Source organism: Colossoma macropomum, unplaced genomic scaffold (genome assembly GCF_904425465.1).
Source record: "Colossoma macropomum unplaced genomic scaffold, Colossoma_macropomum, whole genome shotgun sequence".
Taxonomy (NCBI): domain Eukaryota; kingdom Metazoa; phylum Chordata; class Actinopteri; order Characiformes; family Serrasalmidae; genus Colossoma; species Colossoma macropomum.
This window is the reverse complement of record NW_023494789.1, coordinates 18,928,047-19,216,404: the sequence shown is the minus strand read 5'-3', so window position 1 is coordinate 19,216,404 and position 288,358 is coordinate 18,928,047. Positions and strand designations below refer to the sequence as shown.

At 38.7% G+C, this 288,358-nt stretch overlaps 1 protein-coding gene across 2 annotated transcripts; it reads left to right on the top strand.

Moving 5' to 3' along the window:
• Window positions 1-93,477: 93,477 nt before the first annotated feature.
• On the top strand, window positions 93,478-248,198 carry LOC118808059. 2 transcript variants are annotated; one of them, XM_036570428.1, is made up of 5 exons: window positions 93,478-93,860; window positions 119,943-120,064; window positions 129,394-129,441; window positions 224,194-224,399; window positions 246,403-248,198. In XM_036570428.1, exons 1-5 carry the CDS (start codon window positions 93,791-93,793, stop codon window positions 246,629-246,631), a joined length of 675 nt encoding a protein of 224 aa, XP_036426321.1. In that variant the 5' UTR covers window positions 93,478-93,790; the 3' UTR covers window positions 246,632-248,198. The 2 variants fall into 2 exon arrangements, with proteins under 2 accessions (XP_036426321.1, XP_036426320.1); XM_036570427.1 differs by having other exon boundaries at window positions 119,940-120,064.
• Window positions 248,199-288,358: the final 40,160 nt, after the last annotated feature.

The window sequence follows — 288,358 nt, the reverse complement described above, 5'->3', positions numbered from 1 at the left end:
TTAAGGACAACTGAGGTGTCCCAAACATTTGCACACAAAAGGTTTAGCCACCTTTATCAGCATAAATATATACAGAACACAAATAATCTTTCTGTTGTAGCAGCTGTAATGAGGCAGTGTAATTTACTTGCACCTGTTTTGTCATGCTTTTGTCATTTCTTGAGATCAAGACAAGAAAGAAAGTCAGAAATGCAGACTCAAACATGATCCAGAAAGTCAATATTAATTTTATGTAACAACTATGTAATTATTATCTAATTATGTACTTGAATTAAGTAATATATCAAAATTATAGTAATACATGTAGACCACAGAGGGATAAGAACTGAGCCACAATTACCACACAATCAAGAATAGGTTAATTCACAGCTTATGCAGAATTCCAAAGGCAATGTGGTGCATCAGTGGCCTTTGAAACAAGAAAGTGTAAGAAGAAAGAGGAAATGAGCTCTCTCCATGGCACCAGAGGCTTGAAGTGCATTTGCAGTGAGGTCAGGCCTGTAGCAGGCAGTCATCCTTAAAGCTCCATTCAAAAGCAAGCATGCTGTGTCCTTCTCCCCCCTTCAAATCTCTACTGCCCTGCTGTTCTGAGTGGACACCCTGTCACATTTCCACAGGGACATGATAATCACTGGTATTACTAGCACTCTACTCCACAGCAAAAAGGACAGCTTTGTTTCTATATTAGGAGCCGTTCTCGCAAACCTCAGTGTTGCTGCCTCAACGGGGGGTCAAATAATGCCCTTTTGAACAGAAACGCGTTGTGGCATTGTCTACTTTAATCTTTTTACTGCATTTTGATATGCCATACAAATCCAAAAAAGGGCTTGGTCAGGAGAGACAGTAACGTAGTGTTCAGAATGGCGAACTGGTGAAGGCATCTGGGATTGAGCTCGGAGGAGATAATGAGGGACGAGTAAACAGAAAGTTCATCCGAGCTTTACGACATATATGCATTCAATCAAAGCGCTCAGGCCTCAGTTTTGATTATCCTTGATTAGGGCTGTGAAATCAAAAGGACATTGAAATGACAAACCAAATACACAATTGTTTCCTTGCCAATTTTCCCATTTTGAGTGGTTTATCCAAACTTTAGCTAGTAAGATGGAAATGATGATGGTTGGTTTGACCACTTGAAGATACCAGTGGGTTCCTTTGATCACAGCAAGGGCTTATAGACATGTTCTTGTCATTGTATGGGAAATTCCAGGCTTTGGTGACAAATTTGTCAAAATAACACCACCGCACATAGTAACAAACCCCCTTTTGCTACAGCAGTGCTTGATGCTTTTTGGCAGAAGTGCTTCGTAGCTCTCCCACAAGTCAGTCATATCCTTAGACAAGGAGACAAAAGTCTCTCCTCATTGTCCTCTTGCTCCAGCAGTTCATTTTCATTGTACTAGTATGTCTGTCATCAATTTCAGGTAAAGAAATTGTGGAAATTGTGTTTGTAGTGGAAGATGAGCGTCGTTGTCACAATGTCAGAAGCTATAAAGAGCTAATCTAGCTCTCGCTGGCTGCTGCTCCAGCTTCGCTGACAGACTTATCTAGCCTGTTTTCCAGCCTAGCATTGCTGAGTATGGATTCTACATGACATCTACCTCATAAACGTACGAATAAGTCTGCACTCACCTCACTCTTCATCATCTAATAACTGCGCTTCTTCAGAGCGCATGAATTCACTTATGCTGTGCTGGAATTCTATGGTTATTGCCGAAGAGTGCCAGCCCAAGATGTAATTCAATAATAAACAGGACAACAGTTTGCATGGCAGGGGCTCGACGGCTAATGGAAAGGCTGGAGTGGCAGACACTCAGATCATTTCTGATGGAAGAATAACACGACAAATGCTGCCGTTCATTTCATCACTGTCCTTTCCTACAGAGGCAGGCCGGGATGCTAGGCTAATGACCCGTGAGCAGTAAACAAATGTTTAAGTAAATGTACTTGTGAGGGGGAAAAAAAAGCTTTTACCAGGCAGCATATCAATATTTTAAAATGGTTTCCATTGCCGTCTTCTCCTAACTTGATTAGTTGTGTGATGTGTCCTGACAGCACTGTTGTTAGGGATACCCCATTAGCTGTGTCTGTCATCCTATTTTCCCCTGGCACGCTGCAAAACACCCTTATATTTCATAATTTGTTTTGCTATCAGGGCTGATTTGTAAATGCGCAAATTCTAATTAGCGGCAGCTACTGTTTCTAATTTATTAAATATTAAACAGATCCTGTGGTGGACGCTTTCCTCCCCCCCTTTCCCCAGATGGAAGTTTGCGCTATGCAAATTCATCTCGCCTTTTAGGTTGTCAGCACTTTTTAAACGCTGCGTTCTTTTGACCAAAAACGTTTCTTTTTTTTTTCCCTTCCCTCGGTTGTTTGTTTTGTGTCTCCAGTCTTCTTCAAGTTAATATTTATTTATCTTAGATCTCCCATTCTCCTTTTTTTTATTCAATAAAACCTTCACAGTCCGCTGGGCCACAGTCCCGCTGCTTTGTTTAGCTTCATTAGAGTTGTCTTAATCTCAGGCCTAGCTGGTTACTTCAGAGGCGCCATAATTTGTCTTCTTAAGTCACTTTGTCGCTTGTGCATTACCAATTGGTTTGTCCCTTTTTTTCCCCACACAATGGATGCCGAACCTCAGTGAGTGGAAAACTCAAGCAAATGAAATTGTATGCTGATAATCTAAACCAGTACAAAGCAGCTTCTAGTAACGTGGCTTTGCGTACACATTTATCAGGACAAGACTCACATAAAATTAATGATTCAAAGGTATGTTGAGAAAGAATCTTGTATATTAGTCAGGGGTGATTCTAGATCCTATTTAATTTTGCACCTCAGCCTCTCTGAAAATGTCATTCTTTTCTAAATAAATCACATGATCTGTTTCTCTTTACTTTTTGTGCAGTGCTGCAGTAACCAGCAAACTATCCTTCGAGTTCTTCCCTCCATTTTAAGATTTCTCCGTTTGAACTGTGTTGAAGATTCTGGTGCAAAGCTTTCCTTAACTTGCTAATGCTGAGTCTGAACAGCAGGTGAGGTGCAGCAGTAAGTTTGATATCTTACAAGTAAGCTGGCTAGCTAATATCTAGACCAGGTGTGTCAAACTGGGGACCTTCCAGGCCAAAGTGCTGCAGAGATTAACATTTACCCTCATCTAACACTCTGAATTCAGTTAATGAAGGCCTTGCTAATTAGTTGATGAGCTGAATCAGGTGTGTTTAATGAGGTAGCATGCTGAAGTCTGAAGTGTTTTGGCCCACCAGGACTGGAGCTTGACACATGTAAGTGAGATTCTCAACAATTGATATTCTCTTCAGAGAATCTTTATGGTATACTCTAAAGTCAGATTGTTAACTGACATTTTGGTCTTTGTTTATCGTTGCTGTCCAAAAAACTAAAGGATCTACATTTTTTTAAATTTACATTTGTCTGGACCATTTGAGCACACAAACCTGCTGTTCATGTTGTGTGAAAATTTCATGAGGATAAAATCACTTTACATTAATTTACATTAATAGTAAGAAATATTTTTGCCTCCTACTGTAAAGTTACCAATTTGGAAACACTAATTTTTCTCTGGATGGCTACGTTATGCATAAAATCCAGAATAGCGTATATAAATTGCTGTCTTAAGGTCTTACGCAGCCATGTATATCAAAACTGACACATATATCATAATACATAGAAACCAAGCTTTGAGTTCACAGGTATCCGTTTTTTTTTTTTTTTAAATGTCATTTTTTTCCTCCGCTTTAAAAAAAATCGATCTACATCAGCAGCATTTTTGAAAAAATCTCTCCATCCAAAGGCTCAGAAACACTCACATGACCATGAAAGCCCAGTAGAAAGTGATAACACCTTATAAAATTTAGATGACGTGCAATCTGTCAGTCCTCCATAATTCGATATTTCACCCAGTTGCAATTTTTTCGAGAAAGTAAAAGCTGAAAAAAGCTCTTTCTACTGTTCCTAAAAGACATCAAACCAAGAACAAAACCACACTCATTGATATTAGATGACATGTGGCTTGAAATGTATATTGTGAAATACAATCAGTCTAACATAACACTTTGACAGAAATACCCATATTTATTTCCCTGTAATGGTTTTAATGATGAGGGAAAATTCACTGCTGAAAAAAAAATCTCTTTGCTGAGTCCCAATTCCAAATCATTCCAAATCCTTAAATCGTCCATGAAAGTGTTTGATAACGCTCCCTCCAAACCGTTCAGATGGTCGTACACCCAGTCCACTGTCACCGCCAGTCTCTCTATGACAGTTGCCTACGAGCTGGACGTGATTTGAAGTGCTTTCAGATATTTCATTTGTATTGAAATGCCAGACATTTATTGAACGCCCACTTATCCCAAGTGAACTTCAGTCTAATTAAGTTTCAAGAAACACATCCATCAAGCTATTGAGGCAGTTAATTTGCCATTGCCTCCTGGATCCGTGTTCCTATCCCAAGTGACTGGAATTCACGCGGGCGCCGTTTTCGGCGACGTCGTACGCATCTCCTTCCCTGCTGGGCTGCAGCTGGCATGGGCACTCATAAAGCATGTTCACCCCACATGCTATTAAACACTCTTCAAGAAAAAACTAAAAAAAAACCCTCCATTGTGGACACTTGTGAAGGAAAGTCCCTCAGAGCTTGTCTTTGTCTGTGTCTGGCCCAGTAAGGAAAAGGATATTTCATTAAGGAGCTGTGATACTAGACTGAAACGGATGAAAGCAGCTCAGGCTCAAGGCACAAGGTCATTGATATAATTCAGGTCAGCATGGAGCTGCTACTGTGAAATTACAGTCATGGAGAGAGAAACCCCACTGTGCTCTTTATGAAAGCTCAACGTAGAAACATTTTAAGGTACTTTAATTTATTGCTCTTTAATGGAACCCATGTTTGGGCCAATTTAACCCTTTCAGTTAGGGCACATTATTGAATCACTCTGGTTACCAAAGGGCTCCCTAAACCTCTCTTATCCTAAAACAGGACATTTTCAAAACTGACATTGTTGGAATATGGAACTGGTGAAATCTATCTAGATGTAAAAGCTGATCTTTCTATGCAGCAATACACTAACTGCTGCTGTTTAAAAGAATGAAGATGCTGCTATGGCCTGCTGTCGTCATTACTTGAAGGATATTCAGATGATCAATAGGCAATTATTTTTGTGATTGCAAATATGACAAAATGCCAAAAAGTCATATTTTCAGCAAAACACAATTAATACAGCACAGTTAATATTAGATAATGCTATTAAAAGGGAAGAACAGTTTAAAAAGATGATGCCATTTTTGGCTCCCGCTTAAAGGGCTTTCGATTCAACTTTGATGCACCAAGTGGGATTTGAAGCAGGAAGCCTTTGGCTATTAATGAACTTAACCACTGTGTCATTGTTGTCTTATGAACTCTTTGAAGATAAAGATACAGTCATAATGGCTGTTTTGATTTGTACTTCAAAGAAAACACATTTCCAATTGTAGGGAATTGCTTAGGCAGGGTTTTGTTTATTTCTTTGAGTTCAGTGATTCCATGCAAATCTTTACATTACATCAGTGGCCAGTTATAAAGCTTACATTGTTTACTGTGTCCGGTTAGCTTCTTGGCTTCACTGTCCAATGCCACTTCTGTCCTTTACAAAAATACTACAACTGACCTGCACAGATGTGATAGTGTAATACACTGTCCAAAAGGACAAACTGCATGCTCACAGCTTATTTAATCTCCATAAAAAGCATTGCCTATAGAATGAGATGAAGATACACACGAGCCTATGTTCACCATGCCCAATGCAAATGGCAGCTAGTGGGGTATGAAACCCCCAGCATTGGGCTGTGAAGCAGTGGAACTGCGTTTTCTGGAGTGATGGATCTCCATCCAACACCTTTGGGATGAGTTGGAGTGGCGTTTATGATCCAGAACTAATCCTCCAGCATCAGCAGGTGACTTCACTAATGCTCTTGTTGCTGAATGTAATCAAATCCTCACAGCAATGTTCGAAAATCTACCAAAGCTTTCCCTGAAAAGTAGAGGCTGTTACTGCAGCAAAGGGAAGCAAACTATCTATTAACACCCTTCATCTCTAAAGAATCAGATAAACAGGTGTCGGCGAACGTTTGTAGAGCTAACATGGTTCAGAAACAGAGAGAACTTACCTGCTAAACTCAGCAGGAGAGAAATGTGATCAAAAACAGGTTCTCTGTTGTCTGGCTTGACCGCTGATTCTTTTTGTGAGAATAATCTGAATTTCAAACAACCTTTTAAATTTAAGATTAAACTGTAAAGTGTTGTTAGTTTGACTATGTATACTGACAAAAGAACAAAGCAGATGTCAATTTGAAGAGCATTTTCAGCGCTAATGGAACATTTTCTAAGCCGCTTATCCTCCTGGGTCATGGGAGCCTATGCAGGGCTCACTGGGCAGAAGGCCGGAAACACCCTGGACAGGTGACAGGATGGCACATCACAGGGCAGACACACAGACATATACACTCGCACCTAGGGCCAGTTTAGCATCTCCAATTTGCCTGACTGCATGTCTTTAGGCTGTGGTAGGAAACGGAGAGAACATGCACACTCTACACAGAAAGGCCCCGCATTACCCGTCTGGAATCGAACCCAGGCCCTTCTTGCTGTGAGCCAAAAGCGCTACCCACTGTGTATAGTTTAGAGATGTTCACAAGTGAAATAATGCAAGTCCGAGTCTAGAGTCTTTACTAGAGAATTTTAGTTTAGTCTTGTTATTAGCTGCTTGATCACAGTTTGATCCACTCATATCAGCACAACACACACTAACATGTAACCACCACAAATACAAAGTAGGTGTACTTATTAAAGTGCTCTAGGAGTGTGCATTGGAAATTAAACACTTTGAAGTTTCAGCCAATCAGCATCCAAGAAGAGATGTGTTTAATCAACTCAACAAATCATTTAAATCTAATGTTGCTGAGCTGTCACTTTCTTTATTTACTCCATCCTGTGTTTTTAACCCTCGGCTTTGGCGAGCACACGATTGCTCAGCTTGATTGCCATTTGTTTGAATACCTGCTAAATAGAATGTAGAATATAATTTGTACCTTTACAAAACAATAGAGATAATATCTGCAATATTAGCTGTTTGAAGGCTAACAATGAGCTAATAAGGACCTATGGGCCTTTTTTAATTGCACTACACTACATGCATGTGGCAATTAAAAACATGGATATTAACTGTAGCTAGCCTGAATGAAGAATTAGTAGCACCATCTAATTGGCAATCAATTTAGTATTCTAGGCCTACGTGCAGATGAAAACGAATAATGGGCTATTAATCTTTTCTGTAGTTTTCGTAGGGGTTTGGTGAAGAACACATCTACATAGCAATCAGTAGAATCACTCTGCACTCTCCTTATTAAGTGCACAAGTTGGGTTCTTTTGAAAACTTTTTTTGCAGTTAGTCATACAGCTCATAAAGCACGGACCACACAGCATCACTGTTGCGCTTCCCTGGGACGAGATGAATTATGGACCTAATTTTTTAATTACTCCAGCATGGGAGACAGTGATAAAATCCAACAGGAACATAAGAGCATTTGTATAAACCCCTTTTGTGTTAATCAAACAATAGAGAGTCCTCTGATGATGAATCTTGCGAAACTCAGATAATTAGGTAGTGCAAAAAAAAAAAAAAAGGAAAAGAAAAAAGCCCTTGTGTTTGTTTTCTGCCTCGTCTTTGGAGTGTGTCAGCTATGCAAATAATTCCCTCTGTGATGGTTTCTCTCCTATGCACGACGAGTCTTCGGAACGTGCTAACAGGAGTTACTGCGCACCATCAGAACACAGTCATTAGTGCAATTATGCTTGTGAGCACAAACCTGCTTCATCTTTTTCTCCCTTTTTCTGCCTTTCCCTCTTTTCTGCCAGCCTCTGCACCATTCTTTCTCCACCCATACCACCCCCCTCTCCACACTCCACTTTGTCATGAAATCCCTCATTTGCTGGATCCCAAGGAAGGCAGATTATGCTTATTTTTCATTTGGACAGAGGGAGATGGAGCCAGGTGTTTGGCAGCAGCAGAGTGTTCAGGTGTAACCAGGCCGGCGACGGGACATGACGAGCCGGGCCCGATGAAGGATGAGGCGTAGAAGATTTCGGGGAGTGGGGCACCCCGCTGCCCGCTCCCTCAAGAGCACCCCCGTAGATCAGGGAGAGTGAGAGAGAGAGAGAAAGAAAGGGGGGGAAACTTCTCCTTCTCTAATCTGCTCACGCCGTGATCACTTTCTGCCGGCTTAATTAGCTCGTTTCAGCCTTGATGAAAGTGCAAGGCTTGCAGTCGCTAACGACGAGGCCTGTTATTGTGCTAAACTCATCAAGATCACTTTCAAACTTTCAGAGTCTCAAGGTGACGGCTTTTAAAGTTGTTCCACAGGTACTCTATAACTATGTGCTTTCATAGGAGGAGGCTGCTTACAGTGTTTACTGGTAACTGCTGCAGTGTAGCTCAAACACAGCCTGTAACCTTATTAATGCTGTAAAAGCAAAACGCTTTGATGCACTGTTTGATTTAATAGTTTTGCTGCAGTTAGCATCAAACTCACATCTACTACCACTGACAGGGCTTTTCAGCCTAAATCAACATTACTGTATTTGGTTAGGGTGCAACCCAAGACTAGGGAACAGGTCTGGTAGATCTTAAAGGGCCTGTATCCTGCACTTTACTTGTATGTTAGATCCACTTGTGCAGGTCTATGTACCAACAAGTTGTAATTTATAATTACAACCCCAATTCCAAAAAAGTTGTGTAAAATGCAAATAATTGTAAATAAAAACAGAATGCAATGATTTGCAAATCTCATAGACCCATATTTTATTCACAACAGAACATAGATGTAGGATTGTAGCTGCTCAACAGTCCTGGGTCTTCTTCGCCGGATTTTTCATTTCATGATGCGCCAAATGTTTTCTATTGGTTGAAAGGTCTGGACTGCAGGCAGTCCAGTTCAGCATCTTGACTCTTCTTCTGGGAAGCCATGCTGTTGTGATGGATGCAATATGTGGCTTAGTATTGTCTTGCTGAAATATGCAAGGCCTTCCCTGAAAGAGACGTTGTCTGGATGGGAGCATATGTTGTTCCTGAACCTCTATATGTGGATTGCACAGTGATCTGTGTTCACAGACAAGAAACTGGAAGCGTTCCTGAGCCCATGCAGTGATTTTCAGTACAGAATCATGCCTGTTATACAGCTATTATGTACACATTATTTATATATGTCAAAGAGTTTAGAAATAAAGTAATCTGCTTGCAGAAGAAAGGGGAAAATCTAAGGAAAATAAAAATCAGAGTTTCTTATACAGGAGTTCAAAAAATTATGAAAAGTCATTGAGAAAATGTGACTCCTAACAACTGTGCAAGACCTGTTAGACCACCAAAAACTCACCATCAGACAGGCTTGGGATGTAACAGAATACAAGCATTGGGGATACTTTTTTAGAAAACAGAAATTAAGTATCCATATTCAGTCCTAGTTACATTTTGTAAAGGCAGTTTTCAAAACACAGTTACCTTTTAATTTTTTGGAGAATACTTTTATAGAATGCTTACCCACTATAAAATAAAATAAATAAAAACGATCTTTAAAAAGACACACCAACAATGCTTGTGTATGAACTATTTTAAAATGCATTGTGTGTAAAAACCTCACTACTTTTTCAAGTATTCTGCCTAACACTACAGTAAAGCTTTCAATTTAAAGCAGCAGTTTAAGAGGCAGGAGAAAATCAAGCTCCACTGTGAGAAGACAACCCAACTCAACTGAGTCTGAAAGGATGTGTAGCTGTCAAGAAGCCCTTACTGAGAAAATGAAATAGACCTCAAGTCCAGACCTCAACATCTCTGAATGTGTTGGGATTAAATGCACCGTAAGAAGCAGAAAATGCAACCAACTTCTAAGACTGAACTTAAGACTGAGCAGGTGTAGAAAAATATCCCTTTCTTTAAGAAATGGAAAGCAAATCTCCTGGAAAGAATGGAAGTTGCCATAAAGGCACAGCGTGAACACACTGAATACTGAAAAATACTGTATTTGGTTGCTGAGGCTTTTGTGTAATTTTCAGTTAAATACATGTTTTCTGTTTTTGTTCCTTGACACTGAAGAATGAGCAACATTTTAGGCCATTTTGACTGGAAATAAAATAAATAAAGGCTGACCTCGGACTTTTGCACAGTACATTATATAAGTAACATCTGTTCTAATTGGCTTGTCTGTATAGTACCTCATTCGAAAAGCAGCCCAGACTGAAACCCTCCTTATAACTTGAATAAGTGGGGCCAAACTGCCATAAGCTGCGTCTGTGGACATATGTAAATGAGTTTTTCTTTACATCATGAAATGGGCTGTTTTTTGCTGCTTAGTTTTCATTTGTTTTCTGTAGTTTTTCATCATATGGCGTCTTTAATCTTACAAAACTAATTAGACATTCCTATTACACAGAATATCAGGAGGAATAGGAGGAACATCTCCTAGGAATAATGTCTATATATGCATGTGTGTGTTTATGTGTGTATTCACTCTGTTTACTCAAGCAGTAAATTACTATTGAACTGAGCTTGATTAAAGGGAGTGTAATATATGTATATTAACCAATATGAAGATTGGTGCTCATTTCATAGAGAGTCATTTCAAGAATGAAAGCGGTGTCTGAACCCTTTCATTTCATGAACACGCTATTTTCACTGCATTGTCGTGCATTAATTTCATTTGACTGAAATGTGTACATGATTTCCACATGAATAAAATATATTACATCAATACAATCCTGTCTTTCAGTCCAGTCTTTCTTTCTGCAACAGTAGTATTAATATAATTCATTTTCCTCATGTGGAGATGATACACGTTTGAAGCAAGTAAATTCAGTGCATGACTATTTTTCAGTGTACATGGTGAGGTGTAGAAAATGAATGCAAACAATCATGCCTACTGCCCAGAAACAAGCACTTCTTATTATCCAGCAGCCAGTTGCTGAGTCATGCATGTCTAATGGTGCAGCTGATCTGCAGCCAGTTCTTAGTTCTCCACTCGTCCCTCAGACCTCCAGCAGAAGAGGATCTCTCTGGGGGATGTGGCTCAGGGGCTGGAGGAACATGCCTAAGCAGCATCTCCCTGCATCAGACCCAGGTTGTAGAAGAAAACACATGATGCTGCTCGGAAGAGCTCAGGGAAAATGCCCACCCAAAGCCCCTCAAGACCTCCAGTCTCAGAGGAGCTTTCATAGAGAGAACTAGGGGGTGGAAATACTTGCAGTGTAAATGCCACCATAGCACATTAAAGTGAAATTTTGGGTAAAAAAAAATACATTTTCACAATTTTACCCTTTTCATAAATATAATCAATCAGCCTAGACATGTTTGGTGTCTAAGTGTGCTTCTATGGTTTTGCACTGAGCTATGAAGCTAATGTAGCAGGCCTTGTGTCCCACAAATTAGCATTGGACGAACTAATGCTGTGTTCGACTGAAGCTACTCGAAAAGAAATTGATATATGTGATACACTCTTAACAGATCTATTTCTCCCTTTTAGATCTATTACTCACTGTTACTCTGATAGGCCTCTAACAGTAGTCACCAGTAATCATTGGTTAACCCCTTAAAATCCCAAGCTTATTGCATACTAAGGCTTTCTATTCAGTAACTATAGGGACTTCAGTGCAAACTGGCTAAGCTATTCTTAGGTTATACGAGTGTGTAATAACATTTTGGGCCTCCCAGTGGGCCCTGACCATTTAAAGGGTTAATCTAAATACTTCTGTCCAATGATAGGCTGGTTTCTTTTTTCCTCTTTCTTATGTTCAATATTTTATATCAATTACAAAACCTTATTCTCTGTTTATACCTCCCTTGTTATGTTATTGTTTTGCTATCTGGTGTCAACCAGAGGAGGATGGGTTCCCATTTTGTGGCTTAGCTCCTGTCAAGGTTTCTTCTTCACTGAGGCTTGGACCCAGATTTTCGGGAAATCTGCTTTGTGACAGTGCTTGTAGTGAAAAGCACTATATAAATAAACTTTGAATTGAATTTTGAACTTGATTCACTGATATTTGCAGACAAATGCTATACTGAGGTTGTTCTCTCTAAGAGGATGTATTAACACATGTAATTTACTTAATTTTTAAGTGTAACAAACACTGTCTACTCCAGTATTTTTACAAAAACAGCTAGTGTAGCTTTCATCCATTTCAAATGTTTATGTGTGTGTGTGTATATATATATATATATATATATATATATATATATATATATATTATATATATGCATTTTGTAGTGTAAACATTTTTGTATATTATGTATATTAAACATTGTCATATTTTACAGTGGCTGCTGAAATAAGTTACAATATGCTAGTCAGTAGGCTTGTTAGGCCGAGATGGAAAGTAACAACTGTATTTTTTTTTTCAATAAATTATTCATTTTACTTTTGCTTCAGTTTACTTCTAATAGAGTATTCCACTTAGCTTTTAATTTATAATAACTTTTCTAGTCTAAAAAAGCAGTTTTCCACAACTCAGCCTTAACTTGTTGGCTAAACTGATCTTACTGATCTTAGCTAAACAGTTACTACATTGCCTTAGCATTTTCTCTTATTTTGTCATGTTAGAACAAAAGACACACAATTTTTTTTTATGCACGTATGTTGGCAAATTTGGCTAATGTAAGCCAACATTCTATGCTAATGCTTAGGCAGCCTAGCCAAAAAACCTAGTGAAACATTTGTGCTTTTTGAGCATCAGAGATTATTTCTGTGATGTGAATAATGTTTGTAAAATGCCACGTGTTGGATATAAAGGTGCAGTATCCTAGCCTTCCTAAATTGTTGTTGAAAATCTGGGTGAAAAATGTTAACAGCTTACACTAAAGCAGCTAAAATCTAACAGCTAACAGTGAACTGTTGGTATACTGGCAAAGTTGTGGCATATTGCTGCCTTCAAAGCACATCTCAAACACAACTTGGTTACAGGTTCGTACACAGCCAACAACTTGACACAGTTTCAAGTAAATGTGTGATGCTTTAGGCATGCAGTTAGCACAATGCTAATTGGCGATTATAAGCTTCCATTACTTGTTAGCTACTGTAGCCTCCCATTTCCATTGGAAAGCTGTGTGACAGTGCAAACTTCAGACACCAAACATGTCTTGGTTGATTGACTACATGTGGGGAAAACTGTGCAAATTAGTCTTTTTTTGCCAAACCACTGCTTTAAAGCCGGACTAGATTTCTCAGTGATGGCTGCCTAGGCCTTCGGCGATCTGGTGAACAGAGAACTGTCAGTGGACCTCCATCATGCTCTAATTACCACGGAACCATTTCAAATCCAACCTCACGAGGGCCAGACACAGGTAGCTCATAAGAACCTGCTGCCAGTGCGCTCCAGAGACCAAAGATACGCCACAAATAACTTCCATACACGCTCATCTCATCCATACTCACTCTCTGTGTTAGCTGAAACAGTTGCTGTTCTTGCTTCAGGAGTGTCTCAGATCTATTTGCTGCCATTTGTCATGGACCAAAAACCTCTGGGTTTACTTTTTTGTTGTTGTTGTTCCTCCACTTCCCCTGAATTCATTATACAGGCCACACTAATGTGCCTTTGTCTGCTCTTTCTCAGTACAAATGCTGCCTGCATTATTGTGTAAGCATCCCGAATTGAAACATCCGCCTTGTGAAATATTGACTTTAATATCTCATTTGAAAAATTCATGAAACCTTTGATGTTAAATCCATACTCAATTTAGCAAAATGCCACTAAAATATGCAGGGTGGGGGCTGGAGGGGGCCAGAAAGCATTATTGTCTGTGTTTCTGTGGAGAAATTACATTTTATGGCCGTTACACCGATCTTTCCTGTGTTTTCCTTTTTTTCTGTCATCTGGGGGAGAAAAAAAGTGGAGGCGACCCATTAGAGGCGAAATGAAAAGAGCTATTGATTGGTCTCTTATTCCTCCACTCTTTGCCTCATTTCCTAAATGCATGGTAATAAGGGCTTAGCTGTGGCGACACACAATGAGCCTTAATGAATGAAACTTTAGAGAATTAGCGAGAGTGTGTGCGTGTGATGGTTCGCATATGTTGCCCTCAGTGTTTGCCTTTGCGCTTTGTTTTGTTGTTTTTTTCCCCAGCTGCTTTCTCTCTTTATCAGGAGCACACCCACTTCTAATAGCACTGTAATGCAATCATGACAATATATGATGATTTCTATTTATAAAGAGGAGCTGCTCTTTTCTGCAGGCTTCTGGGGGTAGGGGTGGAGGGGTATTTTAAAGCAGCCTCGCACTAAAATTAGATTTCTTGAGGCTAATTATGATCAAACGTGGCCTTTTGAAACGAACTGGGGTTATGGCAGGTAGGAACGAGGAAGCTTTTAGCAAATGGAGTTTTGTTGAGGGGAAGAGAGGGAGAGTGAAAGAGTGAGCAAGAGAGAGGCCATTGAAATGAAAAGACACGCCGATGTTGTAAAATCCACTCGCGTGCTAATAGAGCTGCATTTGCCTTTGGTAATTTGTAAGCACTTTAGCCCGGCCTATCGATCAAGCAGGAGGGAGAAGGAGAAACAAGACTAAACTGCATTAACATGTAGAGCAGTACTGGTGCTTCTTTCTCTCCCTCTCTCTCTTCTTCCTCTTCTTCTCTCTTACACAGTTTCCCATTATGGGCCTGTTCCCCCAGCCATAATCACTCAGATTAGGTGCAGGGAGAGATAGGCTCTTTCTTCTCCTTCTCGCAAAACAAAGGCACATTCTTTCTCATTTCGCAGACACTCTTTGTACACCTTTGGTTTGTACAGGACTAAATGGATGAAGAAGGCTGAGGCCATAACCAAAGTGTGGTGGCAAGGCTTTTTGATGAAACGTCATTCCTCAAGAGATTTCCATCAAAGCCAAACATACGGCAGCCACTGTGTCTGTCCAAACGCGAAAGGTGATTGCACGAAATGAAATAACAGCCGAAAGAAGGCCCCACCAAACCCAAACCTCAGGCAGAACTGTGGCCTGTAATTCCTTCCACCTGACTGAGAAGTACACTGAGAAATTCAGCTCTGCATGAACTGGCAGTTTGCTTTAGTGTTATACCCTCTAAATTGCAGTCTTATCTTAAGACTTATTATCCTACAGTCAGTTCGGTAACACTTTCTTTGAAGGGTGTCTACATGACACATTCATATCACCTTACATAAACACTTCATAACATGTTCATGAATGCTTAAATCAACATTCATAAACTATACATGTTTTACATGATATTAATATGGACTACTGTGTCATTTTACCGAAAGATGTTTTTCAAAATAAAAGTCCTCATTTTATTTATTATTTTCAGTGAAACTCCTCGTTTCTGGACTGACAGCATAAAATGACCTGGCTTTATCCCTTTGGACAGAAAGTGTTTTGACAATTTTTTGCCTACACTTTAAACTTTTTTTTTTTTTCTCAAGCATTTGTATTTTGCCATATGCTATTCTTTCTGCTTTTTACACTAATTATTCATATATAAAATGTACTGTTCATTCAACACTCTATACATTATTGTGGAAAATGTTACTTAAACTAAGTTTAACTTTCTTGGGGTAAATACTAACACTGTTATCCCTATTACTTTGGAGGTTTTATTTTTAGTGATGTTCTTCTTCACTTACGGTTTTGGAGAAGGCACAAGTATAACTGTGCATTAGTTATCCTGTGTAACTGAGGTTAAATGTGACAAGCACTGTTATCACAAGGAATGATTCCTTTTTTGGCATTACTTCAAATACAATCGAGTGGTGCCTCTTTGACTTTCTTCACTCAGGGTGCTGATAATTTTGTAAGAAACGTCCTTTATAAATTTGCCTTGCTTTGCCTTCACCATAAAAGTGATGGAAGTCACTTTATCCTCACTAAAGTGCGTGTTACATGTATGGATGGATCTTGAATGGAATGGATAAGTATTATGGGCCTGTCCCACCACCACACAAAGTTTGAGACTTTAAGATGATTGACCGTTCATAGCATATTTATGAGTAATTCACTGTCCATATAGTAAAGTGACATGCAAGACAACATTCATAACTGATTCATAACATTTTAAGAAGCTGTTAATATACCATATAGTAAAGTGACATGCAAAGCAGCATTCATAAGTGATTCATAACATTTTTAAGAGACGTTTACAGACCATGTGTATAAATAGTGATAGTGATTTACAATTAAATATCTACAATTATTTTCCCTACCTTTGCAGCAAGACCCAAAGACTGTGAAAAGGAGTCAATAAACACCACAAGTAGGAAGGTTTTTTTTTTTTATTGGCAAGACCTCTGTTCAGAACAGGCACTTAAACATGCTGCTCAGAATCAAATCAGGAAACTACAAACTCTTCTGAACATGGAACTGCAAAATACAGATGTGTTCAATAAATAAAATTAAAAAAAAAAAACTCTTTTCTAAAACGAAAAATAAAACACCATCTCATGTGGCCACTACTTAAGGGTATTGCCTTCACTTTGCTCCTTTTCTTCTTAGACTGAAATTATTTTAAATTCTCTGAAAAACAAAACAAAAATATGAAGAAAATAAACAAAACGGCACAAGTCACTGCAAGAGTCTGAAGATATCATGATACTGGCACTGCTGCTGGTTGTCTGTCCTCTTCTGGCTATACAAAGATCAAACAGGAGCAGTCAGATGTGTGGAACTCTACACGCACAGGATAAGCCTATTTATACTGGAAGCACATGAACGTTATGTTAGTGGGCTAGACAGACTGTCATAGCAGAGGCATGATATATAACTAGCAGTATAGCAGTTAAATTAGCTACTTTGCTTATGATCAGTAACTGTAGCCAAGAAACTTTGCTAACTAGCTAGCAGGCTAACGCTACCTTACATTAGCTATTAAAATGCATCAGGCTAATGTTAACGTCACCTAATTAGCTAAGTTACATGATTCAGTTGAACCCCAAAGATTAATAGACCTTATGCGGGTCTTGATAACAACATTCTTTTTTTCTAACTTAAATAACTGATACTGATTTAACTTAGCTTACTGTTTTGTGGCCGTGCCAGTCGAGCTGAAGTAGTTAGTGGGCCTAAACGAGCATTACTTATGACGCACAGCAGTGTGATGCGGAGTGATACGTTAAACAAGCTAGTCCCAAATGCAAGGTGCACTCTCGCTAACGTTTGACTAGTGACGTGGTCCAGGGGTCGGCGAAGCGTCAACAAAAATCGTTTTACTATCCTGGCTGTAATATGTCTTAGTATGTGCTAATGTGGTAGTATGGGCTTACTTTGCTCTGCTTTAACCTTTAGCTCAGCTATAGCCGCGTGTCTCGCATCTCCACCACGAAACTTTGCCGAAAAGTGAAATAATCTTGTAAAAAAGTTAAGTAATTCTTGGAAAATGTCTCTCAAAGTTGTTTTTTTACGAGGCCGAAGTCGCTTCTCGTTCGCCAGCTTCTTGTTCGAATTTACCCGTTCCACCTTAAATGGCGCCTGAGGTGCCAGAATGTAACTGCTGCAGCATTTAAGAGGGAACGGGTAAATTCGAAAAACAAGCTGGCGAACGAGAAGCTGATTTCGGCCTCGCGACTTTTCAGTATTTGATAGTTTCTCGTTACAGATTAAATATATCGGGAAACCAACTGGAGTGATAATGAATTCATATAAGTCCATTCGTATCCAAATTACCGATGTTTGTCTTAATTTTTCCCTTCGCTTTTTTGTTAGCTAACTTACTAGCTAGCTGGGCAAGACTGTTGACTGTCCTGCTGTGACCAGAACCCTGCAGGCATGCAGGGTTAAAGGGTAAATTAGCAGATATAGGCTATATTAACTCCAGTGTTTAAGACAGTGTTCATAGTTGAAACAGCAGAGCTTTATTTTACTGTAAAGGAGGATTATTTTATTTTTGCCCATTTTGCAGTTCCATGTTCAGAAGAGTTTGTAGTTTCCTGATTTGATTCTGAGCAGCATGTTTAAGTGCCTGTTCTGAACAGAGGTCTTGCCAATAAAAAAAAAGGACCTTCCTACTTGTGGTGTTTATTGACTCCTTTTCACAGTCTTTGGGTCTTGCTGCAAAGGTAGGGAACATAATTGTAGAAATTTAATTGTAAATCACTATCACTATTTATACACATGGTCTGTAAACATCTCCTAAAATGTTATGAATCACTTATGAATGCTGCTTTGCATGTCACTTTACTATATGGTATATTAACAGCTCCTTAAAATGCTATGAATCACTTATGAATGTTGTCTTGCATGTCACTTTACTATATGGACAGTGAATTACTCATAAATATGCTATGAACGGTCAGTCATCTTAAAGTCTCAAACTTTGTGTGGTGGTGGGACAGGTCCATAATACTTATCCATTCCATTCAAGATCCATCCATTCATGTAACATGCACTTTAGTGAGGATAAAGTGACTTCCATCACTTTTATGGTGAAGGCAAAGCAAGGCAAATTTATAAAGGACGTTTCTTACAAAATTATCAGCACCCTGAGTGAGGAAAGTCAAAGAGGCACCACTCGATTGTACTTTGAAGTAATGCCAAAAAAGGAATCATTCCTTGTGATAACAGTGCTTGTCACATTTAACCTCAGTTACACAGGATAACTAATGCACAGTTATACTTGTGCCTTCTCCAAAACCGTAAGTGAGGAAGAACATCACTAAAAATAAAACCTCCAAAGTAACTGGGATAACAGTGTTAGTATTTACCCCAAGAAAGTTAAACTTAGTTCAAGTAACATTTTCCACAATGATGTATAGAGTGTTGAATGAACAGTACATTTTATATATGAATAATTAGTGTAAAAAGCAGAAAGAATAGCATATTGCAAAATACAAATGCTTGAGAAAAAAAAAAAGTTGAAAGTCTAGGCAAAAAATTGTCAAAACACTTTCTGTCCAAAGGGATAAAGCCAGGTCATTTTATGCTGTCAGTCCAGAAACGAGGAGTTTCACTGAAAATAATAAATAAAATGAGGACTTTTATTTTGAAAAACATCTTTCGGTAAAATGACATAGTAGTCCATATTAATATCATGTAAAACATGTATAGTTTATGAATGTTGATTTAAGCATTCATGAACATGTTATGAAGTGTTTATGTAAGGTGATATGAATGTGTCATGTAGACCCTTCAAAGAAAGTGTTACCGTCAGTTCTATATGGGCCAGTTAGAGGTTTAATTTGGGCCCGAATACAGCTTAGGTGCATTCTGTCTGAGCTCGACCCAACCAGACCCACATCATCAAGTTTTGAGTCTGAAACTAAACCAAGCTCAAGAAAATAATTTCTGCAAATGAACCAAACTGGCTCATCATCACCCAAAGTGTGAATAAAACCTAATATTTGTAATCATAGTGGGGGTTAAATTACTGCACAGTAACAGTAATAGCTGTTATTAGAACATGGTTCAAAAGTAATATAAAAATATTAGAATATAGTAAAATAATCTAATAATGATTGAGAAATGCTTGATGAGCCAAAAATATCCAGCCAGCAATGTCCTGTGACCACTGATGAAGAACTAGAGAATGAACAGTTCCTGTCTTTGATTTTACCTCTACAAAGTGGACCAACAAGGTAGATGTGTCTAATAGAGTGGACAGTAAGTGGACACTGTTTAAAAACGCCAGCAGCACTGCTGTGTCCGGACCACTGATACCAATGCAACTCACATGTCAGTGTCACTGCAGTGCTGAGAATGGTCCACCACCCAGATAATTCCTTCATGTATATGTATGTATGTGTATAATGTCCAAGTTGATTCAGGAGAGTAGAGCTTATATATATATATATATATATATATATATATATATATATATATATATATATATATATATATATCACTGTAACTGTAGGCTTTAAATATTACTCACCTCTAACCTAGCAATAACTACCTGTTTAATGCTTTTTGATAGAATAATATATAATTATTAATAATAATATAAGACTGATAATAGCATTATTATTTAATAATTAGTATAATTTACTTGGTAACTACTATGAAACTAATATATAGCTTATGTACAAAGTTGACGTCCAAAAAAAAATTGGAACAGCGAGTGAAATGCAAAGAAAAACAGAATGTAGTGATAGTAAGATTGTAAGTCCGCTTGTATTTTAACCTGTATTTTTCATACCTCTTTTACTTTATCAACTTTGCCGTTTTTGGATACATACACTTATTCTGAAATTGAAGCAAAAAAGTTAAGCAGTTTAACAGCAACTTTGTTCAGTAAGTGATTGCAAGGATTGTAGGTATTTCACTCTCTGTGGTGCATATCATGTACAGATTCAGGAAATCCAAAAAAATCTTGGAGGCTGAAAACCACAAGAGAATACCTTTGATCCCTCAGACAGCACTGCATTAAAATCTGACATGCTTCTATCGTCGGGAATACTTTGATAAACTGTTATCAGTAAACACCATTTGTCGCACAATCCACAAATGCAAGTGAAGACTGTACTACGCACAGTGGAAGCCATATGTCAACAATGTTCAGAAACACCACTGATTTCTCTGGGCTTCAGCTCAACTGAAATGGACTGATACACAGTTGAAACATATATGGCAGTGCAAAAAGTCAAGTTTTAAGATTTTTTTTTTAGTAGAAATAAGGAACTTCGAGCCAAAAGAAGAAAAGGGCCATCCATATTGTTACCAAGTGTTGCAGGCATAGAATAGAATAGAATATAAGGTAAAACATTAAATGTCATGTTTTTTACTGTTTTCTTTTTTATGGTTCCTAGAGTAGGGAACTAAAGTGTGGGCCCACTTACGGGCCCTTAGAGTTTAAGGAGTTAAACAAATCCTGAGATTTAGAAGAATAAAACAGTTTCTGGTCTAGCTTGATCCAGGTCTAAACAGAGGCAGGAAACACCCCACATGTTTCAAACGGCTCTGTGCCCTCAGGGGGAGCCCTATGAAGACAAGAACTGAAAACAGAGCCCATTTAAACCTCCATTAACGAGGAATGTTTCTCTTGTCTTGTCCGTGTTTGCCTTGGCTTAGGTCTACTTCCTCTGCTCTACCTTGCATCTGTTCCCTCCTGTCTGTCAGAGTAACATGCCCAGCACATTTAATTAAGCCAAACAGCACTGATTCCTGCAGGACAAGATTAGATTCCCCCACTCTAGACATACGAAAGCATCAGCATTAGCTTGTCGAATCTAAACATGTAGCTATAGGACTTTATCTACAGCTCCGACTCCCGCACACTGCTGACCAGTCATGACAGCTTCTGTCACATGATTCAGTGTGTGAGTAATAATATTGAATGTGGTTGGTTGTGTGTGTGTGTGTGTGTGTCTTTGTGTGTGTTGGGACCAGTTAGGCCTCAGGGTGCTCGTGGCTCATGTTGCTGAGGCATGAGTCCTGCACCAATTAGTCATAGCCCCAAGCTCTGTTACTGATGCTGTTTGGAGGACAGACACACACACACACACACACACACACACACACACACACACACACACACACACACACACACACACAAAGATAGACAAACACACACACACACACACAGACATATGTTTGTTTTTATATTTTATAAAATAGTTCATACAAATGTCCCATATGTAACATATATGTCAGTACTTCTTCGTAGCAGAAAGCTTATATTTAACAGGTAATTATGCAAAAGCCTCAACAACTAAATATCATATAAATTTTTGTCCATATTTAGTGCATCCACACTTTGCCTTTCATACAGCTTCCATTCTTTTTAGGAGAATTGCTTTCGGTTTTTCAAAGAAATCCGCAGGGATATCCAAAGTTTAGTCTTAGACATTGGCTGCATTTTCTGTTTCTCGCAATCCAAGTAATCTCAAACACATTCAGTGATGTTGAGATCTGGACTCTGGGGTGGATAGTCCAGTCCATTGTCCTAAGAACACCAGCAGCTTCTTTTTTTTGATTCGACAGTTTTCTTCTTTTGTCAATAACAACTTATTGACAGCTACACATCCTTTCAGAGCCATAACATTGAATTGTGTTCTTACAGTGGAAGAATGGACAGGAACACCTGCAGATTTTTTTCAGATTTAAGCAAGTTTTAAGTATCATTTATCTGAGAATGACTGCTTTGGTGGTCTACCAGGTCTTGCGATGTTTGTAAGAGTCCTTTTTTCACTTATTTTCTTTTGACTTTCCCCTTTCTTATGCAAGTGGATTATCTTATATCTAATTTCCTCAGAAATTTCTATTAAAAAACTGGTCCTCAATGGCCATTTTGACAATGGCCATTTAAACATGGGTGTGGCTAGTCCAATTTTAGGGGGGCTTTAGCCTAAATGTTATTTGCTCCCCTCCATCCTAAGTAAATGTTCATTACTAGTCCAAATAGTAGATTATACATACATAGATGCTGCATTGTCTGTTGTTCTCTACCAGAGGCAATACGTCTGTGCGTCCGCCATGTTGGAGCGGTCACGAACCGTTTGTAATGTATTCAGTCTGCACCTGACGTTAAAAACCGAGTTTAACCCCTGCAAACACAGTTATGTTGTGACAATGCTGTGACAACCAATTGTTTTAGTGCTCACAACGTCATCACAACATTGAAACATAATTCTTTAGAAAGTTGGGACAATGTTATCTGAAAATATTGTGACAACATAATGCCAATATTGTCAGTATGATGTCACAACCTTCTAGAATCCACATAAGGTTTATTATATTGTGAATAGAACTCTAGGAATTTTGCTAAATTGTCACCGAGTAGTCATAATACCGTATGTTACTGAATAATGAGGTTGTGACAACGTTGAGCACCACCTTTTGACAAAGTTGTAGCAACATTGTAAGAAAGTAGACAACATTGTGACAATGTTGAGTGTTTGCTGGGACATAAGCTCTGGTAGAAACACAGTCTCACACACCTCAGAAAATCTATCAGTGTGTGAATCACTTCTAATTTTAATGCACACAAAAATGAAATAAACCCCCTACAATGCAGTAAGAAGGACAAGGCTTTTGTGTAAGTTGGCCTGTTCCCCAGCTTCTTGTTTGAATTTTCCTATTCTTCCCTAAATGCAGTTACATTGTGGTGCCCGAGGCTGCACCATTTAAGGTGGAATGGGAAAATTGGAACAAGAAGATGGCGAATAAGAAACTTCTCTGTGCTTCACCAACCACATGACCATATCTACACATAAACATCACACAAACGATAAACATCACACAAACATGAGCGTGAATTGCTGCGTTCTCTCTGTTATATAATCTTATCTCACTTTCTGAGTACTTGTTCTTGATATAATGTAATTTTAGACAGTACCTTTCTGACACTGCTGCTCTGTAATGGTACTGAATGCAGTCCAGGAGCAATGTTGACTGCCCCAAAATGGCGGCGCCGTTGACGTGCCTGGGTGAAACCAATGCAGCATCTGTGTATGCATATCTCTGGTCCAAGTCATCTAGTTTATTCTCATTCAGCATATACTGTAATATTAGGGCGCGACCTGGGGGAGGGTCTCTGCCCCTGCTGTACTGCCAGAGATTGATCAATGTAATGTTCAGCTAATCATATCAGACCTCATGCGTTGTAAGCCAATCATATCAGACCTGGAGGAGGGTCTCTGGTTATACACAGCAAAGTAATCGGTAGCCAAGCTGAAAACAGGATATTGGCAAAAAGTTTACTAAAATAAACATTAGAGCTTATTCAAAATCTATAACATACAGAGTGAGCCAGTGTTAAACAGAGTGAATATCCACCTACTATATGGATTTGTGGCAAATTTTGGTCTGTATAACTGAATGTCTGTTTTTTTACTTAGTTGCTTAACACAAGCTATCTAACTTTGGTTAACTTTGGGTTTAAGTGAGGTCAGAAAACTACCACTCTGTAATGTCTTCCGGGTTTCTCAAACACTAGAGAGCTCTCCCGAGGGAGTCCAAAGTGAATGGGTTAAGATGGAGCTTTTGAGCAAAATCATATATCGTTTATAAATGCTAAAACATATTTAATGTAAAAGAATGCAACCTTTTCCTGAACACAGAATAGCATAAAACATTTTAACACTGCTGTTATATTTTTAAGAGCTTTTAAACTTTATTCTGTTATTCAAGTTTAAAACAGCGCCTCATGTATGTTCATGTTCGGCAACCAATCAGCACTCAGTAGTACGGCTCCATCCTGCTGCCCAAAACCCATCTGCTGTAGAAAAAAACACATATTTTTTAGTGAAATACATCTTTCTACTTTCTCCAATTAAAGGAAAGTTAATGGCAAGTGATTAGAAACTATTTTAGTTTTTAGCCGTTGAGCTGCATTTACTCCCATTCATTGAGGACTCACTTGCGGGCGCCCTCTGGTGTTTTGCCGTCATGTTTTTGATTTAATGGAGGAAATAGGAAGCGGCCAGGATCCTCATAAACCAGCTCTGAAGTGAGGTAAAGAAAAGAGGTTGAGCTAACACTGACATGAGCTATCTAGCTGACAAGTGCGAGAGTGTGAACGAACAAGAGGGATAGGAATAACATTATAGACAGCTCTTTATATTCTTTGTTTTTAGATTTCTCTTGAGCATTTGGAAACAATGACAGTATTTGCCATACATTGTTGTTTAAAGTAAGTTAACGTCAGTTAACTGAAAAGGACGAGGCTGAAGTTGCTTCCTATTTGCCAGATTCTTGTTTGAATTTTCCCGTTGTGAGGCACGAGAATGTAACTGCTGCATTTAAGGTGGAACAGAAACTTCAAACTGAAGCTGATTCAGCATTGTGTGTAAAGATTATCATAACACAGTTTTATATCCCTCAATTCCTCAACCTGTAGATGGAAGTTAAGAGGCAGCAGCTCCGTCAAACGTCAGTCAGATGAAAAGATTTTTTCCAGTTTCCTTGAGTTCTTGTAATTCTGAGTATAATAAAATTAATGTATTACTAAACACAGGAAGAAAGGGAGAGAAAGAAGCTGAAGGAGACTGATAGGACTGAAGGAGCAGATCGGAGGTTAGTGATCAAGAATAAAGTCAGGGGGAAAAATGTATAAGTTTCTGTTTAAATTTACTACTGAATTTAATTTAACATAAGTGAGAAAATATGACCATGAACTTCTGTTACTTAGCTTATTAAACACGCCTACAGAGTGAAATCATGCCTTTTCTGATTGCACCAACTGAGACTGAACTGATCTATAATCTGAGTGTTTGAATAATATATTTAGGACTTTGCAGCTGATCTGAGAGAGAGGAGTGAGCATTGCTTGACTTCAGTACCTTTGCTTGATCTATGCTTGTTGTGAGTGGATGGATATGTTATGTGTTATACCAGCTCTGTGCTAATTCCATCTACAAAGTGACAGACCTACTGTATGCCAACTTGACCAAATAACCATTTTTTGATATACTTAACACGGCTGATGTACTTTGACATTTTCTGGCTGTTGCTACTCTAACAGTGCATTAGAAACATTTTGGGGCCATTAAAAAATTCTCTTTGAGGGCCATGCCCCCAGACCCCCTAGTACAGGCTTAGCCCCCCTATCCGTGAACCTCTGGTGATACCCCTGAATGGTGGCCTCTGACTTTTAAACAGTACTGCAGAATTCTTAACTTAACTCTAACCTTAATCTCAGTAACTAACAGGAAATAAAAGTTAACTTTTCAGTTTTAAAATATGAAACATGGAGGTTTTGTAAAAACACTGTAGGTTAATCCTGTTTGTCTCTGGTTTCACTTCAAAGTCAGGACATTTAACTATGCAAATGTTCTAGATATCCAAAATTTCTTAATGTGTTACAGCACATAATGCCATTATATTTAAATTATTATTCTGACATCAAATCACCTTCACTAAACTCAGAGTATGTACATTCAGGCTGCACAAGGTGTTCCGTTAGGTGATTATTATAAAGATATGAAAATCAGGATAATGAAAGTTTAGACAGAGGTGAGTAACTTGGCAAGTCTGATCCAAAGTGCCATAGTATTAATGAAGTAATGAAGGAAGCTTTGCTTTACAGAATCTATCTGTCAACGCAGACTTTCAGATGTAAGGCGGGCTGACTTCACTAATGCAATTTCAATATCATGTATTTAATTTAGCCTTAAGCAAATTTCAATAAATGACAATATTTAAGAATATGAATGCTATTTTAAACATCTTCATATCGGCTGCCACAGACAGTTTTAGACATTGCTAGAGGTGGTCTTACTTTTACAGTGGTTTTGAAGGTTTATGTTCAGTTTGGTCACACGTAAAGAGCCTGTATCATGCAAAATAAAATCTTCTTCATTTTACTGAAATAAAAGATTTTGATGTTGTATATAAAGCATTGATCAAGCTTAAAAATTTACTGTTCACTCCTCAGTCTATACAGTCCATATATGGAAACTGAATTCATTGTTTTTGGGATGTCATGGAATTCACTGTATTTACATATATCTACCTATTCAGCCTATAGCAGTTTAGCCTCACCCATTCACACTGAAATTGAATGTTTCAACTCAGACAGCTTCCACTCTTCTGGGAAGTTTTCTACAAGATTTTGGAGTGTGTCTCTCGGAATTTTTGCCCATTCATCCAGAGGAGCATTTTTGTGAAGTCAGACACTGATGTTGGACGCGAGGGCCAGACTTCTCCATGATTCGTGATTTGTCACTCCACAGAATACATTTCCACTGCTCCAGAGTCCAGTGGTGGTGTGCTTTACACCACTCCATCCGACACTTGGTTTTGTGCTTGGTGATGTAAGGCTTGCATGCAGCTGCTCGGCCATGGAAACCCATGCCATGAAGCTCCCAGTGCACAGTTTTTGTTCTGATGTTAATGCCAGAGGAGGTTAGGAACTCTGTAGTTATTGAGTGAGCAATGCGTTGGTGACCTTTACGCACTATTCGCCTCAGCACTCGGCGACCCGTTCAGTAACTTTACATGGTCTGCCACTTTATGGCTGAGTTGCTGTGGTTCCTAAACGCTTCCACTTTTCAATAATACCGCTCACATTGATTCTGGAACATCTATGAGGTAAAAAATTATATGAACTAGTTGCAACAGTTTTATCCTATTACCATGCTCAAATTCAGTGAGCTCTTTAGAACAACCTATTCTTTCACATGTTTGTAAAGGGAGACTGCATGGCTAGGTGCTTGATTTTATACACCTGTGGCAATGGGACTGAATTGAACACTTGAGTTCAATGATTAAGAGAAGTGTCCCAATACTTTTGTTCATATAGTGTTATCAGTCTTAAAGGTAGAGCAACAAAAATAGTATGCTTAATTTTGTTAGATAAATGAAGGTTGGAAAACGGTCATGTAAACAAAAATAAAGACTTTTGGTACATAAATATAAAGTTTGGTACAAAAATAAAGTTTTTGGTACAGAAAACCACACAAATTAATATAAGTAAAGCTCTAGGGAAAACAAGTATAATAAAAGAAAAATGTAGGGTATGGGCTATTTCAACAATGAAAACAATTATAGATGTTACCATTTGTTCATTGCTCAAATTGTTCATTCTTTTATATATCAACCTGCCCAGAATCAGCAGATTAGAATGAGCCATTTGGGTATAGCTGTTACATTTACATCACAGAATAATAGATTATTGTGTATTGTCCCTGTAAAATTAACAAATAAAGTAATTAACATAAAGCAATTCTGTATCCTTAATACTAATATACTTTTTTTTTACTTTATTTAGCAACATTAATATCTTGGCTGAACCAGATGAGAATATTCTTTGTACTGTTCGGTATATTTAAGACTGTGTTACATGTGTATCTGAAAATTGAACTTTTTTAAGCTGATTTTTGGAAGACGCATGAATCAGATGATGGAGATTCAGGTATTTATTAGAGTCATATTGGGGTTATCTCTCAGCAGTGTGCACACTTTGATCTGGCCCTACCTGCACACGGTGAGATCATCTTTAAAAGAAGATGCTAATCTCACCCCCTTTTCTTCCTCAGGAGTCGTTATTAGCTGTTTTTCGTTATTGTCTCATTTGCAGGAGGGGTTTGATCATTCCCTCTTACCTCCAGCTACCAATTTACATAATTAACATTCTGAATTGAAGCATTTTTTTAAGGCATATTTAACAGCAAGCATCAGCACTAGGCTGGGTGAAAAGAAAAGCATTTAGAAGAAAAGTTCTTAGATCTCCTTACTCAAATGAGAGCTGATCATATGTGAAACCTATTCATTTTGCACCTTCTAACTGTCTTTGTGCAGCATTGGTTATTTTTACCTGTTCTTTACTTTGTAGCTGTTTTTGTTTTCTTTGGTAGTGTACAATTGTTTTACTTGCACCCTGTTAGCTTTCAGATAGATAGATAGATGATCGATTGATGGATTGATAAATAGAATGATGATTGGTGGATAGGTGGAGGAATGGATGGATGAAGGACGAGTGGAGGGAAGAATGCATGAATAGATGGATTAATGGATGGACAGATGGGTGGATTGATGGACAGATGAACGCATGTACGGATGGGTGGATGAATGGTGAAAGAAGGATGCATGAATAGCTGGATGGATGGATAGATGAATGGAAGAATGGATGGATTAATAAACGGTTTGATGGATGACTGGATGGATGGATAGTTGGATGGATGGATAACTAGTCTTATACATGGGTGGATTCCACTCACTGGTTACTTTATGAGCTCTACCTACCTCATAGGCCCACTATATAGATGTGCAGTTACAGACTGTAGTCCGTCTGTTGCTGCACAGTTTATCAGCCCCCATCTACTCTGTTTATCATTGATCTGTTTCTGATTGTAGAACTTCTGTTGACCACGTATTATTTGGGTATTGGATCATTCTCAACACAGCAGTGACGCTGTACGCCAGCAAGGTGGAGCTCAGTAGAGGTTTCTAATAAAGTGGCAGGTGTGTAAGAAACAAACACTGCCTCAGCCTTCATGATGGTTAGAGTGTATGCCTCACAGCATTTGGCACTAAACTCCTCCACAAACAATCTGAGATTAGGTTCAGTCATCAGTCCTGAGTGAAGTTCTTCTAATTGACTGTGGCTATTACAGCAAGGCCTTCAGTTCAGGCCATGAGCATCAACCCCACCTTTATTATAATGCTAAATTTTGCTAGAGCCTTTATGGTAGTTCTAGTAGTATTTTAGCACTAAGATAAAGATGTTGCACATGAACTTTTTTTACCATCGTAGATTAAACAACTTAGATTAAGCTGTTACAATGATTCTTTCAGTATTCTCGATCACAGAACACTTCAACCCCCCTTTTTCTTTTCCATCTTTGTGCTGAAGACTGAGTGAGTGGGTTAGGAGTGGGTTTGATCTGACAGAGCATCTGTGTGGCATTTGAAATGGAGAGAACTCCTATTTCATTATTTTACTACACTAATTATTCTCTCTCTCTCTCTCTCTCTCTCTCTCTCTCTCTCTCTCGCGCTCTCTCTCTCTCTCTCTCTCTCTCTCTGTTTTGGCTTACTCTCAGCAGCCAGATCAGCTGTCAGCTTCACGGCCAGATGACTCAATTATATCGTGGGTGCGGCTGTGGCTGGGCTGCTCCGACACCATTGGCTGAGAAATGCGGGAGAAAACGGGTGCAGCATATTAAAGGCCGCTTCATTAGTCGAGGTACATTAGAGTTCCTGGAGGCATACAGCTCTTCTGGGCACGGAAAAGATAACATACACACACACACACACTAACATGGACACACACACACACTCTCTCATACATAATAGTAAGAGTTATATTAGCTGTGTGTGGTTGACACTGTTTAAAGGAAAGTGAGGAAGGAAGGAGATGAGGCACTCCATGTCAATAAGGTATGTGTGTGAGTGGGTATGTGGTTGTACACTGCCCGTTGAAAGTTTGGGAGCATGTTACTGATGTTTTTAACTCAAATTAATTATTATAAGCAGATTTATTTTGAGAAAAACTATAACAAATGTAAATATTTGTGACATTGGCATCTTTAGAGTAATGCCAGAGTCCACTCATTTGAACCACTTTATTAACATTATTTTTTTATTAACATAATCATTATTTAATTAATTAAATAATGATTATCTTATATATATGTTATATATATAGATGCAAACCCTTGGCAATAAAAATTGTGGTAGCGTTTGTATTTTGCTTTGTCCTTTCCGAGTTGGGCGGAAGCTTTGACATCACTTGCTTGATGGTCCTCTGCTTGGCAGCAACTACAACCAGGCGTTTTTCCTTCTCCTCTGGGTGGAAACGTGTAACATGGTTTCTCATGTTCACCAAAATATTTTAGTTTAGTGTGACACAGCTTGCATATAATGTGGCTCTTGTCCTGGTCCTTTTCCCCTTTAACTTCACAGAAGCCAAAGTTCTTCCATAATCTAGCTTTTAATGCAGAAGGTGCTGGTCAGATTTTTCACTCATCCATCTTGTGTCTTTGTTATGTGCACACCACAGACTGTCTGGGCGCTGCACTTCTGCACTTCTGCACTTCAAAGTTCTGCCTTTTGTGTTCTGTAAGTATTACGCTATCAATTAAACTTGAGAAAATAGATTTTTGACATTTATGAATTTATTTGAATCATCCATGTCCACAGTGCAGTGCATCTGATAATCTCTCAGAAAAAAAAGAAATTGTCACTGGGGCAGTGCCTCTCTTGTCACTGGGGTGGTTCTCTCAAGTGTATATCTCAGTACTTTTGGTCAGGGAATGAAATTGTACCATAATCCATTGAAATTATATTTTCTAAGCTGTACTGACTCCACACACCCTGTCTTGTCTCCAGGCTTTTTATTTTATTGTTCTGTTTTAAAACATTAGGTTATGAAAAGGTACAAATATGTACTTTTCACCTGGAAAAAAAGTATTTAAGGTACACAGCTGGACCTTAAAACCACTGTTGTACCTTTGAGGGTACATTTACATTGTTTGTACCTTGATGAACAAAAAATGTACCTGCACAGCACCTTTATTTCTAACAGTGTAGTAACTAGGACACTGTTGGCTCTCTGTGTGTGAAATGTTGTGACTCTGTGTTGAGCTGTTAGTGAGCAATGAGAGGTGAAAGGGAGGGTTCAGACCTCTACACAAAGACAGCCTTGCTGAGATAAAACCTTAACATTGATTACATACTACATCAAACTCTTCCATGTTAATGGCCCTTTAATGACTGTTTGCACTTATTTTAAAAATATAGTTTTTTTTTTTTCAGCCAATCGGCATTTTTAATCAGAACTATCAATTTTACAACAGCTGTTTGATGTTAATAAAATGTTGATTTGAAAAGTAACTTTGATAAAGAAGAAGGCAAGGTGTCTCCAAACTTTTGATGGGCAGTGTTTGTGTGTGATTGTTCCAGGTGCTTGGCCAGTTCCCTCATTCCTCTCTTCCGCTCTCTCAGCTGAAAGCCTTCCTTTTCTCCCTGGGACAGCCTCCTGCAGTGGGGTAGATGCTTTCATTTTACACAGCAAGACCACTGTCACACCCACACACACACACACACACACACACACACACACACACACACCCACACACACACACACACACACCCTCCTCATCATGTATTCACTCAGTCATGCTGACAGACAACCATTTATTTAGTTTGAATGGGACAGAGAAAAAAACAGAAAAAACAACCAAAAATGTTCCTTCCTTTTTGCCCCCACAAGTGGCTGCTCATTTCATCCTGTGCCCAGACTGACAATTCACACATCCCTCATCACTCCCTCATCAGCAGCTCCACCCCTCTGGCCTTCCTCATCTTTAATGCACCCTCATTCCATCCTGTCCGGTCCTGCATGTGGCAGAGTGAGGGGACACTCCTGCATGCAGATTACACCCCTCATCCTTGTGTATGAGTTATTAGTGGAGCGGATCTACAGGCCTGATTAACTCCATGTGTCAGTTCTAACAGCTCATTAAACCTTAGAAGGCTACAGTATTACTGTCTTCTTACTATATGTTCAATTTAAATTATGTGTATGTAATTATGTAGTTAATTACATAGTTAATATGTTCAAACAGCTCATTAACCTTTAAAATTGTAGAATTATTGGGCCTCATTCTCCAATATCTTCGTAAGACTTTTCTTAAATTTGTTTTTGTCAAAGGTCCTAAGAAAAGGTCTACGGCAGATTCATGATGTGTTCTTAAACTGCACAATTGTTCACACCTTTGTGCTCTTGAGTGTCTATAGATTCTGTTCTTACCTAAGAACAAATCCCAAATAAGGAAACCCAAATAAGGAAAAAGGAAGTGTTGAATGTCATCATCTTTGTAAAAAAAAAGTGGGTTTTAAGAAGAAATTTCATCTTAAGAATGGTTAGTGAAGGAAGCCCACTGTCTTTCTGATATACATTCAATGTAAAAACGTATATGTAATTACATGATTGAAAGGTTTTGTTCCATCAGAACATCAGCTGTTATTCTTTTACTCATGATCCAAAATTGTTACAAAGGGACATACAGCACTTTGGAATTATTTAGAATCATACAACAGTTAGTTCTGGCCACGGAAGCTGATTGGTTGAGAGGCGTTCTAACTGTGCTGATATGTCACCATAACATCACGTTTTTTTCACAAACACTGTATCACTCCGCTGAGACGCTGTTGCTAAGCAACGACTTTGACAGCTGTAGGAGACGCTCAAACCATTTGAACGTTTTGACTTCTTACTTTGCGAACAAACAGAAAATGGATACTTTTAAAATTACATCTGACCTACAGCCGATTTGGTCAGACTCTGAAGTTGAGACTACACTAAATTCTGAACCTGTCAGTTGGTCTGATAAGGAGCTGGAGAATGAACTGCTGGCTGTGCAGCGAGTGAGTGGAGCTCGTTACTCTGACGTAGCAACAAGCTGCTTGTTAAGGAACTATAATGTGGTGGAAGGAATTGCTAACATTAAAACATTAAATGACATGTTTACGGCCCAATTAATTTATTTCTTACTTTATTTAACTGTTGTATAAAAGCAATAGAACGTGATGTTATTTCGCAATAACACACTCCCTCTCGTGTTCTATTGCTTAATTATAGAATTACTTTTGCAGTTAAATTATGTATGTTGTCACTGTCCCAAAAAAAAACAAAAACAACAAAAAAAATAACCATGTGTCTCCATTTTTTTCCCTACATCATTGGAATGCAGCAGCTGTCCTTTATATTTTGTGAACATTTCATGATGAATGGACCAATAGAAATGCTGCATATGTACTGGAGTAACATCTCATGATGTGACCTTGCATTAAAAGGTAACAAGATTTTTGCCGTCATCTGTAAACTTACCGTTTTGGAAATACGCGTTTTTGTTCTTTTTTTAGCAATGACAATTGACAAAAGGCCTTAAAAAGCATAAAGTATAACTGCTTTGTTGTTTCACATTCAAATTAAATTATGTATATATAGTTACATAGTTAATTACGTCATTAGTCACATAATCAAACAGCTCATTAAGTAAAGTTTTTGCTACACATTCAAATTAGTTTATGCATATCACTGCTGTCAAAACAAAACCTTATATCTTTATTTTTGTTGATTTTCAGTTTTTGCCATAATCTGAGAATGCCTGTTGCCCTTTGTATTGTCTGTAAATTTCATAATAAATGGACCAAAAGAAATGGCCCAAAATTACTTGTAAAAAAAGTCTGATTCCATTGACTTACATTGAAAGTAAAGTATTCTCCTGTAAACTTACCATTATGGAGATATGAGGTTTTGTTCCGACAGCAGCGATATGTAATTATATAGTTAATAATATAGTTAGTTACATGTCCAAACAGCCGATTAACTCTTAGAAGTCTCCATTGACATTAATTTCCTTTACATTCAATTCAAATTATTTATGTAATTGCTTAGGTAATTATACAATTTGTATGTTCAAACAGTTAATTAACCCTAGAAGTATTGTCTTTTTGCTACACATTCAAATTAAATTTTGTATGTTATTACTCAATTAATTACATAGTCTGTTACACGTTCAAAAAGTTCATGAATGCTTAGAAGTATTTAAGTATTATTGTTTTTTATTCAATCATTTTACACTACCTAGCTATTTATGCATAATTTCATAATTATAGTTACTTAATCAGCTGTATTTACATTGTTTATAATCTCCATTGACAGGTTTGAATGTGCACTTCTGACAGGGCAAAACATCACTTTTCACCCTTTTAAAAAGTAAACTAAAATATCTGCTCTCCTACTCACAAACATGCGTGTGGTGTAGAGTCAAAGTTTGAAATCTGCACTCAAACAGAAACAGAGTTCAAGCTCAGCTGGACTCCTGAACTGTCTGTACTGAGAGAGAAACGACAGCACTGACTCAGGATGAAGTCAGACCTCTCCATCCTGATCCTCACTGGCTGGGCAGTGGAGTTAAAGTCACTGAGAGATTACTACTGTGGAACAAAAAAAAGGATCTTTCTATGTCAAAAGACATGAAATCATTGCCGTACTCCATTAAACTCTCTCTCCAACGTTCTCTCTCTCCTCTTCTGCTCTACTCACTTCTGTGGAAAATGCGTTTTATGTATAATTTTCGACTAAATAAGCTGAGGTCCAGATGAATAGGTTCTTGACAGTTATGAATGAGGGGCCCGGCTGCATTAAGCCAGTGGGGGTGTTGGGGGGAGTAGGGGCAGTGAAGGTTTTAAACTCTGTTTGAATAAATCATCATCACGGCTTATTGTGCCGCTCTCGACAACATATTCTGACCTGAAAGTGACTATGTGACCATGTAACCTTCAGTCTCCCCGGCAACTGTTGTCTTCAGCATATTAAAAACAATCATAAACAGTTTCGGTGGCTGTTAGGGGTGGGAATCTCTAGGCACCTCACGATTCGATTCGATTACGATTCAGAGGGCTGCGATGCGATTATAAAACGATTATCGATGCATCTCGATGCATCTTTTTTTTCTATGTAGCATTTATATTTTCTCACTGTGTGAGTTCAAGTTTCGAGTTCAAGTTTCAAGTTTATTTGTCATTTGCACAACATGTCAGGACATTTATGCATTGAAATGCTTGTGGTGAGGCTCAGCTAATCACTCTACAGAAAGTAAATAAGTAAAAATAAAAATACAAGAAAAACCAACTGAAATATATTAAATATACACAAAATACACACAAAACATACACAGAATATAGAGACAATATACATTTTAAAGTGACTAAGTGACTCAGTGTTGTTATTTAAAGTGACTTGGTACTTTTAAAGCAAAGTATTTGTCATCCATAATGGATTTACTTCCAAAATATCTTTTGTAATAAAACAAATAGAAGTGATGTGGCAAGTGAACTAGAAGGCTCTCATTCACTGCTTTTGTTTCGAGCACATGAGACGCTGCTGCCACTCATCTGTGATAAAATGCGCAGTTACGGTGAAATAAGATCCAGTGGTAATGGATGTCCATGCAGCACGTTACAGCTGTCCTGCCCGTTTTCTTTAGTGATTTTATAACTTCGGTTTTGGTCTCGTTGTAGAGACGGGGGGGATCGCTGTGTCAGTAAAATGTCTTTGAGACGGGTCGTGTGAAACATAGCACGAAAGCCCTGTTTCGCAATGACTGAGAACCGGTGTGCAGACTGCACGTCACATAGCAGCGATGCGTTATTCGCATTTATAAGCAGCGCAGTTGGTTTCCTGGTACATTAAATCTGCAACGAGAGACTGTCAAACACTAAACAGTTCGAAGATGAAGTCGCTTCTCTCTTAAATGGTGCCGCATTTACATTCGGCGCCTCAGTTAGAATTTAAGGCGGAACGGGTAAATTCAAACAAGAAGCTGGAGAATAAGAAGCGACTTCAGCCTTGTAAAACAGTCAAACATTGAGAGACATTTAACTGATCTACTTCTGACGAAAAGTTTTATGGCAGAGATGGGAGGAAAGCGGCTGTAGCTGAGCTAAAGCTTAAAGCAGAGCGAAGTAAATCTTTTTCGTTTTCGTTTATATTGTTTAGTCTATACTAGGACATTGTCACATACTGAGACATACTGGACATTAAATGTTGCGGCTCCCAAGGTGGTTTGATTTTTGTTGAAAGGACAAGATGTCTCTTCTGATCATTTGGGTTGTGACTCCTGAGCTAACCTGGCTTTAATGCAGAGGGAGCCGGTCGGATTTCTCACTCATCCGGTGGTGTTTTTGTTATGTGCCGACACAGACTGTCCGGGCGCTGCACTTATCCACTTCCAAGTTCCGCCTTTTGCGTTCCGTCAACATTACGCTATAAATTAAATATTTAGAAAATCGATTTTTGACTTGTGAATCGATTCGGAATCGTTCACGTCCGCATCGCGATGCATCTAAGAATCGATTTTTCCCCGCACCGCTAGTGGCTGTAAAGTTTCACTGGAAAGTGATGATCCTGAGCCTTATTAGAGTCTATGAGACCTAGCTGAGAGAGAGAGAGAAAGAGGGTGGGAAGGAGGGAAGGAGAGAGAGAGAGAGAGAGAGAGAGAGAGCTGGTAAAAGAAAGAAAGGGTAAGAGAGGGACGGAGATAGACTGGGTTAAGAGAGAGACAGGGTAAGAGAGAGAAAGAGAGGGAGGGAGAGAGAGAGGAGTAAGAGAGAGAGAGAGACTGGGGTAAAAGAGGACAAAATGGAGGGATGAAGGGAGAGAGAGGGTAAAATAGAGAGATGCATATATAGATGCATATACAGAAATAGCAATAGAGACAGGTACAAGAGAGAGAAGGAGAGACAGAGCCAAAGAGAAAGAAAGAGAGGAGAGAGTATGTGGAGAGGGGACAGAAAGAGAAAGGGACAAGACAGAGAAAAAGGGAGAGGGAGAGAAAGAGAAAAAAAGAGAGAACAAGAGAGACAGAAAGCTGGAGAAAAAGAGACAGAGAAAGAGGGGATAAATAAAGACAGACAGAGAGAGGAAAGGAAAAGAGGGGGGAGACAAAGGGACGAGATAGAAAAAGAGAAAGAAAAAAGGGAGACAGAAAGGGAAAAAGAGAACAATAGAGAGAGAAACAGAGAAAGAGAGAGAAAAAAGAAGAAAGGGAGAGAGGGATAGAGGTGGGAGAGAGAGTCAGAGAGATAAACAGAGTGTGTGAGAGAGAGAGAGAGAGAGGGAGAAAAGGGGAGAGTAATAGAGGTGGGGGAGAGAGAGTCAGAGCGATAAATACAGAAAGAGAGAGAGAGAGAGAGAGGGAGAGGGAGGGAGAGAGAGAGAGAGAGAGAGAGAGAGAGAGAGAGAGAGAGAGAGAGAGAGGGAGAGGGAGGAAGCGAGAGAGAGAGGGCAAGTCAATATTGAAAGCTAAGCCTGCCTGGAGAAGTAATGGCGGCAGTATCAATTTTCTGGATTATTAATTCAGATTCACATCTGCAGACTGCTTCAAATTAAGAGAGCAGTGCACACTCTAACTCTGCTCCAGCCAAATCACATTTTAACATATTCCCTTTCAGACGCTCAAATTAGACAGCCCACTCGGCATGCTGGGGACCACTGCGTCCTGCTAATGAACGCGCGGCACACACGCACACACATACACACACACAGACTTGTAGCAGCAAGACACCCAAACTACACCTGTTTCATTCCAGCGCCGCATACAAAACGGCGCTTTCAGCCTGGCAGCTTCAGCCTCCTCCAGAACAAGAGCGCTTTGTTTTTTGGACTGGGTGAGAAAAAAAAGAGCGCAGTGTTGAAAAGGAGGGATTTGGAGCTAAGTGTGAAATGTGAAAGTACCACATTAGCTGCTAAGGTTTTTACTGTTCTAATTTTGTGTACACAGCGAACCCTAGAAAATCACTCATACTTCAGGAGTATAATGTTAGTGATTAATAACCGAGAACTCCTTAATAAGCTCTGTTTAATTACAGCTCAATCCTGTAATGAGAGTTTACACTAAGTTCCCTTACATGGCCAACACAACAGCCTTGCTGAGTAAAAAAATGCTCCTCTACCAGAGTTTGATATTTTTATCCACGTGTGACCACGTCCACTGAAGAAGCCGCCATTTTGAAAGGCAGACCAGCATCAGTCTGGATTTACAGTCTAAAGTCATTCTGGGTCATGACAATTTCAATTTGGCATCAGAAGCGTTTTTGTTTTCCTCGTGTGTTTCAGTCTCTGAGTGCTTACCCTCAGCAATTGAGAAATTGCATTTTGTTAAAACTATTGATCTGTTATTGTGGACCTCACTGTATAATGAGAAGAGCCTCATTAAAGGAATACTCCAGCATTCTTCAACCTAATCTCTATCTGCTACTTTACCACAATTAATTTGATTCTTTTTTCTGTACAAAAAACCCAAATATTTGACATGAAATGCTCTGAAGTCTTGTGAAGTTGTATGTGATTCAGTAGTTGGCATCAAGCTCATAAGCAGTTTTTGTCTGTAAGAAAAAAGAATGGCGTGCGCTAAACAAGATGTTATGTTTCAAACCTCATATGTTCTGTCCTATTACACTGTTGGGCATTCAGAAGCAGCTAAAATCTCCTAGAAAGCTCAAAGAACACTGAACACTCCTCATTTGAGGAAAACTCATATGAAAAAGTTTAAACACCACTGGTTAAATTATGCTTTGTTGAAATGAAAAAAAGGTTAACATTTTACATCAGTGGTCGCCAAACCTTCTCCTGGAGATCTACCTTCCTACTTTTCAGAGTTTAGTTTCAACCTGCATTTAACATGCCCCCCCAAACCCCACCCTTTACCTAACACTAATGCATCTGATCCAGCAAATCAAAGACTTCTGAAGAAAGTAATCAGCTGGGGCAGGTGTGTCCTGGAGATCTACCTCTGCAGGAATGTGTGTAGCAGTGACTACTGCTATACAGAGACTACAACTTTAACATGTTCTCCATATTTTAGTGCACAAATTCTATTTATTTGCTGGGTTTATATATATATATATATATATATATATATATATATATATATATATATATATAATTAAAAATACATTATTCCACAACTTTTGTCTACAGGCCACATTGTTTTATTTTTCCAATAATTTTAAATTGTTTATTTGCTAAAATTTAGCAAATAAACCATAAATGTGTGCATTAAAATGTACACTGTGTTCTCTGTACAGGATGTGTTAACTTATTTTTACTTAAAAAGTCAACAAAACATGCAATTTGCAGTGACCAGGGTCGTGATAGCAGTGGTGTTTGAAAGCACTATTCATTTTTCCCATAGACAAAAACTGCTTGGACCCAGAACAAGAGTTCAGAGGTCTATAGAAGGTGATGAAGTAACTGCTCATTGGTTTCTATTGTATGTTTTTTTTTTGAGTCAACACGTTTTCTGCTTTCTTTTAAAGCTACACTATGTAAGATTTGGCCATTTCGAGACCTCTCTGGCAGGAATGTGTAATTGCATCAAACACGCACAAGAACACTTTGTAACGTAGCTTGGACCCCTTCCCCGAGTGGATAAATGTGATGATTGCAAACATGTTGAAAGAGTGTTCGAAGAGAACTCAGTCAAATCTTGGAGAAAGACGTGTCTTCTAAGGATGTGAGTGGATTATCTACTATTCATTATATCTTCATCAGTGTAATGTTAAATTTGCAATTGAGACCTGAACGTCAAGCTGGATCTTCTTTTTGATCCTGTGTGTGTGATGCTATGTGTAAAATGTGTGACGTGGTCCGAAAAAGTCATGCAAAATCTGATCCCATGGCTCTGAAATTTAAATGATTATTTCAGGTTTTACAGGGTGTGTAGCAGCAGCGCACACACCATATTTTAGAGTGTTTTTTTTTTCTCCTGACTCAGTAATGCTACTTCTATCAATGTTAACAAAACAGTCTTACATAATGAAGCTTTAAGTAGAGGGAAATTACTGTTTGCGATCAAACACTACACAATACTGAAGAACTCTGAAGTATTCCATTAAGCAGTTTGTCCAATTGTTTGGATGATTATTTCAATAACTGTGGGACTTTTTTCTCTCTGCATTCTCATTGCGTCAATATTCTTATTCTAGTATGATTGTGTCTCCCTCCATCATCAAAAGCTATGATGACTGCAAACAGTGTTGGTAAACAGAGTACTGTTTGGGGTAGTGCCTGAGGCCTAAGTTATTGTACCTTCCTGTTGTTGTGCTGTCACACTATCACGCAATCATCGCTGTTATATCATGGATAATTCCAGCTCTGTGCTAGCTCCTCTTCATCACTGGTTTCATTTGTCTGTGTTTACATAGCCCCGATTTCCCTTTGTATCTTTGCAAAACGTTACTCGTGACAATCCTTGTAATTCTGAGACTTGTTTGTTTTTGAGCCTAATCTTGTTCTGTTCTGTTCAGACTGCTTCAGCTCCTTGGCCTGCCCGAGTCTCTGTTGTACCTGTTGTGCCTAGACTCCTGCAAGGGACTTTGACACTGATTCTTGGATTTGCATTAGTAAACAGGCCTCATATTTGCGTGCTACTTCACTGCTCCTATACTCCATTCCATTTACCACACTCTTCCAATCCTAACCAGCTTTATTATCTGACCATTAAAAGGACCATATCCTATTTTTTGTTCTTGCTTTTTATTTCTTTCCCTCAGGTCCACTATTGACATTTGCCACTGTGCCTGTAAGACTGATATATGAAAATTACCTCTGTTCTGATTGGTTGCGGCGTATTGCACCTCATTCAAAAAAGCAGACCTCGCTGAAACACTCATAACTTCCATGCGGGCCAAAAAGGCAGATAGATACAAGTACATTGTTTGTGACATCACAAAACAATAATGAATTCAAAAACATGCTGTTCTTGCAGCTAAGTTTCTGTATATGGACCACATGGACGGTGGATTCAACAGTACATTCTGAACCTTTAACCTTTTTCTTTAAAAAAGTGAGGAAAATTTGATTTTCAGTGATATGTGCTCATTAAGATTGTAGTCTAGGGGTTTAACGACCTGAATCATGGTACCGTAACTTCATCCTGAACTTCCCTCTGATCTTCAAGAGGGGCTGGTAGGAGGTGGGGTGGGTGCTGAGTGAGTCACTATCAATATATGACAGGCAGGTGGAGCTGTGTGCAAAGTTAAACCCCTGGAAAACACCATAACAGTGCATGACCACTTTGTTGTGAAGAGAGAGAGAGAGGGGGAGAGAGAGGGAAAGAGGGGATATCAGTTAGTGCCGTGGAAAGGAAGTACATTTGTACTTCTTTACTTGAAGTGGGTCAGGATGGGCACTGTGCCTTTATATTTGAAAGCCTGTAGATCCACCTGTAACACTGACATATTCACCACAGCTCTGACATACACATCATCACTGTTGTAACAAAATCCTGCATCTATGAAATGGCAGCAACTTAAAAGCTAGATTTACAAGGTAGTGACAATATTTAGAGGTCCATGATCATCCTCATAAGCCTAACCTTACCGAAATGCCTGATGAGATTGAGGTGTTTTGTATCTTAACAAAAGGTCATTTTCACATCTTAACAAAAGGACAGGTTGGTTAAAACATTCTTTAAGCCATTTATGCCCAACAAATAAATTTTAAATGAAAAGAGAAAATGCCAAAAATGTTCTAATGGGTTTAAAGAGTGAAATTTTGCATAGCTCACCTAATAGAACATAACTGAAATAATTTGGGGAATTTTGCCCTACACTTTACTAGGGCAGTATTCACAAGGCTACATAACACCTCTATGAGCTCATCATGATAACTGACATGCAGTCATCTCCTAAAGTATTGGAACAGCAAGGCCAGTTCTTTTGTTTTTGCCATACACTGAAAACATCTAGGTTTGAGATCAAAAAATGATTATGAGATGACAGATCATAGATCATAATTTCAGCTTTTATTTACAGCTATTTACATCTAGATGTGTAAAACAACTTAGAACATGGAGCCTTGAAAATATTGCAACGTGACTGACAGGTGTTTCTTGTTGCCCAGGAGTGACTTGTTAATAGCGCTGAATGTCTACTCTTGGTTTGAGCTCTGGGTTTTACCTGGTAAGACGGCATTTGTTATTAAGGATAAACCAACATGAAGATCAGAAAGCTGACCATAGGGGAAAAGCAAGCCGTACTGTAGCTGAGAAAAGGCAGAAAATCGGTCAGATCGATTGCATAAACATTGCGCAAAACCAATACAAAATTTGGAATCTCCTGAAAAAGAAAGAAACCACTGGTGTACTAACAGTCAGACATCAAACAATTCAGCCAATGAAAACAACAGCAGTTAATGGCAGAAACATGGTGAGAACTGTGAGGAAAAACTCAAAAACAGCAGTTAATGACATCACCGATAATCTCCACAGAGAAGGGGTGAAGGTATCGCAATTCATCATCAGGACTGGCCAAGTCAGTCACCAGATCATAATCCAGCTGAGCATGCATTTCACCTCCTAAAGAGGAAACTAATGAGAGAAGCCCCCAAAACAAAAAACAACTGATAGATATTGCAGTAAAAGGCTGGAAAAGCATCACAAAAGAGGCTTGTGACAGATTGGTGATGTCAGTGCGTCGTCAGCTTGATGCAATTATTACAAGCAGTTATCGCAATGTACGTATTCCAGTAGATGTCTTTTGCTATAGACACTGCTTTTGTCAACTTTGATGTCAGGTTGACACAACACAGTTATGCAGAGGGGAACCCTCTGGGCCTTGTAGGCCTTCAGAGAAGGCTCAATCATTCCTGGGATCTAAAAAATACATGTCATTAATTTTTAGTTCAATTTCATTCAATAGAATCATGCTTGTATTTAAACTCTGCAAGTGTTACAGTATTACTCTAGTTAAGCTCTGGATGGAAACAAAAGCAGTACATTTTTCAAATGGAAAACTGGCCAATTAGGAATAGTTTTTCTCTGTGGTATCTAGACAGATATAGCTAAGACAGGATTTCCATTGGTTAGATCTTTAGGAGATGAAGAGAAGGTCCAATATGTAAGAGTAACTATCAGTTTCAGTGGGTGTGAACAAACATCATTCTAGGCCTTCTGGAAGTCCCAGATATGTCAGACAGTAAACATGAGCAGCAGACTAATCGCTGGGTTGTTAGAAACAGAAAACAGCAGCGGTAGCTCTGTACCAGGCCTTTCTACCGAATAGTGACTGTGAAACTGCTACAAGGTAACAAATATGCTAATATGTCTGTTCCAAGCTTCAAATAAAACATGAAATGTCTTTTAGGCTATGTTCAGACTGCCAGCCGAAATCGGATTTTTGACATATCCAGATTGTTTTTTGGTAGTCTGGACAGCAAATAAACCACATAAAACCCAATTATTGCAAATCAGATCGAAACCACATTTGGTTTAACATGCAGTTCCAATCTGATTTTTACAGATGCATCCCAGTTTGGCTGCACTGGCTGCTCAAATTGGATTTCAAAGTGTCTTTTGCATTGCTTGCAACACAACAAACAACGATATCAAATCCAGAGTGATGGAAGTGCTGGGATTTAAGAAGAGTGCCAAAGATTCATACGAATGCCAGAGAATTTTGCATCTGCTTTTGAAATCCACATCACCAGCATAGTTACGCAGTTACTAACACTTATGTCATGACCATAGCAGCCCACGCTGATAGGCCAGCAATATCTGGACACAAAAAAGATCTGATCACTTGCAAATAACTGCGCACAGTCATCTTGAAAGATCGGAGGCCTGAGGTCGGAACACAGCCTTAGAAGCTTTGAATGTCTGTGTTTAGTCTAGAATGACCAAAAATGTTCATGCAAGTCATGTTAGCTAAGTGCCATATTACTAGCTAACAGAGATTAGCATTATTGTAAAGGTGGGTTTTTGATCAATTTAAAAAAAAATTGTGCTCAAGCAAAAAGGACCAAAGCTTACATAACATTTCTGGATATTAATTGATTAATTATAGACAGATGCTTTTAGTTCTGCTTTCATTTATGACAGAAACAAGCTATCATTTTCTTCTATATTTGTCCTCTACCCTCTCTTCTCCCTCTGATCTTCATGCACTAGTAAAAAGGAAAAGAAGAAGCAAAGGAACAGAGAGAGGGAAACAGAGAGAAAGATAAGGAAAAGTATATGAAGATTAAAACAGAGCTGGAGAGAGAAAGCGAGGGAGTGAAAGAGGACCAAGGGCAATCAGGGGAGAGCAATAATCAGAATAATTTGAGGCCTGCCTGGTGCATGTGCATGGCTGTGTAACGTTGTGCTGTGTGTTTTGTACGGCTTGTCATTTTTTCAATTACCCCGGCTGTGGTTAAATGCTCATTTGCAGCAGGGCTGCCTGCAGCTACGAGGCTGAGGCCCATTAGGGTCCGCTCCAGCCTCTCTCTCATTAGTTTTCCCCAGCCATGGGCTGAGGCGCAGGGAAGTGTCCGGGATGGGCTCTGGAAGCAGGTCAGGACGGAGCGGGATGCTCCAGCCACGATTGACCAGATCGAGGGATGCCGCTGACCCCATGCCGTCCAGTCCAGTGCGCTGGTGACAGGGCCGCATCATTAAGAGAGCAGGCTAACCTTAGGGCCAGCGCAGCACAAAGCGCTTAATGACCTCCCTCTCAGAGCCAGCCTGACCCGAAAACAAGCCACATCACAGCAAGCGTCACAGAACGACCGAAAAACCAGCCAGACCAGCAGCGGGGACAAGAGCACGCCACAGGCTGCTTCAGGGTTTGATTAGCGGAGAGCCGATGGAACTGATCAAAGAAGTCAGGATTGCATGATGTCCTGACCACTGCATGTTCTCATCTTCTCCCACTGTGTCTTTGCTGCTTCTTTTTTCCAAGTTCTACCACACACTGAAATTATGGATTAGAAACAGTTAACGGGATGAAAACGAAAACCAAAAATAAACAATATTTTCCACAGAGCATAATCATGAGCAAAATCACTTCCAGAGTGAAAACTTGAAATTCTGCTAACTGCTAACTGGTTAATAACATTGTTTTGTTCCAGTTCATTTTTTATTGAATAAATATGCAGACTGTGCTGGTATTGCAGTATTATAGGCCTAACATCTGAATCAGAATTGCATTCTACTGATACATTATGCCATATCAGTAGGACGTTATTTGAGACTTTCACTGCAGGCCATTCTGCCATCGAAATGAAAATCTATTTGGACATTTTTATTTGATGTCATAAAATAAATTTCTTTTTCTTCTTGATTCTAATATCAGATTAACTAGGACACTGTTGGCTCTCTGTGTGTGAAATGTTGTGATTCTCTGTTGAGCTGCTAGCAAGCAATGATGGGGTGAAAGGAGAGGGGTGACGATGATTAACAAACATCAAATAGACAAACATTCCTCACTGCCGCCCTCTAAAGGACTTATTAACATAGCAAATAAACAAACATTGCTCACCACTGCCCTCTGAAGGACTTATTAGCACATCAAGTAAACAAACATTACTCACTGCTGCCCTCTGAAGGACTTATTAGCACATTAAGTAAACAAACATTCCCCACTGTTGCAAAATTACTCCATCCATTTTAAATAACTGTATTATAACTGATTATGTAATAACTGACAGGCCTAGCTCCCTTCACATCCAATAAGGTGCTGTTCTTTCATTTCATTCTAATCAGTACTCTACTAGAAGGGAGGGGAGGTGTGAAATGCTGAAGCAGGAATGGAAAGATTCTGTTTCTATTCAGAACAAACCTAAATGAACAAAAAATCTATCCCTGATTGTAATAAAACAAACCACAACAAAACAATACCATTGTCAGCTCCTTACACACAAAGAAACTGGTCCAGATTTTCATTCCTCACTACTTACATATTTCATTCCTCACACTTACGTATAAGTTTCTGAAGTAGTTACTGAATATAGCCACATATTTAATAGCTAAAAGTTTCAGTTTTATTTTTGTTTCTGATTCAATCCTGTGAAAAATATTGTCCAGTAAAAGTTAATGTAATAGTCACATTATAAACAGGTTAACTGTGTTTTAAAATAAACTCTTCACTCTGGAGCTTAACAATGATTTTCATTTTGTTTTGTATTTTTGCTTTTTGCTTTATTGTTCCCTGCCCTGCGATGGACTGGCGACCTGTCCAGGGTGTATTCTGCCTTCTACCCAATGACCGCTGGGATAGGCTCCACCCCCTCCACCCCGCGACCCAGAAGGAAAAGCGGTTTAGAAAATGTGTGTTTGTGTGTGTGTGTGTGTGTGTGTATCGTTTCCTGTACCGTTTCTGAATCCCTGCCTGAAATGATTCTCACGGCTTAGTGAACAAACGTAAGTGCGCTAATGCGGGCGTCATTAACTGATGTCCTCTGTTTGGTTGTGACCTGCAGAAGCGGGCAGTGGGGCAGCGTGACTGTGCCTCCTGCAGCTAAATGGAGGTCAGGGGAAGATGGCATCCATTACGGAAGCATTCAATTCAAATGTCACATGCCTGGCACACGTTACTGCTCCCTAATGTGCGCTCTACAGCGCGGGGAGAGGGAGGAGAGGGGGGGAACGGGGGGAGAAGGGTGGGCAGGAGGGGCAGACTGTGTGTTTTGTCTCACTGTATGCAGTTTCTTTTTAAATACTTAATTTGAAATGGGTTTGGGTGACCCTGCCCAGTGGGCGCAGAAGGGGCGGAGGGCTATTCATCAATACAGACCGGGGGGAAGAGGCTGGGACGGGCGCAAGGTGACACCACAGCGAGCCGGCAGACCTCACCTTGGGTTTGGTACTCCACTGAATGCACTCATTCTCTCTTTCCCTCTCTCTCTCTCTCTCTCCCTCTCCCTCTCTCTCTCTTGCTCGCTGAGAGGCTGCTATCCTCTGGAGCACCAGCTGCTAAAACAAGACTGATTGTTACTATTCATCATTTTGCCTCGGCACTACGGTAACGGGAACGAACGAACAAGAGAGAGAGAGAGAGAGAGAGAGAGAGAGAGAGTGGGAGAGCGAGAGAGAACAGACCACACGACTGTGCAAACTTAGCGGGGAGAACACACGCCAATGCCAGGACTTGGCCTTGTCTCTCTTTCTCTCTTTCTCACACACACACACACACACACACACACACACACACACACACTCACCCACTGTCAGGCATGCTAGAATTCACCACACAGTATTGCATCACTACTTTTAATATTGATAGTAATAGTGCATTAGTGAAATGTTTTTCAATAACTCAAAGATGAAAGAGACCCACGGACCTACAATAACATACAACATTAAGGACATCTGTCGAAATAGGACCTACTTCCAAAACATGAACATCAATCAAAAATCAAACATTGATCTGTTCACCCTAAAGAAATTGCACTTAATGTGGGAACCAGCAGTTCAACTTGCTTTACTCAATCCATCTGTTTCTCTGCATACTTTGTTAGCCCCCTTTTACCCTGTTCTTCAGTGGTCAGGACCCCCATGGACCCTCACAAAGCAGGTACTATTTGGGTGGTGGATCATTCTCAGCACTGCAGAAACACTGATGTGGTGGTGGTGTGTTAGTGTGTGTTGTGCTGGTATGAGTGGATCAGACAGCAGTGCTGCTGGTGTTTTTAAACACTGTGTCCACTCACTGTCCACTCTATTAGACACTCCTACCTTGTCAGTCCACCTTGTAGGTGTAAAGTCAGAGACAATAGCTCATCTGCTGCTGCACAGTTTTTGTTGGTCATCCTCTAGTCCTTCATCAGTGGTCACAGGACACTGCCCACAGGACGCTGTTGGCTGGATATTTTTGGTTGGTGGACTATTCTCAGTCTAGCAGTGACACTGAGGTGTTTAAAAACTCCAGCAGCACTGCTGTGTCTGATCCACTCAGACCAGCGCAACACACACTAACACAACACCACCACGTCAGTGTTACTGCAGTGCTGAGAATGGTCCACCACCTAAATTGTACCTGCTCTGTGAGGGTCAAAGCAAAAATGATTCAAAGCAAAATCTCCAGTCCAAACCTCATAAACACTTCTTTGCTCTTTACCGTTGTTTTCTCTGCATTGAAGTGAAATTCCACCGATTTTTCAACTTAATCGCTGAGACGTAAACAAAGTGTTTTACGATAAAATTGGTTCATAGTGGAAAAACTTACAGACTCTGACTTCTTTACAATGGTGCTGATGATGTGGAACCAGAGGTCACAATGTCTACAACACAATTATAGCTTATTTATATTTTATACAGAATGACCAGTGAACCTACACATCGTCACTTGTCTCTTTACACTTTCGGTGTCTTCTGACTTTGAATATGTAATGTTGATAGTGTAAATCTGAAAATCATAATGTCTTTATTGGGGACTATTTTACTGTACACTGTTAGAAATAAAGATTCTGTGCAGGTACATTTTTCATTCATGAAGGTACAAACAATGTAAATGTTCCCTCAAAGGTACAACAGTGGTTTTAAGGTCCAATTGTGTACCTTAAATATGTTTTTCCAGGTGAAAAGTACATATTTATACCTTTTCATAACCTAATGTTTTAAAACAGAACAATACAACAAGAAGCCTAGACACGAGACTAGGTGTGTGGAGTCAACACTTAGAAAACTTAAAAATAAAATTTCAATGGATTTTAGTACAATTATGTTCCCTGACTAAAGGTACTGGGATGTACCCTTGAGGGTACCACCCCAGTAACAAGAGGGGTACAGTGGTCTGCAGGTACCTCTCCATCTTGAATGCTTTTAGAGCCATTAGACGCTTTGGACATCTGGTTCCTATTAACTCATTTACATTAACATTTGAAAGATTGGTGGAATTCCCTTGTCAGCTGTTTTAGGATGTGAATGCAAGAACTGATCCTAGCTCAGCACTCTATAAACAGAGAAAAAGCATTGTTTTTAGTGTAGGCCACAGTCCTAATCTCAGGCAGTACTGGAGCACTGTGTATGACCACGTTAACATGCAGTGTTACTCTTCCTTGGTGAGGGTGTGCCATGGACAAAAGGGCAACGGCTAATAGGTAATGAAATGCTGGCATGGGTGGACCAGTAGTGACCAGCTTGCGGCATAAGCAGTGATGCTTTGGCATTGGGTTTCGCCGGAGCCCTGCTGTCACTCGCCCAGTTCCCCTTCTGTCACTGCAGCTCAGCTCCGTCATCCCTCACCCCAGTTGAAATTAACAGGTAATTTGTAAATGTCACTTTGGGTTAGACGGCTCATTCTGCTTCTTTGCCACCAATCCAGGGAACACTGGCTAATTTTTCTTGTCTTCTTTTAATAAGATGTTCATTTATAAATAGAATTACCGCCCAGCAAAATAAATGAGACGAAGTGATGCGGAGAAAAAAAAAGAAGAAGAAGAGGCGGCAAGCAGAACGATGAAATCTGAGACACCTAGCTATTGCTGGAGATTAATAATAAAAATGCACTTCAAAGCCTCTGATTCCACTCCGGCCACGGAGCGCCTTCTGTTAAACTTTCATTTGAATAAAAGAGATTATGGTCAGAAATGTAATTTCAAATATCTAAATTAATTTAGGCTAAGAGTCTTTTTCTCTCTGTCTCTGTCTCTCCTGCTCATTCTGTCTTCTCTCTCTCACACACACACACACATACACACACACACACACACACACACACACACACACACACACACATACATACACACACACTCTTGCTTTAATGAGACTCGAGTTCTGAGTTTCAAGAGTGCGACTAATTAATTGGTTGTACTCTGAAAAAAAGCAAGGTGGCGAATTCAAGGTAATTTTTCTTACCTTTCATTTGTGGATGATCAAAGATAATTGAACTTAATTTAAGCATGATCTGCCTTTATTAGCTGAGACAGCCTTCATACCAGAAAAAAAAAAAAAATACATCAGTGTAATAACACAAGTCATCTGCATAACCTTTCAGCTTTTTCAGGCTTTGTGCATACAGGCTGTTTTAAAACAAATATACTGCACTTTCAAATACACTCTTTAAAAAGGTGCCACAAAGGATTTTTGAGTGCTGGAAGGACTCAGAAGTTCCCTAAAGAACCATGCTGAAAAAAAGATTTTCCAGTGTCTGTCATGTACAGGTTGTACACCAATCTAAAGCCCCTGTCAGTGTGGTTTCAAATGTTTTAAAATGTAGTTTTTTAATAGTAAATCATGAAAATCATGTAAATGAGCAAACGGGGGGCTTTAAGGGTTCTTCCTAGAATGATTACATTACGTGGATGTTCTTCAAACTTTAAAGGTTCTTCTCTATTAAAATTTTCCCCCCAAACAGTCCTCATTACGATTTAAGTGGTCAAAATACAAATGTTGCTACATTCATGTTGAACTGGCATTTAGCGCATTTTGCGGGCAACATACATATCTGCCTTCTAGCCTTCATAACTTCAGAATGGTTTATGCTACAGACATGATACATGTATCTGAGCACTCAGCAGACCCAGCCCTCACTAGGCAGCATCATCAAGCTGTGACGTCAGTGAGTAATCCAGCTCGAAAAACACCAAAAATCCTCATATTATTACTCTTCTTATTCCAACGAAGGATCAAAGCATTGATGATTTTCACACCACAGCACTCAGCAGACCCTAACTAACCAAAGTGATTTCATCCAGCTGAGACTAACCATCAGCCAGCAATTCAGCTCCAAAATCACCCCAAATCCACTCGCTGCTGTCATATTATATCTCTGATTTTAGCTTCCATATTATAAACAAAGGGTTAAAAATAGTGTCATGATTCACAGGGACCCTGCATTCACTAGCCAGGGTGAGGGAAGCCAGCTCTAACATCTGACAACCCGGAAATACAGCACAAACACACAGCCAGATCCAATGTAAAACCTAGCTGTCTGCTTTAGCCTTCATATGGCAAGAGAAGGGTTAAAAGAGTGATGCGATTCACCTATTACAGAGATCAGCAGGTCTGACCCTGTGTGTCCAGAGTGACTTTATGGAGCTGCAGTGAAGTAATCCAGTTCAGAAAACCACCATCAAATCCTGCATTTACATCCATTCAAATACCCCATTTAAATCCCCACAGCAGGTGTACGATCTGGAACATCTTCTCGTGTCAAACAGTCCTCTGACTGACTCAGACTCTGATTTTAAAGCAATCATAATTTACAGCTAAATACGTATAGTAACCACACAATCAGTCAGGCTGAGGCACATATGAGCCCATGTGCTCTCCATGTGCTCTCTGCTGTTTCTGTGCTGAGAGAGTGGTGAGAGGCGCACAGTAACGGCGGTGTTCCAATTCACTACACTGAGTGTACTTTAATGTTTCACTCAAAATCAAGAAAAACAGACCAACAAAATTCTAGCATTTTCAGCTCAGACACCCTAGACTAACAATTTCTGAAAAGGTATCTGAGTTGACACTCATTTTGAAGATCCATGTAAGCAAAAATTTACAAAATGAAAAAAAAAAAGATCAAATAAAATGTGCCAAATTCATGAAGATATCAAAATTCTGTTAGCATTTACGTTTGAAATAATGGCATATCTAAATAGCCCAGCGTCTCCTGAAAACAAACAAACAAAAAAAAAACATATGGCTGTGTGGTTGTCTCATATAAATATTTTATTATTGTATTAATAATTATAATTGACCAATACACAAAATTACCATAGGGTTCTAAGAGTTAAAGCAAACAAACTCTCCTATGCATTTAATTAGCTTCACTAGGTTACATGAAAATAAGGCAGCTACTGTTATCTTTCATTGTGAAAATAGTGAGTTTGTAAAGAGGCAGTAAATTGATGCCAATCATGATCAATGATGGTGAAAGTTTTATATCATTACATTTAATTGATGTTTATCAGTGCCCTCATTGTGATGCATTCTCTGTATTACAGCATTCGGCTATGTGATGCTACACGATGCTGTGTGGCGCGTCTGGTGTGCAGTGGCCTTTATACCCCAGTCATTTAGTTGCCAGTGGTGAACTACAAAATGATGACCAACCCTCAAATGCTTATACAGGAGTATTTGGAAAGTGCAATGTATTCTCTCTTTTCTATATGTCACACTTTTATAAACCATATAAATATACCTTCAATCCATACTCTAAGTAAAAGTATTATTACTTTGGTGAAATAATGACTAAAGTAAAAGTAAAAATTCAATAAAAAAAAACCAACTTGCCTAGAATTACAAAAGATCCAGTCAAAAGTACTGAGTTCCTTATAAAACTGCAGCAGAATGTCCCAATACATTCAGAATCTTTCAGCACAGGAATTGAAGTTCATTACTGCTACAGTTTCTTTCTGATGTTTCTGATAGATCTAAATTAAGGTCAAGAGGTGTAACCATTTGCAAAACAGCACAGATGCTGTCAGCAGCATAACAGAATAAAGTTAAACGTAATTAGTAAGTAAATAGTAAGGAGATTCCTTTCCTCATAAATATCCTCATGTAGTAAAAGTAAAACTGTTATAATTGGAAAATACTCAGGAAAGTTCAAATTCATCAACATTTTTCTTGGGTACATGTAACCACCCATCTCTGCTAATAACTTCTGTGGTAAACAGAGAGTGGAGGCTTCAGTGTCTCTACTTTCAAAACAGAGTGTAAGACTACAATCAGCCATCAAACATACAAAAGGGATTTAGCCACCTAAAATGGGATTAGATTGAAGATTGTAATATTTACGCTTTCAGTGCCATCATAATGAGCTCTCTGCTCCTAACAACACACACACACACACACACACACACACACACACACAAACCACACACACACAGCCAGGGGAGAGAGTGATTATAGCGGGTTAGGATAAGAATCCCATAAACCGTATTATTATAAAGCATCTAAATGGAATCACTTATCCTTGATGCAGAGAACGATAGCCAGTAGCCACGTCTCTCTCTCTCTCTCTCTCTCTCTCTCTCTCTCTCTCTGGCTTGGCTTGGAGCAGGCCATGAGCAGATACGTGCCCTGTATAAAGGAAAATCTGATGCACATGCACACGTTTCCTAGTAAACAAGAACAAATTGGAAACACTTGATTTGAAGGCTACCTGCATAGGCACATATATAAGTATTGAACCACACATAAAAAGCAATGCTTGAGTATTTATGAAGAGTTTATGTCCATATTCGTGAGATAACAAGATGGAGTTTGAGAAATGAAAGTATTATAAATGGAAAGTATATTATAATTAAATAAGTGGCTCCACATTACCTAGAAATGATGCTTCATAAAATTGTTTTCCCGTATACTCTTTTACAAAATATCTCATCTTCTTGCAAATAATGAAATAAGCTGTTCATAAATACTAAAGTGTTAAGTGCTACATTTCATTGCACATACATAAGCATTGCATAATGTATTTCAAATAAAGTGTTATCAAAACATTCAAGTATTGTATTTGTAATTCTGTATTGATTGATACACTTATCCCCTAATAAGTGTTACAGTTTTTACACTGTACACTATTATTTAGCTGATTTATGCCCAGTGGGGTGAGTATTGGTTTACCTGCTTGTACAACATTACCATTCCAAGGATTTAATTTAGGAACAATTATGAGCAATTTTGACAGATTTCTTATGTGACATTGTAGGAGGTGAGTTTTCAGAAAGAGGACTTTAAATTGGAGTTGGAGAGTTCAGGTTAAGTTATGGCAAAATATTCAATATAAAAATATTAACTATTAATTCAATATTAAGGTTGGGGCTTTTATGTTGCACCCCTAGATTTTGTTTTACTGCAACTGCTAAAAACAATAAAACAAAACAAAACAGAAGTTTTAAATATTTTGAGCATAGCAAAGACCCATGTGTGCTTTGTGTAGGGTAGAGTTGGGGGCCGTGCTGCTAAAACATAAACAGAAGTTATGGACTAGATTTGTGCCTTAAAGCAGCATAATATTGATTAATTTCCAGCCAATATAATCATCTTCCTCTCTATAACAATCTTCTGCTACATGTGCGTGTTTAGCTCAACTTTGCGAGTGACACAAGCGCATCAACAATCTGACTGGTGGACGACACTCATTTACATAAAATTCGTCTAGAACACTAGTGGGCCAAAAGTATGTGATCACCCCTCCTAATTATTGAGTTCAGGTGTTTCAGCCACACCCATTGCTAACAGGTGCATAAAATCAAGCACATAGTCATGCAATGACCATAGACAAACATTGGCAGTAGAACGAGTCGTACTGAAGAGCTCAGTGACTTTAAATGGGGCATTGTCATAGGATGCTACCTTTTCCACAAGACAATGAAATTTCAGACCTGCTAGATCCGCCCTGGTCAACTTTAAGTGTTATTGTGAAATCAAAGCATCTAGGAGCAACAACAGTAGTCATGAAACAGTAGACCACGCAAACTCATGCAGTGAAGTGCATAACACATTAAAAACACCTATCATCTATCACTCAGTATCACAGCATCACTCAGTACAGAGTTCCAAACTGCATTTCAAAGCAACATCAGCACAAGAAGTGTGCAGCAGGAGCTTCATGAAATAAGTGTCCATGACTGAGCAGCTGCACACAAGCCTAAGATCACAATGTACAATGCCAAGAGTCAGCTGCAGTGATGTAAAGCACACTTCCACTGGACTCTAGAACAGTGGAACTGTGTTCTCTAGAGTAAAGAATAACACTTTACTATCTAGCAGTCTATATACTACTTAGAATGCTACATTTTTTTACAGTTTATGGTGTAAAATAATGATTAGCAGTACTTCTATGGCAGTTTGTTATTATTATATGATAAAGATGGAGCATTTTATAAGGTAATGTGATTTCAGCCTGGTCTGTAAGAAGCCCTAAGTTTTTCTTGCCATGTTTGGCATTAAGTGAGGCTGCATTTCTCACAGTAGTGGTGAATGCGGGTGCTGAGAGGCGCAGTGGCATGCAGCATTGTAAAATTAATGCGTAGAGTAGTTTTTTTTGTCTTTTTCTTTTTTTTTTAGGTGTCGGGGTCAGGTAGGGGCATTGACGGCCTGGGGCTGCAGGATGCGGGACACCACTGCTCATCTAAAACTTCCATCAGCTCTGCTTTACCTTTCCGTCAGGGTGCTATTAGCATGTGTGTTCTGTTTGGTGCAATAGCTCGACTCAGTTAAGGAGTTGCAGCAATAAATATTTATATGTATTACAAAGAGGGACGCCACACCAAGCCCATTAATGAAGACGCCATATGCGGCTTTCTAAAGCATGTATGCACATAGGTATCATCCCATTTGTCAAGCTAGGAGAGCTAATTATCTCCTACCAGGCAATATTTTCTTCTTCCTGTGTGTTTCACTTCCCCGTATTAGGACATGCGTGGTCAAGCTGGCCCCAAATATATCCTTCATGCTCATGAATACATTAAAACATTTTGGGTTGCTGGTAATATTATTAAGATAAGGAGGGGGTGAATCCACACAACTTAAACTCTTCCTGATCCCTCTGCCATCTTATTTAGCTGGGGAAGGGAAGAAGACTGATGTTTATTGATGCTATTAGCCAAAAAGGATGATTCATTTAGTTAATGTAGCTTTCTCTGTAATAGCTCCCGCTTTGTTTTGAGCGAGCGGCTGCAGGCGGGATCATACCGGCCACGGCCTGTCGGCACAGAGTCGCCCTCATGAATTTTCTCTCCTTTTAGGAATCTCTTCTTCTCTCATTTTCCTCTCTGTCTCTCTCTCTATCTCTCTCTGTGCCTCCCTCTCTCGCTGTCTCTCTTTCTTTTTCTGTCTATCTCTGTCCATCTCTCTCTCTCTCTCTCTCTCGTCTATCTTCTTTCTCCATCTCTCTCTGCCCCTCTCTCCTCTCTCTCTTTATATGTCTCTCTCTCCATCTATCTTTCTTATTTGTCTATCTATCTCTCCCTTTCTCTCTCGCCGTCTATCTTTCTTCTTTCTCCATCTCTCTCTCTCTCTCCGTCTATCTTTCTTCTTTCTCTCTCTCTCTCCCTCTCTGTCCTCTCTCTCTTTATCTCTCTCTGTCTGTCTTTCTTCTTTTGCTGTCTCTCTCTCACTCTCTCTCTGTCTATCTTTCTGCTTTCTCTCTCTCTCTCCCTCTCTGTCCTCTTCTCTCTCTTCATCTCTTTTTCCATCTTCGTCTATCTTTCTTCTCTCTCTCTCTCTTTTTCTCTCTCTTTCTCTCTCTCTCTCTCTCTCTCTCTCTCTCTCTCTCTCTCTCGTGTAAATGATTGAAAGGCAGCAGCGGCTCACACTGACAGTTGGGAGTCCGTTTGTGTTGGAGTCACTGGAGCTCATTACCAGCAGGCAAATAAACACTGTAGTGACGCGCTCTCAGTCTTTCTGCTAACTTAATAAAGTCTTAATGGCTTCATGGATATGAGATTAATTAACTCTGAGCCCTTCCATAATTACTTATACAGGAAATAATGCTCTAATTTCAGCACCGATCACCATGCAATTTTCATGATGTGGCTTTAAAATTCTGGTCAGGGTTTATTTTCAAAAATTAAATACAGTCTGTACAGTCTGAACTCACTGCAGTCTGTGTGTAACTGGACAGTAATGAATTCCTTGTTGTTTTGGTTATGTACTCTACTGTATCAATCAATCAGAGACTGAGCAAAAGCATTACCATATTAGTCATGAAGAACACACTGATGAGTTTGGCAATAGCAAACGGCCTGCAGGCTGAAGAGTGTTTTCAATAATGAAAAAACAGATCAAGGACATTCTGAAGGATGAAGGGATAGATGTGTCAAATGCAACTAGAAAGAGAGGAATAAACTAAAATACAAAACACTGGTTAACCTCAAGAATAGAAGGCCAGGTTACAGTTAGCGAAGAACATAAACACATGTTGAAGTTGAGGACAAGGCCTTATATACAGCTATAATACGGAGTAAATGAAGAGTGAATGAGGAGAATGTGGAGAGCAAAATGAGTTGCTCATTATCCAAAGCACAGGTATGTCTTGGGCATGTATATAAAAGCATTTTAAATTCCAGTGTTTTTTCAAAATCTCTGAAAAGTTCAGTCATTAAGCTGTTAACAGTCATACAGAGTGGTTTAATGTGAAATGGTCCATTTTACAGACACTTACCAAGTCAGAATTGTTCACAGTGGTGGTGATGGGAATAAGACGTCTAAAGAGTTTAATGCCTCTAAAAGCTCCATCACAGAAAGTTCTTAAATGAAATGGTTATGAATATGCTTCCTGATGTCTGAGACCTTCATTTACAATAGTTTTATGTTAAGGTTTTGGTCTAAAATGTATTTTTTTTAGATCCATTCATGGTTCAGGGTGTTGTAAGGCACAATAATTTCCAAAGAAAACATGTTCTTTTTTAAGTTTTATCACTACACTTTTTAATACACATAAAATTGCTAAAAAATACATATCATAATTGATATTACATATACAAATTCAGAAGACATGTATGGTTCACTGGTGGTTTTATATAGTAAATATACATGCTATGTGCATGTTGTAGTCATTGCAATCCCTGGTTCCTATTACCACCACTGTAAAGTTGGTAAGTTTCACATCAAACCAATCTGAATGACTTTTATTTACATGTCAGCTACTGAATTATGCGGAAATTCAAAATGAGTGGGACTGGATAATGCAAGACAATGACCCAAACATATGAAACTCATCTGTTTCAGTTGCATGGCCTTGTTCTAGAAAAGATGGGGAATGTTAAAACAGTGATATGTTAAAAAAAGATACAGTGGTGAATCTGGATCAGAAACAAGAGAAAAAAACAACTCTATAATAATGCTATTGCTAATTTCTACTAGTACCTCCACGGGATTCTTGCAGTATGTTAATGCTAAGCTAATAACAATCCTCATGAATATTTTTGGCTGTTGTGAACATTGAAGCATGTACCAGATATATTAACATATAATTTCCCTTGTAGCAGTTTCACTGTGCCTCTTTCAGTGAAAGATATGCTGCCGTCACTTACTGTAACATTTCGAGTTACAGAAGGACCAGAGTGAAGTTTTTCTAACAAAATTGGTCCCATTCATTAGAAATGAAAACGTGGTTGGTCAACTGTACGTTCCTAATTATGTTGGTAGTTAATCTGAAATGTTAGGCCTTCAGTTCAGCTCCTGAAGCCCTATCCAGTGGTTTTAAACCCATTAAAATCACTGTGGATATGAGTGCCTGCTAAGAACAAACGGAATGCTCAGACATATTTGTGTATGTAGTACACAACAATGCTGGGCTCTGGTGAAAGCCTGAACATCATTAAAAGTAGGCTACTGATGCCTGTTGCTTCAGAGTTTGAAGGGCATGCAGTACAGATTTATCTATAACCAAAATAAAAGTGGTGGCATCACCTCAGTTGTCTAACGTTAGGTGGATTAGCCAGTCAACTGTGTGGAGAGGCCAGAGGGCTACATATGGTGATTGTGTTGATCAGTAAAATTAATTTTGATGACTTGGGTACAGTAAATGTTAACAATAGTGATTTTACTTGCCAAACACTGAAGTGATTAAACAATGTCATGTCATTTAGCTTACATAGGAATACAGTAAAATTACACTGTATACACTGCATAAAAATATATTTTTCTTTTCCTGGGCATAAAAAGGAATACAGTGACATCACACAAAACAAATGAATAGAGCACCTGTGGTATTCATGTACTTAAGGCTACAAGCCACGGAAACAAGCAGAAACTGAAAATGGCAGAGAATTAACCATGAAGATATGCAGCATCTGGTGATGTTTGTGGTCTCAGACTTCATGCAGATTGCACTGGATTTGCATCTAAGTAATCAACATGATAACTATAATTGTTAGTTTGTCCATATACTAATGATCCCATTAAATTGTTGGGATTATCTTTAAAAATGGCTGTGGTTCTTCTGTGGTTCAACCAATACAGATGTAAACACACTCAAATTAAAGTTAACATTCTACACCTTAACCTTCTACACCTTAAGAGTCAATGTCTTGATTCAGGTCCAACATACTAGAATTAAGAGCCAACAACAATAACTGTGTCAATGACCAGTCAATGTCCAATTACTAACTGACAGCACTACATATATCATATATCAGGTGAAAATGACCTGTATGTGCTGTTTCCCTCTTCCTTTTACTCTGCTACCTGAACCACTGTGATTCTCTCCTACTTATCCACCATCGAAGATATTTTCTCCTGAGCACAACCAGCTGCCTCGATTGTCTGGATATTCACCTGCTGCTTAGAGGAGAGATTTAGACACTTTGGGCAAAAAGGGGCATCAGCCAAAATCACCAGCTGCCTTATGCGAGTGACAGCATCCATTTCCAGGCCTGGAGAAAGGCTGGAGAAGCTCTCGCAAAGTGACCCTGACATCAGTCACTTACCGGCAGAGGGATTTACTCAAGAAATGGATGTCCTCAGTCACAGAGTGGCGCTTAATGGGTCTGTAATATATATCCTCGACAGCGCACTACAATGTGGAACCTATTTAAGACCATACTCAAAGCATTATCTTAATTGAGGGGCTGAGGTAGAGTGGATGCAACCTCTCTCTGTTTAATGAAGAGATTTCTTTTCAGCCCAGTCCATTTCAACCCACATATCAGCAATTTGCACTAATGCAAGCTCTTGCTAATTTATAGGCTGACACCCAGCAGATAAACAATATGTGATCTATACTGTAGTTTTTTCATAGTTATTGTGTGCAAAACACAGCTCTCAGGTAAAGTGTGGAGTCATACATAAAAAGGACTGTCACTGCAGTCATTTTAAACAGGAGAGCTGCAGCGAGGCCCAAAATGACATGAAGAAAGCCTAAAAATACTGTAGTAAATGTGTGGATCTGGTCAGAACCATTCACGCTTGTGAAAATATACTCACTGGCCGCTTTATTAGAAACCTCTGCCTTGTAGCTGCACCTTGCTGGTGTACAGTTTGAAGATTGGAGCTCATCTCTTGGTGCACAAATTCTGTTAGCCAACCTATTCGAGCTTTTCATCAATGGTCAGTTTCTGACGATAGAGCCACTCTTTGCCGGATGGATCAGTCCCACCTTTGTACTACATACACTCGTACCAGCACCGCACACTGCCCTGTCAGTGTCACTGCTGGGCTGAGGATGACATATCTGGACAACAGTGGTCATGTGGTCAGAAACAAGGTCCTTCAGCAAGGTAAGTGAGGCATATGTGTGAACTAATGGGTGATTGACTGTTGACTCTAAACTCTAAACTCTTGTTTGTTTGTTTGTTTGTTTGCTTCTTTCTTTCTTTCTTTCGTTCTTTCATTCTTTCTTTCTTTCTTTTTTCTTTCCATTCTCTTTTCTTTCCTCTTTCTCTCTTATTCTTTCTCTCTTACCCTCTCTCTCTCCTCTCTCTATTTCTTCCCCTTCTCTTCTCTTCTCTTCTCTTCTCTTCTCTTCTCTTCTTTCTTTCTTTCTTTCTTTCTTTCTTTTCTTTCTTTCTTTCTTTCTTTTAATTCTCTCTTTTCTTTGTCTTTTTTTATATGTTATTCTCTAAGTCTTTCTTTCCCCAACTCTCTTTCTCTTCTCTCTGTTTCTCCCCTCTCTCTTTCTTTTTCTTCCCTTCTTTCCTTTTTCTCTTTTCTTTGTCTCATTCTTTTTCCTCTTTCTCTCTTATTCTTTCTCTCTCCCTCCCCCTTTAACTCTCTCTCTTTCTTTCTTTTTTCTTTCTTTCTTTCTTTGTTCTCTTCTCTTAATCTCATTCTCTCTTCTCTCTTTTTTCTTTCTTTCTTTCTTTCTTTCTTTCTCTTAATCTCATTCTCGCTTTTCATTTCTCTTTTCATTCTGTATGTCTTATACTCTCTGTTCTTTCTCTCTTATTGTTTCCCTCTGTTCATCTCTCTCTCTCTCTCCCTCTCTCTCTCTCTCTCTCTTGTTACAGATGTATTTTCAGGTTTGTCTTGTCCAGGTCCTGACACCAGCTCACCTGTGAGTTTGAGTCTTGCTCTGTGTATTGATGTTCTGAGGGCACTCTTATAGTAGCTGTCCCTCTCTGCCTGCAGCTTTCCTCCACAGCTTGATTGCTTAGCTGAGGGTGCACAGGGAAGTGTGTAGAAAATCAATAAGAGGCGAAAGGCCTTGGCTTCCTTTTCTTAATAAAAGTTAGATATTATTTGTCACATGGTAAGGTGAGGATTTTATTACTTAGCCCTCGGTGGTGGGTCTCATTGCAGTGGCAGCAGTAAGAGGACCCGTAGAAAGGTTATTACGCACCGATCATATTGCTTAATATCTCGCCCATCATGCTTTTTAGTTCCTTTATAGAGCACCGAGGGCTTCAAGTACATCTTTCTAGTGAAGTTCAATATGGACCTGTGTTAGGTGCCCGCAAAAGTGCTTCAGTTTAAAAAAAGAAATGGAAGGCACAGGCTCAGAGTGGTCTGGTCTTATTGAATTCTCTTAAAAAATCAAACAGTGTATATGGTGGAACACTGTCAATCAAAAGAAAAAGTGTGATGCCATTCAAAGCATTTCACAGAAAATAAAACAATGAAACCATGGCAACTATTATAAAATTCTCCAGCATTGATTGAAACAATCTATTTACTATTAATGAAAATGACAATAATCTGTTCTCCCCCTAGCAATGTTCTTTTTTGTTGATGACAGAACATAGTCTTTGTCATGTTCTTTTTTTTTTTAAAAAATGACAGAAGCCCTTTAAAAGGTGTTAAATTTTTAATAATGGACTGACCAGTAGAAATGCCCCACGATTACTTTGAAAATCTTGTTCCATTAACCTAATTCACACTTAAAAATGTTTTTCACTTCTGTTAAAGTATTATTTTGGAGATACAAAGTTTGTATACAAGATACAAGGTGCAACACTAATGCTTTGTTTTTAAACAGTATTTGATGCATTAATATAGAATTCAGCTGATGTGTGTGGTCATGTTTGTGTGTATATTTAAACAATAGAACACGAGAGAGTGTGTTATTGTGAATATATTCATGGCTGTGATTTGGTCACAGTGGATCATCACAGCTGTGATGCTATTCACTATAAGACATGACCTCAATTGTTCTATTGCTTTTATACAGCAATTCTGCACAACAAAGAAAAATGTAAAGTAAAGAAGCCCAAACATTGCATCAAATGTACTTTAGTAGTATTAGTAGTATTTACCAGATTAATCTGGGTGTTGTTTTGTTTTAGCCAGTGAAAGTCTTGCTTAGGGACAACAACAGGTTCAGAATTTAATGTAGGTCCACTGACTCACTCAGAATCTGACCAAATGGGCTTCGGGTTAGATATTATCTTATAGTTATCTGACAGATCAGTTTTCTCTTTTTGTATATACTAAAGTAGAAATGTAATAGCAGTTAGCTGCAGCTAACAAATGTGGAAATCACACAGAGGTGCTAATGAAAATTAACACTTTTATTGCAGTTTTAATCTGATGAGCAAAAACTACTTATAAATTGAAGGTTTTGCATTAAGTAGTGCTATAGTATGTTCATTATTATGTAACAAAAAGCAAAGAAGTTAATGAAATGACTGCAATATATAGGGATAGGTGACTGAACTTTCTTGTTCTTTTTCAGCAGTCCATGGTTGCTTCGCAACAACATGCTGTAAAGGAACTAAATTTCTTGGTGGAATAATTGTTTATCTTAATTATTACTAATAATACCCTAAATTTTACTTGAAAATGTATGTATTTTACCATATTTCATGTCAATTTTATAAAATAATAAGCCACTTGAAGCCATTTATTTTTTGATTTTACTGATGAGAAGGTTTTAGGCACTGCTAAAACCATTTCCAGTGATAAAATCACTGTAACTTATGGCCTCTTGTGGCTTGTTGCTTTTGAGTATGGCTTAGCCAATCAGGTTTAAATTTGTATCTTTGTGTTTTAGAAATTGTGCAATTTGAGAAATAAGGATACTGTTCACGTTTGGTGACCTGACCTCAGCTGGGCCAGCAAAGTTACAACAACAGGATACTGTGTTTCAGAATTGCTTGAGTAAAATATAATCAGAAATTTGTCAATTTACCTTCATGTCATTTCCCTCACGCTCCTCCCAAAGTTTTCCTGTGTGTAATTGGGTTTCCTATCTCCAAAATTAAATTACAATCAGCAATCTGCATCGAATTATATTAATAGGCCCCTCTTTAAGTGGATCATTATCTGCAAGGCTTTTTTCATAGTAAGTCTTGGATTCCTTTACTCATCTTTACAGTGTAATGTCTAATTGAATTCCTTCCATCAAGGCACTGAGAAAAAAAAGTTACCTATAATACATACAGGTATTTCAGGAATCATGGGGAAAATATACACTTGAGTTTTTGTGCTGTTGTGAGAGTAATTTCTTTATGAAAAGAATAAAAATGTGTACCTTGAAAATGTTTATTGAATGGGAAGGTTAAAGGTGATTCTGCTGCATTAATAATGTTATTCATAGCCAAATACTCAAGTGATTGGCCTGATCTTTTTATGCAGGTTTTTGCGAATAAGAGACCAGGATGAGTCTACAGCAACATGATTAGTTCTTTTCTCTTCCCTCTCACAGCCCAGTATATGTTTGCCACTATTTTATATTCACTGTTAATCAGCCTCTTAGCATTGACCATGTATACAGCTCCCAATCTAAAGGCAATAACAGGCTTTACGCAAGTTGATGGCTCTGAGAGCTTTGGCAATTGTCTCTTTATGTGAATGCATGTAACCCTGGGAGTAGCAGTCGTCATATGAGTACACCTTAGCGGCAGGCATTTTTCCCATTTCACTGAGGTGAGGTCTCCAGGTCACAGTCTGTTCCTTAGCTCAGAAATGAAGAGCTATGAAATGAATATGCAATACAATGCTCTATTCAACACAGAGGTCATTATACATTAGGATAAGGCATATGGGAGAGGTCTGTTGTGGCGAGATTTTTTTTTACCTCCTCTCACCTTTTTTAAGGCCAGTATACTGTACATAAAGCGCTCTATTACCTCCTATGGGCAAGTACATTTCACTTCGCAATATACTAATTACATAGACCTGAATGAACAGATGGAGCTTATATAATCTAGATTTTCAGACATTTCCAATATGTGACCTATTGACCCATGTGACATAATACACAAAATTCCAAAAGTATCTGGATGCCAGAAAATCAGCATTGTGCTGTGGAGCAGCGGAGCTGTATTCTCTGGAGTGATGGAGCACCACTGAATACCTTTGGGATGAACTGGAGTGGCATTTATGTTCCAGAACTAATCATTCAACATCAGTACATGACCTCACTAATGCTCTTGTGGCTGAATGCAACCAAATCCTCACAGCAATGTTCCAACATCTAGTAAAGCCTTCCTACCAGATTAGAAGCCATTACTGCATATCAACCACATATAAACAACACAAACCCAGTGGGCCCAAAAAATAAAAAAAGATACTCATTAATCTTCCGCCAGAGGAGTTACATCAGGCACATGTTGCTGTTGTTAATAGTAAAATAATTTGATCAAATTCTCTGTTTTCTATAACTGTATAAAATATGCACAAGACCTTTTTGGCATTTGTGGGTGTATCGTGGATAGGTCAACTGGAAATCATCACATTTGGAGGAAAAGATACTATATTTACATATAAAATTCTCTATACTATTATTTAACTATCACTGACATGTTTTAAATGGCAGGAAAACTGCATCCTTTATAATACATTTTGGTAATACTTTATTTGGATGGTCCACTGTAGATGCTTTGTAGATGCTCAGTAAGTAACATTGCACTAAATATCTATTAAATGCAACTGCACGTGAAGTTGAGCGTGGGAGATTCTATTAAATCTGCCTCTAACACTAAACCTAACCCTAACCTCAAGGCAAAACCTACACCTACTCCTAACCCTAACTATAATGTTTTTGATAATCAACTAATAATCATCAGAAATTTTGTCAATGATTTAAGTATCTGTGGATCATCTATAGGGGACCATCCAAATAAAGCGTGACCTACATTTTAAATCATGGACGTAAATACAGCGTCCAAATGTGGCTTTGTGTGTGTCCACAAAATTCACTCTTTGAGGTTGTTTTACTATCTGCTGGAACATACGTGTGATTTTGCGGTGTTTTTGGTTGGTTTGTCTGGTTTTGGGCCTCCACGCTAGCCATGATCACAGAGCAGTGGAACCATCCATGTCAGCCTGAATCAATACTGCATTACCTTTGTCCGCCAACAGTGTTTATGTGCTGGGTGTGGCGCGCCTCTGCCAAACGGCACTTAATCAACGGTCAAAAGTCTTATCATGCTCTCCCCAGCCTGTCCTTTGACCTGGAAACATGCACACATCAATAGCCTGAAGATAGAGAGGCGTGCAACTGTGGCCATCACGGAAACGTCAGAGCCAAGATGGCGGATCTGCTCTCCATCGATTCCTCTTACTTATCTTTTATGAAGAAGCCACAGTGGGCTAAGACTCTCGCTACAAGCTTTGAACATCAGGGCACCGTCCGCCCATAGCGTGCAGCAGTGCCGGCTTTCTGAAGGTTAACAGAAAGAAGGCCCTTTGGCTCCATTATCCAGAGACAAGCGAGCTAGAGTCCACTTCTGAAAATGACTCATTAAGATTTTGATCAATCTTATGTTTCTCTGTGCGACGGGGTAAGGAAATGCCATCAGAAAATTGCATTTCCCAATGAAATTAAGCACCCACCCGGCCCATCCAATCCCATGTGTTTCTATTGAGATATTAAGATCTGATATGATTTTAGGCTGAAAAACCCTTTTTTTTTCTCCCTGCTCTAAATGAAGCAATTGAATTTCCTTGATGGTCTCAGGGAGCACTTAGCTTAAGAGAATACACTTCCAAATCAAAAAGCTTTCAATCATCTCAAATCGCATTTGGATGAGAGGCGCTCCTGAGCAGAGCGTGGCGTGGGATGCGATTGAACGTTTGAGTGACTCACGCTCACATCGGCCATGTTGGGAGGCATTATGTTTGACTTTCTGCGAGCCCTGCCGATTGCCTCTGACGTCTGGACAGCTTGAGCGAGCTGAATGGCATGTCAAACATAGGGTCGAAGAGCTTTTTATTTCCACCCTGGCCTGAACGATCACAAATAGACAGCGCATGAGGGACAGGGAGCAGTCTGGTCTACACGACCCCCCAAATAGGAATTATCCCTAAGCATTCCAGAGTTATTATGGCCATTTTGTTTGACTACGTAAAGTTAATAACTATTGATTAATGTGTTAATGCAATACATTTGTAATGCTATAATTTTTTGCACCCTTTCCCTAGTTTTCCTTGTGAAAGTATTCATAGTTCCACCCTGAAGCCCAGCTGATCTCATGCTGTATATTGCTATGAGTGACTCTACTGTACCTCTCTAGTTCAAATACAGCTTTTAAATAGCACCTTAATTTGGTTGCTCTCTTGATAAAACCATTGTTATTTTCAGCTACTGCAATGCTGTGAATTTGTTTATCACCAAAGTACATCAAATCTAATATCCCATCACAAACACTGATCAGTAATATCATACAGCAGCAATAATTTAACAGACAACGCTGGACAGTGTTTGGATCCAGACCCATCAGGATTTTGTGGACATTTTCTATGATTGTTGCTGACTAAAATGATAAGCTTGATTTTGCAGCTGTAGTCCTCAAAAATTGCAGCTAAATATGCTATATGACCAAAAGTATGTGGACACCGCTCCTATTATTGAGTTCAGGTGATTCAGCCACACTCACTAATAACAGGTTTATGAAATCAAGTACGTAGCAGTGCAATCTCCATAGACAAACACTGCCAGTAGAATTGGTCATACTGAAGAGCTCAGTGACTTTAAACATGGCACTGTCATGGACGCCACTTTTGTCACAAGTTGGTTCATGAAACTTGAATTGAGCCCTGCTAGATCTTCTTAGGTCAATTGTAAGTGCTATTAATGTGAAATGAAAGCATCTAGGAGCAACAATAGCTCAGTTATGAAGTAGTAGACCACACAAACTCACAGCGTGGGGCTGCTGAGTGCTTAAGCATGTACTGCCTAAAACTCGCATGTCTTCTGTTGCATCGTTCCAGTTCCAAAATGGCCTCTGGAAGCAAACATCAGCAGCTGAACTGTACATTGGGAGCCACTGGACTCTGGAGCAGTGGAAATGTGATAGTGATAAATCACGTTACACGATCTGGCAGTCTGATAGATGAGTCTGGCTTTAGTGGATGCCAGGAGAACACTACCAACCACAATGCGTAGTACCAATAGTAAAGTTTGGTGGAGGAGGCATAATGTTCTGGGCTAATTTTCAGGGATTGGGCTAGACCTCTTAGTTCAAGTGAATGATAATCTTAATGCTACAGGATACAAAGACATTTTAGACAATTAAATGCTTCCAACTTTGTGGTAACAGTTTGGAGAAGACCCTTTCCTGTTCCAGCATGACTGATCACCTGTGCACAAAGTGAGGTCTGTAAAGGCATAGTTTGACGAGTTTGGTGTAGAGGATCTGCAGTTGCCTGCACAGAGCCCAGACCTCAACCCCACTGAACACCTTTCAGACTAATTGGAATGTTGACTGTAAACCAGGCCTTTTCGTCCACCATTAGTGGCTGACCTCACAAATGCTCTTTTGCCTGAATGGGCTCACATTCCAAGATTCCAAAATCTTGTGGGAAGCCTTCCCAGTACAGTGGTGGCTGTTATAACTGCAAAGGGGGTGCCAACTCCATGCCCATAGTTTTGGAATGGGTTTCCAACAGGCTCAAATAGGTGTGATGGTCAAGTGACAAGTGTATTTAAGTAGTTTCTTTAAGGGGGTGGTGACAATGCAGAATTTTGTGAAGATCATGAGCCTGATATTTATTTAACTTGTCCTTATATTGAGCCTAATTAGTTTCTGACAAAACCAATAGTAAATTAAGTGTACCTCTGAAAACAAGGGACATGCAAGGCAACAGACTCAAGTACTGATCATCCACATGTACATTATGCCAACTGAACGTGTTCTCTAAACTCAGGAATATTTAGGAAATCTGAGAAAATAAAGTACTTAGAGCAACCAGTAGCGCTGCGACTCTGAACCAATATCAACCCAGGGGCTAATGTGCTTTGCCTCAATCAGTACAGTGCAAAACCATCCAGCATCTATATTGCTATGAAATGCTCAGTCACAGCATACAGAGCAGGCAGCAACTGCTTGCAAAAGGCATGAAAGAGCGTTCACAGAGACGTGCAAATGGGCAATCAGAATGGAACTGACTAATCATGGTAGTTGTAGCCAGCTTAGCTTTGAAATCAAATGTCCATCTACATGTGGGCAAAACGACTGAGACTGCAGCTTCCTGGTACATAGCACAGAAGCTGCTTTCATTTTGAAAGCACTTCACAGATTTACATGTTTAGTGCAGAAATAATACAGTAATTGAACAAAATTGCAAGGTCTGTCAAAAAGAATGAGGTTTGAATTTACATGAATTCTTACAGCACAAGACTCTTGGAGGGTCTGACAAGCAGCAAAGTAACACAAGCAACAGCAACGTGGAAAGCTGTGGTTCCCCTTGAAACAAGACATGTAACAGTATGAGAGCGAGAAGACTACAATTGTAGAGGAGAAACCTGCAGCCACTGTAACTTTCACTGGACGTCGGTGCTGAAAATGGGAAACATCTTCAGGTTCATTTGCATCCTGTTCAAATTCATTTTGTTAATTTTCTAAGTGAAAATAATCCTCTACAGAGAGCACACTTCTGCACATTTTAATGCACAATTACCGTTTATTCACTGATTTTCAAATATAGAAGACAATAAAACATAACATGTGACCTGTGACACGTCTGTCTACATGTAGGCCAACACACACAATATAAAATATGCCAAATTATGGCACATTTTATATTGTATCCTTTATTTTTTAAATTTGCAGAAAAAGTTTAAGTTTCTTCTACATGCATAATATGTAAAACTACTACTACACAAATAAAAACATAATTAATTACATAATAAATAATTCTGTAATTCTGTATTTACAGGCATTCTTGACTTTTTCAGTTTGTTTCAATATTTAAAAATGACAAAAACATGAGCGAAATATAATGGATCAATGATTTTATCAAAGAGAAATCATAATATCTCCTATACAAATATTGTATGGATTCAAAGTTAAGAATCTACACATTGCACAGAATATCTGTTCATTTCAATAAGCCATAAGTGAGAACTCATTCAAATATAACAAAATCATACTTTTGTTATCACTTCCAATAACTGTGACTTACAGAAGTAAAAAGAATGATCAGAGATCTATCCTACATGTACATTTTTTTAGTATCAATTCTCTGAAAAGCAAAAGACAAAATACATTCTGTAAATCAGATCTGAGGCGTCACAGGTGTTCTAGAGAAGTAAACACTCTGAAATCATTTTATATGTTTGTTTTTTTATTGCGTGATATGTAAATGCAGTAATAGAAAAAGGCATACCTTGATGTTGCACCTGCCAATGAGGGATTGCTTATGTGAATAATTCTTTTTATGCTTCTCTAATCAAATTAACCTCAACAATTCATCTCGTGGAGGTGTGTAAATACACAGAAACAGGGCGATAAATACGAGGAGTGGATGTTAAGAGCTGATTTATCTGACATGTGGCAGAAATAGTGGTTAACACACATGGATGTTGGAGCAGGCCAGTCGTGGATGATAAGGCTAACACAATTCTCCTGTGTCACTAATAAGAGACAGATTTCTCCTCTACGCCAAAGCCTTATATCTCTAATGCTCATATGGGGGAAACATATGCTAATGGCCTCCAATCCCTCTCTGCTCGTATTTATACTATAATGACTTTAAATTCGCGCATTAAAATAAAATAAGGGATAAATCCGCTGGAGAAGGTGAGGTGGGAGAGGCCAGGAAGCTGGCTGGTCATGACAGCGGTGGAAAGCGAGAGAGAGGTTTGTGAAGGCGAAGGGCGGAGATGTCATCAGTATTAACCCTGCATAGGAAATGTTCAGGATATGTTAAGTTTAGCTGTGTTTACTTCACTTCAGAGACTTAACAGCATCAAGCAGAGTGTGCGTGTGTGCGATTAGGCTTAGGAACAGGGCCTTCGTGTCATTTGACATGGGACATGACATGCCTAGAGTGATTCATGATGACCGTGTGCTAGCTGATGCTAAGTGCAGCTGACTCTACCTTCAGACTGCCACAATTTGAAAGGGCTGATGGGGATTACATTCAAAAACAAACCTGGTTCAAGGGCTGTAAACTGTGCCTTAATCTACAATGTACATACACTGTAAACACAAACAAACAAAACAGTGGCAGCACATTGACCATAAATTTAAAACAATGACAAAAACATAATCTGATGATCAAATGATCAAACCTAGTCTAAAACCAAGTCTTAAAACTGTTGAACAACAGTAAATACAATTACATATAATTAAGGTATAATGTAAGCATACATAATTAGAATACAACTGCAGTCCAAAATTTTTATTCTTCTCTTTTATCCAGTTTTTCCTCCAAATTTAGTTCGTTTTCACTTATTAGTTAGGACTAGATCTCACAATAGTGCTAGTACGTCACTGTTGGTCTGCTGGTCAAGGAGGCATCACTGGGATTCAAACCCACAAACCACCCTGATGCTGAGACAAACTCTTAGACACTTGTGCCATGCAGTTATGAGGCAACTTTTGCTTCTATGTATTTTCAATGACAGAATGGGATTGATCGCTTCGATCATGAACTGACAGACAAATCTTAATTGTCATTCAATGTAAATGTATAGCCATTAAGCTGTTATGTGATGTACGCTGACACAAACATTTACGGTACATTACATGTATTTTTTTTTTTTGTTTTCTTTGTTTGCATTTCAACAAAACACTAGCACGTAACAGTAATGCAAAGGAAGGCCTAGGTTTTTCATTAAAAAGGGACTGAACAGTAAAAATACAGACAAAACTTAAATAATATTCATTACCTGTAATTTACAGCAGCTACACTGCTATTTTTTAAAAAAAGATGATACATGTTAATTGATGCTAAATTTACAGTAGATTTCATGTAAATATACATTGTTTTTACAATGTATGCAAAGGCAGTCCTATCTTGAAGCCATTAGTATGTATAAACATGACATAATGCAAAGCAAAAGTAATCCTTCTAGATCATCTATGGCATACAAATATTGAGATATTGCTTTCTACATGTAGTTTAATCACTTTTTAACGCAGATCTCATTGAAAGAAATTCAGTCAAAAGTACAGATTATAAACTTTGCACTCGTAAGTAGAAGTTTAGTTAGGTTTTTGTGTTTTTTTACACTGAAACAAACTGATAAAACTATGACGTGCCTGTTACTAATGAATGTATCAAATAATGTAATTACTTATGTAATTAACTATGTAATTAACATGTAATTACCTGTAATGATGTAGTCTAAAAAATGTATAACGAATTACAATAATAAATGTAAAGAAGAAATGTCAAGCATTTTGGCTCTAGGGACCCCATGGGCAGACATTGTACAGTCTACTAGTTACTGTGAAAAAATCTTTCTTCTATTTTAATTTTCCACTGTTCATTTTTAATATTAAAAGAAAAGTGACTGTCTTCTTTATGGCCTTTATCAACCATTTAGAGTCAAAATCTCAGCACTAAACAGCTTGAAGGCAGAAGATAACTAGGCCAACATGGTTAGAAGCTGAGATGCTCTGTCCTCTCCTTTCCTGGATGTTCGGGAGATGAGAAGTTTCCTCATGACAGTGCCGATAGGAAGCTTTAATCCGTTCTTCGTCATTCACTCTCTCACCCTGGCCTGATTGATATAGTATCCAAGGGAATAGAGAGAGCAGTCTCCATTTATGAAAAAGGCCTGAATGATACACTGATGAGGTGTCTACTTCAGCCATGTGTGAATGGTGGAACAAAGAGATTTCAGTGACTCGCTTTCATCTCCTATCTGCCTCACTCAATAAAGATCTCTTACACCCTAAGAGGAACTAAAACAGCTCCAATGACCAGATGTGCGCTCGCTTTGAAATCCAAAAAAAAACTTGCTGAATCACTTTGCCAAATCATTGGATCTTCAGGTTTCTCTTATTAACCATCAGAACAGTTCTCCACATCTCACAGTATTATGTCTCAAGTAATCTATTCTAAAAGCCCAAAGTCTACTGCATTGCAATGAACTTTACCAGAAACACCTGTGTTATAAGGCTTGGGAATGTGATTTTTGGTGATGGCAGGGTTAGTCAGTCTAGGCTGGTTCTGAATAGTCGGTCTAAATATGTTGGCTAAACTTCCTAGCATGTGGAGCTACATGGCCATCAGATCAGAAAAAATCAAAGAAACAGATAGCAAAGGAATTTTCATTTAACTATGCAGAGGGTAGGCCTAGTCAATCAGCACATAGGAAACATCATGTTGAGAGTGCAGATAAACATTAAGCTGAAACTCATTTTACAGTCTTAAGACTGTAAGACTGACTATAAGACTTTAGACTGACTGCTTTTTTCATGTAAACTTCAAGCAAAAACTGAGTAAAATATGCCAGTGGCTAACTGAAATATGCCAGTAGCTGAGTAAATATGTCATTAACTGAGTGAAAATATGCCAGTAGCAAAATGAAACATTCTAGAAACTGCATGAAATATGGCAGGGGCTGAATGAAATATGCCAATAACTAATTGAAACATGCCAGTTGCTGAACGAAAAAAGCCAGTGACTAAATGAAATATGCCAGTAACTGAGTTAAATATGCCAGAGGCTTTACATATTTTTTTAGTGACTTGAAAATTCTAAATTATTCAATTGAAGAGGCATTTAAGCCACACACTAGCTAGGAAAAAAGTCTGAGAATGAAAAAGATGGTAGCATGTGCAGATTACTCCCGTCTTTGTTTGAATGGATTCATGATGATAAGGCTGATTTTCTCCATTTACTATTGTTCGGCATCCCTCTAAGACACATTCCATTCTCAGTTAATTCAGCATGATAAGTCTGACAAGCCACAACAAAAAGCAATCTTTTCAAGCTCTTGCAGTATGTGAGTATTTGTAGCATGTAAACCAAAAACTAACTCGGCCAATATGGCAGAACGATCTCATATTGCAGCATGATGTAACATAGATTCCGAAGGCCTATTGAAACTATCGATGCAAGGAAAATATATAAGTCTGGGTTTCAGATGCTTTTTTCATGTTTATTGTCACCTTTGGTCTTCACCTTATATATCCTTCTTAAAAATAAAGGTGACAAAAAAGGGCTCTTCAGAGTGATGCCATTGAAGAACCATTTTTATTTTAATGAAAGATTGAAATGACCATTTCTATAAATGAGATGTCCTTGTGTGGAGACCTTTGAAACCCTACATCTAGGCTAAAAACCATTTACAAATCTTTGTTTTTAAGAGTCACCCAAACAAAATATTCCTCACGGCAACCCTCACACGCATACACACACACACACACACACACACACACACACACCCACACACACACTCCCATGTATACAAACTTTATTCTCTTACATCACCTCTCATGTCATCCTTGGATAGCTCCTTGTCTGAAGATCAAAGGGGTCCAGGCAGTGCCACAGTGAGTTTGCACTGTGGACCACCAGCATGAAATGCCACCTCCTCTAGCGCAATGGGGGGTGGAGATGTAATTGTGTCTTTTCAGAAGCTGAAAGTGCACGCCGCAGCTTTGGCCCGGGCTCTCTGGATGGATTTTTCATTTGCTGGTATTTGGGCGACAGGGTCGCTCAAGACAGATTTCCCTTCATCTCTCTAACCATTTGTACAGGCCTGACTTTGATGAAGAAGCAGGGAAACACCACTCGCGGGGAGAGGAAAGCATGTTTGGCTACAGTAGCTAAGCGTAAGAGCAGAGTGAACCAGCTAATTGTGTTTTCATTTTTTTTTTTTTACCTTTTTTTTAATATAGCTCCTTCAACAGCTCCAGGAAATATTGATAGCCATTACATCTTCTACTTTTTACCTGACGTGTAGTGTTGTGTGAATGTAGTATGAAATAAATGTAAAAGAATAAGTTGAATTAGCAACCAGAGAAATATATCAAACACCAAAGACCTGCATTGTGTCATTGCATCCTTAAAGATCTCATATCCCTATTTTTGTTGATTTTTTTCTTTGAGATCTTTCCATAATGTTTATCTGGTCATAATTCATTTTTACATGACCATTTCCAACGTCCAACCTTTTCAATAGGACACAGCCAGGCCAGTTTAGCACCCATAAATAGCTTGAAACAAATATTTTAACAAACACTCACTTCAACCCTGTTACCCAGGCTTCATTCATCTTTGATGAAGATAGTCATAAAACATTTAATTCAGTAGATTATGTTACCAGAAGTGTCAATTTGGTAAGTACAGTCATTAAGTTACACTAATACAAGAAAAACTGCACTATTTTTCTTGTTTAGAAAGAAAAACTCTGAAGGCTCTGAAGTAATATACATATAAAAATGGAAAACACAAAAACTTTGGATTTTTATTATTTGTTTAAAAAGTTCTATAAGCGTTTCATAAATATTTGTATTTCTTGCTAGTAAATAATGAATTCAGTTAACACAGGGTTTCAAATGCCATTTATACATCACAGTTACATTCTAACAGTTATGATAACGGTTACATTTTAGAAAAAGCAGCTCATATAGTGTCGATTTGACTGTCTGAGGTGGAAAAATAATATTTTCTGAAGGTTAACCCCTTAAATGGTCAGGGCCCACTGACAGGCCCAAACTTTTATTAGACACTTCTATAACCTAAGAATAGCTCAGCCAGTCCGCTGAAGTCCCTGAAGTTACTGAATAATAGTAGGCCTTAGCATGTAATAAGCCTGGGATTTTAAGGAGTTAAGCACTTACTTTGATTAATACTTTGTCAAACAACGTCAAAGGAAAAAGGAATTTTTTTAAGAGTTGCAAGGCCTAAAATAAACTATATTCGCAGAAAGTGCCACATACTCAGAGGCCACTTTATTATAAACACCTACCTTGTAGCTCCACCTTGCTGGTGTACTGTCAGAGACTGCACTGCTTGGAAGGCCAAGAAAGCTCTGATTCCCCTCTGCTTTATAGTGAATCTATAGGATAGGTGAAGCTCATCCAGTGGCCAAAAAGTGGAAGTACAATATAGGGGATCTCAATAATGTGGATGATGAATATGAGTGGATAAAGATACCTTCTGTTTAACAAAACGTTTATAAAAGGAAAATCGTTCAAAGCAAGAGCAAGAACTGTTTCCCAGAAGAGATAAGAACCTTAAATAGAGCCTTTCTTAAAGTTTTCCAGCTTCTTATCTGGGTAATACATACATATGTGTAAACATACACCACACAGGCTTCCCCTTTCGGACCCAGGACTCCTGACTATGTTCGTCTTCCCTCAGTCTCATTTTCATTCCCCTATCATTATGTTTATGGGGACGTGAGGACGAGTCAGATGTGAAAACATATTTCACAATTAAGGCAGTCAGACTCATTAGGGGAAGACTTGGAGGCAATGGAGAGAACCGAGGCACACGAGCCAAGTGCTGCTCAGATGAAACACTATTCATATATGTCTGTTTTTATTAACTAACACTGCAGTGACTCAGTGGCTCAGACTAGCAGACCACAACGAGTAGAGAGCAAGTGTAATTGCTCACATGTGCATCAGTGTCATCATATGAAGTGTTGCTAGCTTTTTAAAAAATAATCATTATTTCCTCTCTGCTAACTGCAGGGTTTCAAAATCCTATAAAGATCACTGTTGTTTGTTATACATACAAAAATGTAAAAGCTGCAATGGGAGAAAAACACACACACACACACACACACACACACATATATATATATATATATATATATATATATATATATATATATATATACGAAAACACAATAATTGTTTACCACTCTGTTACTGTTACATCACCTTTCCTTTTAACAACATTTAATAAGCGTTTGGGGACTAAAGATATAAACTGATCCCTGATCCAGTTTTGAAAACTGAATTTTTTGTCATTCTTTTGTTATAAGTCTTCAGGTGTGCAACTGTAAAGGGCTTTTGTTGCCATATTTTGAGCTTAATAACACATACTTTCAGTGAGAGACAGTTCTGTACTGCAGGCAGGCCAGGCTAGCACTTGCACTCTCTGATTACTCAGCCATCAGTTTCATCAGCTCTGCCCAACTCATGCCAAATTGAGCTGTCAACAGTGTGATTTGTATTTAAATCGACCAGAGAGGAAACCAAATTGTGTACAAGACCCAGTAAGTGTGCCCTCGCATAGCATTCTTCTGTAGAAGATCAGTTCAGAGTTCAGTGTTTTGTGAAAGTGCTTTTATGGAGCTCCACAAGAGCACTTGAGAGTTTTTATCAGAAATTTTTTCTCGTTTTATTTTGTCCTGCATGGTTAACCTCAAGTGATTCTTTAGCCCATGAGAACATGGAGTAACAGTAAAAGTGGCTGTGAGTCATGGTGGGTAGATGATTTCTAAATGATATCGAGGGCTGCAGCAGAAACTGTAACTTTCTTTTTGTTTAAAATACAGTAATAGCAAACCTTAATAAAAATAATGGCTCCCACTATATATTAAGTGTCTCTAATAACTGTATAGTTACATGTGAACAACATATGCAACAACAGTCTAACTACTAATGATTTAGTCACTGTTACAGATGGATTACAGAAGTACACCTTATGTAATTGCATGTGTATCAACTTCAGTTTTGCCTCATGTAATTACACAAGTGTATCTTAATAGTTGTAACAGCCTATTCTCTCTCATGTAAGTACACAAGAGTAATAACCTAAATGTAATTACATTTGTAATCAGACTGGAACAGGAGTTTTTTCAGATGTTTTCCCAGCAGTAAAAGGAAGTATGTAATTACTTACATTAAGACATTACTTACACTGTATCTGCCAGCTTTCCTAACAGTTAGCTAGCATTTATGTTGCTAGTGCTGTGACACTGTGACCAGTTTAAACCATTCTGTATATATATATATATATATATATATATATATATATATATATAAATTGGTTATAAATGCAACTTTTATGACAGTAACTAAATGTGTTGCATTAGAATGCTGAGAAGTAACTGTAACTTATTAGAACTCCAAATGAGCATCCAATCAGCAAAACACAAATTATAAACACAGGTTCCTCTTTTGAATTTTGGTTCCTCTCAAGATTTCTTCCTTTTGCTCTCATGGAGTTTTCTTTGCCACTGTCACCCTTGGCTTTCTCACTTGGGGCTTAGACCCGGATTTTCTATAATGCTGCTTTGTGACCACTTTAGTTTAAAAAGGTCTATAAATAATTCTTGACTTGACTTGAGCACTCCTTCTGTGTGCTCACAATGATCGTTCACAATTCATGTGTTTGGGGAAGGGGTCCGAAGCACCACCAACATTACAATTTTTTTTTTATCACTTTGGGTGCAATTACACATTTCCACCAGAGAGGTCTCCAAATCCCCAGATCTCTAAAACTTGTGGTAGCTTTAATATGACAAAGGACATGACTAACAAGGTAAAAAAGGTCAAATTTTGATTGCTGGTTGACTTTAAATATTTAGTCAAAAGTAGTTCTATATTTTAATATGGTTATTTCTTCTTTTTTGCTTATGAAAACTGGCAGAGTGATGCCCCAGCACCCATAATGAAACCCTGCTTTGTCTGTATCTATGAGGTTTCCACTTGTTAAGATTGCTGTCTTTGCGCTGTGGGAAATCTCTGAACCAGGGCCTGTTTTAATATGGATGAGGAATGGATACATCTCTGGATACAGCACACTAATGCTCTTCTCACACCCACACCTTCCTCCTGTACAGATACGTCCTGGGTTAGAATAAGTGTCATGTCCTCTCAAGTAGAGCCAAGTCCAAATGCAGTCTATTTACCACTCAACACACAGTGAGGTGGTATGGAGGAGTGAGTGTTGAGGGTGGGGGGTGTATGGTGTGGGGTGACAGCTTTTTTTCCCTTAGTAAGCCTTGGAAATAAATCTCCTGCCTCTCTGTTTGACTTTTTGATGAGAAAGTGTTGTGCAATAACGCAATTCTGAAAGGAAAAGGCACTTAGGAGGCTGAGAGGTAGATTAGCAATTTGTAAAGGCTATTTATAACCATAAATCGCAGCCTATCAGGCCGCCCTTGTCTTTTATAGGGAGGGATGTTTGAGCTCCATAGAGCCGCAGTTTCAGCCCGAAACGCAATATCCGGAAAGAAACAGCTGTTCCAACATACAGATGGAGGAAAATGGATGGGAAGAGGAGGGGGAAGAGGTGGAGGGAGAGGAAACGAAAGAAGGAGAAAGAGAGACACATGTACAGGCGTGACCTTATCAAAGTGACTGGAGTCCTGTACTTATTGCCCAGAACCAATTTGAGCTGACCAAACGCAGTGGGTACATCACGGCAGGGGGAAAAAAAAGAAAGAGAGAGAAAAAAAGGGACAGCTTTCTCCTCTCCATCCACCCCCTCTATTCCCCTCCCTCTCCCTCACTTACAGCCGGCCAGAAGAGGCTGAAGATTAGCATATGACATGACAGATTACATTAAATCACATCGTTGCAGTACTTTATGGCATTAGCCTCTTAGCCCAGGCAGCTAGGCACATGCAAATGCTGCTCCAAAGCCCTCTTACTTAAATCTGCTGAGTGACATGACACCTTTGATATGATTATTAGTCATTTGAGGGACTGCAGTTCACTGGAAGCAGAGACGAAGATGCTGTGAAAAAAGAGGGCAGAAATTCAGACTCTTCTGAACAAAGACTTCCACCAGCTGCTCAAAAGAGCTGTCACACAAAACTTCAGCCCTTTTTTCTTTTTCACAGTGTCAACCGAGACTTCACTGTGCTTTTAAAGGCCTCGATCACTTCAGATAGCCGCAGAGTGGCCACCGGTTTGGAAATAAACTTTTTTTAAAAAAAAAATAAATATTAATCAAACTAGTGCTCTAGTTATGTAGATGCGACTGTCTCTGCCTTCCTTCGGTCAAAGTGAGCATTCGTATAATGCACGTCAAGCAACTGAATCACTCTAACTTGGACAATTACATCTAAGCATCTTCACAATTTTTCAATAAATATAAACATTTATTTATTTATTTATTTATTTATTTGCTGAATGTACACTGGTGTTCAAAAGTTTGGAGTCATTTATCCTTTGGAATATTAATAATTGCTGTTAATGTATTCAATTATAATTTATCCAGTATAAATTAAAACGAGATGTCTTAGTCAATGTTTTATGTGTTGTTTTTAAAAACAATGACGTGTCCTTAAATTACAAATAATATACTGTAATAATTATCTCTGTTTGAGTAATTTCTTTTTATCTACCTCATGATTTGATCACCTTGGCTTTTGAAATACGAGGCATTCTGGAACTTATTTATTTATATTTATTAATTTATTTATTTACAATCTCTATGCTGTAAAGTTTTTTTCAATTACGGCAGCATCTACAGATCTGTTCATCATTCTGGCCACATATATAAAATGTAGTTTTTAGAGTGTCATTTCTAATTATATGAAACTGATGAAGTTGCAGAGTACCATCATGTTAGACATATTTTATGCATGCTAATCCCAGATTTTGCATGCCCTCTAATGAAAGCACTGAAAGGTAGTCTATGTACATACATATTGGGATGTACTTCTGATTTTCTCAATCTGAGGCTTCAATGTTCACAAAGCAGATAAAACTGCCTCAAATTTGATTTTCCCACCAAATCTAATTTTCTTGTGTTGTTCACAATATCTTTGTAATGTAAACTGTATCCAACACTAGTCTGAACAGATCACATTCCCAAAGTGACAAAAAAGAGGCAAACAATCAAAATGGGGTCAACAGTAACAGCCACTAGCCTAAAGTTAATGTCCATGTTAATGTGCAGTGGAGGTTTCAGTTTCATCTTCGCCAACATCAGACGAGCTTTCATGAAGTTCCAAAGGCTGACAGCTGGGTTTATCACCCAGAATGTGTTTGAGCTTGCTGTAAAAAGGGCACATTATTCGACCATGACCACTTATTTGGTTCTGCGTTCTGGGTTTCTTTAAACTTTGCTTTCAGACTTTTAACTTTCCTTTGACACTGCAGCCATGTTCTCCTGTGGCCATGTTTGCCCATTTCTTTCAAAATCTCTTCGAACACAGAGAGGATGTGATAAGTACCTACAAAATGTGTGGGGTCTGTTAGCTCTTTATCCCACCACTGAAATCCTCCCTCGTTGTTGTCATCCATCTTTCCTACTCAGCAGTGTGAAGTTATGACAAATGTCCAGTTAGATTGGTATAAAAGTCACATGGATTCCGATCTGACTGTTCAGAAAGTGTCCCATATTGGAATGTCAGATTCAGTGTGTTTTTTTGCTGTTCACACTGCCACACAAAAAACAAATCTACATCACATATGAAGAAAAAGATCTGATTTTGGCCACTTTTACCTGTGGTGTGAATGTAGCCTAAGATCCAGACAGAGTTGTCAGTGTTATGTTCAGTCTGTCTGTTTTGACAGTTACATAACAATAACAATGCACTACATTTAATTCCTATACAACTCTCTGACTCTCAGTCACTCTTATCATCTTTTGTGGGAACCAAATGCATCCAATTTCATGAAAACATTGAAAATAAAAAAAAAAATAAGTTAACAATAATGAGTTAAAAAGAGTTAACCTACAGGATCAATAGGGTAAAGGAAAGTTCTTTTTTTTCAGAATCATTTGTTCTTGATTACAGAAGTTAAGATTAGTCTTAGAAAATTATTATTAAATATAAGTAAGTTTACAAAAAGAAAATGAGATTCTTAATTTTTAATGTAAGTTAAAAAGCAATTTTTTATTCCAAGTACTTCTGGACTTTATTGGTCCATTCATCATGAAATTTTCACGCAGTGTAAAGGTTGCTGGTTTCACTACATGGTATAAAAAAGTAAAAATATGTAAAAATGGTACTGTAGGGTCTTGATATACAGTGGGGTCCTAAAGCTTGAGACCACATTAAAACCTGGATATTTGTTTTTCATTTCAATCTGGAAATAAACAAAAATTTTGAATAATTAAAAACAAAAAAAGTCAAGACAAGTAAAATTTAAAAATATTTCTGCATCTGGGTCAGTATTCAAATGTAAGCAATTTTGTAACATTTACCAGGTTAAGGCCTTTATTAGTCTTATCCCTTCCACTGAACCTCATGTTCAGACAACTCTCAGGTAGATTTGACCTACTCATCAGAGGCTTTTACACAGCTTGAGTGCACACTGTCATTAAATCAAAAGACCGCTATTCCAAGTACTAGGAAATTGTCAAATTCATGTAAATATTTCAATGATTCCACTTTTCTCTCAAACGTTTATGCTGGTAATATAATTTGCAATGAAAAATGTTGTATTAAATTAGAAAAGAAAGCATTTTCATTAGTGCTCTCAGACTTTCGGACCCCACTGTATACTATACATATAAAGCAAATACATAATCCCATGTCCTGACTTTGTATTAAAACAAACCTGTGTGTGTGTGTGTTTTGGGGGGACTGGATTTCACCCCCTCTGCCCTGATTGTTCAGAGTGCCATAGCAGAAGCCCCCTGCCCCTGTGTGGTGTCTTCCAAGTGTTCAGTGGTATTTAATCTTAATTATAACGCTATCATTATGGCATGAACCTACGGCTGCCAATAGCATGGCTGTGGGCGTCCATGCTCTGAATCAATCACGCTGTGGGAAGGTTCGGCTGTGGAGCTTTCTTCTTTTCCATTTATTCTCCTTTTCAATTTTCATAATTGCTGCTGTCCTCACACTTGCAGAGTGTACACACACACCAGCTGAAGCATGGCTGGATATTGTGTGTAGGTTTCAGTCATTTTGTTGCATCCATGATATTGGATTTTGTGGGAATAAAAGAATAGATCTCTCTGCATTTATGAGATACATACGTAGTGCTTCGCTTGCAAATACTCAGCAATGTGAGTTGTGCGCTCTGGCTTTTGATGGCTGATGTATGATCCAGCTGTGTGAGCGTGTTTGTTCTGCGACTGTCCAATGATGTTTTTGAAAAGCATGTGTAAGAAAGCCTGAATGCAGTGAAAGAGAGTGAGAAAGAGCGAGAGAGCATGCATTTGGAAGTGAGGTCTGATGATGCAGTTAAGGCCGACGTGGCGTAGTGCATTAGTGTCTCTGAACCAATTTATGAAAGTAAGGCGAAAAAAAAACACATACCCAGCAGAGCAGAAAGCAAAAGAGTGCTATTCATCATTCAACATTACACTGTTTTACTGCTGCATTTATTTAATTCAGGCGCAAATCACTCCCCGAGAGCCCGTCGGCAAACTGCTAAAATTCCCTTACATGGAGAGTGGCGATCCTAACAGTACTTTCACACCCTATTAGATGTGAGAGGGTGTTGGATGAAAAAGAGGACAATAGCGCGCCAAACTGTCACTGTTCTGCAGGCACTCTGAATTCTCAGTAATCCAAGATGGCTGCCTGTGGCACTGGCGCTTTGATTTGGATATGTGGGGCTGCAGTGCAAGGCTAATTTCTTGAAAGCTTGCTTGCTAACCGAGGCGGTGAAATTTAGGAGCAGTGAAGATGTCAGGACTGCATTAGAGGAAGCCTGATCAAAGGCCCTCGGCAGGCCCGCCTCTGCGGACCCTCTGAAGCCTCCGGCCCCTTCTCTGCCAGCAGACGCGCCTCAGCGTTAAGGCAGCTTTATGTTTGAATTTTATGTGCCAATTAATTAGGTGCTTTCTAATATATGTCGAGAGAACTGTAAACTATTTAGAGTGGACTAAAGGCAGAGGGATCTGTGCTAAAATTCTCTTGATTTACAACAGTCAGCGTTCACGTTCAGTAAGCAAGAGAGACAGGCGAGAGTGCGTGGTCACCCACCGCTGATGCACTCTGGACGAGGAAGAAGGATTAAAATGGCTTCCCTTGAAGTCTAAATATTTAATTTCTTAATAGAGGACATTGCAGCAGACATTAATTTTAGAGGAACTGTGAGGACATTAATGAGGCTAATGCAGAGTGGCATGTCTCATGACGTTAATTTGATAGGTGGGGGGAGAAAAAAGGGTTGTCCTTTTTCCTTTCCATGCACTTCCACCCCTTTTCAGACGTCAGGTGGAAAAAGACATTGCTTGTATTGATTAGTCTCTTTCACTGCTTGAGTAATTGTTTTCTTGTGAACCTGGACTGGGGTTATGTTTCATGATGAGGTGTACTGAAACTCTTGGAACTGTGTAGGTGTCAAAACAAGATATGAGTAATGTTTATCAGTCAAATTCTGAGAGAAATGTGGTCAGAGGGGCACTTTATTATCTGCCTCTCTCTACCTTTGTGTGAGTTATACGCTTAGTCTATGTTTCAGGCAAGTCTTCTAAATTGATTCCTACATTATTGATTATTTCTGCTCATAGAAGGTCTCAGTTAAGACCAAAACCAAAGCTAATATATTTTTATAGTCATAGAATTGCTTTGTATGCCCACTGCCCATATTGAGATCTTGTAGGTCCACCATATGGGTGTACAATTACAGAATGTAGACGCACAGTCTGTCAGGCCCCCTCTACCCCATTTATCTTTGGCCGTGGCAAATCATGTTTGAATTTTATGTGCCAATTAATTAAGTGCTTTGTTCAATAATCTACAATAATGTTCATGTCTGCTAGCTCCCCTATGGGATTCTAGTGTTATGTTAACGCAAAGCTAACAGTGTTTTACATGCATTTTTTGGCCAGAGATTAAATGTGGACCTTTAAAGCTTGTATCATATATATTATCATATGTTTTACCTTGTATGTAACAGGTTTACAGCGACTCTTAGGACTTCCAGAAGGCCTAGGGTGATGCTTTTTTTCACATACTATGTCTTTTTCATTGGAAATCAAAATGTAATTGATTGATTTCACTGTCAGTTCATAATTTTGTCAATGGGTAATTTAACATGTTAGGCCTTCAGAAGAGTTCCTGAAGTCCTAACCAGTAGGAGACCTGACCACTTGACTGTATCTACTTAGATACCACTGAGAAAGAAATCCTGATTGGGCAATTTTCCATTGGGTCTTTGAAGAATTTAACTATTTATTTTCCAACCAAAACTTAACAATGACCACTGAAGAACAAGTATTATTTGAGTGGTGGACCACTTTTGGCAGAGCAGGGACTCTGATCCAGTAGTGTGTGTGGTACTGGTAGAAGCATAGTAGTGCCGCTGTGTTACACATGATAAAGTCACTGCAAGACTGAGAGTGGTCCACCTCCCAAAAATATTCAATCAAGAGGAGCTCTGTGGCCAGAAACTGACCAGTGAAGAAGGGCTAGAGGATGGCTAACACGAACCGTGCATTATCAGGTGAGTTACAGTCACTAACTGTCCACCAGCAATGTGGATCTACTAGGGAGGGGTTTCTAATAAAGTGGCAAATCAACGTATGCATCACTACAATATTAAATACATTTAAGAAATGTTAGAAATGAGAGAAAATAGTCTGAGCAGTTTAATTATTTCAAAGTCATTTATTTCCAGTATACTGGGGTGTGAATAATCACTTGGCTTCAACCCCCCAAAAGTTGGCTTAGTAATCATGAAATTCTCAAACTTGACACTGAATGTAACTGACAGCTTGAGGCTAATGCTGGTGACATTAGCAAAACTATATATAATTCCTGGGAAACAAGCATGGGAAACATCACCTCAGATGGTGTGAGTGGGATCTGATACCTAATAAGGCTTCACACATTCACCTTCATTAGAGAATAACATAGCTGCTATGTTCAATACGAAAGAAAAACAACACATTATGCAATACAGAACTCCATTTTATTGTGCATAAAGACTCAAAATCTAAAATGGTAATCACCTTTACAAGACGATGTTTCTAGAGGAATTAAATCAGAACTTTATGGTAAAGTTCAGGTTATCCCTGTATGGGAATCCTGTCAGATGGGTGAGAATCATGAATAAAACGTTGGAGGTTTGAAGCATGAAGGCATTGTAGGACTTTAAGGAAGTCATTAGCATTAGCAGCTGTGTATTTCAAAGGGATTTGACCAGTGGAGCATGTACACCTGGAATGACTTGTCATGAACCTGTCATCTTTTTGTCATGGAGACTTTCTTTTGGCATCAAAATGTGAGCCAGTTCCATAAGTCATACATTTCATTTACATTTTTTATATGTAATGAAGAGCACAAAAATCAGTGCATTTAATTACTATTATTTTTGAGAATGCAAATAGTGGCTGTCAACACAGAAAGATACTGATCGCACTTTTAATTACCAAGTAAACATGCTGTTAAGGATAATAATTAAATAAGGCTTTTGTTTGGTTTGATTATGACAGATATAATTGAACCACATAAAAGCATATATATATATATATATATATATATATATATATATATATATATATATATATATATATATATATATATGAATGTTAATGACTAAAATGTAGGAATGCACTTTTCCCTTCTGATAATAATACCTGATTCTTAAGTATCTGCTGATACTAAGTATGATACCTGATCCATATCAGCCAATATCAGTCAATAGCAAGTACTGATACCGATATTAAGTCATGATATTTATAGAATTGCACTTTTTACATATTTTATTTTGGTAAAACCTGTGCTCTACAGTGTCACAAATAACTTGATGGATGATTTATGACTTATTTACTATGTAATTACTGTTCAATATTACCTAATTAGTAATACAAGCCATATTTACCAACTTAAATGCATTTGAAATACAACTCCATTTCCAAAAAAGTTGGGACGCTGTGCTATATTTCATTGAAAATAGTATAAAAACAACTTATCAAATGTTGAAAATGAGAAATTTTATTGTTTACTGAAAAATATTTGCCCATTTTGAATTTGATGCCAACAACATGTTCCAAAAAGTTGGGAAGGGGGCAACAAAAGGCTGGTAAAGTTGTGTAATGCTAAAAAAACACCTGGTGGTTGATTGGCAACAGGTCAGTAACATGAGTGGGTATAAAAGAGCATACCAGAGAGGCTGAGTCTTTCAGAAGTAAAGATTGGGAGGGGTTTACCGCTCTGTGAAAGACTACACAATCAAATAGTGCAACAACTCAAGAATAACATTTACCAATGTAAAATAGCAAGGAACTTTTGCTTTTCATCATCTACGGTACATAATGACTTTAAAAGATTCAGAGAATCTGGAGAAATCTCTGTATGCAAGGGACAAGGCCAAAAACCAGTATTTGCTGGCCGTGATCATTGGGCCCTCGGGCAGCTTTGCATTAGAAACAGACAGGATTTTGTAGTGGAAATCACTGCATGGGCTCAGAAACACTTCTGAAAACCTCTGTCTGTGAACACAGTTAGTCGCTGCATCCACAAATAAAAGTTTAATCTCTAAAATGCAAAAAAGGAACCATATATAAACAGACAATGTTGACACATGTTGACAAATCAACATTTAAAATTCTTTTTGGAAATAATGGACGCTGCATCCTCCGGGCTAAAGACCACTCAGCTTGTTATCGGTGCACAGTTCAAAAGCCAGTATTCATGATGGTATAGGGGGTGCATCAGTGCACATGGCATGGGTGACGTGCACATCTGTGAAGGCACCATTAATGCTGAATGATATATATATATATATATGTTTTGGCAACATACGCTGCCATCCAGACAGCATCTTTTTTAGGGAAGGCCTTGATTATTTCAGCAAGACGATGCCAAACCACATTCTGCATTTATTACAACAGCATGGCTCTGTAGTGTTTATAAACATGTGATGTGTACACGTAAGCATGCAGCAACCTCTCTGACTCAGCAAAATGGTCCTAAATGTTGTTTCACACTCAAATTTCTGAAGTTATTTATCTCATGCGTGTGTCCTGTACACTTGCCCTTACCTGTCCAAGCATCACGGTCTGCTGGACTTTAGTAAACATTACAGCCATTAATGCATTCATTACTAGTAGTTGAGCCGCAAATTTCTGAGCTTGAGTAGATTGAAGTACCAGGCCATGAGACCACACCCCTGTTTAATGCAACTGACTGGCTGAGGTAAGCTGCGGGCTAGTGGGCTGCTCTACTAAAGGCTAAACCCAGGCTAGAGTTTATCATTTGGTCTTTCTATAAATCTTTCTAACATTCACTCCCCTAATAACAACCTCGCCTAACATAAGCTCAGACTGTAACTGGCTACACAGTGGCAGATGAGGGATTGCCAAACTCTTTTAGGTATTTAGGTACTATTTAGGTACTATTTAGGTAAAAGGATACCGTTAGTGTGGTCACACTGTTTGTAGGTTAAATGGCATAATTGTGGCATACTAGTGAAACTAATACCTTAGGAAGAATTCCAACCGTTAGACCACCCGCTACCTTTGCCTCTTCTCACAATACAGGCATTACAGGCTTTGCAATTAGCCTTTTTTACTTCTGCTTGTCAAACCACACCACTGACATGTTGCTCACTTTAGTGAAGTTCTATCTACTGGCACGCATGCACACATCACTCAGTAGTATTACTCTATTATACTGCAGATACCAATAATGCATATAAGTGCCAGTATGTGTACCAATACTGATACAGAATTGGTATTGATGCAGCCCTACTAAAATGCAACTGAGTAAACACTTAATTCCTTTTCTCATAGATATACTTGAGTAGAAGTAAAACTTTTTTAATTTAAAAAATACCCAGAGAAGTACAAATCCATTAAGAAGTACTTGTAACCCAGTAAAAGTAGCTAGTTCCTATTTGCATCTACCTCTAATGCAAAATAAGACAGTCATGAACAGCCCATGTATGCTGAAAGATTGTGGATAAGAGTCTGCTCTGTTTGTCTAGCTGGCCGTTTTGTGACATCCTGCAGTTAATGATGATCCTCCTTCCTCGCCACTTATGCTCTCCTATATACTTGAGATAAGATCCACACAGACACTTCAAAGGAAAAGATAATATGCACCATAAAATAAGTGCACTGTAATGAAGCATGAGATACCTGCTGATTACCAATTTGCTATTTACATCCTCCTGGATAGCACGGACGGCTTTGGTAGCTTGAAAAGAAAATGCACGCATGACTCTAAAGAGAAAACAGCTAATGCTAGCAGACCTTTCAGTAAAAGGCCAAGTCCTGTTTTGTTTTGTGGCCTCGCTCGGTCCCTTCGGCTCCTGAACAGATGAACTCTTTGTTTACAGTTCGCCAAGACAAAGGACAAAGTGGAAGAAAGTGAAAGCTCTCAGCAAGTTTTAAACATGCTGCATTTCATTAGCCTATTCAGCAGCTCGATCGCAGCACTAAGTGTCTCTCTCCCTCTCTCTCTCCCCTGCTTTCACTCTCTCTCCTCTTTCCGCCTTTTTCCACTAACAGCCATTGCAAATTTCAGGCTGGTATGTAGCTGCTAATTTATCCTCTCAATGTATGATATCCTGTCATCTCCTCATTTGTCTCCGAGTGTTTCTAATCTGAGATAATCCCGGTCAAATCCTTTGATTGTGTGTTTGGACGCGATCCATCTCCAAAGAAGCGATTTAATGGGCTCCATGGCACTCGGTGTTAAGTCATTTATCTAGCGAAATGACTGGGGATGCTTGTTTTAATAAGAGTGCTCTTCATGAAAAGTAGAGAGACTCACCATTTAATTAGCCAAAGTGAAGGCCTTACTTAACTCTTGATCAGGCATATTCCAGGATATATGAAGAATTTTCCACAGACTCTCTCTCTCTCTCTCTCTCTCTCTCTCTCTCTCTCTCTCTCCTCTCTCTCTCTCTCTCTCTCTCTCTCTCCTTCTTTGGAAGAGTTACTTGCTATCTTTACTCTAATGAGGTGCACCTCCTGCCAGTTCCAGCACTCAGATTTTAAAAGCTTCAAAAACTCTGACAGGCTGCTCTTACATCATGGCTGATTATATAAGGGGAGTGGTTTGGGAGCTGCTGGTGGTGTTTTATGTTGTGAAGCTGCAGACATTCCACAGATGGCACCGTGGAATGATGGCTCTGTGGTGATGAGAGACATTCTCTCCATTTTCCATTTTGGTCCATCACTCGATTGATCCCTACGTTAAATCTTTCATGCATGACGGTAAAATTGGAAGCGATCACTCCATTCAGAGAAGAAAATGCTGAAAGTGCTTATGATTAAACAGTAATCTCCCATCATACATGGCGCACAATGAAGAATAGTTTCCAAAAACTGAGCAGCATGTTCTTGGCATAGCACTTAGCTTTCTGTAAATGGCAGCAGAAACTGCTAGCATGCAAAGGGCAGGACCTAAACCATGAAAGATTCACTGATTCTCTTCATTGATGGATAAATCTCTTTTTTTCTCCCCAATTTAGTTATGGACAATTCTGCCTGCTAGCTAGAACTTCCCCATCACAACGTGCTACTGAGACTGTGCTACTGTGCTACATGAGCAACAATTTTCTGTGAGACATGTGAAGTCAGCCACCACTTTTTGAACTGCTGCTAATGCAACATCATCGGACAGCTCAACAGGCTTGGAGGAGAACACTAATTGCTTAATCTGGTACGCCAACAAAACACCATACTGATATATGAAAAGCAGGGCCAATTATCCTCTCTTGGGCTTCTAATGTGGATGGCTGTGGCATCACCTGGGATTGAACTCATTAATGTGGTTGCACTTGGGAGCCATAAATGTTGTAAAAGGTTGCAAAATGTCTTTCGAGCAATGAACAATGTCTGCAAATGTAAACTTTGTCCAGCAGCACTGCTGTGTCTGATCCACTTGTACCAGCACAACACACACTAACACACCACCACCACGTCAGCCACTGCAGTGCTGAGAATGATAGACAACCCACACAACACCTGGTCTGTGGTGGTCCAGCAGGGGTGATGACCATTGAAGAACAGGGGGCTAACAAAGTATGCAGAGAAACAGATGGACTACAGTCTGTAATTGTAGAACTACAAAATTCTCCTATATGGTTAGTGGAGCTGATAAAATGGACAATGAGTGTACATACAAGTAGGAGTTTTTAATGACATGGCTGGTTGGTATATGTCATGGTAACTTCTACAAACCTCTTCTCCATGTACTATTAAACCTGTTGTTTTAAAAGCCGCTTTGAATAGTGTCACTGTACAGTGTCCCCTTAAGGGAGCCATGCTGCAGAATAAAAAAGAAGGGTCTCTTCAAATTAACTCTCGGTTAATGACTTTCCCCCAGTAACCTCTACTACAAGGACAGGACACAATGCTGGGTCATCAAACAGGTGCAAATGGTGCAAACTAAAACACAAAAAAATTCAGGAAGGGCTTTACTTATTAGATAGCACTCAGGTGAATACTGTAGCTGTCTGAATGGACATCATTGTAATACTCTGCTTTTATATTTAAATATTTTGACTATTGTTACCGTAAAAATTGCAACAAAGAGGCACATCAATCAATATTACATTAAGAAGAATAGATGTAAAATAATGCTATGGACTCTGTAAAATATGGAGTATTTTGCATTGTTCACCATTTCATAGCATTGCAGTGGTTTTATTATTATTTACCATTTTCTTAAATACCACTAAGCAGTTATTTTTAAATAAACAAAATGATGACATTACATTTCCAAAATCCAGTATGAAAGGACTGAATTCTTATCTTCATCATGTGTTGCACGACTCCATAAAATTAATCACAGAAACATAGATAATTGCCTTATTTTCACAGGTGAATGTACTGTTTGATACATCCTGTGTAATTTCCAGAGTGAAAGCTCTGTTGCAGCTGTCCACATCACAGCGCTCATCCTACACCTGTCCACCTAAATCAAATTTCAGCTCATGTTTTGGGAGATGCAATCTGCCACATAACCTTGAAATTGGACGAGAGGCACCATCACTCAAAACGTAATGTTTATCAAGAGGTCCCTCACCATGTGCCACCATCAAATAGTTTTTGATTTTCGTGAGCCAAATTTTTAAGATTTATAGGCTTTCTTTGCCATACAGTAGACAGCAATAAAAAACGCAAGAGACCAAAATCACTCATACCTTCTTCAGTTGAATGACAGAACAGAAGAAGAATACGTTTGTCCACTCTGCACTTCAGACAGCACTGCTGGCCAAACTGTCCTCATTCACATGTTAAATGCACTTGTTAAAATTGTTGAGTGGTAAATTCTGAAAAGACAGATTTGTTCTTTTACAGCACCAGCCAGGAGAACCTGACTACATGTGAGTCTCCTGGCCTTCACTTAATGAAGAAGAAGCGAATCCATTAGTTAGCAGCAATAACAGAGCCTGTCTCAATGACTGAGTAGGTGAAATGGAGTTGCTCACAAATATCTCATCGTTTTGACAGGCAGTCATCTACACTCTTAGAAATAAAGGTTCTGAAATGGTTCCCTGTTTGCTTTAATGGTTCAGTATAGAATCTTTACATTATGTGGAGATTCTTTAAAACTTTCTTCACTCTTACACATTTCAATTATGCTTCTTTAAAGTCAGCGTGAATTGGAAATCGAAGTGTGTTCTGCTTCCATATTGTGACATATTTCCAAGTGAAACTCACTATGAGGGTCTCTCGATGATGGCTAGGAGTGGTGGAAGGGAGAAGTGAAAAGATATTATTAGTAATTTCATCCAATTTACTATTGTTTTCTGATTCTTCCCATTTTTTATGCTTTTGTTCTGGATTTTTGTTGACTAACTTGTCAGGCAGTTTTTGAGAAATCAACACTGTTCCAACTCCAGAATAATTGGTCTCATTGAGAATGGCATGCTTGTGTACAGCTTATTGATTGGACAGAACAGAAGACGAATACATATGTCCACTTTTTTGTTTCTGTACAATTATTGTTCAATGAATTTTTTTTCCCATTGGAATGAATGGGAGGCAAAAGTTTGTGCACCCAGCTTATATCACGATTATACCACTCCATTAGCAACACCCTATAAATCATGTGGGATATGATAGCAATCACCAGCAACCACAAAGCAACCCCCTAGCAACCACTTGGGATACCATAACAACCACCCAGCACCTAGCAATACCTCAGCAACTTCTTGAGATGCCATAGCAACCTTATAGCAACCCCCTAGCAACCATCTGGAATACCTTAGCAACCTTTTAGCACCTAGCAATATCTCTGCAACCACTTGAGATAGCCTCCTCATTACAACACCATAGCAACCACCTGTAAAAACCTTTGTAACTGCATAGCAATGCCCTAGCAACAATTCTCAAATTGCTTAAGCTGTGCAACCACTCTGCATTTTCTTCAGGAAATGCATTTTCTAGTTTGTTACTATTATTTTTCTATACCTGCTGGTGCACAGTGACATAATCAAAAGTCATGAGACATTTTAGAGGTAGGCAAAAGTCAATAGTAGATTTTGATCAAAGAGTATGAGGAAACAAGAATTTTGTCTTTGAACTAGCTTTTATGGCACTGCTTCAAATAACCTTTTTTGACACTCTTATTTTTAGATACATCTGACACTCCCTTTTAGTGTGCCATGTCATTCACACAAGGCCTTACTGTGAAATTTTACTAGGTCTTTGGTCTGTGAAAGGAAAATGTGGCCTTTTCCTCAGCGCACAGAAAAAAGAAATATTAGCTACCCTTGTGTGACTCATATGCACACTTCCTTTGCATGTAATTTTAGTACTACATCACAGAAGATTCACTGATATTTCAGATGGATGTCGCTTTTTATTTTTGATATTATTTATTTATTTTTTAATTTTAATAACTGAATACAGGCTCTACAAAATGCTTTAAAATTTAAGGAGTTTAAGAACTGAAAATATACACTGCCTGGTATCCTTCTCAATGTATGAACAACTAATAAAGTCTTAAACATTTATGTGTTATTATATATGGAGTTCTCTGCAGTGCTATCATGGAAATGTGATTGAAACAAATAGCCTGTATGTTTCTGTTCTATTATCTTAATTAAGTCTATTAATTTACTCGGCTGTGTTTAGTATTCTTTGGTTACCATCTTCTGATTCTTGGGTGCCATTTTCTGATTCTGGTTGGAATCTTCTGATTCTTATACGACAAAGATGAAAGTCATGCTAAGCCTTTAAACAGCAAATGTTCCAAATAATGTTCTAAATCAAGAACCTGTCCTATTCATTTAAACTGTATTCTGTTTTTAAGAGACTGGTGGTAGAGGCTATACACGCCTCTGTTCAACACTTTATTGCCAAGAGTTCAATGCCATCCAATCTCTTTTGGAAACATACTTTTCATACTACTGAAAACCCCGTAATCTCCAACCTTCCTACCTAACAAGATGGTGCTGAGTATGGCTACCATGTTGTGAGCTCCCTTCACTCCTTTTAGTTTTTTGTTAATTGTGTGTTTATTTGTAACTACTTTAGCACTAAATGTTGCCAGCACCTTCGTCAACACTTTTGATATGTATAATATATGCATACATATTTTTTTTCTTCTTATATATTTTTTGTATATTTACGTACTACAAGGGGGCTACACACCTTAAATTTTCCCTCACCTTCACACCTGTGAATGTGATATGATCATAAATGTGATTTGATTTGATTAGATTGAAAAATGCTGAAGTATTCCTCTAAAACCAGGAGAACTAACATCATCTTATCCAACAATGTGAAAAATGTAAACACAATAGCTGTTTGTTGTCATCACTTAGTGCTTCTACATGCCTAACATTTACTTACTAGATGATGATGATGCCAAGCCCCATTCAGCAGACTGGCCCAGCCAGACAGATTTTCTGTGGTTATGGATGCTGATGTCACTTCCTGCATGGGCATGATCGTACAAGAAGGAGGAGAGCTCTGATTGGCTGCCTGCTTGCCTGTTTCCTGAGTAAACAAAAACAGTGAGACTGGCTGTTGGGCAAGTCTGGGCCCTGCCTGTCTTTCTCTCTGTCTCCCTGCCTGTCTGTGCGTCTGTCTGTTGCACAGTTGAGCTGAGCTACAGAAACAGATGTTAAAGGGTATAACAACATCCTGTGTGTGTGTGTGGTGTGGTGCGAGAATTGCTTCACGCAGCGTCTGCCTGGAGCAGAGAAGGGGAATTCGGGACAGGAAGTGGAAAAGTGAAAGCGTTTGAGAGGCATTTTAAAGTGTCTGAGAGGAGTTTCACATACAGACAACAACAGCGTCCCATCGAAGAATGATGGACAGTGGCTATGAGATCCTTTCCAACAGCGGCTATGCAGATACATGCAAAGTTACCATGACAGGCAAGTTACGCATGAGAACTTTCAGTGCAGTTTTTGTTGTTGTGGGCATGTACATGACAGAGATGATGTCAGAGGCTTGGTCAAAGTTTTGTACGTTAACAATTCATACAGTTTCTGACACAAACAGAAATGTGGCATAGTGTCACTATGGGCTACCTAAAATGTCTATTCTTTGTTGCAAATGTTATGTATGAGTGTTATTGTTGTCCACTAAAAGTATATTTATCTACTCTGCCGAAGCTAAAGCTTTCAGTAATCCAGCTTTTGCAGTTGAAGTGAGGCTATTATTAACACATACACAGCCTAAGCACCAGGGTATTCTGTGAATAATGTGTTAATAATAGTGTTCCACAAACACATCACATTCCTGGCATTTCATGGGATAGAGCACACACAGTCCAAAAACAACATTATCTATGACAGAGGGGATGGTAGAGGAGTATTTGGACACTTTTGATTTTGCTATTTAATATACTTTCAGAGCATATTTCCACTTTCAGATTTACACACATAATGTCATTTGACTTTGTACTTCTGAATACATGATGAAATTTCTGTGATGTTAATCACATTAATTCTGTTGAAACCACAACTTATGAGAAGCCAGCAGTCACTTGAAAATAGTTGAAGGATGACCTGAAAGCAGCAGGAACACAAGCATTCACACAAATCTGAGCTCCTTTGGAATAATGCCTGGTCAGATGAAACAAAAATAGACCTCTTTGGCCATAATTCAGATAATAATGTTTGGATAAAGAAGGATTGAGTGTTTGCTCCAAAGAACACCATACTCACAGTGAAGTATGAAGGTGGGAGCATGAACGTGATATGGGGCAGCTTCTCTACAGAAACGGTACTGAGAGATTACACGTCATCAAGGGAAATATGAATAGAGTAATCTGCCGGGACGTAATGGAAAAGAATTTAATCTCATCGACCAGGAAATTAAATCTGGGAAGATGGACATTTCAAAAAAGACAACGGCCGCAAACATACAGTCTTTCACATACAACTGAGAATGGAGGGATGGGCCAAAACCAAACCACCATATTGTAACGATTGCAGTAAAAATTCAGTCTGGAAGCTGTAATCGCCAACGATGCCTTTGCAGCAAAGTACTAGTGTTATTCATTTTTGGTGTCTGCTTGTTGTTTTTTTCCTAATCATTTTTTTAAACATCGTTGCTGTACAAAGAAAAACATGTATCTTCAAAATAGTCATTTTACAGGAGAGCGCAAAAGTTAATGTAAAGAAATTTTGCAGTTGTGGAGCATTTTAATTGGTAAGATGTAAAAGGCAGTTGCTGTGCTCAAATGATGTAGAAAAGGAAAAAAAAGGCAGTCTTTTCTTTGTTTATGCTTATGAATATATACTTTTTTAATCATATTTATAAGTGCAAAGCCAAAAGACATTATGGGTGTTAATGTGAAGTGGATTCCATATTAAATAACAAAAACAAACGTGTCTGAATACTTTTCCATCGCTGTATTCTACTGATCAAATTCTAAAATATATAATAATTTACCAAACTTTTAGACGCCTTCCTGCTTAATAAATCCCCCTTTCCTGTTTTTATGTTTATTTTTTATGCTTGCTAACTGCCAAAGCCCATTTCTGTTTGCCGCTAGCTTATACAGTGGGCTTAATAGCAGAAACTTTAATACTTTCCTTCAGAACTTGTCCTGAATGTCATTTCAACCTCAGCTGCATCAGACATTTACTGTATATTCAAATTGTTCTCATTAACAGAAGCCCATATAGCTGATAATGACAGCTTCGGAAGTGAGGAATGCAATAAAATGAATGTCAGTGTGAATATCCTTAATGAATATTGATCAAAGCTATAAGCTTAGCATAATTGCGTTTGCCTATCTGGGCCTACTTTCACATAGCCAATGAAAACATATCAATTGCAAATCAAATCAATTCTGTAATTATTATCATGGCTGCTGAACATAGCAATGCAAGTCATAATTAAGAGAAACATCCAAGGCCGACGGAGCCTCCTGTAAGGAGAAAATGATTGCCTATGCATTCATGCGCTTCATCCTGATAGAAGGATTGAATTTCATGTTCACTGCTGTCTTCAAAGTCTTTATTATGCTCTTGTAATCAAAGACTATAGCAAATGGTGTTCTTTCACTGTTAAGTAGACAGGATGCCACTAATTGTATGAGATGGGAACTGTTATTCTCCTAATGTTATTCCTCAAATATGACTCACTTTTAGAGAGAGTGTCTAATGGCAGATGAGCCAAAAACAAAACATAGAATCTGGCTAAATTGGAAAAGTTTCTTCATCATGATCTTTAACCAAGATTACTGAGCAAAAATGGCCACCCAAAACAGGCCTGCACCTCCTCCAAACTTTCTCATAATAATTTTTGACTGTTGAAAGTATGGAGTTTTGTGTACAGATATCCTCTTATTCGTAAGCCAGTCAAGCTATTACTCTTACTCTGCCACAAAAAGTTTGGGGCACCATGCTGCCACCAATACATTCAGAGAATTTGGCCTATTTAGCTTATGTAAATCTGCTGCCAGAGGAGTTACAACATGTACATGTTCAGTTTATACAGTCCGAGCATTCTGTGTGCTACCTTGTTTTCTGTCACTATATAAAAGAAGGACATGCTGCCTTTATTGTTGAATGCACTGTGATTTTTTTCAGAGTGAATGTATGAGCTTGTTCGGAGCTCAGTTTGGCTTGATAAGCACTTTTTATTAATATGTTTAAAATAACTGATGTGTGACATTTTCCTATTCGTGTGTTTTCTTGTTCAAAAAAGTAAAATGCATAAATGTCTATTAATTTTGGCTTTGTTAGATCCAATTCTTTACATATCAAATATATGCAACAATGGCATTAATAACATGGTGAAACTATTTTGAGTGGTTCTTTTTTAGATGAAACAAACACTCAACAGACTCTCAGTAGCATGTCAACATATCAATGATGTAGCAGCAGTGAATACATTCAGTAGATTATCAAGAGACTTTTAATTTGCGTGAATAAAATATGTTTAGAATCTGCTGAACTCAGTTGTTTATCACTTTATTTTGAGGGTCCAAATTCATATGTGTCGATGTTTAATCTGAGGGGTCACTGAACATCTAACAGGTCTAATACAGACCATCTTAACATCCTCAACAATTGGTTATAAACATGCTGCTGACACCATTCTGTAACTGGAGTTTAACTAGATTAGGTTTTTTTTAAAGTTAGGGTTAGTATTAGGACCAGAGTTAGGGTTGGGATTAGGTTTTGGGTTGAGGTTAGAGTTAGGGTTAGGTTTTGGGTAATGGAAGTAACATATTAAGTCTACGTAATATAGCAACACTTTATCTACTTAATGTAAGTAATATGTTTACTCCAGTGTATTCAGATGCTTCACTACTGCTACTTCACTGATATGTTGTTGATGTGTTACTAATACTCAGTTTATTAATCATCTACAAAGGACTACTCAAAATAAAGTGTTACTACATTATTAATAGAGAAGAGCAGATTAAATGGCAGAAATAACTGCTTTTTGCATTAGCCTAAAATACCTGCAGTGGTTCTGTTACCATAAAATGGCTATTTGATTATACTTCAACATTCAGTTTTATGTTCATCAAGTTGTCTTCCTTGGTATGAGGTGCATGTTTTGTCAAAATAATGGTTTGAAAGTTTTCTTTTCCAAACCATTGTTAAAAGCACCTTAAAGAGTTATCTTTAAGCCCAAAGGTAGTTTAAAGAGCTGAAAGCGTTAAGTGCTGATGAGTTCTCACATCACAGCATAGGGTAAAATGCTTAGCCATATTTTCAAGGTTGGGCTTTTGTCAGTTGTTTCTTTAGTTTTGGTATTTTTTTGCAAAGGAAAAATGGTGAGACCTAAACAGCTTTCAATTTTACATGTTAAAACTAGAGTTTAATATGTTATTTGTCATGTTATGCAATATTTATAAGTGTAATATTGTATCTGTCAGCCTCAGTGAATTGACCGAATTTGCAATGTTATGTCATTTTCATGTTTGTTCATCACAGTTCTCTCACTACAATACCCAGCATGCATTACACAAATACATCATACAACCACTGGCAATTCATGTGATGTCAACCAACCATATCCATAACTATTACAGGCTGAGATATAGGCCAATAAATACAACTCAGACAGCTATAGAGTCTTTTTTTATCTCAGCTGTACAAAATCGCAAAGAAAACAATGCTAAAAAGCTTAAAGTAGGTGGTAGAGACAAGATTTTTCCTTTTCAGCTAGAGAAAATAAGCCAATTTGAGTTTAAGTATTTAGATAGCCAGTAGCTACCTTGCTAACTTGTCCTCCACATCTGACAAGGCATTTCTATTTGAGTAATCCATGCTCTTCACTCTAATGATGACATAAATTCATTTACCACAGTTATACTGTCATAACAGTTCAGATTCTTCGCAGTATTGCTAGCTATCTGCATCCACCCCAAAGCAGTTGTAATTCACCCCACCTTCAAAAGGTGTCATCAGAAAGGGTTTTTCCGAGTCTTTAAATGCCAAAATCTTACTCTAGACTACTCAAGTAGGATGCAGTTACAGATATTTACATGTGTATTGATGTAGCAATTGTTACAGATATAGTAATGGTTAAATGTTATTTTGGCCAGCGTGTCCCTTAATGTTATTGTAAGCTGACAATGCTCGTTTATTATTACCCTTTAAAAAGCAAGGTGTCCTCAAAATTTTGATGGTCAGTGTACTTCTTGACTGAGGGCTATATTCTGTACTCAGATCTGAAAAGATCTAATTGAAAGTTCAATCTGTCTCTGACTCCCACAGATCCTTCCAATTGACCTAGTCCTTGGCGTTTGGATGCCTATCATACAGTCCCTATCCATTACAGTACATCTCTGAAAATTGAAACAAATTAACAAAATGGGCTGGCCGCTGCAGCCATGAGCCACGTACGGTTAAAGTGAATTTATGCCTCCCTTGCAAATTGAAAGAGCACTAATGTTTGCTAATGGATCGACCCCCAGAGTCTTTTGCCATGGTGTGAACAAACTGAATCAAGACTCCTCGCTCTGCTGCCACAGATAAGAGAGGCTGGAAGGAAGCTGATGTAGGCTTCTGTGTTAAAAAAAAGCCAACATGGCACTTTAAAGGTGTAACAGGACTTTTTTCTTTTTTCTTGGCCTCTACCAGATGTTTGCAACAAGGGACGTTTCTGACAGAGATGCCACGTTCTAAGAGACAAGATAGATGAGGCCATATGGCAGAGGCCCAAACCCACATTTGGATGCTTCTATCGGCCATGACACAATCCTCTTCCTATCCCTCCTCCCCCCACCCCTTATTTTTGCCTCCTGTTTTTTTGCCTCCTGTTTTGGCCAGATGGCTGTCACACAGGCCATCCCTCACCCAGACCGGCCTAATTCACCATTATTCTTACCCTAATGGGGTCATTAACAACATCACTGATAATTGAATTTAAAGTCCTCCTTGATCGGCCTGTTTTGGAAGCTTTAGTGGTGAATCGGCCACTTCCCCATTGATTCCAGGCCCAGCTCGTAGGCTTTGTGCCACTATTTCTTCTTTTAACTCTCTTTCTCAGCAATGATGTCAGCAAAGGTGTTGCCATACTACGGTCGCTCCCTCACTGCTAACGCTTTGAATATTTATTTATAATATTCTTGTTTCAAAAATGAACAAATAATGAGTTTTAGGGAAACAAAATAGAAAATAGTCAAACCGTAATTGAGGAAGGATCATTTGAGATGTTTAGTTTCAAATATTTTTTCATTTATCATGTATATTTTTTATGTACAAAAATATTAAGGAGCTCATATTTTACATTTTACTCATATAGTGTTGTTCTTTCCTCCTAAATGTTCAGTTATGATGTGTGTAGTTTAATATACTGTAATTCAGTGACATCACAAAAACAATGAATTAAAAAAAAAAAATTAGCATCAAAGAGGCTGTTTTTGTAACTGTGCTTGTAAGACTGATGTATGTGAATAAGCCCTGTTCTGATTGGCTGCCTTGTATAGTGCCTAATTCAAAAAGTAGTCTGTGCTGAAACACTTCTTAAAACTTCAATGTGTTGTGTTGGTTGTGTTGGTTTTTGTGACATCACAAAAACAATAAATTAAAAAAATCATTTCGAATACAACAGGCTGTTATGCAACTGTTTTTATAAGACTGATGCATGTAAATGAGCCCAGTTCTGATTGGCTGCCTGGTATAGTGCCTAATTCAAAAAGCACTCTGAAATTACAAAAACAGTTTACTCAAAATGAGCCAGTTTCCATACATGGTCTGTACAGACTGGGGAGTGAGTAGTTTTGGAACTTGTTTACATGTTATATCAGCTCTTTTATTTGAAAAAGTGAGGTAAATTCAGAATGCAAAGAATGCTTTAATCTCAAGAGTTAAGCAGAGTTGCTAGCTAATTTCCATCTGTAGATAAACATGAAATTACTGCTAAATTAAAAATGTACACTTCTGGTTTGTTTGGTTTTGGAGTAGGTATGTTAGGCTAGAGTCGAATTAAAATGAGGTCTACCCTTAAATGGAGAAACTTTTTAGTGTCGTATGTGTGTTTAAAGAGCGAGCCGAGGGAGAAGAATAATGTTTCCTGACAGGTTTCCTGCTGGGTGGTCTGATGATTATTCCTGTAAAAGAAGAAGTGAACTTATCTCTCTCCTGAAGACATACATTGTTTGTTTTTCCCTGCCTTTCGTGAGGCCTTGTCTATTTGCTTAAAAGAATCACCGAAACACTTAAAAGAGATGCTATTTTTGACATCAGTATCGTAATTCTGACAGAATGCATATTGGCTTTTACAGTGGTGCTCCGAGTGTGCCTGAGAGAACATCAAAATGGCGTGTTTGGAGCTGACAGCCACTCTTTTCTCTTTCCGTCTGGGTGTGATAGGAACAGAGTAACGGGGCTGACATCTACGGGGAAGTTTTGTTATCTGTCAGAAGGTGTTTGGAGAGTGACTCCATGCAGTTAGTTCATTGCTAACCTTGTATTAGGAGAGCTACACATTCGGAGACTGAGAAAGCTGACAGTTAATTATGGAAGCCATGGATTGCTGTAGACGTGTGTGTGTCAGCTGTGTTGCGATTTACTCACAGTTCGACTATTTTTATTTTTTTTTTTCAGGCTTATTCCATTGTTTTTGCAAGCTGCTGAGATGAGTCTATTTTGCTGTGTGTGAGAAAGGCCCTGAGGGCTTGCCATAATGATGGTAATAAGAGCATGCATCCTGAACTAGGGAGAGAGAGAGCAGTATCGTTTGGGGGAAAGGAAATAATTGGTGGAGTTGACCTTGCTGACATTTCTATGACTGCATTACCATTGGTTTTATTCTTATTTGACCTTATTTCCCGCCTCTGCAGCCTACAATTTGCGCCATATTTAGCCTTGTGCTGTGGCTTAACACATAACACATGTCTGCACTTCGGACATACCTGAGAGTCAGCGTGAGAGAATGTGTGAGGAGGGGGTGCTGGGGTACACGGTGGTACTTCAGTTATTACAGCTCAGGGCAGTCTAGTCTTGTAAGATGAGAGTCTGGTAGGTTTTGTTACAAAATGTGGCCAAACGTCTACTTTGACAGGAAAGGGCCGCTTGACTGACGTGCAAAATGACAAATCAGAAGCCTTAGTTTTTGTGTGATGTATGGGGTGGGCCATTGTCAGAATTATGCTACAACAAAGAAAGAACACTGTGGGCAAACATACAAGATATCTTGTTTTCTTGGTACTTAGCAGCTTGAAGAAAATTATTGCATAACCTTTAAAGAAAAGATGCCATGAATTGGAATCCAGTTCTGAAATATTCAGTGTTGTCACAGTGATCAGAGTACGCAATTGCTACTGGTGACTTCCTAGCATTTAGCTTATGTCGGGACCAAGGGCTATCCTCTTCAACCCCAGGCCTTGGACATAATATTAAACTCTTTAATACTAACTGAACTCTTTTCCATCACTTACTTGAAAGTTTACTCCCTATCTGATAAAACCCATCTGAGGCTGAGAATTTTCAACCCTAGGAAAGTCTCGAGTTGCATTATAGTAGAGAAAGAAAGATAGAAAAAGTAAAATGTTGGATGCAATAATATGAGGACATGGTCCAAAGGAAATAACAGCACAAAAACAAACAACTGGAGAAAAACATTAGCACCTTCATTACCCATATATTTAGGATTCACCAATACAGAATTACAGAATTATGGTAAAAATTTAAAACCTGGTTGTAGGGCACTTACAAACACTCAAAACACTGAAACTGTTGTTTTAATCATTTCTCTCTCACTGATGTTACTTAGCACGGAACTGAGCCTGTTGTGTTGTTTTTAATGAAACATTATTTACTTGTTTGGCTTATTCGATAAATATTTGTTTGGTCAATGCAACATTGTTGAGTAAAATTCATATATTCCCTACTGACTTCTGCCACCAGCTATTTGCATATTGTTTTGTTTCACTTTATTGCCTTACCTCCTGACCTACATTCCCTCATGTGTGCTTATAACTTCTGTTTTGTGGCTAACCACTTACCATGAACTCTGCTGCTAAGCACATTTCTAAGACAGTTGGATAACATGGTATCAGTTTAACAGAATTGCGTAGATGTAAATTAAACCTATTAATGTGTGCTTTTTTAGGTAGTTCAACGTAACCATATTATTTTGAAAAATGTATACATTTATGTAAATGTATCACTTTGTGTGATTTATATGTAACTGTTGAGTACACGTTGCTCAGTCAACTTGACCACATTTTTAAGTACATTTTACATTTCATTTCTAGAGTGAATTGTAGGTAGTAATATAGCAGTGTGTATACGTTCCGCTCCATAATTATTGGCACCCTTAGTAAATATGGATAATACTTTAGTTTTTTTCTGGCATACCTTCCAAAAAAATAGTTGGTGTGGAGATGGCATCTAATGTTTTATTTTTTTATATATATATTTATTGAGATTTGATGATCCCAAAATGCTACTGCAGATGATTTTTACAGTCACTTCTTAATGTATGAAGGTGAACACATTTTTGTTCTTATTTTATTAGTGAATTCTTTAATCATCCTCATGAATGTTGAGGGAAAATTTGTACTCATATTTATGATTTTTCAGACATCTTTAACAAAAACATGAATAATCATAAAGCTGACCGTATATACTTATTGGTACAGCATTGCCAAGCATTGCCAGTGTTGCTGTTCCTTTTGCATGAGTTAAAAAAAATGGAAATATCTAGTACCTGTGTCAGTGTGAGCTAAAGGGGGACGTAGCTATTGATTGAAGTTATTGGCTGTAATTCCAATATCGGCCAGAGAAAAATATTTAAATGTTCCCATTTATCAGCCAAAAATGCAGTTGGCTGCTGATGTTTAGTGCACTCTTACCATAAACTCCTCTGCATCTCAAAGTATCCTTGCTGAAGCAGAACTCGGCCTTAAGGAGTACAGGTGGAAGTCTTAGGAATAAAGAGAGCTGTAATGGCAGAGACAGCACCAACCACTTTGAAAAGAGCTGCACAGTAAGAGCAGCCAGTGGAGGCGTTTGGAGACTGGCATTAACACCGCCTCAACATACCCACCACTGCCGAGATGGCAGCTATTGGGACAGTGTCTGTCCCGACTAGCTTCCACACTCCCACACAGGCTGACAGCCCTCCACCAGCCTGCCCGGAGTGAGTCATTAGAATATACATTTGTTCATTTTTTTGAAAAAGTGTCACACTCAAACAATTTTTTTCTCCTTTTCTGAAAACCACTACAATGCATGAGCGCAGAACGATTTTCTAGGGTACTAGTGGTGTTTTTCCTTTTTTTTGGGTTTAGTGGCAAACCACTAGTCTTGTTATTGCGCTTTCATTTTCAGTTTGACAGATTTAGGCTCAAAGGATGCATTGTGATCATTCTGGATCATGTTTCAAGGCTGCACAGACATCTAACGAGGCTTGGCTAGCAGTGTTTGCCTGGTCAGTAACAATAAGTGCTTACAAAGGCTCCACTGGATTTCAATCACAGCTCGTACACCTAATTAAATTTCTTTTATAGCCGGTGAATGGCTATCTGCACTACCTTAGGACATGAAGCTTATTGAGAGAAGAGCTGTAGGAGACAGCAGGTCCTGAACCAGCAGTTTTACTGAGTTTGAAACGTAAGCTCTCATGACAGGTAGCCCCTACATCTTTCTAAAAAAAAAAAAAATAGATGGGAAGCTCTGAGACCTATGCCAGGGCTTGAGCTTCAGAGGCCCTGTTTTGGACTAATAAACAGGACGAAAAAGCCTGGAATAACAGCAAGTTCAATCAAAGACTCTATCAGTGTATTAAAAAAAGGAAAGGAATGGCTCCTTGGGCGAGAACGTTGCTCCAGGCCAGGTGATGGCAGTTCGTTCTCTCACTCATACCTTTTATGTCCAATCGATGGTAGGCAGGTTGTATAAGAGTTACAGCTGAGGGCGACTGTTTGAGGAACGTGCTCTGAGGCAATTGTTAGACTTTCTGTACAAAAAATTCTGGTGTCTGTTCTTATGCCAGTACTGAGCTGCGTCAAGCTGGATTGTGTGGGAGTTATCTCATGGTCTCTTAGATCCTCATTTGATGTAATTTAAAATGCTGACAGCTTACAACTGCCAAAATACACACATACACACAAACCAACAGAGAGAGAGAGAGAGAGAGAGAGAGAGAGATCAGAGAGTTGAGAGTTTAAACATTGCATGTATTATTATAGGAGGGAATGTTTTCATTTCAAAGATCTTTAAAACAGGTGCCACAAAGGGTTCTTTGAGCAATGCCATAGAAGAACCTCTTTTGGTTCTCTGAAGACCCATATTTGAAAAGTATTTGTGGTATATTTTAAAAGTTTAAAAAAATCACATAGTGTAAGGTTCTATACCAATTTCACTTTCTTCTCTGAAACAGTAGTATGGTGTGACTTGAATTTAATGTGTAAAAGAACATTTACAATGTATATTGCTATTTATAAAGCTACTTTTTAAATTGAAGTAAATTTAGTTGCACAGTAGTTTCGAATTCCAGGTTATAATATATCACATGGATTCATATAGTTAATGCTATATAGTCAACATGCATTTCTTGAAATCTTTCTTCAAGTTTCTTCACAGCCAAAAGGCTGAGAAGAATATGTTCACTCTTGTCCTCCTTCTTGATCAGTCCCAATTTTTTTCTCTTTCACTTTCCTGTTCATTGATAGCTTACTCTTCAGTGGGCTAACCATGCACATGCAAACTAATTTCACTAATTGCAGAGAAAATTCCTAATTTCCTGGTTAATACAACCTGACTGTTTTGAAAAGTTTAACTGCTGATTACAGATTATAGTCACTGATTTTTTATCAGAGTACTCATTTTAGTCATAGCTATCACAATGTAAAGACAGTAGACCTCATTTGGAAATTTGCAAACTCAAATACAGGTGCTTAATCTCTTCAACTGAGTCAATTGAATGAATCTGACATATCTTGGAAATTCAGTGATCCATTAATATCCATTGTCATTTTGAAATTTACTAGTATTTCTTATGAATACTAAGCACTTAGCTACCTAACGTTGTTGTTGTTTTAGGCACTGACCACCTGGGAGGTTTTAAAGCTTTATATGGACTTTCTGATGACAGACACTTGATGGAAGCCGTCGCAACCATTCAGCTCGCACTGCATTCAATTTGCATAACCCAGTGGCCTTGGTACTGAAACTATGTCAATTGGCTGTTATGTGTTGCAATATATAAAAGGGAGAAAGACACCAAATTTCAACTGTGCACCAAATATGAAGCACGGGGAAATTCTTTAAATGCTAAACCTTTTATGATTAGTCCAAGCGACCAATGAAAAAAATAACACACATCAAATATATTGGAGCATGTTCAAGAAATGTGTTAGCATGTTAGTTTTAGGTTAATGTTCTTCAGCATTTATTCACAGGGTTTATTATGCCAAGGACTCTTATTGTAGAGGGCAGGGCTAGGAAAAACCCCGGGCTGTGTATGTGAGTAGCGAGAGAGAGCTGTTAGAGAAAAGAGAACTCTGCTTATGTACAGCGTGGCTGTGGTCTAAAACAGCTGGAAAACAAAGCATCATGACTTCTGTGAAACCTGTCTCTTTTAATAGCGGTGAACACTAAAATATTTGGATGAAGTGTTTTATTTGAACATACATATCATTTTAGCAAAACTGTACAGCTGTTGGCTATTTTTTGTTAAAACAAATGTTAAAATATTAAAATGAAAATGTATATATTAGTAGAAATGTATAAATAAATAAAATATGTAAATATATTTTAAAATATCATACTAATGAAAATAAAAAAATAAGCAAATAAAATGAATAATAAATACAAAATACATAAATAAAATATAATAACGGTAATTCTTAATAAGTGTTTCACGTTCTTGCGCTGTCAGGGAATGGACAAGCACTCTGGTTGACCTTTTATGCTGAGCTTTAGCTTTATTTTGTTTGTCTTTAGAGCTAAATTTTCTGGGTAGGTCAATTCAAAGTGATTTCTTTTGCAGTGATGCCTTCCACAGACAGCCCCACAGACTGTAAACAGATGTGACATGCCAGTTTTGAACATGAAACAAGGAGAAAAAACCTCACAGCTCTCAGTTAGTTCAGCTTTAAACACTATGTTTTCATCATCCACTTTCCTTTTTTTTAAGAAGCCATGTTTTTGCTTCACTACTCAGACCAGAACCAGCAAAAAAAAATAAAAAATAAGTAAATAATCTATGAAAATATGTGAAATGATTGTCTTTCTGACCTAATATCTCGCTCTGTTGTCTCTGTTTTGATGAGCTGCCTATGATTCAAATGTTTACATATAGGCATGTGATTGGATAAACTGCAGCACAGGACTGCTACAGGAGCCATGCTGGTTCATGTTCACGCACGTCACTGAAATATAGTCTTTTTTGTTACCTACATTAATCAACTTTGCTGCATAAGTGCCCGGTTCGGTCCGCTCAAATGCTTTGCTTTGTCCACATCCAGACTCAGTCCTCCAGTTGGCAACCCCTGCAATGAAACTTGTATTGTTATTAGACTGTTTGAGATCGTCAGCGAGGGCCTAAGCAGGAGCAGACATGCTGTGTGAAGTGTTTTAGATCCGAGATGTGCTGCATATCCACGCAAAGCCTGCTTTAAAAGCCTTGTCAACACAAGTCAAGTTAAGAGAATTTCCTGTGTTCTTATGCTTTTGCCAGACCTTTACTTAGATGTAAAAACAGGTTTTAGTTTGGAGTAGAGGATATCATTCACAGTACCACATCATTTTAGGGTGAAAAGCCAACTTGAAAATGTTAAGTGCTTTCTTTTATCTGCACTGTTTTACAACAAATCTACAAACTTTACACTCATGGCATGAAGCCCTTTCCATTAGTATCTGCATTTTCTCTTGTGACACTCCTTGTTATGCCACAGCCAAAAAACAGGCCTCAAATATTTACTTTGAGCTTAACCACATTCATTTATGCTTTTTTCTGTATATTACATGATTGCAGCATGGAGAACCATTTTGATTTTCTAAAAGGAGGCTTTGTTAGTAATTTTGAGGATTAAGGCGATGATGGGAGACAGTGCAGCAGACGCAGAGTGTGTTTTGCCTGTTTCACTCACACACAGCCAGAGTTCCCACAGGGGATCGTCCCTCCGTTTATTACAGTTTATTACATCTGTGGATTCTGGATGTCTTAAGTCATTCTATCTGTTACTGAGTCCAGGTTATCACAGACAGCCCTGCTGATAGAAAAATGCCCTCAGAAACATATTTTCGAGCTCTTTGTGGGGACCAAATATCCCCAGGATGGTCGAAAATATTTTGATGAGTTACAATGCTTTCTACATTTTTCTGTACATATATTCTGTACATACACAACAGTACGGTGATTATATTGCTTTACATTAATGAACATGCAAGATAAATGTGCATTAATAACAATCTATAATCTTTTTTATAATTACGTAAACCTAATGTAAGCTGTACCTGGAGCTCTTCCTGAACTTGAAGGTGTCCTATGCTCTTTCTGGTTGTCCACCTTTGTGAAGAAAAAAATGAAAACACAAAGTTAATTATTAAATTAATGTATACATTTTTTTCTGAAGTATCTAGCATTATACAGCATCACCAAACAGTGTATGCAATGTATACTATGTGGCTCAAGCTTTACATTGTGCCAGGATTAAAAAAAAAATACTGTATGATTTATTGAAAAAATGCATCTAAATCAGATCCACAGTTGTTATATATAAAGTTTTGCTTTTGAAACATCCACAAAAATCGAGCAATTGTGCATCAGCTGAACAGCACACCTTTTTTCATGCGAATCGCAAGCATCAAGACAATCTTCTGAAGAGTCACAAATAATTGCAGTGCTGCGTATTGATTGGCAAAACTGTACTTTTAAGAGTATCTATCTATACTTTGTGAATTTGGGCTGCACAATGAAGCATCATATGCGAATATTTAACTGCTAGTTAGCTAGCTAACATTGAGATGCCGTATACGGCTACAAAACACAACCAAAGCAAACCTAAACTAACAAAATAGTTCTCACACGGCTGACCTGTCGCTCCCTTGCTGAATAATTAAATAATTTTCGAACACCTAGCAGCTTCTTCTTTGATTGCTTTTATTTTTTTTATGAGATGCGATAAGGACAAACTCATTAGCTTTTTTGCAAGCAGGTAATGAATTTTTTTACATGCTACGTCACAGCAGAAAGACATGATTCATGAAACAGGACTGCAGAGACAGTTTTGCGAATAGTTCATCATACATTGTAAAAACATCTAGCCAGCTGACAGGCCAGGCCATCAGGAAATCTCATGTTTTTCCCGACGGCCAGTCTCTGACTGCTTTACACCTACAGGAGCTTTTATGACATCCCATTATAAATCCATGTGCATTAATATGGAGTTGAAGCCCCCCAGAACAATATTAGCTTCCACTCTCCTGGGAAGCTTTCTACAAGATTTTGTAGTGTGTCTGTGAGAATTTTTTCCCATTCAGCCAAAAGAGCATTTGTGAAGTCAGACACTGATTTTGGACAAGAGGGCCTGGCTCACAATCTCTGTTCTAGTTCATCCCAAAGGTGTTCAATGAGGTTGAGGTCAGGGCTCTGTGTGGGCCAGTCAAGTTCTTCCACACCAAACTCACCCAGCCATGCCTTTATGGACCTTGCTTTGTGCACTGGGGCACAGTCATGCTGGAACAGAAAGCGTCTTCCTGAAACTGTTCCCGCAAAGTTGGAGACATTTAACCAAAATGTCTTGGTATGATGAAGCATTAAGATTTCCCTCAACTGGATCTGTGGGGCCTAGGCCAACCCCTGAAAAACAATACCATAGCATTATCCCTCCTCCACCAAACTTTACAGCTGGCACAATGCAGTCAGGCAGGTAACGTTCTCCTGGCATTTGCCAAAAGCATGATTTATCACTCCACAGAATACGGTTCCACTGCTTCAGTGGCAGCATGCTTTACACCACTTAACTGTCACTTGGCATTGTGCAGTTTGATCACATCCACATCACATTTTGTGAAGCTCCTAATGCTCAGTCCTTTTGCTGATGTTGCTTCTAGAGGCAATTTGAGTGATTCAACAGAGTTTAGGCACTGTGTGCTTCAGCATTCTCTGGACCCACTCTGTGAGTTTGTGTGGTCTACTACATTGTGGCTGAGCTGTTGTTGCTCCGAGGTGCTTTGATTTCACAATATTAGCACTTACAGTTGACAGGTGCAGATCTAGCAGGACAAAAATTTCACAAACTGACTTGTGGCAAAGGTGGCATCCTATGACAGTGCAATGTTTAAAGTCACTGAGTTTGGTCCCACCCACTGTGTACACAATGGAAACATGATTGGTTGATTCCACTGTTAGTTCATCTCACAGGTAAGGCCTTCAGTCCAGCTTAACTAATGGGCAAGGTAGTTTGTATCTCTCTAGATACATGGGGAAAATATTTGATTCTGACGAATACCCAGGTATTAGAGTATATACGATACAATAAAGATGACACTATTAAATAAAAATGAACTAAAATCTGTGACTCCATGTCCTGACATTGTATAAAAACAAGTGTGTGTGTGTGTGTGTGTGTGTGTGTGTGTGTGTGTGTGTGTGTGTAAGAGAGAGAGAAAGATAGAGAGAGAGAGAAAGGGAGAGAGAGAGAGTGAAGGGAGGGGGGATCCTAACAGAACTCTTCTGAAAGCTCTGATTCTTCTTCACTCACTTGCTCACTGAAGCCTTGTCTTATTTGAAGTCAGTTGCCACTCAGACGTAATGGGCCAATAAGAAAAACATTTTCTCCTCACATTCATCTCTAGACAGGAAATGAGGCTGTACCAGGGTGGAAAAAATGCAGAGTGAAGAAAAAGAGCAGACCTATGCAGTCAGTGCCAGCACATGTGAAAGGACATGCGCATGTTTGAAGGAGGAAACTACAGCATTTCCTAAACAAGGACTTTCCACATGCAAATACAAGCATTAGTCAGATTTAGGCAAAGCTTCAGGGTGGAGAGTCCCTCAGCAGATTATGCAACTTTACTGCTAGACTCTACTGAGATCATCAAGGTCAAGAAAAAACATTACTGTCACCCAAATCATACAAATATAATGGTGGAACAATACATTCTCAGGGCCAGTGTTTACTGGACCACACAGTACAAGTGACAAAGATATAGGCTACATACAGTACAATTAACACTCAGATGCTGCAGTTATCACAGATGATAACAAACAGCACGATGCAATTTAATGTTATTTCACACTCATAGTTCATTGAAACAAGCAGATTAAGTGTGTGAAAATTGCAGATTCTAGTTTTAATCAATGTTATATTTGTGTTTGCAAGTAGAAGAGATGATCTTTAGGCCTATGATTAACGGAATTTGATGAAAAGAGAAAACAATATTTATACTTTCAGACAGAAAAGAAAAAGTATGTATGAGAGAAAGAGGTAGTATAAAAGAAAATGTAAGAGGGAGACAGAGAGATAAAGAGAAAAAGAGTGAGAAAGAAAGAGGAAGAAAATAAAAAAATAAGGCACATGAGGGAAAGAGAGCAAAGTGAGCACTCATTTCATTTCACCTTCATTTCTGGAGAGGAAACTGAAATCACTGAGCGTTTTTTTTCCGCATACAGCAAATATAAGTTAATTGAATGTACAGAGCTGAGGATTGTTACTTTAAATGGCATTTGGCTCAGTCAGTCAGTTAATGTGCGTGTGTGTGTGTGTGTGTGTGTGTGTGTGTGTGTGTGTGTAGGTAAGTTAATGTGTTATTTGAGTGCCTTCATTAGCGCTTCTGAGTCTGTGCTCATTAGTGTGTGTGTGTGTGTGTGTGTGGCGGAGGAAGGAGAGGACCTGTGATTGCTGGGTGTGGAGCTTGATCAAGGCTGACAGTATTTAACATAATTATGAAAAGCTTCAGTCACGGTGGCATTAAATAAACACCTCACCAAGAGAGGGAGGATCTGATGAGAGAGAGAGAGAGAGAGAGAGAGAGAGAGAGAGAGAAAGAGAAAGAGAGGGGGTCATTTTTCAGTCACGAGATGAGACGTGTGTGTGAGTCTTCTCATTACTGCACAGCTTGAGCCACACACACTTCCTCTGTCTCTCAGCAGCACTTACGCACTGCACTCTCTCACACACACACACACGCACACACAAACATGCACATTCACTAAGCTAACAGACATGGTTTGCTAGCATGACTTTCACCCTTTATTGTGGTTAACAACTGTTGACATCAACGGAAAACTGGCTATTCAAAGGGCTCATTCTTCTCTCCGTTTATTTCATGACCTAAAGGTGAATATGTCTAGTGACCTTTTTTCAAAGTTTAGCATTGACTTGAGCACCATTACAGTAGTTCATGTCGAAAGTCATAGTTCAGTGAAAAATCTACTTTACGCAACTTTTCCCCTCTCAGCATGTTGCTGTTGAGGCAAGACATATTTGGTGTCTGAACTTTGCTTCTTTAGTTTTACACTGGAGCTACAAGACTAACAAGTAATGATAGCTTAAACCTCAATAAATGCCAGTGCACAAACTGCATGCCTAAATCCAGAGGGGGGCCCTCAGGGCCTTCTAGGCATTTAGAAAAAGCTTATTGATTTCAGGGAACTAAAAAATACATGTCTGTAATTTTTTGTTCATTTTTATTCAACAAGTATTGTGCTTGTATTTGCTTTTCTATGTGGTATCTAGATACAGCTAGATGTCCTATTGGTTAGGTCTTAAAGAGCTGAAGAGAAAGCCTCATGCATTAAATTAACCCCTTAAATCCCTGGCTTTTTACATAGGGACTTCAATGCAAACTGGCTGAACTATTCTTAGGTTATAGAAGTGTGTAATAAAACTTTGGGCCTGCTGGTGGTCACTGGCCATTTAATGGGTTGACCATCAGCACAGCTGCAATGTGACAGAGGAATCAACCAATCATGATTTGATCTGCAATAATCAGAACCAATTTTATGAGAGAAAAGGTCACTTGAGGCCAGTGGTCTACCTTCCTGCAGAGCCTAGTGCCAAACATAATTTGCCACACCTGCTCCAACTAGTCAACCTCATCCCAAATCCCTGATTGGCTGGATTAGATGTAGTAATGTTAAGTAAGAGGCGGAGCAGCTTACTGGATATAGTTGGAACTACACTCTGCAGGAAGGTAGCTCTCCAGGACCAGGGTTGGAGACCTCCAGGCCTTCTGGAACTCCAAGATTTGTCAGTCTGTGAGTACCAGTGGCAGCCTAATAAGTGGGTTGTTAGAAATGGAAAATAGTGGAGGCAGCTCTATACCAGGCCTTTCTACTGAAAGAGTAACTATAAAACTGTTACAAGGTAAAGTGTATGCTAATATGTCTGTTATAAGCGTCAAGCAAAACAAAGAATGTCTTTTAGAAGCTTCAAATGTTTGTGTTCAATGTAGAATGACCAAAAAATATTCATGAGAATAGCTGTTAGCTTAGCGCTAACGCACTACTAGAATCCCATAGGCACATTAGCAGAAATTAGCATGGTTTCAATTGAAGGCCCAGCTCTAACAGTCATGATTCGCCACTGCCTCTCAGCTTCATCTGTGTCAAGTTGTTAAGTAATCACAAATAGATTTGCTTATGTGGTTTCTGACATAGCATGGCAAAAAACGAACAAAAATATGTTGCATAGCTACAAATATCCATCTTGAAGCCTGAAATTTGTCTAATTTTATAGATAACAGTGCTTTACAGCAGCACAGATAGATAATAGGGGGCATAGATAGACCCAAAGGAGGGCTTGTGAGCCTCTGCCCTTTTTGCCCTGAGACTGTACAAAAGCCATTCTTCAAGATCTGCTTCAGTGATGCAAGGCTCAGCCTCACCCCAGGAACGGAGCTAGTGGGTCAGCTTGGGGTCCATAAGCTTTATCGTTCTTGGGTGCCCCCTATGGTGCAGTACCAAGCACTTACGGAGGTTTCACTTTCTGCACCACAGCATTGGAAATCCTGCTAATATTGTGCTGATGATCTCTTTAAGAAAACAGTATTTTGAACAATAAACAACCGTAAGATGTGCAAAAAACTTTTTTTTAGTGTAAAAAGGCTCTGTGGACCTCTTCAACAGAGTCATAACTCTGAGACTGGTAGCAATTAGACATTACAGCCTCGTATTCAAATTCATGTTTGGGCAGTAACACTTATTAACACGTATTTTTGGCTGCCATCAGAAAAACTTTTAATGCTACAACCAATTTCCTCTGAAACTTAATTATACTGTCTTTTTATGATAAGATTGTCTGCAATATTCTGTAAATTAAGGTTTAATCCATGTTCATGTTGTCCCTTTTTTTCTCTTGAACCCCTGCTTCCCCAAAATGTCTTTGTACAGGTCATAGGATGTCAGAAAGCACATAGGAAAGTCAAAAGTGTGTGATAATTTAGGCATGCAGTTAGCAAAATTCTAACCTGTGAGATGTAAAATTCTATTAACGTGTTTGCTACATTAGCCTTGTAGCTCCAATGCAAAGATAAAGAAACATCAGGCATGAAACATGTTTTGGCTGATTGACTATATTTGGGGTAAGGGGAAAACTGTAAATTTGATATTGCACCAGACAAGTTTTAATTGCCAGTGTCTTCTGCTGAGTCTCAAATCCTCAATAATCAGCCCTGTCTTTACACCTCTTTCACAGGATTGCCTTCTAGCGGATTGTGATCATAACCATATGTACTCCCTTTTCCTTACATGCTTTGTAAAGATAAGGCCATCACTGATATCATGCATGCAGACTGGTTCCTCTGTCTGAGCTGAAATGGTACAGCACTTTGCTCTTGGACAAGTTGAAAACTGGAGGCTGAATGATCAGTACACTCTTAAAAATAAAGGTGTGAATAGTTTTTTTGGAGCAATGCCATAGAAGACCCATTTTTGTTTTCCTAAAGAATCTTTCATTGGATGGTTCTTTAAAGAGCAATTTGGTAAATGAGATGTGTGAGTTTGAAGAGCATTTTTAATGTTTAAAGAACCTCAGTATAATATAAAGATTCAATATCAATTGGCAAGTTTTCCCACCCTACATCCTAAACTGTATTTAGAAGAAAACTTTCTGAAAGGAACGTTTGCGCTGCAGACACGATTGCAGTTGAGTGGTTGTCTCCAGTGGATGACAGGCCTTCATAGACAAAGGCCTCTTTGCATTCTTGGTGGACATTAAGCTCCAGCGTCTCTGAAAGCTTTGATGTATATGGCGGCAAGTATTGGGCAGCCATGCAGTCTGGGGACAGCCTGAAGAAGGGCCTGCCACTGTGACGAAAAACAGACACACAACACACCCTCCTCCACACACAGCAGTGTGCATGAGAACGGCTGTCGTTTCTCTGCTTGTGCTACTCCTTCATACTCCACCACCGTAATGGAAAACACCTGATTAACAAAATACACAATATTCCTCATCAAGAAGTACCTTCCTGTCCAAAGTTTGAGGGCAACTTCAATCTCACTGTTACTGTTCAATTGCATATGAAAAAATGCTTGTAAGGGCTTTGTTAAGCTAAAGTAATAAAACAGTTGCTAATCCTTTGAGCATATTATCCTCCATATACTAGGGGCCTCATATTCATTTGTATTATCCCAGCAGTGACTACTGTATGTTTGAGCAGGGGCTTTGTCTGTCAGTTGGAAGTTCTCACCTTGCGATATTATTTAGCCTATTTCACTCTTCCAGCTGAGGATAAAGTTTTCAAGCACTAGTACATGACCATTAAGTACACTAGAATATAAACTGGAATCAAATTTTGATGTGTTGATTGCTGGAGTTTGCCCATGTAACATTAGCTAGCTCAGAAGCCATAATTCTAGCATTGTTAGCATGTTTGCTAGCAGCTACAGAATGAGTGGTCTTTGGTTGTATTTTTCATCCTCTTTCAAACATGACCATTTTAAGGGCCATTTCATTACATTATTAGTTCTAGTGAAGGGTGTTATAAAAGCCCTTGGAAGGGCGAGGGATTGAGTGAATGCAAATGTCAACTTTGGCAGCTAAGGTTTCCTTTTCAAACACAAAAATAACAGTGACCAAAACTGTTTAGTAAATTACTTTGAAATGCATAACATTTGCTGTGTTCAGCTTTAGGTTACAAACTATACTGTTATACATAACTGCTGATCCAACTGTATCACTTTACGCTGCCAACGGGCTAGTTAGTATGCTAAAGGCTACATGGCTAACAACAACAAAAAGAAAGGTGATACGCTACAACTCTACGAGTTTAGAGTCAGACAAAGCAATTACTCACATTAATGTATATACATTGTGCTCAAAGTTCTCAAAAAAATAATTACATTGAAAAGTTTGCATGGTTAGCTGATTATCTCCCTGAGGCTAACCTGCTGAGGGTGAGTGTGTGCTGTTTAAATAATCCACTTCTCATTGTCCCCTACTCTCCTTCTGCCTTCTGTAACCCCTTGTGCAACATGAGTATCCTCTTAAGAAAGTCTATCCACTTGGTAGCCATCTTGCAACACTGCCAGGCAGTTAGCCTATTTCCAGTCAAACAAGACCAGACACTTATCTCTTTCAAGGGAGAGAGACTGAAAAATTGGAAACTGAAAACCAAATTACTGTTTCAAAAACACATTTGAAATCACTGGTAAAATCTGACAAAAACTTGATACTTTTGCACTTGGCTCAAATAACTTACAAAAAGTGTTTTTTGAGTTGTTTTGGCCCATGCAGAGATCTCCACAACTGAGGGGGGCGTTTCCCACTTGCAGCTTTATTATCAAGCCATTGGCTCTTTTTTGTAAAGGGTGGGTCTTTCCCCGTAAACAGACACCATGTTGAGCGTTATGGGTTGTCTATTAATTTTCTAAACAGTGACCTGTCTCCTCCTTTATAATGTCTCAGGTGTGATGCACATCTGTGGATCTGTGGAAGTGGGTGAGGGCCACAGAGCCCAAAATTAAACTGGGCTCTAGTGTCTATTGCCAACACAGGAATGCATTATGGATAACTTCCATTTTCAGGCAGGAATACCACTGCTATCATAATAAGAGTCCCCCAATATTCCACTGATTAAATGGAAGGTAACTTGGATTACTTCAGATATTTATTATATTAAACATCCTAATTATTCAAATTATTTGTCTTTTTATCCTTTTTACTACTACTTCTAAAAAAATATTAGAATCAAAAGTAATAAAAATAGTTGTTGTTGTTGTTGTTGTTGTTATGAGTACTAGTAATATATACCAATACTTTGATAAAAAAAGTTCTGGCTGGAAAAATTTGAGCATTCAGTAGACACTGTGAGCAGGTGGACCACCCTGAACATAATGCAAGTTTTTTTGTTTTATTTATTTTTTTAATATACTGTACCATAGACAATTGCATGACAAATACCACACAGCTGATGGTGTTCCAGCAAAATTAGGCTTGTTTAGCTTCAATCAAGTTCAACAAAATGTCTTTCTTGGTCTAAAGGACATTTTTTAAACATAAATATTGATTAGACACTTTACTTTTCCAACCTATTGTTAGCAACACATATTGAAATTCTTTGGGCCCAAAATGGTTTGAACAGTTAAAAGGTTTCAATGCTAATGAATGCTGACATCCTAACCAGGAGATAAAATGACTGGATTTTTTTATAGCACCATCACTAATACTGCTAAATATATTTAAATGTTTTTTTCTTTAATCCTAGTCTTTCACATGTTAAGTTATTGCAAACTGACAAAGAAAACAGTCTCATTTGTGTGAAAACACATTTAGAAAAGTTCTGACAGGCAAATGTATGAAAAATGTTTTGTATTCATATATTGATGTGTGTAATTAGAGAGTAAAGTAAGTATAAGATGAAAACTGCACATTAACGATGAGCTAAGAATGAAACTGCTGACTTTGAAATTGATCTGTGTTTGATGTGTTTGTCTCTCAGATATATTGAGCCCATATGAATGCAGCCATATGAATGTTTATTTGAGGGCAAGGTTTGGCAGTCATTAACCCTTTGCTCACTTAGCGGTAATTATTGGAGCTCTTCTTCTGGAGCTTTAAATGGATGACTTATTTTGGAGCTCCAATACTAATTCTTCTTATAGTCCATAATATTTGCGCAGCAAATTAAACTGAGATAATGATTTTTTTTTCCTTCCCTGAAAGCACTTAGGTGTTAATGGTTGATTAAGTGTTCATTAAAGGGCAGTCATTGCCTGATGTAATTGCTTATTTTTGCCGCAGATAGCTAATGTGTTCTCTGTTTATGGCAGTTCCATATAATTTTCCGTTTAGATCCTATCTAAGGCAGCACCTCAAGTGAATGAGCGTATTAATGACTTGACAAAAACAGATTCCCGTCAATTGCTGTTAGGCGTGACAAAATGACAAATTGACAAGGTAATAAGCAGCCTGCACAAGGCAAGGCATAGAAGATTTACTCCCACATCTCTCTCTGCATGCCCTAATCAAATAATTGCACAGCGCATGGTTAATGTTGCGCAAATTATGCCTGCATTAACCCAATAATGGACAGACACTAGAGACTGCCACAGCATCGAATAATGAGAATCACTTTCAGCTCCTTCTTTTGTCAGTGCTGCAGTCGTCTCATAGCTTCTGCTGTCATCAGTGTTGAACACAATGTGATGACAGACTGTTGTAGGCATCAAGCACAAATGCAACTACAACTTGTTCCTGTTTGAAATAGCTGGACTGTTTGGGACCCCTAACTACTTTATTATGCCACTTTATAATGGCACACCTACACTACAAGGCCTGAAGCATGTGGACACCAACATTATATGCTGGTTGAGCATTTTATTCTAAAATCAATGGCGTTAATGTAGAGCTGGTCCCTGCTTTACTGTAGTAACTGCCTCCACTCTTCTGAAAAGGCTTTCCATTAGATTTTTGAAGTCAGGAACTGATGTTGGACAAATGGAGTGTTTCGGTTCATCCTAAGTGTTGAATAGGATAGAGATATGGCCTCGAAACTGGCCAGTCAGGTTATTCCACACTAAACTCAACAAAACAAAACACTCTCAACAAAAGGCAGAAAGGGCCTTCCCCAAACTGTTGCCCAGTTGTCCATAATGTCATGGTATGCTGTAGCATAAGATTTCCCTTCACATGAACTAAGGGTCCCAAATCGTGATAAACAACCCTAGTCCTTGATTCCACCTCCACCAAACTTTATAGTTAACACTATGTTTTCAGGCAAATGAGGTTGTCTTGGCATTCACTAAACCCAGATTCATCTGTCAGACTGCCTGACAATGAAGCATGATTTAGATCCCAAAAGAACACATTTCCACTGCTCCAAAATCCAAAGGTGGTGTGCTTTGCAGCACTCTAGTCAGTGCTTATATTGCACATAGTAAACTAAATATATGAAAACTCCACTAAACAGTCACTTACAGAGGCATTTTGAAACTCAGTAGTGAGTACTGCAACGGAGGACAGATGATTTTTATGTGCTGTGTGCTTCAGCACATGGTGGTCCCGTTCTGTAAGATTGTGTGGCCTACTACTTCTCAGCTTAGCATATGCTGCCCCCAGACATTTCCACTGCACATTAATGATACTTACAGCTGATCAGGGCAGCTCTAGCAGGGCAAAAACTTGGTGACCTTGATCCAACACTCTCAGAAATAAAGGTATGAAACCGTCACTGGGGCAGTACCCCTCTTGTCACTGGGGTGGTACCTTCAAGGGTACATCTCAGTACCTTTAGTAAGGGAACATAATTGTACCATAATCCACTGAAATTATATTTTTAAGTTATACTGACTCCACACACCCTTTCTCATCTCCAGGCTTTTTATTTTATTGTTCTGTTTTAAAAAATTAGGTTATAAAAAGGTACAATACGTACTTTTCATCTGGAAAAACATTAAAAGTACACAATTGGACCTTAAAACCACTGTTGTACTTTTGAGGGAACATTTACATTGTTTGTACCTTGATAAATGAAAAATATACCTGCACAGAACCTTTATTTCTAACAGTGTATGACAGTACAACATTGCAAGTCCTGAGCTCTTCAGTACAACCCATCTTAGAAATGAGTGTGGCTAATATTGCTAAACCCATCAATTAGAAGGGGTGTTCACATTCTTTTGGCATGTAACATTGACATGCACAATTTTTCAGCCTTCTTAGATCCTTTTCATCACATTTTTGACCACAGAATCACTGTTGATCAGATATTATTTGGGTGGTGGATTATTCAAGCACAGCAGTGATGCTGATGTGGTAGTGTATGGTAGTGTGTGTGGTGCAGGCACAGTCACTTTGCTGTGGTTTTTACAAGTAATTGTCACTGCTAGGTTAAGTGTGATCCACCACCCAAAATTATCTGTCCATGACTCTGTGGTCATAAACATGACCACTGATGAAGGGCAATGGCCAGCACAAATTGTGGATCAACAGATACAGTATACCTGCAATGTGGAGCTACAAGGAAGGGGTTTCTAATAAAGTGGCCAGAGAGTATATATTGTTTATAGATAATGCTTCTCTAACTAATCTTGTACAGGCATTCGTGTTTTTACTCATTTATTTATTTCTGTGTTAGCAGAAATGCCGGAATGCTTTATCTGCAGAGACGTGCAGCTGGTAGATGGAGAACCGCTGAGGAGATTTTGTGACTGCAAAAACCTCATGGCCCACCACAGCTGCCTGCTCACCTGGGTCAGAAAGGTATATATACACACTTGTGCTGACCACGTACTACATCTCTGAATGTACGCTCAAATGTCTGGGGACACCAAGCTTTTAAAAATGTTTTAATACAAATGAGTGTTTGCTTTGTTGGCTTGGAGTAACTTAACATATTATAGACCAAGCAGGTTTATTTTGAGGACAACGATTTCACATATTTGAGTGTTAGTGACAGTGCTGCCCTGAGAACAATACCATTTTATCCCCTTGTTCATCAGCACTCGTTCTTTAAGCTGTTTGTACAACCTCTGGACCATATGTGTTTGAAACAATAGTTTCAAAAAAAGGGTCAAATCATTATTTTAGGTAAAGCCTGGCCTTCATACCAAGGAAGATGCTGTGATAAATCTGAAGCACTGCTGAAGCTAATTGCACTGAGTATATTAGAAAAGAGTCGTTTTACATATTTAAACTTTTGCACATAGATTCTACCACTGCAGTGGCAAATTGTATCCCACAATTTTAAAACCATCAAAATGACAAAAAAAAACAATAAACCATAGAAAGTCAATGTATTTCTAGCTATATTCCTAAATTAACCAACACAAAACTTTGATAATCCCTCTGTGTGAACTTTTATTTTCATAATTTTTAGTCATGCATTCACTGTTGCTGAAGTACACATTTTATATGAAACAACAATTTTGATGACTGTTTTTCAGTTTAAACTGTAAAAATAAAAGGATTAAATGATTTAATGGATAAATTTAATTTATTTTTTTATTTTTTATTTTAATATTATTTGCCAGTGGTGTCACATACTAAAGGGCTTACAACTATTAAAAAAAAAAAAAAAACATATGGATATCTCAATGGAAGAAAGGAGAAGAACCATAGGTCTATGGTGAGAGAAATCTTTATATTCCTAAATGGCTTTAAATCTTTCCATTTATGTACAGTTAAAATACAGATGGCTTCACGTGTTGCAAAAACACTGTGTCAGTGGTGTAACTCGTGAAAGAGTAAGTGATCCTTAAATTTAAATAAAATACTAACATAAAGGCAATATTTGTAATTTTCTGCATTCAGTGTCAGTTTAAAACTAAAATAGCAGTGGACAATATTTTAGAAAAGCTCAAATGTTAGTAATTTCATCAGTAGTGTTATGGTCAGTGGTGTTACTGATGTTGTTCATTATAACAGACTATGTTTTGTACTTGAATTGCATATTAACATTTGCACCCCGTTTGCCACCACAATTCTTATTTAATGGGAAATAAGTAAAAATCAAACATTAATGGGAACAATCCAATAGGAAACAAACTTGTCCCCAAACTTGTGATGGGCAGTGCATGCTGATGTTGCTTTATTCATGTCTAAAGTAGCACACTTGGTCGAGGAGCAACACTTAGCCGTGTAGTTTCTGAGCAATGTTTGGTCTCATCAGGGCGGGAAGAAAGTGAGCTTACAGGGTTTTTTTGCACTCCTGCAATTTTTCTTCTTTAATTAAGGCTTCAGAGAGGCTGGTGGGGCGCGTGCTCTCCGAGTGGTTGGAGGTGTGTGTGGGTGTCTTTTATCTTGCAGCCGGGGCAGTGTGGATGGCCTGCTGCTGCATGGGGTCCTGAGGTGGAGGTGGTAGGGGGTTCTGTTCTCACCCCATGACTTAGAGGCCAGACCCAGTGTGAGCAGGCCAAGTGATGAATACACACATGCTATCGTCCATCACGGCTGCACCCCTGCCATCAATAGCCTGCTGCAATGATTAACTGCAGCCGATAGGTCCCATAGTTAGTTCTGTTTAATTAAACTGTGCGCTGGGCGCAAATACAAATGGATTCCAACCTCAGGAAGGGAAAAGAGTCGTCCTTAACCCCTTATTTTCTCACTCTTATCACTATATATCTTACATGTTTTATAGTAGTTTCTGAATATTTCATAATAGTTCAGAGGATCGTAAGTCTTAAAGGGGAATTGCAACAATTTGTCAAATGTTCTGCAAAATTCAGCCTTTGAGATGTAAACAAAGTCATTGCGAGTGGTTTGATGTGAAACAGCTAGTTGTGAAGAAACTTATTAATTTCTTTGCGGTTGTGGTGATAGGAACCAGGGGGCAAACACAGCAATTTTATTCACTATTCAAAACAACCAGTGAACCAACATGTATATTTTGTTTTGTAATGATAAAATGCTTCTAATGATAAAATAGTGGTAAATCTGAAAAAAAAAAAAAAATCTGTATGTTATATGTTGCCTTACAGCACCCTGCATGTACCTCTCCCAATTAATAGATTAAAAAAAAAAAATTATGTTTTAGGCCAATCTCAAGGAAAACAATATTGCATGCATCAAGTAGCACATTCATGACAATTTTATGTAATGGCTTTTGGTGAGGGAAGTTTTAGAGGCACTAAAAGCTGCTGACATCTGGTTCCTATCACTCCCCGTAAACAATTCAAGCTCAATAAGTTTCTCCAGAATGATGCATTTCACATCAGACCAATCTCAATGACTTCTTACAATTTATAGATCCAATCAAGCAGATTTTTTTTTTTTCAAATCAGTTAAATTTCCCTTTAATCTTTGGAAGTTCAGTTAATACTTAATATACTATTGACATGTAATTACATACCTTTTTGATTATATTGTGAGTTACACAGTTAATTATGTTTAAATTCAATTTACATTCTGTAGTGACAGCTTTGAGTCTGTTCTTCTGACTTTTTTATGTTTGCTTTGATGTCACAAAATTACAAAAACATGACAGAAATGTAAATGATGTTCTTTCATACTGAAAAAATCAAGACTGTACACACACACACATCAATAATTATTATAATAAAATATCTCCACTTGTACTTATAAACATAAATGTAGTATGGACTAGAAGCTTAGAATCTGCGCTTCTGACCAGATTTCTCTCCTTGTTTCACTGAACCACAAGTGAAAAATAATTAAGTATAAAACTGATAAATAATTACACCATAATTTTATAATAGCGAGCGATAACTGTAATTTCTAAGGGAAACCCCTTAAACCTTTTCTAATAACGACATACAGTAATACATCTTAGTTGTATAGTAGTTACTGAACAATGAGTAGTAAGATTAATAACTTAATAATACACTTGCAGTGTGAGGGGTTAATGAGGGCATGAAACTAGCCCCAAACTTTCCCAACTTTGAAACTCTGAAACATCGTGGGGAATTGATGTAGAAACACTGCGTCTTACCTAGCGGCACAGCTTTTATTGCTACAATAGGAAAGTTTCTTAAGAGCAATGCATCTCCATGAGACAAGGATAGGCAAGAGATTAAAAAAGGAGCCTCCCCGTATGTTTAAATAATGGGGGTAATTATCAGGACCTCCCAGTATGAACGTGTATAAGCAGAATAAAATGAGAGTGAACCCCTTTTTGATTGTGTGTGTGTCTCTGTTTTAACGCTGCACTGTTTAGACTACGATTGCAGTCTGCCAACACAGCCATCAGTTGTCCCAACAGTTAATACTGCTTTATGGGCTTTGCATCTTTTGATGCCGGATAGGCTGAAAGTCTCGCTAAACCCTGTTTATGCAGCGGCCTTTCCATAAACACTGGCTCTCTGATTCTGAGACCGCCACAAATCCCACCATGCTTTTCCAAAACAGTTGCACACATAGCCAGATCTCGCACACACACACACACACACACACACACACACACACACACACAGACACACACATGCACTCACTGGACCAGCCTATTGTTTTCCACATGAAATTGAAACCAGCGGATCTGCCTGGCCATCATGCCTAAACTATTCCCAAACAGAGCACTCAAATCCACAGCAAGATTATGATGATCAAAAGGAGCATTTTTTCCAAAGTGACAAAGACCGTCAAAGGATTTGTCTTCATTTTATAGTCTGCTTATCCCATGCTGGGAGATCCAGTTTTTGTTCTCCTCCCTTTCGAATAAATGTATTTTTTACTGCACATCCAGGAATAGTATATGACTTCTACACTGTGCATGAAGCACACAGAAAGTTATAGACTTTTAACATCTTAATGTGTTCATGTGTAAAACTACCAGCATTTGGTCAAGCAATTTGAGTGTACCATGTTCAGTACTGGGCCATTTAAAATTATGTGTAACGCTGTTTAACCTGGCAGTAGGCGTGCAAATGTTTAAAAAACACTCTTAGAATAAATACAAATAAATACAAAATATATTGTGGTTTGATTTGTGTGTGTTTGCTTAACCATTTCCAAACCTCTTTTTGAAGAAGTCTAGTATTTACAGATGCCATCCAGTCCTTAGTGCAGCTAATCAGTGCAGTCTTGTGCAAAAGTTTGTACACCCCAGTCACATCACATATCTTGTTGATTTTCTAATTGTAAATGAGATCACACAACCTCTACAGAGAACAGTTTTTTTCTGTATAGGAAAACTATGACACACAGTGTCACTGATGCAAGGCACTGCTGATGATTGAGTCAGTGAGTGAGTGAGCAAGTGAGCGAGCCAGCTAACAAGTTAGTTAATTAGTTATGAGCCAGGTCCATGGAGTAAAAATAAAAATATGACAAAACTCAAAAATATAGAGCGCAAATAAATAGAAATTCTGCACAAAAACTGGTAGAAAAAAATGCCACATTTAAGTCTAATTCACTGTAGAGGATGTGTTAACTTATTTTCTCTTAGAAAATCAAGAAATCATATAATTCAGTCAGGGTTATTCAAACTCTTCCTTATGACTGTACTGTGCTGGTGTTGGTCAGAAACAAAATCCGTGCTCTTCTAACTGTGTTCCTCTAACCAAGATGTCAATAACATTTTTAAAACATAAAAAAATCGTGTTGCTTGTTTTCTATATTTATGTTTATTTGTAATAATTCTGATGTTATATTGAGGTTTTGCTGACAAACACACACTTAATGTTAAGATTTCAGACCCCTTGAAAGTCCTCAGATTTGTCTGGATTACAAATGACACTTTGATATTTTGTGCTGTGTTATATTTTAATTCAAAAGACTGACTCTCAAAATGAATTAGTTTAAAGTGAAATTCTTACAAAGAAAATATTCTGTAAGAAAAATTACTGACTGAAAAATACTGTTTGCCTTTTTCAACCCCTGGCTGTAGAGGCTCCTAGTTTACACAGGTGAAGGATATTGCTCTAACGAGGATACAAATGCTTACAACTGGCCTCTACTTGTAAATCATTAAAGTAGTTAATGTTTTCCGGATAAAAGACCCCCTTAATTCAGGTACCACTGAAGGAAAATGAAAATAAAGACCAAGGAAGATAAAGGAAGTTATAGACATGCACAGGAAAAAGGAAAAGGCCACAAAATAATATCCAACTGTTTCAATTTCCCAGTGAGCTCTGTTGGATCAGTTGTAAGGGAATGGAAACTGCATCATGCCACCCAGGCACTGCCTAGACAAGGCTGACCCTCAAAACTCAGCATCAGAGCAAGAAGGGAACTTCTGAGGGAAGCCACAAAGAAGTCAACAATCACGCTGACGGAGATACACAATTCAGTGGCTGAGACTGAAGTGAAGGTGCACCAGTTATATGTACGGGAAGGTGTAAAAAAGAAGCCATTACTGAAGAAAAACCACAAAACCACATCAAAGCACATGTAGAGTTTAACAGAAAAGTGACACAGCTAAAATGCGGAACAAGGTTTTGTGGTCAGATGACACAAAAATCCTGTTTGTGGCACAAACCTGAAACTTCTTGTTTGCATTTGCATGATGAAAGAATCAATAGAAATGCTCAAAAGTGACTTGCAATAAAATCTTACATTCATGTACATTACAGTAAAGAACAAGTTTTCTCCTATAAAGTTACTCTTTCAGAGTGACTTACACGGTTTTCTCATGACAGAGGCCATTTAGAGGTCTAATTGCTGAATATCTCCTTAGAGTCTTTGTTGAAGTACAGACTCAAACACACACACACACACACACACACACACATACACACATGCACACCGTTGTGCTGCATTCTCTCGTCCTCCTCTGGATGTGTCTGTGCATTCCTCTTCTCCCTCTGCGAGTATGCACGGAGAGAGGAAAGGCCACAGTGTGCGTCTCTGACAGTCTGGCTGAAATCAGTGATTGACCTGTCACTTCTCGTCTGATGGCCATCTCCCCGAAAGCAGGTCAGCCGCATACGCCTAAAGTGCCTCTTAACCGCATTTTATGAAGCCAGAAAATGTAATCCAATAACTATTTGACTCGTGAGTGCTTTGTGCTGTGCAGTTACCGGCGAGAGTGTGCACTGTTACTACTCTTAAAAGCAGCTTAGGTAAAAAAAAAGGAAGAAAAAAAGGCCAGTTCAACGTGCTAATCTAATTTCACTAACAACATTTACTGACCAGTTGTTGCGGCACAGCACTAGTATAGATCCTTGAACCAAAAAGAAATGCCAAAAAAGAGAGAAAATGCTTTTTTATTCTAGAGCTCAGATTAAGTTTAAAGTGAAATTCCACACCATACCATTTTTCTAAATTTCTGCATGATTCAGCGTTGAGATGTAAAAATCAGTCAGAGTGTTTGTAAATGAAATGGCATAGATAAGAGAAACTTACTAACACAGATTTTGTCATAGGAACCAGGAGTTGTGATGCTTACAACTCAAATATAGACATTTTATTTATTTTATATACAAAATGACCTACATGTGTCTTCTGAGTTTTATATGTAATGATGAGAATGGAAAAATAATAGTAAATCTGAAATTAAACGGATTTAAAAAAAGGTTTTAGGCCAGAATATTATCTCAGAACATCATATATTGTAAAACGATAATTTTTTCCTTAACCATTTATTGCGATAGCTTTCAGTGAGGGAGCTTTTAGAAACATGAAATTGTGAGGACACCTGGTCCCTATCACTAAAACTGTGACCAATTCTGACACAGCATGTTTCTCTAGAACACCGCATTCCACATCAAGCCACTCTGAATTAATTTGTTTATGTCTTAAAGGTAAATTTACAGAGAAAATTTGAAAAACAAGTGAAAATCCCCTTTAAGCCAAAACTAGAAAGGGTTGAACACTATTGTAGTCTTTCAGTGAACTATCTTGGCAAGATTTGTGACGATGCATTCATGTGCAACTGCTTGACACATTTGAGTCATGTAAATTCAAAGCACCATGTTTTTTTGTTTTTTTTTCAGAGTAGTCCAAGACTAGGCTTAATCCATGTGTGGGAAACTGGCCTAATACTCACTCTACTCCAGATGCAGGATCTGGATCTTTGCTAGCGCTGCATGTGAATTGTATGTGACATGTTAGCGAATAAGTTGCACATATACAGCATCTTTTTTTAGGCCAGCTCCGTTTGGCCCCCCTTCTCCCCCCATGCAGGCTCAGAGAGACAAATAGCATGGCGCAAAAACTAATTAGCAACCAGGAACTAGTTAAGAGATGGCCTCTGAGACAGCTAGCAGAGTGCTAGAGGGCTGATTTAAATATAGGGCCGGAGTCAGTGACTGAGTGTGCCTGGGAGATCCTGGCTCCTCTAGGCGCTCAACATGCTGACCTTTGACCCTCATTAGGAGGAGGGCGCTCCTGGTGGAGCGAGACCCTTTCAATGGCGGACAAGGGCGTATGAGGCGTCAGGACAACCGCAATCAAGCTTGCAGTGGGCCTACTGAACAGGAACTACTGATAAAACAACCAAAATACCACAGAACAAGGACGATATCATCCACTACCACTCAGCACAAAGCACGTCAAAACCACCGCAATCATTCGGCCCATATACCGACATATAAATATGTTTTCCATTCTTGTACAAAAAAAAGACCTTCATCTGTTTTCAGTCTACGGCAGTTAATGGAAGTCATCTTATGTGAAAAATAATACTCTTTCCAAAATATGTAATTCAATCCATATGAAACAGACCTCAAAGTTGTGGAGCAAATGACAAGGGGAAAAAAGCGAAAAGTGGATATGATTATGGTTGGCCAGATGCAGAGCAGTCTGTAAAATGCTAACAACTAACTAAATTTAGCCTGAGCTACCCTCCGAGATGTGGCCTCAGCTAAACAATGTTGAAGATTTTTCAAAGACCTGCTTGTTAAGATAAAGTAGTTTTATATGTTGGATTCAATAAACATTACATCACTGCAGTGATCCTTCAGCTAAATGACCTCTGCATTCAGTTTATTATATTGAGAGATATTGAGTTAAGATACAGCACAGACTATCAGACCTTCGTATTTCTTTAAGTTTCCTTTATAAAGACACAATAACATGACACGTCATAAAAAATACATGAAGATTTAAACAATTGAAGAGTGTGATATAATTTTAATAAATAAAGTAAATAAAGTTGGATTTGATATGTATTTATTTTATATATTTGTCTTAAACCCTAAATTATGTTTTATTAAAATCAATTAATCATTTAAAAAAAATAAACTTCTGAGTTCGGAGTTTTTTGAGTTGTTTCTCTTTCATTATCGTTCTTTCTTTCTGTCATTCTTTCTTTCTTCTCTCTCTTTCTCATCTTCTGTGAATTCTTTTTCCTTCTTTCTTTCTTTCTTTCTTTCTTTCTATCTCACCTTCTGTGAATCTTTCTTTCTTTCTTCTTTCTTTCTTTCTTTCTTTCTTTCTTTCTTTTCTCTCTCACCTTCTGTGAATTCTTTCTTTCTTTCTTTCTTTCTTTCTTTCTTTCTTTCTTTCCCCTCCTTTTTCTCTCTCATGGCTTGATCATTCCCATCACTGCAAACATACATGCATTTCCATTCATTAGGCAAACACACTCTCAGCAATCAGGCCACTGCTCCGGGGGCCACGGGCCTCTTGTAAAATCACATCGCTTAATAGCACTGTTCTATAATTATATGCCATTAACATCTATCAAAATGAGCTCCCACATGTCATGCATATAAGCTCCGGATCTGGCGATTGTGTTTCCCTCTCTCTCTCTCTCTCTCTCTCTCTCTCTCTCTGTAACTCTCTCTCACTCTCTCACTCTCTCCTTGCATGTCTTTCCATTACGCTGTCCAGCATTTACAGGGATAAATCCGGCTAATTGCTAATGCGTAACATTTATACTATGAGGCCCTTAATTATTTAGGTAATTAATTTTAGTTGTATCTTGTTTTATGGACCACACAAGCTTTTTCTATTAGCTTGTGCGTGTGGTGGCCTATTGCTGAATTATATGCAGAGCATAAAGTAGGACTGAAGCGTAAATGATGTAGCCTTTATTTTTGCTGTTGTAAATGATGTATATCTCCACTGTTGCGTGATCATGTGGACATAATTGTGGGCTCTCCTGCTTAGGAGGCCAAAGGCACTTAAAAGAGGCACTAAATGCAGTATCAGTGCAGAGGCCTTGGTAAACTTTTCTCTCTGTATTGCAGGGACTTGGAAGTGAAGATAGACTGAGATGCAGTGCATGCAATGCTGAGGTAAGGGTTTGTTTTTTAAACATTTTTCTTAAGAAGGATCATGAAATTAACATTTCAAACTAATTAGAACTTCAATCATACATTTGCCAAATTATACAAACTACAACATGAATGAAATTATGTCAAAAGTACACTAATCTACAGAGGTCAAAATGTATATATGTACATATGAATATAGACTTCCTAACACATGCATAAGCATTGATAACATATTGAAAACATGATGAATTTTTATGAACATATTATGTCAGTTTTCCAAAGATAAAGTAAATGACTTTGTATTGACATCAGTATTACTTTTTGAATTTCATGATGTAAGTAGTTTTCCAATAAAGTGCTACCAATGAAATAATAGTACCACATGCCATTAAAATGGAATTCCCCTTTAAAACAGCTCAGCCTTCCACACCGTTTGTTGTTTATTGTATTGGATCCCATATACTAGCCCTTTAATGAAAAGATATCATAGTGATGGCATCTTCTTATGTTTGTTGAGTTGTTCTCTCGAAATACTTTGCTTGTGGTTGCCAGATTTTACTTGCAAATGCATCTTTGCTTTCATGTGGTCAAGCAGATTGCTAAACCTTTTGATCTTACACGGTAAATAAATTTGGTTTATTCATATTTTGTATGCTGTTAAAGGAGTTAAAGGACTGGAGAGATAAAGATGGTGTCCCTTTTAATTTCCTCAGCCCAGGATATTGTAAACTCTGCCAGTTGGAATGCAGTGCAGGGCCAACATCACAAATCTTGTATGTGTGTCCAGCAATGGGTGAGTGTTCGCGGGGCTGCTCTGTCCTCTCCCAGCAGATAGTATTTAAGTCATTAAAGGGACATGGTCTGTTGGAACAGACTGAAACCTGAGGATCCAGGCCACTAATAGAACTAATGAGCAATCAGCTCTCTCCCTATTGCTCTGATTGGGACTGGTCTATGAGCGGCCATGTTGGTTATGCCTTTTATAGGCCTCATGATTAACCACTAATAATGTGCCAGGACACCCACAGTTGGGAGGGGATAGGAGAAAAAATAAATGATCGTAATATTTGGCAGGGTGGTGAGCGACGTAATTTCCCAATGCATATTCAGTCCGTGTGCTCAAATTTAGCACGCTTTCCCCCAGTACTTTCCTGATGTTAATTCTGCGAGGCTGAAGCGGGCGGCGCTGCAGGAACTCATTTGTGTAAAATGACAGATGTGGATGTGGTGACACACAAGAGGTCAGCGGCTCGGTACGGCATGTGTGTGTGTGGGGCTCAGCCGTCCTGCCTTCTGCTGACCAGCATGTATTAGCGTTACTGTGTATTTGCAATAACATATTGACTGAATTCTGTGAAAGGCCATAAACAGCCCTGACTCAATAAAAGATTCTAAAAGACTTTGTAAGAGCTGTTACTTTACTCACTGAGCCACTGATCAGACATACAAGAATTCATTTGCTCAGTTTTGTCTTGAAAAAATTCATTTTTTGCACGTTTTCTTTTTCCCAAAACACTCATGAAAGGCCTCTATTTGAAGCAATGTCCTTGTTATGAATTCCAGACTAAGTTTTTTAGATTCTTGAGACAGCAGTACTAAAAACTAGAATCCTGTGAATCTCACTGTTCAGACTGCCTTATAACTTTTTTTTTTTTTTAAATTCTACGCAGCACTCTGAAAAACAAAGATGCCATAAAAGTTTCTTTGGATCGATGCCATAGAAAAAACACCTTTTGTTCCCTAACAAACTTTTCAGCTAGGTCGCCCCCTAGCACACAATGCTAACAAGCTGGGTAGGTGAAGATTGGCATGTGCTTCTTTCCATGTGAAGCATCACTGTATCCTTTCACTTGGACATCTCAGCACACTTAGGAGGAGAAAGCTAACTGCCAGTTCTGTTATGCCAGCTAACAAGATGCCTGCATTGGCTAACATTGCTACTGAGTGATGGTGAATAGGGAGGGCCAGTACTAAAAACCTCTCACAGTGTCAGCATCTCACATGTAGAACTGTTAATATTAAAATCAGATGCAAGAAAAAGTTGATGCCATGCAAAAGTTTAGTCTAGCAACACAAGTGCCTTAACATGCCACAGACACAACTGAGAAATCTCAACGCTGCTAGAAAAAACAACACAGACCAGCATATTGCTGTTGTCGGAGGAAAACCTAATATCTCTACTACTTTACTTTCAATGTAAGTCAATGGAACCAGACTTTTTTCCAAGTCATGAAATTTACACACAATGTAAAGGCTAACAGGCATTTTCAAAGTATGTCAATAACTGAATAATAAAGACAAAAATGGAGATACGAGGTTTTCTTACCATGCTAAGTGACCAGCTAAACCAGCACTAAACCAAGCATTACATCAGGATAAGCCACAGCTTTTTCCAGCTGTTTTCAGCTAAGCTAACAATGATAGCTGACGTTAGAAAACTGTTCTCAATATAACTTTGACAGGCCAACATGCTTTCACATTATTCATGGAGCAGAAGGTAGTTTACTTTTTGGTGAAGATGACGACTGCCTCTCATCTAATGTTAAACTGTTAGCTCTAGCATTAGCTCATCTACTGATTTAACAATAGTGGCTAAAAGAACTAACTTCACTTTTGAATGACAGAGGCATTTTGCATTATAAAAACAATCAATCATGTTAGAAATGTACTCCTCTCTCTGCTTCCTTTGTGCAGTTGGACAACTGACTGACAAAGTAATGTTATGATCACCATTCAGAATGTTAACAGTACCTAAAGAAGTTAATCAAGTGGTCTTTTTTGTTTCCATGTCAGCTAGCTAAAGTCTTTCCACAGTGCATTGTCTTCCTCTCCAGCCTAAACACAGCATGTTTAGCTGTACCACTGCAAAGACGAGCGTCCACTGCGCATGCACATACTTCTGTGTATGCATCAACCTTGACAGCATCAACCATTTTCACCATTACACCGGTTGTGGATGGCTGTGGCATCACTAGGAAATTATTTGTTAAAGGTTGTACAGCAATTTAATGTTTTCTCTTAAACTGTACATTCAAGCCAATAACCATTTAGCAACCTTAATTATCCTTAAATTGACCATATATTTATTAGCTAACATACATACATACATCATCTAAACCACTTATCCTTCGGGGTCACGGTGCGGTGCTGGAGCCTATCCCAGCTGTCATTGGGCAGAAAGTAGGATACACCCTGGACAGGTCGCCAGTCCATCGCAGGGCAGACAGACAGACACACACTCACACCTAGGGGCAATTTTAGCATGTCCAATCGTCTTTGGACTGTGGGAGGAAACCGGAGTACCCAGAGGAAACCCACGCAGACACGGGGAGAACGTGCAAACTCCTCACAGAAATGACCCCGGTCGCCCGGCTGGGAATTGAACCCAGGGCATTCTTGCTGTGAGGCGACAGCGCTACCCACTGTGCCACCGTGCCGCCCTTATTAGCTAACATTCAGAATTAAATTAATAATCAAACACCCAGAATCTTACTGTGATTCCTCATTGCCAGTCTATCCTTTCCTTGTTTGGGTCACTCTGTGGCCAACAGTCCATTGGCAGGGGTACGAGGAAATGCTGGAGAGCAAGGTCAGTTGCATCATGCACTAATATCTGTATGGCCTGTACGAGAGAGGGCTGCATCATTTCATTACTGCTCGTACTGCACATTCCCATCAATCCCTCAGCCCTCTGGCTCCTTTCTTTATTGAGTGACATGGAGACTGCACTATCAAATATATATATATATGTATTTTTCTAAGAGGAAGACATGATAGTAATAGTAGTGTGCTCTTTAAGTCAATAGCGCTTAAAAGGCCATGGCTCTCACTCATGTCTGGCCTGACTAGACTTCAATATAGATTTTGCAATAGATTATTCCCCCCACTTAATGTTAGCATGCATTAGCTGCCAGATTTCAGTATTGAGGGCATCATCTGATTATGGTGATGCACAAACAAATAATGGCTCTGTTTGGGCTCTATAGACCTGAGGGCATTACAGATTTTCTTTTTGGGTTGTTTGTGGTTTGTTTGTTTGTTTAGTCAAATGAAATATACATGTTGAGATATACTCACTTATATTTATTATTGGGATATATTTATTGATAATCAGTGCTGCAGACATCATCTGATTATTTTGATAAACTGTAAAAAGAAATATGGGTTCTATAGATTAGGGGTGGTTTAACACAGTCAAAAATGTTACAGTTTCACAGCATCATGGTATTAAGCAAAAATGAAAAACGCACAAGAAGGTGGTGAAAATGAAAGGAAAATTGTAGTGAAATATGAGTTATGAACATCAACACTTGCACATGCTTTTTATTTAACATATTGCATTGGCATTATCCCTTAACATTAGTTTTGAACAATTTCAGAAACAATAGTCTGTGGTTGGTTATTTTGATTGTTGGTTCAACGGCCCTTTCCTGTCAAAGAAGATGGTTATTGTTAAGGGACAAAATGCACCAGACACGATAAGCAGAAGTATTGTGAGACTATGATGAGACTATGCCTTGCAAATTAAAATGTTTGATTATATTTGATAATGTATTTTTGTGAATGACTTTCCTCCCAGCCCAATTATATCCAGTAGTCATTATAAGCTGAAACAAGGGTTTAAGTGAGTGTATGAGTGAAATACTCTTTCACAAATATAGTTGGCTGGCAGTGTGTAGCTCTGAGCCAAGCAGCTAACTTTGCTAACTTCACTGGCAAACTAACTTCAAACATTATGAGATGTTTACCTAAAAGGCACATAAGAGTATGCATTTTGCTTCCTCCAGAATGGCTGAGCCAAGGAAGTGCTGTCAGATGTTTCCACAGTTGTTATTTTGCTTTTTAAAGCTGTTAGCACCATAATATCCATTTACAGCATTTAGCCGACACTTTTATGCAGAGCGACTTACAAAAGTGCTTTGTTGTTAATCATAGAAAGTACACTAGCTAGTACGAAGAGTCCAAACTAACCATGAGCTTTCATACCTAGAAAAAAAGATACAAAATACAGAATTAAGACATGTAATACTAGACATTTCAATAAGTTTGTTGAAGATGATGAGGGGATCTGCTGTTTGGACAGCCTGTGGGAGTTTGTTCCACCACCTGTGTGCCAGGACAAAAAGAGTCTTGATGCTTGTCTTTCATGTGTCTTGAATGATGGCGTGTCAAGCTGAGCTGTATCTGAAGCTCGAAGGACTCGAGGTACTGATCGGGTTTTGACCATTGCCATCAGGTATGGAGGGGTTGTTCCATTTATGCCTTTGTAGGCAAGCATCAGGATTTTAAATCTGATTGGGGCAACTACAGGAAGGCAGCGTAGGGGACGCAACAGTGATAATTTGTTATATTAATAGCTAGCAATTTATTTACAACAAACATGGACTGCACAGCCAGTCAACAATCGGCACGCTGCGTGCTGAAATGTGAAAAAGGCTGCTGTAGAGTATTTAAGGTTAAGTCAGAAGGGGGGGAGTTATGGCTAAAATAGGTTGAGAACAATTGGTTTAAGGAATGATAACTCGTAAATGTGAATAGATGCAAATCCATTTTAATCTGTATTAAAAAAAAACTGGTAGGGTAAGCATGGGGATACACTGTGACTAACCATGAAACTGTGACGCCGTGACAAACTTACCAGAGACCAGAGGGCATTCCGGAGCTTTGCTTTGGTTGTTTTTAGGTTGAACTCTGCTTGACTAAATGAACCGTATAAATATAGGGATATATTTACTCGTGTTTCAAGAATGATGAAGTAATACAACCAGCATGACTGATCTCAGGATACTCTCTCTCTCTCTGTCTCTCTCTCTCTCTCTCTCTCTCTCCCCATTTCCCTCCTTCTCCATCTTTTTTTTTTTCATTTTTGTCTTATTTTGTGCCTCGCAGCACCAAGTGGCCTCCACAAGCCTCCATAATGGCTTGCAGGCTGTCCCACCTGACCAGGGTAATGCAACCCAATACCCTTTAAATGGGAGTCATTTTCAGCTTTTGTTGCTGTGGCGAGCCTCGGGGCAGCTGAGGGAGGCCGGGGACACTGAGTGAGCAAAACAATTTGGAGAGAAGTGCAGCAGCACTCTTCCCTCCACCTCTTTCACTCGTTCGCTCGTGAGTGAGTGAACACAGCCCGTGTCCACTGCCTGCCTGTGTTAGGCCATTCTACTCGCATTTAAAATCCTGTTAAACCCCCTCAACACCAAGCTCGCACTATGTCACCCCCTGCTGCGTTTACACACACATGAACACTCAGACACCCACACACACACTTAAGAGAAACAGTGCTGCCCATTTAAGTGGGCTCCCTGGGCACACACCTAAAAGCCCACTGTTTTAGTGTTTGTGCACATCACACCTTTCAAAAAAGTGCAAATTATATATAATATGCCTGTTTTATCCTCTTACACTTTAAAAATCCATCAGTGGGTTCAGACTTTTCTTCCATACTCTTAAAACATAACTTATATATTTGTTTCATAATAGTTACTGAATAAGTCTTTTACAGGGAAATCAGACTTAAGTTTAATAACTGAATAATAAGCCTGCAGTTACAGGTTAAGATGAGAGACAATAATCCTACAGTACTATGCAAAAGTCAGAGACCACCTTTTGTTTATTTAATTTCCAGTCAGAAGAGCCATTGAGTACAAGTTATCAGGGTATATTTCTGATGACATTAGATAAGACCTTCTGCACTTGCATCAGAAAGTCAAAGACAAACAAGGGAAAAGACAAATGTTTCCAAAAAATGATTAAAAGAAATAGAGAAACGGGGCTCCTAACATGTCATGCAAGACCTGGTAGACCACCAAAACTGTCAGATAGTTCAGATAAACAGATACACATCATGTTTGAGAAACAGGACAAAATCAAGCTCCACTCTTGCTTCAGATCTGAAAAAATCCATAGGTGTTTCTCTCCATCCCTCCACTGTGAGAAGACAACTCAACACTATGAGTCTGAAAGGTTGTTGCTGTCAAGAAGACATTCCTGAGAAAAGAACATGTGCAAAATAATTTTGCGAATGAAGACGCCACTGGTGTTGTCAGAACAATGGACTGGCCACCCTAAACTTCCCTGAATGTGTTTGAATTATTTGAATTGTAAGAAGCAGAAAATGAACTTTTGAGATATGGAAAAATGTCACTGCAGATTTCTTTAAAAGACTGAAAGCAAAACTCCTTAAAAGAATGGAAACTGTATTAAGGGTAAAGTGTGGGCACACTACGTACTGAAAAATATTAGCATTTTTTGCATTATCTACAATCAAAGCTATGCCATGTGGCTTTGTTGATCACTTTCTTCCCAAAATGTTACTCCTACCCAGAGTAGCAAGGCATAATAGCTGTTATTCTTTCTGTCTAACCAGTGATGTAGGTTACTACTAGTGTGCTAAAATTAAGGATGTGTCTCCATCAGTGGTCAGTTTGTGGCTACAGAGCCACATTTGGTTGTATATTTGTGGGTCGTAACCCCTCTCAACCTAGCAGGGACACTTTTAAAAAACCCAGCAACACCACCAAATACACCAGCTCTACACACACTACCATGCAAGTCTTACTGTCTGTGCTGGTTACAGAGTCCTCTTATTTAGTTAAATTGTTGCTAATGATAATAGAATTTTTTTGTCTGGTAATTTTAAGATGGTTCCTAGCACTGAAGCCAGGGCTCGCTCAAACCTTTTGGGGGTCCTAAGAAGGATTATTTTGGGATCCTAAGCAGGATTTATTCATCTTGCTATCTGATGTACTGCAAAATTAGAAGCTAACTCATACAATGAATACCACAAGCTGTGTAAATGTGAATTTACAAGTGGCTAATTTGTGTATTAATGAAGATCGGATGCTCATTTGGGGTTTTAAGTTACAGTTTAATTTACAGATAACTTTCTCAGCATTCTCATTCTCTGTGGGGTTTGTATGGGGCCATCTGGGGTCAGATGGGTTCATCCAGGGGTCATGATGCAGTATTTCTTGTTTACCCAGCTAACTTTAAGCTTAGTTTGTTCTAGCTCTTGTGTCAGTGGTGACAGTGTTGTTTTTTTTTACCATTAGAAATGCTTTACTTTCTATATATTTAGGTGATTTATTCTTTCTTCTTTGGTGACTCCTTCTCAAGTTTGATGCATTTAGCTGTTCCTCCTAAATGTCTTGCTTTCATGTGCATGTGCAGAAGGATTTATCACAGCCTGTGTTTCTAAACCTGGATTAATAGAGAAAGTTGTTAACGACTGCTGTAAAGTGAGTTAACCACATCCATGCTAGGTTTTGTGAAGCTGAAACTCAGTCAGAATGTCTCAAATTCAAGCTGTTTTGTTAGACAGACCCCATATTGGCTATTTCTTGTTATAAACCAAAACAAATGGCATAATGTTACTTTTACTCCTCATCTCACTCCAGCATCTTAGACAATATAATGGTACAGTAGTAAGCCAAAAGTCGTTAGGGTGCCCCCTGGTGGTCTTGGGGCCCTAAGCTGCTGCTTATGTTGTTTGTTAGGTAGAGCCAGTACTGATTGAAGCAGATGCAGGAGCAAACACAGTGATGGTGTGTGAGCTAAAGCTTAATCTTTGTCAAATAAAAGAACATAATAAACTTGCAGTTCAGTAAAAGTTGTAGTTGTAATATATTGACATCTTAAATTTGGTCACAAAACTATAATTAATCTAGCAATAAAGATTGGAATTGTGAATGTCATGCAAACTTTAGCTTAGCCTGAGGCCTTCTTCTCTGAAGTCATTTTGCCTGAAGCAGTTTGAATAGGCCTGTTTTGCCTGATGTACAAGAGCTGAGACATGAATTTGCTCTTTTTATACAGGCATGATATCCAACTATAGCACTAAGCACTTTCAACGAGGGCAGCTCAGCCACGTTTCTACAATAATCTCATACATCAAATGTGGTATTATTATAGGATATCACAATGCCCAACATGTTTAAAAGTTCAATCATGTTTATACGTAGGAATATTAGTGTCTTGCTAGGATTTGCATGAAATAAATGAGATGAACAGGTTCCTAAACTGCCAGTGAATTAGTTCTTACCATCACTGAGGGCTGTTTCTGTGGTAACACAGCTAACTGTCACCAGGCACAGGCCTACTGCAGTGCTGAGAATGGTCAATGACAAAAGTAATATCTGGTCAGCAGCAATCCTGTGGTCAGAAACTGACCAATGTCAGATGGGCTAGAGGACAGCTGAGAAACCTTACATGACAACAGATGCTCTACAGTCTGTAATTGTACACCTATATGGTGGACCTATAAGGAGCTCATAAAGTGGCCAGTCAGTATATAAATTCTCAACCGCTGCATCACAGATTCTTTCTGCACAAGAACAGACACACATTGTTACTTTGCCCACACACATGGACACACATGTCTTCTAGTTATGTCCAGTTTGGGCTAAAGCCATCAAATATTAAGCAGGACAGTCAGTGTGTGAAAGTCATCTGATTGGGGGCTGACGTACAGTAGAGCAGCTGGGCCCTCATCCCGCTGATGATGTTTCAGCAGCCTCTGCACTCGGATCAGCTAATGCATCAGCGTAATAACCTTTTAATGTCTGCATTATGGTGCCCATTTAATATTTGCTCTCAGAACGATGCGCTTGTAGATCAGCAATGACTGCAATGATGATAATGATAATCATACAGTCCTAAGCTGTAAAGCAATACATTACTCTGCTCACCGGTGGTTAAAATTAAGAGCCTTTAGCCATTATGGCTTCGGGGAAAAAAAAGCTAAAAAAAAATATATAATAATAAAACCTCCCTGCAATTCTGCTAATGCAATTTCTCAAAGCATTTGCCATTTAATTTCAACTCATTTTGTTGATACTGCTTTTTCTTTCTTGTTTTTTTTTTTTCTTTTCTTTTCTTTTTTTCCCTCCCCCGGTCTTAGCAAGTGGATTTAAAATGTGGTCCATTTGCATGAGTTATGCTAATTTGTTAGGGCAACGAATGCATTAATTTCATTAGCAAATGGCCTCAAAGCAATAATTACCAGAGTAGGTGTGTCACAAGCAATCATGTTAAAATTTGCCAGTTAATTATTAAGATTTTGTTCGGAGGGACCTAGATTTGACATGAGTAGCCGAGGGAGGGAGAAAGAGAGGGAAAGCGAGAGAGAGAGAGAGAGAGAGAGAGAGAGAGAAAGAGAGAGATAGAGATAGAGAAAGAGAGAAAGAGAGAGAGAGAGAGAATGTGAACAGGGGAGCTAATGCATTTCAGTGGCCGGAGCAAGGTGCTTGTTGTTGTGTTGGGGGTAGGTGGGGGTAGGTGGGGGGGTTTTGCATGTTGACAGCACACATTGTGGACTAATTACCACAAATAGTACTGGGCTTGCTGCTGCTCACTGAATCCAGAGGGGTGTAATTAGAATAGAAAGCAGGGCAGGGGCTGGTGGAATGGCCTCTGCTCCCATTGATTGGAGTCCAGCAAAGGCAAAGGGGGTGGAGGGTGGGGGTTTAGGGAAGGCCTCTCCTTGGCTGTCATTGCCTTATGCCCTAACCAGCAGGGGCCAAGAACAGATTTTAGGATCTGTGATAGGTGGTGCTGTTGCAGCTCACTTCCATTCCAAATGGGTTAAGTGACCTGAGAATGCTTGGTAATGTATGCTGAGTGGAGTGAATATCTCTTATATTGTCTCTGTCATATCAAAAACTTCTAATCCCTTGTTTTTTTCTTTTTTTTTTCTTTTTTCATACAAGTAAGTTGTCCTTTATAATGTGTGAGCTTTTAACTTTTTGTTACAATTTGACCCAAAGAAAGTCCAAAATGACTTGGAATAAGATATTGTTATATTACAGCACATTACATTATACGTTGCATTTTACTCTTGGAGAGAAATGAGGTTTTGTTACAACACTAACCACACTAAGGGTTTGGCTGCAAAACACATTATTGAAATATCTGTGCTATATTATGATTAATACCACCTTTATTAGAGGAGTAAAAATGTATTTTCATTATACATCAGCTGTTCTTTGACAACATTCTTGTCAAAAACTCATTATATCCAAAATTGTTACAAATGGATATACAGCATTTTGGAATGAAACTCTTCATATGTTAACTCAATAAAAGCTTCCAGGCTCATTATTCAGTAACTACTATGAGTAATTTGGCAGCTACTTTGCAACTAATGTGTAAGTGATGCAGTTATGATGTGTACTGTTTTGCCTTTCCTTTGAGTTTAATGCTATAGTTTGGTAAAAATCGTAATTTGTGAAATTTTCTCAGACAAAGTATTGACAAAGGCATTACATACTAAAGCTTATTATTCAGTAACTATGTGAACTGGCTGAGCTATTCTTGGGTTGTAGAAGTGTATAATAAAATGTTGGGCCTGCTGATGGGCCCTGGCCATTTCAGGAATTTATATTTTAGTTTATCATCTTGTTTCTTGAAAATATGTACTTATTTCTCAATTGATACCTGCAACATGTTCCAAAAAAAGTTGGGACAGTAGCAATTTAATGCCAGACACACTATTGAAGATGTTTGATATGTTCAAAAACAGATAATGAACTTATGCTTGGGCATAAAAAAGCTCCAGGAAAGGTCTAGACCTTTATGAGCAAGAATGGGTTGAGCCTTGCATGGTTTGAGGTAAGTGTGTGATAATTTAGGTATGCAGTTAGCATGATGCTAATTAGCTAATTGGTGGCATTTACATTAAGATGGTAAATGGACAAGGGCAAACCAGATGTTCCATATCTTTCAGTGTAGTAGAGATGGAAAATTCTGCTAGCAACAGCAGCATACCCAGTTATGTACAACCAAACTTGAACTTTGATTAAAAAAACAAAATGTTGGGTTTATTGACAAACATTTGCATGTATTCAAAACACTACATGGGGCTGTTGATAGCTCTATCACCTCGCAGGGGTGCTAGCAGGGGTCAGTAAAATAAGTAAACCTGGTCTCTAAATCTAATATTTCTCATTTTGAAATGGTTGTGCAGTTATTATAAGATTGTCTAGCTTATTTCTCATTATTATTTACTTGTTTTAAGTTATGTTAAGTAAAATTATTTCACTATATTGGCAGATTTTTTTGCTAGTTTCAAGCACATTCCTTAAAACAAGCAAAATTACTACATATAAAAAACTACATATAAAAGTGGCTCAGGTCTGATTTGAAAAGATCAGATTTGCACGTTCATACAGCTACAAAAACATCAAATCTGTATCGCATTAACGTAAAAATTGATTTTGTGCCTCTTCAGTCTGGTAATGTGAATGTAGCCTTAGTTTTTATAAATGGACTGCACTGTGGGGACCAGTATGTTTTGAAACTTTTATACTCTACATTAAACTCTTTTACTCCAAAAAGGATAGAATATTTAGTTTTGCATGATATGGGCCCTTCAAAGCGCACCCCTAGGCACTTTTTGTTTTGTTTTGTTCTTTTTTTATAAAGCCATTTTGAGTCATACTTGATGCACACTTTCCTTTGGAAGATTAATCAAAAGAAAAGCTAGACTAATAGTGCACAAGGGACATGGTTAACAGGAGTGATGATTTGAACTGCAGTTTTGTGCTGCCATTCTCTGTAACTTTGATACTTAAAGTCAGCTAACACGTTCATACCCTGACACTAACACAGCTAGCACATCTTCCTCACCCAGGCCGATCTCTCTCTTTGAAGACGAGGTTGACATCCAGGCTCATTTCTTCCTATTCCAGCCATAAATCTCCAACTCTCCTTCTTTAGGGTTGTCTCCCTGTGCTTTAATCCAGTGACATCAACTCAAACCCTCTCCCTCCCCTTCTGTCTCTCAAGTGCCTCCTTAAAGGTGAAGCGGCTCCTATCTTCTTCTAGCACTTTTGGAAATAAAATGCATTAATCACGCCTTGATTCCAAATGAAAGGTAGCTTATTTGGCGATGTGGCTCAGTTGAGCAGCTGCCAGCTTCTCTGTTAAACTGAAATCCTGTCTGCCTGCTTTTCTGTCTGTCTGTACAGTCCATTTCACTGTCTTCCTCACGTCTTTCAGACGTGCCCTCACAGACATAACGGATGATGACATATGAAAGGGTTCTCCTTATACTGCCTGCTGTGGACCTGGCCTTGAGGCACCATTATTCCATCCTAATTCTGTATTGTGCTTTCATTTTATTTTTCAGAATCAGAATCAAAAGCAGAAGCACTTTTACTTTGCAAAGCATGTTACATATATAACATGCAATATACTAAACAGAGCAGACAAGACAATATAAAGGGAATAAAAGTATAAGAAAAAAGAGACATATATATATATATATATATATATATATATATATATATATATATATATATATATAGCCAAAGAGATAAATAAATATAAACCCAATTCCAAAATGGGACAGTATGTGAAGTGTAAAAAAAAAAACAAAAAGCAGTGATCTGTAAATCCACTTCAACCTGTATTTAAACAAAAGCACAACAAAGACAAGATATTAATGTTTTCTCTTATCATGTTTTTTTTTTTTGTAAATATATGCTCATTCTGACATGATAACTTCACATTCCAAAAAGAACAGTGGGTGAATGAGGTCCAATGTTCCTCATCAAGAATTTGCGAGGGTTTTATGTATTTCACTCTCTGCAGTACATAATAATGCCAAGAGATTCAGAGAATCCAGAAAAATCTCTGTGTATATAAAGCAAGGCCAAAGCCCACAAGTGAACACCCATGACCTTCGATCCCTCAGATGGCATTGCATTAAAACCCAGCATGCTTCTGTGATGAACATCACTGCATAGGCTCAGGAATGCTTTGATAAACCATTGTCAATAAACACTGTATGTGGCTGTATCCACAAATGCAAGTTAAGACTGTATTGTGCACAGTGGAAGCCACATGTAAGCAATGTCAGAAACACTGCCGACTTCTCTGGGTTTGAGCTCATCTGAAATGGGCAGATGCACAGTGGAAACATATGCTGTGGTCTGATGAGTCAGCCTGTGACAGTGGTACAACTAAACAAACAGGAATTAGCCAGAATGCTATTTGGCCAACAAGATGAGTTGTGTAATATTTTACAGACTGGCTGGAAGAAAACAACATTTAGGTTAACCTGGCAACCATTGAAAAAGCTGAGCTGAACCTGATTTTGCAGGAGTTTTATGCCGTTGTTTGTAACACAAAAAGTCTACTGCTTTTTGTAGCAGAAAAACTGCCAATACTACAGCACATTTGATACAATATTCAGGGCCAAATGGTGGTTTGGTCACACTGTAGAGCCCTAAGCTGGAACTGCCCATGCAGTTTGGATTTCACAAATGAAATGGAAGTAATAAAAGTAGTTTTACAGAGGTGCAGATTTCCTTGCCAATGAATCTGCTGGTTAGTTAAAACACTTGTTCACTTGCATGTGAGTTATTTGTATTTGCAGCCTCGCATTGGTATGGACAAGTCCAACTTACTGAAGCCACAAGGTCAGCAGCAGAATAACAACTCAATGAGGCAGCTGGTCTGAATGAATAAGTTCAGATAGTAGCTTTAATTTCCAGCAATAGTCCAGCCAGGCTCCAGCTGCTCTTCCAGCCTCAGTGTTTGGGTAAAGCTAATTTAACTGCAATTCTTTAACCCCTTTGGCCTCCGCCCCCACTCTCTCACTCTTCATCTTGGCCGCAGCCCCCCACCCCGGGCTCAGCTCATTTGAGCTCGGGCATGGGAAGGTCCTGGGGCGGACTCAATCACACACGGCTTTAATTGGCTCTCAGGCATTCAAATTGAAACCGATGGAGGATTAATAACAGCCACAACTGGTTGCCTTACTGGTTTGTAGCCGTGGAAACGGTAGAAATTGGTGGGAGTTACCAGACTAGGGAACTTTTTAATTTGTAGACAGGATGGTGGAGTTTTTAGAGTGCTGTCTCACACACACACACATACACACACTCCCTTATGTAGTCAAAGTGTAAGCACACATTAGCACACATGTCCACACGTACACACAAAGGCCAGGTGTTCAGCAGTGGAAGCGTCTCCTCAGCCCTAATATCCACACACAGTTCAGGCATGTCCCACACGCCACAATGCGGCAAATGTTTACTGAAAACCTGCAGAGTTTGGTCAGGCTTTATTGCCATGTGTGCTTTGACAAGTGTGGATGAAAGGACGGTGCAGCGCGGCGATGAGAGAGAGAGAGACGAGCCTTTACGAGGGAAACATTCACACTAAATGCTGGCACTGACCTAATGACCTGCAGGCCAGCAGATGGTGGAACTCACAGGAAGCTCAAACAGAAACACTCTCCACTCTCCGATAATGCACCTTAAACACGAGATCTTTAGGAATGCGTTCAATTCAGACATCATTTTAGAAATACAGCATTCTGGTGAAGTGACTGGTAGTTTATAAAGTCTTAAGCAGCCGGTTATGAAGGGGCAGCATTCCCAGCATGTGCATGAACGTTCAAGCAACCAGAAGCTACATGGATGGATCTGTTGTGTTCTCATATACAGTTGTATGCAAAACTTTGAACACCCTTGGTCAAATTATTATTATTATTATGTTTTGTTGATTTTTTAAGTGAAAATAAATAATTACCACATGTTCTACAAAAAAACAACAGTTGAAAGTTAAAAATAGCATTTTGATGCAAATGTTAAAGCACATAACATACTAAATGTGCCATAACTTTCCCCCAAGCCACATTTAATGTTTACTTTTTTCTTGATATGTTAAAGGCAGCAAATAAACAATATCTGTGTATGAATGTGTGTAAATGTGCACACACTTTTGTATACAACTGCATATTTGCATGTTGTACTACATAGTCTAGTAAAACTGAACAATTACAGTATATATGAGCTGTACATTAGAAACAGGGTTGCGGAGGGGAAAAACTATACAAATACATTAGCCAATATTGTAATTGCACTGTAATTAAACAGGGAATTACTGGGTTAAATGTGTCATTTTGCAGATTTTCTAGAGTGGATAAAATTGTCTGACCTCATAATCTGATTCTATTTTGATTCTCTAGTAAACACTAGTGCATTATTAAATCACAAATTTCATGGTTCAATTCAGTTATTTGGGTATGATTCGGATTTATTTTTAAGAAGACTTTCCTAAGATTCCAGTATCAATGCAGTTATCATCCTTACATCAACATGTCATGATACACTTGTGTATTTCTACCCCTGCCCCCCACTTAAGCCCTTTTTTATTTGGTAGGGGTGTGGGGTGGGGGGCTGATGTGCCGATCCTGTGCAGTCTGAAGCCCGTATCTGTCTAATGCCTTCATCCTGTCCCGTGTGATGCTCTGCATTCACTGCATTCGGCCCTAACCACACCTGACACATCAGAGCAGCCACCCGCAGGACGTTTGTGTTTTCTGATGCGTGTGTGTGTGAGAGTGTACGGCCAGTCAGCGTCTGTCACCGCGGTGATGTCTGAGTAGACGTGGCCCTTTCAGCCCTCATATGCTGAGGTCACTGAGCATTAATGCTAACTAGTACAAGCCAAGACAGCCTAATATTCTCCTACAGAAACATACTCAACTGACCTTACTTATTTCATAGCTAGAAGGCAGTATATGCCAGAAGCCCCCCTTTTTAATCACTGTTCGTTTTTACTTCTTGTTCATGTTTAAATTGTATATCAAAATGACAGTATTAACTGTGGAGGGGTTAATCAGAGTATTTCTTTAAAAATCCTTTATCTGTCTATCTATCTATCTATCTATCTATCTATCTATGGTCAAATGACATGTTTTGTTGATGATCTCAGTTAACAAAATAGATAGATAGATAGATAGATAGATAGATAGATAGATAGATAGATAGATAGATAGATATTCAAGTTAATTCCCTTATTAAATTGAAGTTTGTAGAGGATTTGTTAATTTATTTTCATTTAAATCATTTCACCAGGGGCACCCAAACTTTTGCAATGACTCTAGAAATAGTTTTGAAATTGAAACAGTTGTGGATGAATCTCAGACCAGCCGTGGGCCTCTGCTATATGAAATGGATGCCCTGTTTTCTTTCAGTGTTGAAATGTAGACCATGTAGCCGGTTCACGTTCGCATGTGGGCTCAGATAAGACTTGTTTTACTTGTGTGTAAATCTACCCAGAGAGGCCTCGGCCTGTCAGTGGCTTTGGGTTTGCTGTGCCTGCGGGCCATGCCACTGAGGTGGGGGTGATAGCAGTCTGGGCCTGGTGGCTCTTTTTCAGGCTTGTCACTCAGAGTCGTGGCTAATTATCAGCCATGATATGGATGACGAGTTTACCTATCCATGCTCTGCGCACAAATGTATTATTAAATAGCTTCCATTGCTTTACAGAACACTAGTGAAAATCTCCTTCAAACTCATGAGAAATTATAGTGCACAACATCATATTTGTCAAAATACCTGAATTATTTGACTTGCTATAAAGTTTATTGAGACACACATATGGTCCCTACATAATGTTAAGTTAAGGTGGACAATGTTGTTCACAGGCAGAAAACAACATTGATGTTAAAGTTAGCTGGATTGCACTACAGAACATAACCTGATTTGTCCTAACAAAGTGACCTTTCACACATATACACAATAAATATCATTTGGAATTAATAACATATTTTATATGTAGGCATTTTGGCACATGAGCATGTTTTCTTTGTTGGCTTCAATAACTTTTTTAATATTTTAATAAGCTGTTCAGATGTCACTGTCTTTCTTTGGGAGAAAAACTTCAAAACTGAAGTAACAACTAAAAAAAAGGCCTACCTTGGAAATAAGCCAAAGGCCATGCACTTTATCCCCTTATTGTGATGTCAGCACTCATCAGCACTCAGACTTTTCAGATGCTTAAACTATGTCTGGGCCAAAACAGTTTTAATATGTGTTTTTAACAATAGTTTAGAAAAGAAAAATGTCAAATCATAATGTAGGGAAAACCTTCTCTTCATACCAAACAGGACACTTTGATAAACATTGCGCTAAGTGCTGCAAAAGTATTAGCAAATAGCTGGTTAAGCTGATTATTTTAGCAAAACTTTTGCAGCTATTCTTTTCTAACTTACTAATAAAAGTAACAGTAAAACTCAGTTCCATACCAGATACACTGCTCCTTTTTCTAGTTGACCACACAGCATATTAATTTTAATGCAACATTGCCAACGTTTGAGAACAATTTCTCTTCTTTTAGAAAATTTTCAAGTGATTTTTACTGTTACTTTTATAAATAAGTTAGAAAAGAATAGCTGCAAAGGTTTTCTAAAGATAAAACAGCTATTCAGACACATTCATGTTCATCAAAGTCTCTTCCTTGGTGTGAAACGCAGGTTTTCCCTACATTATGATTTGACGCTTCTTTTCCAAATTGTTGTTAAAAGCTCTCTTCTATATTACCCCCTAGCGTCTGCCTCTTTTCCACAGCATTTGTTCCCTGAATGTGTTCGACTGGTTGGGTGACACACACTGCTCTGCCGAACGTGTAAATGATCTGCATCAGCACGTCTCCTCCTTCCGTCTCACTCATTGTCCCACACGCTATTGTGGCGCAGCATAGATTGCATTTCCTTACTGTGGTAATATCCTCTTTAATTAAAGTCTAGATTGATTCGCGTGCACAGAGACTTCGCATTACATTGGCAGATAAAGAGGGAGTTTATATGATAAACTACAGAGAATGCATCCATTGCCACCAAATCAGCAGTGGACTGGGTGACAAACGGCACTTAAAAGTCTTATGAATAATTCCGAATTCAGAGCGATCTAGTTTTAACGTGGCAGTAAATCTGCTTTAAACAGCTTTGTTCATTACGTTTCCTCCGGGATGGTGCAAGATACTTAAGGAGCATTGTGTCTGGAATGGTCCTGAACAGCAGCGTTCTCTAACTGGCCGGTGTTCCAGCTTGACCTGATGTATGGCGTGGCTCACATTACTGAGACGGAAACGTCGTCGTCATCTTGTTAGTATTCTGATGTAAGCCCGAGGCGCGGTGTCAGATGCTCTCAAAATTTACAGCTCAATTTGGAAGCCACAGATACAGCTGAGTATGGCTGTGGGCTGTCTTATAATGAAAATACCAATCCACATTAGCTCCACTTGCCACAAGCAAAATGTTAATATCAGAGCAGGGAAAAAAAAACAAAACAAAAAAAGCTGCTTAGGGAGAAAAAAGGAAAAGTTTTCTGTTTATGGTGGTGGAATTCTCAGTGTTAGTGGCTATTCTAATAGAGGCCGTCTTAAGCTCATCCCTGGATACTAGGCAGTTTAACGACACCATAGTCGGTAAAACAGCAATGACTGGCCACAGGACTTTGGCTCGGTGCTGTGTAATTTACAGGCTTGAGGAATACCTATAGGCCTGCACTGGAACAGTGTCATATCAAATTACCATTGGAAACCTCTATTATGACTGTAGAGTGCCTATCTGTAGCATTTAGGTCATATTGCATGGGAAACAAGGGCATGGATGCCTGGCAAGTAGCTCTTAACTCAGGGCAAGTTTTTTTTTTCTTTTTCTTTTTTTTTTTTTGACGATGCAGCGCTTCCATTTGGTGCCTCTCCCCTCTGCCCTCTGGCACAAAGTAAATTAAAGGCTTTCTGTTCTCCTCCAATTTTCCACTGGGTCTCCAATGTCATGCTTATTTCAGAAGGATATTGCCACCGACTCTTACAAATAATGAAGGGAAATGAACGCATTGCTGTCTGGGCGTAGTAAAAACACATTTATCCTCAAACTCCATTTGAATCGTTCCCCCACCCTTGAAAATAGTCTCCGTTTGAATATTGCAAACAGATTTGCATAAGCTTTGAATTGGGAAGTCCTGCTAAGACTCATAGCATTGTCACCCCACCCTTCCTCTCTGGTTTGTTTGTGTGGACGTGCATGCAAAAAGCAGTGTCAGTGATTATGTGTATGATTAAGTCATAGTTTTGTATGGCTAGTGTTTCAGGGCCTTAAGGCAGACTCAGAGAGCGGAGAGGAAACTGAGTGGAGCAGAAGGATGCTGTTCTCACAGTCCGGTTAATGATTCTGATGCAGTGTTTGTATGCAAACAGAAGACCAGATCATTGAAAATGCACCTCTTTCTCAGAAACATAGTATTTTGCACTACCCTAAATCTAATTAAAATCTAAACAATGTTTTGATGTGAAATGCTCTATTCTAGAAAAACTTACAGAGTCAGGATGGTTCACAGTGATAGGAACCAGACGTCCAAAGACTTTAAACCTTCTAAAGCCTCTTTCCCTCACAGAAAGCTATCGCACAAAATTATTATGAATTTCTTTACAATAGTTACAACAACTGTATAAAAACGGAAAAATGGACAAATGAAGTTTTGGCCTGTAAGCCATTTATGGCATGACATGAAAGGCAAAACAGTCCCCCTTTTTTTTTTTGTTTTTTACCATTATCAACATTATGTATAGAGCTCAGAAGACAGGTAGCTGCATTGCTGGTTTTAGTCAGTACGTTTTGCTACAAATGATTTTACATCAAAACACTCTGGATGATTTTGTTTACATCTTAGTGACTGAATTATTCAGAAAATTTGAAAAATCAACAGAACTTCCTTTCAAGTAACCTCAAATAGACTTGCTTTTGGGCTTTCTGACACTGTATGACATCATTTTAAATAATGTATAAAAACGGACAAAAGTACAGACAAAATTCATATATGAAAATGACTAGTATTGCTTTTAGTTTTGTAATGTGTGTTAGGCTATCTTTATTGAGATTTCTTAAAAGGGCACTCTGGGCTACAACAAGAGATTAATATGTTATTTGTCATGTTATGTAGTATTCAGTAGCTCAGGACTGCATCCCTCAGGTTCATTGGTTTGACAAAACTCACAATTTCTTGTTTTAGTTCATTAACCTAGCAGGCATTACAGCAATACATCCTACAACCATTGGGGATCCCTATGGTGTCAACCAATCATAATTCTAGCCTAGCCACTGATCTATCTTGAACTAAGTTAGATTAAGTCTTATGTGGGTTGTTGAGCAAGATTAAAGAAAAATAGTAATTCTATACTTTTTAGCACAAAATGGACACCAGAGACTCTTTACCCTTTCAACCAGAGAAATAAAACCACAGTGGGGTAAAGTTTCTAAATAGCTGGGTAAATTTAGCTTTAGATTCATCTTTAATTTTAGCTTTTAGTTTGTTTTACTCATCTGATGAGTCATTTCTGTTGCTTTAGTAATCAGTTATCTCTGTTGTATTGATGATTTAAAGACATTTACTACAGTTACACAGCTGCAATAAGATATTCAGCTTCCTAGCGATATTGCTAGCTATCTGCCTTGCTTCTGCTTGCACCAGATAATTATAATAAAAAGCATTTCAAAACTACTCACCACCAAAAAAACACCTCAAAAGTTTTTTCAAAATTTTCACATTTTCGAGGTGCATCAAAATCATTTCCTAGCGTGATAGTGTTTGGTAATTTTTTTTATTTTGGCCACAGTGTCCTGTGTGGGCATATAGTTAGTGCAATGCTAATTGTTATACATAAACACAACATATCACTGCTGTTGGAACAAAACCTCATATCTCCAAAAAGCACACAAAACCCATTTAATCTTCAAATGAGAAGACACTGAATGTGTGTGAAACCGCCTGCAATAATGTGGGGGTGGAAGTCAGCGCAGATGTGTAATGTAGTGTATATGAGAGGCACATATTGATAGATAATGATTTACTCAGTCACAGAGGACATGCTGCTGTGGACTGGTCCATACAGCAGTCCCCAGTGTCCTCCTAGAGTTTTTTTTTTCAATTAGATACCCATTTTATGTTGTAACGGTCCATTTACTGTGGTTTATGCCAGATGAGTTTGGGCAAGGGGTAATTACAAGGATTATTTACTTCTGTTAATTGAGGTCCCATATTTGCATGGGCGGTAAAGGTTAATGTCCTTTTGATATATATATTCTTTCCTCCTCCATAGGCTGATTTAGAGAGGATAAGAGACGTTCCTGCACGGCGTCTGGTGTAGTCTAAAGGCTTGAGGGAGGCAGGATTATATCAGCGCTTGCAGGAACTTGTATTTCTGACCGATGTCAAAAGATATATGCTCTTCTGGCTTTTTTAACGGTTTGGAATTTTTGAGTCAAGGTTCATTTTTAAGCCCGGCTGATGCCGTGACTCCCTTCTTTGCCCCAGGTTGGTCGACTCCACCATTACTTTAAATGGGCTGGTTCTTTAACAAGGTCCTAATCCTTCTCATTCTCCATGCCTCTTAAGCACATGTAAATCATGAAGTGAGGTTTATACTGACTTGAAATGTAGATTTGAAGTGACATCTGATTAATTCCCTCTTTTTTTTCGCTCTTTAAATGACTCTTGTCTCCACATTCATGGCAGAGCTGTTCAAATAGTCCTTCCAAAAGCAATTTTAAATCACGGAAATGGTAACCTTCAGGTTAATAAAATGGTAATTTGGTAATCTAGTATTTGATTTAATTGGCTTCCATAGACCTCCTTAAAACGTGTTTGCGTTCCATAAAATTTACATGTTCGGCATTAAAAAGGGATCTGAATCTCCAGCTGTCAAGATAATGGATTAGACCGTTTCATCACTAAAATCTTCTGACAGTATCGCCCTGCCATAACTATCCTTTAAAGCAATGAATCACCTAAATATTTTAAATATTTCACATGGCTAGTGTAGAGCCTCGCATGGTACATTTTAAAAGACTGAAATGTGTTGTTTAGAGTCAAGCAGAGTGGAGAGTAGAGCTGAATACAACTCCTCTGTTATAGCTCATTTGGCCTTTGACCTCTCTTTTAGTCATACGACCCAGCATTTCAGTAGATGTTTCTAGTGTTTTGTGAAATATGTTGATTCACAGTGACGGTTTTATTAGCCGTTTTTGACACATCTGGCCAGGTTGAATAGAATTTCATTGGAACATCAGTGTAACACACCAGGCAATGGTTTTGAATGCTGATTTAATCCTGCATGTGTGGCCTTGAGCTATTGGCCTGCCTCATTCCCAACAGATTCAGTTTGGACAGTATTTTATAAGAACGTTTATGAGGAAAACATTTTATGAGACATATACATTGAATCCCTCTATTGCTTGTAAGTGCCAGTGTAAATGTTAATTTCTGTCTTTATTAGTGTTTTTTTCCCCTTTTACACCTGAAGACAAAGCTGACAGCCCCTGTTTAGGAATGTAGGTCGCCTTAAATCAAGTTAAGGCAAGGTAAATTTATTTATATAGCACATTTCACACACAAATGAAATCCAGATATAGCATGAAAGAGATGTAGTATAATTAAAAGATGATACAATAAAATTAATATATAATTAACAGAAAAGCCTCCAACACAAAGTATCAAACCTATCTGTATTTAATTTGTCTGCTCTTTTGTTCACTCCACTGCCTCTTGAACTCTTACATCCTTCGAATCTTAAAACCAATGAGTTGCAGCTGTGTCCTCACAACAAAAGCTGTAACTGATATTGTTACCCTTCAAAAACACTGGAACATTCACACAAGCAGCTACCATTTACCCAAATGCACCTTAACTGCCTTGCTAATTTCTTTCTCTAAATTCCATCTAAAATGACTGAAAGAGATGATTCTGAGGAGATTAGATACAGAATATTTGTGTAAGGAATGGAAAGTCGAAAAGAAAAAACAGAAGTTTCCAAAAGTGGAGTTCAACAAAGTATTTAAAGATATAAAGAAAACATGTTAATGGATTAAACAGCAATTAATTAATTAAGTAAAAGCAGATGACAGACTCTTTAAACCGTGTCTACAACAGTTAAGCATAATGGAGGATCACTGAAGACACTGTGTATGTGAATGAGTACAAGCAAAATTTGAATGCATTATGCAATAACCTCAGGAAAACGTTTACTTGGGAAGAAATTAATTCTACAGCAAGATAACAACCCCAAGCACACTGCCGAGAAGATAAAGATGTGCTTATCAAATAAAAAAAGCTGCTGATGTTCCCAGAACAACAGACTGACCACGCCAAAGTCCAGACCTTAACATTACTGAATGTGTTGAAATACATGGAAAATGCTAACTTCTAAGACTGAAGGTGTTTGCAACAAGCATTGCAGTTTTTTTTATTTAAAAAGAAAAAACAAGTTTCTCCAAAAGAATTAAAGCTGGACACAGTAAATACAGATAAATAAATATACTATATAAAGAAATCTCATATAGATAGATAGATATCAAGAAAACAACCTGGATTTAAAAGTAGCCAGTGTCACAGAAACTATAGCCTAAAGCCTGTCTGGAATGGACTGGAGCAGAAGTGTTGGAGACAATGAGAGTTGGGCAGTTGATGGACAGAGTACAGCTATTGGATACGATGCTTTTTAGAATGGTTACAGTTACAGATCCTACTGATGCAGTTCTTTTTCAGTCCTGAGGTTTGTTGTGTACTGTTTTCCATTCCTCTGGGAGATCTGTTTCTTTTCCCTGTATGGCCAGTGTAGCTCTGCCTTCAATTAAAGGATTACTGTACGTCAGCATGCAACTTCCTTTATTGTTTGTGTGTTTTTGAAAGCAAGGCGTGTCTCTCTGCATTAGCGCTTGGGTTTCACGTAATTTGGGGCAAAAGAACAGCACAGGACTGTCCCTGTCTTACACCAGTGTAGAGTGGATAGAGCACAATCAGCTAGAACTGACAGGTAAGTGTCAGTACACTTTAACACTAACTCAGTCAAACTGCGGTCAACATTTAACCCTTTAGGCTCTGACCCTTACGTGGAGGAAGGAGTCTAAATGGAAGTGAAGAGAGAATGTGTGTATGTGTGTGTATGTGTGTGTGTGAGCTTGTGCATGTGTGTAGAGTGCTGTTAGCCTCAGGACTTTAGCTAATGGGCCACCCAATTCACAGCAGGCCCCGGGGCTGCAGGCAGCTCCACATTAGTGGACCCTCATCGTTAACTCTTCAGCTGTGCTCTTGCTTAAGTTGAGTTTTGGCAGTCTCCATCAAATAACCTCGCTAATGATCACTCTCAGCAGGGGCAGTCATTTTCTTAGTCTGATATTAGCTAATTAAGCCTCATTTTGTTGGCTTGTTTAGATATTATATTCTCCCCAGATACTTCATAAAAACCCCCAACCTTGTACGTCCACTCTCTGGCCACTTCATCTACCTTATGAGCTCATAAAAGTCAAATATGCAGGTATAGTTACAGACTGTAGTCCTTTTGTAGCTGCACACTTTGTCAGCCAGCCCCCAACCATCAGTGGTAAGTTTCTGGCCACAGGGCCACTATTGATCACTTATTATTTGGGTGGTAACATTGTAGCAACACAATAATGTTGCTGGGGTTTGTACACGCAAGTGTCGCTGCTAGGCCGAGTGTAGTCCACCACCCAAAAATGGCCCACCGCCCTCTACAGCTAAGATCAGAAACAGATGGGCTACAATTTCTACACCAGCAAGATGGAGCTGCAAGAGAAGGGTTTCCAATAATGTGGTCACTGAGTGTATAGATAATTACAGACAGTGTATCAAGAACATTTAAGCACTTACTTTGAATGTCAATCTGGCTTTACTCTCATCTGTATTCTCTTCTCTTTTCCTGAGAGTTCTGATTTGTAGGCTAATCGCCAAATCATACTAGCCAGCTTTAGGTGGTCACTGAGTGGCATTCTGAATGCCTTTACTCTCTGCACCGTACCAAGGGCACTCCATAAACATCCATTACACCCTTTACTTTAATGCATTCTTTTGTGACTGATGTCCTTTTAAATGCTGCTCATAATCTCCTTTCACTTTCCGTATTGATATCTAGCTCTGGGCGTGTTATCTCTGCATATAAACACGGGTAATGACAATCTGTGCGTTTAGGGGAGCGAGGGGGAGTGGGGCAGCAGACACTCATGGCTCCATTTGCATGAGAATGTGACAGCAGGCCTGCACCGGATCGCCCCGTCTGCTGCTTTCGCCTCTCAAGGTCGATGGCGATGGTGCTGTTGGGGCTAGAGGCTTCACTTTGCTTTTGTGGTTGCTTTTTATTAGTGCGTTTACCTGATCGATGCTGATATACTGAATGAGAAACACGTGGCTACTTTTGGACAGCAAGATAGATTGTATAGTGAGGATCACAGCAAAGGCCTCATATGTATTTGATGTCTGTTTTGATTTCATATTGGAATGAAAACACACACTGAATGAAGTACTGCATATTGTGTTTTCTTGATTCAAATATATACATCGTTACCACATGAATAAAATATATTTTGTCTTTTGGTTTACTTACATTTGGCAATATTCGTGTAGCTGTAGTATGTTTTATTCATGTTGAAATGACATTTGGAGCAAGTACTTTTTATCAGTGCAGACAAAGATCAACACAAGTTGCACACATTCTTCCTAAAACTGCCACACAACTGCCACGCAAACATGCAGTTTATGGGCAAAATATGCTTTCTTTCCTCATGCAAATGTATTGCACAAAAGAGAGGTGGGATCATGCAAAAAGTGAGAGAAGATGCACTGCACAGATGGTGTCTTGGTAAATGAAATTATCTTAAATTTAATCTATATATATCTTATCAGTTTTAGATTGTTGTAGCTTATCATAACATTATTTAATTTATTATTAGACATTAACTTTAAGTTATTTTTATAAACTTCTGAAATGTACATATTTAAGAAGGTACAACGCAAAATATACTGCGATGCGGCCACATAGTTTATGTTATCATTTGACATACTCTATTCTTAAACCATGTAGGATGTTTTGATGTGGAAACAACTTAATTTCTAAACATCACTGTCTCATCTTTACCGCACTTTAATTTTCTGTTTAGTCTTCAGCTTGTTGACGGCATTAATACACTGCCTCTTTTAAGCCCTGCACCTCACGAGTGAACATTTAGTGGGTGAGGCTATGCACAGTTGGTGTGATAAGCAGCAGTCTTAGTACACGGAACATTAGCAGTATGGGAGTGTTCCTGGAACTGCATACTGACACCTATTGGAATCAGGGTACGGAGTAGAGGTCTGCACTTTTAGAATGATCGCTGATGGAATGATATTAGAGCAAATGCTAGGGCTAAAATGCTGTTATACATGATTGCATATTTATACTTTTAAAGAATAAACAGTGTAACTTTTTAGTCATATCGACAATATCTGAAAACGTATAAAGCGTTTGACTCTACCTTTCCAAGAGAAAACAAGCAACTTCACAGTCGCTCTGAAACCCTCTGTCCTTCATGAGGGCTTTCCAGCTTACACTGTTTCTTTGCCAGTGTTTCTCTTAGTTCTCTTCCTTTATTTTTTAGCATTTTTTACCAACCTAACTTGCTCCTCCATTATTGTTTTTTTATGTATAATACTCAGCAACATGCATCTCACCTGTCTGATACTGTATTGAGTAACCTGTGCGAAAGTGATTAGCATAGCCTTAGCAGCTTTAACCAATGAGCTCAAAAGTCGTTTTCTTCTGCGGCAAGTTTTATCATGTGATATAAACATGCCAATGCTCACGTGCTGACCTGCATCCACTTACGATAAAAGGTTCATACAAGCCAATGAAGTAATTTGTGTCTTTGTTTTGGGTAAGTCTATGTTATTAAAGAAACTTAAAGACAATGAAAAACCACTTTTATACACAGTGTTTCATTTTTTAGTTGTAATTTATTGCTCCTTTTGAATTGTGAATTGTGAGTGCATATTGCAGTCACATCAATGCACATTTTGTGCTTCGCTTGTGCTCGCACACACGTCTGGCCCACAGTGGGATGGAGGGTAAAAAACATGTAGGCAGTGACCAGTGCTTGGCCCCTTAGTTTCCACTGAAAAGAACACGAACCAATCATCTCCAGTCCCTGACACAAACAAGGAGTCAAGTCTGCCACCTCAACAACAACAACATCGACTAAAAATGCACTGTTTACCGCCACCCCCCCTTCCTCCAGCTCCCTGTTTAGCCCTGTGCATCTCCTCGTTAGGGTTGCATAAAGATTAGGGAAACGAGCGCGTCATAACTCAGTTCCTCGCCTGCAGGGCAGCAGCAGCCTGCACTAGAGCAGGGTAATCTCCTATCAGTGTGGCATTCTCATTTGGCTTAAGAGATAGGGTGCTTTTATAAGCAGCACCTCCGGATACAGCCCAGATTTACATACTCAACATGATAAACTCATTCTGGCACCTGTGTAATTTGCTAATGACACATAATTTTAGCATGAACTGACTGCAAAACAGAGAGAGAGAGAGAGAGAAAGAGAGAGAGAGGAAGAGAGAGAGAATGAATTCCACAGCACTGGAAGAAAGCCTCCGCCATCACATCAACCCTGTGTTTCAGACAGGCGCTCGTGTGGTCTTGCTGGCTTGTTTTAACAGTCACTTTCTTTAATGAGGTGCGCTCACTTTTGGTTTTATTTGCAAAGATCACGGAAGTGCCTGGAGATGGGTAGATTTAATTAAGGGAAGTTGATGAAAGCACAAAGCCCTCACCGTCTCGTGAGTGTTTCCTCTGATAACACAGTGAACATCCTGCCAAAGAGAGGCCTAGCTGGGGAAATGCTACAACCGTCAGTGAGACACACAGCAAGAGCATTCATTTACATGCTGCACTTTACTTTTTGCCTTTGACTCAAACTTATTGGGCAGTTTTTTTCACATTTTACACAAAAAATTGGTGTTTAATTAATTCTATTCAAATGCAGTTTAACTCTTCATAATCCTGGTACCAGTTGCTTTAAGAATGTCTCTGAACTTGTACCAGTATACAAGTTAATGATATGCACTCATCAGCCACTTTATTAAAAATCTCTACCTTATAGGTTTACCTTACTGGTGTACAGTAGGGCTTGAAAAATTATTGCTCAAGTAGAGCTTGGTGAAGTTTGGACATAAAATGTGTCGGACTCAGGTTTGGCACAATTTTCAGAATCAGGTTCTCACAGCCCTCCTCCCACTTTAAGCAGATTTTACATTGCTATTTTTAATGCTGGAGTCAGAGAATTTAGCACTGAAGTCCAGGAGGCCCAAAAATATTTGTTATGTTTTATGATATGTCCACTAAGTTTTGTTCAATATATAACATCCTATGCATTTTTTATGATTTAGGCTTTAGGAAGTGGTGAAGCTAACATCCTGACACACACACACACACACACACACACACATGCATATAACACTGTTGTCAGAACAAAACCTCATATCTCCAAGATGAGAACTTTATAGGAGAAGAAAAAAACACACTCTACTTATAATATAAGTCAATGGAATCACACATTTTTCCAACTAAATATGGATTATTTCTGTTGGTCCATTCATCATGACATTTACACTTAATGTAAAGGACAACGGGTACTTTCAAATCATGTCAAAAACTGACAAATGTTTTGTTCCAACAGCAGCAATATACATACATTTCATCCATGTTCTCCTGAATGATTAGGATGAAAGAATTATTTGTTATTCTCAACATTCTGGAAATTAACCAGCTACTGGATCAGAAATAACAGGTTTCATTCTGCTCTTTGGGTAAAGATGGGCTAGTTGGGGTCAGTTTCAGACTGAAAACTTGAAATTCGGGTTCGGACCAAAAAAAAGCTTTTTAAAGCTTTTTTTAAAAGCAGTTAAAGCTTTAGTGTACAGTTAGAGACTGTTGCTCATCTGCTGATACACAACTTGTCATCCTATAGCCCTTTTTCAACTGGCAATTACTGACCACAGAGTCGCTCTTGACTGAATATTTTTGGCAGATCACTCTCAACCTCACAATGACGCTGACATGTGTAAAACTCCAGAAACATAGCTGTGCCTGATACACTCATACCAGCACCACACACACTACCACCAGTGTCACTGGTGCGCTGAGAGTGGACCACCACCCAAATAATATCTGGTCAACAGCTGAAACTGACCAATGATGAATGAGGTAGCAAGCTGATAAACTGTGCAGCAACAGAAGGCCACAGTCTGTAATCGTACACCTATAAAGTGAACCTTTAAGGTAGATGGAGCTCATAAAGTGGCCAGTGAGTGGAAGTAAAAGGTCTGAATTTCTAATAAAGTGGATAATGAGTGTATATTCTCTAACATTTGGATGCATTATGATCATATACACCTCACTTCACCACTAAATCCAACATGCTAGGCCTGCCAGTGGACAATCAACCTTCAGATCATTATCAGTCAGTTGGAAATGCTCATTCAAAGCTATGGATGTGCCTCAGGCAGTACTTTAGTTGTGGAGAAAAGCTGGTGTGTAGCTAACAAGACTCCCTCACCGGATGAGTCTTCAATCTGTAGGCTCAGTGCTAATTATGCTACCCCATCATTGTTAGCGCCGGCTGTAAGAGAGAGAGAGAGTCAACCTCCCTCTCATTATGTATTCTTATCTCCTTTCAGTTGAACATTTGCCAGATGGCACCTCCATATCAAAAGATAATAATGATGTAGTAAGGAAATTAAGGTGTTATTAAAGCCCATTTTAGATGGAGAGAAAAAGGGGGAAATCAAAATACATGAGGGCATTAGCTGATCCTTGATGATCCCATCTGTGTGTGCGTGTGTGAATCCCTAGGTTTTAGATAAGGAAATTAAGCCAAGTTTCTGATGTGCTAACCCAAGCTAGTACTGCTTTTAGGCGCTAAGCTTAGGTGGGTGCAGTCCAGCTTCGATGATGGAGAACAGCTTTGTTTTTATTTTCAGCGGGTGGCTCATGCCTCGTAATCAATATCCATCCAGCAGCCTTTGGCAAATCCTGCTTCTGAATGGCTCACATGCCAGCAGGCTTTTTAGGCCCCCTTTTTTAGATGCCGCTATTTAGAGTGACCAAACTGTTGCATTAGCGCCATACTTTGACTCTGATTTCAGATCAATATATCGCCGCTATGGGGAGTGCAATTGCTTCGGTCCAGTCGATTTTAGGTCATGGGCTGAAAATTGCTTTATGAAATGAAAACCAGCCATTGTTTGTCTGTGAAAGATGTTGCAATCGCTGGACTGCAGTACAGCTGCCTTATTGAATGAATTAAAATGGAATTGATCCCAGTTTTCAATTGCGTCTCTGTATCTATGTGTATTCAGAATGTTGTTCCTATGTGAGAGTGAGTAACTAGTCATTTTACACAGAATTGTAAAATCCAAAAACTTGCCACTCAGGAAGCTTCTTCCCCTGTCGTTAACCAACTCTGAACTGGACTCCTTCATACCTGTGTGTTTGCAGCTGTTGATTTAGATTTTACAGTCATAACCCACCTATATTGCTGTACATACATTGATATGAACATGTATATTGTTATCATATTGTCAAAACCTTGTATTTTTTCAGATTTTATTTTCTTTTATTATTTAAAATAGCAATAGCTGTTTTGTGTGCCCATTTATTGGTGATTACAACAACAGAAATGGTCCAAAATAAAAGGCCCCTTTATTTGAAATGCCCCTAATAGATTATCTACAGATGTTCAGATGGCAAAGCTCTGTTGATTCTCATTAGTGTTATGGTTAGGGCTACGATAAGCATCAGAGTGAGGGATAGGTGTAGGTTTTGGGTTATGAAAAACTGAGGTGAATTCAGTGTTTAGTTATATATAACATTAGCTTATACAAAATATCTACAGTGCGCTCTCCAAAATAAAGTGTCTCTGAATAAAACCTCATTACAGAATAGCTAAGACTAGTTAAGAATAGTTACAGAATAGTTAGCAGTTGCTAGTTTGGACCGTTGCTTCAACATATGGAACTTGGGCAGGATTTTTGAGTTACAAGGAGGAGATGGGTGCTGGTGGGGTTTGTCATTTCGTCAACTTAGGAGTTCCAGGCATGATCCTGCTAGCAATCTTCAGTTATTTCATTACTTCATAATTTTTCTTCCTTCTCCTATGAAGTGTCTCAAACTTATCAGTACAAAACTCAATTCCTAAAAAGCTGTGAAAGTATGTAAACTGCTAATAAAATCAGAAAGCAGTAATTAGTAAATAAGAACACTTAATTGTTCATGGACTGAAGACACCAATTGATTCACTTTTGAAAGTCAACCTTTTTGCTATTCTTCGTTATACAAGTCTTCAGCTGCGGGGCCACACAGGGTCTTTGTTGCACTTCATAATGTGTCACACATTTTGAAAGAAAGACAGGTGTGAACTGCAGACAGGAGTGCATTTTGTTTCTCCAAAATATGTACATACCTTTTCGCATTAATGGTGCATCCATGGGCACTAACACATACTGTGACATACTCTTTTGAACTTTACACTGGTAAAAATGGTTATTTTCTTTTTTGGCCTAGAGAATATGACATCCTTTATTTCCCTAAACAATCAGAAAGACTGACTTTTCACAATACTTGTTTCCACTATGCATCAGTGTATTTCAAATGAGATTGAGCCCAGAGAAGTCGGTGGTGTTTCTGGACTTTGTTCACATATTTTAATATAAATTCAGGTCAAAGTGGACTTGACCATCACTGCTTTCTCTCTCTATTCACATTTTACATACCATGTCAACTTTTTTTAGAACAGAGGTTTGTATTATTTGTTTCCTATATTTTGTACTGTCCATTTACATAAGCACTATTTCTACCAAGACAAATTTGCCTACATGCAGGTGTACTTTGCCAATAAAATGCTTCTGATTCTGACTCTGACCTAAAGTAACACTCCATGCTCCTCCTGCGTTTTTAATCCTTGCCTTAGAACGGAAACCCCCGTAACTCTCTGTGTTGGCATTGACAGCTCGACATTTCAAACCCTCTCACCAACAAAGGGGAGAAGATGGTGTTAATGAAAAAGACTTCGATATTCCCTTTGACATGTCAAATTATAACTGTCAGGCCCCTCCAGTCTCAGATTCCTTTGTGCCTTATGAGTAGCCTGCAGCTTTCTACTTTAACAGGGCCTGCTAATGGACATGATTGGCAGGCTGTACCCAAAAAATTTCACCGCTCAAATATTTCCACCATAAACTTAATTGACTGTGACTAACTGTGTATTTTGTTACAGTTCAAGCAGTATCTACTATTTTGTCATCTGTTATAAATGTGTTGCAGATCTATGAAAAAGTAACTGCACTTTGGAGAGTGGGAGGAAAAAAAGTTATTTAAAAATGCACCTTGTTTTAAAAGGATGGAAGAGGAAAAGTTCAAATCGAACCAAACTAATCAGAGTTATTTGAATAGTGGCTGATTGAAATGCAGTCTTTTCTTGTCTTTAAGTAACACAGTGAATTAGCCGGGCCTGTGGCCCTGAGCGCTCTCCCAGTCTTTATTTAAATGAAGCAGGCCTGGCTTGTCAGACGTTGCTTGTTAGATTAGGCTCTGTTGTCCAATAACATGTTCACTACAACTTGTTTCTGCTCAAGACACTGACCCTGGAGGGAGATACAAGGGGGTTAAGGTAGGCTTGTGTGTGTGTGTGTGTTTGGAGATGAATTAAGCGAATTAAGCGCTGGGAAGGAAAGGTACTCATGTGCTAAGGTGGCAAATCTTTAATCATTTGAACTTGAATGATTTTTAAAGAGTTTTACTCCTTTATTTTGCAATAAATCATTTTATTTATTAGTTTCAGTGATTCATTTGCAGATATATTTCTTATCTCTCATCTACTTATGTAATATAACTCAATGTAAAAATACATTACTACCAATTTTAATTAACTGTGTTAATAACAACTGACACTTTTAAGAATAAATGTGCCAAAAAGTGTCCTTGTCAAAATATGTATATATCTTTCAGCGTTAATGGTGCTGACAGTACACCCCCATACCATGACCAATGCTGGCTTTTAAACTTTATGCTGGTAACGGTCTAAATGGTCCCTTTTTTCTTTGGCCTGTAGAACATTACATCCATTATTTCCACAAACAGTCTGAAAGGTTGACTCGTCAGACCACAATACACATTTCTTCTGTGTATCAGTCCATTTCAGATGAGCTCAAACCCAAGGAAGTTTGCAGCATTTCAGGGCATTGTTGACATATGGCTTCTGCTGTGCATAATACAGTCTTCAGTTGCATTTGTGTTTGGAGCATTGAACAATGTTTATTAACTACGGTTTTTCAAAGTATCCACAAACCCATATGGTGATATCCATCACAGAAGGATTCTGGTTTTTAATGCAGTGCCATTGAAGGATCGAAGATCATAGACATCCAGTTGTGGTTTTTGGCCTTAACCTGTGTACATAGAGATTGCTCTGGATTTCTGTTGAGGAATATTGTTCTTAAAATCCCTTACAGAAAAGTCACAAATATTTCCGAGTACAAAAACAATGTTTTGTTTTTTAAATGTAAACACATTTTTTTATGTGATCACATTATTTTTTCAACTTTTCACATGATAAAACATTTTTAACATGCGAAGTGTGCAAATACCAAAATTTGCTGCTTATTTTCTTCAACTGATTATTAGCTCAGGCATTATTTGGCAAACTGGCAAGCCTCACTCCATCCTTTCTCTGGACTAGGCCTGTCCTGGATGCTCCTTTTATACTCAAGCACAGCTGCATCATCTGCTTAAAATGTTTTTTTGAACATTTTGCAGTGTTCCTTGTCTTCACCCCTTAAAATCTCAGACTTATTATATATCAAGGCTTATTATTCAATAACTACAGTGACTTCAATGCAAAAGTGAAATAACAAGTCATTGGTTTCTGTTTTTATTTGTATTTCACATACTGTGCCAACTTTTCCGGTTTCTAATCATGACCATAGATTATGAGCAATATCCTACTGACTTCATTCATACCAGTAGCACCTCAGTCCTGCTGTGTTTGCGCTGAATAAAATGAATTTCAAATGTCTTTAAATGCAGCTCTAATCTAATGTCTTGGTGTTTGAGAGTGGTTTTATTGATTTCAGCTTAAGGCAGCAGGCATTTAAAATCCTTCATTTTCCACTTTTCCTCATATTCTCTATTTCGGCAAACTCTAATATGTTGTCTCCTCCACAGAAAAGGTAAAGAATTTAATTTAGCATCAAAGCACAGTTTATCTGTAAGTCTTGTTTGAGACTACAAACTACCATGGAATTCCTCTTTCCGCTACACAGCGAAGCAATTTAAATAATTTGGATCTGTAAAGCAATTTGTATCTGCCATCAGATTTGGGTGTCCACTGTTTTAAGCTGAGCTGTGTTGAGAAAATGGGAATATGATGATGTTTTTGTGATAGAATCACTCTCACACACACACTCACTCACTCACACACACACACTCACTCACTCACTCACTCACACACACACACACACAAAGTTGAAGTTATTTAATGTATAGTGTCTGGAATCTAGAAAAAACACATCTGTGACCCACCAAAAAAGGCATGCAAATATATTCGTCATTGGAAAAAAACAATGATGGATTTATTTGCCCATTGCTTACATTGAAATTTGAAAATGTAGTGAATTTGATTGTTCAATATTCACGCTTTTTATCTTTCCCCTCACCTGGGTTGTATTTAAAATAGGGAGATAATGTCTGTGATTTATTTTCAGTGTGAGTGCCTTTAAGGATATCAGAGGTTTGGAGGAGAGATAAATATGGCCCCTGCAATTGGTACATGCTGGCCACAAATGGACCTGTCTGAATCTCAAATGTGCAATGATTAATCTGTTTGGCTAAAGAGATGTAGATGTGGATGGAAAGAGTGAGAGAGAGAGAGAGAGAGAGAGAGAGAGAGAGAGAGAGAGAGAGAGAGAGGGAGGGAGAGAGAGGTTACCTGCATATTCTCTCTGGCCTGTGTGGTGTGATGCTCAATGGTTTGGATGAGGTGAACTGAAGTGTCGGATGAAGGAATGGAAAATGCAGTGGGGTGGCTGCCACATCCCACCGTTTCCATTTTGTATCATCCAAATCTAACACACACACACACACACACACACACACACATACAAACACATACATTGGCTAGTTACATATTCCCCTCAGATTAACCCCTCAAACTACAAGCTTATTAATCCATTATTAGTCTTAATGTATGTAATTTTGAAAGTGACATATACTCCATGCTCCGCCCACCAATGTGTTCTTTCATAGCAACTTTTGCTTCATTGGAAAAGATTTACAGAGTTTTAGCAACAGTCCCATTCACCCAAATGAATTAAGGCTGGAATTTAGATTAACTACATAACTAGGGTGTAGCTACAGGGGTTCTTGATGGGGGGCCTGGGGGGGCCTAGGCTCTTTCACTTGGAAGCCAACCATTTGTGACTGCTCAAATGAAAAAGTCATGCCAATGAAGAAAATTACAAAATGTGATTCCTTTTTTCCTGACAAAACTGTCTTTTGATTCTCAATTTTCAGCAGCTGCTATCACCATTACAGTGTTTACTAGTCTGTGGCTGCATGCCGCCATAGGTAACATCGGAATTGTTAACGGACTCTGCAATAAGGAATGGAATAGTGTCTTTTTCAATATGTAAACAAAGCATTACTCTGCTTGAAAGTTTCTGCAGACTGTTTTAACTGTCTGTGCTAGTTCCTAGTGTAGACTACTTACTTAGCTAGGTCACTTACTCACCTAGTAAGAAAAGTGCAATACTGTAAAATAAATGACAACGTCATTCAACCATTTGCCCTAGACATATATGCCTAGTGCTGGAAATTAATTATTCTTTAATTATTAATTTTTTAATTAGCCTTTATCTGCCATAGTATTCTATCGGTCAATATACTGACAGTAAATTACCAGGTTAGCAATTCTGGGTTTTGCTTTTTTCTCTCTGGTTATGAGCTACAATGGCAGGCTGGTTGGTGGTTGTAATTCTCACTAAAGCGATGTGCCTGGGACATCATCCTAGCTGTGCAGTGAAAGTTTGGACCTGCTGGATGGTCCTGGTTATTGAAGGTTTAGAGCAAACGTGGGTAAAATAGCTTACCACTTTGACAAAAATACGTCGACAAAAAATCTGACCGTTTAAAAATAAAAAAAACTTATAACAACACTCAGTAAGTGATTAGACAGATTTTAGGTATTTCCACCTCTATAGTCCATAATAATATCAACAGATTCAGGGAATCTGGAGAAATCTATGGTATTAAAGTGCAAGGCCAAAAACCACAACTGAATGCCCATGACCTTCAACCCCTCAGATGGCACTGCATTAAAAACTGGTATGCTTTTGTGTTTGACCTCACCACAAGGGTTCGGGAATACTTCGACAAACCGGTGTCAATAAACACGGTCCCTCACGCCATCCATAAATGCAAGTTAACTCTATACTGTGCACAGTGGAAGCCAGAAACACTGCCGACTTCTCTGGGTTCAAGCTCATCTGAAATGGACTGATACACAGTGGAAACATTTTTTGTGGCATAATGAGTCAACCTTTCAGATTGTTATAGAAGTAATGAGCTTTGTGTTCTGTGGGCCAAAGAATTAAAGGACCATCCAGTTTGTTACCAGAGTGAAGTCCAAAAGCCAGTGTCTGTCTTGGTACATGGGTTTAATAGTGAATATTTTGCCAGCTTGCATATCTGTGAAGGAACAATTAATGCTGAACACATAAGTAACATATTCTGTCTTCTAGGTGACGTCTTTTTCAGGGACGCCCATGCTTTTTCAACATAACAACATTAAGCCACATTCTGCACATATTAAACAAGCTTGGCTGTGTAATCAGAGAGTGCAAGCCTCTCCCCCACTGAAAGCGTTTGCAAAACACAACAATGAAAGACACAGTTGCACAGCTTGTACTATTCAATTTAATACAGGTTAAACAGACTCTATTAATCACTGCTTTCTGTTTTATTAGCTTTTGGCATACTGTCCCAACTTTTTTGGTATTGGAAATGTAATATATTTAGGCTTAAAGCGTTAATGGTCCACTTCATCAGTTTATCTCAATTTAAATTACAGAGTTGTGTGTTTGGATGCTCTGTCTTCACACCCACAGCAAACAGATCAGCTCTGTAGCATTAGCTTTGACAGCAGCACCTCTGGCTAGGGTCAGCGGCCTGCTCTCCTGCACCAAACTCCCTCGCACAATTAGCTCTTATCAAATACGGGCTTTAATTGATTTAATTATCCTCTCCTCCCTGTGAGGATATCTGTTGTACACTGAGATAAAGGCACTTTTTCTCTCATGCAGCAACCCAACTTTACAGCCCTGCAGTAAAAAAGTGATGCACTAAATTTCCTTGATTTAAATGTGTACATCATTTCCACATGAATGAAATATAATACATCAGCACAGTTTCATCTTTCAGTTTATTTACTTTTTGTCAGTAACTGTATTGGAATAATATATCTGCACAGCTCTATATTTCTGTTCATTTCCAACCTTACTTCTGTGACTTCATAAGTTTTGCAATGCGCAGTTATTACTGCAATGCCGTTTTCCTGCAGCTCACAGCAGCATGAGGTCCAAAATAGTTTCAAATAAAAAATGAGCTTTTGTGCAATAGCTAATCTAGCTTAAGTTATAGATCACATTCCTTAGCTGTTATCTTTGATATTTGAATGGCCCTGCATATATAAAAACATTAGAATCTCTCTGCATTTGTATTTGTATCTTCCTCTCCTATTCTTTTATTCATACTTTGTTTACAGGCTGTCACATGTTAAATTGCACATACACAGCTTGTACAATCTCCATTGAATGGCATTGCCCATAGAATGGGATGCTCTGGAGAAGGTCACCATGCCCAAAGCCAAGCTCTGAGTCAAAGTCAGACTCCCCAGTACAGGGCTGTGAAGCAGTGGAACTGTGTTCTCTGGAGTGATGGAGCTCCATCTATTCCCTTTAGGATGAGTTGAAGTGTGGTTTGTGATCCAGAACTGAACATAAGTAGCTGACCTAACTAATGCGCTTGTGCCTGAATGCAGTGAAATCCTCATAACAATGTTCCAACTAGTGTAAAACCTTTCAAGACTATATGTATTGCTTCAGTATTGTATGTTAATTACATCTTGTCTCATCGTACATTCAGTATGTTATTCATGTGGACATGATGTACACATCTGAATCATGTAAAGTCAAATGCATTACTTTTCTCAATGTGGACTCTTTCTGCTTTTAAGAGCCCCTGAGTGAAATTGGCCCACGGACAATTTCGCAAGTGGATAAGCACACTTCCCTGCCACAGCCGGCAACACACCCAAATAGTTTTGTTGTTTTGCTCATCAATCATGGCGAGAGGAGTGGATTAGGGCTAATAAAGGTGGTGATGATAGGTGGGACGTGGCGCTGAAACAGGCGCTCTGCCTCCTCAGCTGCAAGAGAGAGGGCCCATCTGGATCTGATCTGGATAAAGGCCGCAGGACCCGCCATAATTGCTGGAGTAGCGCAGGTAAACTATCACAGATGTGAGATAATTGCAAAGACCAGGCTTTCAAAACAATATAATTTTTTTAAGTCACAAAACTCAGCCAGCCTCCGCATCACTAAAGTTTTCTGTGGGAGGAACCTGCCTAAGAACTTTCAACAAAGGATCACTTTGTGGTTGGCTCTCTTCATCAGTCTTGAGGGGAAGTTTAAGGTGTTTAAATGAAGGTGGATGCTGCTGAGGTCATAATCACTGGTCATATCTATTTTTGGCAACTTCAGAGCTAAACAAAAGTGACCAGTGTAGTTAATTATGCTAGAGAGGAAAATCAACCTATTGAACTCTAGGCTTATTATTTAGTTTATCTTAGCAGTAAATCTTAAGACGTATTATTCAGTAAATATTGTAAATTATTTGGCGACTTCTATATATATATATAGTTATGTACCCATGTTACTATATGACAGTTGTAAAGTTATTCCCCTGAATGAAGTTGTAAACTTTCTGGAAGGACTTGTGCCAACGTGTTTAAATCTGGAATGCAGCTGGACGGTTAATATTTGGTAAACAGTCAGTCAATATTCATTTCATGTTTGCCAAGACAGCACCAAGACTAATAAAGGATTATGTAAAATTTCCACATTAGGGTGTAGGGGCTAGAATTTTCATTGTGTTGTCCAGACATGGACAAAATCATAAGTGGCGCTGACTGTTCTACCATCAAAACTTATTTTGTCCTCTCTATGTCCTGTTCAGATTTTGAATTTTTCAAGAAGACTTATACATTTGTGTGCTGTTAAAACTGACCAAACAGTCTAACATGGTTAACAATGACTGGAATCTAATAGCCACCAATTAGAATGATTGCGTTTAGATAATGCTACTTAGTTGTGCTTCACTTTCATTCATTGACTACGTTTACATGCACACAATAGCCCAGCTAATTTCTTAGGATTCCCAGTGGGGAACCCTAAAGGCCTTCTAGGCCTTCTGAGAAGTTTTAGTTCATTTTTAGTTCAGATAATTATCATGCTTGCTGTATTTACACTACTGCAGTATTGCAGTAATACTCTTATTTCATTGTTAAATTTTGGAACAAAAAGGTTAAATTCTTTAAATGCCCAACGGAAAATGATCCAATCAGGGTTTTTTTCTCTGTGGTATCCAGGTGGATGAAGCCAAACTATCTCTCCAATTGGTAAGGCCTTCAGGAACTGAACTAAAGACCTAATGTGTCTGATTAATCACCAACTTAATTAGGAACTGATGGTGGAATCAACCAATCACATTTAGATTTCCAGTGGGTGGGGCCAATTTTGTGAGAAAAAACATCACTCTAGGTCTTCTAGAAGTCTTAGACATGTCACTGACGACGAGTGGCAGTCTGACCTGTGTGTTTGAGTCAGTTGTTATGTTCTATGCTTGGGCTGTTTACTGAAGGGTCACTGTGAAATTGCTACATAATGGAAAAAAATGTGTTTCAATCTAGAATGGCTGAAAAAATGTTCATGTGAATTGCTGTTAGCTTAGTGCTACTACTAAAATCCCATAGGGGTGCTAGCAGAAATTAGCATTTTTTTAGAGCTGGTTTTTAGAGCTTTGACATTTATGCTCCAAACTGTTCATGACGTTTACAAGATATGTATGAAAGAATGATCCATTTACAGTTCCATTTACATGTATACCACAGTGGTCTAACACCCTCTTCATAATGCTTATCCACGCATTAGTTCTCACTTTTTAAAAATATTGGCATTCCTTTTTTCTCCTTCTCTTTAAATATCTAATGATGTATTTTCCTGACAAAATGCTCTTCTCTGCAAAACTACAGCCCTTTTTGCTACTAATGTACAAAAGCAATACAAAATACCCATAAAAAATTGATATCAATACAAAAGCTTTGGTATCAAAAAACTGCTTTGACATGTGTTGTACTACCAAAAAGCCACAATCAAAGTGTTTACATGTTTGAATTGGTCTTCAGTAGTGCAGCCAATTTCAGCTTGGACAGCGTGTCTTTAGTCACTATGACAGTTGAACTGTGCTGTTTACATGATCATAGTCTTATTCAGTCTAACAGAGAACTGTTAGTGTGCATGAAAATGTAGTTATTGACTAGAGTTTATTTTTGACTGAGCCATTCCTTTAAAGAAGTTGTGGTTGTCTTAAGCCAGATGTGCCCTCACACCCTGTTCCCACCGTGGAGAGCACACATGTTGAGGAGTTGTTTTTACTCCTGGTTGCATGCATTTTTGGGAAAATCGACTGGTAACTATCTAGCTGTAAAAAATGATAATTTGCACAAGCTCCTATAAAACTTTTACGCATTTATTTGACCTGAACAGCTTCCACAGGGCAGTTAGATGGGAAGATTTGAGGCTTCGAGCACAAACAGGTGCTCGGGAAATAAAAAGCACTTTTATGAATCGTGTTTGGACCCAGCAATTACTTTCACTCCAATTACCTTTTCACCTTAGCCTCCGAGAAAAAAAAAATCAGTGCTCCCTTAGCTCGCTAATGTGAAGGCATGCACGTCTCGGCGAGGTTTAGAGGCATTTCTGTGATCTTGTTTTAACAGTATATGACTGGAAGGAACGGAGAATCAATATAATCAGTAAGGGAAAAACAGAGATAGAGAGAGAGTGAGAGCGAGAGAAATAGTTGGATTCAGCCCATGTGTGTTAGAAAGTATTTTCTGTAATTGTAAATAATTGGTTGCTTTGCAGAGAAGTGACATAGATGCCAAGTAATACCAGGCTACATGGTTGAATATTCGAACTAATTGGCTCTTTAAAAAGGGCTAAGGCATTTTTAAGGTCCTTAAATTGGTCTTCTCCCCTTCAGAGAACGGTGTGAGTGCCAAAACTAATTAGACCATTGCTGATTGTTTAGAAACCCAAAGCGCACTAAGGCAAACCAGACGAGAGGGAGAGAGCCAGGATCTGCTTTACAGAGGCTCAGCTGGGGAGGGAAACAAAATGGTGCTTATTAGGTATGAACTTGGGAGCTTATTCACAACAAGGCTCGCTTGTGACAATATGTGGCGGACTAGTGCAAGACAAAAAAAAAGAGAGAAAGAAAGTAAGAAAAATCCTCACTTCTGATCTCTTTAATCTGAGCATATGTGACTCACCATCTCTCTCTTTTATTCTCGCTTTTTCATAGAAGATCTGGAGACGTAACTCTGTGGAACGGTGTGCGGAGCCTCTAATGAGGGACAGTTATGGCTTAAGGATCTCGTAGCACACAGTGCTGCTGTGTGTTTTAGGCTAATCAAAGAGATCATTTAGCTTTGTGTTTTACGGCATTTGCTGGCCGTTCTCACATTGGCCTTGTACTTTAACAGTTCCCTGACCTCTGACCTGTGTTCTCGTCAGGGATCCTCGCTGTTGCTGTTTTCATTTATTCCTTAAATTACAACCCTTATTATTCACAGCCTGTTGCACTTTAACGGAGGAAATTATCCTGCGCTGTTTGGACTATCCATATTTCCCTTCACTAATTCCTCACAGATGCTTATAGCCCCAGTTGGTCAGGTATATGTTCCTTTAGTGCTGGGAGATATATTGTGTCTTTGGCTATACCTGTGTTGTTATCGCACTTCAGTACCAGTTTTCAGATATATTACTGATACATGATGAAAATGTAGTGAACTACAGTGTGTCCCAATGTTAAGTGCTTCAGACTGTTTTAAAAGAACAGTTCAAAACACATAAAACTCAAGAAACAGTCAGTTTCCTTACCATTAAATCAGTTTTTTTCTATGGTTAATAATGTATAAGGTTGCCTTTGGAGAAACAGAATAAAGTACTGCAATGAAAACTAGCTATTTAAGCTATTTGTCAGACATTCTTTTAGCATGTAGAAGCTCTACTCAGGAAGCACGCGTTTATTTACCTTATTAATATGTTGTTAAAATGTACATCATTTCCACACAAATGAAATAATTGTCTTTCAGTTTGTGAACATTTGCCAATAATTTTGTTAATGTAGTACATTTCGTCCATGTGGATTTTCTGGGGGGATTTTTACCCAACCTTCCCCTAGTTTATTCATGTCCAGTTCCAGTTAGGTCTCCTTTGATCTCACAATACTATGACACTTGTGGGTGAGGGCTAGCATGCGCTTTCTCTAAAAAACTGCCGCTAATACAACGTCATTAGACACTCACTGAGCACTTTATTAGGAACAATCTACTAATATTGCGTAGGGCCTCCCTTTGCTCTCAAAACAGCCTCAATTCTTCATTGCATGGATTCCACAAGATGTTTGAAACATTCTTTTGACATTGACTTTTGTGACATGGTACCAATTCATGATGGAACGATTAGAAGATAAATTGTGGTAAAATTAGGTTAGTGGCCATGAAGGGATGCACACGGTCAGCAACAAACAACTATGGCATGTGGATTTATACTGTTAGTACCAAATTCAGAAATCGAAATTCATCAGACCAGGTTATGTTTTTGCAGTCTTTAACTGTCCAGTTTTGGTAAACCTGTGCCAACTGTAGCCTCAGCTTTCTGTTCCTGGCTGACAAAAGTGGAACCCAGTGTGCTCTTGTGCTGTTGTAGCCTTGTAGCCAGCTTGACCCAGGCTGGCCATTCTCTGTTGACCTCATCAACAAGGTGTTTCTGTCTGCAGAACTGCTGCTCACAGGATGATTTTCTTCATTGCACCACTCTGAGTAAACTATAGAGACTGTTGTGAGTAAAAATCCCAGGAGATCAGCAGTTATAGAAATACTCAAACCAGCCCATCTGGCACCGACAATCATGCCATGATGAAAATCACTGATATGAAAATCTCATTCTGATAGTTGATGTGAACATTACCTGAAGCTGCTGGCCCATAGCTGCATGATTTTACGCACTGCACTGCTGCCACATGATTGGCTGATTAGATAATTGCATCAATGTGTAGGTGTACAGGTGTTGCTAATAAAGTGTTTGGTGAGTGTGTAGCTTAACATGCTTGGAGGAAAATGCTAACTGTTACATCTGCATGAGAGAGACCCATGTTGGCTAGCACAGTGATGTGGAAGAGGGATGATGTCCTACTCACCCAGAGAGTGCAGGGCTAGTAATGCTCTCTTGGGCTCATGGATGGTTGTGGTATCACTGGACTGTGGCATTCAGTATTGTACATGTTTGGATCAAGTAAATTTAGAGTATTATTTTTTTTGAGCTCATGATACTGTGATAAATAAAACTGTGGAAAATACTGTGACATTCTATTTTATCAACACTCAAAGTTATTTCTTTCCAAATCATGTTTCTTTCCAAAACTGCCCATCTTACAGCTCTTGTCCCATCCCCCAGCAGCCCCATGCTCTAGAGTGTCCTCTACATGTGTAGAAATGTGTAGAACGCGAACATTAATCGTGCCAAGTGTGTAGCCTAGCAAAAGCTCATTTCCCATGGTGCAGCTGGGTGGGAGGTTTTGGTTTGCCATGCCGTAGTACAGCAAAGCTCTGTGGAACAGAGAGAGAGAGAGAGAGAGAGAGAGAGAGAGAGAACAGGCCAGTATGTCCTAGTAGCCTCATTCTCCCTGCTAGTAGAGCATGTCCCAACTGTTGTCAATTTATCAATGTAACGTGCACTAGTGGGCACAGTTTGAGCCTCCATTAGTGCAGGTGCCTCCATCCATCTCCGCCTCACTCACTTACTCCACCTTGTCAGAGAGAACTAAATGGGGCATTTGAAGAAATGTAAACAACCCTCAGTGGACGATCAGTACGTCCGTGGGTCTGAGTGGAGGGGAGGAGTTCAGGCCTGCTGGTGGAGGTGGCACGGTGTGAAATGATGGCTAGAGTGCTTCATTTGGCTTAATTTGATCAGATCATCTATTGTATTCATACTTTTCAAATTCAGAGAAATCCAGTGTGTGAGTGGGGAGGTGCATCGAAGGATTGATGTCATTTTGGGGTGGTCATATGACTTTGTGACTAAAAATAGTCAGAGCAAAAACGCCCTTGTAGCATTCAAGAAAAAGAATGCAAGAAGTTTATAGTATAATCAATAACTTTTCTAGAAAAAAAACTTCATTTATCAATAAATATCATTTTAAAGAAATTGTTTCCAATTCGTCTGGTCTTGGCTGCATTGAAGCGCTTTGACTAAAAGCCTTCAAAACAAATGTACAGATGAGAAATTTTAGTTATTAAATACAGTTTAATCGTGATGTTTATTAATGTATACAACCAAATTACATTTTAAGTAAACCTTAGTCTGGACGCGAAAACAATATTGTGAAAACAATTTGCTCTGTGAACCATGTTGCTCCACGTCTGGTAGAGGTAAAAGTTGTGCAGTTTGAAACTGAACGCAGGCAGAAATGAGGAATCGCTATGGCGCTACCTCACCTATGGAGGCTGCTGCTCTCCCTGTCCACTGCTGCATTCTTGCTGCTTTTTATCAAACAATTCATGTCCTGGTACTAGTGGTTGGGAACCAACCATCCTGCATAGAGAGGTATGGTTATAAGTTTACATACACATTAGCCACATCGATTTGAACTCAGTTTTTCACTATTCCTGACATTTAATCCTAGTACACTTTCCCTCTTTTAGGTCAGTTAGGATCACGACTATATTTTAAGAATGTGAAATGTCAGAATGATATGAGAGAGAATGGTTTATTTTAATGTTTATTTCTTTCATCACATTCCCAGTGGCTCAGAAGCCCATATATTTTCTATAGGATTGAGGTCAGGGCTTTGTGATGGCCACTCCAATACCACTTTGTTGTCCTTAAGTTATTTTGCCACAACTTTGGAAGTATGCTTGGGGTCATTGTCCATTTGGAAGACCAAGCTTTAACATCCTGGCTGATGTCTTGAGAAGTTACTTCAATATCTCTACATAATTGTCTTTCCTCATAATGTCATCTATTTTGTGAAGTGCAGCAGTTCCTCCTGCAGTAAAGCAACCCCACAACATGATGCTGCCACCCACATGCTTCACAGTGTTCTTTGGCTTGCAAGCCTCCCCCTTTTTCCTTCTTACAAAATGATGGTCGTTATGGCCAAACAGTTCCACTTTTGTTTTTATTAGACCAGAGGACGTTTCTCCAAAAAGTAAGATCTTTGTCCTCATGGGCAGTTGCAAAACTGTAACCTGGCTTTTTTATGGAGATTTTTGAGCAGTTGCCTCTTGCCTGCTGAGCAGCCTTTCAGGTCATGTCGATATAGGACACCTTTTACTGTTGATAGAGATACTTTTGTACTTCTGTTTCCCCCAGCACCTTCACAAGGTCGTTTGCTGTTGTTCTTGGATTAATTTGTGTTTTTCGCACCAAAGTACGTTCAACTCCTTCTTGAACATGGTCCCATGGTGTTTAACCATGCATATTCTCCTTTGCACAGATGAACATAGTTCCTTCAGGCATTTGGAAATTGCTCCCAAGGTTGTACCAGACTTGTGGAGGTCCACAGTTCTTTTTCTGATGTCTTGGCTGATTTCTTTTGATTTTCACATGATGTCAAGCAAAGGGGCAAGTAGGCCTTGAAGGTAGGCCTTAAAATACTGCCACATGTACACCTCCAACTCCAATGTCAATTAGCCTATCAGAGGCTTCTAAAGCCATGATTTTGTTTTCTGGAATTTTCCAAGCCATTTAAAGGCACAGTCAACTTGGTGTGTGTAAACTTCTGACCCACTGGAATTTTCATATAGTGAATAATAAGTGAAATAATCTGTTTGTGAACATTTGATGGAAAAATTGCTTGTGTCATGTACAAAGTAGATATCCTAAACAACTTGCTAAAACTATAGTTTGTTGACATGGGATCTGCAGATTGGATAAATATGAGTTTTAATGACTTCAACCTAAGTGTATTCAAACTTATAACTTTAATTGTATTTGTGATGCATCAACTGTTTCAGTCACATGAGCATGCCAGGAGGGCAAATCATAGAATCTGATGTGAGATGCATTGAGATGAACATTAAGAGCAAGTATGTTTGTGAAATATGGAGCACAAAGTTGTACAGAATACAACATCACAATTCCTTTCTTGAGAAAATGAAGAGTGGCAAAACTGTATGTGTGCACTGATGGTGTAATGATAATGTTGTGGTAATGATAATGATTACTGACCACACAGAAACAACTGGGTCATTAGCTTTGTCAGATAGTCTTGAAGAATGCTCAAAACAGGCTAAAACCAGCACTGACCATGTTAATTACCGTGATATCAGTATTAAAAAAAAAATAAATGTACGCATCTAAACGAAAACATGAGTCCTGAAGAATATTTTGCAAAAGCTCTGTATTTAGTCACCAAAAGCGCTTTAATTTCGGTGAAGAGAAGGCCAAAGCCCACAGAAAGAGCAGTTATTATTAATATTAATGAACCAATATTAATGAACACATTAATGTCGACTATGTTCTGCTGAATGTTCAGCCAATACTACTGAGTACAGTAATATCCATTTATTGAAAACACTAGCATTCTTTTGTCCAGCCAATTGACTGTTGTTGTTTGTTGGATTGCAGATATTGGAACCAATCAGAGAACATGCAGCTTGTTAAACTGGACAGATTTAATATGTACAATCGTGGTATCTAAAAAAACATATTTAGAAAGCTCTCAAACAGTATGTGGGTCACTTTAATAACTACACAACTTACCTACTCGTTTCATAGTAGATGCCAAATAATTCACAGTGATTACTGAGTAGTCTTAAGATTAATAACTGAATAATAAGCTGAAGTTTAAAGGGGTGAGTGAAAATCTGTGGTGGATGCGCTTAAATTAGAATTAAAGGACAACATCAGGCCACGCTTTGTCCTTGAATGTCCAGACAAGCAGCGGGCGAGCGTAAGACTGTCCCAATTTGAGACTGAAGCTCTACTTCACAAATGCATGGCTAGCAAAGCTACTTCCCTATTATTCGAAGTTTCCGTGGTGGATCTTTCCCCTTAGGCCAGTCTCCGTTCATTTCACTGCACTGCAGAGCTGTGCAGCCAGGGGTGAACATAACTAGCTTTTAATTAAAACAGAGAGAAAAGAAATTAAAAGTAGGGGGATGAGACACAGTGAAGCAGATAAATGCGAAGCTGTCGGTGGTTTGTGACGACTTGTCGTCACCAGCGTTGCGCCTTGCGAGGGGAGCAGATCATTGTTTTATGTTATTTTTCAGAGCTCTAAATTGACCCTTGCAGCCATGACTGTGTCTTTGACACTGGAAATGGATGCCCATTCCGCCCCCCCAATTTAGCCTAGCCCAGGCCGCTAACTGTGTGCAATCAAGCAGCCTGGCATCTCCTGAAGCAGGGGGAAGAAGCCTGAGTTAATGATGATTTGGAGCCCATTTCATGCAGAACAAGCCATGCCTGCTCTAAAGCCCACAATCCTCTAATGGCAATGCGCGTTTCTCCATTATTTCTCTTTTTTGGCTCTTCCTGGTCTTATCTTTGAGGACAAAATGAAAAGGGGATGTTATATTTTCACGTCAGCTGGAATTAGGTTCAAACAAGACTAGTGAGGAGAAATAAGGCCAGAAGTGAAGGACTAAGCCGCTTGCAGTTTACTGCCACTTCCCCAAGCCCCCGCACTGTCCCCTCTCTACTCTATCTGAAGAGATTGTGACAGTGTGGACTGTCACCACTCCATGGCCCTAGAACATTCCGCGAATTGGAAATCTCATTATCTTTAACAAGGTCATTGCCTACTGAAACTTTCAAGACTGAGATTTAACGTAATGTTTATATCCTTTGTGCCCTGGTGTTGTGTTACGTCCATTTAGATATTGTGGACAGTCGTTGGTCCAGACGTTTGAAGAAGGTAACAGCCAGGCCAAACATTTGCTTATGGAGTTTCTAAAAAAAAATAATGATGCCCACAAGTGTTCTTTGGAGTGATTCCTAGAAGAACCACTTTTTTGTTCCATGAGAACCTTTCAGTGAATGATTGTAATGAGAAGAGTTTTCTAGAACCAGAACATCAGAACAACATTCTAGAACATCCAAGCCAAGAACTATTTAGGAATCTTTATTTTAGAGTTGTTTCATTACGTTCTACATTTGGCATTTGGATCCTAAGTATATGGATACTCAAGTTTGTTTTTTATGTACTTATGTTTGTATGTTTGCAAATTTTAAGTGTTAAGTTCTCTCAGCTTATGTTTTATTTTGAGACAACACAGGGATTTGTGTTCTGTGCACAAGATATCCATCTCTTCTTCTTACATTATTGCTTTCCAATGTTCCTTGTAAAGCCCACGGCAGGCAGACAGCAGAACCATAGCATAGATGTTGTTGATGCCTTCAGACTACAAAGCTACAGTGTTTTGTTTTGGTTAATTAAATAAGCCATGTGAGTTCATGTGATTATGTCAAGGTTAAAAGTTGGTCCTAAGGCCCTCTTACCTAATATGACAAAAGACAATTCAATAAATTAAATTCAATATTCAATAAATAATCATAATTCAAAATAAACACAAAAAAACAATTGTTCTACCAAGAAATATTCTTGTTTAGAGTTATTGTCACCAGGAATTTATGATCTACTGAAAGAGCACAAGAATTTTCAAATGGCTCATTCTTGTACATTGCAGTCATTTCATGGCATTTTTTCTTTTTTGCCATATAATAATAAAATTAACTTAATATAGAATTGTTTAATGCAGAAACCTTCACCTTATAAGTAGGTCTTGCTCACTAAATGATCACCAAAATGATAAATTCTTCTAGCGCCTGGATTTCCTTTGTTGTGTTAGCACTAAGCTAATGGTGGTACACATTGATTTTCCCACACTAGGTTTAGTGCTACTTAAGATCTAAGCAAAAACACAGACATCATATATTAATGTTTTACAGTGACTCATTTAATAAATACGTCAGTTCAAAGCCTGAAACACTGAATATTAATGGAGGAGGAGATGAATGGAGTTTAGCCTGTTAGCTCTTTTTCAGCCTGTTTGGCCTGCCTAATTGTTAAGATGAGAGATGTGAGATCATAGGTATGCATATATTGAGTATTTTACTTCGACCACAGCTCATTCAATCAGATTACAGCACCTTAACCACTGTGCCACCAGTATTCACAGCATTTCAAGCATATTGGATTCTTTTGATATTACATTTAGTACAATGATTGGTGATACCTGGCCAAGCATGTATCATATAAACATACTTTAATTCAAATTCAAATATGAAGCGTTTTTGTTTCACCTATTTATCCTATGTTGTAGGTGTTCTTAGCTTTCTTGAGTGATGATTCACTTGTGGATTTAAAGATATTTCGACAGCCGTCCTCGCGTGAGTGAGCAGAAAGCGAAGCCGCTTCACTGGGCATTATCGCCGTTCTTCAGCGTGCTGTGATTGATGAACCCAGCGTGTGTTAATTGGCAACAGGTGTGCTAAAGACTGTCATTTGAAAGTTTCTGATGTTTTTGCTGTTGTTGTTTTGCAAACACATAATTAATGGTATTAACCTCCCCAAAGCATTGTGTCTCATAGAGAACTCATTTTGGAGAGGGGTCTCGCTTGGCTGGCCCCAGCTGTTTACAGGGAAAAGATGTTTTTGCCAAAGAATTTCAACACTAGTTTTAAAAAAGCTGCTCAGCACCAATGCAGTGACTATGTATACTTAAAAGTTAACATTGGTCTATCACAATGATTCTATGTTTGTAAATGTATAGGTGTTATTCAACATGCACTACAATACTGAATACAAAATTGTATTTATTTGCTGTTCTGTGAATGCTGTGCCACTAGATTAAGTTTCCCACACTTTTATTCATGTACTTTTTAGTTATGCTTCGATTGAAAGTAGGTTTGTTTGGCTTTGGAAAAAACTTTATTTTAGGTCATTTAATCAGATCTACAGTCATGTAGGATAAACAAATTTGTAGAAAAAATGACAAATGACTGAGCAATAACAGTATTTTGACAATATTAATACAATTCAGTTTCCATTGAAAAGATGTTTTGTAATTCAGTAACTTTTTATTCATTTGCTGGCTGAAATCACAGATGTGGGACATGAATAAAACAGATATTTTGACCCAAAACGTGTTTCATAAACTAGATTAGCTCAGTACATTTAGCAACAATTTTGTATGTGGAGGTAAGCCTTTCAGGATAACTGACATAAACATTTATAAAGGCTTATTCCAATAAGCTACAGCTGCTATAAAGGCTGCTTTTGACAAATTCAGTGTCAGATTGTCATAGTTGACATAACACTTAGGTCAAGTGACAGGTTTTTTTCTGACTTTAGATGGTTTCACAACACTTTCTGGACTGAAAGCACACAGAATGTTATCAGAACTGACTTTTAGTGGCATTGTGTCCATCTCACAGTTCACCTCCTGTTTGTAATTGCGTCAATTTTGCATGCAATTCTTTAAATACTGTACTGGACACTTTAATCCTGACAAATTCTCTTGAATTATTCCCTAAGATGACACAAAATGGCCTGAAATTTTCCTACATCAAGAGATAAAGGAAAGACTTGACTCCATAAGGCAGTGCCAAAACATTTCCATGAACTGCTCAGAGCCAAAAAAAGAAAATACACATAACTCAGTTTCAGTGTTTTGGCATTCATAACACCTTATAAACAGCTAAACAAAACTACAGTACAGTAGATTTACATTTCAGTGTTACCACAAGTGTCAAAGTGTCCTTTCAGAAGTGCTCACCTTTGTTTGATTTCGAAACCAGCCTCGACTGTCAACTTGTGTAACACAAACACCATCATGACTTAACAACAATACACTGAGCTACAAAGTCAGCTGTTATAACATGCTGTCATTTCACTCCAGACAGTGCTGTGACACAACCGTCAGCAAAAACCTATATTAGTTGACACAAACAGCCTTAATGACAACTGCCGCTTATTGGAATAAACTTTTATATTTTATGTAAGTTTCTGTCAGTTGTCATGAAAGGCTTATGTGATTGCCATGTAGCCTTATGAATGTGACCTACAGTAAAGTGTTATCATATATTTTCTATGCTTTGTGCTAAAAATGTAAACAAATATCCAAAACCTTCACTGGACCTTAAAGTGCCTGTAGTTGCAGAAACACCCACAAACTGTTCCCTTCATACTGTGTTCATACTGTATGTGCTACTGTGCCACTGTAATATCAGCCACACTGGCAGTGAAATGGTTAAGCTTTTGTAGATGGTTCTACTGTTCAAATCATTTTAATGCTCCTGTCTTTGGACAACCTTTCTGACTTGAATATTCATCACTTCAATATCATCTTACTTTATTATTCATAAGACCCAGATGCAAGTCAATTAGGTCCTGCTGATGATGACATCGATAATTGCACCTTTATTGGATAATTTATGGAAATATGAGGCTTAGGTGGGCCAGAGATTACAACTGTCATTTTTTGCTCGGTTAATCCGTTTAACCTGGGTTCATTTTACGTGGCTTTTTTTGAAATGAAAATCTGCGATGCTCACCTCACCTCTTAAACTGTTAAACTGTTAAACAGGTCAGCCTGCTCGAGCGATCGGGAGCGCATTGTCCTCACTAATCTTAATGGCTGTGGATTGAAAGAGTGTGGAGAGATAGCCCGAGTGCCAGGAGTTTCACTGGAGGAGCTTTTTTAAACTGTTGCACACAGATTGGACAGTTTTTACAATGTTAATGTTATAGACAACCTCCTTCTACTGGCTCTCTTCTGGGTAGTGTCTTGTATTCATCAAGCATTCATTACAAAAAAATTCAAAAGAAAAAAGAAAACAATGCTCTCTCCTAGATCATTAATGCAAGAATCATTATTGTTTCCGCAGTGTTTCTTTTCAACATTGCCATGCTAAGATTAAATGCGCGGGGGTCGACGCATTATAATCTGCGCAATCTGCAAATGAGTCTTATTTAGTCAAGCTTGAGGACAAAAAGGAAGGACTTGAAAGCACACAACTGTCATCCTCGTTTTAGCCCAGATACATTTCATCTTCTCATTTAAATAATTTGCTCTGAAGTGAACTTGATTCAATGTGAAAGTAATTACGCTCTATTATATTCAAACAAGATGTTGTAAACCTTTGGTCATGCTAATCAAATCTCCTTTTATTCCAAATTAAGATTCGAGTTTTCTCTCTATTCCATCCTTTTCATATTTGATACTTATTATCTGTTTTTTCCTACTTCCTTTTGAGGCCTTGATTATCCCTCGTCTGAAAATGGACAATAATTACTGCCCCACTGCTTACAAAAGGTCTGTTTCAGAGAGGGGAAAAAAAATCATTCGCATTCACTGAACAACAAAGAGGGCAAATGAATCAGACTCGCTCTTTTTTTTCCCCCCTCCGCGTCTCCTTTTGTACATGAAACACACATCTCTCCGCTGGATTACAGCCTTATTAGCCCTTCTACTTGCTACGTGCTATATTTGGGGGCTGTAATGTGCGAGGAAAGTATGTAAACCTGCACGCTGAAGCGTGGTGCTTCTTTCTGCTTTGAACAGGTTGGCCTGAAGCTTTCTAGCCCGGGACACTTTGATGTGGATCTTAGCTCATGAAAGACGGGTCCGATCTGGCCCCGGCGGGCGAGTGCTGAAATTTACACACTTTAATCACGTGCCCCTCCCTTCCACCAGGTGCGTGTGTGTAAGTAGAGCACGGACCGCCCCGTTTAGTTTATCGTATCCAAGCCGAGGAGGCTCTTAACTCGGTGCGACAGAAACGGTGTGAAACGATTTCCTGCTCCAGAAAGGAGATTTCATTATCACTCTGACACACCCTTCTTGCCCTCCGGAGCAGGTACACGTGTGTATGTGTGTGTATGTATGTGTGGAGAGGAGCCGGAAAGGGATTTGGGGAAAAAAATAAAATCCTGAGCAGTTGTTGTTGTTTTAATGCTTTAATAACAGCAGAGATGGCAGTGTCTGATTAACATCAGCTGGAGAGAAGAGAAAGGTTAACGATGCCCTTTTACAGAGAGAGAGAGAGAGAGAGAGAGAGAGAGAGAGAGAGAGAGAGAAGGAAAAGAGAGAGAAATAAAGAAAAAGAGAGGAAAGAAAAAAGAGAAATAGAGAGGGAGAGAAAAAATCAAAGGAACGAAAAAGAGAGAACAAGAGAAAGAAAGGAAGAGAGAAAGAGAAAGGAGGGAGAAAGGGGAGAGGAGAGAAAGAAAAGGAAGAGAGAAAGGGAAAGGAGGGAGAAAGGGGAGAGGAGAGAAACGAAAAGGAAGAGAGAAAGGGAAAGGAGGGAGAAAGGAAAGGGAGGGGAGAGGGGAGAGGGGTGGGTGAAAACATAGAGAAAGAGGAATCAAAAGATGGAGAGAGGGAGAGAAAAAGAGAAAGGAGAAAAGTGAGTGGAAAAATATAGGGGGAAAACAAAGGAGAGAAACTCAAAGAGAAAAAGATGGAGGGAAGGAGGGAGAAATAGAGAGAAGGGAGAGAGAAAGAACAAGAAAGAGAGAAAGAGTGAGGAAAGAGAGAGAGAAAGTAGAGAGGAGAAAAAGGAAAGACAGGAGAGAAGGAACGAAACAGAAAGAAAGAGAGAAAGGAAAGACAAAAAGAGAGAGAGAGAAAGAGTAGAGGGAAGACAGAGAGTGGCAGAGAGAGATAAAGAAAGAAGGAGAGTGAGAGAGGAAAGAAACAACAACAAGGGAAGGAAAGAGTGAAGGGAAGAGAAACAGAGAAAGGGGAGAGGGAAGCAGAGTGGAAGAGAGAGCGCAGGAGAGTGCGCAAGAAAGGACAGAAAGAGAGAGTGAGAGAGGAAAAGGGAGAGAAAGAAAGAGAAAGAGAAGAAGAGGCAGAGCCAGAGCAAGAGAGAGTAAGAGAAAAGAGAGTAAAAGAGGGGGAAGGAAGAGAGAAAGAGAGAATGAGGGAGAATAAGAGAAAGGAGAGAAAGAGACACGGGGGGCAGAAAGAGAGAGAGAGAGAGAGAGAGAGAGAGAGAGAGAGAGAGCGTGTATGCGTAACTGATAAGATTTACCTATCTGCATGCCACACCTAAGGCAAAGCCACGGTGGCTTGATTTTCTCTCCTTTAGTGGCTGATGGCAGGTGAGAGTCTGTCTCTGATGTATGAAAGCGAGGCTTGTTTATGTCAGTAGAAGCTTTCTCCCCATCTAAATTAGTCAGATAAATCAAAAAGAGAACAGAGAAGAGGAATTGTCACAATGCCACCGCAACATCAGCACACAAAGGATTGTGTCGTTTGATGCATTTTTCATCAGGCTTCGTTGGGACGTACTGATATTTTCCCCCGCTTGCTTCCAAATGGAGATTGCAGTTTGCCACTCAGCTTAATTATAAAGCTGAATTTAATATGATTATGCAGATGTATGAAATGTGAGAACCTAGCATTTACACACACACACACACACACACACACACACACACACAGTCTGTTAAATCTCTTATCAGGCCCTGTTGTACTAATGTCCTAGTTGATGTTGAGAGACAGATTCTAGCACAAAGTCATTTTGGTCTTTTTTATCGTCATCTAAAATTAACCAATCAAGATCACATCTCCAGTATATTGCAGGTATGATGCCCAACACAAGCAGGCAGACGGTGCAGCTGAGCTCCATGTGCACTAGGAGAATCTGATTTCACAATATTACAGTCTAGATTTTCTCATTTCAAGCTACTAGCAGAGACACGCAATCACTCCGGAGCACGCGGACTCTCCCGCACAATACCAACTGTTTTATTTATGGCTCTAAGTAGATGACACGCAACAATATGCCCTTTCCTGATTACCATAATAACTCACCGCAGACTTTTCCCAGTTTGAGTCATATTGCAATCTCCCCATTATTGGGAGGATGGAGGGAATGGGGAGACGAATAGGGTATCAAACAGGCAGAAACACAGAGCATATTACCACTTATCCCTCTCTCTCTGAATACAAAGGCTGCGCCTGGCGTGCTATCGCAAAGAAAACAGCTTAGCGGCGGGGGCATTTGTTTTCCATTCAGCCGAGGAGGCACTTTGTCTTTCCAATCGTTACCTGTCTGGGAATCAGTTCCTCCATTAAGGCCGGACTAAGGAGGGGAGGTGCTGTCTGGGGCTAAATTGCAATTAGTGGCCTGGCGAGTGAGTCTGGCACCGGTTAACTCGGGATATTGGAGTGCAAGGGCCCAGTAATCAGCCTTCGGTCATGTAGAACAATGCATAAAATTAAATTGACATTAATGAATAATTGTGTAATGAGAATGGAGGAGGCAAGCTAATTGCATGTTACAGCGAGTGTAATGCCCAGATAACCTTGTGTCTAATGCTGTTCTTAGGGGCCCAAGCGCTGGAGCGGCCCACTCTCGCTCGCCGGGAAGTCATTAGAGAGCGAGAGAGGAGATAATGCCAGAGTGTGGAGGGGCAACAATCGAGCCCAAGTATCTTTCAGAGGTTTGTGTGTGCGTTTGTGTGTGTAAGTGGGCTCCACTGAAGTCATTTGTATACAGTGTGAGTAGAATTAAAGGTCAGTTTGCAGAGCTAAAGCTAAGTGCCAGCGAGGTGGCCGAAGGCTGATTACCTGAAGAACTTTGAGGAAAGAGAATTGCTTCTCATTCAGGGAAAGGATTCAGACTTTACTTTTATAGGGATGTGATGTTGTGATTTATTTAAACCCAATGTATTAATTAAGATAGTAATAAGCTAAATATATAAAAAAAATCATCATTTATAGGGTGCTTTCTGTTGGGAGGGTGTGGTCCCAAATCCTAATGCCTACAATTTTTTTTTGTATTTTTTAATGTTGTTTTTTGAGAAAGATGTCTTTTAGAGTGGAGGTAAAAGATTTAGATTTATCATGAGTTCAATTTTTCGAAAAAACACGTTTTTATTTCACCACCGAAACACAAAGAATGTTCGTTTGTAGGCGGAGCTTTATTATAGCCACACCCCTGCATTTCAGAGCAGGAAGTGAGACTGCATCCCTGTCCCTCATAGCCACATAGTGAGGAGTTAGAGCCCGTTGTTTTGAAGTAGATGTGTCCCAAAGTCTGAAAAGCAGTGTGACATTAAGAATTGTCACTACCGAAAGACATTTTATGCAATTAATGATTTTATGTGTGTGCAACTGTTCAATGATCCATATAAGTGAACTTTGTAGGTTTACAGTTACTTGCAATAGCCTCAGCAATGCCACACATACCAGCACCACATCCACAACCAGACAGGTGTCATGACTGAGCTGAGAATGAACCATCACCCAAAAGATATCTGGTAAAAGGCCTGATCAGTTGCTCAGCAGCAGACAAGCTACCCGGAAACCTTAAAAAATGCACCTATATAGTAGGTATTTCTAGTAAACTAGCAACTCACTGTAAGTCTATGCCACCTGTACATCACATGGCCAATGCTGATTTAACACCAGAAGTGACATGACAAACACGGCAAGCCTACACTGCTGCGAAATGCTATTTCACACTGGACATGACTAATTTAAGCATATTCTGTCCACATTTGTTTAACCCCTTAAAGTCTGAGGCTTATATAGGTAGCTTTTGAGCATATTAGCTCCTAACTGATCGGCCCCTTCCACCCAATGAGTGCTGGGATAGGCTCCAGCACCCCACACCTACCCAGGAGGATGAGCAGCTTAGATAACGATGATGAGCTGATTGAAGACCTCAGTTAATTGGGCACAAGCAGCACATGTGTACTTTGTTTGTGTGTACTAATGCATCTGGTATAAAACCAGGAATGTAAGGACATGTTACACAGTCCAACCTTCGCATTGCAGTGTGTCATAGAAATCAATGTAAAACACTGGCAAACTACACTCACTGACCAATTTATGAGAAACCTCTTGCTTGTAGCTCCACCTTGCTTGTTAGAAACTGTAGCCCATCTATGATGCAGAATTTCTGTTAGCCATCCTCTAGCCCAGGGGTCATCAGTTCCAGTCCTGGAAAGCTGGTGTCCAGTGCAGTTTGGAGAATTCTTTCTGATTCAACACCTCAAATAATTACTTCATAAGGTTGGAGCAGAAAAAGCCCCAAACTGTGATGGTTTCCGGCCCTCAAGAACCCAAATTGGTTACCCCTGCTCTAGCCCTTCATCAGTGCTAACCTAACTTTTACAGTGACAAGTGTAAAGACCTCAGAAACATTGCTGGGCCTGATACACTTATCCATACAACCATCACATGCCACTACTGTTAGTGCTGTGCTAAAAATGATCCACCACCCAAATAATATCTGAACAACCGCGCTCCTCTGGTCAAAAAGCAGAACAGTGATGAATGGAACACAGTTAGAGATGGAGACATGATAACTAGCTTATGACTGGACTTTCAGCGAAAAAACAAATAAAATTAGCAAAAATTAGGTTTAATCAGGACCTCCAACCTTTTTGCGGTTAATGGATTTCACTGACATTGTTCTTGGAACTGTACACCTATATAGTGGACCTGTAGCTAGGTGGAGCTCATAAAGTGGCCAGTCAGTGGAATCACAAGGGGGTTGTAATAAAGTTAATGACGCTTTAATGAGATACACAAAATGGTAGTCTTCTTTTACAATGCAACAGTGCTACAATGCAATATTTGTTTTGCTATATTATGTATTGTAACATTTAATTAACCACACCTGATTTTCTTCTGCTTGTTATCTATGGTCATTACACCTATACATATACATAGTACACACAAATATACAAGCTTATACTGAATGACAGTCTGCATTATAACAGTAAATGATGAAATGAAGCACCTCACACACACACACACACACACACACACACACACACACACATGCACACCCTTGCACGCACACACAATCGAGTACACAGCACTTCTAGAAGCCAATCAGCATTGAGTAATTGAACTCAAGAGCAATCCCCGTAAAGTACACAGTCTCCTAAATTGAAGCTCCAGGTTATTATTTGGCCCTGTGCATATTTTCATTCAATTACTTCCTCTGCCAAACACTCTACCAGTCGTTTTAACACAGTTATCCATTGACACACACAGTTAGTTGTTGTTTTATTTCTTCTTGAGTTTCCACACATACAGGATATATCTCACTTGTATATAAATATATATATATATATATATATATATAATAACATCTCTATAAACTTATGGCTATTAATGTGCTAATTGTTCACTTGAAAGTTTTACCACCTTAAAAAAATCATGGAGGAAGTTTTTTCTTCAGATTACTGTTTTATGATTTATGTTTCTTGGTTATGTTATTACGAGTTGAATTTGATAGAAAATTAGGTGCATACAGTCTTGTTTTGCTATTTTGTCAGGACCACTCTTATTAGCAACAAAAGATACATACATGAGTGAGGAAGTAAAGTAGTTACAAGCCTGGTCCAAAAGGTGCTTCCCATCTAAAAAAATACAAAGTTCACACTCAAACCTGTTGATACAGACTGTACATTTAATGCAAATGTAATTTATTATCTAATGATGTTATTAATTGTGCAATTACAATGTAATTACATTTCAAATATGTAGTAAAACAACCGTAATAACTCTGGACTTTTAAGGGTAAACCGCAAGCTCATGTTTGACTTCTCTGGCTGTGTTATCAAAGCATATGAGAAGGCATGTTAAAACTCTTAATGTGTCAGGGTCTTCATGGCAGTGTCCTTAGCAGAGCAGGGGAGTTTTCTTGCATTCCTGTTTCCTGAAAGGCCATCCCTTTGAATGGAGCGCGCGCCATTTCATCCTCCTGTGTTAACATGCTCCTGACGGAGGTGAACAAAGAGCTCCACGGTCATCAGGAAGCAGCCCTGTCAAACCCGTGCTCTCCGCGAGGTCAGCATGGCCATTACGGAGGGCTAGTGACCCCTCCAATTACTGCCCTGCTGAAAAGAGTGGGTTGGTTGGAGAGGGAGGCGAATGGCGGGAGGGGCCGCTCCCCTGCACATTAACCAGAATGAATTAGTTTGGTGGAAGCTAACGGTTGCTCATTAGCACTGGCTGTAGGTGAAACTCTAGGCCCGTCCTTGAAGTAATTAGGCAGACAAATGAATCGTGCCGGGGCTTGCTCACACCTGCTCCAACTTTAAAGCAGAGGTTGCCTTTTATTCCACTGCGAGTGCTGAGAAGGCTCATTTCAGGCCCAAATCGACCCCACCCGCTTTTAGTTCTTTGAGATGCATTTTTTTGTTTTAAACTGATGCATTTTGCCCATTTGAAAAAGTGCTAAAACAAAGCTGACTATGAAGCTTAAAGGACTTATTTGAGGGGAAAAAAATTTCACTTCGTCCCAAATGTAGTTGATTAGCCAAGATGTGCTTGGTGTCTGGAGTTTGCTTCTTTAGTTTTACTCTAGGGGCTACAAAGGCTAAAGTAGCTAATAAGTATGGAAGCTTATCTCCACCAACAGTTAGTATTGAGCATTACTAACTAGTATTGCCTAAAATATCACAAACTTGCCTCAAACTGGAAGTTTTAAGTAATATTGCTCAATAATCTCAAATAAATTTGCTTATGTAGCTTCTCACACTGTATGATGTACTATTATCTATAAAAAAAGGACAAAATACACACAAAATCAAGCTTTAATATAGCTGCTACTGCTGTTTATGGTAAAAGGATACTTGTTCATACTAAGTCAGAAATCACATAAACAAGTCTATTTGAGATTATTGAGCAAGGTAAAGATTTAACCTCTTAAAAATCCCAAGCTTATTACATAGTAAGGCTTATTATTCAGTAACTACAAGGGCCTTAATGCAAACTGGCTGAGCTATTCTTAGGTTATAGAAGTGTGTAATAAAACTTTGGCCATTTAAGGAGTTAAACTTACAAAATTGTGATGGTGATGATAATTGCTAGGTTATACTACTTAGCTACATTAGCCTCATAGCTCCAGTGCAAAACTAGCGAACCAAACTTCGGGCACATCTTGACTAATTGCAAGACACTGCATTTTGGGTAAGAGACAAAACTGTGTAAATCTGAATTTTGTCTGATCTACTGCTTTATTAAATAACATCCGCTGCTGCAGCCAGTTTACTTGTGTGCTGATACATGCTAACCTTTGGCGATTAGCTCTGCAGTGGGCAGTGCATTCTCAGATGACGTGTGTTTGTCTGCTAACATTTAAAAGAGGGAGCTTTCGACATTCCTGGGCTGGTGTGATGCAAATGCAAAGGGCCTAGTAACCTATTGTGTAATTCATACGGGAGTGGAGAGGCTTAACTCTGTCCCAGCGGCCTGGTTTAAGTTGTAAGCTTCAGCTGTTTGGCGTGCTCATCGTATAAGTCTTGATAAAATTGGTGTGCTGCTCTGAGAGAGAGGATTATGGAGGAAGGGGGTGGTGGGGGTGGTTTTTGATAGTTGTCTGTTCATGGAGGCTTTTGGCCTTAATGATTTGATAAACTACACTCTTAAAAATAAAAGTTCCTCAATGCTTTTACATTATGAAATGCATTGATTCTACTATGGCATCAATCCAAAGATATTTTTAAGAGTGTACATTGGATTTGTGTTACAAAACCTTGAATCAGGTTCGATCTCAGGCCTAAACATTTTATTTGAAGAATGGATGGGAAAATAGGAGCCTCCCTTGGGAGAAACATCCAACAACAAAAGAAGGATAGCAACTACATCAGGAGACTCCGAATGCCAATCCCTCCTCAAAATCTCTGCCGCCAATAGCTTGTCCAGTCAAACTTCTTTATGATGTTCCTTCATTTTGTGGAGAAGAGTTATCTGTCAGCCACATCAAAGGGCAGTGCAGCGGTGTGAGGATTGACTGCCCGCTGCTTCCTTCGTTGTTTTTAATAGGGTCTTCACAGCAGGCAACCATACAGCCATTTGTGTTTTCCCAATGTTGCTCTCTCACTCTCTCTCTTTCTCTGTCTCTCTGTCATCCTCTCTTCCTCTGTGCCACTTGGCCGGACACTGAGAATGCCACTCTGACCCCTTCAGAGAGCCACTAGAAATGATAGACACATCTGAGACTGCTCTATTAAGGCTATTCCACCAGTTTTGTTTTGGTTGCTGTTTGTCAAAAAACAAACAGTTTTTTGAGGTTACACTTGCCAACAGCATTTGTAGTCAAACAGGATTGGATTCAAACAGTAGTAGCGCTAAAATGTAGCATACTGTGTACAAAATGGGCTGAATGTTTGTATGTGTGTGTGTGTATCTCAGATACAGTCATCTTAGAAGATAATGGCCTTTTACATGGTATCTGAATGGTAAAAGACATGGTCCATATGCTGTGTACCTATGTTCTAGGCTGACCTACCTTAACCCTTTGACCTCCAATGGAAATCATTACTTATATTTAAAAAATGATTTGGGGCTCTCGAGTGATACGGCTGTCTAATGATGGCCTTGTTTCTCTCCTTCATCAGCATCATGCTGGCCAAGCCTTCAGCTTGAACTTCTTTACTTGAAATTTGGAGGCAATTATTTTACTGGCTTGTTTGTTTCGTTAGGGTTGGTCAGTAGTTACTGACTGTTTGCTAAATGTAACATTCTGGCCTGACTTATAGAAGTTATATGCAGAAAAATGTCATCTCAAAGTGTGTTCCTTGTAGAGAATATGTTGTTTCTTATGATGTGTTGTTTCTTGTATATGTGCTGTTTTTAGTTTTGCAAAACAGCAAAACACATTATTATTACATATAAGTACTTGCATATTGCTGTTGTTGGAACAAAACCTCCAAAATGATTTACTTTACAGGAGAAGAAAAAAATCTACTTTACTTTTAATGTAAGTCAATGAAACCAGACTTTTTTCCAAGTAATTTTAGGGCCTTTTCTTTTGGTCCATTCTTAATGAAATTTACACACAATGTAAAGAGCGACAGACCTTTGGCAAACTATGTTAAAAGCTTTTATATATGTATATATATATATATATATATATATATATATATATATATATAGTATTATTACACATAGATAGTTACACATCATCACCAAAAAGCTAACTTTAGAGGAGATGGAAAAAACTTCCCACATTTTTGAATGGGACTTAATGGAGCCAGATTGTGATTGTTTTGGTCCATTCAATATGAAATTTCAACACAGTGTAAAGTGCAGCTGCTGTTTCCAAATTATGTAAAAAAAAATTAAAATGGAGATACAAGGTATAAGTTATTACATAGAGGTAATTATACATAATATACATAGGACATTGTATAAAAACGTATGTGTGCATGTGAGAGTATTTCACAATGATCACTCTGTTTATAAGAGGGAAAAAATGTTATTAATAAGGACAGTAAATTCCACCATATTAATACTGCACTGTGAGATCACCCTCCTTATTGCCAGCATTTCTACAGTGTTCCAAAGCATGGCCTGTCACCTGATCCATCACTCTTTGGTAAAGCTGTATGCTCTGAAATGATGCTTAAAGTATTTCTCAGTGTTGAGCTCAGTGCTTTCAACCTGAGAAAAGAGCTCTGGTGTAAGTGCTTTTAACACAGTCAGAGGGCAATTCCAAAAGAATCCATGTATTATTTTTACATTTTAAAGGAACATCTAGCATTAAGATTTTTCCAGACATAATAAAATTCCCACCCATATCAGCCAGCACCCATCATTTAATGATATTCAAAATGAGAAACCAAATTAGGCTGCTTTGTTGGAAGTCATTTAAGCTCTGCAGATGTGTGCATAAAAGAGCTGAGGAGAAAAAAAGGAGAAAAAAAAGCGCAAAAGCCAAGCCCCAAGGTGTTCATAAGCTCGGCTGGAAAAACTTTGCAGAGTTGCTGTGCATATTGACGCTCCGGGGTATGCAGGCTTACCTGTCTAAAAGGAAGCATTAGTGAATAATTTGATCGCATTTTTCATTTCACACGCCGTGCTGAACAAACAGGAATCTGTGATTAACAGTTTTAATTAGGATTCTAACGTGACGAATTCCGACAGCCTCGCAACGCGCCTCAGACGAATAAATCACGGAGTGGAGTTTGTCGAGCTGCCTGCTAAGAGCCTCGGCCTGAACAGCTCTCTCAGACTCTGGAGTGTGTATAACACATCTTCCCCTTTCTGTACACTTTATGTTTCTTTAATTCATTCATTTTCTCTCTCTCTCTCTTTCTCTCTCTCTCTCTCTCCTTCCCTCACTCTCTCTCTCTCACTCTCTCTCCCTCTCTCTTTCTCTCTCTCTCTCTCTCTCTCTCTCTTTGTTTTCCCAGAATCGGAATTAGAATCCTTTTTAATTTGCCCAGTAAATAAAGAATGAAGATGTCAAAATATATAATTAAATAATTAAATAAACACCATTTACCTTTATTACAGCTTACACTCTTTTTAGTAGAGTTGCGTTTTAGCTTTTCAAAGAAATCCACACCTCCCAAGTTTCTAAGTGTTGTAAGTGTTACCGGTTGCATTTTCTGCTTCTCATAAACCAAACACATGCAGTGATATTGAGATCTGGAATCTGAGGTGGTCAGTCTGTTGTTCTGAGAATACCATCAGCTTCTTTGTTTGATTTGCAAATGTTCTTTTTTTGCTATTTCCTTTTCTCAGGGGAAATTAAATGAAGGGTGGTGTATATATATTTGTAATTCTACATACAGACTGTAGTCCATCTGTTTTTCTGCAAACTTTAGTCCCCTTATTAGTTCTTCAATAGTCAGGACCCCCACAGAGCAGGTAGCGTTTCAGTGGTGGATGATTCTCAGCACTGCAGTGACACTTACGTGGGGGTGGTGTGCTAGTGTGTGTTGTGCTGGTACGAGTGGATCAGACACAGCAGTGCTGCTGGAGTTCTTAAACAGCTCATTGTCACTGCTGCACTAAAAATAGTCCACCAATCGGAAGTATCCAACCAACAGCATCCTGTGACCACTGATGAAGGACTAGAGCAGGGGTGCACCACTTTGGTCCTGGAGGGCCAGTGTCCAGCACAGTTTGGTGATTTACCTCCTCAAACACACCTGATTCAATTTATCTGTTAATGGCCAGGTTTAGTGGGTGTGTTCAAATGAGGAAACTACAAAACTGTGCTGGACACTGGCACTCCAGGACCGGAGTTGGGCACCCCTGCAGCAGAGGATGACAAACACAAACTGTGGAGCGACAGATGAGCTGCTGTCTCTGACTTTACATCTACAAGGTGGATCAACAAGGTAGGTGTATCTAATAGAGTGGACAGTGAGTGTAACATGCTACCACCACATCAGTGTCACTGCAGTGCTGAGAATGATCCACCACCCAAATAATACCTGCTCTTTCGTGGTCCTGTTGGGGTTCTGACCATTGTAGAAAAGAGTGAAAAGGGGCAAACAAAGTATGCAGAGAAACAGATGGACTACAGTCTGAAATTGTAGAACTACAAAGTGCACCTATATAGTAAGTGGAGCTGATCAAATGGACAATGAGTGTAGATACAAAGGAGGTGTACTTAATGAAGTGGCCAGTTAAAGTGAGGCAACTGCCATATTCGGCCGTTTTTGCACATATTACAAAAATGTGCAACCTTTTTGTTCTCTCTCTGTCTCTCCCCCTCTCTATCTTCATCACTATGGCTCAAACCCCCCCTGCCCTTGCCCCCTCTTCATCCATCCTGCTGCTCCTCCTGCATATGTTGGGACATATGGCCTGTTGTTTTGGTTCCGCACGCTCTCTCCTGTGCTCACCATTTGCTGTGTGTGCCAAGCCTATGACCGGTGCTGCTAGCAGCACGCTAACACCACTAATCTCTCCTTACCTCTAATTTTCCACAAAGAAACGAACAAATACTGCAAAAAATATCATTTCCTGCACTCACTTACGCTCAGGGACCAGTCAGCAACATGGCCTTTTTATATCTGAGCTGGTCACAGTCCCCACCTCCGCTTTGATCTGAGCTGAAACCATCAGTAAAAGTGTTTAATAAAGTTCCCAGCTTTCCTCAGAAGAGTAAACACTGCATTCCAGGAGAAATGAATTCAGCTCCACAGAGAGAGAGAGAGAGTGAGAGAGAGAGAGAGAGAGAGAGAGAGAGAGAGAGAGAGAGAGAGAGAGAGAGAGAGAGAGAGAGAGAATAGAGAGAATAGAGTGTTCATCAGTTTCATGTCCTTCATACCTCCATATAACTTTAAAAAGATGGTTCAGTAAAAAATCAAATTTACAGTTTTCTTCTTACTCCAGTGAGCCAGGTGAGGCATGTTTGGTGTCTGACGTTTGTTTATGTAGTTCTAAGTACAAAGTCAAAACACAATATATGTGTACATTTGAAGCAGATTTATGTACTGGAAGTGTATTAAATAACAAAAACAAAAATATCTGAATACTTGTTTCTCCTTACTGTATGCAGATTCTGACGCAATGCTATGGAAATGATGTAGCTATGCACATCATAGCTATAACAGCAGTAGTAGGAATCTCAAAGCTTGATTTTTTTCCATACATTTTTCCATTTTTGTAGATAACAGAATGTCATAGAGTGTCAGAAACACATCTTGACACGGTGTGTAAGTGGTGGTTTTGGAGTACAGTTTGCACAGTGCTTACTGGTGACTATAACCTAAGCTTCCATTACTTGTTATCTACATAAGCCCTGTAGCTCTAGTTCATAATGAAACTTTGTACGCTACTGATTAACTACATTTTGGTAAATTTTGCAAATTACTTTTTTCCCAAGCCCTCATTTTAAGTGGCATCAGCTGTTGACACTGGATAGTCTAGGCCAGGGGTCACCAAGTACGGCCCTGTTGCGGCTTTACAGCAGAATTACACTTTTAGGAAAAAATAAAACATCTTCATTTGTAGTTCAATAAAGCTTTGCCTATTGTTTTAAAAATAAATGGTCTTTAACGCTGGAATTAATGTATTACTGCTAATTCATCGGCCTTTAACCCTGAAGGTTCGAATGCACACTGCTGGTCACATAGCTACGCAAATAACAATCTTGCCTAGCTAGTAGCCAACGAAAAGGAAAGGAGAGAGATTTTAGACGAACATCTATAATTTGGAGACAAACGGACTTATTTGCATTTATAAGTGCTCAGCAGTTCTCCTGATATGTTTAATCTGCAACGAGAAACTGTCAAACACTAAAGTCACAAGGCTGAAGTCAGCTTCTTATTCGCCAGCTTCTTGTTCGAATTTTCCTGTTCCACCTTAAATGGTGCAACAGTTACATTCTGGCGCCACAGGCACCATTTAAGGTGGAACAGGAAAATTAGAACAAGAAGCTGGCGAATGAGAAGATGACTTGCCTCATAAAAAATCAAACGTTGAGAGACATTTTACAAGAAACTATTCTACTTTTGAGGAAAACTTTCCTGCTGGAGATATGAGAAAAGTAGCTGGCTAAAGCTTAAAGAAAAGCAGAGCAAAGCAAGTTTTGTTTATATTATATTTATTTTTTATCCTATTCTAGTATATTAGCACATACTGAGACACAATTACAGCCAAGATGATAAAATGAACATAAAATGTTGTGGCTCCCAAGGTGGTTTGATTTTTGTAGACAGAGCAAAATGGATCTTTTTAACATTTAGGTTGCTGACCCCTGGTCTGGGCACTGCTGCAGAGGTTTCTGGTTTCAGTCCTAGACTTCTTTTGTCCAGCACAGTTTAATGATTTCCCTGCTCAAACACACCTGATTCAACTGATCGGGTAGTTACTAGGTTTAGTAGATGTGTTTGAGCTGGAAAACTCAGCAAACTGATCTGGATTCTGGCCTTAAGTGATGTGTTCTACTGGGGAGTACAGACTTATTATTTCATTATTAACCCTTAAAGGACAACATAAAGATGTTTTTCATGTATAATCTACCCTTTTTGGTTAATAACATGATTTCTCAGTGCTGCTGCATTTCTCTGATAAGGAAAATTGTTGATTTTTATTTAGTTTGTTTCACAAACTATGGATTTGAACGCATGAATAGGAATATATGTCACACGTCAGTGGCGTTTTATCATTACTTTGTTAAACCCAGGTAATAATAAATGATTACTGATCTGAATTAATTCTGAATGAGCTTGCAGTGAAAAATTACAGTTAATCCAACACTAATGGCAGACTTGTGCATCTTTTACACAGTGACAGAAAACAAAGCTCTGATTCTACACGCTGATACATTTGACTGTTGTAAGTGCCGTAACTCGTCTGGTGGTGTTAAAGGGAACATTGCCAAAGACTCTCAGTTCAGTAGGGTTAATCTCACTGCATTTACTATAAATGATTTGGCATCTACTTTAAGACTAATTCAAGTCAGTTTTAGAATTCAAGTTAGGTTATTAGATCAAGGAATTGTAGTTTGGGCCAAAATTCAGACCTTTTGGATTTAAAGGCTGAAAGAGGGCAGTTAGAAAATTAAGTTCTAACCATGACTGCCATAGTGTGTTAGTGAAGTTCTAGCTTGGTTAGAAAACTGGAAAACTGTGTTACAGTTAGTCACTGGGTATTGAAGGAACTCGTATGGCGTTGCTGCAGTCATGATTGGAGCTGGTATTTTGGAGCCTTTTTAGGAGTGCTCTCTCCTCCTACAGGGCAGAATAAGACCTCTGAAGTGGTCAGAGTGGTTTCTCCCCACAGAGAAATGGAAAAAAATAAAGGGATTTTATCTGGAATGCCTTCCCTTTTTTTTTTCCTATCCCCTCCCTGTCTTTGAATAACGCTTCAGTGGCTCGCCGTGTTGACAAATATAAAAAGAAGGCCGCAGAGCCTCTTGATGTTCAAATAAATAAGTTTGACATTTTGAATGGCTCTGGGAGTGTAAACATGTTCTCCAAAGGCGCTGGCTTTTGGGACCGCGCTCTGTTTGATGTTCCTGCCTTTAACACACACATTCCCGGCCCTGCGCCCGCCCGTTGATTAATTCTAGCAAAGGCGGATCTAATGAAGTGCTGTTCTGATAGTTGTCATCTTCGTTTCCCCTTGTCAGGATCTTTCAGCGATCATAAAACAAGCCAGCCTTCACAAAGCAGTATGTTAACACAGAAGAAAGACTGTGCCCCCCTTCCCCTCCCCATCACTGTGCGCTCTCTTTCTCCACCTTCAGAACCAGACGGAGATAAATATACAAGAAACTGAACTGCAAAATAGTGTGTATGTACAGTTGTGTTGACTGCAGCTGCTGGAGACGCACTCACCTTCGTCTATTAACCTTCACTTAGCTGCACACAATGCCTATTCAGCCAGGCCAGAGGCTTTGCTAGACAAATAGAGGGAGTGTGTTTCAACTGAAACTGAACCTATTGATGTTTGCGTTGATGGAGTTAGCTCAGTTTTAAGGATCTGATTTCCAGTACATTAATATGCACTTTTGAATGCCATTGGGTGTTGCTTTTGGAATGCATCAAGGCCTTACTGGAATAAAAGAAACACAAGGTCTTTTACTGGAATTTTTGGATCAGTTTTCTGTAACATTAGTATTGACCAAATTACCTTGTCATTCTGGAGCTTTGATAGCAGCATAATGTTTTCCAGTGAGGAGAAACTGTGGGTCCTTCAAAGTGGAGGGTGCACCACTTGGCTGAGAATTCCTCGCTGGAGAATAGTAAAAGACATTGTCCAGGCTCTTTTTAATGAAACCCTCCACTCATTGGAATAATGGCCTTTTAAACCGACCGGATCTCAAGGATGTTTCTCAACCACTTCAATGCAAAGAAATTTTCAGCGCTCTAGGATCTGATAAACACACTGTCACTTAAATGCGGTGAGTCGCCATCATAATAATCATCCTTTTAATGACATTCTCTGCTTTTTTTGCTTTGTGGAATTGCTTTTTTCTACTGCTCTTGGTCCACTTAAACTCGATTCATTGGGAAATTAATAGCAACAAAAGAAAAGACCCTCAACTAATTGATAGTTTTAGTGGAGTTTACAGCAAACAACATTATGAACATTTAACAACCCCCCCACCCCCAACCCCACGGTGGATGTAGTCATGGAATGTTTCTTGGTCTAATTGCACTGCCAAATTCTTTAGGCCCTAAATAGGTGGTCTAACCTCAGGTCAGTTTCAACTTACCTCCACAATGAAGCCCTAAAGCTGTGAGTGGAGCCATATTAGCAATTGTATAAGGCTGCAATCAGGATGAAACGAGTGATTGAAGAACAATTGGTAATCAGGCCACAGAGGATTCTCGCGAACCTGAGTGAAGAGCTCCTTTTCTGCTCTCATGATCAGTGAGAAAATGAGTTTGTTAAGCTTGTGATTGTGCTGCTGTTTGGAGCTGGACAGAGATCCACTCAGAGTGAGGGCTTGCTCTCGACTTTATGGAAATTACTCGACATCTCAGGGGCCTTCCCCTTGTTGACCTGTTGGCTTGAGCCGTTTCCATCCTGTCGAGGAGAGAGAGAGAGAGAGAGATGGAGAGAGAGATGGAGAGATAGAGAAAGAGAAAGATTCTCTCTCTTTTTGTCAGTGGCTCTTGAGATCAGAGTGAATGAATGAGCCGTTTTTGGCTGTGAGGACAGGAGGGCCATGTCGGAGGGCAGAGGGCTGCCATGGGAGGGGATAAAACACATTCTGTGAAAAGGGGAGAAGCCATTAACCAAATTCCATTAAAAGATGGAAATTAATTTGTTTAGTGGTAGTGTGGCTCTGTGCTATCCCGGCATGGACACACAGCACACAGCCTGTTGGAACACATAAGACGCCCCAACACCAGCAACATTCAATTATCTTATAGAATGCTCTTTCTACTGATTTGATGATGTTTTGTAAGTGTACTCTGCTCAAGTACATAGCTTTTGAGTGGAGTTATCAGTAGATATGTATGTGGAGTGTATGCAAAAGTTTGGGCACCCCTAGTCAAATTATGTTTTGTTGAATTTCTATAACTAAATTATTGCTTTCTATGAATAAATTACTGTTTATTTGCTAAATGTAACATATGGGAAACAATAAAGCACAAAAGTGACCTGTGCAAAAGTTATGGCACATTTTATATTTTGTGTTAAACTCAGCATATAAGTAGAAATTGTACACTAAAATGTGTGGGAAAATGCCAAACTTATTACCAGAGAGGATGCATTAACTTATTTTCACTTAGAAATTCAACAAAACATAATTTGACCTGGGTGCCAAAACTTTTGCAGGCAATTATGTGTGTGTAGATATAATTGTTTATTTAATTGTTTATTTGGAGGGTATGTAGTTCATAGTGGGGAACCTTCAGGGCCATATAGGCTGAATGATTTCTGTGAAATAAACGTCTGTACATTTTAGTTCCTTTTTGTCTAATAAAATCCATTATAGGCTACTTTGTAGCTCTGCAAGTATTATAGTAATACTTTATTTTAGTTGCCATTGGAAACAAACAGAAAATCCCAACAGAAAATTATCCAATCAGGATTCTTTTCTGTGGTATCTAGGGAGATACAACCAAGTGAGCTCTCCCATTGGTTAGGACTTCAGGAGCTGGACAGAAGGCCTAAATTCAACGTAACCACCAACATAATCAGGAACAGATAGTGAAATCAACCAATCATGTTTTGATTTCAAATGCCTTCTGGAAATTCTAGATATGTCACTGACTGTGATTATGAGTGGTAGCCTGGACAATACATTTCAGTCAGATGTTCTTCAGCAGCTCAGTGCCAGGGCTCTTTACTGAAAGAGTCATTGTACAAGGTAAAATACATGTTTATATGTGTGTTACAAGCTTCAAATAAAACATGGCATTTTATATTAGCTTCAAATGTCCTTGTTTAATCTAATTAATGACCAAAAGATCATTAATGTAAGTGACTGTTAGCTTAGCACTAATCTACTAGTAGAATCTCAAAAGGGTGCTAGCAGAAATGAGTATTATCGTAAAAGTTGCTTTGTTTCCTCATATTTTGACCCTGTGTTTTGACATTTATAAACTGAAGGCCTAGCTCTAATAGTCACGGTTCAGCTCTGGTGATTCATTATGAAGATGATATAATAATAAAACCATTTTATAATGTGGAAACAGTCACATTTTAGAAGTTCTGCTGGGCCTTTGCTTTAGGTTTTTTCTCTGCCTTTCTGCTGTCCTTGCTGCAGCTCCCAACTTTCTCAGAAAAAAAAAAAAAAAAAAACCTTCCACTCCACTTGCCTTATTTTGACAGAATTAATCAACCTGCATACTGCTTTAAAGTGAGCAATAATTTTGCTGATTGAAACACATTCAAGTCAACTGGAAGAGTCACTAATGGCCAACAACCTGGATTAAATTAAACGTGGGAAAGGAGGATTTAAATTTGGATGATATGCATCATAAGTATTGTAATTATAGATCTTGGTGTGTTCCTCCATTATTAATTGTCCAAAGCGTAATGATTTATCATGCTCTTGGAAAATGATTATTAATTTTCTGGATGATTTTACCTGTGGGCGTCTCTGCTTACTAGAAGCACAGAGAGAGAAAGAGAGAGAGAGAGAGAGAGGGAGGAAGGGAGGAAGGGAGGAAAAGTGGCTGCTTCATAAGAAAACACGTCCCCAGGGACACAACAGCTCATTTTTACTTTAATCAACTCACACTTAAAAGAGCTGATTATGTTTGCTGAAGCTCTTTAGGGAAATTTAGGGAAATAATATAATCCTTAACATTATTTGCTTTGTTATTTATTAATATGACTGCTGAACAGGGTCGTTTGTGTGCTTAGAGAAATAACTAGCTATTGTTTATTTGAATAGACCTCTCTTGAAAAGACTTCCTAGTTAAATTATTAATTTTCATACTGTAGATACAGTACTGTGCAAAAGTTGTAGAAATCTGAGGAACTGATGTGTGAAGTCATTGATCTGGACGATAAGAACTGCATTAATTTGTTCAAAAAACACTGACGTTAAAATAAAAATAAATAAACAAACAACATATAACTAAAGTAAACAATTCATTGTGATGTTATATCTGTCAGTGTGTTAGTTTAACCCCTTAAAATTGCAGGCTTATTACAGACTAAGGCTCATTATTGAGTAACTACAAGCCAATGCAAACTGGCTAGGCTATTCTTAGGTTATAGAAGTGTGTAATTAAAACTTTGCGTCACCGGTGGGCCCTAACCATTTAAGGGGTTAAGCATTGATACAGTACTGTACAAACAGTGCATCTAACTCGAAAGTGAAACAAGTCAAACATGAGAGACTGAATGTTATGTTATTCAATGCTGTTTTTTAAACAAAACTTTGTATCTTTAAGGGAGAAGCTAAAAACAGGCTTAACTTTCAATAGAAGTAAATGTGACTAGATTCTATTTGAAGTCCTTTTGGATCATATCTATTGGTCTGTTTATCATGAAATTCTAGCACAATGTAAACTGCAGCTGTTAATGTCAAATTTTGTATAGAAAGAATAGAGATACAATGTTTGTTTTTTTTCCTACAGCAACATAATGATAACTACTCATTTTAAATGTTCACTTAGAGTTTAGAAAAACTTTTTGTGTTTGTGTGTTTTTGAGGTCTGTGTAAGTTACCTCATCGTAAACCAAAATAGACTGTGAGATCTATAAGAGTGCAAATGTGTAATTAGTTCTTTATCATTAAACCTTATTGCTGCAATGTTATCAAATCTAAATTAGTAACATCTGAACCAGTCAAATGAATCAGTTGAACAACAACAAAAAAAAGAATAGAAAACTTTTTCCCTTCCCAAAATTAAACACCATGTCATCTTGTGAAACCATAGCAATTATAACTATGGAATGTGCATGTTGGGCTTGTGTTTTGATGAAAATGTGGTCAGCAAGCAAATGCTTGTAACTGCATGTTTCTTCACCCACCAGTAGGTCTACCTAGTGCCTCGGCAAAGGGGCGCTTGACATAAGAAAGCAACAGGTTTGAAAAATAACATAAGTTAACAGCATACTCAGTCATTTTTAAGTAAACTGGTATGTTTAAGGTGCCTTAATTTACTTAACAATCATTTGATCTGAATGATGTATGTTATTCCATGTTATTTAATCCTTGATATTTGTGGTATCTACAAAGAAACATTACCAAGATAACCAAGCGAGCTCTGCCATAGTAACTGATGATCCCCCATTGGTTAGGCCTTCAGGAGCTGGACGGAAGGTTGTGTGTGTTATAACTGCCAGAATACGTAAGAAATGACAGTGGAATCAACCAGTCACATTTTGATTTACAGTGAGTAGGAAATTCTTGATACATCACTGACCATAAATATGAGCAGCCTTCTAACAGGTTTTCAAAACATTGTTAAAATTGTGGCAGCTCTATGCCAGCATTCTTTACTTAAAGAGTTACTGTAAAACTCCAAAATACAAGGTAAAATAAATGCCTGTTGCAAGATTTCACTCTAACAGTCATGATTCACAATCCAAACAGAGTGTTTTACAAACTGCATACCTTTAGGCCCTCATTGTCCTCAGGTATGTATAAGTGTATGGCAGATCTAAGCGCTGCTCACATGCTTCAGTGTAGAAGCTTGTTTAAGTTCACACTCACGGATGTGAATCCTGCTCAATCCTGTACACCTGCTCAATGGAAAAATGGAGTCACATGTCGAATAACATTCAGTACCGTGACTAGATCTTTGTTAACATGAGGAATGACAGTGTGAGGGTTTGTGTAAAGAAAAAAGTCTGGAAAATACACAGAGTGAAACAGTTTGTGTGTGGGCAACTGGTGCACTGACCAAAGGCAGCCCACGCCTACAACCCACACACACTCACTCGCTCACTCACTCACTCATTCTGTTCCTCTCATCTCACTGTTCGAGGCCTGTTGTTTTTGCCACAGCTGAAGGTTGCGTAACAGCTATCCGCTCTTGATAAGCTCAGCGGGAGCCAAACATACCTCATTGACACATATTAATTAATTTGCATCTGATGGATCTATCCTGTGCCATTTGTTGCGAGGGCATTCCTTTTTAATTAAAAAAGCCCCATGCTTACTCCTAGTTTGCACTGACCTTGTGTTAGAGCGTGGTCCTCCACAGCACTACATGGGGGTTTATTCAGGTATTTGGGTTTAGAATTGGGGTCAGTTGTTTGGCACCATACAAACTTGTGTTTATTGCATAGGTGCAACTTTGTTTTCCCATAATTAACCGGGTCATTCATTGTTTGCCATTGCAGTGGCAAACAAGGGAAAAAATTATATTTAATGTTGAGCATGAAATTTAGTCTGTTTTATTAAACATCAGTTGTAACACCACTGACGAAAACACCACTTTGAGATATCCATACAAGAAATAGTTTTACCTTAAAGACCTGCATGTTTTTCTTTTCCTTGTTTTGATGACATTTTACATTTCTGTAAGACCACTGACAAAAAAAAAACAAAATGTAGAGGCAAGATTTATTAACAAAATCCAATTATATTTAAAAAGTTTCATTGCAAAACACATTACAAACCACTTTTTTATGATGTGCGGGAGTGAGCTTTACACATATTAGAAATATCAGTGGCATATTATGATTAAAACCACCATTATACAGCTGATAAACATTAACATCAGTTATTCTTTTCAGCAATTTGTTACATCCAAAATTGTTTTGGAAAGGAACTCATATATTTAAAATAATTTTAATGTAGAACAGACAGTTAACTTTAATGAATTTTTACAATTTAAACTAAAAACAATCAGCAAAATTGTTATTTCACCTAAAAGAGTGAAGTCACTGTTGTGACATACTGTTTGTCATGCACAACAAAGCTAAAAATGATTGAAATAAAAATGTATACAGTAGAATTATCACAGATTTTTGTTGGTTAATTTAGGAACAGAACAAAGAACAAATGGTCATCAACCTTCTGTGATTTATTCCTATTTTTTGTTAATTTTCATGACTTCAAAACTATGGGACATGTTTGCACAATGCTAGAATGGCCTGACTAAAGCGGTGGACAGTACAGATGAAATTCAGTATCACAATATTTTCCAAATATATAATGAGATCACAGTGTCGGATGATATGCATGTTTTCATTAATAATGTTTTGTTTTCATTAAAGACTGTTTTGTTCTGCTTCTCCTAAAATTACACCAAATGGAAGCTTGTACAGTATGTAAACATGAAACAGACACAAACAAGATTTCCAGAGAGGAAACTTGCCGTTCATTTTTTGTATTATCTACTATTATTGCCTAGCAAATGATACACTTTTGTTATCTATCAGTACTGCTGCAGCTAAAAATCAACATTGTTTTGTGACACCAGTACCGGTACAGATGATATATCGTCCAGCACTTAAGGACTGAGTGCTAATACTCCTGCAACAGAATCTGCCACTGTATCTCTGAAACCCAGCTCTGCCAGCCTGCCTTCCTTTTGTAAACGTGACACAGCCAGACAATCTGCCTATCGATCACCTCCATTGATCCTGTTGCCCAGGCTTAAAATAATAGTTTCTCTTTTATTGCTGTATTAATGATCAGACAGTAGAAGTTCTGCAAAGTGCCCTGGCCGCTTCTTGATTGATCACGGGAGATATCAGCGTCCTGGAGACAAAGGGTCCCCCAGCTTTCATTATCTGAATTGAGTAACTTATCCGATTATGGAGGTTCACTCGATTGTGGAGCGCTATCTGTCATTAATTTAAAAGGCGGTGGGAGCAGATGAGGGTTTGCGGCAGGCCTGTGGTAATGCGCCTCCTGTTCCTGCTGCAGCCTGACATTTGGTGGATATGCGCTGAGCAGATTTGTTTGGGGTGGCACTGTTGACCTCTGTGTTTTTGGTGGGCTGGTGTGTGTGTGTGTGTGTGTGTGTTTGTGTGTGTGTGTGTGTGCACTGTGAAACGTACTTTTGATAGATGGGGCAACAGCGCTTACTGTAATATCTGTAGACCCGAAAGGCTGTAAATTCTGCTAATCATCTCTATTTCAATATCATGCAACAAAAATAGAAGGATAATATATTCATATTAAGGATTAAAGCTGAGCAATATAGCAAACAGATCACAATACTTGAAGATATTTCCATAATACTCTGTATGTACTTTGTATTTGACAATATAATATGTATTGTGATTTAGTTTAGTGATTGAACAGGTTAGAATGGACAAAACACAAAAACAAATGAAACAAATGTTACAAAAATTAAGAGAATAATAGGGATATTTTTTAATTAGACATTTGACAAATGATCAAACAACTGGCAAAAATGATTTACTACAATATGTAGATGTCACAATGGGCTGACATCCAATCAGCTACTTGTTACTAAGTGTTTTTTGCAGTTACTCTACACTGGTTGTGATTTTTGTTGTTAATTCTTTATAATAAGTGATATAATTGGTCTTATGATACATGAAGTTGTTCAGTGTTCTAGCATATTGTGACATAAATGATCAAAATAGAAACAGCATACATTGTTAAGAAATGTTGGTGTTTTCATCCAAAAAGTTAGCTATCAGGCTCTCTTAAAAACTCCCTAAGTTCTTCAAATAATATGTAAAAATAACTCAAGACAGATTTTTGTTCTGTCAACTTCTTATTAGAAGTTCAGTTCACTCAAAATCTTAAGGCAGCATGGTAACTAACTTTTTAAAGTTTAAACAGCCATCTTTTTTACATTGTAGCTTCATTTTGTCTGGCCCTAGAAGGTGCACAGATGGGTGAAAAAGACCTTGTAAATTGTGGGTCACCATGAACTACTGTAACAGCTCCAGTGATCACTGGCATAGGTTCTTCAAGTCTCTAGAACCATACTGGACTAATGTAGCACCATTCTTTCAAAAAAAAATAACCTAATTTGGTTCTGGTGATAATGTTGAGAGAGCACTGTCTAACACATCAGTACAAAATCTCCCATAAGTGTTCAACTGAGTTGAGATTTGGTGGCTGCAGAGGCTACAGTATATGATGTACATTGTTGTCACACTCGTCAAACCTTTTACTGATACCTCATGTCCTGTGCATGGGGGCATTATCATCATGGAAGAGCCAACTCCCCTTAGTATGTTTAATGTTTGATCATAGGATAAAGGTGACCTGTTCGAATAACTTTGTATTGATTTGCAGTGACCTTTCCCTCTAAGGGGACAAGTGGACCCAAACCAAGCCAGCAAAATGCTGTCCATAGCAGAACAAAGCAACCAGACCCCCTTATTGTAGAAGTCAAGCATTCAGGCTTGTATGGTACTCTTGGTGTACGCCACACATGCACTCGCCCACTTGTGGAGAACGTGGCAAAGAATAGCTCATTTGACCAGATCATCCACATCTGTCCATTTTATTATACTGAACTGTTTGTAATAAGGAGTTTATGCACTGTAACCCTACTACAGTATTCCTCTCTGTGTAGCTCTGGATGGACTGTTCTTGCTGACAGTCTGATCAAATCCTATGTTGACATTCTTAATCACCTTAGAACAGTTACTCTTCTGTTTTTACTTACATTTCACACTAATGTATGAGCTTCGTTCACAATTTCCAGCACTATTTACTGATGTCTTTCCCGTAGATCTCAATGCAGATGTCACTTTCCTGTTCCTACTGAAACACCAGACAGTTGAGCAGTCTTTGTGATTGAAGCTCCTTTTACCCATGCCTCAATAATGAACCTCTTTCGAAGTCACTTAGATCTTCACCTCTTGCCATCTTGATCGAAAATTAAGATCAGCTGGGCCTACATGCCACAGAGCAGGGTAGGATGTTTCATTGTATCAAGTAGTACACCTGTCTGGAAGCATCTGCACTAATTATGTTTTTCCACTTATTTATTCAGGTTTTTCCTTTGATTTCACCTGTCTATACGTGTAGAGTAGATATGAAGCAGGCTTGTGTAAGTCTTTTGGCTCACATTAAACAAAAAAAAAAAAAGCAGTAGAGACATGTCTGTGTGTGAATGAAAATAAAAGCCGAGAACCAGTGCTCTTCAGCCTTCCCTATCCAGCCCTGTCATGGCCCCTCTACCTCCTGCACAAAGCCCAGAGGCAGATGAATAGATGGACTCCATGTAGCCAATGAAGACAGGTGGCAATAATCCTGCTAAGAGACAGATCTAAAAGCGCTCATACAAAACCAATTTCAGCTGCGCTCCATTTGTCAAAAGCTCATCAGAGTGAGGGACGAGAGTGCTGAGGCCGCATGGCCTCCGAATCGCTTCGTTCCTGATTGCCTTGTCAGGGCACCTTATCCTCTTGAGAATGCCGCAAACACACACACACAGACACACACTTACACTCACACTCACACACACACACACACACACACACACACACACACACACACACACTCACTCAAACACAACAAGTTGAAGTATTGATGCAACTGTCATTTGTGCTGTACTGGCTGCCACCTCAAAAACTCACATAGACTTCTATTGTTCTCCAGCTTGTGCCCTATAACACCCCCAGTGGTGTAACTACGGGCACTGCAAGCACTGAGGCCCAAAGGGCAGGACAACCATGCTGACTAGCCCCCCTAATGCCGTTATTGGACCCCCTTTATCTTACCCATGTACAATCCCATTTCCAGAAATGTTGGGACACTATGCAAAAACTAAACAAAAATAAAATGCAATGATGAGCAAATCATTTAAATCCTATATTTTAATAAAAATACTGTAAATACAACATACAGAATGGTAAAACCGAGAAATGCTATTGTTTTTTATTTTGAATTTTATGCCAGCAACAGGTTTAAAAAAGTTGGGACATGGGTAATAGTGAAGTAAAGTTGTGCAATGCTTAAAAAACTAATTAGATTCATTGGCAGTCAGTAACATGATTAGGCTGAAAAAAGAGAGGCTGAGTCTTTCAGAAGTAAAGATGGGCAGAGGTTCACCACTCTGTAAAAGACTGCAGGGGAAAATGCACACAACAATTCAAGAATAATGTTTCTCAACATAAAATAGAAAGAGAAAACTTGGGGATTTCATCATCTATGGTACATAATATAATTAAAAAATTCCAAAAATCCAGAGACATCTCTTTGTGCAAGGGACAAGGCCAAAAAACAATATTGGCTGGCCGTGATCTTTGGACCCTTAGGCAGCACTACATTTAAAAAAAGGCACAATTCTGTATTGGAAATCACTGCATGGGCTCAGGAACACTTCTGAAAACCACTGTCTGTGAACACAGTTCATTGCTGCATCTAGAAATGCAAGTTAAAACTCCAGCACACAAATAAGAAACCACATATAAACAGGATCCAGAAAGGCTGCCGCCTTCTCCGGGTCTGATCTCATTTAAGATGGACTGAGGCAAAGTGGAAAAGTGTCCTGTGGTCCGACGAATCAAATTTTTGGAAATCATGGACACCACATACTCCGGGCTAAAGAGGACAGGGACCGTCTGGCTTGTTATCAGTGCACAGTTCAAAAGCCAGCATCCATGATGGAATGTGTGGGGCATTTGTGCTCATGACATGGGTGACTTGCATGTCTGTGAAGGCACCATTAATGCTGAATGATATATACAATATTTGGAGGAACATATGCTGCCATCCAGACTACGTCTTTTTCAGGGAAGACCTTGCTTATGTCAGCAAGGCAATGCCAAACCATAGTCTGCATGTATTACAACAGCATGGCTGTTTTATAAAAGATTCTATCTGCTAAACTGGCCTGTCTGCAGGACAGACCTGTCACCCACTGAAAACATTTGGCACACTGTGAAACAAAAAAAATATAACAAAGGAATCTCCAAACTGTTGAGCAGCTGAAATCCTGCATCTAACAAGAATAGGAAAACATTTCACTTTTACAGCTACAACAGTCGGTCTCCTCAGTTCCCAAAGGCTTACAGAGTGTTGTTAAAAGTAGAGGTGAAGCACAGTGGTAAACATGCTTCTGTCCTTTTTGAATATGTGTTGCTGGTATCAAATTCAAAATTGGCATGTATTAAAAAATAAATAAAAAATAAAATTTGTCAGTTTCAACATTTGATATGCTGTCTTTGTACTATTTTCAATTAAATATAGGGTTTAAATGGTTTGCCCACCGTTACATTGTATTTTTATTTATATTTTGCACAGCATCCCAACTACTTTAGAAAAGTAAATAATACTCAAATTACACCTAAGGTTGTAGTTAACACACTAAATACTAACTAATGCTTAATGCAATTGCTTCTTTTTAGAGGTTCCTCAGTTAAACTATTTTTTTTTCTTCAGTAATGTTGATAGAATGTAACTGGATGGAAATGTGTCTATGTCTTTGTAGGTGAGGCAGCAAGTAAACATTTAAAAAAGTAGTTTTATTGGGTTTAAATGCTATTTTACACTACTAGAGCAAATAGAAAGTGGAATTAATGGGAGATCCACCAAAGCAGAAAGCAATCGTCATCTTCATTTGGATCATTTGGATCATTTCATGTCAAGAAATCCATTCTCTATAACGATGATTTGTAAGACAGTCACCATAGGTATATATCTGTAATATGATATTCAGCTTAACACTGCCCTCCTTCTACATTAGCATGCTAGAGAGAAAACATAAACATGAACATTTCAAACGACCCACCCTCAAGTATCTAACCCAAAGCGTTCGTAGTTTTTCAAAGCTCCTCCCCCTTTCAAGACACATCATCAGAATGGGGTTTAGTCTTTAAACCGGAAAATCTCACTCTAGGCAACGTTACAGCACTGCTGTAGGAGGCGAGTGGGCAAGTTTATAACAGATGTAATGATGGTTACATCTTTTTTTTTATTTGGCCAGAGTGCCCCTTTAACTGAGTGCAGCTGATTGTACATGATCAAAGAGTTCTTATTACTTAAGAACTACTCCAACACAAAACGAAACTGTAGAGTAGCAGATTGAACATTTCACGTTTTACAGTGTACTTTGACCATTTTATCCTCATGACTCATGGGTAGTTGTTATATTACTGTGCTTCAACCATCAGCCTACATTAGAGCATCAAATTGGTTGCAACACAGCGATAGCGAATCATTTGTTTTCTGCACTTTTGAGAAGAAATGGCATCCCCAAGAGGCATTATCTACCATTATAATCACCAACTGCTAGAATTAACCTTCCGTTAAAAAAAAGTTCTTAATACTAAAATGGCAGCTTTTCCTTGTGTCATTATAAATATCTTCAGGGAGCAAAAAACAAGGCTTTGGTACACACTGTCCAGTACATCCACTTCCACAGCTCACCCTGAAGTGCTTCCACTTATCTTCCCAGCCCTCTCTCTCTCTCTCTCTCTCTGTTTACCTCCTTCTCCCCCACAGCGGTGAAGGTATAGTGGCGAGGACGGAGGGATGGATGGATAGATGGATGGAGGCTAGGAGGCCTTAATGAAAGAGTAGATTCCAGTCAGCCTGCTGGTTCTCATCAATCAGCCGCACGCTTTGGAAGTGTAATCTGAGGGAAGGGGGATGGGGGGGTGCATCAGGCTTTTAATCTCTATTAGTTAATGGACTCTCCTCTCGGCCTGCAGGAACTTTAGCCTGCCTGTCTGAAAACGAGCAAAAAGCTACGGCTCAACAAGCTCGGGCCCGAGCGGAGCCCTTTCTGTCTCAGCCTGACCAGAAGCTCCAAATAGCAGCAGCAAAGCCAGAGCTAAATAAACGCTCTTGAATTAGTCATTGGCCTGTAAAACTTCCTTTATGAACGTTGTGTTCTTTTAGGATATTTTTAAATCAATTAGCTTTTATATTGGGCACTGTTTTGAATCACCAAAGGGGTAGAGGCTTTAGCATGTGGGGTGGCTTAGCAAGGCATGTCCGCTAGCTAAATCTAATTTAACTGCTGTTTTATTTTTGCTTTCTCCTTTTTTTTGGAAAAAAAGAAAAAAAATTAAGCCAGTTTAAGCCTCCAAAGAAGCAAAGGCACCACGAAATTCATTACTTCTGCTCGCCGGTGATCTTTTACGGTATCCGGAAGTGTTTCATTAGCGCGACACGTTTTGCACAGCGACCCCACGCGTGCCACGGTAAGGCGATGTGTTTCTAAAGGGCCCGGGTGTTAATGAAATGGTGCAAACATCCTCTCAGCCTTCGGAGACTTTACACTGAGCCATATCCATCCGATTCAATTATAAATTAAATTGGCTAACGAACCGTAGCTCATTATGGGAGGCAATTGCTCAGAACTGTCTTTTGACCAAAAAATGTGGAAAATAAAAATGATCGCAACACTTCAGTGCCTTTATTCCATGTCTGGGAGGGGCTGGACGAAATGGGAGATTGTGGAACCCCCCCCCACACACCACCACCACTCCCTCCCCCCTCTAAACACACACAGTCTAGTCATTTCACACTTCTCAGTTGCTCGGAGAAGCATCTTTATGGCTGTATGCTGGCTCGTCCGAGTGCTTCACGTGAAATGGACTAGATTTGTTCGCCCTGTATTTCTTCAGTTTTCACCTTCCCACATTTAAAACACAGTGCTGTTTTTGTGCATTCCATCCTTGAGTCCTTGATAAACTCTCTCTCTCTCTCTCTCTATAATATAAAGGGCACACGCCCCTAGCCTGTGCTGTATCCACTCCAGGCCTTGTCTTTGGTCCTGTCAGCCTCTGATCAGTCTATGCTAATGCTATGCTAACGGAGGCATCTACTTAGGCCTCCCACTCCAACACAGCGACATGTATGCAAAACAGAGGCCAGAGGAAAAAAACAGAATGTATTCAGTTGTTTTTGCTTTTTTTTTCTCAGAACTTCTTGCCAAAGCACATTATTCTCTTACTGCAGGGCAATTCTCTCTCTCTCTTCATGTGGGTCTTTTTTAAGAGGGGGTTTGTTCCCCTTTTGCCACAAATGTCATTTAGACTTGTTTAAGACAAACTAGAGCCCTCTTGCAGATCTGATCAGCCTCTGTGGGACCCCCTGAAGGAAACAGTATTGTGGTCATTTCTGTGATCTCTTTGTGCCTTCCCTGCCCACAGACATAGAATATGCAAATAATTTGCATGTGTGCTTGTTTCTATGCTCATGTTCTGCTGTTTCTCCTGTAAATTTAGTAGCAAATTTATAATACATGTGCGTTTGACCCATCAGAAAAAAGTATAGCTAAAAAAAATGGTCACATGAGCACAACAAACAAAACTAGAAAATGTATTTGGGTTAACTGAATCCTCATTAATAATGATTGCATGGGTGTATACAGTGTCCTACTTCCAGGTTTTAAATAATCCCAATAGGCCTCTTGCCAGGATATTGATTGATTGGAAGGACCCCTAAAGGTCATATTCATAAAACATTAGGTAGTGATAAACACATTGCTGTCTGCAATTGTTAACTGCTAGTTAATATATTACAGCAGTCGTAGCTTGCCGTTGCCCTGGACTGGGTTACTTCTCTCCAGACACTGAACATTTGCAATTTAGAAAGCATACTACCTAATTACAAATGTTTCCCTGTTTTCTTTGAATACCTAATTGCATATAAGCACTATTTATGAAAACATATGCCTGCTCGTTGTCTTTTTTTTTCTTCATTCACTTAATTTACCATGTGTTGCAAACATGTAACAGGGTCATGCATCTAAAGGCGATGGAGCCATTAGCTCATGCTTAACCATTACTCATTAGACAGCTAATTTTATGCTATTTACAGCCGTTTTGAATTTATTGCTTTTAAATTTTAGACAAGCAGGCCGATTAATTGCTTCCCTTGAACTGGACGCTTAACCAGAACTGTTGCTGTGGCAGCACTGGCTCGCATGTGGTTAAAGCATTAAGTTGCCATTTCTATGATAAAATTCTGCGATCAAATTTACACATTTTCCCCAAAAGTATGTAGCATATCTAAAAACAGTGTAACGTTCATCTATGTCATACAGGATCAGAAACCACATAAGCAGATCTATTTGAGATAACACAGCAACAACAACACAGCAGTTTGCACAGTTACTTTTTGGCTACATTAGCTCCAGTGCAAAACTAAAGAAGCAAACTTAAGACACTAAATATGTCTTGGTTGATCGACTACATTTTGGAGAAAAACTGCAACTTTGAGTCTCGTCTGGGTCTTCGGGTAAAGTGAACTCGGAAATTGTCATCTAGACCAACTGTGTGCAGTGCCCCCATCTGAGGTAACGAGAAATTAATTTACTGATTATCAACAAAACCTTAAAACAGAATAAAACAGTCATTTCTCTACATGTTTAAATAAAATCTGTTTACTGCTGGTTTAAGATCTAATTGATACTTTCTGTGACGGCTAAACTTAATATTATTGATTTGTTGATGTTCATTGGTTCCAAAATTCAGACATCCCTTGAGGGCAATGTTGTTATTATTACTAAGCTAAAAAAAAATGATGTATGATGTTTGGTTTATATTTAGTTGACTTTCGGTGGTGATTCTGAATAAGTTTTAGAGAAGAAAGAACAGAGAATAAACTCACCGTCATTTGCTTCCAAACATTACAATGCAAAGTTACACTAAGGCAAAAACAACAACAACAACAACAACAATAATTCTTTGAAAAGAATTGAAAAGGGTTCTATATATCACCATTTAAGCATGCAAATGGTACTTTGAGTGTTTATGGTTCTATATAGAACCAAGGTGTTTACTACACACTTAAAAATGATGGTTCTTCAAGGCTTCTTTATTAAAGAAAATGGCTCTATATAGAACCATGAACACACAAAGAACCCTTGGGATGATTAAAGAGTTCTTTGCATCATAAAATGTTTTTCAGATTGATGTAGAATGTGCTGTAGATGATTCTATTTAGAACCTTTTTGAAAAGTGTCACAAAAAGGGTTTTTCTATTATAACAAGCCTGATATTATAACAATAGAAGAACCCTTATTGGTGCTATATAGAACCCTTTAAAAAAGGATCTAGATAGAGTCATCTATAGCACATTCTCCATCAATCTGAAGAACCTTTTCATGATGCAAAGAACCCTTTAATCATGGAAAGGGTTCTTTGAATAGTCATAGTTCTATATAGAACCATTTTCTTTTCTAAAGAACCCTTGAAGAACCATTGAAAAAAATTTAAGTCTATCACTGATTTTACCTGATTTGTAACCAATCACATTATAGTTAATTATCTTTTCAATATTTGTTTTCTTCACATGCCAAAGAAACTGAACACAATACACAGCATCACATGGTGATGTCAGCTTTGCTCCTTTATTTATCTGAGGCAGTGTCTCTCTCAGTGCTGGGATATAAACCAGTTAGCCCAAAGCCACTTCACTGATCTTCCTGCTCTATCGCTTTTGACTCAATTGATGAAACAGGCTATTATGGGATCTTCTTTACTAAAGCACTTTGGTCTTTTTCAATATGTCTGATGTACATACAAGGCTGCTTTCATTTTCAAGAGACAAGAAAAAAATAGGAAAAACAACCTCTCTGTTTCCCCCCCTTTCTCCACCGCTCGTCTCTCCTCCGAGTCTACCAAGATAATCAGATTTTCTCGGTGTATTTTGTGACCCTTCTTTTTGTGATGCTTTTAACCTTAGTGGAGTTGCCAAGGCCTTGATAGAGCCATTGTTTTAAATATGAATATGACGGACATGCAGGGGCCTATTGAAGGCATGAAGAGACAAGGCTAACAGCAGCGCCTCTATTCAGGACTCTGCCATTAACAAAAAAGAAAAAATACTTTTTAACTGGCCCCGTTATCTCTCCTCTGATTATTTAAGACTTGGAGACTGACCTACACTTCACATTCTTATCTTCCTCTCCCTGTTTTTTCCTGTCCTTTTTCCTAGTGTTTTCCTTCAGAAGACAGAGCCGCATTGTTCAACAACTCATCCGTTTCTCCAAAGCTTTTACCTTGGGAGTTGTGTCCATTATCTAGTGAGATGGAGAAATATGTTTCTTTTAACAAAGTAATATCTCCTGTGCTTGTGTCTATTCAGCTCGGAGACAACAGCAGGAATCGTACTGATAAGCTCAGAAACACTCCCGATTCTCCTGTTTTATTTCTTTTTTCATTCAAATTGATTTTCAGTTCATCTCAGAAAGAAGAGGACGGAACTAAAAGCCGTTTATCACATCAGTCAACTGTGCGACACATAACTAGAGAAAGATCTTTATAATCTCTAATATTTGATGAATGCCGACTGTACAGCACACGTAGAGGGACTGAATTCTTTGTTTATTAGTCCAAGGACATGAGTGACACTGTAGTCCAAGGTTTATTAGTCCAAGGACATGAGTGACACTGTACTCAAAAAGGGTTCCTCAGAGACAAGCCACACTTTTGATTACCTAATGAAAGGTTCTACGTGTAAAATAGTGGTGTAGTCCAAATTATAATATATTATCATTATATTATATTATATATATATATATATATATAGTTTATAATAATATAATAATAATATAACTTTATAGGAGAAGGAAAAAAACTACTTTACTTTTTATGTAAGTCAATGGAACCAAGTAATTTTGGGTCATTTCTTTTTGGACCATTCATCATGAAATTTACACACAATGTAAAGGACAATGGGTACTTTCAAATTATGTCAAAAACTGAAAAATGTCAAAATATGAGGTTTTGTTCTGACAAATATATATATATATATATATATATATATATATATATATATATATATATATATATATATATATATATATATAATCTACAAATTCAACCTGCAATCCCAGAGTACAAACACATGCAAAAACAATCAAGAATTCAGACCTTAGATATCTACAAGGATTATGGTATGATCCATTTAAACTCAAGCTATTAATAGAGACAATAATAAGCTAAACATATTCAAAATCAACATTTATAGGTTACTTTCTATTGGGAGGTGTCTGTCCCAAACACTAACTTTTAAATTTCAACTAAAATTGCAACTAAAATTAAATTGCAACAATAATGCTTAATATTTTTTTTAGATTTATTATCCGTTTAACGTTTCAATAAAAAAAAAAACACTCAACCTTCACTCAAAAAATACTGGCGTTTCAGTCCATGGCCTACCTGACTACACTGCTGGTGAAGGTTCTTTAAACCTTTAAAAAGTTCTTCACACTCACAAATCTCATTTTCAGACATGGTTCTCCAGAGAACCAAAGGTGGCTCTGTGTCATTGCTCCAAGAACCCTTTGTGACACCTTTATTTTTAAGATAACACCTAAGCTTTTCTGACCTATATCTGACTGCTCTGCTACTGAGCTCTGATGAATTACCCTCTTAAAAAAGAACGTTGCTAAATGTTTTTGGTTTGGATACATGGTTCTAAAAAAAACGTTCTTAGGTGTGGAGCCTTTACATAATGTGTGGAAAAGTTTTTTATACTTTCGCTTTATTTACAGAAATTGTTCTTTTGGAAGGTTCTTTACGAAAACAAAAGTTCCTCTAAGGCAAAGTTCCAAAGGACCCTTTTTAGTTCTATTGGGCACCTTTATTTTTAAGAATGGGAAAAGCTGAGCAGGGAAGCAAAACCCCTGCATGCTTTTTTTGGACATTGGTGCCACTGAACTTTGACCCTTAGTCCACAGGAGTCCATAAGAGAACAAAAGGGACCAAATGTGTATCTAATTACTGCAGGACACATATCTAGCTCCATCTGTTTTTAAAACACTTTTCTTTCACTAAGAGAATTCTCGTTGGAGCAAATCATTGCTGTTATGTCAAAACCTCTTTTTTAACCATTAAAAATCCAGCTGCTTTTCACATTATGTGAACATTTCATGATGAATAGACCAATAGGGATAACGTGAAATAAAATTAAAATAAACATCCGAAGAGTACACTGTTAGAAATAAAGGTAGTGTAGAGGTACATTTTTCTTTCATCAAGGTACAAACAATGTAAATGTTCCCTCAAAGGTACAACAGTGGTTTTAAGGTCCAATTGTGCACCTTATCAGTTTTTCCAGGTGAAAAGTACATATTTGTACCTTTTCATAATCTAATGTTTTAAAACAGAACAATAAAATAAAAAGCCTGAAGACGAGACAGGGTGTATGGAGTCGGTACAACTTAGAAAATATTATTTCAATGGATTATGGTACAATTATGTTCCCTGACTAAAGGTACTGAGATGTACCCTTGAGGGTACCACCCCAGTGACAAGTGGGGTACTGCCCCAGTGACAGTTTCATACCTTTTTTTTCTGAGAATGTTTAATGCCTCAAGCTCCCTCATAAAATGCTTAAATTGGTTACAAATACATTGCCTGATGCCTGAGACATTGTTTTATGAAACTTTTACAAGGCTCTGGTGGATAGATATGTGCAGGATGTTATAAGGCAAAAGAAATCCCAATTTACTACAGGTTCGATATTGTCATCATTACATATAAAAACTGATGTGTGTAGGTTCACTGGTCATTCCTGTCACTACCTTTGTAAAGAGTTGGTAAGCTTCTTTACAATGCAGCATTAGACTCTCTGAATGACTTTGTTTACTTTTGAATTTATGAATTATAAGGAAAGAGAAAAAAAAGGGTGGAACCCTAACCCTAGCCCTTTACAGTCAAGAGAGTTTTTGCATTGTAATAATACATAGCACTCTTATAGTGGCATCATGAGGAGATTAAACCCACTAGTTTGTCAACACAGTCCTTTTTACTGAAGGCCAAAAAAGAAACTGCAAGTCCACACTGGTAAGAAATGTCCCAGCCTTGGGAACAAACGGTGATACAGAGGGATTGAATTTGGGTCTGGCTTTGGAAAAGCGATGGGGTTGGATTGAGGGGTAATGGAAATCAACAAAATCGGAACTCTAGATAATAGGGATTAGCGAGTGTAACGGTCCAGAGAGCCCTCGTATCCTTTTAATCCCCATTGCCAGGTTGTGTAAATATACCCTGAAATGTACCCAAAACACACTGACCCATTCAAAGCAGCAGCTTTGGTTGTCATTAAATACTCTTAGTCTGCAAACGAAACCCGTTTACCTATCCAGCACTAAATCAGGACATGCAGGGCTCCTCAGGGGCTTTTATTAAGACATCCCACATACAAGGAGCCCTACACTTCCATTTTCTTTAGGACACAACCAAAAATTTAGAGGCAGAGTGAAAGTTTAGTGTTTATTGACTGTAATGTTAGCGCATCATTGTTTCAAACATACATTTATGACACAAACGCTATTGCTGAGCTTCTATAGTTAATTCTTGTATCCTGTTTCCACCTCAAGTGATGCGCAATTCAGCTATTTGAAGAATGAAAAAAAAAAAGACACTAACATTGAATGAGTGCTAGAGTTTGGCTGCTATGTGTATAAAAAAAGCTCCTGAAAAGCTTTTCCATTGTGTTAAAGTGTTGTTTGGTTAGTGCCTCTTTTATTTTCAAAACAGATATAGATGACAGCAATTTATCATTAATATAGCTGCAAAAATGACATGAATGCATGCGGTTTGATCAAATTTTTTTCACAGAAAACTTTACAATGATCCAAGTATCTCCATATATTTTTTGATATCATGTGCAAATGTCTTATCATACAGAAGTAGAAACTCAAATGTTTCTTTAAAAGTTTAAAACATGCCATTATATTTTGAAGCGATGCCACAGAATCCTGTGAAAGTCTGAAACGTCCCAACTTGGTCATGATGCGGCATGAAAATCCTCCAACTGCAGCATAAAATATAACATTCCTACAGAGTTTTCTGTATTTATAGTTTGTTTTCTGATCTCATCATATCGTTGGTGTCATAGCAAAAGCCGGTATCTCCAAAACTGAAATGTTATAACAGAAGCAAAACATTACTAATTTAATATTACAAGAAATGTTTTTAATCCTTCATAAAATGTTCACATAAAAGGGAGCTGATTTTTAAACTGTATAAAAAAGTAAAAGTAAAAAAAATATGTGCTTGCAAGGTTTTGGCATGTTCACGACAGAATACTAGTTCATGAATTTTAATCAGACGTCAGAAGTCATCTGTGAAATATAATCATTTTTCACATTTGCACACAGTCATTTTCACTCAGAAACGCAAGTGAAATACTCATGTAAATCTACTTTCAGAAGCGCCGCCAGTAGCTCATCTTCTGGCCACTTGACTGAATAAATGGCACTGTTGGCTCCTGAGCTGTGCTGTAGGGAGTGTCCCACAGGGACTGAGAGGTCAGTGTTAATGTACAGAGTGTTTAGTGTCTGCATTGAGGCGGAAGGAGCTTGTTTAGATGGGGCTGTGGTTAGCAGGGGGGGTTGGTGTGGAAAAACAGAGCGCTGAGGACCACTGGGCCACAGAGAAGGCCATTCAGGAGCGGAACAGTGGGCTTATGGGACACGGCCGGAGTCGAGGGAATTCTCTTCACATACAGCTTATCTGTTGCCTTTAGGAATCTGCCCTGTTTATGTTTGTTCTGCTTTGATGTTCTGATGTAGAGGCCACGAACAGCAGTGCTTGTTGTTCTGAGGCACCTATGAGAACTTTCTCCTGGCCTCTTGGTGTGTGTGTGTGTGTGTTTCGTTTTTGTGTATTGTCAGAAGAAGAAAAAAAAAATAGTTAAAATCTTAAGCTGCCCAACAGAAAATGATGCAATCAGGATTTTTTTTATCTTAGTATATACAACCAAAGGAGCTCTCCCATTGGTCAGGCCTTCAGGAGCTGTAAATAAGTCATTACACTTAGGATTAATGATCAACATAATTAGGGACTGACAGTGGAATCAACCAATCACATTTACAATAGGTGGGACAAATTTAGTGATAGAAATTGTCGCTCTATGCCTTCTGGAAGTCCTAGATACAATGCTGACTGTGAATACGAGTTATAGCAAATTCATTCAGTTGCTGTCAGAAGTAGAAAACGGGAGCTGCTGCTCTAGGTCAGGGCTCTGTACTGAAAAAGTCACTGTAAAACTGCTACATACAAACTAAAGTATATGTTAAGTCTTTTACAAGCTTCAAATATAAGTGTTTACAATTAACTACCAAAAAATGTATTTATCACTGTTAGCTTAGTGCTAATGCACAAATCATTAAGGGGGCTAGTCTTTGGAATGAAACTCTTCTTGTACAGTCTTATGCAAAAGTTTGGGCGCCCTTCGTCAAATGGCATGTTGGTTTTCTAAATGAAAATAAGTTAACACATCCTCTACAGAGAACACATTTCTGATTATATATATATATATATATATGACTCCACTTTCTGACATTATAAAAAAAACAAACCTCTGTGTATGTGTGTGTGTGTTGAGCTGTTCAGTACAGCTCGGATCACTTTTGGCAAAGAAAATCCCCATGAGTGGGCACCTACTTTCTTTTGGTAAATTAATAAGCTTCAATGTGGAAATAAAAGCAGGCAAAAGTTCAGGGTCTGTCTGGGATGGGGCCCATCAGCTCTTCTGTAGTCATTAGCTTGGCTTCTGTCTCTCTCTCTCTCTCTCTCTCCCTCTCTCTCTCTCTCTCTTTCTCTGGCTGAAGAGCAGAGGCAGACAGTGGTCTGAGTAATGAAGACGGATGTGTCCTGCTATCAGGAAGCCACTTACTGCGGTTTGATGTAACCTTAAACATCGCGGATAGCTCAATGGCACTCACCACAATGAATCTAATTAATGGATAGCGATCCTAAAGAGGGTGACGCCGTATGCATTTGCAGATGAAGCTGGGGCGCTAATTAAAAGCTGTTCAAATATCACGCTATGTGTTCTTAGCTTGTCTGTGTGTGTGTTTCCTTCTTTTTTTCTATTCACAGGAAATTCTTTATCCACTCTTTATCCACAGAAACATCCGTACTGAATCCCTAATGTCTTTAAGCGCTCCCTTTACTTGTAGGTGTCTAAAATGCGATGATATTAGATACTAAAACAAGCTAGCCACATTTCTATCCAATGTCTGAGAATCGTATTTCACATTTATTAAAGCTTTTTTTTCATATCTATTTTTTTGGAATATGGTGGCTGTAAGCACCTGTGCACTGAGTCAGAAGTATCAGAAACAAAATGCCTCAGGGTAAGAACTGATAGAAGACACACACACACATACACACACACACACACACACACACACACCTACAGACCTGCCTAACCTGCCCTGTTTTTATAAGCCCTGCTGGTGCTAGTGCTGATGTTAAGTGGAGACCTGTATGTGTTGTAACAACAGAGCACTCCACGCCTGAAGGGAGAAAGAGAGAGCGAGCGAGAGAGAGAGAGAGAGAGAGAGAGAGAGAGAGAGAGAAAGAGAGAGAGAGAGGGAGAGAGAGAGGGGCATTTGAAAGGACAGGTGTGAACCCACAAGCTCTCATCAGTAGACATTTTCACCCTAACAAAGGAGGCTTTGTTTGTTTTCCAATCAAAAGGCCTAATGACTCGGCCTCAGAACTCTGAATGAAAAGTGAAATTTGAAACTCAGGTCAGTCTGTCAGGCTCTATTCAGTGTGTTCACCCCTTGTTGCTGACACATCCTCTAAAACCAAAATAACTTAAACATCTCAGGCCTGTTTCCCAGACCCAGATTAAGCCTACACCTAGACTAGAAATTTAATGCTGAATCACCACTGCCATTGTAATGTAGTCCAAGACTAGACTTAATCTTCATGCGGGAAACAGGCTGTATGTATAAACCACATAACTAGTACATCTGCTGCCAGTAATCAGCTAGCATTTCAACTCATAGACTTTGCGTTTCGGAGTAGATTAACTTTCTGTTTCAGGACAACAAATATTTATAATGGTTGTAAAAATGCATGGATGCCTTGATCAAAAAGTGTCAATTTCATTGCATTGATTTTGAAATGGTACAATCAAGTATAATCAATTAGAGTAATATTCAATAAAGTATTCTTTGCAAAAAACGGAGAATACCAAACAATAACAAACAAAAAAGTACAACAAACAAAAATCTACTTTTCTGTAGTTTTAAAAAAGCACAATTGGTCCTGCTTTATATAGTGTCTCTAATAACTGTGTAGCTACACCATAACAATACATGCAACAACAATGTAATTACTGATAATGTATTCACTACTACAGATGGATTACAGTGGTTCAGCTCATGTAAATACACAGTTGTAACATCAGTTTTTCCTCATGTAACTACAGGAGTGTAACGACTTGTCATATTACGTTATGTAATTACACATGTGTAATGGGGGGAACTACTGCCTTTTTTGATACATACATACAAAGTCAAATATAAAAAGCTTTGCTTATATATAATTTAAGTACTTCTAAGTTGTGCTCAGTTGTTCCTAATAATATATATTAGGTGTATACTTAATTTTATTTTAAAATACAATTAAATACTTGTTTTATTTATTTTATGTACTTAAGTATATTTTGTAATACTGAAATACAATTTTAAATGCATTTAAGTGCATTTTAGTTACAGTATAACTCAAAAAAGTGGCACTGAAGAGTATCAGTTCATACAGTAGCATATTCACAATAGATACAAGTGTATGACAGTTATAAGAACACACAAGTACATATATATGTGTGTGTGTGTGTGTGCCACAAGAAAATTCTCAGAAAGAAACTTTGTTTTCACAATACATTGTTTTCATTGTCTATATTCCCCTACACTGTTCAAGTCATATGTTTGAATTTTACTTATTTATTTGTCCGGGACAGTCCTCATTAATAAACAGTACCAACAGAACTGTTAATGAGCCAGAGTTCATGAAAAAGGCTCATTTTCGCCTGTTGTCCTTGGCTAGATACTGTAAGCCCCCATAAAAATACACAATTAACACTTCTAATAAAAATGTGAAATGTAAGCCATCATACACAATAACAAAATGCACTTCTAGCTACATATATACAAACAAATCTACATAAAACAAACACATGCAACAAATTATGCATACTATACTATTCATTCAGTGTGTTTAGTGCATGTTTTTAAACAATGCTAAATCAAACTAAAATAATTGAATGCTATTTGCATTGTGGTGAAAAGTATATAATGCACTAAATAATTTCCTAAAGAAGGTTATGTGTGAGGTTGTAGGCACCCACAGTACTGCCTATTCATTCTCTCCTGCTAGCTGAAAGTTTCCCTTGGCCTGTTCCTCTGAGTGACATGCTCTTTTCTCTCTCTGTCTCTGAACAGTATCAGCAGTGTCGGACGGCTGTGTGGAGGACTTTGGCCTGTCAGTGGCAGACGTGGCCTGTGGTAGTTGTGGCTGTGGCTTTGCTGGCCCTGGTGCCATATGCAGTGGTTCGCATGCTGACGGCCTTCCAGAACCCCCCTCCACACGCACTGTTCAGAACTGCCGCCATCTGCTTCGGCCTGCTGACCGAAACGCTGCTAATCAGGTGAGTCTCAAAGAGTGCGAGTCATGATGAGGTCTATAGTTAGGGGTTCGCTTTCAGTGGGAGAAGGAAAGGAGTAAGTCTTGACTCGTCACATCAGCCAGACTTCCTACTTTCATTATATGCCTGTTATGCAAAATGGCCAACCACAAACAGCTACTTTTACCTGATGTGTACTGGCAGTTAAGTGTCAAAAAAATGTCAACAAAAATATACCCTCTTAAAACGACGATAACGATCTCATTGTTGTCACAGAGCACAAGCAGGGACTTCTTGCTATTGGTGACTAGCATTTAACGGAAAAATCTGAAAAAAATCAGGGCGTGGCATTGTGTGGAAGTGTGGAGAGCAAAACAGGTGTGACAGACAAAATTCCAATGCTTGTGGGAATCTTAGCGTACAATAATTATCAGATGAACCGTGTGCCTCAGTGGTCTTTATTGATCCTACACAGGGATGTAGAACCTTTTCAATAGGGTGGCCAGGTTAGATCCAGCAATGTTATTGGAGTGGCCAACTTCTACAGTAAAAAATGTGTAAGGGAACATTTTAAGAGAATAATATGTGGCTGGGTAACTAGCTAACCTACTGTACCATCACAGTACATCTCTTATGATATCTGGCCTGCATTATTAAAGATATACATGCACTTTAAAAGGATTTAGTTTACATCATAAATGATAGATGTTACTGTATGACTGTATTTGTTAGTAGTTACTATTTCTGATAATTTTCTGATTATACCATTGTATAGCCTACTTCATGTAATGTAGCTTGCAGAACAGCACTGCTAAAGTGTAGTATGTAAGTTATTAGTGTCAATAAAGAGTAAGAAAATAATAGCATTATTAAACAGTTAACCACAAATGACATATAGATGTAGACATATCTTTGCTGTTGGAAGAAAACCTTGTATCTCTAAAATTCAAACTATACGGGAGAAGGAAAAACATACTTAACTTTAAATGTAAGTCAATGGAACCAGACGGTTTTCCAAGTCATTTTGGGCTGTTTTCTTTGGTCCATTAATCATGAAATTTACACACAATGTAAAGGGTAACAGGCATTTTCAATTAATGTCAAAAACTGAAAAACGCCAAAAATTGAGATATGAGGTTTTTTTCCGACAGCAGTGATATACTTAATAATAAGTACAGTTTCACTGTAGTAAAACTCAAAGTGATTTTATCCTATTTTCCAGTATGTTTCATATGTAAATTCCATATGTTTTGTTACCTGCACTATTTCTATTTTTTGCTGAACACTGTAATCTTCAGTTACAGTAATGTTACTGTAATCCACATACAACAATAAATAATACAGTATAACAATGATGTTGGGAATATTTAGATGCTTTTAAGCAATTTCTTAATGTAGAAAGCCAATGTTAGCTGTTTCCTTAAGCAAAACGAACAATAATAACATTGATGTTTTTAGAAGTTTTGACTGTAACATAAAACAGCTATTTGCTAATACTTGGGGTATATCATCACTGTCCAAAGAAAAACATGTGTCTCTGTTTTTTCAATTTTTAATTTTCTATATTATTTTCACAAAATTTCATGTTAAATAGAACAATAGAAATGTTCCAGAATTGCTTGGAACAAAATCTCTTTACATTGTCTTACATTGAAGGTAAAGAATGTTTTTGCACTCTTCTGTGAACTTAACATTTTGGAAATATTTGTTTTTCTTTGGACAGCGATGATATACAGCTTTAACACTCAGCTTCACACTGTACTGTTGATATCACAACAAGAGGATACAATGTGCATTGGCATAACTTCCAAAGTAGCACTGTCTCTAGTATTTGTACGTGATATTGTTTTCCTCAAAATTAACATGCATAGTCTTTATTGTGTTAAGTTACTGTAATCCGGCAAAGGAAGCATGATCCTTTAGGTTAAAAGCATTTTAAAAAGCTAGATTTCTGGGAGTGTAAAACACTCACAAATGCTGTAATTGTCTAAATGGCTGGGCGTATTTCATACTCACAGCCCTAAATCTCTTGTTACTCATGTTGATAAGGTTGCTTAGAATTTGACTGTTGTTGAGTGGTGACTCGGATGTGGCCAGTTCTCTCTTACAGCGAGACACCTGTAGCAGGGGGAATTCCCGGGAGTGAGAAACACCCCTGCTCTCCTGCTGAACCTGTTTTGGTGTGAGGGAGGAGAGGGGGAAGCTGAAATTAATTTGGTGGTTGGGGCTTTGGGGTTGCCAGGAGGTGCGCACATCTGTGCCTGTCTAATTGCAGAGATGACAATAAAACATGTGACACAGCCCGCAAGCCTTCAACAGAGAGGGGGAGAGAAGAGAGAGAGAGAGAGCGAGAGAGAGAGTGAGTGAGAGAGAGAGAGAGAATGTGAGAGAGAGAGAGAGTGAGAGAGAGATAGAAGGAGAGTGAGAGAGAAAGCCTAAGAAAGAGAAAGAAGGGGAGAGAGAGAAAGAGAGAGAAGGAGAAAAGAGACAGAGAGAGAGAGAGGGGGGAGAAGGGGGAGATGTTCTCTCCAATTTAAACACTTCTAATCATTGTCACTCACCTGGCTCTGGCTCTGATTAATGTAGACCTGAACGGAGGGTGTGTGAGGTGTGTATTCCGTGTGTGTGTGTGTGTGTAGTGTAGAAAGCTTTTTACACTGTTCTTTCTCAGGTGTCTTTCCTATTCTGTGTGTGTCAGTAGTGAACAGTGACTGTTAGAGCTAGACCCTCAATTTGGGCTAAAAAAAAGTTACAATATGAAAAATGAGGGCACAAAACACATTCTATGATTAATTGAAGCTTGTAAGAGACATTAACATATACTTTACCCTGTAGCAGCTTTACAGTTACTCTTTCAGAGCTACTGCTGTTTTCTATCTCTAACATTTGACTAAAACTCATTGAACTATGCTGTCAGTTCCTTATTATGTTAGTGGTTAATCTGACATAGTTGGCCTACAGTTCAGCTCTTGAGTCCTAACCAATAGGAGAGCTAGCTGTGATGAATATACTTAGATACTACAGACAAAAAAAATCCTGATTGGATTTTTGGACATTGGACGTTTACTACATACTACTGCACTATTAATACTACAGTACCTGGAAATATTGTACTGTGCAAAATGTGGAGACCACTCTTCATTTATATAAAACTGCCGTAAAATAAGTGACAAAAACAAGAGCTTCTAAAACTAGAGTTGAAAAAATTGATACAGAGAAAATGGGATACAGACAATGGGGTCTACCAGGACCTGGTAGACCACCAAAACTGTCACCATCAGATAAACAGTGCTTAAGATTTCTTCTTTGAGAGAGAGGAGAAAATCAAGCACCACTCTTACTTCAAATCTGTCTATCATTCCACTGTGAGAAGATCTGGAAGAATGTGTAGCTGTCAAGAAGCCGTTACTGAAAAAAGGGAAATAGAAAATTTTACAAATAAATCAGAGTCCAGACCTCAACATCACTGATTGTGTTTGGAATTACTTGGAAAATGCAACCAACTTCTAATACTGGACTTTGAAAGCATGGAAAATTATTTATTTTTAAAGTTTAAAGAAAAAAATGGAAGCTATAATAAAGGGTGGACACATTCATATATTTCATTCTTAATGAAATTTACACACAATGTAAAGGGTAAAAGGCATTTTTAAATTATGTCAAAAAATGAAAAATGACAAGAAGGGAATATATAGAAGGGGATATATATATTTATGTTTTCTTCCGACAACAGCGATATATATTTAGTTTTTAGGCTTCTTTTCTTCTTTTTTCCTGACTTTAAAACTTGAATAACTTGCACTTAATGGACATTTTGACTGGAAATTATATAAACAAAGGGTGATCTTTGACTTTTGCACACCACTGTGTCATAGAATGGTAGGACGATGTGTTTTGATTGCCGATTCACGTTGGCTTTGATATAAACTCACAGTATATTTTCTTCAGCACTCAGCTTCAGTTAAATTCAATGCATCACATTTGTCATTGGAAACATACAGTAGAACATAAAAACACCCCACAAGTAGAGGAATACACACGTGTATGTGTGTGTGTGTGTGTGTGTGTGTGTGTGTGTGTGTGTGTGTGTGTGTGTGTTCGTTGCAGGCCACTGCTGCATGAAGTATTTGCTAGAGCTTGATTAAGTCGAGATAAATTTGATTAGATTTCTATAAACACCTTTTCCTCTCTATGACTCTGAGACTCAGCTTACCTCTGTGCTTTCACTACTATAATCACTAAAGCAATGAGCCAAAGCACTCTGAATCTCCCCCACATACACACGCCCCTGGAGTGTGTGTGTGCATATATATGTGTGTGTCTGGGTGTGATTCACATCTTTTAACTATGATTACGATTTGAAGAACACCAAATGTCTGCTCCATATTAATGCTCTTTTTCCTGTGAAAAGGAATGTGCAGTAATTTCCCTTTCTGAAATACGTGTCACACTTACAGACGGGTCATTACAGCCGCACTCTGACCAGAAATATGAGTCAGTTTTCTGCTGCTTGTGAAAGGTATGCGCACTATTGACATGATCAATGAGGGGTAAAATTAAAAGCTGCATTGATCCCCCCTTTTTTCCCCTTTTTCTCTGCTTGGGCCCCTGAGATACTGCAGTGCAATTTCCATGCATAACAACCTTTCTGCATTTCCCAATGTAATATGGCATTGGAAATAGGATTTTAACTTACAACAAGATTGAGATGTCATCATCAGGGCAAGCGGGCATGTTACAGCAACGCATGAAGTATGAAACGAAAGATTCAGCTTGAAATTACCAGATCGAATTTATTATATTTAATGGAGATCAAGATGACTCAGGATTCATGACTGTAGATGATTTATATTACACACCTTTGGTGGTTTTTGGATTGGAGCACAGCTCTTTATCTAAACATGACTAGAAAATGTGAGACAAGAAAACAAGACCTTTATTTGTTTATTTGTTAAGTTATTTATTTATTTGTTTAACTGTTATTAAATAGGGAAGATAAATGAGCATATAACATGACAAAGAGTAGTGTGATGCAATATACAGTAACATTTATTGTACACTCTTAAAAGATGGTTTTTGAAGGTTCCTTCAGTTCTATATAGAACCATGAACACCCAAAGAACTATTTGCATGCTTAAATGATTCTTTGCATGGTGAAATTGTTCTTCATATTAATGGAGAAAGTGTTATGTATGGTTCTTTAAAGAACCTGTTTGAAAAGCGTTCTATATAGCACCTATAAGGGTTCTTCTATTGCTATAAGCTTGACATCGTAACTATAGAATGAACCCTTATTGGTGCTATATAGAACCTTTATTTGTTCTATATAGAACCACATATAACACATTCTCCAAAAGGTTCTATATAGAACCATGGTCATGATCTTTTTTAAGAGTGTAAGGTTTGATTGATCTATTGGTTGGCTGATGATATCAATCAATTTTGACGACTCGTGATTTTGGTCAAAATTGTTTGGTCAAACTCCAAAACCTGGACTTCTGATGACCGAGCGAAACCTTTGTTAGCTGTGCCACTGGGAACCAAATCTAAGTCATGCTATTTTTAAACAGAAACGCAATCTGAACTGATGAATTTGAACACAAAACACCATCATAGTTAGCATAACGAAACATATAAAATGTATCCAAACCTAAACTTTAGCATGAGAATAACACAGTATTACACACAAAATCATTTTTCTTTATGAAGAGAACTTATAAAAACAAAAAGAAGAAGCAATTAACAGAAACTTAATGCATAAAAATTCTATGTAGCTCCCACAGTATTTAGATTAATTAACTATGTGAGTTACTGACAATTGAGAACTGACAATTATATCAGTTAGTAAAGCACTAAAGCTGTACTGTGTAAGATGTGGGGATCTCTTTGGTAGAAATATGTAATGACACTCAACATGTTGAAGAACATTTTGTAACGGTTGTGCTGGACCACTTCTCTAAGTGCATGGATCTGATGATTGCAAGACTGAGTGTGTTCAAAGAGAATTCAAAACTGGGTGAAGGACATGTCTTCTGAGGATGTGAGTGAATTATCTACTATTGTCATCATATCTTCATCAGTATAATGTTGACATTTGAGGCCTAAACATCAAGCTGGGTCTTCTTTTGAGCCTGTGCATGAGTCCATCCCGACACCTCTGACTCTTAAATGGTTATTACAGGCTTTACAGGGTGACTCTCATCAGCGCTACCATATTTTATTTATCTTTTATTTCATACAAATCCCACATTTAAGCTATTTTTGCTGACTTAGTAATCCTAAAACATATATGGTGCAGCTTTAACTAAAACTATTGGAGTGTTAAATTAAAATTTAAAAGTAAGTATAAATTTATTTCCATTTTAAGCACAAGTAGAAAAATGTATCCCTAAATTGGCCTGTAATAAATGAGTGTGAAGAACCTTCAGAGAACTTCCACATTGTGTAAATGCTCTATACCAATTGAGTTTTTTCTTCTAACTGTACATTCAATGCAAGAACCATTAAGGACCCATTATTTCCGCAGTGTAAGTGATGTAGATCACAGTGAAGAAAGCGCTTTAATGACCAGTATGTCCAAGACTAGGCACCAATTTATTAACGATAAGTTACTGATGAATTCCTCAGTTGTGTTGCCTCCTGAGGCCTGCCACGTGTGGTCATGAAGCCTGAGCTGATGGTAACAGGAGAGCGTCCCGAGTGGACATGCATGGACACTCAGTTTAACGAGAATTGTGCTGCGTTAATGAGGGGGAAAGGGGCTATATTAGGATGCCCATATTAGGCAATTAACTGCCTCAATGCTCTGAGTAAGACAGAAGTTCTCAAGAACATGAAGTCTGAGAATAACTCAAGCTTGAGCAAAGAGCTGAGATTTCCTTTTGGTTTTGGAAATGGGTTTGTTTTTTTTGGAAATGCAGTCAGTTTAATCAATTCACTGTGCTGGGTGTGGTTGCATCTATGATGTTTTGTAATCTCCAGTGGAACTAGAACACAAAAAAGTGGTGTTTTGATTTCACTTGATTTAAATGTGTGTGCTGGATCAATATATTGGCAACAATAGGTAAACTGAAAGAAAAAAAAAAGATTATCTACAGTTCTGTGCAAAAGTCAGAGACCACCCTTCAATTATTTAATTTCCAGTAAAAGAATTCATTTTTCAGCATCATGGGAAAAAAGATGCCTTTTTTTTTTACAGCTTCCACTACTTTCAGCTTTTCAAAGAAATTTGCAGGCACATTTTCTCCCAAGTTCAGTCTTAGAAGTTGGTTAAGTTTTCTGCCTTTCACCATCCAAGTATCCCCAAATGCATTCAATGATGTTGAGGTCTGGACTCTGAGATGGTCCGTCCACTGTTCTGAGAACACCAGCTGCTTCTTTGATTAGCAAATGCTCTTCTATTGTTTCTATTTTCTTTTCTCACTGGCTTTGTGGCAGCTACCCATCCTTTCAGACTCATAGTGTTGAGTTGTCTTCTCACAGTGGAAGGATGGATTGTGGATTTTTTTCAGAGCGGAAGCAAGAGTGGAGCTTGATTTTCACTCAAAGATGAAAGCTTTATGTACTGCTTATTTGATAGGAACAGTTTTGGTGGTCTACCAGGTCTTGCAAGGTGGTTGGACGCCCCATTTTCTCTATACCTCTTAATAATGTTTTCAACTCCAGTTTTAGGAAACTCCTGCTTTATTTGTTTACTTTTCCTTTCACTTTTTTCTTTTTATGTAAGTGGATTATCTTATTTAATCTCTTCAGAAATAGTTAATGGCCATTTTGCCTGAAAATTAAACAAATCAAAGGTGGACGCAGCCTTTTGTGAAGCACTGCATACCATGAAGCAAGTAAATTCAGAAAGGTAACTTTTCTGTTTATCCACACAAAGTTGAGTGAATGCACATTTTCAGAGATTAAAAAGGCAGAAGACAAATCCAAAGGCCAGTGATGTAAACAATAGCTTTTTGCCTGCGATTATCAGACTGTCCACTGTGTGCCAGCCTGCAATACCTGTGATTTTCTCTGAAAAATGAGTAATTCATATCTTTAGGCCTGACTTTCCACTTCCTAGCCCAGCTTTAATACATAGGTTGACTTTTCCTGTCAACAACTGACTAAAAAACTAAACTTACTCTGATCTGTGGTTCTCCTCGGAGAAGTGATTCATAAATGCATTCTGACTTAAGACAACAGCTCACCTGCTCTTTTGACTCTCTAAGTCGTCATCTAAAGATTTAGAAGAAGAAAGTTGGTACACTCAGTCCTACAAAGGATTTGCTGTGTGTTCAGTGTGTATTCAGACTGGTTTTGTATGGCGAAAAGCTCTTTGTTACTGATACTGTATTTAGACTAAACACACGCCCTTCACTGCGCCACACAAAGCCTTATTTTGGTAACAAAGTGAAGTAATCTCTGAATCATTTCAATTAAACTGAAAGTAGGGTAAACATTCCTCTCTCTCTCTCTCTCTCTCTCTCTCTCTCTCTCTCTCTCTCTCTCTCTCTCTCTCTCTCTCTCTCTCTCTCTCTCTCTCTCTCTCTTGTTTTTTGACTCTTTTTCAATATAAGTAATTGGAATAATGCTCCGGGTGCCCTGAATCATTAGCAAATGAGCAGACCTGCTTTTATTAGCCTCCGACTTGTAAATAATGCATTACATTCCTGGCGTAAACACGATCAACCCTGCGCCATGTTCATAATGGAAAGAAATAGAGCTCAACTTCATCTAACTGGGGCTGTTCAGCAAATTTAACGTGAAAGGCGATATTTGCACTATGAATACAACACGGCCCAGGGCGTCCTTCCGTACTAACAAGGGAAATTAAAAATTTGTGACATGTATAGAACTTATTTACTTTTTTCTCGACTCATTTCATTATTTAAGGAGGGGGAAAGGAGAAAAATCAGGGCTGTTTGTAATCAAGGCAAAATGCTCATAAGTTTTCCTATTAAACATTTTGAGGTAGTAAAGAATATGCCTCGTGAGGCGGTAATTAATATCGCGCCTGCACTGGTAATCTGCTCTTGCTCCAGCCCTCATCATCCTCACAATTAATGAGCTGTAATTTTATGGCAGGAAATTGGTTTATGCTTAAACAACATGTTAAATGGCTGCAGAGAAACAGCAGGCCATGGGTGCAGGTATACAGCTTAGTGCCGTGGTCAAGCAGGGCTTGTAAAGCGCCAGAGCTGAAAATAGGTCTCGCTGGAGGGGCCAGATGATGTTTGCGTGAGTCAAAATCACATTTCCACACGCTTTAAAAAATAAGAGCTTCTAAATGGTTCTTAGTTTGGACATAGGAAAATTTCTAGGAAAAGCCTTTAGAACAGCATGGGTTGGTTACATGGGCTAGGAATAAACCAAGTCTTGAACTGAACTGCTGTTTTACCAGTACAAATACTATTAAGTCTAGACTGAGGCTTAATCCAAGTCTGGAAAGGTGGCCCTAAGTGGAAATTCCTTAAAGTTGCACATATCATTGACAAAAATGGTTCATCAAAAGTTGTTCTTTTGTATATAGTATAGATTTCAATTATAAACTAGATGCCAAAGGTCCTGTGAATGCTTGAAGAGTTATTAGGTCATACATTGAATCTGTTATTATCTGTTTACAGTACTTTTGGCAAGTTATCTGTCTCAAGATTTGATTACCACTTTTTAAATATTCTGGATGTTAACGTTATTATAACTTAAGTGTTGATATTTTACAACTTTCTTACAGCTACAGCTCCACAGCTCTGTTCCCCATTTCCTACTTATTATGGAATCATTTTATATATACACAAATGTGCAGTCAGAGGCCACCCTTCATTTATTTAATCTCCAGGTAAGTTTTTCATGTTAGCATCAGGAAAAGCAGAAAACATAATATTAAACAGAAAATTACTCAAAAGCCTCAATATAAATGTGACATTTTTTTCCGTATTTTCTGTGTCCACTCTTGGCCTTCATTACAGCTCACATTCTACTCAGGAGTTTGCTTTCAGTTTTTCAAAGAAACCTGCATGTTTTTCTACACCTCCAAAATTCGGTCTTAGAAGTTGGTTGCATTTTCCCCTTTTTACAATCCAAGTAATCCCAAACACATTAGTGATGCTGAGTGCTGGACTCTGGGGTGGTTTTTATCTGATTTGTTGAAGAAAATGGTCAATTTCCTTCTAAACATCCCCTGAGAAATGAATAACTTACACTCTTAAAAGAGATGGTTCTTCAATGGTTCTTTAATAAAAAGTGGTTCTATAAGGAACCATGAACATTCAAAGAACCCTTTGTATGATTACATCATGCAATAGTTCTTCAGATTGATGTAGAATGTGCTATAGATGGCTCTATATAGAACTTTTTGGAAAGGGTTGTATATAGCACCAAAAAGGTTTTTTCTATTGTAACAAGCCTGACATCATAACAGTAGAAGAACCATTTTGGTGCTATGTAGAACCCTTTTCAAAAACATTGTCTATCAGTCTAAAGAACCATTTCACAATGCAAAGAACCCTTTAATCATGCAAAGGGTTCTTTGAGTGTTCATGGTTCTATATAGAACCACTTTTTACTAAATAACACTTTAAGAACATTTTTTTTAAGTCTATCATTTTTAAGTGTGTACAGTTTGACTGGGAGTTACATAAGTGAAGTGTGTAGTACTGTATCTGCAACATTGATTTCAATCCTTTCTAGAAACTGTAACTGTCTGAAATGTTTTTCATGCAGATACTGAGTAAAATGTAAATAACAAATAAATAAATAAACAAACAACCTGAAAAGCTGTGCTTGGACACTTTGTAGAGGGCTGCTTTTAATGTAAACCCACCCTACAGAAGGTCTGAGTCAACTCCGCTTTTACGCAGCCAAACTGTAGTGTCATTAACGAGGCCACCTGAATCATCGGGACTGGAGAGAGTCGGCCTAGTTTAAAGTGACTCATGAGAAAAAACAAACAAAAAGCAAACAAGAAGAGCAGTGAGAGTCTCTGGACATCTGAAAACAGCAGAGTGGATCAGAATCAGTGCTCAGACTGCAATGCATGTAAGCTCCGACTAGTAAATAATCATTAGTGCTAGCTTGGCAGGCCCAGATTCAGCATTTGTTTCAATATGTTAAATATACACCCTGGCCACTTTATTGGAAACTCCTCCCTTGTACCTCTACCTTGCTGGTGTACAGTTAGAGACTGTAACCATCCTCAAGTCCAGTGTTTCCCAACCCTGGTCTTAAAGGCCCACTGCCCTGTGCATGTTAGTGCTTTCCCTGCTATAACAGACCCACTGCCACCCCGCAAGGGGTTGTTAATGAGCTGACTAGTTGGATAACTGGATAATTTTGGGAGGTGGACCACTCAGTGACACTGAGGTGTGTGAAAACCCCAAGAGTGCTGCTGTGCCACTCACACCAGCACCACACACATCACCATGTCACTACCATGTCAGTGTCACTGCTTTGCTGAGAATGACCCACCACCCACAAATATCCAGTCAAGTGCTGCTCTGTGGTCAGAAACTGACCATTTATGAATGTCTAGAGGATACATTGTACAGCAACAGATGTTCTACAGTCTGTAATTAGAGCTGAAAGAATGTAATTTTCAAATCTGCAGTTTTAATTACAGCCTACATTATCAACAACAATGTCTTAGCAAGATTTAAGATGGGACATTTAACCTAAAAACACAGAGATTGTGTTAAATATGTTAAATTCAGCAAATAAATAGATAAATTGTGCACTAAAATCTGCAAAATAATGCTGTATTTAAGTTTGTTCTCAATAGAGAATATGTTCATCTTCATCAGGTTCGATGTGAAGCATGTAGGACTGAGTGCATGTAGAAGCATGTAGAAATGTTGCTATCACTATTAACTTTATGTGCTGCTTCCAGGACACTGACAGAGCTCCTCCTTGTTCCTCCACTGTGTCTGACTCCAGTTCTCTTGGCTATATCCATGATGCTTAGTTGAAATGACTTGAGTGCAAATATGTTGGAAAGTCCACAAATGTAATCAGAGGGCAATCAGTGGGCAATTATCAGTGAAGTGGTGAGGGTACCAGAGACCTGAGGGAGGGTCCGGGTCAGGGCTGGGTCACATATCTGCTGGGCTAATATGGTAATGTTTACAAAGGCTTTTGTTGTGGTGTAACGAACTGCCTGTCTTCAATCCTAGCAGCCCTCCCCTCCTCCAGATCTCCTCAGATATTCCTGCTTCCTCTCAGTCTCTCCATCACCCAGACTCAGCTACCTCACCCTGACTCTAATTCAGCTCTGTTCAATACAGCGTATACATAAACACTACTGCCACAGAAAATTCAGGTTATATACGGTAACAGTGGCCAGCTGAGCATATAAAAATAATGGTAGTGATAAGTAAGTAAGCAAGTACGTGAGTGAGTAAGTAAGTAAGTAAGTAAGTAAGTAAGTAAATAAATAAATAAATAAATAAATGCATTTTATAAATGATATTTAAAAACTACTGCCACCCTACTACTATGAATAATAATAATAATAATAATAATAATTATTATTATTATTATTATTATTATTATTATTATTATTATTATTGCTGTTGTTGTTGTTGTTGTTGTTGTTTTGTTGTTAAGATTTTATAACTCTGTCATTGGCATGTTACTCACTCTCTTTCTCTCTCTCTTCTCTGTTCCTCTCTCTCTATCTCTTCTCTTTCTTTCTTTCTTTCTTTCTTTACTCTTTTCCACTCTCCCTCTCCCTTATCCTCTCTCATTCTCTCTTTCTCTCTCTCTAATCTCTCTCTTGCTCTTCTCTCTCTTTTCTCTCTCCCTCTTCTCCCTTTCTCTTTTTCTCTCTCTCGCATTTCATTCTCTCTCTCTTTTCTCTCCCCCACTCTGTCTCTCTCTCTGTTTCTCTCTCTACCTATGAGCTCCAGTAGATGCATGTGGAGTATCTTTGTGTGTGTGTGTTTTACTCCTTGGTGTCTGTGTAACCCACCGTGTGCCAGTTGCCCTGCTGCAGACTGTCAGTGTGTGTCTCAGTCATGGTGAAACACCCCCTACACACACATACACACACACACACACTCACACACACTCACACACACAGACACACTCCTCCTCAGCTCAGCATCGTTCTGCTCTTATGACATCTTAACCTTTGGAAAAGCGCTCACAGACAAGCGTTTAAGAAAACACAAAAACAGCCTCCGCCCCGCGTGCCTCCTGACCTTTCCACGTTGTTATTGTGTTCAGCTTCTTTTCAGAACACAAAGCTGCCTATTTATTTATCATGGTAGGTTATTAATTGAGGGGATTGCAGTAATGCACCAGTGATGGCAGGCTTTTTTCTCCAGACAGGGAGAGATTAAAAACATGGCCTTGCACTTTCTGCCTAAAGTCACTCAAATTACAGACCCTTCCTGTAATCACACATCATTGTAGGAATATAGTCATGTTGTCAAATCTCCATCACTTCACAGTCTAATTATGATTAACTGTAAACGATAGCCTGTGTTATTTTTAAAACATGAAAGGCATGTTAATTCATGCTGAAGTTTACATGTAAATTTAAGTCTTTTTCTCATGGCTGTAAAATGTATCTGTGCTGGTAACTTTTCCTTTGTGGCTGATTTTTTTTGGAGACGAGATGTCTGGGGCATTCTCTGCTCTCTTTTAGGTGTGGATGTCTCACTTTATGACGTCTCAACAAAAGATTCTTTATCTCACACTCCGCTACACGTTAAACAGCAGAGATGTTGTTTTTTGTCTTTAATCTTCTGCTTAGCATCACCAGAGTCTTGTTATCACTGAATAACAAAGGGCATTTGAAGCTGTTGTCCTGGCTGGGAGCCTGATATAGACCGCTTCAGGGCTAAAGATCATTCTGTTAGAAACCCTGCTCTTACAGTACACCTACCAGCAATACAACACATGGGCATCAGATATAAAGAGCCTCCTCACTGAATGGTTAAAGAATTCACCTCTGAGAAACTGGATTTTGGGCTTACAGTAACTGGCAAATTAGTAGTTCTAGTGTGTTAGCAGTGTTTTTTAACTGTAGCACAGCCTGTTAATTTAAGGTCTATGCACTAGGCCCTAGTGTCAACCCCTCAGGCTAGTAACCAGGTAGAGGGTATGTTCTTCTTTACAATCAGAGGTGACACACGTAGGGGTCAGCATAGGGTCTGATGATAAGCACTGTTTGGATTATTTGCATTCTTTCTCTTTACTGCATCTTTTGCTGTCTTCTTTATGGAATGAGCTCAACAGCCCTAAAATTCAATTCCTTTACCAACAACTACATACAGTCCTGTACAAAAGTCCTCTCATTTATTTAATTATTTCATCAAAAAAAGCCCTTACTAAGCCATGGGCCCACCGGCAGGTACAAAATTTATTACACACTTCTATAACCTAAGAAAAGCTCCATTAGTTTACATTGAAGTCCCTGTAGTTCATGAATAATAAGCCTTAGTGTGTAATAAGTCTGGAATGCTAAGGGGTTAGGTTATTTAGGATATATTTCTGAGGAGATTAGAAATAAGATGATCCATTTGCATAAAATTATTAAAAGACATAGAGAAAATGGTACTCCTAACAACCCTGTAAGACCACCTGGTAGACCACCAAAACTCTCACCATCAAGTAAACAGCGCTTAAAATTCATCTTTCAAAATCAAGCTCCACTCTTGCTTCAGACCTGAAAAAATCCACAAATGCTTCTGTCCATCTTTCCACTGTGAGAAGACAACTCAGTGCCATTGGTCTGAAAGGATGTGTAGCTGTCAAGAAGCTGTTACTGAGAAAAAAAAACAAAAAAAAACAAAAAACTTACAAATGAACAAAAGGGCTATTGGTCTTCTCAGAACAATGGACTGGCCAACCCAGTCCAGACCTCAACATATCGGAATGTATTAAGGTGACACCCACATAAGCTTGTCATGACAACTGACATAACTCTACAGACTATAAAGGTTACATTTGCCAATTTTGATGAAAGTTAGCTAAAGAAGCTTTTATGGCAGATGATACCTAAAAGCATTTATAAACATTTATGTAGGGTTATGTCAGTTGTCATGACAAGCTTATGTAGGTGTCATGTTGCCTTATGAACAGCACCCTACAGCAAAGTGTTACCAGTTTTAAGATTAATTGCTTCTTAAACCCTCACGTACGAGTCCACACTTCTATTACTCAATTCCATAACCTAAGAATAAGTTTGCATTGTAGTTCATGTAGGTACTGAATAAGGGGTTAATATGAATTGTTTGTAGAAATGATAATGATTTCCAAGTTAATATGAAAAAAAAGTGTTGTTTTAAGTGTTGTTTCATTTTTGTTTATTAACATAAAACTCAATTAGGCCTCAACTGGATTTGATTTGACAGAGAAGCTTGTGCACACAGCATTTATTTCCTAGCGAAGTCACTCCGGATCTGCTATGTTGTGACCTCCGTTATGTAAGATGGTTGTTGACTGCTTGTTTGCTCCCTCTGTATGTGTCAAATAGATTTTGAGTGTGGACGTTCTTCACAATGGCTTATTTGGCCTTCGTATCCTGCACTGTTTGCTCAAACTCAAGTACCATTATAGAGCAGCACTGGAGATGTGACGTGGTAGATATCCAGAGACTGAAAAGCATAGAGTGAATGAAGTCCCGTCCCCTGACGAGGGCGGACAGAAAACTGCCACAGGTCTTGCACTGTGCATAGCCAGCAAGTCACATGATATTTGTCAGGGTCCAGCTCCCTTCCAAAGTGCCATCACCCAGTTACACCCCCCCCCACTACTGTCACAGTATGTCCAGACCCCCCTCCATGAACAGCGTTGCACTGCACATTCTCATACGCCGTCGCCTGAAGCTTGGAGTCTCTCATTATGCTGCCTGAGATTTATTAAAATAGATTATGGAAATGTTAATTAAGTCATTAATTACATTATTTAAGCAGCATTGACAGATAAGGCGGTGAGCATTATGGGGTAGGGGGGGGTAAATGAAGCAGGAGGAAGGGGTTGGTGTGGAGAATGTGCAGGCTTATATGTATGTGTGGTGTTGCTGTTTTGTTTTAATCCCTTGCAACTCCAAAACTTCAATATCTCACACTTCAACTGTATAACTTACCTAGTACATTTAGTAGTAGCTGTGAAGAAATCATAGTAATTATTGAATATAAGCCTAAAGGGAAATAACTGAATAATAAGCCTAGACATTAAAGCGTTAAAGGAACTGATTTTATAGTAATGGTAGATTAAGGGCTTCTAAATTGTTATTGACTTGGACTTCCACACTCTTAAAATTAAAAGTCTAAATAGTTCTTTGGAGTGATGTGATAGAAGAACCATTTTTTACCACTTGTTACAATAGATGTTTTTGTAAATAATCATAATAATAAGAAGAAGTAAAGAAGTTACAGTGAAATAATAAGCTTAAAATAAAATAAAAAACATACACAATAAAAACCATAAAAAAATGCAATCGGAAAGGTGAAATGAAGCGATAAATAAAATTGGCTGCATTACAATTTTAACTATAACTGATTTTAAATGATATGTGCAAGTATGAAGATCCTTTTTAAAGCTTAAAAAATCTCCACCTAATTTAAAAATGATAAAACATTTAATAGTGATGAACAATGACTGTTAGTTTCAGTACAGCCCAGAAATGTCAAAGGCCAGACAAAGGAATAAAAACCACGTCTATGATAGAGCTCATTTCTGGCGCATCTAGCACATCTATGGGATTCTAATAGTATGTTAGTGCTAAGCTAACGGTAATTCACATTTTTTGCTTGTCCTAGATAAATTATAGATATTTAAAGCTTGTAAAAAACACTAAATGTAACAGACATATTAACATATGATTTATCTGTATGAGTCTAGCAACTTTAGAGTGACTCTTTCAGTAAAGTGCACTGACACAGAGCTGCTGCTGTTTTAACCACTGACTGAAATGCATTGGTCAGGCTACCACTTGTACTCACTGTCAGTGACAAATATAGGACATCTAGAAGTCCTAGAGTGATATTATTCTCACAAATTGTAAACCACAATGTGATTGGTTGATTCCACTATCACTTCCTAATTATGTAGGTCGTTAATCTGTTGGGCCTTCAATTCTTTTCCTGAAAACCTAATCAATGATTACATTGATTAGGAGAACATGCTTAACTGTATCTGCCAAGATACCACAGAAAAAAATGAATTATTTTCCATTGGGTATTTAAATAATGCAACCCTTTTGTTTCCAATCAAAACTTAACAATGAAGTAATAGTATTACTACAACACATGCAGAGTTTAAATACAACAAACATGCTGCTTTTATTAAATACTGAACTAAACATTTTCCGAAAGCCTAAAACAACTGAGGATTAGGTTCACCACTGCCAATTAAAGGTCTTTCATAGAACCATACATTCATACGAGAACAATTTACGAACCATTATTTTTAAAAGTGTAGGAAGAATATTTAATTGCTTTGTACAATTACAGAAAAATCTGCCTTGGCATCACTTCAAATAACCCCTTTTAGCCACCTTTATTTTTAAGACTGTAGACCAGATGGTGTCCAGAAGAAAGTCTTCACCGTCTTAACCTGGTCTCACACCGGACCTCATTAACCCTCACAGTGTGAGACATGAAACCACCACAGATCAACGCATGTTGTGAACATGTCAGTGGTCCAACAGGGAAATGAAAAAGACACAAAACCCTTAACTTTACCTTGAAAGTTGCTTTGCTTCTAATTACACAACACAGAACATTGCTAATTTGGCTCGAAAGCGAGGGAAAAGTGCCATCATGGCTGCACGCATGGTTTCTTGTGTCCGCTCTGATTTTCATTTCTTTCCGATCTTCAGTTGCGGGAGCATTTGGAGAAAGCATTTGGAGTGACATTTGGGCGAAGGCCTCAAACCATATTTCCAAGCTGTTTGGAAAGAAAATACAAGAGGAGCGATCGTGAGATGGATTACCAGGGAGGCGATACTGTGAACTTCCTTATCTGTTGACAGCTTAGTTACCGTTAAGAACAAGAAATGTGTTTTTCAATTCAGCGAGAATGGAGTTGTGCTTTGTCCCCGTAGACCTGCATTATGGGACTGTGCGATTCGGCCTGATAGCTGCAAATAACAGGGCTTGAAAATAACTTCAGAACAAGTGCTTGATTTGCTCCATGATTCCTGTTATTTATTGGCCACAAAGTTTGCTTAACACTTTCGAACAGAAATGTGAGAAAAAATTAAAGTTCTGATCTTTTGATGTCCGCTTTTCGAAGGACAAATACCTGCTTTTTAGGTCAGTCAGCACCATGCTCTCTCTTTCTCGCTCTGATATTAGTAGTGCATTTAAGTCCAATCTGTGGACTGTGTTTAAATGTGCTTGGCCATTTGCGAGTCTCCTTGAGAGGCTGACTCATTAGAAACGTAAAGAAAAAAAAGTGCATTCCAGTGGGAGAGAAGAAGATTGTTTTCAAAACCACAAGGTCAAAGACCCTCAAAAAGCATTGAGGCCCCGACCTTCTTGAGCCCTGACCGGTTATACAGTCTCTATCGGAACATTTCTGCCAGCACTTACCTGATAAAGTGACAGTTGATTGCTTCAAGCCAAGGTGGCCATATAATCAAGTACCTCCAGTGGAGTGGGGCAGGCCTCGCGCACTCATTGCTCAATACAGTGTCGTGGTTTTCTCTCCTTCCGTGTGAGAAGGAGGTGCAGAGTCCCAGTGGAGGCGAGCACTTTATCAAAGCATTTGGATTGAACTGTAACCTAGGAGTGATCTCCTCCAAATGACACCCTTCAATCTTGACATCCTTCTTTGAGGTTGCTTGGCAACCTGTAGTGGCCTGGCTCTTCAGAAGGAGAGGCTTGTGATTGCCGGAGCGAGTGACTGTTGAAATGAATCTGTGAGTCTCTCTCTCTCTTTTTCCTTCTCTCCTTGAATGTTTCCTGGGAATCAGCAGCTGCTCAAACACTGAGAGAATTCAAGGTGACTCGTGTCATGATAAGTGATGGCATGACCGGTCCATGAATGACCTCACACTAACACCAACCCAAGTCCAATTTACGTGGGAAAAAAAATGAAATCGTTTGGAATTTCTCTTTGAGGATCCCTTTTTCGCAGTCCTTCCTATCTTTGTAATTAATCGTAGGGATTGCTAACTTTGAGTGATGAAGTAATTGCATTGTGATTTACTTGTGAAATTGAAAACTGGTCAGCATCAGAAGCAGGCCTGGACTGGAATCGTTTTCAGACAAGTAGTTACAATGCAAATATGACATAATCATGACGGTCAATGTCCAATATAAAGCTTGCTATCTTAGTTTTGGTCAGCATTTCTTACTGTTCAGTAGTACTAAAGAGAACTGAGAAGCATACAGAAAAGTACAATAATTGTCATGTGAATTAATGTTCAAATGGTCCGTGCAGACATACATCTGACAAAGAAGTGACAAAATATGAATGTAGGCCAATTTAAAGCAAACCAAAAAAGACTATTTACATTAATCAAACCAGGGAAATAGCTTCGCAGTCAACATTATAGCAGCAGATTTTTATGTCTCACAAGGAAGAGATTTTGGCAACAGAAGCTGCCCCTTCAGAAGAGCTAACGCAGTTTTCACGAAGATTCTGGCATTCACCAATGTTTCTTATTTTGCAGTTTAAGTTCTGTAATGTTATTTATTGTTAGACATTGTTAGCAAGTACAGTAACCCAGATTAAGTTTAGGTCACCTCAGAGCCAGCATCTGCCTGTTAACAGTTTTGTTATTCAACTGTGAGTTTGGACTGTTTAATCCAAAACTTTTTCAAAATCAATGCCACTCTCCAGTTGATCAGAATAGCATGTGTCAGGAATTGTATATCCCTCAGTGACACATTTCCACACCATAATTCTGAATGCCACCACGGCTCTCATTGCAGGTTTGTTTTGAGGAGGTCTGTCAGGTTTTTTCTTTCCAGTAGCTTTTAGAGATGATTGTGATCAGCCTAAAGGCGTGTCAGTCATAATTTCACAAATGATCATTTACAATTAACAAACTAGGGCTGTCCTATTTACAGAGGCAGAGGGTGGCCTGATTACCTCCTGTAAATTACTACAGAATAAACTAGGTTGCAATGGTAGTACTTTGTACGTGTGTTTTTAAGCTTATGTGTGCCTTTTTTGGACCAGCCTAAAATTGTACAGTCCCACCGAAAATTCTCCCAACCCTCCTGAGTAACCACTCTGACATAAGTACAATGGAAAAAAATGTGATGTGGTAAAAATATTGAATTTGCATAATTCAAATATAAAGATCTTTTTCATATAAATCAAATATATTACAGCAACACAGTTTTGTCTTTACCTTTTGGAATTATTGTATATTTTATTTATGTGGAAATGATGTACACATTTGAACCAAGTGTGATTCAGTGGATGAACAGAGCATAGGCAACTATAAATATGATTCATTTATCACGTTTGTGTAACGCAGTTCCACACTTCTCACAAAGCATTTTTTCAGGTGTTTGCCTTTTCATCAGAGAAGTGCCATGTTCAAAATTCACAGCAATTGACACTTTAATATCACCTCATGAATGAACACCTCGCCTTAAAAGTGTTCCAATCAGATTGTTTCAGTTTCTTTGCTACGTCTCTTATTATCTCAAACACCTTTCGGCCTGTTTTCTTAATTATTTTATCCAATTAAATGTGTCGGGGTTGACAGTTTGGGTAATGCTTCAAAACAGCTCATTTTGAAACGCTCTCTCTCGGATCAGACCGCTCAGCTGGATCAAATGCTTCGTAATGTGTTCGAGGCAGTGACACGAGGGAAAAAACAGCTATATGGAGCCATTGTCACTTATTAATGGATCTCTAGAGCTTTCCTCATGGCTCCCAGGGGAGAGAGGAGAGGTAAATAGGAAATGAAGAGATTAGGCATGTGTGATTATCACACCATTCAGTTGTGTGTTTTGCAGGGTTTTTTTTTATCTTTTTCTTGCTCATCCTTTATAAACCAAGCTCTTTCATGGCACAGTTACAAAGATGAGCAGGTATCTTCTATTTTCTAATATACAGTGATGAGTAAGGACAGCAGCATAGAAGCAGCTCTAATGTAAATATTAACTGTCATCCAAGCTGAAAACCCATAGTGTTGTTTATCTAAGTGTCTTGTAAATTCTCTAAATTTTATTATGCCTCTTAATGCACTTACTGACCACTTTATTGGAAAGCCCTACCTTGTAGCTCCACCTTGGTGTACAATTAGAGACAGTAGCTCATCTGTTGATGCATCTTCTCTGTCAGCCATCCTGTAGCTCTTCATCAATGGTCAGTCACTGACCACAGCATTGCTCTTGACTGGATATTAACCCCTTCAATGAGGATGGGTCCAGGCTTCCATTTCACATTCTTATTTTTAAAAATTCTGTTTGACTCAGTCACTGAGATGTGAACAAAGTCATTGAGAGTGTTTTGATGTGAAACAGTGCGCTGCAGAGAAATTTACCTTTACAAAATTTCTTTACAGTGGTGGTGATAGGAAGCAGGGGTCATGATGTATATGCAAATATAGCCATTTATTTTATTTAATTTATTTACTATCCAAAATTAACAGTGAACCTACAGGTCTTTTGAGTTTATATGTTTTTTGGGGTACTATTTTGCCTTAGAATGGATTGCATGTGCCTTTCCACCATGGAAGCATTTTAAAAATAGTTTTTAGGCTAGAGCAGTATCACAAAACTGTCACAAAACAATGTTTGGGGGATCAGGCAGCTTTTAATATCAATGTAATAACTTTGTTGTGAGGTAACTATTAGAGGCTAAAAAAAGCTTCAGATATTTGGTTCTGTCATCACCACTTGGTCACCAACACGTTTCTCCAGAATAGAGCGCTTCACATTCAACCATTCTCAATGACTTTGTTTAGATCTTTGAATTCCCCTTCAAGAATAACTCTTATTGATTTCCAGAGGGTTACTGAATAATAAACCTTCGAATGTAATAAGCTTGTTAATTTAAGGGGTTAAATCTATCTATCTATCTATCTATCTATCTATCTATCTATGTGACTTTTCCTTTTTTCTTCTTTCAGGTGTTTGTTCTGCTATGTGAATGGCCGTTACCGGCAGGCGGAGCAGAGCTCCTTCAGTCTTCAGCCTCGGAGCCTGGAGGAGGAGCAAGAGGACCTAGCAGTCAAAGGTCACGGTCAGCAACCAGAAGCAGGAGAGGGTAGTCAAGAGAGGGGTGGTCAGCGTAACCTTCTCTGGCCCTGGAAGAGCAGGCCTGCAGCGAGGAAGGAGAAGCAGATTGACTTGCAGTGACTCATTTAAGTTCTGGTCATTATGGAGCGGTCTTCTGCTGCCTGGGCTGGCCGCGTCCAAACCCAGCGCAAGCAGCAGCGTGAGATAGAAGGAGCTTCTGGCATTGACAGTTGTTGCTTTCCTTCTTGCTGCACTTGAACTGGGTTTAAGCCGAACCCCAATCATAGCCAAGCAAGGCTGAAATGGGTCCAGACTTTTGTTCCAACAAGAGACACACCTGATTCAGCCAAGTAATGCTGCCTTTTTGCTCAACTGGTTGAGTCAGTTGTGTTGTCTTTGGTATAAACAAAGACTGGACTCACCCCATTTGACTGCAGATAACACTGAGAACCACTGGGGTGGAGGGTGCTTTACAAACTGTTCCTCTTTAGCTACTTTATCACCACTGTAATATCAAGACCACCTAGCTCCATTATGTTTTATATTTCTTTATGCAGTGTGAAAATGATAACTGATTTTTACATTATGTGCAACATTTCACCAAAAAATACTTGGAATCAAATCTTGTTGCATTAACTTACAGCAGGGCATATATCATGGAAAATGGTGATATACGGCAGTGTGTAAACACTGGTACAACTTCAAAATGTCCATACACGGAAATTAAACTGCAAAAACAGTCCATTTTGAATGCACTGTCTTTGTTGTGTCTCGAAAACTAGCGCAGTTACACATATCTACCTATTATTCCTACAGCAGTTTAGCCCTGCCTAACCATGCTGAAGTTATAAGGAGTGTGTCAGCCCGGCCTGCTTTTTGAATACAGAGCAGCCAATCAGAACAGATATCTTTTAAATATGCAAGTCTTAAAGGCACAGTAACATAACCTGGCTGTTTAATTCTAAGTAATAAAGAGAGGTTTTACTATGAAAACAATTTATTATTGATGTTTTACACATAAACCCTGACAAACCTTAGAACTGGACATAAATAAAACTGAACAGGAAAATAATAATAATAAAAAAAGAGAACAATGTAGAATACATCTTTCCCTTCTCCTGTGAAGTTACTTTTGTGGAGGTAATTGATCATCTGTGTAATATCTATTATACATTGATAAGAGTAACAATGTGTAAGTCTTCCATTTAAATACTATATTATATTGTTAATTGCACATGTCACTTTTAAAACATTTCTTGTTATTTTGCCAAGTTCAGAATTATAATCGACTCTATTTTTGTGCCACTTTCTTCTTGGAACTTTTTATACATTAGGATAATATTTTCTTTAATAAAACACAGTACTGTTTTACACAGACACATTTTTATGCATGCTTAGTATCTTGTTGCAATCTGGTATCATTTACAGGAGCTACTATGACATTATTCACAGTATGTTTGCAGTATGCAGGTGCTTACTGTTTGGGGATGATTTTAAATTTTGCTTTTCATTATAAAAGATTGAAAAAGTCAGTATTGGAATGGAAATTTTATCTTCTGCTTTTGGCACTGTTATACTGAATATGCTGTAATTTAGTCATATGTTTTCACTTTCTTGCACAGTATTTGTTTGGGACGCTGCTCTCATTTGAGTGCAGTATTGTGAAATAAAGCTTCATTATTTTTTATCACATGCCATTTTTCTTTTTCAGCGCAGCTGTGCTGATTTTCGTAAACAAAATGAAGTAAAAACATGCATCGTCCATTGAACATGCAACATAACTTAATAATAACTGACAGAGCGTGAAGATGTTTATGCATTGGTAAGCTAAGTCAGTGGGTTAATTAGCACCAGGCTAAAAAAAGGTGGCCGCAGTCATGGGGATGTATTTCTCTGTGCTTCTTTCATTGCGAGTTCATGTAATATCATACCTCACCACGACGATAAGAGGGCAGAAAGAGTGGCCTGAGGGCAGTCAGCGAGCCCTCGAATTTATCTGTGTGCACTCACAGTGGCTGCAGTATAAATGGATCCTTTTTATTTAGTATCTCTATGGCACTTCCTGTCTCGATGGGCTTCCTCCTGTGCCAGGCTGCTATGATATCCTACACTGAGGCTTAAATTATCTTTTCCTGGTGTTTTTGCACTTATTTGCGTATGTATTTCATGTGCCAATTGGCCACTCAACTCGGCAGCCTCAGCATTAAGACAGAGCACAGAGCGGCGTGTTAGCCTACTGAGGTTGGTTAGCGGCACAATGAAAAACAACAGCAGCAGCAGCAACAGCCGCTATAGAGTGTGAGTCTCCAGTGAGTCCATGTGTGGAAGTGTGTGTTTTCTGGGCTTAGCGCATGCACGCAGGGCCAGATGGGCACTTTCATGAGTGTGTGAGCGTGGATTACTCCGCCTGCTACATCTGGGCCTCCACATGGCACAGCAGACTGCAGCAGGAGTGGCCCCTCGCCCCCTCTGCCAGGCCGTCCCGCTGACGTCCGCGTTCGATGCTGGCACTAACGCCATCTGAAAAGGTCACATGCCCCAACTGCAGCCACGGAGAAAGAGTTGGATGCTATGAGGTGATTGCCATGAGCCCTATAGGGATCACTCTACCGAACTTGCTCAAAATCCTTTTGATTTGAATGACGCAATACCTTAATTATCTTTATTTTATTAAAACTAATGATTGCATTCCATTTTGTCTCCGAAACTTTACCAAATGTTTCAGTAGTGATTGTTGTGGTAGTGACAATTTTAGCTCAATTTGAGCACGACTCAAAAACGCTAGCCAGTTCATGACTGGCAAACACAGCATTGAACAGCTGTACTTGACAGCCAAAAATATGTGTTTTGGCACTGAAAATTCTTAATGTTTACATACTGATTTTCAGAATTTGGGACACATTTATATCAAAAAGTGTGATCTAACTGCTGTTCATGTGGCATGAGGGACAGGGATGCAGTCTCACTTCTTGCTGTAAAATGCAGGGGCTAAAATATGTCTCCGCCTATGGACAAAAACTCTTTGTGTTTCGGTAGTGACATGAAAACATGGGGCAGCATTTTTTGAAATTATTTTAATTGAAAAATCAGACTAATCAGAATAATTTTATACATTGAAATTTGGGGGTTAGTGTTTGGGGCAGCCACCTCCCAATAGAAAGTACCCTATAAATGATTTTTTTTATATATATATATTTAGCGTATTACTATCTTAATTAATGTCTTGAGTTAAATAGATAATACGTAATAACACAATCCCTGTGAATATCTAAGGTACTTCATTGTTTGTTTTTGTTTTGTTTTTGTTTTTTTTTACTGTGGGGCTGCAGTTTGAACTAATTCAGTAAAATGATCCATAAAGACTCAGAATACTACAGAATATAACAGAATATTTAAGTTTTGTTTCTTTCTGTAAAGTTAACACTGTTTCCATAGGTCATTTGGAGCATTTAATCCATGCTGCAACACTGCAAATTCCTTTTGATATGTCATGCTTTTCTTGTTTCTCACAATTTATGATCATGCAAAAACAGTTGCAAGACAAAATTTAAAGTCATAGTTTGGTGAAAAATCTAATGTACATGCTCTTCTCTCTTATCTCAAATGTAAGTAATCAGGCAAGACGTGAATTTGCTTAAGAAGTGTTTACACTGAATGACATGCTGTTATCTGCCATGCTGTGAAAAAGTATTTGCATCTGTTTGTCCCTATTTTTTTTTTTTTAGATCTTTGAACAAAATGGAATATAGAGACAAGAGAACTTTTTTAAGTACATAACAAATTTTACTATTATTATTATTATTATTATTATTATTATTATTATTATATTATTATTATTATTATTTTATTAATATCGATTCCACCTATTTTTCAATATTTCTGCATAATTAAATGTTTAAGATGTAATCAAAGTCATTCAGAGTGGTTTGGTGTGAAATGCTCTGTTCTAGAGGAACTGAGTCAGAATTGTCCACAGACATGGTGATAGGAACCAGACGTCTGAATGATTTAATGCCTCTTAATGCTCCCTCACACAAACTTATTACATTAAATAGACACATATTGGTTGTTCGATGCCTGAGACATTGTTTTACAACAGTTTTGAGATAAAAGCATCAATTTTAAATACATTCATGGTGGAGAGGTTTATGCAGCGTGTTGTAAAACAAAATATCCCCAAAGAAGACTTATTTACAATTTTACTATCAGCACTACATATAAAATCTCAGTAGATTTACAGGTCATTTGGATATTAAATAAAATAGTTCTATGAACAGATCAGTCCAAAGTGCAGCTTCTTGGCCAACACAGGCTCCTTTACATCTGCCTCCACAAGAATGAAAAAGGCTGATGTTAAATTAAAGGAAATGTTGGTTGCTAAAGCTCATGAGACAAGTTATTCAGTTTAAGGAGGCAGTACTTTTTTGCATGATTGCTTGTCATGCTGGATACCTTTGCTCCCTTAATAAATGAAATAGTAATGTTAAAACATATTTGAGCATACAAAACATATGAAAGCATCCACGGTGACCAATATACAGAGCAAATCAGCAAGGGGGCACATACTTTTTCACGGTCACATAGCTAAAAGCAGTAGCGGCCATCATAAAGCCTGCATACACTTCTATAGATCACAGTGTCAGATTCAGTGAGTCTATTACAGACCACTTAACAACTAGCTGTGTTCTGATGGAAGTGGGTACTGATTTAGGTGTGCAGTTCACACAATGCTAATGTGCAAAATATGAGCTTATATTACTTTGTTGTTGTAAACTACATTAGCCTGAAACAAACTGAAGGACAAACCATCCAAAATAAAAAAACAAAAATATTAAGGTTAAGGATGGCACCCCCTTGTAACTGAAAAGACCAACTCAATTTGTTTCATTTCGTAATTTATTCTCATGAGTAAAGCCTTCAGTGCAGTCATCTCTCACCCTGCATCCATTTTCCACTTTACACAGCCCACAACTTTTCCCCAGCAATTCAGGAAAGCAGAATTTGCAGTTTAAAAAAAGGGAAAAAAGTGTGTTATTGTGCTTGTTTGTCTTCGAGTAGGTGCGTGTTTAATGAGAATTGTGGGGCTGCCCTCTCCATTGCATGACCTGCATTGTCATTCCGCTCCATTACTGATGAGGTAGACTGGTCATGTGGCTAAAGTGCTTTTCAATTTATATGGAGTGCAGGCTCTCATTTTCCATCCTGGAAACGTAACAAAAATGCTCTCATCGTTTAACTGCAGGTCAGATAAGTAATCAGCTTTGGCTCAGACCGGCCTGGACATCATAACTAGCTGTTAACCCACAGATGACAATCCAGCAAAAAACAGAACAGCTCTTGTTTTTGTCCTTTCTCCGCCCCCCAACCTCTCCCAACACATGCGCACACAATCCATTCCTCCATGATTAATCACGCTGGTTCTGTGGAGGCACCATTATTCCACCTTTTTCCAAAGTATGCTTCAAAACGCTTTGATTAGTTGTCTTTAACAAACATTCTAGGATGACCTTATTATGTTGCAGTGAATAATTTGACAGCTGCCTTTAAAGTGGTTTGAGTGCGCTGGAGTGAGATGATAAACTGTGACGGCTGATCGTGGCTTAAGGTAACACTCCCATAGCTCTCCTTCACTGCCTCTCACTTAATGACACACACCTAACATGAACTCAACAAGGCCTTCATTCATACTCAGCTTTATGAACTTTTAATAGCAGTTGTGAAGCAGAAATTTGTTGTGTACATTATTACTCAAGGCCTAATGAGGAATGAGGTCGACACATTTGACCACAGTTGACCAAACTCATGACAGCTTTATGTCTGACTATGACCCTTTTACTCACCTCTTTCTGCCACGCTTTACTGAATGTTGCTTATAATACATTTGGACACAACTAAACATGAATAACATGAATGAAAACATGAACTTTTTTAGTACTAAGTTTTTGCATAAAGTTTTGGCACTCCTGGTCAAATGATGTTTTCAAATGATTTTCTAAGTGAACATAAGTACATATCATCTGCAGAGGACACACCTTTGCACATGCTAAATTACTTATTTGCTAATTTGAACAAATTAAAAAAATAAATACATTAAACAAAACAATGAAATGTGGCCTAAGCAAACATTATACCACATTTTATATGTTATGTTTTATGTTAAACTCATTAAATATATAGAAATTGAACAATCTGCAAACAAATGTCCTATTTATATTGAACTTATTTTCACTTACAAAATCAAGAAAGTATGCAGTTTGTCTGGTGCCATTCAGATTTTTTGCATATCACTGTATATATTTATGAAATATATACAATTTTAAAACCACGTTAGAAGTCATTGTGCACATCAGCTCAATTCTGTTTTAAGGAGCCATAGTAAACAAAAGTCCTTGCCAATTTGCATAAACAGATGTCTGAGACCAATAGTGAAAATGCTTATATTCAGCATTCTTTTCTAATTAATATACATTTTTTCATTACAAATTGTAGCATCAACATAACAATTTGAGTGAAAAGAAATGTCAGGATTTCTTAATCCCCTTTTTTGCCTTAATGACAGCATGCGCTTGAGTTGGACTTCACAAGCTTGTGCAAAACTTCTGATGAGCACATAAAATCCACTTGAACTTGAGCTTCAACAGAAGGTATTAGACTCATAAAAAAATCTGATCTTTTTAAACCAAGGCCTTTACATGGTCAGTGTCACAAATTTGCTTAAAATTCAAAATTGACCTTGAACTACTGCAGAATCTTTAAGATTTCCTGTTCATTTTGTTTGTCATATGTTTTTTATTTAAAGTTTTTCAAAATTCTACAAATTTCCTTTATTTCTAGGTTCAGTTTGATCTCAGATTTTTGAAGACCACTGTATGTTACTTTTAAATTACTACCATCTGAGAAATATGAACTTTTTGCCATTTTAGCATGTTAGCATGTAGCCACTCCCACTAATCCAGACTTCATACTTTCACCATCACTGTTGATGTTTTGCCTACAAATTTATCTGATTGGCAAGACAGTGTAAAACAGTGTAAAAAATTTCTGTGTTAGTGACAGATTCAGCTGACTCTCATTGACTTTTAACTGGTGAACTAAATTATATTCTCTTCTGTAAGTTGTTCTGTAAATAATAGCAGATCAGGCTCAAACAAACGGGTATAAACAACGTAAATACTGCTATTTTCTGGCATGCATGGCTGGAAAATGTTCATATCTGTGACTGTATCTGGCCCTCAACATAAAAAACTTAAAAAGTCAAACCTGTATTGTCTCAATGCTGTGCTCTGCAGCAGCTGTTGTTGAGCTCTCCAGTACTGTCCACCATTTTACCCCAGAGTCTCCACTAAAACAGCCAATGAGAGCAGGTGTGATTAGCATAAAAATCAGCACCCAGAAAATGAATTTTGTTTTATGTTCTTTGTTGCTGTCTACATTTGTCATTAACCTATTCAACGTTGGTCAGTTTTTGACTGCTGCTGACCTGTTGAAAATCCGGTTAAGATCACCTTTTACTGGCTGATTTCAGATGGTCTAAGCTGGACTATGATAATATAGACAGTTAAAAGGTTAGATTCTGAGCTGGACTAGATGAAAACATACCCAGTGCTGGTGGACCAACTCGGCTGATTGACCAGCATTGGGTTTGTTACCCTTAGAGTTTGATGGTTTAGCTGGTCTGTCAGTATGACCAACTTGACCAAGTTGGTCAACTACCTTGGTCATGCTGGTCAACCAGCTTGGTAAAGCTAGTTATGTTGGTCAACAGCCTAAACCATCAGACTCAAACAAAAACATACATTATGCTGATCGACAAGCTTGTTTTTAACAGGGTGACTCGACATTGTTTGGGAGGTGGATCATTCTCAGTATAGCAGTGACACTGATAGTGGCATGGTAGTGTATACTGATAGTGTATATTAATGGAGCAAGTTTTCAGAAGATTTGACAGGTCATTGGTAGCAGGTTCAGTGTTAATATGACAGTGTGAGTGTTAATGAGCAGAGTTCTAATCAGATACAGGTAACTACTTCCTCTACAGGTGTTCTCCAGGTGAACACACGTGCTGTGCTTTAGCTGCAGGTGGAACAACACATCGCTTTGAAGCATTAGAGCAGGTTTGGCACTGCAGACCTCCATGCCAAATGTCCATTGCAGTAGGAGGGTTTTGATCTCTGCACCGCACCGCTACCTGATGGCATGGATTAACTAAACCCAGACAATGATAGGAAAAAAGCCTACAAACAGCATAGTGTAATGACTAAGTTGGCCCAATGAAAAATTCCAATTTCACATTTTTTGTCCACAGTATTTTATATTTTTTGTTTGTACCCCAGCTGTTCACAAAGAAAACAAAATGTAAATTAAAAAAACTAGTATATTTTAAACCTTAAAAGCCCTGTACTGATAAATATTTGCTCAACAGACTCTCTTCTCAAAAGGACTATGCTGTTATTTTACAAAAGAATGGGCCGGTCTGTATTCATTTTACTGATATATTTGTACAATGATCTTTACCTCTTAGGACAGCAGTCAGCAAAAGCACAATAAAGCATGTTAGTGTTGAATTTTCCCATTTGAAATAAAGAAATGAATGCACTTATGCTTACTCAAAATTTATGCTTGTCATTCATTCATTTCATTGACTTCCATTACATCTTAAGACATTACATCTTTACATCTCTTGAAAAGTTTTTCAAGAAAAATATTTTGGAGATATGAGGTTTTGTTCCAACAGTGACGATAAGCCTTTACGTCCTTGACCATAAATGACTCTGTGTAGTTAGTGACATCTTTACTGTAGCACACTGTGCTAGCTCCTCTTACCTAATGTCTGAGAATGATAAGGATGTTTAAAAGTGAGATAAACTAAGCAGGTCATCTGTGATAACATAAGACACTGCTAGCTTGTTACCTAGTGCAAGAGTTAGCCCTCTCCTGTTTAAAAAACAAGCTGTAGCCATTGACCATAACTAGCTAGCTATTCTTAGGTTATAGAACTGTGTAATAAAAGTTTTGGCCCACTGGTGGGCCCTGGCCACTTAAGGAGTTATGTAGTAAATAAAGAAGTAATCTGTAAGCCCAGTTGCGATTAGTCAGATTGGTTGTATTTTACATTAACTATTCTGACTAGTTTCATAAAGCCACAGTACATATCTAATGTGCCCTTATCAGAGATGATAATCATCCACTGCATTTATTTACTTCAGATTACCACCAAGCGCTGCTCACTGTAATATACATTTATACATGTCTGCTCACATCCCAAATATATGCATGTTCAAGTGGCTGCAAGATTATCATTAGTGACCTTTTGCTTGGCAAACATGGTGTATTACTGGGTGATATATGCAAATGGCAAAACAACAACAAATTTCCACAAAGCCGCTCTCAGCGTGGGGTTAATTAAATAAATTACACTGAGGCGATATGAGGTTGCCATGTATATGGGGTGGCGTAGTCACACTATTACTGCAATGACAGAGATACGTGTCTGACCTTGAGTTAAAGGAATTATGCATAGCATACGTGGCCTTTGAGATGGGTTGACAGTTCGCTAGTCAACGCTGACTTGTAGTGACTAAAGCCTGTGTATAACTACTTATGGGCTGGCTCACCTGACCAAGCCCTCGCGCAGCAACTGCCTGACAAATTAAACCCAAGAGAAGGACGCAGGCCTGTTCTGATCCGAATGGTCAGGGCTATTGTTTTTAAACAATACAGTAATAATGTGCTGCTTGCTCAGATACTATCAGGAGATGTAAAATAACAGGGCCTTGTGTCCGCAGAGCTTATTTAAAGCGATATGACATGGGGACCTGACGTTGCAGAAAATCCCTCACTGCCTGTCCCCTCGGCTTTGTTTTACAGCTTGATAAAAACAGATGAGCAGGAGTTGGAGGGCGGTGGCCGTGCCATTGAGTCATCTCAAACTGCGGACAAAAACAACCATACAACCATACCAGTGAGCTTGCTTATAGTACAGCAATTGTTGTGTCTTACCTTAGTGATGTCTTGTTTATCACTGACAACAACACAAGCAAAGGTTGTACATTTTTATAAATTATTTCTTACATGTAGGTCACTGAAACAAATGCAGACTCAATCAATACAATATTTGTAGTTAAGTAGGAGATAAATGAATTTGTAAATCGAAATCGAATTTGTTTTGAGGAAAGAAAAACATTTGTGACATTTTTGCCATGCTTTTGTCATTTTTGACCCTGAAAGAAATAAGTTGGTGTGCAAACCTTTTAATGAAGAGTACACTCATATACAAAGGTTTGAACATGCCATTCAAATTATATGTGTTATATGTTGATTTTTTAAGTGTAAATAAGTTAACACATACTCTAATGGGAACAAACCTGAAAGTTGCTCTTAGGCAATATAAAATGTGTCATATCTAGTCCCCTTCAACCCTTAGAATCTAGAGTTTTAGTTGTTTTGCTATACATTCAATTTACACTATTTCTCATTATTTATGTGTAATTGCATAATTATTATATAGTAGTTACATTATTACAGTTATATTCAGTTTGCACACTGCATATATTCTAAAGGGAACAAACCTGAATGTTGCTCTTAGGCAACATATAATGTGTCATATCTTTTGCACAGGGCACACTGTATGTTTTTCCCCAATATGTTAAATTCAGCAAGTAAATAGTAACAGTGCATTAAAATGTTCAGACGTTTGTTCTCTGTAGAGGATATGTTTACGTATTTTCACGAATCAATTAAACATGACATGCATGGGCACCCCTTTTGCATATAAATGTAATATGTGAATTTAAGCTAAATGTAATAATCTACTAATGTAATGTGATAATTGGCTGCATGCCAAATGTGTACTTACTTACAGAGTTATGTAATTACATTGAATGTAATTGCTGTATATACTGAGAGAAGTGCAATAATGCTGCAAATCTGGTTAGCATAACCCTGCATTTTTACAAACATGCTAACATATTTGTGTTGAGCTGTGTGTAAGTGACCTCTGGGATGCTGTGTGTTGAGTGTTTGCTCTCAAGCCTCCGTGAGGAGCTTCGTCTTTCACCTGTAATCTGATGCGGTGCTGAACGGAGAGCGAGGGCTGGAGGCTGGAGCTTCCACCAGTGATTTATGATTGAGGACATGTTCATAAAAATATCAAAACAATCGGAGCTCTGCTGGGAGAAGATACCGGAGTGTTACGTACATCATGCAGGACAGGCTGGGCAGGGGAAGTGCTGGGTGTTGGTAATAGGACGCCTCTCCCAATGCCTGTCTTCCAGTCCACTTTAACCGTTAGAGTCTAGAGTTACTTTAGTTGTTTTGCTATACATTCAAATTACACAATTTCTCATTATTAATATGTAATTACATAAGTATTACATAGTAGTTACATTATTACAGTTACATTCAGTTTAGACTCTGGGTATTGACAGTTTAGGATCTATACTTATGACTATTCTCCAGTCAAAACAATAACAAACATGCACAGGATAGAACAATTTTTGAAAACGTTACTTGATACAAATGTGTACATTGGTTCCACATTGGTTCCCGTTAATTTGCATCCAACTTAGTTGCACCTTAGGCAGCCTTGTTGAGACCCTGTCAGCGCTACATGTCCAGAGAAACTTAGATCATCGTGTTTAGGTGAAGATAAGAGTAACCGACTTTTACAGGATTATGGGCCATTATGCCCCCTCTCCCACGAGACATGGCAACCAGAGATAACAATGTTTAATATCTGATCTTTGAAGCACTGTAGATTGGCGAAGGAATGTTAGAACAAAGCTACTCCACAGGTCATTATGAACAGTGACAGTTGACATTAAACTTTAAGCATCATCACCAAGCAGTAAAGTTGGCTAGTCAACTAGTCTGTGCAACCCTTATGATGTACACTATGAAGGGCCTGGGAAAGAAAAACAGAGTGTTTATTTATTTACATTTTTTGGAAGGTGATGATTCTTACTTTCACCTTCTGGAGTGGCTGCATCTCTCCACATGTAAACCAGGCTTTTGAGTGCTTTCAGAAGACACGCAGGCCTCTCAGAAGAGCAGAAGCTTCATGGAGAAACCTGTAAACCCTTCACATTTAGTGTGAAGGGTCAAAGCTAAATGTCACCCCAGCATGGACCTCACCTGCCCTTTGGAAACACATTAAGTGAAGTAAAGAGGCTTTGCTCCTGCGGCCCATTCCCACTGACATTGAAACATAGTAAAATAGTGCTTTCGCGCTGATGTTCACCGAAGAGATTTCACATGCGCACTGCAGAAACAACGGAGGCTGAGATCAATGCAGAAGTGCCGAGTCTCTGGGATGGATTCTTGAAAAAAGTGGAGATGATTGTAAAATAGTGGCGTTTCACTTCCTGCAACCTCCCGTGTCATTTCGCAGGTGGCTCTGATGGATTTGCTCCAAGTGAGTGGATGGATGAAGAGCAATTTATATGTTAAAAGTATCTCAGAGTGCCACGACGTAGCCTGCAACACCCGCACTTAATTCCACTTCCATCATTACCATTCCAGAAATCGCAAAGATTTTCTGTCAAGTTGTCTCGCCCGAACACAGAAATCATCTCCAAGTAACACAGTGTTCTAGCGAGACAAATTTCACCCGACATGAGCAATTGCAAGCCGACACCAGCAAATTTAGAGTTGTGTGAAAGTCGGGAGAGATGTGTAATTCTTTTGTTCATGAAAAAGACGAGGAAGGGGAAAAAAGGGGAAAAAATTGCCAACAGCCCAATTCCACTAGGAATGTCTTAACAAAGCGGTTAATTCTATAATTAATTAAAGAAAAGGAATCACAATTCAGTGAGCACTTCAAATTAATCTTCTGAGATTTACTCTCACACATTTGACAGTTTTTTGTTTTGTTTTTTTTTCTCCTTCTCTCTTTCTTCTCACCTAAGGCATGGTGGAAACTCTAGCAGCTCTTCTTCTTTCTTCTTTCTTCTTCATCTTCAGTTCTTCTTTGGCTCTATTTCTGGCATTCTGGTGTGGCTACAGGCTTGACTATGAGTTTTTTTCTTTCTTCAACTCACTGAAACACAGCTGGTCTCATCATGTCACCAGTGTGCTGTGATTCATTGCGAGTAAAGCAGCCTGTGTGTGCTGTTATGCTGCTGCTAAAGCAAGGGAGAATTTTTCATAGCAAGCGCAGAAGCTTGACAGACAGTGTAGCGCTGGTGAGCCGGGCCTTTGGGGCCCCAAGCAGGGTTGTAATGTTGTATTATTTACTTTGAGTATGAAATTTGCTGAGAAGGAGGGAACGTGCCAGAACAAAGAATGTTTTTAGTGTGATTTTTAATTGGCTGTGTTGTAAAGCGATTCACAAGAGGTGAGGCAGGTCAAAGACAACTGCTTCTCTTGTTCTCTGCTAAACGGAGGGCTGACATGAAGCATGTGCGGCCTGTTTGAGAGGAACCTTCTCGCCGTGCTGCTGCTCGCTGGTGAAAATGGGTTTTTGCTTTACAACATGTTTGCATTTCCTCCGTGTACATCTGCATGCCAGAAGTAGCGTAGCCGTGCATTCCGCTTAGCAAAGTTATGTCAAATGTTTTGCTTTCTTTCGCTCAAAAGGGGGTACTTTCCTGTTTCTCAGCGTTGGCAGGGGCATGAAATATTTCGACTGTGCGCTCATGGCTTACCTCTCATTACTCTCCGTTAGAAGGTTCAGGCTGGAATCCTTCGGAACGCTCTCTATGCCCAGTCACAGGACCCAGCACTATAAATACTCTAAACTGGGCGGCTCTGTCTGCAGCATGCAGCCATTTGGCGGGTGATAAGGCGCTAATTAGTGGCTCTTAGCAGGAATACCACTTGCGAGGAACGCAACTCACGTTGGCGTTGTCACCGAATGTTCGGAGGACGATCATACCCACCCCCCACCCCCCTCCCGCAAGCCCACTCCAAGGCTTGAAAGATGTTCCTATTAACACTGGCAACCAGAAACCTGTTTTTTCTCCCCTCCTCAGCTAGTCCAGCCTGACAAATGAAGCCGGCAGAGTCAGTAGATTAAGATAAGAACTTATCTTCTACTTTGGGACAGACTTCTACATGTTGTATTTTCTCTTCTCTCCTCCTCGTTCTCTCCCCACAGTTGCTGCCGCTATAGTAATTAGGAGGGCTGTGTAGTCAGAATGAACTGATAGGGGTTTTAACCCTGTCATGCGCTGACCTTTACTGCCAGTGGGTGGGCATAGTGCCACTGGAAGACAAATTCTAATACTCATTTACACGCAGATATAAAGGTTGAAGAACCAATGTAGAGAAACCTACCCCCTCCTCTCGCTCTCTCTATTCGTCTGCCTTTCCAGGTAAATGTGATGAGGCGCTCCGTAGAATGAGTGCTTCGTGCCATCCGGTCTTATTAAAGCACAGAATGGATTCTTGGGGTCACTGAACAAGGCTGCTGCGGTTCGTCCGTCTTTGAGAGCATCACTTAGAAATATTCAACAAGGCTTCGCAGTAGGAGAGCCCCCAGATATTTAAAATGCCCTTTAAAAGTTCACTACAAGCATGCTCTATTGAACTGTCTTAAAAGGAATCGTGGCAGACACAGACAATGGCAGCACTTCCCACCTGATCACAGTTATATGTACTGTGAGGGGCAACAGATGTCTAAATGTAAGCAGTAGCACAGATGATGCCGATAATTTTGACTCACTCGCAGTTTTGTAAGCTGTTTCTTGGCACCCCTTGAACTGCAGACTGAGCTAAATATTTGATTGAATGAGCTGTACTTTGATGCCTCTAATCTATATTTCTTTCTCTTATTGCATTAATGTGAGAGTTGCCGTCGCTCTCTCGCCACAGGAAGCCCCCTCGCGCTGCATTCTTTCTGATTAGCTTTTGTGCCTTTGTGAGTTTGACGCAGACCAACTGAAATTCAGCAGGCCGAGTTTTTGCACCACTGGACATGACTCTGAACATGACTGTCATACTGAAGAAAGTAATGTGTGAAATTTTCAAATATATAAGTTATACATTTTACATCAACACAATATTTTCTTTCATTTGGCTTGACAAAGCCAACTTACTGTTCTTCAGTTCATTATTCTATGCTGTTTTGTACCATTTTTTATGGGACTTATTGGGTTGTATATATAATACATGGGAAATAGTGTACTTGTGCTTTTTGGAAAGAGTTTGTTCAGTCATAAAATACAAACTCACGTACATTTTAGCATAGATATGTTTATATTTATAAAACAATTTGTTGCTAATATATATATATATATATATATATATATATATATATATATATATATATATATATATATATATATATATGTGTATAGAGAGAGAGAGAGAGAGAGAGAGAGAGAGAGACATTAGCAATACTTTAAGATACCATAGCAACAGCCTAGTAATATAGCATAGCAGCACCTTAGCAACCACCTGAGATACTACAGCACTAGCCTAGCAACACCTTAGCCACCATCTGGCATTTCATTGCAGTGGCTTTGTTAAGCCAAATTAAAGTTTGCTCACAAACTGTCTCCTTCTAGTTTTACTTATTTTGGCAATTGTTGTGCCAATGTAATGTTTATTATTAATGTGGAAATGATATAAATATTTGATTCAAGCAAATATAATGCATTTTCAGGTCATTGCTTATCAAAACGTGTCTTTCTCCATCACCTTGTTCATATTTGAAGCCCCACTAATTACTCTCTTTTTGACATTTGAGAGGGGCACAAGGAGCATGGAAATCCAAGGCACTTGTTTACTCATCTCAGAGGTAGCAAAACCATCCTTCTCTTCCAGAGAGAGAGAGGGAGAGACTCTTAAATAATGAAATGAGAGGGAAAACACATTATACTTCCAATTTTAATGGTGGTTAAGCGAGGGAAGCTACATGAAAGAGCGGCAGAGAGATGCAGAAAGGCCCGGCTTCACTGGGACATAAATGGCATGTGTGGCTGTTGGCCATGTTGACGTGGCTTTGATGTGAGCCCTAACTAGCTCCACGCTCAGCTCCATGGCACATCTTGCACAGCCTGACTGATAAGAGTATTCCATTTGTGTGAGGCGCTCTTGTAGTTGTGCCAGCTATACCTTTAATTTGATATTCTCTAATGTCTCAGTGTGGGCGCCATTAAAAGAAGAGCCCCATTAGTTTGTTGTAGATCGCTGGCTTTCTCTCTCTTTTTTTTTTTGTTCATATTTATTTGTTCTGGAGCTCGCCAGGCTCTGCTTGACCATCAGCTCTCTAAGTGTTGTCATATTTATCAGTGCACAACATAATGGGATCAGAAACTATTTACATATTGGGATCAAATTTGCCACCAGAGAGCATTAATAATTAAGATGGTGCAAAATCAAAAGGACGGAGGCTTTTTCCGATCAGGGTTTGATGTCTGTGTTGACAGAGAGGCATCGCAGGGCCCCATAAACACAATTATTTCAATTCTGGAAATATTGTTCAGAATGAAGCACCACAAACAAGAACAGAGGACACAGAATGTCACAAAGGAGTGATGGGTCCCTTCTCTGGGGAATTTGTAAAACACTGGTCATGTATTCTTGCTTTTGCTTCTGCACAAAAACCCTGTGTTTATATTCTCAAGTGGCTAATCAGACACACTTCCTAGTCTATGGTCAGTAGTGGCGGCAGTCTATGAACAGTGTTGGCATGTCAACTGCATTGGGGCCTTTACTGGACCTTAAAGGGCCCATATAATGGAAAAACACATTTTCTTTGCTCTTTCTAAGTAAAAGTTTGATATAGTTTGTAAACATTGTAAAATATCAAAATGTACTGTTCTTTTCCCACTCCACACAGCCTGTATATGGAATTTGAGCTGCAAAACCAGCCTTTTTTAATTCAAACCGACACATTTACACACTGTAAGTCTGACATTGAGTACTGCACAGCATCATGACTGTATACTAAGTGAGATGTAAAAAGGCGTAAACATTTTTACAAAAACCACTGGTGTTTTAGTAATGTTCCTGCAAATTACTGTCAAAGTTAACTATGAAATTGTAAAAATGTGCAAACTGTGAATATGTTCATTGATATTGTATAACTACTGTGCAAGTAATTCAACTACTGGTCAGAAATATACATCATTTTACAGTGACATTTTTTTTCAGCACACATATCCACCTATCCAGCATAGACTCCTTTCATTCATAGATAGATAGATCACTTTATTAATCCCAGAGGGAAATTCTTCCTTTTTTAAGATAAAATGCTAAAGTTATAAGCAGTTTTCAGCCCAGACTGCTTTTTGAATGAAGCAAAATACATGAGCCAATCAGAACAGACGTTATTGACATTGTCATTTTTTCTTTCCTTTTTTTTTTTGGTATATAAAACCACACAAACATCATAAGTGAACTTCAAGGGAACAAAGGAAAAACAACAGAAAAATAGGTTATGAGCCCTTTAATTGATTGGAATGCTTATATATACACAATAACACAATATATAACACAATAACAGTATTAGCCTAATAACGTGCCAGATGGTGCAGTGTAACCTGTTTAGATGTTAATGCCTATTTAGTGGCTAGCGCAGTTTAACACAGTTTGAATGTCATTTTAAATAGACAAAAATACATTCAGAGTAATTTATCTTTAAATTATCTCTACATTAGACACATTTGAAATATTCTATTCAGGAGGCTTTAGAACTGTTCATGTGAGCAGGCTGACTGAATTAGAAGATCATTTTATTTTAAATCGACAATGCAAAGTAAACACACGTGGTGTGAGGGGAGCATTGAGAGGGGGCACAGAGAGATAACAATACATTTAGATAACTCCATTTTAGTTTTGTTTAACATGAGCCCACAGCTTTGTGGGAACATTCAGAAATGAGGCCAAACACAAAAGCAGTTAGTATTCTGGCATTGTGGTGCTGCACTGATCTCATGCAACTTGCTGTGGTGTCTTCAAAATTTCCCTGACCAAAAAAAAAGAGTCATCAGGGGCCTATAATTTGATGATCTAGGCCTATTCATTATACATTTTTATTACAGCTAGCATTACACACTGTAAAAACTTGAAATTTGAAGTCAACCTTCTGCATAGCATTGTTTAACCTTCTCAACTTAGTTCAGTCAAAAGTTTTTCATTAATTCACTTTGTTTCAGTACTACATCTCAGTTAGGTTGACAAAGCAGGTGAAGTTGGGCTTACTCAAAAAATGTGGTTGCCTCCTTATATGCTACAATGGTTACCTTTTTTGTTGAATTTTTACGCAGATGTATGTTTTTGCAGTGGATTTGCTTCAGAATATATTTTCATTATTTCTTTATGTGATTTCAGTCCTGGTAAGGTCTCAGCCATCTGGAGTCAGGGGTCTGAGAAGCGGAAGCCCTCACGTGCCCCTGAAGCTGGGGGCACTGTGTTGTGGGGGCTTAATAGACTGTGGGTGGGCGCTGGCAATAACTAGACTGGGGGGAACTGAGTAGGAATGGAGCAATTTCAGCTTACAAGGAGGCAAACACAATCACTACTTTCACTTAACTACTTAAACTGTATTTTGCATACTTACCTTAGATGCAGCAGAAAAATATGTAAGTTAGGAGAGTTTTCAACTAAACTAGGTTGAGAAAATAAAAAATGTAAAAATTTCAGGAAGAGCTGTCTTCTTCATTTGTACAGTACCGTTCATGTAGTAACTGAATAATGAAAATTAGGATGTGCCTGGAATTTTAAGGGGTTGATCTGAAAATAAGCAACAAAACCACATTTTTGAAAGAGAAAAATACATTAAAAGGGAAATATAGCTGATTTTACCTTGGACTTAAAGCCATTAGCGTACATTAGAGCATCAGCCTAGCTGACACGTAGCAATAGCAAGAAGCAAATTACACTGTATTTTTTTCATTCATTCAAGGTTATTTTCTTATGGGAGGCCCATTATATTTTGCACTGGGTCCCATAAGATCCTAATTACACCACTGTTCAATAGGACGTGAAAATAAGTTCTACTTGCAGTAGGTTGTCATTAGGTACGTTTCACAGAACGCTAAGGCACTTCTCCATTAGATGGAGGCTGATTGCTTTGACAAAGCACATTAGGCAGGTCATGCTCTTTGTGTCGCTTGCCTCAATTGTGTGTCTGCCACATTGATGGATAGCGCTGAACTGTGACTAGCTGACTCACAATTGGCCAAGAATGCGGACAATTATTAGCCATAAGCTTAGGCAAGCACACAAAGACCTTCAATACATCAAGCGCAATCTTAAGTAAATATTGTCTTGTCATCTATCTATTTGCTTAGCAGCTGGGTGTGCATGTCGGAATTGTGTCACCAAATTGATTCACGGTTCAACTGATGGTAAATGTAATAAAACAACACTGAAAATGGTGATAAATTCAAAGGAATCCTTGAGAGACGTCCACTTTGTCCTTTCTGAGGCTCGGCAGAGAGATAATCTCTGGGAGATACAGCAACCGGCCCTCCGGAATGAGTCTAAATTGTAATTTGTATCTGGAGATGCTATCTATGCAAATCTGTAGTCTGTGGCAACAGAAGAGGCGTGGAAATGGAGGAGCTGTTGTCTTGAGCTGCCGCAGATACGTCGCCATCAAATAGTTTATTCACGCCAGCCCTTGTAAAAGTCACCCCTTCACTTGTGCTAGTCTATGGGCATTTGCATTTGACGATGCCCTTCCAAAGGAGACATCTCAAGTGCGATGGCTCGCTACGATGCGCCGTCTGAGAGAGAAAGCCCAGAGAACAATGGGCCATTGTATTGCTTTATCCTCTGGTGATGAGCTAATGAAGTTTGTTTTGCAGATATGCCTGAGTATATAAATTACACACACAGCATGTGCTGATGCTGGTGGTGATGGTGGTGCTGAAAGGGGGGTGGTAAAAAAGATCACCAAAAGTAAAGAAAAACTAAATAGAAAAAGTGAACTAAAGTATGTTACATTGCTATAAACAAGTAGTAGCAACCCTAAAGCCTGAACTTCTGCTTGTCCATTTAATAAACAACCGTATGTCACATGATGTCAAACAAGGTCTATTTATTAAGTTAAAATTTGTGATGATTATGGTGCTGTTTTTATTTTTTGTTAGCCAGCAATGCAAAACTAAAGAGGCAAACTTCAGACACTGAATATATTTTGGCTCATTGACTACTTTAGGGTTAAGGGGAGCCATTTTCAATGTTTACCAAAACAAAAAGTCATGCGATTTATTCTTATTTCAGCCCCAGACTCCTTGGCCTTTGCTCATTTTCTGTGAAGAACATATAAAATAACATTTTCAGTGACTTCACACTGTACACCATCTACACATTTATATTACACATGTGGTGTTGGGGTGAACATGCCTGAATGTGAGCACATTGCAGTGGTCTAGTTGATCAGGACATGGCTGAGATCATAGATATGAATACACAGATGCCGCATTGTCTGCTGTTCTCTCTCTGAGGCGATACATCTGTGTATCCACCATGTTGGAGCGGTCAAGATTCAAATACATGTGTACCGATGTTGACCGTCCCAAAATGGCGGCGCCGTTGATGTGCCTGACTGAACCCAATGCAACATCTACAGATGTATGTATATCTTCACCTGCATCACTAACTAGAATAGCAACTGTAGCTGCTTTCCAGAAATAATGAAAACAAAGAAGACAATGAGCCCTCATTAGCTCTGTTAGCTCATTAGCTCATCGAAAGAAGCAGTCTCTGTTACTCTTCAAACAGCAAAACCTACCGATCTCTCTCACCTGTTTTTGAATAACAAAACATGTTTCTATGTGTGCTGCTATATTTTTGTGTACACCAGTGCTGTCACCTAAAAAGGCAAGCCTACAGCCCTACCCTATTTTTGGCCATATTGTTTTTTTGTTGTGTTTTTTCCCCATTATTTTTCTTATGGATAAGCCTCAAAAGTAGTCAGAATGCACATCCCTAGTTCTGGTTCAGACTTCAAAACTAAACAGTTTTAATAGATAAAACCACGCAGAGCACCATTTCTAAAGCATGCACATCAACTGAAGTCCAGCCTAAATCATTCAAAATTACTTGCTGGCAACATGCAGAATTTGTTTTTGTTTTTGTTCTTTCAGATATAGCATAAAAGGTTCCCTGATGTATGGTAATGTCAAGCTTAATAAGAAAATTAATTAAAGAGAAAAATATTCTGATTGTTTTGAATGCATTTGCTAAATTTAAGACTTAATTGGTTGATTAAAAACATGTATGTTTTTTTTCCAGGTTTATTAAATAAATGTACCAGAAACAGGTAGTAAGCATGCAATTTTGCAAATATAAATCAATAAATCCCCTTGATTTTAACAATAAACATCTACTTTATTTTGAATGCATGGAATGCATTAGATTTAGGCATTTGTTTGTTGATTTAAAAAAAAAAAACAGGCAGTTAGGATGTTATGTTAGCAGTTAGGAAAAAAAGTGAAACATTTTAGCCAGTGAAATCAGGCTATTCCCCAGCTTCGTACTACCAACACTATACTACTGCTATTACTACCACTACTACACACATTCACACCAGAGAGATCCACACCACGGATCTTCCCACACCAGTAAGTCTGTAATCATGGCTCCCAGCAGCAAAGTGGTTAATGCGCCTCACACACTGCCAGACGAGAGGGAAAAAAAAAATAAATGAAAGGAAAGGGAAAAGCACATATATTTTAACTAGCCTGCTCCAAACACTCGGGCTCAGGACGTGCATGCCCTTGGCACAAATAGATCTACATGTTCATTTGGTATATTAAGAGAGGCACACAGTTAAAGAGTGTTCATTACAATTGTAAATTTCTGCCCCGCAGCCCGTAGCCCAGTGCTAGATTACATGAGGTCTGCGCTCACGGACACAGCCTGAGTCTGATTGAGAGTCCAGTGCACCTAATTAATTTCATTAGAAAGTGAAGTCATCTTCTAGCAGGAATTAATATTTGGAGCGTCATGTTGCTAATTCATTTCCAGATTTAATTAGCTCAGAGAAGAAATGTTGCTTGGGCAAGAGGACTTTTTAATTATCAGCTTGGATAAATTTGAAAATGTTGATGCCTGAGGGTTGAGTTAATTAAAACCTGCATTATTTTAACTTTAATTAGCTCCCATCTTTGTTTTGCTCCACCATATGGCCATGTCCTGTAGTCAAATTTAGTTAATTAAGCTAATTAAGCTAATCATTTTAATTACTCAAGACAATGTGATTGGATAGAGGATGACTACAAGTTTATGGCCTAGTACTTGTTTTTCATTAAGTTGAAGGGACAGTTATTTCTGATTGCAGTTGGCAAGCATCGCACAGCGCTGACAGGCTCGGAGATATTAAGGATGAAGTATAATTGCGTTCCTTGATAAAAACAACATGTCACGAGCACAACTCTTTTAAAGAGGAAAATAATTTAGAGCTACATCTATTAGCATTCCGCTGGACCACGCACGCGTGTGTGTGAGTGTGCGTGTGCGTGTGTTGGTTGAGGGCTCTTCGGCCTATCTGATTAAACAGTGCGGCAGGTTCAGTGAAGTGAGAGAGGACTTTCACTCTGTCTCTCTCTCTCTCTCTCCCCACTGGCTTTGCGGTCCTCTCAACCTGTGATCTATTGCTCATATAATGACACATGCATTGCTTTGAGATTAAACTTGATTAAATTTGCTGATGTACATTTATATGGTGTGTTGTGGACCTCTATATACTGTATTAGCAGCATGTTTAAAGCAGTGGCAGCACTGTGACTAAGCCTTCTGTTGTGGACTCATGAATGTCAATACTCAGACAGAATATAAGGTAAAAACTCACACCTCTACAAAATGCTTATTTCTGCTAGCACCCCTATGGGATTCTACTAGTATGTTAGTGCTAAACTAACAGCAATGCACATTAACAGACATGTGTTTTTTGGTTCCCAGAAATTATCAGGCCTTTGGCCATTGAAAAAAGGATAAAAGTGGCATAATGTTCCAGAACAATGGACTACAATGTGTAAATTAGTAGGCACTCAATAGAAGAGTGAATAATAATAGTAATAATAAAAGTATAGAATAATAAAATGAAAAATAACAGCTTCAGATATTCCTCTAAAACTGCAGGCTCATTTATCAATCTTAAGATTTACTATTCAGCAACTGCTAAAATTATTAGGTAACTATGAAAAGAAGATTGTCACTGTTAAATTAAAACCTTGTTACATTTTTGTACCATTTGAAAACAACTGCTGCCCTTTTTCACAAAGAACCAAAAGAGTGCAAGAGTCTTAAGCACCACCTTAAGCAACACCATATAACATTACAATAAATGCACACAAATATTACTGCAGTAAAAGGCAACCAAAAATTATTATTTTCAAAAAATTAGTTGAGATGTTGTAAGCTAGTTAGAATAACAAAGGTTTTGCTCCAGGTTTCTCCTGCATGCCTCCAGCCTTGGCATAGATTTGATAAATTCCATCACCAGCACATCTGATTTAATTTAATGAAGCATTGATTGGCCAGTTTAGGTACTGAATAACAACTACAGTAATACTAGGCTGCTATGAGGAGAGGTTTAAAAATGGTTAAACAAACATATTACCATACAGCAGGGTTCAAAAATCTGAGACCACCACTGAAAATGCTTCTACTTTGCATTCCTTTCTAATTTGATATACAAATGTTTTATCACAAATTCTGTTATTACCATAAGAATTAAAAAGAAAAGTAGAATCTTTGAATGTTTACATGAATTTCTGAATTTTTAGTATTTCTTACGTTCCCTTTTGCTTTAATGACAGTGTGTGCTCAAGCTGGCATGGATGAAAGCCTCTGAAGAGTAGAACCAATCGACCTGAAAGTCGTCTGAGTTTCAGTGGAAGTAAAAGGCTGAAAACAATCTGACCTTTTAGTACAAAGGCCTTAACATGGGCAGCTTCACAAATTTGTTTACATTTGATTACATTTTATTTATTTATTCTCATGTTTGAGTTTTTGCAAATAAACACTTATTGCTCAAATAACTTTAAAATAAAATTTTCTCAGGTGCCTAAAACTTTCACACAGAACTGTATAACACAAATGCCACATATTATTATTACATACAGGTACTAACATATAAATTATACATGTGTGACAGAGGTGTGGCCCCATATCCTGGCAAGATATATAAACAGACATGAGTGTGTCTGTGTTTTTGGGGTAGAGGGGGGTCTGTCCCTCTAAGCCAGCTCAAATGCAGCAGCTGTGTGGCTTCCTGCAATGGCGGCACGATCCATGAGCATTTGGGTGGACTAACAGATGCAGAGGCAGAGCGGCGTAATGAAATCACACACCCAGACATCATGTCGGTGGTTTGTATCATCGTTAAAGATTTTGGTAGCCAGAGTAGGCCCACTTAGGTAATTTGTTTCCGTGTATAATCCTATTGGCCGCTATTAAATTAAACCAACTGGTCATTTGGGTTTGGGGGACTATAAATAAAGCCAGTTGCCATGAGGCACGGGCAAGTATGTGTTGTGTCTCATTTGATTAAAGGGGAAGCACTTCATAATTTCATCTGGAAAAAGGTGACCTTCATTGCCAGGTGACCTCAGTGGGTCTGCCTCCCACCAGCTGGCCCAGGCTAATGGCTAAAGTAGCTAATGTCTGTTGCTAATGTATTCCCTATCTCATTCATATCCACCCCCCATGATTCATCCTGTAATACTGCCTAAGCCCTGAAACAAATACACTCTCATGCAATAGGCCTCAGAATCCCTTCTTTGTGGACTAAAATATGAATTTACAATAAAATTTACAAATCATTCTCAGCTACTTTTGTAGATTGTAACTGTTATTAACCTTCTGGGGTCTGAGGGCATATTCTCGATTTTTGGATACTTTGCATTTAACATGATACCCATATGTTTCTTGTCAAAATTCTCTGTTATCTTCTTTGTTACTTTCTAAAACCTCTGCAGAAACTGAAAACTAGCTTGTGTTTTAAACACATGATATAATTATGCCTAAGTGCGAAGCATGCTAGAAACTATTAAAATTAGCACGTGTGGCTCAGAGTTGCTACAGTATTAATTCTTTTTTATTTTTGCATTGAAAACAGTATCACTGAGATGGGTGGAGGCCCCCAGGTAGGATGTTGCTTGAGGAAATGGCCCAATTTACCACAATACACCATAAAATAGAGTGTTTCAGTGCCAATCTGTAGGTGTACTCTGCATGTGGAGTAGTTTTGTAGATGTTTCAGATAGGAATCAGTGAGCAGTATGCTACAGAGGAAGGCTGTGGTCAGCAGGGTTTGGGTGAGTGCCCTGGGTTTCAACACAGAGGCCTGATCACTAATGCCTGTGTCAGTCAGCGCTCCCTGAGACACTGACATTACTCACCTCATGTTCACTTAACACCTGAGGCTGTGGCCTGAACGTATGTGTGTGCACACATGGTGAAGGGAGCCAAGTAAGAACCATCAATCTGCACTGTACATGTACTCTAACACTACCTCACCTCTCTGCTGGATGTTTTTGGGCAGTGGACAACTCTTGGCCTAGCACTGACACAGATGTATTGAAAAACCCCAGGAGCACCACAGCACCTCTGCTGTGCAGAGAATGGTCCACCACCCAAACCACTTCTGGTCATCAGTGGTCCTGCGGTCAGCAACGGACCAACGATGAATGGGGTGAAGGTGCTGGAAAAATTGTGCATGACAACAGAGGAATCCTTCTGTAATTGTAAACCTATATAAGGGTGCTTCTATGACTGGGGTGACATTTGTGTCCCACTGATATTACATTTCCAAAGAAGAAAGACATTTTAAACACAGGCAAAGTGTCCTTCACAACAACCTATGTGCATAATTCAGACACATAACTAAAAAAAAAACTAAACATCTCTCTACAGCACTTAAAAAAGTTTTTTTTTTTGCATTATAGGTTATGAATGTCTGGAATATTAATATAAAAAATCTGGAATGTGATTTTTTTTTTACATCATATGAATTTTCTGGAAGATCACTGGGAGAAAAAAAGAAACTCACTTCATGTTTGTTATTTATTTTCAGGGATACTGTGATATTGACTGATGAGGTGACTTCAAAAGCCCAAGCCTGTTACTCAAATTATAGACTGAAAGTAAATTATTCATTCTTTTTAAAAAATACGTTTTATGTACAACTATTAGAATGTCATTAATGATCTTGTGCCGTTAGCATGTATGGTAGTTAACCAAAATGTTGGGTTTGCTAATTCTATGCTAAAAACTTAACCCTGTTACTTTCAACCATGTCACACATTTAAGCCATTGTCCACAAAGAAACCATGTAAAAAATAGATATTGTTCCTGAGATGGTTAACACATTTTTTGAATGATTAAATGCATGTTTTGTTGAAAAATGCTAAAAAAAATTAAGTTTAATTTTTAAGAGTTGCAAGGACTAAATGGCACCTCAATCGTGAAATCATTCATAAGGCAGGTAGAACAAATTAAGTGGCCAGAGAGTGGACGTGCAAGATAGGGATTTCTAATGAAGTAAATAGTAAGTGTAAGTATACCCAGAGACTGATTACTGACCGGGCTACTGGGACAAGTGCCCAGGGGTCTCTGACTATCAGAGGCCTCTTAAAGCCTCAGACAAGGCTCAAGATTAAAAAATTTAAGACAAAAATTTGCACACATGAGCATTAAGTGAATGAGTAGCTTTTAAAGATGTGGCTAAATGTTTTCTTTTTTCTATTTACAATCGTTATTGAATCATGAAATATTGTTGCAATTAAACAAAACATTAATAAGATAAGATTTTAGCGTCTACCTTTCCAGGTGAGTAAAACTACTTCTGTTTTAGGATTACAACACAAGTTTCATGAGGCTAATTTTCAAAATATAGTTTAATCTTCCTTTTTTAAAAGTGTTGTTTTTGAAGTCTGAAAAGCCTCCAAAGACTTTGTGACCTTTGCATCACAAAAAAAAAAACATTAAAAGTTAAAAATAAACTGAAAAAAAATCATGTTACATTAACTTCTGTCACAAGTTGACAATGTTTGTCCTTTTTCAGTAAACTTACCATTTTGGAGACACAAGATTTTGTTCAGACAGTGACGATAAGGTTTTGAATAAGAGAGAAAAAGCCATAGGACTGAGCATGGCAGGCTAAATTAGCTTCATGAGTTTTGACTTTGTCAGTCCTGTAGAAGGGGCCGTTGTGTCGCCCCTCCAAGTTAATCCCAATTTTTGAAGCAGCTTCAAGTCTCACCCTGCGCTCCGTGTGCCCTGCACGCCCCATTGAGACGGGGCTTAATAGATTAACTAACAGAAGGCCATCACAGAGGCCCCAGCTAGTTGACACCAGGAGTGGCATCTGCTCAAAGGCCATCTCCCTCTAGCGAGGGCCAGCGTCACCACAGAAACCCAGGCATGGCGCCTCCGTCCTGGGCCGCTCACTAATTCCACTCCCTCTCCTCATCTCCCAGCAGCGGCAGCGGAGCCAGCACCTCCGCGGCACGGCGGCTAATTAGAGCCATGCATTTATTTATGACTGCGCTCATTAAGAGGAAGAGGCTGCAGCCTGCCGTCACTGCAACACCTCACGCTGCCCGGAGCCCACAAGGTAGGACCTTCATTGCTGCTTCCAAATCACCACATTCTGGGCCGCTGTGATGCAGCTGCACAAACACTGGACATAAGAGCCCATTTCAGACACAGGAAAATAAATATATAAACTGCAGCACTAAGGGGGATGAACCATAGGCAAAAAGCGAAAGCTCTTTGGGGTCCATTTGGAGCTGCTTGAACTACTTGTTTAATTATATGTAAAGGTCAGTGGAAGAGAGAGGGATGAAATGCCAGGAAGAGGGTCTTTGGTTAAGACTCTGTTTTCTGCTTAATGGCGTATTCTACCTTTAGCATACGCACAGGCTCCATCCATCACGCACGGACCCATCCCACAGTATTAAAAGCACCGGCTAATATACACTGACAGCCATGCTAAGATAAGACTGGACTGAGCGGGCAAGTACATCTGTCCAAGAATGTACTTAGGAATTATTTACTCTAAAAGAAATTTAAAGAGTGAAAAAAAAGATGAACTTGCTCTGTCATTCGAAAGTATGCATGATGACTGCTAGCAGGCTGCGCTACCCCGCCGCCTGTCCACATTTAGGAAAATTTTCCGCTCTGCTATTCCTCACTGCAGGAATGGTCTAGGTTTTAGGCCACTGCCAGTCCTAACACCTCCCACCCCTCTGCTACCTGACCTCTGACCTGTAGACAGCCATATGCAAAAGTTTGGGCATCCTGGTCAATGTTTCATTTGTACATTTGCTGATGTTCTAAGTGAAAATAAGTTAACCCATCCTCTACAGAGAACACACCTCTGCACATTGTAGTGCACAATTACTGTACATTTGCTGAATTTAACACATTTGCGAAAAAACAAAAAACAAAGCAGAAAATGTGGCCGTGCAAAAGTTATGGCACCTTTTATATTTTATGTTTTAACACATCTCAATATGTTAAACTCAGCCAATAAATATAAATTTTGCACTAAAATGTTCAGAAGTTCCCATGAACACATGTACATTCACCCGAGGCATTCAAACATTTGGTATTTGCGAGGATTTCTGTCTCTAATACAAGGCATTGAAAGTTGTGGACTCTTTAGACCTTTAGCACTTAGCAGTGCATTCAGACAATCCTGTGTGTTAGTTTTGAGTTTCGAGTATCTCAAAACATGTGAACATGCAGCAGGTCATCCTTCCTCCCCTCACGAGGCTGTGTATTGTGCGGAAAGTGAATTTTATCCCGGCCGTAACACAGCTAGCAGGGGCTAGGGCATCACACAGTGAACTGTTTTATCGCTAATCATTGGGAAAAACCATTATGGGTTAAGGAATTCAGGCAGGGTCAAGTTATTGCTATCTAAATAGAAATGAGTGTAAGTCATAGCAACTAAAGTAAGTGTGTGTGCGCATGTGTGTGTGTGTGGGATGGGTTGAGAATGAACAGATAGATCCTAAGCAGATCCCACTCCCCTCTACGTAATTGCTCAGATAAGGGGAACTCATGCTGCCTCTCAGGGAGACAGTGGGCAACTTTGTGATTTACAACTCTCTAATGCTGCCGACTTCAAAGCCTTGCGGAAAAATCATTAATAGATATATTTAACAATGTGAAACATTAGTCAGTGCCAACACATTCTCTCTGCAACAGCGCTTGAGAGGGAGAGAGTGCCTTAAAAACTGATTTCGAATGCTTTATTAATAGGTAATGAGAACTCTTCCTCTCTTTCTCCCTTTTCTCTTTTTCTCTTTCTCTCTCTCTCTCTCTCTGTCTCTCTCTAAAGACAAAAAAGCTTGGCTAAAATGATATCTTGTACAACACAGATGATCATTAGGTTGCATTTTAATGTCATTCATAGTTTTAAAGCTCTCGTTGCTGTGCATTCTCCCTGCTCTGTTCATTGATTGCTTTTCTGGTTTATTCTTTTTTTAACATTTCCTTTGCCCTCTAGCCTTAAAAAAAAAAAAAGATTAACTTTCATGAACGGCCTTAATCTACACCATGTCTGATGAATCCATCTGGAGATTGACAGTACATTATTCAGTACTTATATCATTAAGCAAATCACTGAAAATCAAACAATAATAAAATTCTCTCACTTTTCATGCGGTTTCTTTCCAGCACAGAGAGAAAGAGAGTGAGAGAGATTTTCAGATTTTTTAATGAGCTCTCCTCTCAACGTCTCGCCCGGGTTTGGCTGATTAATGAAAGCATTTGGTGACCTTTTGCCGTTCTTATGGAGTGTTCAGCCCTCTGCTCCAGAGCCTGGCCCTCTCATACCCCCTCCCAGCTCAGAGAGAGCAGGCCATCCGCACAAATGCATTACTGCTAATGAACGGTCACTTATATGAGACTTTCTTTCGTGTTTTGTGAACAAAGGAAATGTTTCTTTTCGTCAGTTCACTGAACTTTACTCATAAACCTTGCAAAACGCAGAAAGCATTTTCTATACAACCTGAAATGCAATTTGTTCCACCATGGACAACCATTGGTCTGAGAACACCAACAGCTTTTTTTGTTTGATTTGACAGTTTTCTTCTTTTGTTTTCTCAGTAAGGGCTTCTTGACAGCTAGACATCCTTTCAGATTCATAGTGTTGAGTTGTCTTCTCACAGTGGAAGGATGGATAAAAACACCTGTGGATTTTTTCAGATCTGAAGCAAGAGTGCAGCTTGATTTTCTCCCCTCTCTCAAAGATGAAAGCTTTAAGTACTGTTTATCTGATGGTGACAGTTTTGGTGGTCTGCCAGGTGTTGCATGGTTGTTAGAGGTCCCATTTTCTCTGTATCTTTTAATTATTTTTTGACCTCCAGTTTTGGAAATGTCTGTTTTTTTAGTTATTTTATTTGACATTCCCCTTCCTTATACATGTGCTTTACCTTAGATTGTGGATTATTACTTATAATGGTCATTTTAAATCAATGAAGGCTGACTTTTGCACAGTACTGTACTTTATACATCTCTGAAGGGAGTGAAACTGTAGCAAGAACACTAAACATACATGCCCATATAATAAATAGACATAGTTGCACATCTTTACGCATAGTTCAAGACTTCATTGCAAAAACATGCAACATTGTGCAGAAACAATTACAATAAACTGGAACATTCACATTTAGTGGTGTGTGGAATGTTTGTGAGTTATTATTTGTATAGAAGCTCCTGCTGAAGTCTCCAGATTGGGCACATAAACACTTTGGACAACATCCTTCAATAGACTTACTTTTAGATGGTATTCAAACAGTATAGGTCAGATTTAGAAGGTATTCAAAGGTATTTAAGCCTTCCTGCAACACTACTGCTGTGTGAACACTCACGTGAGTTATTCTCTTTTGTTTTATGAACATTTTCTCCCTGTTTATAAATATTTTTACTTCTTTCAAACCCGCTTGATTCCTCTTATTTTCAGCTCTAAACATTCCAAAACACAGAAGCCAATCTATAAACCCAAAAGGTTGCTAGTTTATTCCTGATAGACTTCCATTTGGAATGGCTGTTATTGTTATTCAACTTTCAGTCTGTCCTCACTGCTGCATTATGGCTACATGATCACTCCAATGAGGTCTTCTGAGGTTTTGTGAACACGTTTCACAACATACCAGCTAGTTCTGCTCATTGTATTCATAAACATCCTAAGGAACCATTCTCTGAAACCAGCAGTGCCACGAATTTGTTCCTAGACAGGCTTCCATTTGGATTGGCTGTACAGTTATTTGTTAGTTATTTATTTAACGTTTGTAATAGTAAATAGTTTGTTATAGTAAACTGAGACGCTCGCACGTGAACACTCAGGTTTGTGGACGGTGGAGCGGAGGGATGCCAAATTGTCTCAGGGTGCTCCCGTGTCTGTGTGCCCTTTTGGTTCTCTCCTTTTAGTTAAGCTGTTATAGTCAGATCTGCCGGAGTCATTAGCCACACTCTGGAAATGTTTTACATATTATTATACATACACCCATACAGAACAAAACTAACTCCATTTCCTTACCTTTCTTCCGAGAAAATGACTGCCCACCTGTCCGGCCGGACACTGCTGGATGATTGTCTGTAGAGCTCTCCGGCTACCCGCTTCAGACCAGTTGCCCACACCCCAGTCACCGCCACCTGCCTTGGACTGGCTGCCCACTCTACCCTGAAGTGGACTCTTAACTATTACTACTACTACTACTATTAATATTAGTAGAATAATAATTTTGTAGGTAGTTTGACCAGAGGAGGATGGGTCCCCCCATGTGAGCCTTGGTTCCTCCCAAGGTTTCTTCCTCAGCTCTGAGGAAGTTTTTCCTTGCCACTGTTGCCACTGGCTTGCTCACCTGGAGGATTTACATTTCATGTTGAAACTTTGTCCTAAATGGATTTCTGTGAAGCTGCTTTGTGACAACATCAGTTGTAAAAAGCGCTATACAAATAAATTTGACTTGACTTGACTTGACTTGTAATTTATTTCAAGTTCTATGTGATTGCTCAGATCTTCTGAGGTTTTGTGAACACTTTTCACAACATAGCTCTTTTAAAACCAGCCAGTTGCTCTTACAGTTTCCATAAACATCCCAAGGAACCGTTCTCTGAAAGCAGCAGTACCACAAGTTTGTTCCTCCATCGACTCTGAGTTGGATTAGTTGTACAAAGTTATTCAACTGTCATGTGTTTCTCGTGGTTGCATGATGTCCTAATTTCCTGCGCGGTCTGGTGTGGCAGTGGGGCCAGTGAGGAGGCAGCTGATGGAGTGATCCTGAGCAAATGGAGAGTGTGCCAGCCCTGCTGCTGAGGTCTTCACACTGGGCATCTTAGCCCGGCTTTCACTGGCACTCGCTCAGGGCACAATGCACACGTGTACTGGCGCTCTCCCTCCCCATCCTCTTCTAACACTGAGCACTGAATTCATTAGCCCCTTAATCTCTAAAGGCCTGTATGTGGGCCCACTTCAACTGACCTATCTATGCTCCGCCCACAAACGCATTCTTTCATTGCAACTGTTGTGAGGTTGGCCAAGTTTTACAGAACAACAATTGCATTTAACTTCAAGCTCCCAATTCAAATCGTAGTGTGCAATCAAACAATGGAAATTCAGAGTATGTTAATTTCATGTGGAATGAATGTGGACGTTCAAAGTGCTAGGACAGATCAAATTTAGTTTTTTGTCATGTGTGGCGTGTGCCCGACCCCCGGGCCCCGATGGCGGCTGCGAGAGCCTGCCAGAAGGCGGGGCCCGAACAACGAGTGGTGGCAAACCCCGGCGAGGACGGCAGGGAGAGAGCCGCGAGTGGGTGGAGGACGGAGCGCGGGCTCCGCCGAGGGACGAGAGTGATGAGAGTGACGTGAGTGACGGCGGGAGGAGGAGGATGACGGTGCCGGCCATGAGAGGCACGAGGGCAAGGAGCGAGTCCCGGGCCCCGCCCCCTGTTCCGCAGCGAGGCCATTCCACTCCGCCTCACATTTGATCCAGGCGGACGAGCTGTGAGCGGGGGCGAGAAGGCGGAGCAACGAGCTCTCGTTCCCTCTCTCTCTGTTCTCTCTCAGCTCTTTTCAAAAGACGCCCACAGATCAGCCTCATCTGGCTCTCGTTAAGGGCAGCATGAGCAAACCAGCCAAGAGGGAACGAGAGCTTTGCGCTCCATTCCCCACCCACTCGTGGCTTTCTCCCCGCTGTCCTCGCCGGGGTTCGCCACCACTCAGTGTTCGGGCCCTGCCTTCCGGCAGGCACTCGCAGCTGCCAGCGGGGGGCCTTTAGATTACAGCACATTGGAGATTCACATCTATGCACTTTGAGCAAAACTGGAAATCTGTTTAGTTTTTGTTCGTAAAATATACAAAATTAGCTTTATTAGCTTTATCAATATGCAATATACTTTTGTGTTTGCATCACAATAGTCTGTTTTTGTGAAGGTATTTATGTAAGATTTAAATCATGATTTCTTCTCCCTTTCTTTCAAGCCATACCAAGTCATAGCCAACACCGCTATAACACGCTGTCCAGAACATAACATTTAAATTGTCATTTTCATCCTATAATAATGCAAAGCATAATGCATGAGAACAGATAACACTTCTTCATTTATTTACTCATTTTTTACATATTTAAGACAATCAAATGTTTACATCTGCAGTGGATGGTCCAGTATTTAGGCCGTCTTGAGCCTTGTGGTCTACAGGCCACTGCACACCAAATGTCACTTAGCATCATGTAGCAAAGCACTGCTATAGAACGCATGCAGTGGGAGCACTGATAAATATCAAATTCAGGTTTATTTTTACACTCTTATTTGTAAAAATGTAATGAAATACTGCTTTCAACATATTTTTCACATTTGCCATCAGTTTGCTGCCTCTTCACAAACTGGCTGTTTTTGAGCTGAAAGGTACGATATGATCAAAAACTAGTGATGTTAGCAGAGGCATTAACATTGTCTGACTGACTGCTTTTCCTTGTGTAAATTTTAAGCTACATGTGATCAACTGTGGCTTTCAGTGGTCTCGATATGGCTTTAGTATAATGCAGTAATTGCAAAATGTTAAATGTGCTGAGAAAATAAACAGTGCTTGGAGTGACAGAGCGCCATGGAATGTGTGTTTTACTTTCATAAAAAACAATGGTTTCTAGTTCTTGGGTGCTGCATGATGTACTGCGATGTGTCCGATATGCATCCAGTGTGCAGTAATCTTAAGGCCCAAGGCCCCTGGCAGTCCGAGGCCTTGAGCACTGGCCCCAGTAGCCAGCTCAGTCACCCATCCCTGTTTCAAGTTGTTCCACATAAACATGTTACATCAAGAAAATTCCTTGCCAAAATAAACCAAATATTAAAAGATCCCAATTGCATTCATGTGCCATATTTTGTGCAACCACTTGACAAATTTTAATGAACCATTTTTTCAATGCAGAGGTCTTGATGACTGAAGCTAAATGAAACTATTTTTACATTTTTTTATTTTCAGACATGTAAGGATGTGGCTTTCTATCTCCGCATTTCCAGAGTGATTACCAAAGAAAAGAAACATACAACAACTTAAAGCAGTGAGCGAGTATGATGGGTTACGTTCTTTTAACGTCACTTTAGAAAGCTTTTCCTCACTGGTGCATTGTGCGTGTGTGTGTGTGTGTTTGGTCTCTCCATAGGAGTCTGTCCACTGCTTTCAGGGACCGAGCAGCTAGTCCTGCACTTAAGAGGAGGAGACGCGTGGAGTGTTGTCGCTAGCTGCAGCCGGCTTAATGGATTATTATTGTTACTGCGTTCCCTCACTGAACGCTCTGAAAAGGGGGGACGAGGCTTAGAAATGCTTTTTCAAGCACCCAATCTGAGAAAACCTAGCACCAGAAATAGTTGTACCTGGCTTGGATATGGATTGGTTATGTTTTTTTTTTTTCTTTTATCAATGACCCCCTGAGGCGCTACAAAGAAAGAAAGTTGAACAGATCTCTTAGAGTAGCTACTGCTCATGTACATGTGCTCAGCTTTGAATAGCCCATTTGATCTTTGGCTTTAAAATGGGCTTCTGAGCTTAAACATTGATTTGCGCTGGCTGTGTGAGGAGGTGAGAAAAGTCGCTCTGTTGAAGACCGTCTGCCAAATGCCATAAACGTAAATGTAAATGTATATGTGCCATACCCTAAAGATAGCACACATGTAATTATCTGTAACATTAATTTTACAACTATTTCAACAAGCAGCAGCACAGTACTAATGGAATGTGATGCATGATGGTAGAGCGAGTTATTTTCAGATGACACCATTAACCTTTTGTTTAAATGCTTTTGCACTTAGAAAGATAAAACCTGGGCTCAAACGTGTTTGTGTGTGCGCACAGAGCTCCTACCCAGGTGAACTCAGAGTAAATGGGAGTAGAGTTACTAATGGGTGGTGAGTCTTCCTCTTTTTGTTTGGGGAAGGGAAAAAAAGAGCGAGAGAGAAAGAGAAAAAAAAAAAGAAGTATCCCGTAAACGCCTCCTTTCCAGAAGTCCATTGTAAGCCCCAGGGGGAGAGGAGGAGTGAGGGGAGCAAGAAAGAAAGCGAGCTAGACAGAGAAAGAGAGAGATATGGGTGGTGCTTTCAATCTCATCACATTACAAGTGCATTTACGTGACGGGGGGAAAGATGGCCGTTTGCGAAAAGTGAGCCTCCTGGCCGTCAGGAGCTAACCCTTTTAGCTGGAAGGAGCCGTGCTCCTTTCCTGGTGCTGTTTGCAACTGTGTTAGCTCGTGCACTCGTAATGGCTGGGATTGGGTTACCCCTCTACTTTGGGGCAAACAAGACTGCCCTTAATTGCCTTACCAATATTTGCATGTCTCTCTTCATGTTATCGAACACCGCGCTAAGTAACTGAGCACCTCTGCCCAGGCGCTATTTCCAGTTGTTTGCACATGCTACAGAAAGGCTGTTGAAACAGAACAATTGCTAACCAGATTTCACACCGTAATGGCAGGCTAACGGCCTTCTCCGTTACCCCTGGGTCGTCCCACTGGAAGGAGGGATGCATAAAAGACCCAAAGGAGGCATAGCAGAGGTCACGACCTTGATTAGACCCATCCTTACTGCAGATCAGACATGGCGCCCTCTGCGGGAGGTCGTGTGTTCGAACATCATGAGAGGAGGTAAAAGAGAAGACAATGTTCAGCGCCCTTTAATTATTGAAACTGGTAGTTAATTATTAATGCGTATAATATGAGTTTGGGGCTAAAGTGGAGAAGATAATATTTTCCAGAGAGTGTGTTTTAAAAGCACATACCATAGCGCTGCAGCCAGCAGGCTGTGGCAGTATTAATGACTGTGCGTTTAGTTGCGCAGGGCAGGGCATAATGGTAAATGCATGTACCGTTCGCAAAAAGCCCTGGCTTGGATAGTGACTGGGGAAAAGAGAGGCATTTTAGAGCAATATGGACCATCTTTACACGGCTCCTTTTAAGTACTCCGATGCTCTTTGAGTAATGAGAGACTTGGACTCCAGCCGTCACGACTAACAGTCTTTCATAGTTTCACTTTTCTGCTGTTTTTTCCTTTTTTTCTCCCTCCCTTACTTCATTCCCTCTTTTAGTCCCATTCTGCTTTTAGCAGATGACGTCAAGGTCCCCTTGCAGCAGGGGCGTAGACACGGGTAGGCCTGGATCTACCGAAATCAATCACAGGCTTTCCCAATCAAATGAGGAAAGAATAATTATTAAGATAATGAAATTTGATTTCTGTGAGTGATGTCACTGTATTATGGCTAGTCAAATCATTACACTCTCTGCCAAGCTCCGCCTTCTTTTCTTAATAATTACTGCTTAGCAACCTTTGCTATACACCATCGCTTCAAGCCTTCAGTTCATTATCAGTGAGCCAGTGTTTAAATCTGAAACTCCGCTTATGGACAAAATAAACAATATTACTGGGGATGATTCCGTCTAATAGAGTATGTTGTTTTCTACTCATTTCCGTAACCAAATACAAATTTTAAAAATGTCTTCAGCGCCAGTTTTCTGCTAATTTGATACCAGGCTGTTTTGTTACAATAGCTGAGATGGGCTTTGTGAGAACGTAAAAGCAAATGTCTAATATTATTTAAGACATAAAAGAACCATAATATGCCTTTTGCCTACAATGTTCAGGTTTCGTTTTTTAAATTTTCCGTCTGGTTTTAACTCCATTATGTCATCTTCATTGGACAAAAATGCCTTCGGTTAGTGGACGCATTCTTTATAGTAATTGGTATAGCAATGTTGGTTGAGTTTATGTGAATCCAGCTTTCTGGTTGATTGCTATTGTTTTGTATCACCATAGTGGACGAAAGCTTGGGAATAGGTAGGGTGATGACTGCACAGCTGCCAGGAATAAGCTACAGCCTGATGTTAAGACATTGTGGGACATTAGCACATTTGGAAATTGATTTTTTTTTTCTTTTTTTTTTAACAAAGAAATCGGTTCGTGTTAAATGTTGGGGGAAAAAAAGAAAAATCTAGGTCTGGGGTCTGAGGTCTGGGCTCACGGCTGCTTTCGCATCTGTCGAATGAGAGGCATACCTTTCCAGTGTGCATATAAAGGCTTTTAAGTGCATCTCTGAAATGGGCCTGAAATGTGCCACATTCCTGCCTGATGAACACACTGATAGTGATGAAATGTTGACCTACATAATGACAGAGCTAAGTGCTCTCAGAGTTTACACCCACTCACTCATGCGTTTGCACAGTGTTCTCACCACCTGACCAAACACCTAATAAGTAAAAGAACTTCAAAACAAAAGGCACATGCTTCCCTAATTTGGCCTTTCGTTTCCAACTATCCAATATTTCTAGGAAAATTAATGCCCTTGTTTTAAGTGCAGATAGTTTTAAGTGCCAAATTTAAGATCATATGTTGATGAATGGGAGTAATGAAGTTCTCTTTTGTATTGGTCAGGGGGGAGTATTAAGATTACAGTTACAGAGTCAGTCCCACATCCTGTTCTGTAACAAAATAAAGGCTCTTCATGGGCCCTGTGTCCATTCAGAGCCCATCAGAGTGGACCGTGGTAAGGTCTAGCTTTTTCTTTCTGTTCTTAATCTACACCTCCTTCTATATTTTCTCCTGGTCCATATAATTGTAAGCAGGCTGTAGCCTGTACAAATATCACACAGCAACAGGCCCAAACATGCCATGGCATTCTCACAGCTGCTCCTAGGAGACTCTCTCTCCCCCTCTCTCTCTCTCTTGCTCTCTCTACCACTCACTCAAAATTGCCATAATGCAACTAAATTAAATGTGAAATAGTCCATATTGTGCCGAATTCTTTTACACTTAACCCTTACAAGTCTAGAGTTATTACTGTCAATATGCTGTACTATTTAAATCTTCAGGTTCATTTTGTGGGAGTTTTTTGAATCACGTCATACATCTTAACATATTAATTTCTCACACACAGGCTTAAAAAGAAGGTCCAGCTCAATCTTTAAGTCTCAGATGCAAAATCAGCATTATACTGATGAAGATATGATTACAATACACTTTACATTACAAAATATCCTTCCGCAACTTGCATGCAATTGCACATTTCCACCAGAGAGGTGGAATCCCCAAGTCTTACATAGTGTAGCTTCAACTTTGAATGAAAGATAATGGAACATGATTGGAGAAGTAATTTCTATTCGTCCACTTGTCATGAAATTCTCACAAATTGTGAGGGGCAGCTTGTGTTTTTACAGTCTGTAAAAAAAACAAAAACAAAACAAAGAGATACAAAGCTTTTTCCTGACAGATTTACATTCTGTATCAATGCATTTGAATCTACACATCTCACTTTTTCCACAAGATAAAACATGCAAATGTGTAAAGGATGTTTTTTTTTTTTTCTTTCAGCAAAACAGTGCAAAACAACATAGTTCAGTCATAACTTTTTTTTATCAAATTCAAATAATAATGAACTACCTCCTTTATTTATAAACACATATTTATTTATTTGTTTATTTATTTACATACACAACTGCAGTGTCAATTAATTTGGTGTTGATTTTGAACCTGCACTTTTGATAGAATTTATCTCTTTGGTTTGATAAGCTACACTCTAAATAAATGTTTTTTGTAAAGGCAGTGGTTCTATATAGAACCAAGAACACTTCTAGGATGCATACATCTTTTATTTTTATATAAGTCAAAAAAACATTTTTCAGTACTACACAGAACCCTTTTCACTGTACCAGTGAGAAATAATTAATATGAAACTACACCATGCTTTTTTATTGCTGGCAATAACTGCACATTTTGTGAATAAATCTCTTGAACTCCACAAGGGTCCACACTTCAAATCTTCACTTCCATCACTGACAGATTCTGGAGTGGCAGACTAACTTCTAGTTTCATAGAAGTAATATTTATTAAAAGTATATGATTCTTTTAAATCTTAAGATTGATTACAACTAAAAAATAACAATAAGCTTGCAGTTTAAGGGGTGACAATCATGTGCTCTGAAGTCAACTGACAAAGTGCATACCTGCAGTCTAACCCAAGTAACTGACCAAATGATATGATGCATATGGTCTCATAGCCTCCATCCATCTGGACAGTGCATGGTGAATATGACAGTACAGAATAAAAGATGCCATTTGCCATTTGTTTGGCCTCCATTATAGTGGCTTAACTCCATTAGCTCTACCTCTTTTGTGCCACATCAAAGCTAGTTCAGAAATATGGAGTATAAGTGCATGAGCGACATTTTAAAATGTCTCATTTAGTATCTAGCCTGCTTTTGAGGTTGGCTGTTCGAGTAGAGAGCATTAATGACCTATGATGGACTCTACAGTAGCTGAGAGAGAAAAAAGACAGACTTCTCTTCAGTGGATTTCATCACAGCATTACGAGGTTATGCTTTACATCTTCACATGCAAAACAAACAGAATGAGAACCAAATGAAAGAATTAATAAACAACTAATTATTTTGCAGTTCGTGGGAATCCTAGTGAATTATGAAATTCATTTCCTTTTTATTAAATTTAAATTGCCATCATAATTGTATTATATTAGCACAAAGTCAAGCACAAGAGCCCTCATCTTTTTCATTTTATCTGTGTTAGTTTAATAGATGTAGCACCAAAATAGATTTTTGCAAAATGGAATAAAATGGGATTTCCACTCCTCAGATAAATTTAGCATTTAGTTTCCTCCCAGCATAATCAGTTGGGCAGAGAACGAGCTGAAACGATCGTCATGGTCATCATCATAACCATAGCCACAGCTGCTGACGTGATGCAAACTGTTTTTTCAATGTGAGCTCCAGCTGTTCTTTGATCACAATATCACCTGTTGCTCATAAAAGTATTGTGGGGATCAGTGCTGTATCCATTACACAGTACAGTCTGAACACATGGTAAAAATAGGCCGTTAGAGAGGACACTTTTAACTAGAAGGTTAAATGAGCCTTTGTACTGATCACAGGACAACTGCAGGGGTTTCAAACAGACCACTCATGCCTGTCTGAAGTAGCAAACCCAACACACACACAAACACACACACACACACACTTGTTTTTATACAGTGTTAGGACATCAGGTCGTCTTTCCTATATGCATTATGCATGTCATCGCGATCGGAAAAAATCTTTTACCTTGTATTTTTGTCATTTTTTTATTTTTATTTTTTAAAAGTGTTACTTTCATGATGGACAGATCAATAGAAATGGTCCAAACTGAGCTGGAATCAGAGGTTGAGATGTTTACCACACAGATATCACCATTTTATTTACTATCTAAAATCACCAGTGAACCTACACGTGTCTTCTGAGTTGTATGTGTAATGTTGATAACGGTAAAATAGCCAAAAATTGTTTGTTTGGGGACTAGTTTGCCCTACAACACCCTTTATGTACCTCTACACCATGCGATATATTAAAAGAAAGCATTTTAGACCAAAAGCCTATCTCAAAACTATTGTTAAACAGTGTCTAAGGCATCAGGTAGTGTATTTCCTGTAATCACTTTTCTGTGAGGGAGCTTTTAGAAGCATTAAACTCTTCAGACGTTTGGCTCGTATCAGCAACACTGTGAACAATGACTTGTTTTCTCTGGAATGGATGATGTAATATCAAACCACCCTAAATGACTTTGTTTACATGTAACCATTTGATTATACAGAAATTTAGAAAAATTGGTGGACCCCTTTTTTCCCATCAGTTCCATATCTATATGAAGTAGTCCTTTTTTGAAAAGTAAGCAGCCATGAAATTGTTTAAAACAATTTATTTTGTCAGTATGTATGTCTTTGATAGTAAAAAAAATATAACATTAGAATGAATACAAACAGAAATGCAATATAACGTAGTAAGAATGTTTTGTTTTCAGTAAACTTAGTAATTGATTGGTTAGAAGAATGCAGTTATAGGAACTTCTTGCTGCACTCCAGTCACTGCATGGAACTGTTCAATTCCATCAGCAGCACCTGATTTAATTTAATGAAGGACTGATTAGCTGAACTAGATACTGGATGGTAACTGTAAACGAGGAGAGCTTTGGGAAGCAAACACACTCACACACAAAACCACAGTGAACTGCTTATTTGTCTATTTGTATTAATTCTCTCATTACTGTTTCTTTAACAAATAAATCGCTGTTGTCTGAACAAAACCTTGTATCTCCAAAATGGTAACTTTACAGTAGAATGAAAAACATACTTTTAATGTAAGTCAATGGAACCAGACTTTTTTAAGGTAATTTTGGGCTGTTTCTTTTGGTCCATTTATCATGAAATTTACACACAATGTAAAGGGCATCAGGCATTTTCAAATGATGTCAAAAACTGAAAAACAACAAAAATGGAGATACAAGGTTTTGTTCCGACAGCAGCAAAATGCTAACTGGCCAGATACATAGCTTTATGTGTAATTTTTTCAGATGCCTAAGACTTTTGCACAGGACTGTATAAAGCCATTTGCAAAAGTTTGAACAC

Bases quoted from the DNA above. Each gene is read 5' to 3' on its own strand.
- LOC118808059 (XM_036570427.1), top strand. From the start codon at position 93,791: ATGATGGACAGTGGCTATGAGATCCTTTCCAACAGCGGCTATGCAGAT. The intron at 93,861-119,939 runs GCAAGTTACGCA...TTTCTGTGTTAG, and splicing joins ATGCAAAGTTACCATGACAG to CAGAAATGCCGGAATGCTTT. The intron at 224,400-246,402 runs GTGAGTCTCAAA...TTCTTCTTTCAG, and splicing joins ACCGAAACGCTGCTAATCAG to GTGTTTGTTCTGCTATGTGA.